At 41.5% G+C, this 288,358-nt stretch overlaps 13 protein-coding genes and 3 long non-coding RNA genes across 18 annotated transcripts; 6 read left to right on the plus strand and 10 right to left on the minus strand.

Moving 5' to 3' along the window:
- Nucleotides 1–207: 207 nt before the first annotated feature.
- LOC134210715 (uncharacterized) lies at nt 208–1,882 on the minus strand. Its single transcript, XM_062686952.1, has 2 exons — nt 987–1,882; nt 208–926 (listed from the first exon to the last, which is right to left on the minus strand). The coding sequence occupies exons 1-2, from the start codon at nt 1,173–1,175 to the stop codon at nt 489–491; spliced, it is 627 nt and encodes a 208-aa protein (XP_062542936.1). The 5' UTR covers nt 1,176–1,882; the 3' UTR covers nt 208–488.
- Nucleotides 1,883–2,208: 326 nt separating this feature from the next.
- LOC134210721 (uncharacterized) lies at nt 2,209–3,254 on the minus strand. The gene is made up of 2 exons (XM_062686963.1): nt 2,953–3,254; nt 2,209–2,886 (listed from the first exon to the last, which is right to left on the minus strand). Exons 1-2 carry the CDS (start codon nt 3,214–3,216, stop codon nt 2,476–2,478), a joined length of 675 nt encoding a protein of 224 aa, XP_062542947.1. The 5' UTR covers nt 3,217–3,254; the 3' UTR covers nt 2,209–2,475.
- An 11,972-nt stretch (nt 3,255–15,226) lies between these two features.
- Nucleotides 15,227–16,192, minus strand: LOC134210739 (uncharacterized). Its single transcript, XM_062686988.1, has 2 exons — nt 15,881–16,192; nt 15,227–15,812 (listed from the first exon to the last, which is right to left on the minus strand). Exons 1-2 carry the CDS (start codon nt 16,058–16,060, stop codon nt 15,402–15,404), a joined length of 591 nt encoding a protein of 196 aa, XP_062542972.1. The 5' UTR covers nt 16,061–16,192; the 3' UTR covers nt 15,227–15,401.
- A 225-nt stretch (nt 16,193–16,417) lies between these two features.
- Nucleotides 16,418–17,399, plus strand: LOC134210731 (uncharacterized). Its single transcript, XM_062686974.1, has 2 exons — nt 16,418–16,745; nt 16,813–17,399. The coding sequence occupies exons 1-2, from the start codon at nt 16,551–16,553 to the stop codon at nt 17,221–17,223; spliced, it is 606 nt and encodes a 201-aa protein (XP_062542958.1). The 5' UTR covers nt 16,418–16,550; the 3' UTR covers nt 17,224–17,399.
- Nucleotides 17,400–26,593: 9,194 nt separating this feature from the next.
- LOC134210747 (uncharacterized) lies at nt 26,594–27,236 on the plus strand. The gene is made up of 3 exons (XR_009978855.1): nt 26,594–26,836; nt 26,893–27,018; nt 27,090–27,236. It is a non-coding gene; the product is annotated as an uncharacterized LOC134210747 (long non-coding RNA).
- Nucleotides 27,237–31,396: 4,160 nt separating this feature from the next.
- On the minus strand, nt 31,397–32,290 carry LOC134210754 (uncharacterized). Its single transcript, XM_062687005.1, has 2 exons — nt 32,037–32,290; nt 31,397–31,981 (listed from the first exon to the last, which is right to left on the minus strand). Exons 1-2 carry the CDS (start codon nt 32,223–32,225, stop codon nt 31,544–31,546), a joined length of 627 nt encoding a protein of 208 aa, XP_062542989.1. The 5' UTR covers nt 32,226–32,290; the 3' UTR covers nt 31,397–31,543.
- A 15,745-nt stretch (nt 32,291–48,035) lies between these two features.
- LOC134210762 (uncharacterized) lies at nt 48,036–49,122 on the minus strand. 2 transcript variants are annotated; one of them, XM_062687026.1, is made up of 3 exons: nt 48,965–49,120; nt 48,706–48,901; nt 48,036–48,646 (listed from the first exon to the last, which is right to left on the minus strand). In XM_062687026.1, exons 2-3 carry the CDS (start codon nt 48,880–48,882, stop codon nt 48,209–48,211), a joined length of 615 nt encoding a protein of 204 aa, XP_062543010.1. In that variant the 5' UTR covers nt 48,883–48,901; nt 48,965–49,120; the 3' UTR covers nt 48,036–48,208. The 2 variants fall into 2 exon arrangements, with proteins under 2 accessions (XP_062543010.1, XP_062543002.1); XM_062687018.1 differs by having other exon boundaries at nt 48,706–49,122.
- A 7,395-nt stretch (nt 49,123–56,517) lies between these two features.
- On the minus strand, nt 56,518–58,513 carry LOC134205758 (uncharacterized). Its single transcript, XM_062681323.1, has 2 exons — nt 57,851–58,513; nt 56,518–57,783 (listed from the first exon to the last, which is right to left on the minus strand). The coding sequence occupies exons 1-2, from the start codon at nt 58,037–58,039 to the stop codon at nt 57,352–57,354; spliced, it is 621 nt and encodes a 206-aa protein (XP_062537307.1). The 5' UTR covers nt 58,040–58,513; the 3' UTR covers nt 56,518–57,351.
- Nucleotides 58,514–67,370: 8,857 nt separating this feature from the next.
- LOC134205753 (CKLF-like MARVEL transmembrane domain-containing protein 4) lies at nt 67,371–141,105 on the minus strand. Its single transcript, XM_062681318.1, has 4 exons — nt 140,230–141,105; nt 82,143–82,310; nt 81,601–81,717; nt 67,371–68,260 (listed from the first exon to the last, which is right to left on the minus strand). The coding sequence occupies exons 1-4, from the start codon at nt 140,386–140,388 to the stop codon at nt 68,180–68,182; spliced, it is 525 nt and encodes a 174-aa protein (XP_062537302.1). The 5' UTR covers nt 140,389–141,105; the 3' UTR covers nt 67,371–68,179.
- Nucleotides 141,106–152,202: 11,097 nt separating this feature from the next.
- On the plus strand, nt 152,203–154,044 carry LOC134210775 (uncharacterized). Of its 2 annotated transcripts, XR_009978860.1 has the most exons (4): nt 152,203–152,250; nt 153,299–153,440; nt 153,595–153,646; nt 153,720–154,044. It is a non-coding gene; the product is annotated as an uncharacterized LOC134210775 (long non-coding RNA). The 2 variants fall into 2 exon arrangements; XR_009978859.1 differs by lacking the exon at nt 152,203–152,250 and having other exon boundaries at nt 153,126–153,440; nt 153,720–154,043.
- A 2,271-nt stretch (nt 154,045–156,315) lies between these two features.
- LOC134210784 (chromatin-remodeling complex ATPase chain Iswi-like) lies at nt 156,316–158,775 on the minus strand. The gene is made up of 4 exons (XM_062687048.1): nt 158,613–158,775; nt 158,313–158,551; nt 156,704–157,939; nt 156,316–156,534 (listed from the first exon to the last, which is right to left on the minus strand). Exons 1-3 carry the CDS (start codon nt 158,661–158,663, stop codon nt 157,876–157,878), a joined length of 354 nt encoding a protein of 117 aa, XP_062543032.1. The 5' UTR covers nt 158,664–158,775; the 3' UTR covers nt 156,316–156,534; nt 156,704–157,875.
- Nucleotides 158,776–162,177: 3,402 nt separating this feature from the next.
- Nucleotides 162,178–205,185, plus strand: LOC134205754 (uncharacterized). The gene is made up of 7 exons (XM_062681319.1): nt 162,178–162,735; nt 162,942–163,036; nt 181,390–182,548; nt 203,390–204,051; nt 204,118–204,314; nt 204,439–204,543; nt 204,616–205,185. The coding sequence occupies exons 1-7, from the start codon at nt 162,696–162,698 to the stop codon at nt 204,674–204,676; spliced, it is 2,319 nt and encodes a 772-aa protein (XP_062537303.1). The 5' UTR covers nt 162,178–162,695; the 3' UTR covers nt 204,677–205,185.
- LOC134210788 (uncharacterized) lies at nt 170,170–172,396 on the plus strand. Its single transcript, XM_062687063.1, has 3 exons — nt 170,170–170,492; nt 170,766–170,945; nt 171,233–172,396. The coding sequence occupies exons 1-3, from the start codon at nt 170,244–170,246 to the stop codon at nt 172,307–172,309; spliced, it is 1,506 nt and encodes a 501-aa protein (XP_062543047.1). The 5' UTR covers nt 170,170–170,243; the 3' UTR covers nt 172,310–172,396.
- LOC134218548 (uncharacterized) lies at nt 173,836–174,853 on the minus strand. The gene is made up of 3 exons (XM_062697685.1): nt 174,632–174,853; nt 174,119–174,564; nt 173,836–173,931 (listed from the first exon to the last, which is right to left on the minus strand). The coding sequence occupies exons 1-3, from the start codon at nt 174,834–174,836 to the stop codon at nt 173,836–173,838; spliced, it is 747 nt and encodes a 248-aa protein (XP_062553669.1). The 5' UTR covers nt 174,837–174,853.
- Nucleotides 201,714–202,274, minus strand: LOC134205755 (uncharacterized). The gene is made up of 2 exons (XR_009978190.1): nt 201,967–202,274; nt 201,714–201,897 (listed from the first exon to the last, which is right to left on the minus strand). It is a non-coding gene; the product is annotated as an uncharacterized LOC134205755 (long non-coding RNA).
- A 2,538-nt stretch (nt 205,186–207,723) lies between the features above and the next one.
- On the plus strand, nt 207,724–208,527 carry LOC134206976 (uncharacterized). Its single transcript, XM_062682717.1, has one exon. The coding sequence runs from the start codon at nt 207,724–207,726 to the stop codon at nt 208,525–208,527; it is 804 nt and encodes a 267-aa protein (XP_062538701.1).
- Nucleotides 208,528–288,358: the final 79,831 nt, after the last annotated feature.

The raw sequence follows: 288,358 nt of genomic DNA on the forward strand, positions 1-288,358 counted from the left end.
TTCTAGATTTTTAGATTTTTAGATTTTTAGATTTCCAAATTTTTAGATTTTTAGATTTTTATTTTTTTAGATTTTTAGATTTTTTAGGCGCGAAAATGTTTCCAAGAATCGGCGTCAAGGTTCCATGACTAAGTCTCATGATATTCTATTTTTATAAATGCGAAGAGCTTTGTGATAATGCTTTTGGCGATCATGATTTCAGTTCGTGAAAAAAATGTTATGCATGATTATCATCGTTCAAGTCATCTTATCATGAATTGTGGTCATGGTAGCACACAGCAGCAAATTTATTGATTTCAAGACTTTTTGGTTATGCAACCGGAAATAAAATAGATTGCCGTAATATTTTACTTGTATATTTACCTTAGCAAGAAATAGTCCCATTGAAATCCAACGTGACAATTGTTTCAAATGAATGCCGCATATGAATGTTTTTGTGATATTTTAGCAATATTTTTTTTATTATCTAAGACATTCATTCTGCACCGCTAGTTGGATAATTGATCTTGCTCATATTCACTTATCTCCCCTCTACACAACATTCCACGAATAACATGGCGCCTGTTGAAGTTCATACACCAGTCCACAAAATACAGACTCGCGTTGGCAAAACCGAAAACAGCCGCCACTATGTTGATCCCGATTCCGTGGTAGTTTAAATTCATTGCCAGCACGGAGTATGCCAGCGTGTGGAAGGCCACCGCCACCAATCCAGTAAACCACAGTTCCACCTTGTTACGCAGCACCGGAGTGAATGCCTGTCGTAAAGGATGAACGGTAACAATCGAGTCACCCAGCAAGGCTGCCGTCACCATCAGTGCATTGATACTCAGGAAGATGTAGGAATTCTCCGGTAAAGAGACCACCAGCTCCGAATAACTTCGCGCTCGAGTTCGAGTGAGCGTAAGGATTAAAACAGCTGCAACCTGAAACGTTGGCACATTTTAGTGCGTTCGTAATGTGTGCGATCGAAAGACTATACTTACGATTTGTCCCATTTTGAGGACTGAATTCAAGCTTTTCAGCACTTGCCAGTTGAACCGGCTATTTGGGCCATTTTTAGAGGATTGTAGAATGGCGACGTCATTTTCCAGAGGAAACTGTAGTGGGTGAGATTTCTTCTGGTCAAAATTGTGAACCGTAGGAAGAGATCCAATTGTAGAAATTTTGCTCATTGTTGAGATAATGTCAACCAACACGAGCGGACCGACAAATAGGAATGAATTTGGTTTTGTTCGGTGTTATCAATTGAGCTTTCTATTACAAAAAAGCGATCAATCCAAGTATAAGAGCGATAGTGATTGTTGTTGACTATATGGGTTCACACCCTAAATTAGCTTGTTGCAGAAGTCCCAGAGACTCATAGTGTTATGCATATAATATCCAGTCTTAACGTTGGCTGGACACGTGTCTTGAGTCTACCTTCTATCTACGTCGCTCTTTTTTCTTATTCGTTTTTCCATCTTCCTTCTTCTTTCTTCCCTTTTCCTTCTTCCTTCTCCCTTCTTCCTTCTTTCTTCGTTCGAGTTGCTTCTTCCTAACTTCTCACTTTTCACTTCCCACTTCTCATTCGGCCTAATGGTCATTCGACATAATGACTGTTCGGCCTAATGACCATTCGGCCTAATGACCCAGCAACGTTTCATCGAGAACCATTCCAATAACTACATACTGTTAAACACGCTGCAGACAAGTTGTGATTACAAAGCCAGCACACAGATATCAAAGGGCAATAACGATTTCACTGGTTTCCGTTGATAATGGAAATCGATATTGTTGATAGTGTTATCATCGGTGCTTTCCTTGCTGTGACGGCTGTCAGGCACAGCTAACAGTTTATACCATAATTGAACCGTTGGTTTGAGAACCTGCATATGTGACATTTTTGGCCAAACTGAGATTTTTATATATTCTGAATCATCGTCCAAAAATTATCCTGGCAAAATCTACGAAAAAAAATGTTTTTTCGGAAACTTTTTACAATTTGTAAAAAATCAGTTTTTTGCTGTTTTTTCGGAATTGTAAAATATGGATATATGCAGTTTTTTATACAAATTCCTTCCTTGACCTCACTGAAACCAATATTGTAAAAGTTTTGCGCGATCTATTCAATAAACTATTAAACTAAATTATGTTTTTATACACATTTTATTCGGCTAATGAATATTTCCCCCACATGGAAATTTCTAACGAGAAAAAAGTGAACAATTTTTAACTAGAATAATTTCTTTTTAATGTCAGTAAGGTACATAAGTGATAGTACATTTTCTAAAAAAAAACACTTCCTCATCAAATGTGCGGTATCTGAATCCTAGTTTCTAAACTCTGTGAAGAGCTATTCGCTACACATTTTTTGACATGAAACAACAGGTTCTCTTATACCAATAATAACACTTAGAACACATAGCATTCTATTTTCATGCGACCTAAAATGTCGTATTTCATCTAAACAGAAATCCTCTCCACTGGATCACACTATTGAGGTACCGCTTCTTTCTCGACTTCGTTAGCTTGTTTCGTCTCTAGACTTTGAATCATTTCGTGGCGCTTGTTGAAATTTATCCACCAATCCATAAGGTACAAAACCACGTTGACGAACCCGAAAGCTGCCGCCACGTGATTGGAATCGATTCCGTACCAGTGAACCCCGTCCACCAGCACGGCCATCGCCATCGTATGAAAAGCCAGTGCCACCAATCCAGTGTACCAAAGTTCCACCTTGAACCAAAGAACCGCAGTGAAGGCTCGTCGAAGTGGATTAGCTCTAATGACCATGTCACCCAGCAAAATGACGGCCCCTATCAGTGCATTGATGGCCAAAAATAATAGCAAAGTTTCTGGCAGACCATAACATACAGTGAGCGCACAAATTACGATCGATGACGCCTGGAATGGTAGTACAAATATTGAAATAATTAAGCTCCAGATCAAATGCATTTCATGAATACTCACGATTTGACCCAGCCTGAGCACTGCTCGACGAGTTTTAAGTACCTTCCAGTCAAAGCGTCCATTCGGAGTGTCCGTTGGAGGTAGCAAAATAATAACGTCATTGCTCAGAGGAAACTCTAGGGGATGCGGTTTCCCCTGTTCAAGATTGTGAACCATCGGGAGGGATCCAATTGCAGATGTTTTGGCCATTACTTCAGACTTGTAAGCTTTCCAACACGGACGAACATGTGAACGAAACTGAAACAGTTTTTGCCGCGGTAACATCGGCGAGGCTTTCCAAGATAAAGTCAATCATTCATTCACGTACAAGGATAAGCGTTTTTCTGTGCGTTTATTTAAATTTGATGCAATCCGCATCTTCAAGAATTATAATTTTTGAAATTAATATTTTTCTGTAAATTTTACCGAAATCTCAAAATCAAAACTAAATAATAATTTGGCAGATTGTGTGTGGTATTTTTGCATTACCTAAGGGTTCTTTCTAATATTAGGCAACAATTTTATCAATAAATGTAAAATCAAATAAAGACATGTTCTAAGAAAGTGTAACGAAACGTGTGTGGCTTGATTCGAAGACGAACACTCTTCTTGGACAATTATAATTTGTGGATTGTACTCAACCAGCACTGAAGTTAGCATAATTATTATTTATTCAGACTAAGGCCGAAGTGGCCTGTGCGGTACATAAGAGTCTTCTCCATTCGGATCGATCCATGGCTACACGTCGCCAACCACGCAGTCTACGGAGGGTCCGCAAGTCATCTCCGCAAGTCATCATCCCACCATAGATGGTACGCAGCACTTTCCTTTCGAAAACTCCAAGTGCGCGTTGGTCCTCCACGAGCATCGTCCAGGTCTTACTCACTTACTTATGGATCCTGTACACCTTCGGCAAAGGGCCGACTTGAAAGATCTCCATCCTGAGAGTTGCCCAGCTAATGCTTTAAGATGTTGCCAGGTTAGATTTCGGTCGACTTCTTTTATTTCTTTATTGAGGCTTCACCCAATCGTTCATGTCTCGTGTCCGTAAAGGACTACCGGTCTAATGAGCGTTTTGTAGATTGTCAGTGTGGTGCGGCGGCGAACTCTATTCGATCGGAGCGTCTTGTGGAGTCCAAAGTACGTACGATTCCCGGATAAAAATTTACAGTACCTTGTATGGTTTAATCCATTGGAATATTATAGATTGTATGGTAAACAATACAATCGACTGTTCATTTAATGTAGAGAACTTACAGTTGAAAAACATCTATATTGTATTTACATCAAAAGAACAATAAACCCAAATGTCATCAATCATTCCATAATTTTGTTACGGTTCGCTCATGTTAATTAAACTTTTGACCAAATTTTTAAATAAGTCCATTTCGTTGATCGAAAATCCATTTTTAAAGACGAAAATCTGAAAAAAAAGTGAATGTTTGAAGTATTTGTAATAATGATGCAACAACGAAAACTATAAAATAACAATAGTTTCCACCGTCGAGAAATTTTTTTTTTTTTTGTTTTTTTATATATAAATTATATTTCAGATCTTGAAAAATTCGCATCTCTGCAACAATTAAAATAATTAAAAAAAAGTTTTTATATTTAATTTTTTTTTTACTCCGTGGAAAACTAATTCCATTTAAGCGTGTAATGTTTTGTTTGTGATTGGGGAAAAATAAAAAAAATCGAACGGTCAAAGTGCAAGACGCTTCTTTGCTTTCCGCTTTTTTTGATTCTGCTAGTGGTTGAATAGTGAATCATTGTCTACTGTGCCTTGTCATGATGGTAAGTGCCTAAGTGCTTGTAAGTGTTGTGAAGGTTTTGATTAACTGACCATGCGGGAAAATCTGTATAGGACTTCCCGGGAAGTTCTTGATTGTTATCACCAAAGTAGTTCCTTCGTTTTAGTTAACATGTTGACATGTTTTATTCAGAACTATGAAGCTCACTGGAAACCGTAGTTTGTCATCAATCGTCAACGTTTTCCATACAAAACAGCTGCTGCTATTCGTTTGTCATATCCACCGAATATAAGAGCTGATACAGGTAGCTTTTCTTCATATTTTCTATGTCCGCTTGAAGACCATTGACATTTTTTATAATGTTCATCATCCACAGGATCAGTCCCAAAGAGGATGCCGGAAGATAGCGGCCGCATCAAGCACCGCAATTATTACAATTAGACTACGAACACCAGTATTCTTTACCAGCAGCAACACTTACGGCATGCTCAGCGAGTAGCTTTGAAGAGCGCTCAGTAACAGGATAAAATAAACTCTAAAATTCAGTTAAAACTAAATTTCAAAGCAAAGAAATAAAATGAATTGTAAGACCTTTAATTGTATTGTATTTCTATTGTAGTATTGGTGTGAGGTGTATTCCAAATGGTATTGTATTTCTACTGTAAAACAATAAAAAAAGTAAGAGAAAACATTTGAAACACATTGTTTTCTATGGTTTTGTCCTTCGAAATCATCCCATTGAAGAACCGTAAAATCAATTGTTTTGCTCTGAATTTTGTATGAAAAATTTTCGATTTTTTTATTGTAAAGATACATAACAACCCCCATTTTTTAATGTAAAAGTCCCATTTACCATTCATTTAATCGTGGAAAACCATTATTTCTTATGTGATTTAATTGTTTGAATACCATTATATTCAATTGTAGTTACTATGTTTTAAATGGTGATGTAACAGTAAAATGTATGATATTTTAATGATATTTTTTATCCGGGTTTCCAGCCACTATGCGTCTCCAAATTTCTCTGCTGGTATCATTTTCGGCAGTCACCAGAGGGCCCAAGTACACGAATTCTTCTACCACCTCGATTTTGTCACCACCAATGCAAACTCGCAGTAGCACAGTGGTTAAAATCCCGAAAAACGTGATCGCCAGGTTTTCGGTATGAAATAGTATTTTAAATGGCATATTATGTGCACCAAGTACGATACTTATATCAAGGGGTATCATTTGAAAAAAAAACTATTTTTAACCGTTATTCTGGCTGATTATTTTCCTCGGATGGGGCGAATGTATTAGCCTTGCCCTGCCTAATTGGTTTAGGTTTAAGCGCCTTTGCTCGCTAGCTCGCTGAAACGAAAAAACAGCAAAAATATATTTAAAACCTTAACCCTCCACCCCCTCCCCCACCTCCTATAATTTTTCTAATTTAAATTTTCATATCATTTTGCTGTACGAAATGCTGGTGGATTTGATCGGCGGAGGAGTTTTGTAAGGTTTGGCGAGGAATGTAGGATAAGTTTGAAAAAATTGATTTGATGTCGGGATTGTCTATGGGAATTGTTGTGCGAGGATTTGCGTGGAGAATAAAGGATTTATAGTGAGGAATGGAATAGATCTCTGTTATATGTCTATTTATTGCAAGACTCTTTGCTTTCAGTGCTGGGACTTGCAAGCCTAAGCCACCGTGGTGGTCGGAACATGGTTTTCCGGCGATACTGATTAGACTGATACGTGCAACGCTGGATGACACGGTCGCATATGCTCCTGGGCTTTGCGGACGACATCGACCTTATTGGAATCGATCGCAAAGCAGTAGTGGAGGCTTTTGTCCCACTGAAGAGGGAGACTTCGAGGATAGGCTTAACCATTAACTCTACCAAGACAAAGTACATGGTGGCAGGTAGAGATAGGGGAAGACCTAGTGGTGTTGTTGCAGAGGTAGTGCTTGATGGAGATGTGTTTGAAGCTGTTGAAGAATTTGTTTTTCTTGGAACGCTTGTGACATGTGACAATGACGCTTCCCGTGAAGTGAAAAGAAGTATTGCTGCTGCGAATAGGGCCTTTTATGGGTTACGTAACCAGCTTAGGTCCCACAACATGCAGACGGAAACGAAATTTGCTCTATACCAGCGGTTCTCAACCCCCTTCAGACCACGACACAGCTTGAGGTATCCCAGTTTTTTTTTTAATTTACCGGTGAGCTCAAATGTAAATGTGGAAAATTGATTGTAATTGGGCTTTTATCAAACCTAACCATTCAATTTGATTGCATTTTCAAAAACATAATTTTGGGCTTCTGACGAATTTTCGTACAGCAACTTATCAATTTTCAACCTTGCTACTTCCACAGAAATAGTAAAAATGTTCGGTGTTTTAGAAAAATAAAACAGTTCTTGAAACTTTTAGTCTTTTGATGCAAGACCATGATGAAGGAGGCTGGGTTCGATTCCCGGTTCGGTTCAGAAAGTTTTCTCGACTGGGCAGTTTCGTCGTCCCAACAATGCAAAAATAACAACAAAGTTCCGAAGCATCACAGTTAAGAAAAGTAATAGAACTTTAAAAACTTTGCAAGGATTTTGAAATGTTTACTAGGTGTTGGATCTTTCAATAAGGAACTGTATAGGTGGTTCTCGGATGGTGTGGATTGTGGAAGCAGATCTGTGGATAGGGATTGTTGCTCGCGTCCCGCAGTGACGGAGCCGGGTGGGAGCAGAAGTGCTAGGTGACTCCTTCTCTGGATGGCCCTCAGGCTGTGAAGTCCCTGTGACTTCACCTCGATGGTGGTGGACTGGACCAGTCTCGCTCGACTGGCAGCACCTCAATTGCACTCAATTAACACTTTTCGGGATGGGTAGTGCTCATACCAGATCACCACGGAACTATGTGGGCGGACTTCAGGCTTTGAAACGAAACACCTGATAAATTCACTTTACACAGGATTTATTAGCATTTTCTCTTTCACTAATTACACTTCATTAGACCGTTTGCCGGGTCTTACAATACTATATCACTATTAGAGCTTTAGCCAGCTCGGATAATTACACTACACTTGTTATCATTTGCCTTTTGCCAGGCCAACTTCAAACTTATACTTCACTTGCCTTTCGCCAGGCTTCAATTCATAATTATACTGACTCTACTGCGCGACGAGAGCGCATATTTATATCCCTTTGACGCGCATTCCAGAAACATCACGCAGCACGTGGAGTATTCCAGGCGTACCGCGTACGTTATCGATGATGACAATGATGATTGATGATGACGATTGCCCTTGCGCGCCACTGCACGGTGACACATTTCTCGCTTTCAGTGGTACTCACCGCGGCGTCGCGTCGATGATATGCTTAGAGATGTCGTAAAATCCCGATGAATCGATTAGTTACTAATCGATTACTCTTGATTCTTGTCGATTATTGAATCGATTAATCATTGTATAGTAATCGATTCAAAATTAATCGATTATCACAACGATGAATCGATTAATCGAAATAATCAATTAATTTTCGACATCCTTATGATGTCGTAAAATTCTGATTAATCGATTAGTAACTAATCGATTACTCACGATTCCTCTCGATTATTGAATCGATTAATCGTTGGGTAATAATCGATTCAAAATTAATCGATTATCTCAACGATGAATCGATTAATCGAAGTAATCGATTAATTTGCGACATCTCTAGATATGCTGACACTCACTCTCTCGCGTCTTCGGCGACGGGTGCTGCTTCGCTAGATGGATAGACGTCGTGTCGGTGCTGCTGTTGTTGATTATACTGTGCCACCAAAGTACTCTTTAATGGGTAAAAAAGTACCCGTTATGAAGTTAACTAGTTCAACTCATTAAAAGAGTAAACACCGTTTACTCATTAATGAGTGTCTATGGATCATCGATGCACCCCTCGTTGTAAATGAGCTTGGTTGGTGCAATGCAACAAATATGTAAGAAGGACGAAGGCGATTGCAGCTATCACGACACGAAGTCAACCATATTAGTATTAAGTTGAATACGTCGCCGATAGGATCAGACGGAGTCTGAAACCAAATGTTATGGAAACTTGACCCAAAATATATGTTTAGTTAATAAGAATAAATCTAGACCAACATTTGAAAAGGGCGTAACAGCCAAAATTTATTCCTTCTGATTCTTTGGCTACATATAAAGCTATATATGTAGACGAGGAATCAGAAGGAATAAATTTTGGCTGTTACGCCCTTTTCAAATGTTGGTCTAGAAATGTAATGTCGTGCAATAAAGTGTAGTTTGAGTAGCAAATGTAATGTGTAATGGACTATAAATGAATTGTGAATGTTAAAGTTACCTTGAGGAGAATACAGGAGAAAACACACCGAAGCACCCAAAGGAATAATAAGGCCTCCCAAGTCCACCTCAACTACCGGGAATCACCACCAACCCACCTAAATACAGTCTACGTCGGAAGGAAGGTAAGGACCAGCTCCCAAACAATGAGTAAACGGCTTATCTGTCAGTTTCAGGCGTAATTTTTACTCATTATTCGAAAAACTTTTTCTCCAATAAAGGGTGAATTTTACCCTTTATTATTCTTAAAATTTGTATTGTAATTTTCAAGGTTATTGTATTGCTATTCTTAAAAGCAGAAGAACATTAATTCGAGCATTTATCTTTATTTGATCATATTTATTCAAAGCAAAATACATACTATACATTTGTTCATTTGCTATTCATTGATGCATAATTGCTGAACAAAAATTTCGACTGGGTGCTTGCTTTTTTAGTTTCTTCTATTTGCCGGCGGCAGCTGTTGATGCGGCATACCCCTGCTACGGGTTCAGCTGCCAACCGATCTGTCCCTCCTTTCGGTCCAAATAACTCGGAAGCAAGTTAAAGCCATTGTTGGAAGCGCCAGCCAGAAGCAGGTCATTCAGATCGCTGGATTCCATGCAGTTGGCGAGCTTCGCATGATGTACTCTGCCCGATCTCGTGTGCAAAGATGGGAAAATGCAGCGAAGGTATGGGGCATCGTTGCTTCCGCACAGTCCAGATTGTTCGGCGCTTGTTGCTTGTTTCGGAAGCAAACGATTAGAGTGATCAATGAATGATAGAGACGGTTCCTTACTCCGATCGGAAATCCTATCATGAAGCATTGTCCCGATTTTAGCTATTAAGCTGCTTCCAACTGTATGGACGAGCTCCTGTCTCCGAAATTCTGAAGTGCTGGCAGAAATAGCGCCGAGCCGAACCGAATATTTTGAACGGTGGTGGAACCGGCGACTTCCTGAAATGTCGTGTCCAGGATGGTGTAGCTTCTAAGGAGTTGTTGTTAGCTGGAAAAACAAGAGTTTAATTATATATTTTTTATTATATTTCAAAAGATGGGAACTTACTTTACTTCAACTGCACCAACATTCCTTTTAGGAGAATGATCTTTGATGATTATAATTAATAGACCAAGGGATTTTTCACCCATTAAAGAGTAGTCTTTCGAAACATGTAAATGGGCACAAAACACTCATTATCGAAAAAAAAATAATTACCCATTATTTTGACAGCTCCATATGCTGGTAAATAATGAGGGTTTTTTACTCTTTAATGAGTAATGCCAGGTTTACAGTGTATGTTCCCATCGTCGCTCTGAGCGTCGATCGCATCCAACGAAGATTTGATGGCGCGTGCTGTTAATGGTTAAGAATTTCATCTTTCAGTCTTGTGCCCGTCGGATCGTTGTCGAAAACCATTTTCACCGGGTTACTGTCCGACATTCTGGCGAATTTCTCTGCTGGTGTCATTTTCGGCAGTCACCAGTGAGCCCAAGTACACAAATTCTTCTACCACCTCGATTTCATCACCACCGATGCCAACTCGCGGTGGGTGGCTCACATTGTCTTCTCTCGAACCTCTTCCTATCATGTACTGCGTCTTCGACGTGTTGATGACTAGTCCGATCCGCTTAGCTTCCATCTTCAGTCTGATGTAGGCTTCCTCCATCTTCTCAATGTTACGTGCCATAATATCTATGTCGTCGGCGAAGCCAAATAGCTGGACGGACTTATTGAAAATTGTACCACTCATGTTAATCCCTGCTCTTCGTATTACCCCTTCCAAAGTGATGTTAAATTGCAGACACGAAAGATCATCACCTTGCCGTAACCCTCTGCGGGTTTCGAAGGGTCTCGAGAATGCCCCTGAAACTTGATTTACGCACATCACCCGATCCATCGCCGCTTTGATCAACCATGTCAGTTTATCCGGAAATCCGTGTTCGTGCATTAGCTGCCATAGCTGGTCCCGATCGATTGTATCATATGCGGCTTTGAAGTCGATGAATAGATGATGTGTGGGCACTAGGGTGGTTCAAAAAATCGATTTTGCTCCACAGTGCTCATCTGATTCTTTATCATGTTCTGAATGTCCTCTGAAAATTTGAGCTCATTTGGATTAAAACTGATTTGACACAAGCGATTTCAAGTTTGCATGCAAATTAGTATGGGGAAATTTATTTTTTCAGTATACTGTAAATGACGCTTCCGCATTAGGCGCAGGTTAAAAGAAAACCTACATAGCTAAAAGGAATACTCAACAGCTTTCACCCAACGAAACCGCATGTTGATTAAGGTCACCATTCGATACGGAAACAACGCAAAACTGTCATTTTTTATTTTTTCACGCATGCTCACGCAAAGCTGAAAAAATAAAAATGACTGTTGTGCGTTGCTTCCGTATCGAATGATGTGCCCTTGAAAACGCGAGTACTTTGAAAATTGGATTCCGTCAGGAGTGACCTTAATCGCCCCAATAATTAGTAATCGATTTTAATACAGGTTGCGAATCTTTAGTCATGATCGATAAACTTCTTTGAGGGCATCACTGAAATGTGCAGTGCAACATAGTAGCCTGTATTTGTGTGTGCTATCTTTCGCGCCACGAGCAGCAATGTTGCTTGCTGAGGAGTTATGCAATTAGCTCCAGAAAACCACGGTATAGATTAAATTCGATTACTAATTATTGGAACGATTAACTAAGATGCGGTTTTCACTGAGTGAAAGCTGTTGAGTATTCCTTTTAGCTATGTAGGTTTTCTTTGAACCTGCGCATAATGGGGAAGCGTCATTAACAGTAAAATAAAAAAAAAATTCCCCACACTAATTTGCATGCAAACTTGAAACGGCTTGTGCTAAATCAGTTTTATCCAAAATGAGCTCAAATTTTTAGACGACACTCAGAACATGATAAAGAATCAGATGAGCGCTGTGGAGCAAAATCAATTTTTTGAACCACCCTAGTGGGCACATTGTATTCGCGGCTTTTCTGCAGTACCTGGCGAATGGCGAACACCTGGTCTGTGGTGGAGCGTTCGCCCATAAAACCCGCCTGGTACTGCCCCACGAACTCCCTTGCAATTGGTGCTAGTCGACGGCATAAAATTTGGGAGAGTACCTTGTGGGCGGCGTTCAGCAATGTGATTGCGCGGTAGTTGCTACAATCCAGCTTATCGCCCTTTTTGTAGATGGGACACACGACACCTTCCATCCTGCGGCAAAACTTCATCCTCCCAAATCTTGGTAATGACCCAGTGCAGCGCTCTAGCCAGTGCCTCACCACCGTTTTTAAATAGTTCTTCTGGTAGTTAGTCAACCCCAGGGGCTCCGGCCAATCTCCTCCTGGATTTCTTGGAGATCCGGAGCCTGTAGAATTATGTCCTGCGCGCGTTCCCCCAGGTCCATCACCATACCGCTATCTTCGTCTGCCACATCGCCATTCAGGTGCTCTTCGTAGTGCTGCCGCTACCTTTGGATCACCTCACGCTCGTTCGTAAGAAGGTTCCCGTTTATGTACTTACACATATCAGGCTATGGCACGTGGCCCTTACGTGAACGGTTCAACTTCTCATAGAACTTTCGTGTGTTATTAGCGCGGTACAGTTGCTCCGTCTTTTCACGGTCTCGATCTTCCTGCTGACGCCTTTTCCTCCGGAAAATCGAGTTTTGTCTGTTTCGCGACCGTTTATATCGTGCCTCGTTCGCCCTCGTGCGGTGTTGCAGCAATCTCCCCCATGCTGCATTCTTCTCTTCTACTAACTGCTCACATTCGCCGTCATACCAGTCGTTTCTCTGATCCGGGAGCACCGTGCCAAGTGCAGCGGTAGCGGTGCTACCAATGGAGGATCGAATATCTCTCCAGCCATCTTCAAAAGACGCTGCGCCTAGCTGCTCTTCCGTTGGGAGTGCCACTTCCAGCTGCTGCGCGTATTCTTGGGCTAGTCTACCGCCTTGTAGCCGCCCAATGTTAAGCCGCGGCGTCCGACTTCGACGCGTGTTGTACAACGTTGAGAGTTTTGAGCGCAGGCATACTGCAACGAGGTAGTGGTCGGATTCAATATTCGCACTGCGGTAAGTGCGGACGATAGTGATGTCGGAGAAAAATTTACCGTCGATTAGAACGTGGTCGATTAGGTTTTCCGTTTCTTGGTTAGGTGATATCCATGTAACCTTGTGGATATTCTTGCGGGTGAAGAAAGTGCTTCGGACTACCATTCCGCGGGAGGCTGCAAAGTTTATGCATCGTTGGCCGTTGTCGTGCGATACGGTATGCAGACTATCCGGTCAGATGACCGGTCTATACATTTCCTCCCATCCTACCTGAGCGTTCATGTCACCGATGACGATTTTGACGTCCCGCAGTGGGCATCCATCGTATGTCTGCTCCAGCTGCGCATAGAACGCTTCTTTCTCGCTGCCACCCAATCACGCGTTGGCGCATCCCAGCACTATGAAACCGGTTCCCAGCTCGTTGGTGGTGCCACAGCTTTGGTAGAAGGTAGCCGCTCGATGCCCGCTTTTCCACACTTTCTGTCCTGTCCAGCAGATTTCCTGCAGCGCTACGACATCGATGTAATTCATCGTAGATTATCCTGTCGCAACCTGCGAAGCCTAACGACTTGCAGTTCCATGTTCCAAGCTTCCAATCGTGATCCTTTATTCGTCGCCTAGGTCGTTGCCGATTGTATCGAGTCGTATTATCTTCTATGTCGTTCGTAATAGTTGTTTTTAAAGGCGGCTTATTGGGCCTGCGCAAACCTCCTGTCTCGTCGGAGGGCCATCGTGTCAGGGCTGTTTAGCGTCCCACCTAACACCAGGACTTGGGCTTGTGTGCTTTGAGCGGCACACGGTCGCTTTGGCGGAACATACTTGCGGATTCATGCAGCATTTTATAGAGGTTTAACAGGGCCCACTGTCAAACCCCACCACATCCTAGGCAGGCGCCACAACTCGCAGATGGCCTGGGGAGGGATCGTCAAGCCCTTGGACATAGTCCCTGCTGCCCCCTTTATCCTATAGTTGTAAGATGGAATACAGAACCAACTCAGAACCTATAATAAAATTTGTAAGCGTAAGATTTATACTGGTTGGCAGTTCTCGTGGATCAACACTCGTGGACTAACTAAAATGACAACTATATAAAACCGATATAAAACAATAAGCACTTAAGCATGCCACTATAAAACCACCATAAAACTATGATAAGTCTCCCAAGCATCCAAATTGTTACTTGGGCAATGTTATGGGAATCCACTTCTATAAAATATTCTTCATGCCTGCCGTATCCTAACGAACCTATCAAATCTATACTTTCGCCTCTAATTCTACAGTCAAACCTTCATGAGTCGATTTTCTATTACTCAACATTGACTCATGGAAGCAAATTATGTCATATTAAAAAGTATTTTCTGGGTTACTGTGATGGTCCTTCAAACAACTTTCCAAATACATATTACATATTCCTCATCTCGATATTTCCATGAGTCGATGGTCCCTTCAATATCGACTCATGGAGATTTGACTGTATATCATTAACATGTACGTCTATATTTGGAAGATGATGTTATTAGCATTTCCATAACATTGCAAATTTTTAGATATTTCAATTGTCGATCCTGGGCATATGACGCTCTGCACTAATTTATCAAACAGTTTTACAAGTAGCACTAATATGTTAGAACAAACAGGCGTGATTCCAAATCCTTTCGTTACAGTCAACTAACTTCAAACGATAAACAAAATGTGAATGGTTTCCGCTGACAGCGACTCCGCAGCGGAACTCTGTTCGCTATGGCTGATATCAAGCACAAACACCAATTCCCGTACCATAATTTAATTACGATCATATACAGATACGAACTTTTGTTGGCAAACAAATGCCTCGCGCACGCGTTGAGGTTTCGGACAAGAAAATTCTTGTGACGACGCGGTTTTGGGAAAACATCGAAATCTCAAAACACAAACCATGCGTGAATTTAAACACGCCGAACGAAACATCACAGGATTTTTGTTCACTCCAACAGTGAGTTGATATTCTTCTCTAATCAGTATGGATACTCTTGCATTTGTAAACAATGAATTGCGCCTCGATTGAATTTTCAGGAAATTAGTTAGTCTGTACGAAAAACTAGAGCGTGATGCTTTTTTTTGGTAATCAAAAACAAGTTTGCACCCCATTGTAAAATGATAAGAATTTGAGTATGATTTTACCAACACTGGTGAGCCGACCTTAATGAAAAATGTTTCTTGAAGATAATTTTTTATTTATTTCATCGATTATACGATATCTTCTTCGAGTTCTAAATACTAACACATACATATAGCTGCATACAGTTATCATATGTTACAAAAAATGCTTTCACACCAAATTACATTTAGTAGATGACAACGTATTGAACATAAAAAATATATAACACTTTAGTTGATCATCGCTTCCTGCTCGACTGTATTATGTTGTTCATTATTTAAGTTTTTGACGATTTCCTGACGCTTGTTGAAATTGGTCCACCAATCAGCAAGATACATCACCTCATTGACCAAGCACAAAGCAGTCAAACTATAGACGTCGAATCTGAACCAGCGAATTCCATCGACGAACAGGACAATTGTTTGCATATGGAAAGCAGCTGCCATCAGTCCGGCGAACCAAAGTTCCACTTTGAACCATACAATCGGACTGAAGGCTCGACGAAGCGGATGAGATTTATTAATCGAGTCACCAAACAAAATCAACGTCCCTATCAGTGCATTGATCGCCAAAAACACCAATGATTGAGTTCCAGGTTGAGGATATAATGCGGTAGACGCAATGGTTACGATGGATGCGACCTAGCATGGAAGTAAAGATTTTTTAATAATTCTAATAATCAGAACGAATATATTTCATGAACACTCACGATCTGTCCCAGTCTTAGCCATGTTCGGGATGTTCTCCGGCTGGAACGGCCACTCGGGCGATTCGGTTGGGTACGCAGAACACTAATGTCATTGTTCAGAGGAAACTCCAGTGGATGCGCTTTTCCATGTTCAAGCTTGGGATCCATAGGGAGAGATACGATTGAAGTAGATTTGATCATTGCTTGGTATGCGAAAGACAACCGGCTCGAATGAACACGAAAATAGAACTGAACATGGTGTTTGCCCGCCGTCGCGTTGGAGAAGTTTCCGATAGAGGAAGTTGATCATTCATTAACTTGAAAGAAAAAGTATTTTTCTCTATCGTTTATTACTAAAATTTCTGTTTATTGATAGTTTTCGTTATTTCCTTTCCAAAGTTTTCACAAAAAGAAAAATGTGATAAAATGTATATGTTGGAGGATGTTACATTTATCTTTTTCTTGAATCTTCGAAAAGGGAAAAATCGAGAACAAACGATCGTCCGACCATTGTTAATTGGATTTCAACATAATTTAAAAACTTAAATTCAAATAACATGCATATGGCACGGAAAAGCACTTTTGTTTGTACGTGAATTAATGTGTGACTTTCTCTCAGACGACTTCTCCAGTGGTACCGCAACCGCAGGCAAAACTGTTTCAGTACTATTTTCGTGTTCGTTCATGTCGGATGATTAACGAATCTCAAGCAATGATCAAATCGTCTACAATCGAATCTCTCCTCGTGGATCACAATCTTGAGCAAGGGAAAACGCATCCACTAGATTTTCCCCTGAAAAATGATGTTCTGCAAACCAATCGGGATTGCCAGAGTAGCCGTTCCAGCTGGAAAACACCTCGAACATTGCTCAGACTGGGACAGATCGTGAGTATTCATGAAATATATTCGATCCAATGTTAGAATTATTTCGACATGTATGCTTCCATTCTAGGCCACATCAATCGTGATTATTGTGCTCACTATATCATATCCTCAACCAACAACTCGGTCATTAATTCATTTGGCGCTCAGTGCACTGATAGGGACGTTGATTTTGCTAGGTGACTCGGTAATTGAGGCTCATCCGCTTCGCCGAGGCTTCACTCCGGTTTTATGGTTTAAGGTGGAACTTTGGTACACTGCAATGGTGGCAGTTGCATTTCATGCGCTGACGATCGTCCTATTGGTTGATGGCATTCGCTGGGATAGATTCAACGTCTATCATTTGATGGTTGCCTTCGGTTTGGTCAATGAGGTGATGTATCTTGCTGATTGGTGGACAAATTTCAACAATCTTCAGGAAATCTTCAATAACTTAAATAAAGAACAACATAATGCAGTCCAGCAGGAAGCGATCAACTAGAGTGCTAGTATTTAATTTTTATATATATTTTTATCTACTACATATAATTTGTTGCATACGCTGTAACAGTTTATAATGCTAACTGTGTGCAGCGATGTATTGATATTTAGAATGTTAAGTTGATAACAAATATTTGATGAAATAAAGCCAGAATGATCTTTTGGAAGCACTCAGAATTAGGAGAAATAATTCTAGTGTCCTACTTGTCACCAATGTGTTGGTAAAATCATTCTCAAATCTTAATCATCTATCCCGATGTGCTTCAGTAAAGCAAATCGCATCTATCACACGTTTGAGTTTTGCCTTTCTCATACAAAAACGTGAAAAAATGAGTGGAATGTCATTTTTTCGCAAAAATCAATTCGCATCAGCCCGAGTAGCGAGATATGTAAACCAAACCACTGTTTTCAACAATGGGGAGCACAAAAAATCCTGCGATTATTCAAACAGTTGGTTCGATTCATGCATGGCTTATTAGGAGATGTATCGTTTGGCGCGTCCCTGATTTGAATCATAAATGAGTTTTGATACTTTGAGTTCGTCCCAACACTGCTCGTCACAAGAATTTTCTTGTTCGAAACCTCCGCGTGAGCGAGGCATTTGTTTGCCAACAAAAATACGTATCTGTATTTGACCGTAATTATGTTATGAATTGGTGTTTGTGTTTGTTTTCATCCACACCGAACAGAATTGCGAAATCGCTCTAAACGGAAAAAAATCCTATTATGTTTGTCGTTTAATGTCGGATTGACGAAAGGATTTGGAATCACGCTCTCGAAATAAATCATACACATCAACATCGGTAAAATCACAAATTCTAAACAGCAAAATTGGTTGGTAGATAATATTCCATTCCCTCACTTATTCGTGGGTCCTGAGCACCCCTATGTCAAAGAAGGTCATTTGGCATAAAGTCGTTTTACACAGAGTCTATTATATATAGAGTTACGCAAAGAGTGAAGCCAAATCTACCTATTGAACTGTCAAACCGTCTACCTATCGAGCAAAGTAAACAAATGCTTGTTGGTAATGCGGAAGTATTGTTATCGCCTAATGATTATTATGACAAATTAAAACGCATGAATTGAAATGTATTAGATTTGTTCTAGAAACAGCTTCAAAAAACTTCAATACACCCCCCAATAAAGTAGCAACAAGAAACTCACGTGTTTGCACTCTGTGGGTGACTTGGTTATCGAATTAAAAAGCTTTAGCAGTGAACACTCCCGTGAAGTCACTTTAAGGGTTGAACAAAAATGAAAGTTTCAAACAGAATAACAAGAAGATCATTCAGAATAAGTGTAAGAAGATCCTCTTTGCGCAACTCTATATAATAGACTCTGGTTTTACATAATGTCGTTCGGCACAACGGCCGTTTGGCATAATGGTCGTTTGGCATAATTGTTATTTGGCATGATAGTTGTGACATCCATCACCAATTTCGGAACTAATGCATAAAATGTTCAAATCTTTATAACTGTTGTCCCTTTTCCATGATTTCTCTTTCAATTTGAAAATTTGCTCGCTTTAAGGTGATTATACAATCAAGCCATGTTGTGAATTTCAAATTCAAAACACGGTTTTCTACTCATATTATCAAAACTTCAAATATAGCGTAACAATGTTCGTACAATGCTGAAATTAAAGTCGATTGTTTAGCATAAGTAAACAAACGATCTACGGATGTTTCATCTCCATGGGCGTTGTGGTTCTTTCAATTCGTGCTCTTGAAAAATCACTAGAAAAAGCACGTGGTTTCCAAGATGGCCGGTTTGTGGCTTTGTTGTTTAACCACCTTAAGGCAAGGAAAGCTATGATTCCTTTTTTTCAAGGAATGCATTTGACCGACAGCAAGAAAAATACGATGTGCTTCCTTCATTCAATTCAGGCATTTGCTCGCTTTAAGGCAAAATGTAAGAGGGTGACTCCTTTTTTTCAATACAGGCATTTGTCCGGATTAAGGCAAGGAGAGATATGATCATTTTTTTAAGGGATGAATTCAGGTATTTGTTTGGCTTAATGCAAGAGGACAAATGATCTATTCTTTGAGGATTGCATTTTCTCGGCAAAAGGCCAAAGAAAATATGACTTCTTCTTTCAATTCTTTCAATATGCTTGTGGACACTAGTGTCATCTATTGCATAATCTACTCGAATCAATGACGCTCCACTTCTAAAGTCAACGCCTTGGCTATCCACATCTGCCGCAACGCCATTTTTGTTTTTTTTTTCAGATTCATAATACACATCAAACGGTTGAGACGAATAAAGTTAAACCCGTTATATAATAAAGTTAAACCGACAATAGTCTCGACTGTTTATGTATATACCCAGGAACAATGATAAAAATTTGAAATCAATGAGTGAATGCTAAGCCGGGTTGATAACGATAGTGCGTCGTATGGATAATAATCTGAAATCTATTCGCTAGACAAGGGAAGTAGGATTCTCTCACCATCTTAGCTTCACCGTATGGAAACAGCCTATCATTTTTGAAGTTGTTGGACTTCCGTACCTCCGCCCTTCAACTGGCTTGGAACTTATCAACTTCGCTAATCTCTCATATTATTATAATCTGCGTTTGGTTTGGTTTCTATCTTTTGTGTTTGGTAATAATATGGCTTGTGCGAGTGGATCTTCCTTATATAAATCCATACGTATGATTTACAAACGGAAGTTAAAAGAGATATAACAGACAACAGGCATGGATGCTCGAACAAAATTTTTCTTAGAATCGTGTGTAAAGATTCAAATTGCACCTCAGCGCCAACAGCGCAGGCTGCTCGATATACAAACTCAATCTCAGTAAGCGATGGCGTTGGCTTACATTATATAAACAAGATGGTGCTATCACCTAGGGGCAATTCGGAATGAGCACTGGTGCTAAAAAGTAAAAACGGCAATTTAGAATCATATTTATCAGCACATCGCGTAACGGAAGCATAACGACATACTTCAAAATGACCAGTGCAAAGTTTTACACAACTGCACGAATGAAGATTGGGGGCAGCAGGGACTATGTCCAAGGGCTTGACGATCCCTCCAAGGGCTTGACGATCGCACGACATCGTCGCAGGCGTCCCGCAAGATAGTATCCTCGGGCCCCTGCTGTTCAACCTGTTCACCTCCGACATGCCAGAACCTCAAAAAGGCGGCACTTTGTCACTGTTCGCAGATGACACCTCTATCGTCTCGGGGCAGCAGGGACTTTGTCCAAGGGCTTGACGACCCCTCCCCATGGCCACTGCGAGTTAGACCGGGACCATCGTCCCTAATCCCTAATCCCAAGGCGTCAAGCGACCCGTGCCGAGGGGATGCATGGCCAGGGGGGTGAAATAATAAGCTAGGCCTTTAACGGAGCCTGTGGGGTACCTGGGCACCCTCCACAGTAATTGTCCCTTACCGCGTCATGCTGGGCTCTGACGTGGTGGACCTCTTTTCCCGAGCAACTCGTGGGACCAAAATGGAAAACCAAGGCAATTCTTCAACTAGTGGTAGTAGTGTAGGCGACAACCCCTTCGCAAGAGGTGGGTTGTTCAGGTCTCCGCCTAGGAGGCCAGAGGCAATAGTCGGCAGCTCAGTGCGCAGCGCCAGCGTGGGTCACTTAACCTTCCTCTCGGCCAAAAAAACGCCGGTAGAGGTTATTGACGGCCCATGGCTTGTGGAGGCGATGAACCGCAAACGCGATGGGCTTTCGGCCTTCGAGGTGGTGACGGAACAGCTGGACGCCATCATCGACTTTGCGTCATCGAAGCATAATATCAGCAAGGACCTCAAGAGGAGCTTGCTGAAACTTCGAAAGTCGATGTTGGACGCCAAGCTGGAAACGGCGGTCGGGACGGCCAAGTGCGAACCCGTGAAATCCATAGTCGAGGTCTACCCAGACTGAGGCCCAAGAATTCGCGGATTTGGGCAACGTCGAATCGACCGAGGGCGTGCCAGCGAAGACGGTGGTGCCAAAGTCTACCCAGACTGAGGCTCAAGTATTCGCGGGCATGTCGGGGGTGGCTGCTCCAACGGAGCAGACACAAAAACGGGGGAGACAGTCTCCAGGGGATGAGCTCCCTGGGGGCCGCCCCAAAACTCGGAGGGTTACTACCCCGAACAAGGGTAGTGGGGCTGGGAAGCTGAACCCCGGCCAAGTACCTCCAAAATCGGGGGAGGAAGGACCTGGAAAGGTCCGTCCACCCAGGAAAGACGGTAAGGGGTTACGACAGGCTGAGAGCTCTCAGCCGCCCCAGACCAGGGAAATAGAGGGGGATGACGCCTCCTGGACCCTGGTCAAGAACAAGAGGAAACCGAAGACGTCAAGGGCCGAAAAGAAGGCCCAGGCGAATGAGGGTAGTAAGAAGTCTAGGGTAGGCGCCAATCGCTCCAGGGGTGATGCCCTAGTCATCAAAACGGCGATGAGGAGTGACGTCAAGCTCGGTGAACTCGGCGCCGACGTACGTCGAATAAGACGTACCCGGATGGGCGAGATGATCCTCGAGCTAAAGCGGGGCGTCTCGCAAAAGGGCGCCGCCTACAAGAAGTTGGCGGAGGAAGTCCTAGGCGAGACGGTCAAGGTGAGGGCACTCACGACGGAGGTGAATCTAAGGGTTAAAGAAGCAAGTTCTGTCGACGCTGCGGATTGGAGGGACATAAGGCACAATGCTGCACGAACCCTCCCAACTGTTTGATCTGTTCCAGCAAAGCTGCGAACAGCAAGCACCCCATGGGGGGTTCGAAGTGCCCGGCGTTTAAGCGTGTTGCAAAATCACAGTGCAGCTAAACCTGAACCACTGTGATGCAGCCCAGCAATTGCTGTGTCAGACAGTTGCTGAATGGGGGACGGATATCGCCATCATAGCAGTCCTTACCGGGTACCGCCAGGAACGGTAATTGGGTCACCGATGGGTCTAAAATGGCGGCGATATGGACAACGGGGAAATACCCAAGAGCTGGTGTCTTCGACACACGAGGGCTTCGTCATTGCCAAAATCAACGGGGTCCTCTTCTGCAGCTGCTATGCGCTTCCTCGATGGTCGATCGAGCAGTTCGGTCGAATGCTAGATTGTTTGACGGCTAACTTGATGGGGCGTATGCCGGTGGTGATAGCGGGGGACTTCAACGTTTGGGCCGTGGAATGGGGAAGCAGATCCACGAATCAACGGGGGCAGATCCTGCTGGAATCACTGGTCATGTTGGATGTGGACTTGGCTAATGTCGGTACCAAAAGTACCTGCAGCTGGAACGGTGCCGAGTCGATTATCGACGTTACGTTCTGGAGCCCTGGCCAAACGAGTAGTTCGAACTGGAGGGTAGATGATGGCTACACTCACAGCGACCACCTGGCGGTTCGCTACAGTATCGACTATACGACCAGCATTCAGCGGACGGAAGAAGGGGCGAGGCCTAGTCCTCGTATGTGGAAGCCATCATACTTCGACGACGAGGTGTTTAAGGAAGCGCTCCGCCGCGAGCACAATACTCTCGGTCTGAGCGGCGAGCAGCTGGTAACAGTACTCTCGCGTGCATGTGATGCCACCATGCCTAGGAAAGTCCACCCTAGGAATGGGAGACCACCGGCTTACTGGTGGACTCAAGCAATTGCGAACCTGCGCCGCGCCTGCCTACAGGCAAGGAGGCGGATGCAGCGAGCACGCACAGAAGAGGAGCGTGTTGAACGACGGGTGGCGTTCGTGGCTGCTAGAGCCGCTCTGAAGACTGAGATTAGATCAAGCAAAAAAGCCTGCTTCGAGGGCCTGTGTCAAAGTGCCAACGCGAATCCATGGGGTGACGCCTATAGGGTCGTAATGGCCAAGACACGTGGAGCGATAGCCCCTACAGAGCGGTCTCCAGAGATGCTGGAGAGGATCATCGCGGGGCTCTTCCCACGGCACGACCCAAGTCCCAGGCCTCCCTTTGTGGAGCTGCCACGGGCCAGGGTGGCCGACGAGGGAAGAGTAACGGTGGCGGAACTTGCGGGGATTGCACAGTCCCTTAGTGTAGGTAAGGCGCCAGGACCGGATGGTATTCCGAACCTGGCCATCAAAGCGGCCATTGTCGAGGCTCCCGAGATGTTCAGATCTGTCATGCAGAGATGCCTGGACGAGGGAGTCTTCCCTGAAGCATGGAAAAGGCAGAGCTTGGACCTATTGCCAAAAGCGGGACAACCACCGGGGGATCCGTCGGCATATAGACCAATATGCCTGCTTGATACAGCGGGGAAGGTGCTCGAGAAGATCATCCTCAACAGGTTGTTGATACGCACGGAGGGTGCGGATGGTCTATCGAGTAACCAGTTTGGCTTCCGAAAGGGTAAGTCGACCGTAGACGCTATCTTGTCGGTTACCAAATCCGCGGAGATAGCTATCCAGCGTAAGAGGAGGGGAGTTCGCTATTGTGCAGTAGTGACTCTCGACGTGAGGAATGCTTTCAATAGTGCCAGTTGGGCAGCTATTGCAGATGCGCTCCTGCGTCTTGGAATTTCCGAGAACCTGTACAAGATTCTCGGAAGCTACTTCCAGAATCGAGTACTGGTATACGACACGGAGGCGGGTCGGAAGTGCGTTGACATAACCTCAGGGGTTCCGCAAGGTTCCATACTGGGTCCGGTGTTATGGAACGTCATGTACGACGGTGTCTTGAGGTTGAAGTTACCGGTGGGCGTGGCAATCGTCGGCTTCGCTGACGATATTACGCTGGAGGTCTACGGCGAATCGATCGAAGAGGTGGAGTTGACTGCAGCCCACTCGATCGCAATTGTAGAGGAGTGGATGAGTTCCAGGAAGTTAGAACTCGCTCACCACAAGACTGAGGTGGTTGTTGTTAACAACCGAAAGTCGGAGCAACAAGCGGTGATAAGGGCAGGCAACTGCACGGTCACCTCTCAACGCTCCATCAAAATCTTGGGGGTAATGGTCGACGATAAGCTCACCTTTGGTAGCCACGTCAATTACGCCTGCAAGCGTGGCTCCACAGCTATAGCGGCATTGTCCCGGATGATGTCCAATAGCTCTGCGGTTTAGGCCAGCAAGCGCAAGCTTCTGGCTAGCGTTGCTCTGTCCATACTGAGGTATGGAGGGCCAGCTTGGGGCACGGCCCTGCGTATTAACTGCTACAGAACGAAGTTAGAAAGTACGTATAGGCTCATGTGCCTAAGAGTTGCGAGCGCGTACCGTACCGTGTCGCACGATGCACTTTGCGTCATCACCGGTATGATGCCTTGACATCGTTATCGGTGAAGACATAGAGTGCTTCGAAATGCGCGGCACGAGAGGCATCCGTAGGTTGGCCTCAATGGTCAAATGGCAGCGTACGTGGAACAGTTCCACTAAGGGTAGATGGACACATAGGTTGATACCGGAGATAGGTACGTGGGTCAAGAGGCACCATGGGGAAATCACTTTCCACCTGACCCAGGTCCTTACAGGCCATGGTTGCTTCAAACAGTACCTACACCGGTTCGGACACTCGGCCTCGCCTGAGTGTCCGGTGTGCGTTGGTTTAGAGGAAACGGCGGAACATGTGTTGTTCGTGTGCCCGCGTTTTCGCACAATGCGTGACCACATGCTTGCCACATGTGGTCTGGACACTACCCCGGACAACCTAGTCCGGAGGATGTGTAAAGATGAAGTTGTCTGGAACGTCGTTTTATCGGCTATCGTTAAAATCGTCTCGGAGCTACACAGAAGGTGGCGCGTGGACTCGAGGAATGGCTAGTTCAGGCGCAAATAAGAGGTGGTCCAAGTGTTCGGAGTCGGCTTCATGGGTCATACCGGTGCCCTGTGGTCGAACTCGATCCTTTTATCGAACAAGCGGCCGCGTGAAGAACAACATGGTATCGTCGCTTTCGCGGCGTCGGTCAACCGGGCGGGTTCCGAGCCCGAGGACGGAAAGGGATCCTCGTCAAGGCTGGGGCAGGCGTAGGCACCGCGTCGGCATGTCCCTCTGTGTGCTGGCGAATAGGCCCTATCGCAGAAAGGTCAATTTGGGTCGCGCGCGGCATCATCATTCTTGATACCAGTCGTGCAGAGGGAAGCAGGCGCGAAGTCGACCCTGCCCACCTTCCGAGGACATAGAGCGTGGTAAGGCTACCTGGAAAGCCGGCAATGCGCTGGCACGATACCATGGTGTTCTTCGAAAAAAGCGAGTCACGATGTTTGATGCTGCAAGGACACGCAGCTAACCTCGAGGGTGCGTTATGCACTGGCCCCCCTTTGAAGCATTACTTTCTGGTTGTACCGAAGGGACGATGGGCTTGGCGGCAATGGAAACGGTTTAGCGGGTCGGGGATGCAGTCCTGCCTCGTTGGAGGTGGCCCCTAACCCCGCACTTCATGGTCAACCCAGGATGTCTGTTCAGCAGATTCCTCCTCCATTGTTTAGGAAGAAAAAAAAACACCTCTATCGTCTACAGGGTACGATTCATGAGCGCTCGTGGCAAAACTCCAACGAGGCCTGGATGTTCTGACAGATTATTCCACCAGCTGGAAGATCTGTATCAACGCGGCGAAGACCCAGGTCATTGTTTTCCCCCACTCCAAATCCCCTAAACTTGTTCCAGCTGAGGACTGCAAAACCATCCTCAATGGCACGACTGTGGAATGGGCCAATGAGGCCGACTACCTTGGCTTGACCCTCGATAGCAGGCTTACACGGACAGAAAACTGTTAACATTGAACCAAAAAATATGATTGTTATTTTCAAATCGTCAAATTTTATTGAAAATACTATGAAATTTATTGTTTCAACAAGATTTGTCAACATAACAACAATAACAAAGTATTATTGTTTCTACAATACTTGTTTGAAATGAACTTTTCGAAAAAGCTCGAATGGTTTCATCGTTAACATTTGAAAAAACCTCAAACCTCAATGTAATATATTTTGATCTCGATTTTATATTGAGGCTTGTTTCGTTTGGCAAATTAGGCTTAAAAGTCACAGTTCAAACATGTTCGAATAACCCTGCTTGCAGGGCAAGATTACTTTTGACAGATATCGAAGAATTTTTGATGTGGCGAGTTCGATTCTTGATCCGGTCTAGGATGTTTTCAAGTTGGAAACTTTATCGACACTCAGAACATAGTGTGTCCATTGTACTTGTCATACAAGACACATCAGGGAGCATCCACAAATTACGTAACGCTCAGAGGAGGGAGGGGGGTTGACCGAAGTGTGACAATCTATACAAAAATTTTCAATGATTCGTACAAAAAGTGTGACATAGGGAGAGGGGGGTCGAAAATGGCCAATTTTTGCGTTACGTAATTAATGGATCTTCCCTCATGCAATGGCGGGCATAGAAAAGCTTTCAATTAATAATCGAGGAAATGCTGAAAGAATACAGAAATAAGTAGAAAAGCAGGCCAAGTTCTAGTTGGAATGTTGAGCCATTGAAGAAGAAGACCAAGGCAAAATGATGTCCCCGAAGAAATTGTTACATTTATTTGCATGCGACCATTATTTTTTTTAATCAATTAGGGCATTTGTGATTGTTAAGCTTGATTTTAGTAAACAAATCGGGCTATGTACCAACAGAATCGACTGAGAAACATTTTTTGTCAAGTGAAAGTGGCCAGAAATGGACCAAGTTTTATGCACAGGAGACTGCAATTGCCAATTAGTAAGGTTTGTTTATTCATATATTTTCAATAACTATTGATAAGTGACAATTTTATTTTCAGCACATATTATTTGGTTCTGAAACGAAGCATCGCAAGGACCGCAACCCTCGCCGCCCGGTAAGAGAGGATTGGTGAAAGTCGGAAAGACGCAATTTCCCGAAAATAAATTCACGAATATGTAACCAGGTAAAAGCCATATATTTCCATTAAAAACTAAAAGTATACTCAGGTAAATAAATATTATTTTTGTATTTCAGATGAATATCGACATATAACCTGCCAGAATTCAAAGGGAAAACGGCAGTATACAGGAGGACGAATCAAATACATAAATAAAAAGTAATGAAATGTAGTTAAAATCATAGAGAAAAAAATATAAAAATATGTTAATAATAACAAAATAATGCATTTCCCTTTTTTAATTAAACCAAATAATTGATTGAAACAAACATACATCTCTTTTTGAATCAACAATAAATCTCTTTTAAAATCAATAATATTATTTTTGTTATGATATAGTACGTTGAAAACTTATGAAAGCTTTCTGAAATCATAGCTTTCAAAGCTTTTGCACAAACAATAATACTGGATTGTTGAAACAACAATAATTCTTATTACCGCCAAAACAATGCGAGATTCTTGTTGAATTTATGTTAAATATTATTGTTTTCAAAATAGTTTTTTCTGCGTGTAAGAGCTGCTTTCACTGATGATAGCCAATCGTTATTACTTAAGAATGGCCATTATAAACTCCAATGCGTATTGTATTACGATAATATCATTACGTTGTCCAACGTCTACCTTGCGGTCGTGTCTTGTACACAACTCTTCACACAGCTGTGTAAAACAAGTATAAATGCATCATCAGTACCGGTGCCCCCCGCAATTGGGGCTCATTAAAAGTAATTTATCATGGGTTGTAGCCCCCCGAATCAATTCATTATCGTAACAGCTACCGAAACACGTCTCTCATGGTATGCTACCTATCGAGAGTGTGTATCATATCTGAATGATAATTCTAGTCAAAATTTTCAAAACGACTTATCTGCTTTTGTAACCAAAGATTCAAATGTCGATTTGACGATTCTGATAGAACGCCCACGCAAACCAACACTATCAATAGGTAGGTGAAGGTTTCGGCCACCTATGGATTCCCAAGCAACCAGAAGTTCAGATTTTACTTAAATTTACTCTTAACCGAACTAATTGGTTCACTATGGTTCACATCAAGTTCCAAGCATTCTTAACGGAACTTTAAAGTTCACTTTTACGCTCCCACCATTCAAAAAATTACTTAAAATGAGAGCTGATTAAGCCAAAATAGCTCTTCTTATCCGAACTTCTGGTTGCTTGGGTTTGTCAAATCGACGTTTGAATCTTTGTTTCCAAAAGTAGATAAGTCGTTTTGAAAATGTTGTCTTGAATCTAGAGATTTTCTCATTCTGCTTTGTATTCAAACCTTGGCCCTGACTAACAGCAACAACTCGATCGCAAACTGCCATCCTGCCATTCGGCGCTACGGACGCCGTCGATTGCCAGATCTGCTGACGATGCTGATTAGTACACGGATATAAATGATGCGCTGCGGTTGCCACAACCGCCACCAGTACCGTAGAAATGTATCACCACGACTGCGACAGCCGAACTACTAGGGACACGGCAGGTATTTCCGTCCATCGTCGTAGGGGCTAAAACCAACGAAAGCAACGTACATTTGCTAGAACTCCACTATAGCCGAACGTTTCTCCTGAGCTTACGATTTGGTACGTATGAGTTTTACAAAAAAGCGTCTCTTTTATTGGTTTTCGAGACTATGACGAACAGACGAAAATACCTGCCGTGTCCCTACTCAAATTTTGAATAGTTCCACTTTTTACGAAAATTGAGTAAGATTTCCGTGAGAAAAAAAGAGACGGCAATACAATTTCACTCAGTCTCTGAGTGATTTGAAACGGGTGTGTGGTCCATTTTCTGTGGGATTCTAAATGAAAATGACGCGAGCACACGAAACACGGGTCTTTTTATACACTTTATACACACACTAATTTTTTTCACCAACATCTCAGCATTTTTCGTTTATTTTCTCGACATGATTTTTGTCGAGATTTCATTAAGGTTCCCCCAAACACACGCGACGCGACAGTCGCGACGCGGTTCTATCTCTTGGCGCCAGCGATTCTGTCGCTGTTGGTATGGAAGCGTAAAACAATCATTGTCTGCAGCGACCAAACGATAGAATCGCGGCGTCTAGTTGTCGCCGTCGCAGCGATGAAATCGCTTAGGTCTGGGGGAGCCTTTAAAAGTGACGATCGATTCCGATTCTGGCACACGTTCGGTCGTCTCGAGTGGAAGAATTTCGGAGTGTTCTCGGAAGTTTTTATATTAAAATTTTAGTTGATAAATAGTTGAAGCTAAGTGATTTATATTATTGGCACATAAAGGGCGCTCCCTCGCCTATCGTATATAGTTTGCCAAGGAATTTAGAGATAAAAAGAGAAAATCATAGTTGTTAAATAGTGTACACGTAAAAAAATTTAATGTTATTTATTATTCATATTTCCAATGCCTTTTTGCCAAAGCAGGCGCTTAATGATATGTATAAGAAAAAACTTATACATCGCATTAGTCACATACATTCCGAAACTTATACTTTTCATTAACTTATGAATGTTATTAGCTTTTTGATATGGGATCATTCATTAGGTGGCATAATGAAGGGTATAAGTATTTTCGAATGGTTTTTTGCCAAAACATATAAGGTTATTTTTTTACGTGTAAGAGGCCGCTATTTTGGCACACTGAACCAAAATACCCTCCCAACAATGAATGAGAATTGTATTGCTCACGCCCTTCAACGGAATGCACTCACTCATCGGATGATTAGCATTCGATTGTATTGAAACCGGATGACAGGCACTCATATGATCATTATCCAAATATGAATCATTTAGCATAGGAAAAACGTATGCAATTTTAAACAACTTCCGAATGAGTATCAAGCAGGTAATAGATGAAAGTAAAAAGGATTTCGAATTCGAGTTGAATTAGTAATCAATTTCTCGATCGGTTTTTTTTTGTAGTAAAAGAGTTGCATATATTCATCAAGAGAATGACATCAAGTTAAAGAGTAATAAACATATATTTTATTGGTAACGGCGATGTTTAAAAAGGTTCTACATGTTTCACTTATATTATTCGTCGAACTAACTCCTTACGTACACAGCCACTTTGACGAACACACTTCTTACCAATAACTTCACACTACTCATACCTCATTTGTCACTTCTCACTTCTTGCTTCCCACTACAAACACTTCTTGCTTCTCACTTCATACACTTAATAGGGAAACGTATTTCAACTATTCGGCCAAACGGCATTCGGCCAAATGACCCTTTCGGCCAAATGACATTCGGACAATCGACATTCGGCCAAACGGCATTCGGCCAAATGACCCCAAACCATTTTAAATGCTGCTAAATAAACAGAGTTGAGGAAAGCATATTTGCTTCCCTATGATTTACGCATCTATGATAAAATGTGGAATGGATTTCAGGTACGCGCGGTAGCGTCAGAGCCTAATCAGATTACGACAATTTACGACAGATGATAATTGACAATGAGAAATGAAATGAAAATAAGATGAGTGGACTTTGATATCAAGATACTCTTTATCATGTCAATAAATTCGTAATCTGAATAGGCTAGCAGCACATAACATATAGGCATGTCCTTCCATGATTTTAAAACGCTAGCAAACATTGCGGTGGAAGTCAAGCTTTACTGAATAACGCGCATAAGACAGAGCAGCATCACATGCTTTGCTGTCTCTTTTTTGTCTTGGATTGTCTCGATTGTTGAACCACAAAGAGCCTACATTCAAAATTTCAATTTGTTCTATGATGCCTATATGTTTTGTGCTAGCAGGCTTGATGTTAACATTCAGATCATCACCAACTAGGAGCGTGACCAGAGTAGAACGCTTGTAATGTAATGTTGGAGCGGATTACTCCGGATTTGTATGCATTTCATCGCTTTTATGCTATCAACTGCCATTCTTCGGGACCATGTTTGGTAGTTCGTCCTTTACGGAAACAGATGGGCACTTGCGGTTCCGCACTTTCTGGCAGCTGAAGTTTCTGCTACTTACGCTATAAGGCGGATTACGAGCTTCATTGTCCATCTGCTAGGAGTAGATGACAAAATATTATTTGTTTGCTTCGGCCTCACTTCGATTTGCGCTGCACTTTTATTCACCTTGGCTGCGACCTTTTCGGTGATCAAGTTTCTCATAGTGGGTCTGTAGGAACAAGGGCCACATTTAAATTCCTGGTATACTATGCACGAAACCCATCAAGAATGATACCATAGCGAAACATATGGATAATGTGCCATCAACCGGTGCTAGCTGATAACGATATCGATCGACAACAGTGTGATTCGTTTTAGCCTTATCTACAGTGGATCGTTATCTGCAGCTGACGTCAGATAAATTCGTCACTCCAACAATAATTTGTTAATGTGGGATTTACAATTCGGATGAAATAGATAACCTCAACTTTGAGCACATAATTTAGTGGTTTTTAATTTACATGAACCAAAATCTTGGGTGGAAATTCTTTCGATTGACATTATTTTCTTATGTTTATCGCAACGATTTGATTATAAATGTATTTTTTTATTTAGCGTTATTTAGAATAATTATTCCGCACCACTAATTGAATAATGGTTCTTGCTCGTCTTCACTGATCTCACCTCTATCCAGCATTCTACGGATAACACGGCGCTTTTTGAAGTTCATACACCAGTCCACAAAATACAGTCCAGCGTTGACGAAACCGAAAGCTGCCGCCACTTGGTTGATCTCGATATTATAGTAGTTGAACGCCATCATCAGTACGGAGTATGCCAGCGTGTGGAAGGACACCGCCGCCAATCCGGTGAACCACAGTTCCACCTTATTGCGCAGCACCGGACTGAATGTCCGACGTAGAGGATGGACCGTAATTATTGAATCGCCCAGCAAAACCACTGTTACCATAAGCGCATTGATGGCCAGAAAAATGAAGGAAATCTCCGGCAAGGAGTCAAGCGGTTCCGAGTTACGTCGGCGTCGAGTTTGGGTGAGCACCAGGATTACAATAGCTGCAATCTGGAACGTTGATACGTTAATACGCGCTAATAGAAAGATTATTTCCGATACTTACGATTTGGCCTATTTTGAGAGCCGAGTTCCAGCTCTTCAGCACCTTCCAGTTGAACCGACAACCTGCGCCATCTCTAGAGGTATACAGAATGGGTACGTCATTTCTCGAAGGAAACTGTAGTGGATTAGATTTCTTCTGTTCAGAATTGTGAACCGTGGGAATCGATCCAATGGTAGAAATTTTACTCATTTTTAAGCAAAAGTCAACCAACACGAGTGGAAAGAAAAATTTGAATGAATGCAGCTACATTCAGTGTTATCAGTTAAGCAATCTGCGATAAAATCAATGATTAATTCATGTATTAGAGCGGAAGTGCACGTTGAGAACTTGACAAATTAAACATTATTTTAACGCTTTCCAAGCAGTGTTAGTAAAAGTATAGCATTGATGATAATATAGGGCAATGCTATTTATTTATTTGGAGAAAAACGTCCTCAATGTCTGTTAGGGATGATCGCGGTTTTTTTTTTTAATAATATTCAAATTATGTTACGGGGTCAGCTTTGAGCATCTCGGCTGATAAACGATCGATCCATGGGGGTTTGTTCGATTTCATTCTTTGGATGGCCGTTTGAATCTCTAGCAGTGATAGCGCTTCGGTACTGACGCATATTATGCATCGAATCTTAAACAGATCATGCCAAGGTGGTGGAGGTCTGGCTGGCGCTCTAAAAAGTTGTTCGAAGCGATCGCACCAGCGTTTCAACTGGTCAGTTAGCGAATTTTAGAAATTTGAACTGTCCTACTGACCATTCGCGTCTTTCGCGGACATCGTTGCATTTATCTTTGCCCCACATAAGCGTCCTGAGATATCGTAGAGAAGGCGAATGCTCATTGGCGATTGCATGTCCCGTTGACATGAGCGTTCCACTTCCTCCTCCAGAGCCGAGTTTTGTTGAAGGGCTACGACTCTGGCTCCTCTAGATTACGTTCGCTCTATTTCGGCTTGGCTTATCTCCGCTGCTCTATTTTAGGTATCATTGTCAATTCTCTGGGTGCGCAGTTCGCCCAGACTAGTTACACCCCCGAGAATAATTATAAAGCATTCACTGATTTTCATACAAAATGGTCATGCTTGCGGATCAAAATGTCGATTTCTAGCGATTAGATTGAGGATATATTTGGCATCCCAACTTAAAATGACCTAAATTTTCAATTAAAGATTGTTTTCTTTATGCATGTTTACTGAAAAGGCATGTTTTAGTTGGAAATAATTATAAAGCCACTTTTATATGAAGCTCTATACAAGTGACTGAATATCGTCTATCGCCTATCTTGGGGCCCTCCTTAGCCTAGCGGAAAGATGCGCGACTACAAAGCAAGACCATGCTGAGGGTGGCTGGGTTCGATTCCCGGTGCCGGTCTAGATAATTTTCGGATTGGAAATTGTCTCGACCTACCTGGGCAAAAAAGTATCATCGTGTTTCCCTCACGATATACGAATGCAGAAATGGTAACATGGCTTAGAAACCTGGCAGTTATTAACTGTGGAAGTGCTTAATGAACCCTAAGCTGCGAGGCGGAAATGTCCCAGTGGGGGATGTAATGCCAATGAAGATAGTCCATCGTCTATCGTAAATTATTGGAAACCACGTTCGATCAGTGGTGTCTGGCTTCATGCTTGCTTTTTGTAATTTTTTTGAAAAAGTGGTTTTAAACAACCGTAATGTTAACAAACAAACCCAGTTTAAAACTACTCTTTCAAATTTTTTACAGAAAAAAAGCATGCATGAAAAGCACCCTATCCACCACTGATCGAACGTGGTTTCGTATAATTTACGATAAACTATAAACTACGACCCTTGAAAAAGCCACAACCCATCGGCCGAAACGTCGGGCAAGTAAATAAACCATCGTCCTGATACTTCAGACAGAGAAAGCCAACTTCCGAACAGTACATCTTATCCAGTCGAAAAACACCCTTCCAATAAGGATTATTTTCACAATTTTCTATTCTCACATCTCACTTCTCACCAGTTACATCCCACTTCTTACTTCTCGATCCTCGGTCCTTACTTCTCACTTTTCACTAGTAATTTCTCACTCTCCAATTCTTACCTCTTACCCGTCACTCCTCACTTTCCATCTATAACTTCCTACTGCTCCCTACTCACCTAGCACTTCTCACTTCTCGTTTCTCAATTCTTACTTCTTATTTTTCACTTCTTACTTCTCACATCTTACTTACTTATTTCTACCTTCTCACTCTCCTCTTCTCATTTTTCGCTTAGAATTTCTCATTTCACAGTTTTCTTTTCTCATTTTTCACTTCTCTCTTCTAACTGCTCACTACTTACTTAACACTTTTCACTTCTCAATTCTCAATTTCCACTTCTCACTTCTTACTTTTCACTTCTTCCTAAGAGAGAAGGAGGAAGAAGGAAGAAAGCGGGAGAAAGTAGAAGGAAGAGGAAAAATAGAAGAGATATGGGAAATGTAGAAGAAACGAAAAAAGAAAGAAAGTAGAAGAAAAAGGGAATAAGAAAAAGAGAAATAGGTGAAGGAAGAATAAAAAAACAAGGAAAAGAGGGCAAACACAAGAAAGAAGGAAATTGGAAGGCATATGAATTAATTTCACAATGTTCATTTCTTACATCTCACTTCTTACCAGTCACATCCTACTTCTCACTACTCTTCTCACTTATCACTTCTCGTATCTCACCTCTCATTACTCACTTTTCAGCTCTCACTTCTTACTTCTCGCTTCTCACTTTTCAACTTCTCACCTCTCACTTCACGCTACGAAATTCTCATTTCTCGTTTCTCACTGCTCACCTCTCTCTTAGCACTTCCCACTTCTTAATTCTTAATTCCCACTTATCGCTTCTTACTTTTCGCTTCTCACTTTCCTCTTCGCATTTTCACCTCTCATTACTCACTTTTCACTACTAACAATCTAATGTCGAATTTGTTTTTAAACCTGGGTCAGTGCCAATCCAAACCCTGCATAATGAAACGTTTTCAGTTGCATATGTCATTGAATATGGTGGTGTACGTGGCATTGTGTTTGTTTTGATTCGAAACATATGATCGACACCATACCAGACTTTACCAGTTTGTGGGCCACAACGAATCAGATCATGATAAAAACGCTCAAGTACGCGCTCTGATTTTCGCGAATTACGAAATTTACTTTTGGATGGATATATCTACCCCGGATTCTCTATTCCTTTCTGCTTCTTCAGGTATTACTCCACAAGTTCATTCAGGCTTTTGCTCGAAGTTCCCTTTTGGAATTCCTCCGCATGTTCTTGCAGGCATTTACTGGAAGTTTCTTTCCGGAATTTCCCCGGAAGTTTCTTTCATTCGGAATTTTTTTCAGGAATTGCTCCGGAAGTACTTTCAGGAATCCACTCAAAAGTTCCTCTTCTTCCTGAAGTTACGTTCGGAGCTCGGGAGTTCGTTAGGAACGTTCCGAAGTTCCTTCAGAAAATTCTTGGAACATTCCTTCAGGAATTCCTTTGAAAATTTCTTCAGGAATTTATCCTAAAAATCCTTCAAAAATTCTTCCGGAAGTTCCTACAGTAAATCATTTGTAAATTCATACCAGAAGTACCGTCAGAAATTCCTCCGGAAGTTGTTCCAGAATTTCCTCTGAAAGTTCCGCCAGGAACTCCAGGAATTCCAGCGGTAGTTCCTCCAAAGATTCCCCTGGAAGCTCCTCCAGAAATTCCTCCAGGAATTCCTCTAGAACTTCCTCCAGGAATTCCTCAGGAAGTTCCTCCAGGAATTCCACTGACTGTTCCTCCAGGAATTCCTGGAGGAACTTCCGGAGGAATTTCCGAAAAAAAATCTGGAGGAGTTTTTGGAGGAATTCCTAGAGGATTTTCCAGAGGAGTTCCTGGAGGAACTTCCGGAGGAATTTCCGGAGGGACTTCGGGATCCATTTTTGGAAGAAATTTTGGGGGAATTTCTAGAGGGACTTCTGAAGGAATTTCTGAAGGAACTTTCTGAGAAGTTTATGAAGAAACTTCCGGAAGAACTCTGGAGGAAACTCCGGAGAAACTTCAGGAGGAACTCCTAGAGGAACTTCCGGACGAATTTCTGGAGGAACTTCCGGAGGTATTTCTGGAGAAATTTCTGGAGGAACTTTCTGAAGGAACTTCTAGAGGAATTCCGGAGAAACTTTCGAAAGAATTTCTGAAGGAACTTTAGGAGGAATTCTTGAGAGGACTTTCGGAGGACTTTCGGAGGAATTTCTTGAGAGACTTCCGGAACTCCGGTACATCTGAAGAAATTTCTGGAAAAACTATCAGAGGAATTCTAGGACGAACTTTCGGAGAAATTCCACTTCCGAAGGAATTCTTGATGGGACTACCAGAGGAATTTCTGGATAGACTTCGGGTGGAATTTCTGTAGGGATTTCCGGAGAAATCTCTTGAGGGACTTCCGGAGGAATTTATGGAGGAACTTTCAAAGGAATTCCTGGAGGAACTCCCAGAGAATTTCTTGGAAGAAATTTCATAGGAACTCTTGGAGGAATTTCTGGATGAATTTCTGGAAAAAATATGAAGGAATGCCTGAAATATTTCTCTAATGCATTCCTGGGAGAATTCACAATGGAATACAAAAAATATGAAGGAATGCCTGAAATATTTCTCTAATGCATTCCTGGGAGAATTCACAATGGAATACATACAAGACTTCAAGGAGGAATACTTACTTGATACTTGATGGGCTACAGCTCTTCGATGAACCTACGCCGAATGGAGTATCCTTCTCCACTGGACTCGATCCTGGGCCAATCGCTTCCAGTCGCCTTGAACATTGAGCGCCCTCAGATCCTCTTCAACTGCAAAAAGCCGTCGTGTACGTGGCCTTCCACGAAGCCTGCGGCCTCTTCCGGGTTCTCTACTAAATATTATCTTCGCTTGACGTTCTTCCGGCATACGAACAAAGTGACCAGCCCACCGTAGTCTGCCGTGTTGTATAAGCGTAATTATATCCAACCCTTTATACACCTGGTACAATTCGTGATTCATGCGACGCCGCCAGATACCGTTCTCCTGTTTACCGCCGAGGATTGTCCGCAGCACCTTACGCTCAAACACTCCGAAAGCTCTCCGATCAGCCTCCTTTAACGTCCACGTTTTATGGCCGTATAAAGCCACCGGAAGAATCAGAGTAGTATACAGCGCGAGTTTAGTTTTCGTTTGCAGACTACGGGACTTAAGCTGGTTACGAAGTCCGTAATAAGCCCTATGTGCAGCTGCAATACGCCTTTTCACCTCGCGGGTAACATCATTATCGCACGTCACTAATGTTCCAAGATACACAAATTCGTCTGACACTTCAAATTTTTCACCATCCAGCACCATTTCGCTACCACCACCACTAATGAACCCACGTTGATTGCCAGCGACCATTTACTTCGTTTATTAGTCCAATCCTCGCTGTCTCCCTCTTAAAAGGCACAAAAGCCTCTTCCACGGCACGGCGATCAATTCCGATAATATCAATATCGTCCGCAAATCCCAGGAGCATATGCGATTTTGGTACCGCTTCTTTGCACACCAGCTCTCCTAATCGCTCCCTCGAGCGCTATATTGAACAGTAGATTCGAGAGTGTATCACCCTGCTTTAATCCATCTAAGGTAACAAATGACGTCGATATTTCATTCGCATCCCTTACACTTGATTTCGATTCATCCAACGTTATACGAATCAGCCGTATCAGTTTCGCCGGAAAACCATGTTCAAGCATAATTTGCCATAATTCATTCCGTTTCACTGAATCGTACGCCGCCTTGAAATCAATAAACAGATGATGTGTCTGCAAGTTGTACTCCTGGAATTTATCAAGGATTTGTCTCAGGGTAAACATTTGATCCGTCGTTGATCGGCCCTCACGAAAACCTGCTTGGTATTCGCCGACGAAGGACTATTCAAGCGGTCTCAATCTGTCGAACAGAATGCGGGACATAATTTTGTACGCCGAATTAGGGAGGGTTATTCCTTTCTTAAAGAGAGAGCAAATGAGGCCGTCCAACCAGCTACCAGGCATTTCCTCGTCTTCCCATATTTTCGACATAATATGGTGCAGAACTTCATAAAGCTGCTCACTGCCATGTTTGAGAAGTTCAGCCGGGAGCTGGTCCTTCCCTGCAGGAGGAATACCTGGACGAATTATAAGAATTCTCTGAAGAATTTCCGTATGATTTTTTTGAAGAACTGCTTTAAAAAATTATGAATGGGGGTATTTTCGAACAAATTGCAAATGAATTATCGAAGGCTCATAATTTTTCCGTTTTAAACAATTTTCCTGGGATTACTGAAAAAAGGGAATTTAAATATAAGTCGAGTCAATATATTGAAATAATTGGTGGAATAAAATGGAGTTACTTAACTTGTCTTAGACGGTTTTTATAATGCAAATGAACCGTTTGTTTGAGAAACTGCATATGTAACAATGGCCAAAATGAGATTTTTATAAATTCTGGATTCTCGTCCAAAAATACGTATTCTGGCAAAAAATACGAAAAAAAATTGTTGTTCAGGAATGTATGATTTTTTTTTCGTTTGTTTGAGAAACTACATATCTAGACCAACATTTGAAATGGGCGTAACAGCCAAAATTTATTCCTTCTGATTCTTCGTCCCCATATAAAGCTTTATATGTGGACGAAGAATCAGAGAGAATAAATTTTGGCTGTTACGCCCTTTTCAAATGTTAGTTTAGTGCGTGTTGGCTCTTGTTTCGGACGGTAGAACGATCGCGCGATTTGCCGAAATTTTGTAAAATCCAGCGAAACATTTGTAAAATCCAGGTTACTTTGTCAAGTACCAATTTGCGACAATATACAGTAGATTGCTCAATTGAGCATTGTATAGCCACCCACGATTTGTACAATCACATATGCTATGCTATGCTTACGCCCTTTTGAAATGTTGGTCTAGATATGTTCACGCACTTCAAAGAATGAATTGTGAAGTACTGCTGCCCCAGGGTGTTGAGTTCTCCCAAAAACTATTGATCTGTATCGAAGAAATCGAAATATTTGGTGCCAATTTGTTCTTAACAGTCGATGCGAATTCTTCATTAAATGCACAAACAGTTTCGTTTTTACTCTGGTTTGTTTTTCCCTTCGGCATGTTTATTCCACCCATATGGTTTTGACAGCTGAAGTGCAATTGTATTGGTGAACCTGGTGCGAAACTGTGAAACAACACAGTGCGAACCCGACAGCTTTGGGATTGGAACTAGTGCGAACCTAGTTCCAACCTGAGCAACCCCCCCACAAGATGACAGAAAGCCTTAGTTTCGCGTACCCACTTGGAAAATAGCAGATGGCGCCACACAACGTAAATAACGGGCCATCCTGCATCGCCGACACGGTTTTGTTGTAAGGGAAAATATATTTTTGTTTCGTCTTTTGTTGATGCCAAACCACGGGCAAGAGTTGCAGTACAAAAAGGCGTAGAGAGAATTGGAACCATTAATTGAACTAAATTAAAACAAAACTAATTTGATTTCAATAAATTTTTCAAGTATTGAGTTTTCGAAGCGCAGAGTATAATATATAAAATAAAAGTGGGTGGTAATCCAGTTGCGACAAAAATACTACTCGACTACGATAGAAGATAAAAACGATGCCGATGTTCTGGTTGTTGAAACAAGGGTTGTAAATATTCGGCAGCACTGGATGGAGGTGATGTTTTTTTATATCATTTTTTTTATTTTCTTCCTGCTTTGAAATCAACCTCACTTTCCCGGAGAGGCAGTAAAGTAAACAACAGAACTCACATCACTCACTGCGCCGCGAAGATGAAATTTACCACAGCAAAATGTACGCAAAATCACCACGCGTTTAAATGGGCCACTCACAGTCATATGGTAAGGCGCGAACTGAGCAGCCTGTCAGAGCGACTTGTGAGTGGCTGAATGCGAAATTGAATGGTCGGTGTTGGGAATGATTTTTCGACTGCACCCAGTCGCACTCATCACGGCGGCGATGAAGGCGACTGCATATTATACTGAGATCCATGTTTTTCACTGCATTGACTGTGAAATATTTCTACCCTGGTTGAAGCGCTTGCGTCCGCCACTGTTGTTGATGACTTTTCGCTTCAATCATTGATCCACGTTCAAAACAGTTTATTGGAAAAATAAAATGTGAGCATTGTAAACATGAGCTTGTTCAGACTTCAGAACATATTGAGGCCAACAAAGATGATCTTTTAATTTGCAAAATCTCGGAGACGGAGTTAAAAATACTTATTAACGATTAACCGAAACACGAACTTCAACGTCAGGAAATATTATGCGCAGCTTGGATATCGCATCGTTATGAACATCTACAACACCCATCAACCTGTTTTTTTTTAAACAAGTTAACACATTTTAGCACAGGATGCCATTAATAATCATCGAAGTATTTTGATGAACTTAGGCATTTATTTAAACCTGAAATATTGGCTTGAACAATATGCCTAAAATTTCGAAGGCATAAAAAATTCATCCGTGATAAAGCTCATAAAACTGATTCTTTTCCGCGCCGAATAAAGCCCCAAACACAATGTTAGCGGAACGGCAACGAAAATGGCAAATTTGACAGAAAATATATGGGCTAACTGTTGCCACACGTTGTCCTATTTCAATCAAAATAAAATGACTTAAATGAGACAAATATGATTGTACGACAATTCCCCGAAAACCAATTCCCCGAATGCAATTTTCCCGAATGCAATTTCCCCGAATGTAACAATTCCCCGAATGCAATTTCCCCGAATGTAACATTTCCCCGAATGTAACAAATCCCCGAAAATAAAGTATTTTTTTGCAAACGCATAATTGTCATCGACTATAAACGCCCGAACAGAGAAGCGTTCAAAGATTTGTTCCAGAGTGTCTCTTTGGAGATGCCGAACATGATCAAATTTTTCGATAGTATTGTATGTCCTTGATCTTCTTTATTGTTAAATTATAAAGGTATTAGATTAAAGTGTTTTCATTTTTTTTTTCTAAAATAGTCGAACAAAGGCTGAATTTCTTTGGTGGAGTAGAATCGCGAACGGAAATTCCGATTAAAAGCATCATCATGGTAAAAATTTGTGAAATAAAACTTCTGTCCTATGTAAGGTCTATCCCTTCTTAGGAAGTTACTGTAATCGTGGATATGAATCCTTAAAAAAAATAATGCGTATGCCCGGAATAAGGCAATGGTGAATGTGATCCCTTCTTTAAAATCTACTCGGAATAACGCAATGGATTGATTTGATATCTACTTTGGAAGTAGGTGTTTCCCAGGATAATGAAGAAGTGAATGTTATTCCTTCTTTAAAAATTTTTATCTACCTGTTATAAGAAAACGGTAGATATGATCTATTCATTAAAGTTAGGCGTTAGTTCGAAATAAGCCAAAGTAGATTGAAATTACCTTTTCAGAAGTAGGAGATTGCCTGCAATAAGGTAATGATAAATGTTGTCTCTTCTTTTGATGTAGACGAGTTGGCCCGGAATAGATATAATATATGAGATCGCATCGAGCAATAAATATCAATTATATATACCGAAAAAAATATCGAATTCATCGACGTGTTCATTTAAAGAAGGCAATATCTCCTACATTGTCCTTACATTGCTTAGACGCGATCATTCAAAGAAGGCATTATCTCCTTCCTTCGCTTTACTCCAGGCAAACGTGTTCAATTGAAGAAGGGTCTATCTACCCTCTTTGTCTTATATCGGGCAAAAGTGTTCATTTTAATAAGGCATTATAACTCGTATTCCCTCAATACCGGGCGAAACGATTATCAAAAAAAAAAAACATCCTACGCCTTATACCGGAAAACGTATTATTTTCCTTCCTTTATCTCTATCCTCCTTCCTTATTTTTCCATTCTCTCTTCCTACATCTCCCGTCGTATTTCACCCTTTCTCGCTCCTCACATTACACGTCTCGGATCATATTTTCCACTTCTCACTTCTTACTCCACACTTCTCACTTCTTACTATGTACTTCCTTCTCATTTCTCATTTTCCACTTCTTACCTCTCATGTCTCACTTCTCACTTCCCACTACTCACTACTCACTACTCACTGCTTACTACTCACTATTCACTGCTTACTACTCACTTCTAAATTCTCACTTCTCACTTTCCACATCTCGTTTATCACTTCTCACTTCTCATTTCTCATTTCTCATTACTCACTCCTCATTTCTCACTTCTTATTACGCTCTTCTCACTTCTCACGTCTCACTTTTCACTTCTCACTAATCATTTCTCACTTATTACTTCTCACTTGGCCTAATGACGGTTCGGCATAAGGGTCTTCGGCCCAATGACCCAGCATCTCATTTTTTTACAATTTTTAAGTGAATTGTCCCGCGACCCTCAATTTTGTTGCAGCTCAAAATATGTCAAAAGCCAATTATGTGACTAGGTATATGTTAAACGACGCAGATTTCTTTTTCAGTTTTAGTTTTATCTGCACTGTGTTAACAATTCGGGGAAATGCTGCATTCGGGGAAATGTTGCATTCGGGGAATTGTTACATTCGGGGAAATGTTACGTTCGGGGAATCGTTATTCGGGGAAATTTCATCCGGGGAAATTGCATTCGGGAAATTGGTTTTCGGGGAATTGTCGTACAATCGACAAATATAACCATTTCTACTAGTGTCAATATTTGCTATTTCAAGTGAAGAACTGAATTCATTTCGAAATTCACAAAAATAAAGAAAAAAAAATGCTATTTGCTTTTATCACACCCATCTGAAATCAAACGAACAAAAACTATCTCAACAACAACACAGTAACCATCGAACTGTCAAATTGTAACTTAAAGTTAAACGAATCGGTGGAATGGTTCAAAGCCTAAGTACTCCTATAATTGTTTTGATTATTTCAGCGCCAAACCAGGTTGTGATGATATATAATTCATATAATTCATAACCCAGCTCCGTAGAGCTTGTGTATATACGAGCCTATATCAAAATAACTAATGAGTGATGTAATTGTGTGATAAATGATTAAAAAATATATATAATTAAAATTTGGGTTTATTTTTAACTTTTTACGCCATGCTCACGAAATAATCGAGATTGACAGAACCACCTGAACCAATTTTTCGGGGTACACTGACAGTGTACTGGAGCTGTCAAGTTGCTCACGGGCTGAACCTGAGTGAATAAAAAAAACCCAGAATAATCCACCTAGCGTTGGTGATGCTTTCCTCGCATTTAGTTAAGACACCAACCTTATATGGGGTTTATATGGTCCGATGTACCATTCTCTTCATAACTTTGAAACGCAATGTACGATCGTTATAAAATTCAATAGTGATCAACAAGGCTTTGTCCCCTGTCGAATGAAACTTGTTGCGAGAAAATCGGTTAAGGATTACTATACGAAAAGTTGTCTAATGTTTTTTATAGGTTTTGTGCACACACATACACACACACATACACACATACATACACACGGACAGACAGACATGTGCTCAGCTCGTCGAGCTGAGTCGATTGGTATGTAATACTACAGTCCCTTCCCGATTTTGGCAACACGACCGGATTTTAAAGTTGCCAAAATGGGGATGTTGCCAAAAACGGGAAAAAAATTTCATACAAAATTTCAATTTTTTTTGTTTGCATGATTGAAGCTAAATACGTAGAAAATGTACTACAAAGTATGTGGAGTGTGTTTAAGTGATGCACGTGCACCATAATTGACATTTTTGCGATATTATTCAAAACTCGGAGGTTGTAGTTCGAACAAAATTGAAACAAACTCAAGAATGGTAATCAAACGATAATGTATCTAATTAGCCAATTTCATAATACAAATTGAATAATGAATAATATTTGAAATTAAAAATAGCGTCGGCCACGTCCTTACATAAATTTGTGGTGATAAAAAAACGTTTCTATTGTAGGCAAACTTTCTTGTGGTCGGTGTGATTAAGAGTAAAGTTCTGTACAATTTTTGCTGACATTATGGAAAAAATGAACGCAAGGCATAAAACATTCCATTGTTTTAAAAAATTGTAACGGAATTCTGCATTCTGCACATTGGTCAAGCCAAGTGTATCCAATATAGTGTGAGTATGGGTTAACTACACTCGACTACAGTTCACTTTCATTATTATGTGTACTTGGGCTCACTTGACCTCCGATAACGATACCAGCAGACAAATTCAGAGACGCAACGTGACAGGAAAGCGTACGTCCTTTAAACTCCAAAAAATAATCCGATCGAATAGAGTTCGCCGCCGTACCAAACAGACTCCCTCATTAAACAGGTGGCGGTAGTCCTCCTTGGACACGAGCCTGGACAATGCTTGTGGAGGACCAACGCGCACTTGGAGTAAAAATTGTTCTACACAACGATCCGACAGGCACAAGAATGCGAGGTGTGCAGCGATCAAGGTGGATCGATCAGGTTGAAGACGATTTACGGACACTCCGTAGACTGCGTGACTGGTAACGTACAGCTGTGGACGGAGACGACTGTTATGTACCGCAGAGGCCACTCCGGCCTTAGGCTGAATAAGTAATAATAAAACCACATGTGACGCATCACTCGCCTATCGAAGCAGCTAGAATTACGCCAGCGATCTCATGGGAACTTCACAGGAGGTACTCTACTTCTGATACTTCGCCATTACAAACAGAACACTCGAGAGCAAGCATTGTGAGCATTGATCTATTGCAATCGTAGCATCCATAGCCAATGAGTGAACTGCCTCGCTCAGATGGATGCCAAACCACGAGTAGGAGCGATCGTTGCTGTGATAAACAATGAGCAACACCGTCTAACAACCCAAGCCGTGGTGAGGTATCCATGTAAGCTACGATTTTTACATTCGTACCCCGCTTGCTCTAGTACAAATGAAGCCAAACAATCAAACCACATCATGCGTTCTGCTTTATTCGCTCTATTTTCAAGGTGATAAGATAGTCGAGAGGAAGTATCAACGCCTCCCATTCAGTGTGCTAGAGTTCCAGACTCTAAGAGGTCTTCATTTTTATAATGCTTGAATGGCTTCTTCTAATAACGCACCGTAACGACGCTCATTGTTGTGTTACCAAGCTTCACTCAATAGGCTTCCATTGGTGAGCGTTGAAGTTCATTAAACGGTGAATCATCGAACGTCCAATTTCAAAGCTCTTAGGAAGCTCATAACTTGCCCCGCGGCAGAATATCAAGTTGGCTTAGATTAACCCGATTTTTTCTCATGATCTGATTTTTTCAATGCCTGCTCGCGAGTCTTACATGTTACCAAGCTCTTACCATTACTGTTGAACTGTTGGCAAGCATGCTGGAATCTAAAGGCTCGTTATACAATTGACACATCAGGAAACTGGAAAAGTCAACAGTGTTCTGATATTAATCGCTAGATAAATTAGCATCAATTTTATTGTTTAATTTTATTGATTCTTTGAAATAAATTGTTGCTTATTATCTGAAAGGGAATGCAGCAGAAAGACGGATAAAATGATAAAATGACAGTTTCTCGGCTGATATCAGAAAAGAGACGCATAATGAACAAAACGACTCGATGGCTATAAAGCGCATTTAGAAAATCGAATGTACTAATCACTAACAATTAAACCTACTGGGGTTTGCTTGCTCCTGGATCACTCATACAGTATCGGTTGCATTGTGATGTAAACAGCAGGCTTCGCTTAATAGGTGTTGTACTATGTACAACGGTGTGAGTCAGCTTGTCGACGACAAAATCAGTGAGAATGCCAAAAAATACGACAATCTACGGTGGGCTGGTTATATAAGGGGAGGGTGAATAGGAACATGAAAAACGATAATAAAAAGAACAGAAAAGTTTCAATAGAAATAGTTTGCAATGAGCGGTGAAACGAGTGGTGATTCATTATTTCAGTGAAAGTGCCCACTATTCGTACAGAGCCCATAATACACATATAAACCTTTAATGGTTAAACGGTAATGGTTTTATTCATCCTATTACACATTAATAAAAAGGTTTTAGCTCTAAAAAGTAATAAAAAAATTTGTTCGAGGTTGTTGCCAAAATCGGGAAGAAAATGTTGCCAAAAACGGGTGTTGCCAAAATCGGGGGTAGACAAAAACGGGTGTTGCCAAAATCGGGATGGGACTGTATAGGGCTCAGAGGCTTCTATAAAAAGTTCGTTTTCGGAGTGAAATGATAGCCTTTCGGTACAACTTAGTTGTACGAGAAAGGCAAAAACGTTTTGACAGCAGTTAGGTTGGAACTGGTTCTAACCTAGGTTGGAACTTTTTTAAAAACGAATTCGACATAAGTTAGCTTTCAACTATTCGGCCAAATGGCATTCACTCTGAGGAAAATCTATGCTAAATGCGTTTCTCCTGGTTGACCGCACGTTCGTTTACGTGCAGTTTATACTCGATTAGTATAACCTCCGAATCCTCGCCGTGTAACGATTTAATCTTGCATAGATTACTTTTTTATTCTAGCTTAGTATAAACTTGAGCTTGAGCTTGAGCTTGATTGACTGCTCGTAGTTGCTACTCCATTATGACCAGATCAGCTGTTTTTGCACAGGGAACCAACAGATGTTTGCTTGGGACTAGCACACATTTTCAATGTACAAGTTCTGGTGATCTCATTTGTTAGGTCATACTGGCGCCTGCCACGTCAGAATGCAAGTCAATGTAGGAAAGGGGGAGGAAATGATGATGCAATCACTCGCCCACTGCAAGCCGGATATACCTCTGCACTTGCCACGAGTTCATGCGGAATTTGTTGGAATTTCTGGGTTAGGTTGGAGAGGCAGAGGTCCGTCTTGGTTAACGAGCTGCCAATGTGATAGATAGGAGAAGGTAACTGATGGAATGTCCAATTGGATGTAGGAAACTAGCTCTATAGTTTTTTATTCTATAGGTTTATGCTCTGATTAGTTCTCGAGTCATGCAGAAATTTCCGTTCCATTTGTTCCAGGGGAGAGAGGGGTTTCCAACCACTACAGAAACATATCTTACCTTCCAAAGCCTCCACATGCAAGATTTGGCTCCATTTGCTTGATTAATTCTCCAGTTATGGAGAAATTTGTGTTTAATTTGTATGGGTGCCCCCCTTTTCAAAGGGGGGAGGGGTCTCGAACCATCTTAAGAACCTTCTCCAGCCCCAAAAACCTGTGCATACAAATTTTCACGCCAATCGGTTCAGTAGTTTCCGAGTTTATAAGGGTCAGACAAACCGAAATTCATTTTTATGTGTATAGAAGAAGAAGATTGAGACTGCACTGCACCGCCATGAACCTCTGGATCTGCTTCTGCTGCGATGTCCAGCTGGGTTCCAATCTAATGCTTGTTTACATATTTCGTTTCCGCCTTTTTGTAATGTGTGGCCGATCCAGCCCCACTTCCGATCCCGAATTTCTGTAGCTATAAGCTTCTGGTGACAACGACGATTGCTTCACGGTCAATCGCACCTCCTATAATCTCGTCGATTACGATGAGGAACAGTAGCGGTGATAGAACACATCTTCACCTTACACCAGCTACGACCAGGATAGGGTCGGGCAAGACTCCATTGTGCAGCACTCTACTCGAGAAGGCCTCGTAGTGTCCTCAATGAGGCCGAAGATTTTCTCAGGGTCTCAGAGCGTCACACATATGCTCGTGATTGAGACGATCGAAAGCTTTTTCCGTAGCCAATGAATACCAAGTCGTTGACCTGCTCAAGAATGATACGCTCCGTAACAATATGGTCCACCAGTGGCGTAGCCAAAAAATTGGTCTGGGGGGGGGGGGGGTTTCTGAACATTTTTTTTTTTGAAAAAAAAAATTTCTTCTAAAAATGATGTCTCTGGGGGGGGTTTTATGCCCAAAACCACCCCCCTGGCTACGCCACTGTGGTCCACACAGGATCTTTCAGCACGAAATTTGGCCTTCTGCCGCCGGAGAGTCGAATCGATTTTCTCCTGAATCCGGGCTAAGATAACTTTGCAAAGAACTTTGAGAACAGTTCACACATGCCTTGCCATTTATCGCACACAGACAGGTCACCCTTTTTGGGCACCTTCACTAAGATACGAAAGAATCGACCGGGAAAGATGTGGTGTCCCAGATACTACGAAATAAACGATGCAGTAGTTGAGCGAATGATTTATTTATTTATTTTTTACTTTATTTAAAGTGATTTTTTAAAACATGTTTAAGTTCATAGCTTTTAAGTGCATTTAAATTTGTTGGACGATAGTGTCAACCTGGTCAAACAAAATTTTCCTTCTCAGCTGCATCATCTTTCTCGTTCTCAAGCTTCCTTATGGTAGCATGTCGCTTGCTAAAACTCATCCACCAATCCACCAGATGCAGCAAAGCAGCAAAAAAGCCAAAATAAGCCGCCAAATGATTGTTGCCGATTTCATAGTTGAGGAAACCACTCATCAGCACGCAATATCCCCATGTGTAGTAGATGACTGCCGTCAATCCGTTGAACCACAGCTCCACCCTGAACCATAGCACCGACGTAAATGCTCGACCAAGAGGTTGCGCTTCAATTATTGAATTACCCAGCAGCAGCACCGTTCCGATCAGCGAATTGATAGCGAGGAAAATGTAGGAAATTTCAAGCGGAGTGCCCAAAGGGTCCCTGTAATAAATGCGACGTTTGGATAGGACAAACACCAGAATTACAATGGCTGATATCTGAAAAATAGTTTGTGGAATAAAAATTATTTTCAACGCATATTGTTTAGAATACTTACTATTTCTCCAATTTTAAAAGTGGTTCGAAACGTTGTCAGTGCTTTCCAATTGAATAGGCTTTTTGCAGCTTCTTTTGTGGGTGCATCATTATTCGAAGGAATGTGTAGTGGGTTGGATTTTTCCTGATCGATGTTGTGGTCCGGTGAAATAGAGACAATTGCGGAGATTTCGCTCATATTTGCAGAATTTTTTCACCTATCCAACGATATCAAACAATGATCACAGAATGAAACTCACTTTGTGTGGTGACAACAGTACCAATAAGTGATAGATGCACTCAACTGGTGACTATGGTATCTTTTGCATTATTTCTTTTAAACTACGTCTTCCCCTTCCAAAGACTGCCGAAGCTTATAGAATCGTCACAACTCCTAACAATATTTGACTGGTGGCCACCACCCAAAGAAAAGTATGAGAATGTTTATACTTCCATACATCTGATGTGCAACGCAATACGCAGAGTTTAATATGCGCAAAACGTGCTTATGGCCCCGCAAACGATCCGTATTCAACAAATCAACATATCGATATAAACATTAACGTTCGCTCGGTGCAAATGTGAAATTCTTCATCTAGAGAAGAAATTCAATTATCAGTGTATTTTGTACTACTTCTTTGAACAGAAAATTATTTATAGTTTTTTCAGTGAAATGTTTTCACTTGCCATAAGACGAGACATAAGATAAGACGTTTAATCACCTTACTGGAATGTAACTTTAGAATTACGTGTGCGTGAGCATTTTTTTACATGTAAGGAATACTTTATGCACTGATCCACACGTGTTATAGTTGTTGCCAACCTATCACACGGAAGTGTGCCGGACTTTGGGAATCCTCCTGAAATACCTAGCTCTACTTACTAATCCCACCTTGAGCCCCAACCCCGACTCAAATAGTCCCCACCGGCGGAAGCTCCCCCAATACCGATGACCCGCATCCGTGAAAGGCTATTACGTTTTCAACGCAAGTCAGCAAGTCTTTGACGCTTCTTTAGAGTACCGAGGTCGGTCAAGAGATTCCGAGTGAAGCATAGTGGCGGTGCAAAAGTTCACCGGCGGTGGTATTTCTTTTGAAACCGATCTCCTGTGCGAGTGCCATTCAGCTCCCAGCATAATATCGGTCTACTCGGAGCCTTTCGACTTTATTTTCATGCCTCTCATCACCACTTTTACGTTGAACCATGAAGTCCGTCGCGGACTACTCAGATGATCCCAGGCGGTGGATCTATCCTACTTCGACAGGGAGGCCATGGAATTTCCATCGAAACCGACGACCCACTTCCGTGAAAGGCTGTTGCGTAGCCCGCACTACTCTTATGGTGTTTTCCAGATCAACGCAGGTCCTCAATCCCATTCTCACTGCAGTGAGTCATCGGTCGAGTGGCGAAGTCGGTCCAGAGATTCCGTGTAGTGCATAATGTCCTTCCATAATGTCCATGATGTCGCCTTCTACTATTCCTTGAATCCCCCAACATTTGGCACGATTCTATCCTACCACGGTGATAGCCTTCGCTACCATCGCGTAAGCATAGTCGACGTGGCTAATGGAGTTCAGCCGATCGTCTATCATCACCCTCAGGTGTTCCAGTAGGCGCTGAGACCTAATTACGTGCCTCCCGACAGTAATGTCTTATTTCCTGCGGTTCGCGCTCAAAGACTAAACTGGAGAGACCCGCTGCATCCTCCTAGTTACGAGGATCGCTGTCGTTTGATTGCCTTAGAGCCATTGCGTATCCACCGGGATGTGGGCAGAGCTCAATGTGCAGCTAATGTACTTCAAATAAGAATAGCTTGCGAACGAATTTTACAACAAGTCAACATGAACGTTCAACCAAAACGCTACGGAACAATTTGATGCTGAAGCTCCTCCTCAGCCTCCAGAGAACGTTTAATAGAGTATCTTCCATGACTTGACTTTAACTTGACGCGGAATGTTCTTCGTGGTAGATTTTCTGATTTTTTTTTCGTTGATTGTGTGTGATAAGTCAGCAATAAAAATAAACATTAAACATTAAACAATAATCAATAAACAATAAACAATAAACAATAAACAATAAACTATAAACAATAAACAATAAACAATAAACAATAAACAATAAACAATAAACAATAAACAATAAACAATAAACAATAAACAATAAACAATAAACAATAAACAATAAACAATAAACAATAAACAATAAACAATAAACAATAAACAATAAACAATAAACAATAAACAATAAACAATAAACAATAAACAATAAACAATAAACAATAAACAATAAACAATAAACAATAAACAATAAACAATAAACAATAAACAATAAACAATAAACAATAAACAATAAACAATAAACAATAAACAATAAACAATAAACAATAAACAATAAACAATAAACAATAAACAATAAACAATAAACAATAAACAATAAACAATAAACAATAAACAATAAACAATAAACAATAAACAATAAACAATAAACAATAAACAATAAACAATAAACAATAAACAATAATCAGTAAACAATAAACAATGGCGGTGGTAAAGTGGGTGAAATACAAAGTGTCGACACTGTCAGAATTGGAACAAGATTCATATGTCGTTACCAAGGAATGTAAAATAACAACATTGCCAATGACAACGACTTTATCCTCTCTTGTAAATGTTGGGACAAACTCAACTTGCAATAAGCGTTTGTCCCAAACTGCAACAGAATAGGACAATTATCGCCTGCCACACATTTTGAGAAGTAGTCGGTTTCCGATGATGTTTTTGGTTAAATTAGTATCAGTTATCATAGATTATACATAAACTTAACCATCTATTGACATGATTTGCGTTTTACTTCTGAAATGAACAATTTATCGCAGTTTGAAAAGTTCACAACAATTACCTCTCTATGTTTGTTGCAAATAAAATGGAACGCAACAATGTCTTTATCCTCTGCAGATGGGGACAAAGAGTTATCGCTATTCTCTTTTGTCGCTTGTTTTTTGCATTTTTCAGCGACAATTACATTCCTTGGTCGTTACTAATCAAAATCGTTTTCCAAACGAGCAGGAGACCTGTAAAATGCGACACATGTCGATACTCTTACGTACAGGAATTTAGGTGGAGATAAGGCCGTTACAAATATTTAATTTCTCTTATGTCCTACTGGTCTCCGAAAGGTCAAAGGGGGGGGGGAAACAATAAAACATAAATATTGAAATGGAAAAAATCAAATTTGTTAAAGAATATTTTGAAAATCCTCAAAATTTCCAGAATTTTTTTGTTGTCCTCTCAAAATATTTTTTATGGGCAAAGAAACCGAGGGAGGGGGACATAATTGTTTTTAAATATTTGTATCGGCCTAATGAAACAGTGAGTGATGAAAAAAAACGAAAAATATAAAAACTTTAAAAGAAAAATGAAGTAGGGGGAATGATGGCTTTGGCAGGTTTTGTTCTATTATTGTCAGGGGGGTTTTTTGTTACTGATTATGCTCAAATTTGGCCTAAACATTCTTTAGATATCAAAGAATATTGTGGCAAAATTTTATAAAATTTGGTCGACAAAAACCCCCCTGACAATAATAGAACAAAACATGCCAAAGCCGTCTTTTCCCCTATTTTTTTTAAATTCAAATATGACAAATATGTGTTTATTTTGTTTTATCAACAATTTTAATTTGATTAGTTCTGACTTAAAGAAAGATTGCTGTTTAATCATGATGATGGAATGAAGAAAAAGAGAAAAACAAAGGGATGGAAATGTAGCTACACTCTAACTTCCAATTACTCAGTGACTGAGTAAAAACTTATCGCCGTCTCTTTGTTTCACGCGGATTTTTTTAAGTTTCAGCCAAAGTAGTAGTCCCTATTCATAACTATGAGTAGTTCCGCTTTTGGCGGAAACTGAGTTAAATATCCGTTAGAAGAAAAGAAACGGCAATACAATTTTTCTCAATCACTTTTTGCCTTTCTCGTATACTAAGTATACGGTAAAGGCTATATGATCGCTCCAAAAATGAACTTTTTATAGGAGGTCCGGAGACCCATAGTGTTATATACCGATCGACTCAGTTCGACGAATTGAGGTGATGTCTGTATGTATGTGTGTGTGTGTTTATGTCAGTGGACAAATAAATCTCACTCATTTTTAAGGTACTTGTCCTTAACCGATTTGCTCGCAACAAGTTGCATTCGACGTAGAATCTTGTCCCATTATTTCCTATTGAAAATTGGGCAGATTGGACTATGGGCTAAGGAATTATGGTCAAAATTAATTTTTTTACATGAAAATTTCTCACTCATTTTTAGCACTATTCTCAACCGATTTGCCCTCAACAAATTGCATTCGACGCAGAATCCTGTCCCATTGTTTCCTATTGAAAATTGGGCGTATCGGACTATGGGCTCAGAAGTTATGGACAAATTTTTTTTTTTTTTCATACAAAAAGTCACTCGAAAAAAAACGAGATCTGGGTTTTATTCTTGAGCAAGAGTAAACAGAAATCTGCAAACAGACACCTGCATCATAGCAGTCTCTACTGCAGTTGCTGGTTTTGTTCAAGACGCCACCAGCGCTGTAATTATGACACAATCTGTTGAGACACTGTGCTCACCGCATTCCATATAACCTCTTCCAGACACATCCTCTCAACAAGGTTGTCCGGGGTTGTATCCATGCCGCGAAGGTCATTAGGCTGAATTAGCAAAAAGAAGGAAAAATTAAAAATGAGAAGTTCTTTATTCACCTTACCCCTTCTTCCTTCTTCCTTCTTGCATCTTCCTTTTCCTTCTTTTTCCTTTTTATTCTTTTTAGTTCTTCCTTCTTCTTTGTTACTTATTTCTTCTCCCTTCTTCTTTCTGCTTTCTTCTTTTTTCCTTCAGTCTTCCTTCATTCTTCTTCTTTCTTTGTTATTTCTTCTTCCATCTTCCTTCTTCCTTCTTCATTTTTCCTTCCTCGTTCTTTCATCTTCCTTCTTTCTTCTTCCTTCTTCCATCTTCCTTCCTTCTTCCTTCTTCCTCCTTCTTTCTCCCTTCTTCCTTCTCCCTTCTTCCTTCTCCCTACTTCCTTCTTCCCTCTTCCTTCTTCCTTCTTTCTTCTTTCTTTTTCTCCTTCCTTCCTCTTTTTTCCTTCTTCCTTCCTCCTTCTTCCTTCTTCCTTATTTTTTCTTCTTTCTTCCTTTCTTCCTTCTTTTTCCTTTTCTCTTCTTCCGTTCTACTTCTTCCTTCTTTCTTCTTCCTTTTTCCTTCCTTTTCCTTTTCTCTTCTTCCGTTCTACTTCTTCCTCTCTTCTGATTTCTAACCTCTCACTCCCCAGTTCCCATTCGACCTAATGGCCATTCGGCCTAATGACCCAGCATCGTGTCGACTGTCAAGCGATGCAGGGAATCAGCTATAGCTGCCAAGCTGGCGTTATTAAATTATTTACATCTAGTGCAATCAATGGACAGTACGTAATACCTCTTATATTTCAACCACGCGCTATCTTAGCCGTTTCCGTTTTCGACCGAATTGCTTCGATGGTAGAACGGCCTTTGCGGAACCCATACTGATTACCTGATAAGCCACCAGCACACTCCGTATAGTCCTTACCAGTTGTGTCGCGTAGGCAAATTCGTATGTATGCCGAAAGCTCTCTCGTGGATTTCCCAGGCTTAGGCAATAACACCAACTTCTGCCGTTTCCAACGATCTGGGAAGTTTCCTTCGTCCAGGCAATGCTGGAGGCAGCTCCTAAACATATTTGGCGCGATAAGAATCGCGTGCTTAAGGACCAGAATAGAAATACAATCCGGACCTGGTTTTCTTGCAACGGCGATGAGCTCATCGTTAGTCAATAGCGTTAGGACGTTCCCTGATTCGTACGGTGTGGCGGGCCAGTCCGATAGTCATGCCTCGGGAACAAACCATACAAACCAACGATCCTGGCTAACATCTTCGGGGATTTCTCAGGAGGTGTGCTGTTGGTCCTAGCCATTACTATCTTGTATGCATCCCCATGGAGTATTCTTGGCCTTCCTACACAGCTCTTCGAAGCAGGTTCTTTTACTACATTTGATTTCGTACTTCAAACTCTGCTCGCAGTTTAGAGCACCCACTGATTTGCGGTTACCGGTTAGCATAGTCCTCCTGGGCATTGTTACGTCACATGCTCGTGTTAGGACATCGGATAACTCATCACCACTAAGGCCTAGAGTCCGATTTTCCCACCGTAGTGATTCTTCCAGCAGTTTTGGGTCGAACTGCGAGGTACGCCATCCTCCTAGATCAGCTTCACTGATCCGCCTTGTGGTTTCGTTGGGGGTATAGCTGACCATAAAACGTATTTCCTGATGGTCACTAGCAATATACCCTTCGTGAACACTCCATTCAGGCTCTACCGTCCATCCCACGCTGCAGAAGGTCAAATCGATGCATGACTCGCCATGAACCTTGACGCTTGGCTCTCGTTCAACAGGACTACGTTCAGTATCGCTAGAGACTCTAGCAAAATATGACCTCTAGCGTTAGTGAATCGAGAAGCCCAATTCACTGTTCACGCGTCCTGACGGAATCCAAGTTTCAAAGTGCTCGCGTTTTCGGGGGCACACCACTCGATACGGAGGCGGCGCACAACTGTCATTTTTGTTGATTTAGGTTTGCTGCGTCGCAGCATGCGTGAAATGATAGAAATGACAGTTGTGCGTTGCTTCCATATCGAGTGGCATGCCCCCGAAAACGCGAGCACTTTGGAACTTGGATTCCGTCAGGAGTGGCCTTAAAGTCACCTGCTACAACTAATGATTTAAGACCAGTTAGTTTCGCTACAAGAATATCTATCACCATCAGGACAACAGATCAAACACTTCGGTGCGGCCTGGCAGGTGTGAGGCAAAGCCGACTCCGATCAGGGCCTTTGCAGTCATATGACTTATGTCCGTAATCGAAGCACTTAAAGCAGGCCTGAGGTTGTTGATTTGCACTCACCGAGCATACCGACCAACCAACCTTCAGCTTGGCCTTATCTGGCGTCGGCATAACCTTTCCGGAACCGAATCGCGGTATCCTGAACTTCAAAGCCACACTAATCTCTCAGTGCAGCTACCAGTTCACCGGCTTCGGTCATTTCGTCCATGCTTCTGCATTGGATTACCTTTTTTGGGCATAGGGTTCTCACCTTAACCGCATCACCTCTTCTACCAACTTTTTATACGCGGAACTCTTCCGCGCAGCATTCCGCTTCAGGATTAGGATCATCTCGTCCTTCTGCGTTCTACAGATGCAGTTGATATTATCACCTAGGCCAGTGAGCTTTTTATCGCCCCATAAAGCCTTCAGATCTTCAGCATAGCTCTTACCATCAACCTTGACAATAAATGCTTCGTCTCTGTCCCTGCCATGACCATTGGAAGGTGTGCCCTTTTCTCTACGGGCACTCCCCTTCTTGGCCATTTTTCGCTCCTTCTTTTTTTTGGGGTTTACCAGGCCTTCCTCCCTCCCTTTCCATCGTTCCTTAGGGTCGGCAACCTGCTCAACCTTCTCCCGAAGGATCTTAGCAGCCTTCCTCTTGTACAATACCGGCTTGGCGATAGCTCTCTTCTGGTTGGTTGGCATACTGACCTTACTAAGCCTTGGAGTTGCTCCAGTGACAGCCATGCATCTGCGGAGTTCTGCAGTCAAGCTTCCTGCCAGCTGCTTTTCTTCAGTCACTGATTAGATAAAAGTTAGCGTGTAAGTTTTATTTCGGTTTTATCTATGCAGATGTTCTTGTTTGTAAAAAAATTCTGCACCATTTTTTCTGCGTTATTTGTCAACTTGAGAAGATGGCTGTTGATGGCTTTCTTACGGTAACGGGCGAAGTACAGGACTGTTGATGTTGATATACATAATTTCACATTTATTTTCTAATATAAATTGACCTGTCTATCTAAATCATTTTACTTGTCATAAGACGAATTTCTACAATTCCTTTTAATTCCACTACTTTATTGTACCTTTGACAGAAACATATTTCGACCTCAACAGTAAGGTCGTCTTCAGTGGCTCGCACTTGACTCGACTCAAGTACGAGACACTGAAGACAACCTTTCTGTTGAGGTAGAAAACGTGTCTGTCAAAGGTACAATTAAGTAGTGGAAATAAATGGAATTGTACAAACTCGTCTTATGACAAGTAGATACATTACACTAAAAGCTTAAAATAATTTTCGTATCTAAATCATTTCGTTAAATATCGAATTTAGAGTTCATCCGCTTAGCGGCGCTAGTATATATGTAATTTACAATTGTGTTGAATATCTCAGAAGCAGTCAGAGTTAAGCCCGCAGTCCACTGCTTGTCGAAACCAATCAATTTGATGTTTATTCGCTTGGCGAAAAGCAGGCCAAGTTCCAGTTGAAATGTAGAGCCATTATAGAAGAAGCTAAGCGAGCAGGGCTGACATAATCGAGTTGAAAAAACGAGTGATTTCACACATTCTAATGAAATAGGATTTGCTTTTACTCTTCACTCGTTTTACAGTACTCAAAATTTGGTGCAATCTACATCTCGTAAATTGGATCTTTTGTGATCAAAGATGTTTTTAATTCATTATGCACACATTACAGAACATTATTAGGCCTAGTCTTTGGAAAATCATCAATTTGATTCATTTCATTACATTTAATTTAATTCTCCAGGCGATAGTGTCATCTTGGTTAAACCACATTTTCCTGCGCAGCTCCGCCTTTCTCGTTCTCTAGCCTCCTAATGGTATCACGCCGCTTGCTAAAGCTCATCCACCAATCCACCAGATGCAGCAATGCTGCGATAAAGCCAAAAATAGCCGCCAGTCTGTTGTTACCAATTTCATAGTAGCGAAACCCATCGACCAGCATGCAGTATCCCAATATGTAGTAGGCAGCTGCCGTCAGCCCGTTGAACCAAAGCTCCACCCTAAACCACAGCACCGAACTAAATGCTCGACGAAGAGGGTGAGTTTTAATTAGTGCATCGCCCATTAGAAGCACCGTTCCGATCAGCGAATTGATAGCGAGGAAAATGTAAGACACTTCAAGCTGAGTGCCAAGGGCGGCTCCATAATAACGACTTTTCGATAGGACAAATAACAGAATTAAAATGGCTGATATCTGGGAAAAATAACACATGAAGTAAAACCATTGTCATTGTTTGATGCATATTGTAATAACTACTTACGTTTTGTCCTAGTTTGAGGGCGGTTCGAAAGGTCGCCAGTTCTTTCCAGTTGAATCGACCATTTGCAGTAGCCGGTGAGTTTTGTAGGATGGCAGCATCATTATTCAGAGAAAACTGAAGTGGAAGGGACGTTTTCCGATCGAAATTGCGATCCGTATGAATGGGGACAGTTGTGGCAATGTTTTCCATATTGGCTGAGTTTTGCTTTCACCCATTCAACGGAATTGGCGAATAAACCAAAACGATATTCACTTTGAATACCGATAACAGTGTCCAGTGTCGATGAGCATTCGAAATCATCACAAAACTTAACAACGTTTGGAGGCAAACACATTTCGTCTGCCGACCACGACCAACACCCAAAACCATGAGAATGTTTACGCTTCCACACATCTACGTCGTACATACTACGCGACGCATTACGCATAGCTTTAGTAAACCATGTTTATGATTATGGCTCCGCACACACTTCAATTCAAATCAACACGTGTGGCTGTTAGTTTTACTGATGAACGCGTATTTAGGCACAATCCATTTTCCGGGAATAAAGAAACTCGCTACTATGGACGTTTCGCACAGAAAACCCCTGATCAGTGACAGAAGAATCCATTTCAAGGTTTCCCCAAATCTACGAGACGCGACTGTCGTTCGTCGACTGCGACTCCCTGACGTCGTAATTCCGTCGCAGTGTTTTTACTAGCAGCAACGGAGCGACTTTGAAGCTGCCAACATTGTCGCGTTTAGCATGGGCGCATCACTGGAAACATATACACACGCGACTGAGTCGCGACGGCAGACAGCAGCGACCGTCGCGTCGCGTAGTTTTGGGGGGAGGAAATCTTTACTCTCCCTTGCGACTCCCGTCTTGGTCTTTTTTGCCTTTCTCGTACAACTAAGTTGTACCGAAAGGCTATCATTTCACTCCAAAATCGAACTTTTGATAGAAGTCCCGGAGACCCATAGTGTTATATACCATTCGACTCAGCTCGATGAGCTGAACAAATGTCTGTCTGTCCGTGTGTGCGTGTGTGTGTATGTGTGTGCGTGTGTGTGTGCACAAAATGCCATAAAAAACATTAGCCAAATTTTCACATAGAAACTCTTAACCGATTTTCTTGAAACAAGTTGCATCCGACAGAGACCAAAACGCTGTTGATCACTATTGAATTTCATAATAATTGCAAATTGCAAAAAATAGATAATATTAAAATAGTGATGAGACATAGTCACATAGAAATGTCTTAGATAACTTCGATAAAATGCTTGAACTGACTTGTCGTTCAAGATTCCTTAGAGTCTATCTCAACTACATTTCTTCAGATCTTTGTCTTCCGTGTTATAATCCACCTCGAGTTCACTTCACCAACGACAGTTCCTCAATTGAATACGATCTGTCCATGAAACATGCTATTCAAGGAATACCAGATCATCTTCGACAAATATCTATTCCCTCCCTTTTTTCAGAAAAATATGAACATGTCAATTGCAACAACAGATATTTCACTGATGGTTCTCGCATTAACGGATCCACTGGCTTCGGTGTTTTCAATGTAACTTCAACCACCTTCCGAAAACTTCAGGAACCGTTTTCGGTTTATGTTGCTGAGCTGGCAGCAATTAACTTCGCTTTGGGGATAATTTCCAATCAGCCCGTAGACCATTCTCGGATAGTCTTAGTTCTATCGAGGCACTCCGGTCGATGAAACCTGTTAAGCACGCATCTTACTTTCTTACAAACATAAGAGAGCAGATGCGTGTTTTGGTCGAAAGATCATTCAAGATTACCTTTGTTTGGGTCCCTTCTCACTGCTCAATCTACGGCAATGAGAAGGCAGACTCGCTGGCAAAGGTGGGCGCACAGGAAGGTGAGGTTTATGATAGACAATTCTCGAACAACGAGTTTTTCCCATTAGTCCGTCAGAGTACTCTTCAAAGTTGGCAAAGAAATTGGACACACAACGAACTTGGACGGTGGCTATTTTCCATAGTTCCAAAAGTTTCTGAGCGAGCGTGGTTCAGAGGTGAGGACTTAAGTCGAGGCTTCATTCGCGTGATGTCGAGACTTATGTCTAATCACTATTCACTAAACGCACATCTGTACAGAATAAACCTTGTCGATAGCAACTTATGTAGGTGCGGAGCCGGTTATGATGACATCGATCACGTAGTTTGGTCCTGCTCGGAAAATGACGCCTCCAGAGAGCAATTATTGGATACCCTTGTGGCCCGAGGTAAACAACCCTTCAGGGAAGTTCGCGGTGTTTTGGGAGATCGTGATGTTGTCTATATGCAGGCCATTTATAGTTTTCTTTGTGCTTCTGACATCAAAATCTAACATTTTGTTTTTTTTCTTTCCATAAAGTTTTTTTGTTCTGTCTCTGCCTTTTTTTCCGTAGAGCTCCATAGCTCTTGCCATCCGGAAGATGCTCCCAGTCGAACCATTCCTCGAGCACGACGACACGCCACATCGTCACTGACGCCAAATGCCCGGATGAGAAGCTGAAATTTCCTGATCCCAAATCCTAAGCCCCGTCCATCCTTAAACATTGTAAACTAACCTCGAGTCACCACGAGTACGCTGGCTTCTACCCCCTCTTACTAACCGTATAATAAAATGATATTGATTGTATATATCACAAAGAACAATGGCTCCGTAAAGTGTTATACACGCCTGAGCCTACCAAATAAACGAAATTGGAAAAAAATAGTCACATAGAACAATAATGTGTTATGAAAAATGCCTTGCATCTATGAATATTTTATCCGTGGCTTCCCATTAAGAGTTTCATCGTGCTATAAAGATGCTCGTGTTGCACGCATTTAGGCGTAAGTATGCTCTTCGTTCAGTTTCATAGTACTATGAAATTGTCCGAAAGTCAAAATTCGAACATAGGAAATTCGAGAAACTTTTGGCAGCGCCATCTGTCGTCTACTAGTGTAAATTTTCTATCATAACATTAAACGGTGTAACTGTTTTGCCTTTCTTGTACATCATCGAGGTGTAAGCGTAAAGGCAACATTTATTACCTTTTTGCGCAAAAAAGGCGCCATCACCGCTAGGTGGATTAATCTGGGTTTTTATACTGTGTATAAAGTGTAATATCACAAAATAAAACCATTATTTCTTAAAAAGCAATAATGGACTACAAGAAAATAGTTTTCATATTATAAAATTACTTTTACTTATTAAACTAATTGCTCAATTAAACCTACATAATGGATCAAATATTAAATCGTTTCTGACAGTGTTTGATTTGAACGTAGTGTTACCGAAGGTAATATTGGCATAGGATAAAATGTTGGCTCATCACACACATAAATCAACCATTTAGCGATAACACATCACTAATTAATGACTTGAGTGTATTACTTCTACGTGAAGTTAAACGATTTCCAATGATATGGAAATGCTAATATCATCTTCCAAACTTAGACGTATATGTTCATGATAGAATTAGAGGCGAAAGTATAGAATTGATAGTTCCGTTAGGATACGGCAGACCTTCCTTTTGCAGGTGGAGATATATCAGCTTCCACACTGATATTCTTCCCTCCCCCTTCATATGGGAGTTTGGCAGAAGGAAGGTCGTGCGATATGTGCCATCACAAATATTACCCTCCGCTCGCATTCAAATCGACTTCTATAAAAACATTCTATCCTTTGCCTCTAATTCTATCATGAACATGTACGTCTAAGTTTGGAAGATGATATTAGCATTTCCATACAGCGCCGTAGCGTGTGGTTGGCCAGGTTGGCCCCCGCCAAGGGCGCCAGCCTTCAGGGGGCGCCAAAATCGATGATTCTGTATAAGAAATAGAAATATTTAATTACTTAGGGGTCATGTAATAATTAAACCGATTTTGGGGTGGTCAAAAGGTCTCTGGTGTCTATGGTAGAGATGTGTTGAGTAATCTAGAGCAAACACAGAATATTGCTTTGTTTCCACATCAACATGTTCTTTCCGGAACCGTAATGCTCAACAGCAGTCAAGAATGAATAGCGAAAAATGGTGTTCAATGTGGATTCCTTCAGGGACTACATCCATTGACCAGATTCCGAAAGGTCCTTTTGCTCCTATGACTAATACCAGAAAGTAGTGGTAAGAAAAACTCAATGTAGTCCGAATTTCATTGAAATACATCAGCATCTGCATGGAGGGGCTTCGGTAATCTCTGAGTATTTACTTTGTTACAATTGTCAGTAGAGCAATCATTGTATAGAGAAGAATGTCCTTCTTTTCTTCTAATATTATTCAAATCGAGACAAATGGATTATGTTCTTTACCTCCATGCTTACTTTAACGTTTTCCGACGTCTATCAAACCACTTCAGAGCCGGATTTTATTGACCCAACTATGTGCACAAGTGCCTTCAAACCACCAACAGACCCACGCAATAGTTGGATTTTTCTTGATCTAAATTGATCCGATGGTAATTTCATCCACCAACAAACCCACTTGAGCCGTCAAGCTCTAATAGCGATACCGACCATCGATAAGCTCACTCCAGGTTTGGTTTTAATAGACCGAACAAAGTCCATCAATTCGTTCAAACTCACCGACCAAGCTACGCCAGATTTGGATTTTTTAACCGACTAGGACCTATTGCGATTCCGAACACCGATTAACCTACTTCAGAATTGGATTTCATTGCCCCAACTAAGTCCAGTGGCATCTCGAAACCATCCAAAGACTTACTCCAAAGTTGAATTTTCTTGGTCCGAATAGGATCGATTACGATTCTGCCATTCAATCAACACACTTCAAAGTAGTTTTTTCATGATTAACTCGCAATTCTGGCAATCGATCATCTCATCCAGACTGAGTTTTTTTTAATTCAACTACATATGTAGGTCCAAAAGCGGTTCCGAACCATCATCAGACCTACTCCAGAGTTATATTTGCCTTGATCCGACATGGATTCCAAGCAGCGACCGACCCACTTCAGAGGTGGATTTTTTTACCAAACCAGATTTAGCAGTGCGTGGATTCTGGAAAAGCTCTGTTTTTTGGTTTTGCGCTTTTTTCCTTGTTCAAATTTCTTTGATATTTTCGAAATAATCGCTTTAATCATTTTCGAACATAGGTTACAAAGGCTTACAAAAACCATAATGGAAATAATTATTGAGTGCATCACGCAAAAATGAGTAATTTTGATCTTCCCTCCCCTCGACACCCTTGTCACGCTATTTGTTCAAACATCTATTTTTTTTTTGTATAATTTTTAAAGCTTCTCAAACCCCTTTCTTGGTAATGAAGACGACCATAACTTTTAACACTTTTTAAGAACTTCCAAATCGGCTTTGTTTCCTTACATAATTTGCGTTAAAAAATATCACAAAATTTCAAAACCAATTAAGGGTGTTTTATGTAGTCCACAATTACTTGTCTGTAGTCCATATGTAGGGTGGTAGGTCATTTGGCATAAAGTCGTTTGGCATAACGCCGTTTGGCATAAAGGTCGTTTGGCATAATGTCGTTTAGCATAACGGCCGTTTGGCATAATAGTTGTGTAATCATGAATTTCGAAATTTTTGCATAATATGTTAAATTATTTAAAATGCTTGTCACTTTAACATTATAAAAGAGATGTTCTAAATTTTTTCGAATTAAAGTTTATCTATCAAATCACTGCTTGAAGGTACTTTTTACTATCTGCCTATTTCACTTAAAATCTTTTTACCTCTGGGTCAGCAGCAAGATCCTTGTTGACTAAAACCTAAAACAAACTACAATATACGGAAAGTCGAATAGCAAAATTGTAAGTGCAATGAAAAGCAAATGAAGTTATTTCTGCATGAAATATATTCATTTTTTTAAAAGCATACTTTGTCGTTCATGAGTCTAAAAAGTACACAGTATACAGTACTCAAAAATTGGTGCAAAATGTTTCTATTCTGCATCTCTTAAATTGGATCTTTTGTGCTATGCACCAATACAGATCAAAAGATGGTTTTAATTCATTATGCACACATTACAGAACATTAGGGGCAGCAGGGACTATGTCCAAGGGCTTGACGATCCCTCCCCAGGCCATCTGCGAGTTGTGGCACCTGCCTAGGATGTGGTGGGGTTTGACAGTGGGCCCTGTTAAACCTCTATAAAAAGCTGCATGAATCCGCAAGTAGGCTCCGCCAAAGCGACCGTGTGCCGCTCAAAGCGCACAAGCCCAAGTCCTGGTGTTAGGTGGGACGCTAAACAGCCCTGACACGACGACCCTCCGACGAGACAGGAGGTTTGCGCAGGCCCAATAAGCCGCCTTTAAAACCAACTATTACGAACGACATAGAAGATAATACGACTCGATACAATCGGCAACGACCTAGGCGACGAATAAAGGATCACGATTGGAAGCTTGGAACATGGAACTGCAAGTCGCTAGGCTTGGTTGCGACAGGATAATCTACGATGAATTACATCCCCGCAACTTTGATGTCGTAGCGCTGCAGGAAATCTGCTGGACAGGACAGAAAGTGTGGAAAAGCGGGCATCGAGCGGCTACCTTCTACCAAAGCTGTGGCACTACCAACGAGCTGGGAACCGGCTTCATATTGCTGGGAAAGATGTGCCAACGTGTGATTGGGTGGCAGCCAATCAACACAAGGATGAGCAAGCTGAGGATTAAAGGCCGTTTCTTCAACTATAGCGTCATCAACGTGCACTGCCCACACGAAGGGAGATCCGACGACGAGAAAGAAGCGTTCTATGCGCAGCTGGAGCAGACATACGATGGATGCCCACTGCGGGACGTCAAAATCGTCATCGGTGACATGAACGCTCAGATAGGAAGGGAGGAAATGTATACACCGGTCATCGGACCGGATAGTCTGCATACCGTATCGAACGACAACGGCCAACGATGCATAAACTTCGCAGCCTCCCGCGGAATGGTAGTCCGAAGCACTTTCTTCCCCCGCAAGAATATCCACAAGGCCACATGGAAATCACCTAATCAAGTAAGGGAAAACCAAATCGATCACGATCTAATCGACGGTAAATTCTTCTCCGACATCACGAACGTACGCACTTACCGCAGTGCGAATATTGAATCCGACCACTACCTCGTTGCAGTATGTCTGCGCTCAAAACTCTCGACGGTGTACAACACGCGTCGAAGTCGGACGCCGCGGCTTAACATTGGGCGGCTACAAGACGGTAGACTAGCCCAAGAATACACGCAGCAGCTGGGAGTGGCACTCCCAACGGAAGAGCAGCTAGGCGCAGCGTCTCTTGAAGATGGCTGGAGAGATATTCGATCCGCCATTGGAAGCACCGCAACCGCTGCACTAGGCACGGTGCCCCCGGATCAGAGAAACGACTGGTATGACGGCGAATGTGGGCAGTTAGTTGAGGAAAAGTATGAAGCATGGGCGAGATTGCTGCAACACCGCACGACGACAAACGAGGCACGATACAAACGGGCGTGGAATAGAAAAATTTTCGGAGGAAAAACGCCAGCATGAAGATCGAGACCGTGAAGAGATGGAGCAACTGTAGAGCAGCGAAATTCGGAGACGCATAGTGGCTGGAAATCGTACGTACTTTGGACGCCGAAAAACGCTCCGATCGAATAGAGTTCGCCACCGTACCAAACTGACAATCTACAAAACGCTCATTAGACCGGTAGTCCTCTACGGACACGAGGCCTGGACGATGCTCGTGGAGGACCAACGCGCACATGGAATTTTTGAAAGGAAAGTGCTGCGTACCGTCTATGGTGGGATGCAGCTGGCGGACGGCACGTGGAGGAGGCGAAGGAACCACGAGTTGCATGAGCCGCTGGGAGAACCATCCATCGTTCACACCGCGAAAATCTGACGACTGCGATGGGCCGGGCACGTAGCCAGAATGTCGGACAGTAACCCGGTTAAAATGAATCTCGACAACTAAAATTCTAAGAGAAGTTAAACCGTTCACGTAAGAGCCACGTACCACAGCCCGATATGTATAAGGATGTAAACGGGAACCTTTTTACAAACGAGGAGGATCGACCTCCTCCTCCTACTCTACCAAATTTTATGCCGCCGACTAACACCAATTGCAAGAGAGTTCGTGGGGCAGTATCAGGCGGGATTTATGGGTGAACGCTCTACCACAGACCAGGTGTTCGCCGTACGTCAGGTATTGCAGAAATGCCGCGAATACAACGTGCCCACACATCATCTATTCATCGACTTCAAAGCCGCATATGATTCAATCGATCGGGATCAGCTATGGCAGCTAATGCACGAACACGGATTTCCGGATAAACTGACACGGTGATGTGCGTTGTTCGCGTTTCAGGGGCATTCTCGAGTCCCTTCGAAACACGCAGAGAGTTACGGCAAGGTGATGGTCTTTTGTGTCTCCTATTCAACATCGCTTTGGAAGGGGTAATAAGAAGAGCAGAGATTAACACGAGTGGTACAATTTTCAATAAGTCCAGCTATTTGGCTTCGCCGACGACATAGATATTAAGGCACGTAACTTTGAGAAGATGGAGGAAGCCTACATCAGACTGAAGAGGAATCGGACTAGTCATTAACACGTCGAAGACGCAGTACATGATAGGAAGAGGTTCAAGAGAAGACAATATGAGCCACCCATCGCGGTGGTGACGAAATCAAGGTGGCAGAAGAATTTGTGTACTTGGGCTCACTGGTGACTGCCGAAAATGATACCAGCAGAGAAATTCGGAAACGCATAGTGGCTGGAAATCGTACGTACTTTGGACTCCGCAAGACGCTCCGATCGAATAGAGTTCGCCGCCGTACCTAATTGACAATCTACAAAACGCTCATTAGACCGCTAGTTCTCTACGGACACGAGACCTAGACGATAGGAGTTTCCAAAAGGAAAGTGCTGCGTACCATCTATGGTGGGGTTCAGATGGCGGACGGTACGTGGAGGAGGCGAATGAACCACGAGTTGCATGAGCTGCTGGGGAAGCTGGGAGATCCATCGTTCACACCGCGAAAATCTGACGACTGACCGGGTACGTTGCCAGAATGTCGGACAGTAACCCGGTTAAAATGGTTCTCGACAACGATCCGACGGACACAAGACGGCGAGGTGCGCAGCGGGCAAGGTGGATTTATCAGGTGGAAGATGACTTGCGGACCCTCCGTAGACTGCGTGGTTGGCGACGTGTAGCCATGGATTGAGCCGAATGGAGAAGACTCTTATATACCGCACAGGTCACTTCGGCCTTAGTCTGATTAAATAAATAAAGCGAGCGAGGAGCGATTCACATATGACGTCCACTACTTTTTGAGATTTTTAATCAAAACCCTGTGTCATGCTTTTTTGTATACCTAGGACATGTACTGTCACACAACTATCAGACCTTAGGAGAGCCTAAAACCTGTGACGTCATTATTTAACGACCCCCAAGTCTTATGAAGGTTTTCATACATAATTATGAGAGAATCCATATGTATTGCATTACGTCATTCACTCTGACGCCAGAGTCGATCTATACATAATATTCTGAACACTTGTTTGAAGGAATTATTTCACAATCCATAGAATACCACCAACTCTAACATAAATAACCGTTCATTTATTGAAATAATAAAATATTCGTCGTGATCTATAAGTTATATTACTGATTAATTTACTTGGTTTTAAATACATTTCTAACGTATTTAGGTGTAGACACTTATACTAAGCTTTACTCCTATTACCCCTTCTCTTTGTTTTCGCATTAGGTTAGAACTGTGTTGGTCTCCTAAATTATTTTCCAATCGACATGTTAACACCTAGTTTCTCAGTTTTTATCCGTTTTCTTACCGCAAGATTAGTGAATTTCGCGTCTTGAACTAAGTGTGTAAATATAATTTTGAATCTACCGCGCGGATGGCTTTTTCGAACGCGTGCTCAATTTTTGGCTTTAGATTATTCAACTGCATGAAAATAAGGGCAACAACAAAAAATATAAAAACAATTGTGCTTAATTAACAAAATACGTAGAAAACAAAGGCAACGAAATGAAATGCTCTTTATGTTTGTATGTTCATTAGCCTATTTGTGTCTATTGTTGTGATTGCGTTTGCTGGATTTCTACATTAAAATGACTCTGTTTGTGTTTCTGCATTTTGCCATGAAGCGCCGTGCAGTGGAAGCTCGTGTTACAGCTAAAATCAACGCTCGGGACGGCGATTTGTCATCCACAGAAGAAGCTAAGTAGTTTATTGTTAGCACAATTTGCACAGTTTCCCATTTGACGCCAGATTGCCTTGGCACTTTGTGGTTCCGTTTGCTTTTAGTGTTTAATATTGTGTACTGAGTAACTCTCTATAGTCACGCGCTTGATGTGGTTCAGAGGTAGCGGCTACTAAACGAGGACTGTTTACACTCCGCTGGATTTGTGTTCCACGTACAGGAAGTACGATCCCGCCGTGTACGCTAGGAAGTTGAAAATTCCGAACACCTGAAATGGAAAAGGAAATATTGAGTGAACTGGACACTGTATATCAAGACAAAATTTTATAATAAAGGATCCCATTACAGAAATAACCAACAATTATTCATATTATGCAGTATCAGTTGGGTTTTTTTTTTACGAGGTCAAGCACAATATTATGATGACATCGAGTCTGAATGAATTGTTTTCAACGACTTAATGTGTTTTTTTAATTCTAGGATTAAGTTCAACACAGGGATGAAAGGGAACTGGAGGAGTTCCCTTTGTGGGCCAACCTTGGGTCCCGCCGATGGTGATTTAGCAGTGCTGTATATAAGAGAGGGTCGGCCAGAGGGGCCGCCCTGCGTGCCAACCAAAGGCATCGCCATTTGTCGTTGTAATTTAATTAAAACTATTTAATCCTAACACTTTAAAATTTTGCGTAAAAGTAAAGTAATAAAACGAATTTGCCAAATTAACAGAAATCCTTTTATTTTTCGACCTTTCTTTTAATGAAAGGATCAGAACGCCACTTGTTAAATGTGACGGTATTCAGAATCCGAAAAATTCGGAGGGAGCCTGAAGAAATGCTCGAAGGCTGTTTATCGATGTCCTTCAATAAAGGAGTGAAAAATAATCGAATGCGAATTGGCATGGCATGTCTGTTGGTTTGGCGAGGTATAGTTGCGGATGGGGTAGGTCGATGTCCCCCCCAGCCAAATCGGAACGGTGATCGCTGGGGGTGGGACTTATATTTAGGAAATGCCCATTCGCCTGATGTAGAAGTCCTCATTCCCGAGGCTTCATGTTATGAGCTATCGGGGTGCTAGACTTCGTGAAATAAACGGGCGTCCTTCAGGAAGCAAAATATGGCAGATATTGCAGCTTCATCATCCGCCAGTGCGTCCCGAATGCTACCCAGTATTCCGTAGAGATTTCGGGAGTAGTCATATTTGGGACACCGACAGACAAAGTGCTCTACATTATTTTCCGTGTCACACGTGTTCACAAATGGACCGGAAAGGGCCCCCACCAAAATTGTGAGAGACCCTTGTTTGGCCAGTCCGGAGCCTTGAGATGACCTGCTGCTCCTTCTGGGTGGCTAATTCATTCCAGGAGTCGGTGATTCCTTTAATTTTCCTAAGGAAGAGCCCCCTGTTGCTGCTCCATATCCTAGTCCAGTCCTGGCCGACGACGCTCTTCGTCCATTTCTTAACGTCGGCCAGCGGGACGGGACGGGTGTATAATAGGCCCTCGTGTCCGACACTAGCCAGGGCGTCGGCCTCGTTATTTCCCCTTATGCCGCAATGGCCGGGGATTCAGCAAAGGTGGTACCGGGTATCATTCCAGATAGTATTCCCTGGATCCAGGGGTGCTTGGATGTCTCGCTTTGGAGGGCAGAAACCACGCTCGCAGGGTCCGTGAGGACCACGATTGGTTTATTTGCTGGGATAGTGGCCGCAACAAAGACGGCGGCGGCTTCAGCGGAAGCGATGGTGCGGTCGATGTTTACTGAAGGCGTCAGCCAGCCCTTCGCTCCGTGCCAGTAGACCCGCGCCACTGGGGGAGGCTGGTACCGGCTACACTTCTCAGGATCCGGTCAGCCTCATCCAGGAGAGGGATCCTGACTTCACCTGAGGTAGAGGCAGCGAAAGAGGCGGCTTTGCGGCAAATGGCCATTGAAATACGGCGCCGGAAAGGGAGGATGCCAGCGTCAGCACATGCAGCTTCAGCGGGAGTGGACGGGAGTAAACCAGAGGCTGTCCGGACGTAGCTGTTAAAAACAGGCGGAAGGGTGTTGATTAGGCTTCGGTAGGCAGGGCATGTAAGCTCTAGGTCATAGAGCAGGCGGCTATCGATAATGGCTTGTAAGATGTTTAATCTTGTGCTCCTGTTGTTAGTGCGGTGTTTATTGAGAGAGTTTTGATGTTTCTCTGGAAGTCGACTGGGTACTGGGAAAGTGCTACCAGGGAAGCGAAATAGTCACCGAGAGCGTTCGCGACTTTTGCAGGGTCTGAGATTGTACGGTTGCCCTGATCAAGGTGGATTGAAGAACCCCTCGATTTCCCACTAATCGCATTTACCCGCCTCCAAAGTTCGGCGGAGGTCTGAGGCGGGTTGATGCTGTCGATGAAATCCCTCCATTGCTTGGACTTCGCTTTCCTGATGAAAATCTTGCACTGTCGGTGTTTCTCCTTGTAACAGTCCAGGGCGTCTGGCCTGAGAGGGTGGTTGGTGTTTAGCTTTCTCAATGCCCGGAGGGCTTTTCACCTGGCCTTGACTGCCGAGTTTCCTCGGACCACCATCTGAGAGCACGACGGCCGGGACGACCGCTGGACCGGGGAATGTCTTGCTGTGCTGCGGCAAGGATCATGCTGGTGAAGTCGGAGATGGACGAGGGAGGTTGGTCTGCGCAAGCGATCGACGTGATGCGCTCGTACTCCTCCCAGTCCGCTTCGTCGTATTTCCAACGGGGCCGCTTGACTTCCACAGGAGGGGAAGTGTTGGTGGAGATCTGCACCGGGTAGTGGTTACTACCATAGAGATCGGTGCCGGCTTTCCAAGAGAAACGCGGCAGAACGGACCTACTTACCGCGGAAACATCGATGGCAGTTGCGGAGTGCCCGTTGAAGAAGGTGGGAGCCCCGTCATTAAGGGTGACGAGATCGCCTTCTTGGAACGCTTCGGCTAGGACGGAGCCGCGAGGGTCGGCCCTTGACCCTCCCCACATGGGGTGGTGAGCGTTCATGTCCCCAAGGAGGAGCAGGGGGGTGTAGCAGTTTCAATCAAGTTTCTTACCTTTCTTCTGACGGCGGGGAAGGCGCCGCAGGGAATGTACACGTTGATAATCGTGATTAGCCGGACACCGACAGCCGGCAGCTCTTCCTCGATGTCGAGGGGATCAAAGGGGATGTTCTGCAATACCCCGATGGCTACGGGGTGTCTGAAGTTAGTCCCAACCTTGCTAATTCAACGATATTTGCCTCCAAGGGTCTGATCCATGAGGGTGTTGGATACACGATTGAGCTCTTGGAAAGCAATAGTCCATGGTAAGCTGTGGTGCCCTCCTTAGCCGTGCGGTAAGACGCGCGGCTACAAAGCAAGACCATGCTGAGGGTGGCTGGGTTCGATTCCCGGAGCCAGTCTAGACAATTTTCGGATTGGAAATTGTCTCGACTTTCCTGGGCATAAAAGTATCATCGTGTTAGCCTCATGATATACGAATGCAAAAATGGTAACTTGGCTTAGAAACCTCGCAGTTAATAACTGTGGAAGTGCCTAATGAACACTAAGCTGCGAGGCGGCTCTGTCCCAGTGTGGGGATGTAATGCCAATAAGAAGAAGAAGAAGAAGAAGAAGAAGAAGCTGTGGTGCACCAGCAGCTCGAGGTTTGGAAGGTTATTCCAAAACCCGTTAATGTTTCATTGGAGGCAGAACTTGACCTCCAGTGGAAGGGCCGGAGTTGGGAAAGGAGACGATATAATACAAGGGGGGTTACTTACAGTACCTGAAGCTGCTCCTGGAGATATCCTGGGCAGGCCAGAGCCAATGGAGGAAGGAGATCTACTGACTGACCCGGAGCTCGATGCGTCGGAGGATGACGAACTTAGATAATATACCCGTGTTCTTTATTTAGTGCATGTCTTAAGCAAACGTTTTATTAAGATATTTCTTGAACTGGATGTGAGGCCACTTTATATTAGGGAACCGCTATTTATGCCCTTCGAAAAATTCTCACCGATTCTCAAAAGCGCGCTCTTTAACCAATTTCGGCTTCAACAAGAAGGTGAGATAATAGTATAACACTGACCAATATAACATATTTCTGCTTCGTCCTATGGGGTCCGAATCAGTTTTTAAGTGATCCAATAACGTTTTAAATTTCGTAATATCACATTTCCACAGAGCTCAAATCAGTCAGGGTTGTCAGCAGATCTTCAGAATTTGTGTCAGCTTCATACTGAATTCTGGATCTTGCTTGAAGATCCATGTTTACAGTTTCGAAATCAGCCTAAAGTTGATTGAGTTGCGTTTATTATTTTATTCGATTGGCTTCATCTAGGTACGAAGAAATATATGTGTCATCTAGAAGCAAATTATAGTCGTTCCATAGTCTTTCGACCGTCACTCATAAGTATTAACAAGAATAGTAAAAGCTACAGTGTGTGTAACATACCCCGATAACCCAGTCAACACAAAATCGTATATGATGCAACATAAGATGTAAAAGTGGAGGCGATATACGTACATTTTGTATGGGGAATTACCTATATCGCCTCCACTTTAGCATCTTATGTGACATCATATACAATCTTGGCGTGACTGGGCTACCCAGCGTTACGGGACACGCTCTCTAGAGTCTAGATATCATTCTGTGATGCGGATCCTCTAACATAGTCACGTCTGTTGCTATAGGCAAAAACGATATGAACATAGAGCTGACGATGTATGATAATAATCTCATTCACAGAATGCTACCCGGGGTTTCTAGCGTTAGCCAAGCTGTTATCCCGGATGTTGCATCCGCCAATGCTCTGTGCCTTACTTTTGCCTATATGTCTTGCAATGAAAGTCACGATGATTATTGATCGCTTGATCAAGGCAACGAATAAAGGATTACGATTGGAAGCTTGGATCGTGCAATCGCTTCAGTCGTTGGGCTTCACAGGCTCCGACAGGATAATCTGCGATTAATTACATCTCTGCAACTTTGACCGACCGACTTCAGAATTCTGGAAGAGATTCGTCAATGCGTAATTCCTTCTTTCGCAATGATGACGCGAGTGGTACGATTTTACTTTAACTCCCTGGAGACCTCCAATACGACATATAGATAGTAGAATCTATAGATGAGCGAAAGCATGGCTGAGTCGCTTTTTGTGACCGTGCACACGCGCATATGACGTCACAGCCCTTAACATTTTCATTGAAATCGTGACGTCATGCTCGTTTGGAGACACGTTTGACAGTTCGTTTGGAGACAGAGGATTTATCTTCGCTCATCTATATATTCCACTATCTATGATACGACACGAGACCGACACGAGACCCAGTCTTCTACAAACAAAAGACCTGGACAATGATCATGGCGTAAACAATGCTACGTACCATCCACGGTAGGGTGGGGAGGAGGTGAAAGATTACACCGCGAAATACGGACGTCTACGGAGGGCCGGTCACAAGCCAAAATGTTGGACAATATCCATGTGAAAATATTTCTCGATAGCATACGATACGATACGACGGGTACAAAAAGTCAAGGCGGATAGCGAGCAAGATGAATTGACTATGTGAAGACGTTTTGCGGGCCCTATATTGCGAGTCTATTCGTCGTTGCCAATCGACGACGCTGGCAACCCGCCGTATTGAGATTCTCACGTCTGAATGTGTGAGTGGCGATAAAAGGAAAACAAACACTCCTAGATGGTGCTACTCAGCAAAGTTTGGGTAAAAATGAGTATATTTCCATATATTTGTTGACTCTTTTGCAACCATTATTGTGATGACTTGATCAATTTTGAGGTTATGAGCAGAAGGAAAACAAACATGTATTTACACATGCCGAATTGCACATCAGTGTGCGAGCGTTAAACGTCACTCATCTCTATAAAAAAGGTTTATGTTTACATTTTTTTTCTTCGTGTACACTATCTTAAACCCAATTTCTCCCACTCGGTTAAGCCGGTTCAGTTCAGAGTCCATGTCACTATCAACATGTACATCGCCAACATGAACGACCACAACTCGCAGTCGGTCGTCTACCAAGGACACAGTTCGGATCACTATTCGGTGATGGCGGAAGTAGGCTCCTCGGTTACACGGCATCCACAGTCCCGAAGAAATTACCATCAAGTGAACTGGCAACGGTTTCGACAGTGTGTTGACTCAACGGCTGGAAACGGCACCAGCACGAAAAGACAAGCTCGATGGGCCGGGTGCAATTCGTTCCAATGACTCGTCAAGGTAATCAGTTCTTCCAGACTATGGTAAGCCATTCTGGAAATGAAACAAAATTCCAAAATCAAGCCTAGGCCCATTAGACAACAATGGCTCTATGGATCGCTTAATAGCTCCTGCAGAGAAGGTTGCCGAAATAGGTCGCCAATTCATCAGCTCGCACAATCCTGGATAGCATATCGTCTGACCACACGAAGTAGCCGTTAACGAACATTTGAACAACATCCATCTGATTCACAACGACTTCTCAGATAAGTGGAGGAATCAATGGCCTATACCAAAACATCAACACATATGAGGACCCTAGGCTTTGACACTATGCTGAACCTCGAACTTAAATACACTAGTGCACCATTTTTCGTACACTGACACCTTACCATTGTAATTTGGAAATTTTGTTTTGAGAAATTCCTGAAGTAATGTAATCTCCTAAGGGAATTCCGTAGGTATTGTCGAAGAATTTCCCCTAGGAATTCCGACCAAGAAAAAACTGGAGAAATTTCCGATGTATTACTTGGAGAAATTTTATTATTCGAATAAATTCCTGGGGGATTTTTTTTACCAAAAACAAAAATGTGTGGATCACTTTCTCAATGATTTTATTTATAAATCACCTAGATGAATAATGGAGAAATTCACGAAGCAACTCCTGATGTAAATTCCTAAGAAATTCTTGAGAATATTCAAAGAAGTACGATGATGGATCAACCGCAATCCCGATAATTTTTTATTTCTTTATGGCATGAATTCCTTATTCCAGATTCAAAACATTGTTTTGTCTTACAACTTTTCTGATTTTCGAAGGAATTCCCGGTAAATTCCTAGAAGAAAGCCGAAAGGAATTCCTAGAAGGATTCCCGAAGAAATTCCTAGAAGAATCACCGAAGGTATTACTTCGGATATTCCTGAAGGAATTTTCGCAGAAGTTTCTGTAGTAATTTCCGAATGAATTCCTGTAAAAATCTAAAAATTTATATGAAACAACAGTTATTTTCTTGAAAATTCCATTTGAATTTGTTTTCGTACATTCCTTAATAATTATTCAGGAAATTTATTCAACAATTCCTTCGAAAACTAGTTCAGAAATACTTTTCGAGAAACTATTCAGGTTGTTCTTCGGAAATTCCTTAGAGAATTTATTCGGAAATTCCTCCTGAAATACATTTTAAAATTTCTCCACAAAATCCTCCAAAAAATTTCCACGTACTACTCCTTCAGGGATTCTTACGTAGAACCTCCCAAAGGGCATTTGTAAATTTCTTCAGAAATTCTTTTAGTAAAATAATGTAATATTCCTTTCAAAAATTCTGCAAGAATTATTAAAAAAAAATATTGACGAATGAAATCGGGAATCCTGAAGGAATTTCCGGAGTAGTTTCTAACGGAAATTTTAAAGGATTTCCTGAAGGAATCTAGTAAGAAATTTCTAAATATTCCTCAAAAGAATTCTCAAAAGGATTTCTAAATAAAATTATCGAAGGGTTCCTGGAAGAATTTCTGAGGGATTTTCGAAGAGTTCCCGAAAAAATGATCAAAGGGAATTCCGAAGAAATTTTAAAAGGAATCTCCGAAGGTCTAAAGCAGCGGTTCTCAACCTGGGGTACATGTACCCCTGGGGGTACCTTCGCTGGCCCTAGGGGGTACCTCAGACCAAAATTCGTTATGGCGGATGTGTAAAAATTTAAATAAAAACTTTTTGGTAAAGTTCTGATATTTTTTGATTCAAAGGCTTTGTATTGTACGTAATATGCATGGCGTTAAGTAAATCAAAGACTTTTGAATCCTGCTTTTCCCAAGGGGCACAGTGTATGAAGAGCTATGGGACAAAGGATCAAAGGCACAAAACGTCGAATAAACAAATTTAAAAAATCTTCAATGCTATCTACCTGGTCGAGATAAAATGTTGAATAATATGATAAGAATATACTTCTGAACTAAAATCAAGAATCTAAAGACGAAAGCCTCCGTTCGAGAGACGTGAAGGCTTTTTTTTCTGGAAAGCTCAGTAGCTTAGTTGCAAAAGGTTTGGAAGACTTCTTTTTAGAGACTTGGAAGCCTTTTTTTAAGAGGCTTGGGAGCCTCTTTTCAAAAGGCTCGAAAGCCTCTCTTCAAGGGTAGCCTCTCTTCAAGGGACTTGAAAGCCTCCTTGCAAGAGGCTCGGATGCCTACATTCAAGAGGCTTGGAAGCCTTCTTTCAAGAGGTTCAGAAGCCTCTTTTCAAGAAGCTCTGAAGTCTCCTTTCAACAGACTCGGAAGCTTCTTTCAAGAGGTTCGGAAGCCTCCGTTTAAGAGGCTCGTAAACCTAAGAAGATTACTTAAAGAGGCATGGAAACATCCTTTCAAGAGGCTCTATTTAGGAGTCTTGAGAAGCATCCTTCAATAGACTTGGGTGCCCTCTTTTAAAATGCCCAGAAGCCTTCTTTTAAGAGGCTTAAAATTCTTCTTTCAAGAGGCCAAACCTACTTTCAAAAAGCTCGGAAGCCTACTTTAAAGAGCTGGCAAGCCTACTTTAAAAAGGCTTGGAAGTTTCGCTTCAAAAGGCTTAGAATTCTTTCTTTAAGAGGCTTGGAAGTCTCCTTTCAAAAAGCTCGGAAGCCTCCTTTCAGAAGCTTGGGAGTACCTCCTCAAGAGAATTTGAAGCCTCTTTTAAAATGCTCAGAAGCCTACTCTTAAGAGGCTCGGTAGTCATCTTTTAAGAGGCTCGGAAGTCTCCTTTCAAAAGGCTCGAAAGTCAGCTTTCATTTCAAGAGGCTTGGAAGCCTTCTTTGAAGAGGTTCGAAATCCTTGTTTATAAAACCACGGAAGCCTCCTTTTAAGTAGTTCGCAAGCCTTCTTTCAAAAGGCTATGAATTCTTCTTTCAAGAGGCTTAGAAGTAAACCTATCTTCAAGAGGGTCGTAAGCCTCCTTTCAAAAAGCTCAGAAGCCTTCCTTCAAGAGGCTCGTAAACCTATCTTCAAGAGTACTTTCAAGAGGCTCTCTTTAAGAGGCTTGGAAGTCTCCCAACAAGAGACTTGGAAGCCTCCTTTAAAGATGCTCAGACGCCACATTTTAAGAGGCTCGAAATTCTTCTTTCAAGAGGCTTGAAAGTCTGCTCTAAAGCTGCTCGAAGAGTTCTTTTTAAAAGGCTCGGAAACCTTCTTTCAAGAGGCTTAGAAGCCTTGTTCCAAGAAGCTCGGAAACCTCATTTTAAAAGGCTCCGAAGCCTCTTTTCAGGAGGCTCGAAAGCCTTCTTTCAAGAGCTTCGGAATTATTCTTTCTAGTGGCTTAAAAACCTCCTTTCAATGGGCTGACAAGCGACAAGCGTCTGACATGCTCGGAAGCCTCCTTTTAAGAGGCTCGGAAAGCTCCGAAAGTCCTCAAAGTATTGTAGGAAGCTTGATGTATAAACGTAATTTGAATTGAAAAGTTTCACGGAATAATGATCATTTTAGACAATTTTTTGGAGAACCATATATCCCGTTAATTTTCAGGTCCGTTTTACATATATCTTGAGAGTTACGCTTATTTTTATTTACGAAAAAATATAGGGGGTACCTCAATAAATGAAAAAGTTCGAAGGGGTACCACTAAAGAAAAAGGTTGAGAACCGCTGTTTTGAAGGTATGATTGGAAGAGCTGCAAAAAAAATCCGGATGAATGAGTGAAAGAATTTCTATAGAAAATCTGAAGAAATTCCTGAGGGAAATTTCGAAGGAACTCCAAGAAATTATTCCTAGAGTTTTCGAAGGGATTTCTTGAGAAAGCATTGGCAGAATTCTTAAAAAATATTCCGAAGAAATTCCTGAAAGAATTCGTAAAAGAATGACTTCTGAAATTTTCTTAGAATTCCAATCTTTGATTTTAAGGAATATTATGATCAATATCTAATGCAATATTTTAAGAATTCCATTTTTTTACAATTTGTCTTCGGAAATACCTTACAAAATATCCTCGAGAATTCCTTCAAAAATTTCTTCGGAAAGTCTTCTAGGGATTCCTGCGAGAATTCATTTACTAATTCTTTTAGGAATTTCTTCAGCAAATCTTTTGTAAATTCCATTGAAAATTTGTTTGGAATCCCAACGGAAAACATTTCAGGAGAATTCCTTTTATGATTTTTTTTATGAATTTCTTTAAAATCTGCCTTAGGAAGTCCTGAGGAAATTGAATTAGGAACTCTTACAGCTTTCTTGGGAAGTGTCGTTTGGCTGAAACCCATTCGGCCGAATGCCACTAGGCCGAACAAACCATTTGGCAGAAACCCATGTGGCCGAAAGGGTTATTCTGCCGAAAGGGTAATTTAGCCGAAAGGGTCGTTTGGCGAAAGGGTCATTAGGGCGAAAGGTTCGTTTGGCCGAAAGGGACATTTGGCAGAAAGGGTCATTTGGTCGAAAAGGTCATTAGGCCGAAAGAGTCATTAGACCAAAATTATCATTTGGCCGAAAGGGTAATTTGATCGAAAGGGTCATTTGGCCGAAAGGGTCATTAGGCCAAAAGAGTCATTTGGCCGAAAGGATCATTTGACCGAAAGGGTCGTTTGGCCGAAAGGGTCATTTGGTCGAATAAGACATTTGGCCGAATTGGTAATTTGAAAAGTGATAAATTAGGAATAAGAAAAGAAACGTCTAACTTCTCACTCTTTATTTTTCCCTTCTCACTGAAAAAGTGTAAAGCACGAAATGAGTAGTGAGACGTCTCACTACCCGCTTCGCACTACTCACTTTTCGCAGTGAGAAGCTAGAAATGAGGAGTGAGAAGTGAGACGTCTCACTTCTCACTCCTCATTTCTCTCTTCTCGATGTAAAAAGTGAGTAGTGAGACGTCTCACTACCCGCCTCGCACTACTCACTTTTCACAATGAGAACTGTGAAATGAAGAGTGAAAAGTGAGACGTTTACATCTCACTCCTCATTTCTCACTTCTCACTTTTCACAGTGAGAAGAAGAAATTTAAGAGTGGGAAGTGAGACGTCTCAATTCTCATTAATCATTTCTCACTTCTCACTGTAAAAAATGAGGAGAGCGAAGTGAGTAGTGAGACGTCTTTCAGCCAAACGACCCTTTCGGCCAAATGACCCTTTCGGCCAAATGACCCTTTCGGCCTAATGATCCTTTCGGCCTAATGACCCTTTCGGCCTAATGACCCTTTCGGTCAAATGACCCTTTCGGCCAAACGACTCTTTCGGCCAAACGACTCTTTCGGCCAAACGAACTTTTCGGCCTAATGGTCTGTTCGGCCAAACAACTTTCGGCATAGTGGCATTCGGCCAAATAGCTTTCGACCAAATGACCCTTCCCCGATTTTTAAGGAATTGCATTAGCAATTATTTCAGGTTTTGTCGAACAAATTCTTCTAGTAATTCCTCAAGAAATCCCTTCCGAAACTGTAGGAAGAAATTCTTAGAATTCCTATGAAATTTCACTTAGAAACTTCATCCAAAAATTCTTTAAAAATTCCATTTAGGAATACCTTCAGACAGTGGCGTAGCCACGGGGGTGGGTTTTGACAATAACCCAACCCCCCTTCCTCCCAGGGACAACATTTTTAGAAGAATTTTTTTTTCGAGTCCTCTAATATAAAAAAAAATGTTCAGAAAACCTAGACTAAATTTGGGTATTTTGGAGGAATGCCTCCGAGAAGAACAAGTTGTCAGTCGTCATCAGGCAGCCGTGACGATAAGACGCGTCTCCCAATACGCTACCGTATGGGCTGCGCATCCGAGGACTGACGAAGGTTTGGTGGAGGGGCTGGGAATCGAACCCATGACGATTCGCTTGTAAGGCGAACGTGTAGCCAACTACGCTACGGGACCCCCCATAGTTTTGGTCACTGTGAATTTCTATATCTTTAGATTTTTGATTTTTTTCGGTGAAAAACGACACACACCATTCCCGTTTTTTAATAATGTTTCGGCTTACTCCATTCAGCCATCATCAGATATTGAAAAAAACGTTTACATCTAATAACTGAGTTATTAGACCACACTGGTGGGATGTAAACTTTTTTTTAATATCTGTTGATGGCTGAATGGCTGAAATAAGCCGAAACGTTATTAAAAAACGGAAATTGTGTGTGTCGTTTTTCACCGAAAAAAATCAACAATCTAAAGATATACCTTCGGATATTTATTTAGAAATCTCTATCCAGAAATTCAATAATAACTTCTATTATGAATCATTTAGAAATCACTTCAAGAGTTCCTCTGAAATACCTTTAATATTTCCGAAAATTTCTTTAGGATAGCCTATTTCATTCTTTAGTAAATTTTAGTAAAAAGTCAACCCAACAAATTTCTGGTATAATTCTTGCATGAATTTTCTATGGTTTTATAAAAAAAAAGTACCGAAGAAATTTCTGGATGAATTAACGAAGGTCTTTCCATAAGATTTTCCATGGAGAAAACTCAAAAGGAATTGCTGGAGAAATTTTCTTAATTATTCCTGGAAAGAATTCTTGGAGTGGAAAACAATTCCGAAGGAGAAATTGCAGAATGAATTCTCGATGAAATTTCCAAAGACAGATTTTTGAATAGATTTGGCAAAAGAATTGAAATACGGTGGCAAAGGTGGAATACGGATTGGAATTTGCATATAAACGCCTAGACTTGCTCCTAAAATTCTCTCGAAAATAACTGCAAAAACTCATTCGGAAGTTTCGCCAGGATATATCAAAATTCTAAGAAAATCAGTTATTTTCTCAGGACAATTTTGGCGTATATAATTAAATTTTAGAGGATTATTCGATTTGGTAGGTCACGTGCCCCAGCTTAACTCCGGACTTGAAACCTGGACAATGCTCGTGGACAAGGCACATTTGGATCTTTGCAAGGAAAATGATGCGTTACCTGCAGATGAAATCAATACATATTGGAGGCAAATGAACCATTAAACGCATCAGTTGTGCTGCGGACAATCCTACGTTCAATTGGACAAATGCGGTGGGCCGGGTACGTAGACGGAATGTCACGTCTTTTTCAGTAATGAATGTCCTACAATAACCCTGCGGATAAGCTTTCCGATTCGAATGGTCCGAAAAGGTATTATTCTATTAAATCTTATTTAATGCTTCATCATGACAATTTCATCATGACATAGTTCTACAAGAAGCATTGTATTTGCCCACACAAAATACAAATTCATACAATGTAGGCACACATGGCTTTATTTAATGTCTTCATGCATTCATGTGAGATTGTAGATACACCAACGCAAGCCTGTTAGTGGCAAAATTGTGGCTAGAAATTCAATTAAATAGAATTACAAAAATTAAAAGTTCCCGGAGCTGCATAAAAGCCGTTGAAGCCATGCGCCTTCCCTACTTATTTATTGATATATGTTGTTAGTCAAGTACATATGGCTTAATTATACTTAAAGTACTTGATCCATCCAAGAGAAAAATCCCCACTAATGCTAATTTCCGTTTTACTTACCCCTGCAGCGATGTTCGCACTCCTATAGTGGCTGTAGTAATAATTGGACCACGATGCCAGCTGCACGATGAATGCAATGAAGTATAGCAACGTCGCAATGCCCGTATTTATCAACTCCTAAAATACAAAACAGAGAAATGAATTCCAAATTGGTACATATATCGCAGATTCGTTTCGTCATAAAACCGATCCCACATCCAAAAATGAAAAAAAAAAAAAAGAACAAATTGACTTCGGTTTCCATTCACCACAAAAGGAATCACGCTTCATTGAGTAACTGGGGTCGACAAACGGCAATAGTGCCAGAAGAGTGAAAGAGTTTACATACTGCCTAATAGGGAACCTGGAAAAGTATGCATCACATAAGGGACGTTGTATTGTTGTTTGATTGTTGGAAACATTCATAACAACAAACTTGAATGTTTTCTTTCTTCAGAAGTGCGTATTACTCTATGCACCTTTTACTACCGACTGAACGATTTTTGATGAGTGGGATCAACTTATGAACATTTTTTTTAAATAAATTAACTAGAGCCACCTACCGTCAGAATCCAGTTGATGGGCATATTCAGGACCTCTCGGATGCCGAGCAGATACACAAAACTCCACAAGACGGTCGCAATGAACGATGTGACCACAACAAACAGGAACCAATGCGTGGCTCCGATCAGGGCAGGTGAGGCACAGGCCATGCAGATGATGCCGAACACCTAGAAAGAAGAATGGAAAAGGAGAAATTATTAGGCGGTTATTGGTACAGCAATAAACAGTGAACAGCTGTCCATGACTAACATCGGCTTATTGAAAGCATGAGTGGGCACATCTGTACGGTAAGCGATACCCAATGACGCCAGTGATTTATTGGCTTCCCACGGATAACATCGATCCCATTGCACAGGCCTTCGAAAGGTGACACCAATCTTCGATGGACACGGTTAGGTGCAGCATAACTAGCTGCAGCAGCTCCCACTCGACGGCATAACGGTTTCGATGGCTTCCAGCGCTCTATGATCGATGCGAAGGCCGGCCATCATCAAAGATTGGTTTGGTTGCGCATTTGTAAGAGATGATCATGTTCAACGCGGAGGAGGCAACATTGTGTATGAACTTGAGCGTTACTTGTTTTGTGTACCAACTCTGATCTGACTAATTGTTTGCATTTGCATGTACATAAGTAGGTAATCTATCCCCATTCAGCGTTACAGTGAGTAGATCGTACTTAAGTAAAGCTCACTCATGAATACCTTATTTCCATCAGAGCGAGGGTATTCACCAGACAATATTTATCAGCGTTCGAGTGCAATTTTAGGGTTGTTATTTGATTTTCGACGTCTAAGGGGAAGGCTCTGGCTTTGATACAAGGTGTAAAACGATAACTCCAAATTCGAGCCTGTTATGATATTAGGCAACATTTCAAACGCTAATATCGTTATTATCTTTCGAGTATTTTTGCGATTTTCTTAGCAATCGAGTCGGAAACTCTCTAGCAATTTTCCAAATTCATTGAAACTATTGATTATTAATGTTAAACTATTGAAAATATCTTTTTTTTCCAAAGCCATATGAAATTAACCAATCCAGATCATGCATCCTCAACACAAACATCAGCGCACATGCGGGATTTCACGGAGAGCGGACCATGGCGTCTGGATGCTGTCCCAGCGGTGACGTTGGTGGTAGTGTAACGGGTGGCCACAAAAAAACGCGAATTTCCATACTGCAATACTTTTCTATGAGAACGTTAATGCTTTTAGAGAAATATTTCCTTATGTAAATGAAACCTTAGAATATTCAGAAATTGTGGCACACACACTTCCACTCCAATATGTTGTTATGATGCCCTCAAAACAGGAAGTACTGCGGTGCGTATTGTACAATTATTTCCAGCGAGCAAAGATCGTGGAAAAGGTACACGGATGACAAATTTAAACGTGAAAATGTTTCTAAAACTGTGGAAGGGTTTTTGGTCTACTGAGCTCAATTGTATACAAAGGTGATTGGAAGGCCAAAGACACGAATTATTATTATTTAATCAGACTAAGGCCGAAGTGGCCTGTGCGGTATATAAAAGTCTTCTCCATTCGGCTCGGTCCATGGCTACACGTCGCCAACCACGCAGTCTACGGAGGGTCCGCAAGTCATCTTCCACCTGATCGATCCACCTTGCCCGCTGCGCACCTCGCCCTCTTGTGCCCGTCGGATCGTTGTCGAGAACCATTTTCACCGGGTTACTGTCCGACATTCTGGCTACGTGCCCGGCCCATCGCAGTCGTCCGATTTTCGCGGTGTGAACGATGGATGGTTCTCCCAACAGCTGATGCAATTCGTGGTTCATTCGCCTCCTCCACGTACCGTCCGTCATCTGCACCCCACCATAGATGGTACGCAACACTTTCCTTTCGAAAACTCCAAGTGCGCGTTGGTCCTCCACGAGCATCGTCCAGGTCTCGTGTCCGTAGAGGACTACCGGTCTAATTAGCGTTTTGTAGATTGTCAGTTTGGTACGGCGGCGAACTCTATTCGATCGGAGCGTCTTGCGGAGTCCAAAGTACGTACGATTTCCAGCCACTATGCGTCTCCGAATTTCTCTGCTGGTGTCATTTTCGGCAGTCACCAGTGAGCCCAAGTACACAAATCCTTCTACCACCTCGATTTCGTCACCACCGATGCAAACTCGCGGTGGGTGGCTCACATTGTCTTCTCTTGAACCTCTTCCTATCATGTACTTCGTCTTCGACGTGTTGATGACTAGTCCGATCCGCTTAGCTTCCCTCTTCAGTCTGATGTAGGCTTCCTCCATCTTCTCAAAGTTACGTGCCATAATATCTATGTCGTCGGCGAAACCAAATAGCTGGACGGACTTATTGAAAATTGTACCACTCGTGTTAATCCCTGCTCTTCGTATTACCCCTTCCAACGCGATGTTGAATAGCAAACACGAAAGACCATCACCTTGCCGTAACCCTCTGAGGGTTTCGAAGGGACTCGAGAATGCCCCTGAAACTTGAACTACGCACATCACCCGATCCATCGTCGCTTTGATCAACCGTGTCAGTTATCAGTTATCCGGAAAACCGTGTTCGTGCATTAGCTGCCATAGCTGGTCCCGATCGATTGTATCATATGCGGCTTTGAAGTCGATGAATAGATGATGTGTGGGCACGTTGTATTCGCGGCATTTCTGCAGTACTTGGCGAATGGCGAACACCTGGTCTGTGATGGAGCATAAAACCCACCTGGTACTGCCCCACGAACTCTCTTGCAGTTGGTGTTAGTCGACGGCATAAAATTTGGGAGAGTACCTTGTAGGCGGCGTTCAGCAATGTGATTGCGCGGTAGTTGCTACAATCCAGCTTATCGCCCTTTTTGTAGATGGGACACACGACACCTTCCATCCACTCCTGCGGCAAAACTTCCTCCTCCCAAATCTTGGTAATGACCCAGTGCAGCGCTCTAGCCAGTGCCTCACCACCGTGTTTAAATAGCTCTCCTGGTAGTTGGTCAACCCCAGGGGCTTTGTTGTTCTTCAACCGGCCAATCTCCTCCTGGATTTCCTGGAGATCCGGAGCCGGTAGAATTATGTCCTGCGCGCGTTCTCCCAGGTCCATCACCATACCGCCATCTTCGTCTGCCACATCGCCATTCAGGTGTTCTTCGTAGTGCTGCCGCCACCTTTGGATCACCTCACGCTCGTTCGTAAGAAGGTTCCCGTTTATGTCCTTACACATATCGGGCTGTGGCACGTGGCCCTTACGTGAACGGTTTAACTTCTCATAGAACTTTCGTGTGTTATTAGCGCGGTACAGTTGCTCCGTTTCTTCACGGTCTCGATCTTCCTGCTGGCGCTTTTTCCTCCGGAAAATCCAGTTTTGTCTGTTCCGAGCCTGTTTATATCGTGCCTCGTTCGCCCTCGTGCGGTGTTGCAGCAATCTCGCCCATGCTGCATTCTTCTCTTCCACTAACTGCTCACATTCGCCGTCATACCAGTCGTTTCTCTGATCCGGGGGCACCGTGCCAAGTGCAGCGGTTGCGGTGCTACCAATGGCGGATCGAATATCTCTCCAGCCATCTTCAAGAGACGCTGCGCCTAGCTGCTCTTCCGTTGGAAGTGCCACTTTCAGCTGCTGCGCGTATTCTTGGGCTAGTCTACCATCTTGTAGCCGCCCAATGTTAAGCCGCGGCGTCCGACTTCGACGCGTGTTGTACACCGTCGAGAGTTTTGAGCGCAGGCATACTGCAACGAGGTAGTGGTCGGATTCAATATTCGCACTGCGGTAAGTGCGGACGTTCGTGATGTCGGAGAAGAATTTACCGTCGATTAGAACGTGGTCGATTTGGTTTTCCGTTTCTTGGTTAGGTGATCTCCATGTGGCCTTGTGGATATTTTTGCGGGGAAAGAAGGTGCTTCGGACTACCATGCCAAAGACACGAAGCAACTCATCAATAGGATCACAAGCATCACCCGTTCAGCGGTCATGTGATACCCGCAAGATTAAACTACGCCGCACGGCGAGCCACGGACCATATGCTATTATTCATTAAACTAAATTTAAAGACTAAGGACAACTTTCTATATAACGTACTTCTGTACTTCTTTTTATAGTTTCCTTCCCGAGCCATTATTTCCATGCCCGCTATTTAGTGGCCACCCGTTAGCAAGAAATTTTTCGCTATCGCGTGGCGTCTGTGGCGGTCGTAGCGTCATTTACGTTCGCGATTTCATGATAAACGGACATGATGCTCCGTTGTGTTTTTTCTTCTTCCTAAGCAATGGAGGGGGAATCTGCTCAACAGACATTCTGGGTTGTCCAGGAAGTGCGGGGCTAGGGACCACCTCCAACAGCAAACGAGGGAGGCAGGACTACATCCCCGACCCGCTAAACCGTTTCCATTGCCGCCAAGCCCATAGTCCCTTCGGTACAACCAGAAAGTAATGCTTCAAAGGGGGGCCAGTGCACAACGCACCCTCGAGGTTAGCTGCGTGTCCTTGCAGCACCGAACATCGTTACTCGCTTTTTAAGAAGAACATCATGGTATCGTGTCACCTTATTGCCGGCTTTCCAGGTGGCCTTATCACGCCCTATGTCCTCGAAAGTAGGGAAGAGTCGACTTCGCGCCTGCTTCCCTCTGCACGGCTGGTATCAAGAATGATGATGCCGCGTGCACCCCAAATTGACCTCTCTGCGATAGGGTCTATTCGCCAACACACAGAGGGACTTGCCGACGCGGTGCCTACGCCTACCCCAGCCTTGACGAGGACTCCTTTCCGTCCTCGGGCTCGGAACCCACCCTGTTGACCGAAGCCGCGAAAGCGACGATACCATGTTGTTCTTCTCACGGCCACTTGTTCGATAAAAGGATCGAGCTCGACCACAGGGCACCAGTATGACCCATGAAGCCGACTTCGATCCCTTGGTCCACCTTTTATTTGCGCCTGAACTAGCCATCCTTGAGTCCACGCGCCACCTTCTGTGTAGCTCCGAGACGATTTGGATGATAGCCGATAGAACGGCGTTCAAGCCAACTTCATCTTTACATATTCTCCGAACTAGGTTGCCGGGGGTAGTGTCCAGACCACATGTGGCAAGCATGTGGTCACGCATTGCGCGAAAACGTGGGCACACGTGTTCCGCCGTTTCCTCTAAACCTGCGCACACCAAACACTCGGGCGAGGCCGAGCAAGCCAGCTGCGTTACCTGCACTGTGATTTTGCAGCACGCTTAAACGCCGGGCACATCGAATCCCCTATGGGGTGCTTGCTGTTCGCAGCTTTGCTGGAGCAAATTAAACAATTGGGAGGGCTCGTGCAGCATTGTGCCTTATGTCCCTCCAATCCGCAGAGTCGACAGAGCTTGCTTCTGTCAGGGCCTTTCCAGTCCCATTGCTTGTGCCCCGATTCCAGGTACTTGAAACAAACTTAGGGTTGCTCGTATATACTTCGGTGATCTCGCACAGGTCTTTAACCCTTAGATTCACCTCCGTCGTGAGTGCTCTCACCTTGACCGTCTCGCCTAAGACTTCCTCCTCCCCTGGAGACTGTCTCCCCCGTTTTTGTGTCTGCTCGGTTGGAGCAGTCACCCCCGACGTGCCTGCAAATACCTGAGCCTCAGTCTGGGTAGACTTTGGCACCACCGTCTTCGCTGGCACGCCCTCGGTCGATTTGACCTTGCCCGAATCCGCGAATCCTTGGGCCTCAGTCTGGGTAGACCTCGACTCTACGGATTTCACGGGTTTACACTTGGCCGTCCCGACCGCCCTCTCCAGCTTGGTGTCCAACATCGACTTTCGTAGATTCAGCAAGCTTCTCTTGTGGTCCTTCCTTACTGATATTATTCTTCGATGACAAAAAGTCGATGATGGCGCCCAGCTGTTCCGTCGCCACCTCGAAGGCCGAAAGCCCATCGCGTTTGCGGTTCATCGCCCCCACAAGCCATGTGCCATCCATGACCTCTACCGGCGTAGCCGGAGAGAAGGTTAAGTGACCCACGCTGGCGCTGCGCACCGAGCTGCCGACTATTGCCTCTGGCCTCCTAGGCGGAGACCTGAACAACCCACCCCTTGCGAAGGGGTTGTCGCCTACACTACTATCACTAATTGAAGAATTGACTTGGTTTTCCATTTTGGTCCCACGAGTTGCTCGGGAAAAGAGGTCCACCACGCCAGAGCCCAGCATGACGCGGTAAGGGACAATTACTGTGGAGGGTGCCCAGGTACCCCACAGGCTCCGTTAAAGGCCTAGCTCATTATTTCATCCCCCTGGCCATGCATCCCCTCGGCACGGGTCGCTTAACGCCTTGGGATTAGGGGTTAGGGACGATGGTCCCTTTGGTCGCACCCCCTCACTCTAGCTAATGTCAGAAGGACAACAGTGCCCCTTAGCTGGCGGTCGATTGTCATCGGAAGACCCGTGGAAGCGTGAGATTGGAACTTGTGAGGACCAGAGCTGTGTAGGTCGCTCCTACCCAGATGTCAACTCACCATTTCGCAGCCCTATGCTCCGTTGTGTACCAAAACCAATCAGCACTGGAGACGATCGAGTGGTTGCTGTAGTGAGGTACTTCATTGATAATAAATCGGTTCTTTTCAGAACCACCATCACATTTGGAAGATGGTTAAGTTGTGAGGATTTTTTCAAAGTTCAACTGCTAGTGACTGGTAAATTCTTGGCATCCAGTGAATTTATTCCTCGTGATTCTGAGCTAGGTTATGTGATGTTAGTGATTAAAAATGCGTATTGTTGAAAATAATAACAAAAGAAAGTTGATTCTAGACGAACTTTTTTCATTGTTGCAGAAAATTGGTTCACTGTGGTGGCGTCTTCATTGGCTGTTAAGGCTTGCCATAACTCCTCGCTGAGTGGAAAATGAGCAAGAGCCAGAGGAGCAGAAATTAACATCAAAACTCGCAATGGTGAGTATCATGAAACCCGAGATTGTGCGTCGCAAAACAAAAGAAAATTAATCCGAGATGAATTTTCTTCACAATACAAAACACAATTGCTTGACTATACCCTACATTTGTGACATTTTGATGAATAAATCCAATCACGAGCCCTCTCCTCGGCGGTGTTAAGCTGACCTCCAGCAACTTTTCTGGACTTATTCGATACCTTGCTTCTGTCTACAACCATTCGATGAAAGATTGGCGCGAAGGAGGCGCACGGTGCTTTTGCGCCCGTAACGACGTTTTTCGGAATCTGTAACGATAATGAACTGATTCGGGGGCTGAGCCAAAAAAAAATATGGTCCCTAACATAAAATGATTCTAATTATTGATTTGAGTGTATTACTTCTACGTGAAGTTAAACGATTTACAATGATATGGAAATGCTAATATCATCTTCCAATCTTCCAAACTTAGACGTACATGTTAATGATAGAATTAGAGGCGAAAGTATAGAATTGATAGTTCCGATAGGATACGGCAGGCATGAAAAATGTTTTTATAGAAGTCGATTTGAAAGCGGGCGGAGGGCAATATTTGTGATGGCACATATCGCACGACTTTCCTTCTACCAAACTCCCGTATGAAGGAGGAGGGAAGTAGGGGAACAGACGGCTTTGGCTGGTTTTGTTCTATTATTGGCAGAGGGGTTTTTGTCGACCGAATTTTATGAAATTTGGCCACAATATGCTCGATGAAGTGATAGCTCAACCTCGGAAGAAAATTATTTCGTTAACTCTGGTCTTGAAAAAGACCTTTGGATTTCGGCTCGTTTGGAGAAGGAAAAAACACGATTTTAAATCCGCGATGTTTATTGCACAAAGATGTGGACTGTAATGACAATTTCTTCTTAGGGCATCTATATTTATAGCTGAATTCCCTCTCTTCCGCTTCTCATCTGGACGGTGATTGGTTGCCGCTCTGGGATTGGCGCGAACCAATCAGCGCACTGCTGTCAGCGACGTCGTTACGATGCTGTGTTGCCGTTGTTGTGGAGGAAAACTTCGCCTAGACCATCGCCGGCCGGCGAACGCAGCACCACACACACACACACATTTGCACTTTGGATTTGATGTTCGCAAAGAGGTAATGTTGGTTGCGAACAATATTCTTTGATATGCAAAGAATGTTTAGGCCAAATGTGAACAAAATCAGTCAAAAAAAAAACCCCTGACAATAATAGAACAAAACCTGCCAAAGCCGTCATTCCCCCTATATCAGTGTGAAAGCTGTGTGGAAGGCAGTGAAGATATATCAGCTGCCACACTGATATTCTTCCTCCCCCTTCATACGGGAGTTTGGCAGAAGGATGGTCGTGCAATATATGCCATCACAAATATTGCCCTCCGCTTAGAGGTGAGCGCCGGTTCAACATTCGTGGGCGGCTATGCTATTTTCTTTTAATATTCCGCGAAGTGGTACATTCCGCCATAAGTCATTCGGCGAAAAGGAACAATCCGCCAAATGTCGTACCACGAAAAGTTACATACCGCCAAATGTTATGTTATTCCGAGATTTTGGCAGAATCTACAATGACCTTGGCAACTCCACCTACGTTTTGTGCAAGGGCTCATGCTATGCTATTATCCATTCAATTATTGACATTTGGCCGTATGTCAAATAACATTTTCTGCCAAATGGCTAAAGACATTTTCGCCGAATGACTTCTGCAGAAAATCGATTGTTTCGGTCAGACGACTTGTTAGGGTAAACGGTTTTTTTCGGCCAAATTTCGGTCGTCTGGTGCTTTCGGCCAATCAAATTTTCCAAGAATTTCCTATGGACAATACATAGAATTTCCTGTAGAAATCCAAAGAAAATCTTTAAAATTTTTGAGCAATTTTCCGTTACACGCCAAAGATTTTTTTGAATCTACATTTTGAACAATCTTCTGCAGAAACTTTGAAGAATTTCGTAAAAATTCCAGAGAGTCTCCCGCGGATATTCCGAAGAGTTTTCTGTTTTAACGTTGATCATACGCCAAACTAGTCGTCTTTATAAATCTAGATTGAGAAAGTCAACGTTAAAGCATTCCTTCTTTCAGTCACAAGCTCCTACAATTATTAAGCTTTTCTGTGTAAATTTTTAAGAGTACTTACTCTACAGAAACTCAACAGGAGGTTTCCGCGGATATTCCGAATATTATCCTGTAGAAATTTGAAACAACTTCCGTGAAAATATTGTCTTGAAAATATCCAAAATGACCAATTCAGTCAAACAACATTATCGGCCAAATGGTGCTTTCTGTAATGCCAATAAGATGAAGAAGAAGAAGGTGCTTTCTGTCAAACGACCTTTTCGGCCAAAGGGGATATCCGGCCTTTTGAGCTAGTTGTTCAACCGATATTTTCAAGCAAATGAACTGTTCGAAGAAATGACATTTTCCGTCAAATAACTTTACGCTAGTTAGTCTTCTACCACATAGTATATTCAGTCAAACGATGCTTATGACCAAACAACCTACAGCCTTGTGGTCTTCGGTCAAATGGCTTTCTGCGGAACGACCCTTTTTCATTCAAAAATTTAATTACAATGAGAAATTCTTTGCGTTTCAACGGAAAATCCTCCGTAATTGCCACACGAGTTTTTTCTTAGTTTTTACGGAAAGATGTTTTTCGATATTTCAATAAAAATTGTATGAAATTTTCAAAAAATTATCACATTCTATGAGTTTAAACGTGACGTTGATGCTGGGTCATTAGGCCGAATGGTCATTAGGCCGAATGGTCATTAGGCCGAATGAGAATTGAGTAGTGCGAAGTGAGGAAAAAGTAGAACGGAAGAAGAAAAAAAGAAAAAGGAGGAGAAGGAAGAAGTAAGAAGGAAAAAGGAAGGAATGAAGAAGGAAGAAGAAGGAAGAAGGAAGAGAAATGAAAAAGGAAGAAGGAAGAAGGAAGAAAGAAGAAGGAAGAAGGAAGAAGGAAGAAGGAAAAAGAAAGAAGGAAGAAGGAAGAAGGAAAAAGGAAGAAGGAAGGAGGAAGAAAGCAGAAAGAAGAAAGAAGAAGAAAGAAGGTAGAAGGAAGAGGGAAGAAGAAAGACGGAAGAAAGAAGAAGGAAAAAGGAAGAAGAAAGAAGAAAGCAAAAGGAAGAAGAAAGAAGAAAAAAGGAAGAAGAAAGAAGAAAAAAGGAAGAAGAAAGAAGAAAAAAGAAATAAGGAAGAAAAAAGTAGGAAAAAGGAATAAGGGAGTGGGAAGAAAAAAGACGGAAGAAAGATGAAGGAAGAAAAAACAAGTAAAAAGGAAGAATAAAGAAACAAAAGGAAGAAGGAAGAAGGAAGAGAAGGAAGAAGAAAGAAGGAAGAATAAAATAGGAAAAATAAAAAAGGAAGAATAAAGAAGGAAGAACAAATACGGAAGAAGGAAGTAGGAAAAGGAATGAGGAAGAAGGAAAATGGAAGAAGGAAGAAGAAAAAAGGAAGAAAGTAGAAGAAAAAATGAAGAAGAAAGAAAGAAGAGGGAAGAAGAAAGACGGAAGAAAGAATAAGGAAGAAGAAAGAAGGAAAAAGGAAGAAAGAAGGAAGAAGGAAGAAGGAAAAAGGAAGAAAGAAGAAGGAAAAAGAAAAGATGGAAGAAGGAAAAATTTAGAAGGAAGAAGATAGAAGTAAGAGGGAAGAAGAGAGAAGAAGGAAGAAAGAAGGAAAACGGGAGAAAGAAGGAAGAAGTAAGGAAGAAGAAGGAAGAAGGAAAAAGGAAGAAGGGAAAAGGAAGAAGGAAGGCGGAAGAAGATAAGAAGGAAGAAGAAAGATGGAAGAAGAGAAAAGGGAGAGGGAAGAAGAAAGAAGAAGGAAGACGGAAGACGGGAGAAAGAAGAAAAAAAGAAGAAGGAAGAAGAAAGAAGAAAAAAAGGAAAAAAGAAGAAGGAAGAAGAGAAATAAGAAGGTAGAAGAAAGAAGGAAGAAGGAAGAATAAAGAAGGAAGAAGGGTGGGGGAAGGAGAAAGAAGGAAGGAGGAAGAAAGAAGAAGGAAGAAGACAGAAAGAAGGAAGATGGAAGAAAGGAGAAAGAAGAAAGAACTTCTCATTTTAAACTTTTTGCTAATTCGGCCTAATGGCCATTCGGCCTAATGACCGTTCGGCCTAATGGCCATTCGGCCGAATGACCTTCGGCCAAATGGCCTTCGGCCTAATGGCCTGACACCGTGATGTTGTAGGGAAACATTTCTGCCGAACGACCCTTTTTCATTCAAAAATTTAATTACAATGAGAAATGCTTTGCGTTTCAACGGAAAATCCTCCGTAATTGCCACACGAATTTTTTCTTAGTTTTTACGGAGAGATGTTTTTCGATATTTCAATAAAAATTGTATGGAATTTTCAAAAAAATTATCACATTCTATGGAGTTTAAACGTGATGTTGATGCTGGGTCATTAGGCCGAAGGCCATTAGGCCGAATGGTCATTAGGCCGAATGGTCATTAGGCCGAATGAGAATTGAGTAGTGCGAAGTGAGGAAAAAGTAGAACGGAAGAAGAAAAAAAGAAAAAGGAGGAGAAGGAAGAAGTAAGAAGGAAAAAGGAAGGAATGAAGAAGGAAGAAGAAGGAAGAAGGAAGAGAAATGAAAAAGGAAGAAGGAAGAAGGAAGAAGGAAGAAAGAAGAAGGAAGAAGGAAGAAGGAAGAAGGAAAAAGAAAGAAGGAAGAAGGAAGAAGGAAAAAGGAAGAAGGAAGGAGGAAGAAAGCAGAAAGAAGAAAGAAGGAGAAAGAAGGTAGAAGGAAGAGGGAAGAAGAAAGACGGAAGAAAGAAGAAGGAAAAAGGAAGAAGAAAGAAGAAAGCAAAAGGAAGAAGAAAGAAGAAAGAAGAAAAAAGAAATAAGGAAGAAAAAAGTAGGAAAAAGGAATAAGGGAGTGGGAAGAAAAAAGACGGAAGAAAGATGAAGGAAGAAAAAACAAGTAAAAAGGAAGAAGAAAGAAACAAAAGGAAGAAGGAAGAAGGAAGAGAAGGAAGAAGGAAGAAGAAAGAAGGAAGAATAAAATAGGAAAAATAAAAAAGGAAGAATAAAGAAGGAAGAACAAATACGGAAGAAGGAAGTAGGAAAAGGAATAAGGAAGAAGGAAAATGGAAGAAGGAAGAAGAAAAAAGGAAGAAAGTAGAAGAAAAAATGAAGAAGAAAGAATGAAGAAGAAAGAAAGAAGAGGGAAGAAGAAAGACGGAAGAAAGAATAAGGAAGAAGAAAGAAGGAAAAAGGAAGAAAGAAGGAAGAAGGAAGAAGGAAAAAGGAAGAAAGAAGAAGGAAAAAGAAAAGATGGAAGAAGGAAAAATTTAGAAGGAAGAAGATAGAAGTAAGAGGGAAGAAGAGAGAAGAAGGAAGAAAGAAGGAAAACGGGAGAAAGAAGGAAGAAGTAAGGAAGAAGAAGGAAGAAGGAAAAAGGAAGAAGGGAAAAGGAAGAAGGAAGGCGGAAGAAGATAAGAAGGAAGAAGAAAGATGGAAGAAGAGAAAAGGGAGAGGGAAGAAGAAAGAAGAAGGAAGACGGAAGACGGGAGAAAGAAGAAAAAAAGAAGAAGGAAGAAGAAAGAAGAAAAAAAGGAAGAAAGAAGAAGGAAGAAGAGAAATAAGAAGGTAGAAGGAAGAAGGAAGAAGGAAGAATAAAGAAGGAAGAAGGGTGGGGGAAGGAGAAAGAAGGAAGGAGGAAGAAAGAAGAAGGAAGAAGACAGAAAGAAGGAAGATGGAAGAAAGGAGAAAGAAGAAAGAACTTCTCATTTTAAACTTTTTGCTAATTCGGCCTAATGGCCATTCGGCCTAATGACCGTTCGGCCTAATGGCCATTCGGCCGAATGACCTTCGGCCAAATGGCCTTCGGCCTAATGGCCTGACACCGTGATGTTGTAGGGAAACATTTCGGACTACCTCGAATTTGAATCGGTGTGGAAAATTACAGATCAGCAGCATGACAAATTTTAATCGGCGGCGCGCCGATGGAAAAATGTCGGCGGCGGCGGCGTGTCAAAAACTACCGGCGGCGTGGCGCTTCGACGCACACCTCTACCTCCGCTCGCTTTCAAATCGACTTCTATAAAAAACATTCTTCATGCCTGCCGTATCCTAACGGAACTATCAATTCTGTACTTTCGCCTCTAATTCTATCATCAACATGTACGTCTAAGTTTGGAAGATGATATTAGCTTTTCAATATCATGAAAAGATTGAGAACAAAGCCTTTTAACAAATCCCCTCGGTAGAATCAGTTTTTTACCAACATGTAAACAAGTGCGGTAGACTTCTTTTCATGGCTATGATTCAAAGAGGTTTTTGCTCCTCTTTTATTGTTGTTAGTTATCTCTATTGAGAGCGATTTCTGCAAACCCTGCCAATAACTAACTGGAACAAAACCAAATAGTTACTACCAGAAATAAAATCAAAGAATCTTGCCACAAAAGTTCACTTTCTGCAGACTGCAGCTTAATCGATGAAGACGCCACTTTAATGGAAAATTTCTACAGCAAGCGATTATGTTTTGTACTATGAAAAAAATCATCTTGGGTCAAATTTCTTCTGTTACTCTTCTCAACAAAACGTATTTAGTCAGAATAAACGTTAGAATCACAAACGGCTCAAAACCAAATACAGAATCTTCTAAGAGAACTTTACAGAATGCTTCAAATTTGCAATCTCTTCCATCCTTCGGAACCACTCTCTATGGAATTCCGACCAAATGGCTCGCGCGCGCCAGTAAGCAGCTTTCTTGTATTTTCTGAATAATGCCATTGGTCCCGCCTCCTTGTTTATCGTAATGAGTGCATATCATATTGACACCCATAGCAGATCACAAATGGGGCGGGGCTAATGAGCTTACTTTATCGAATACAAGAAAGCTGTTTTCCGACGCGCACGTGCCATTTGGATTGGTATTCCACAGAGATCGGTCCCGAAGTATCGAAAAGCTGTTCCAGTGTCGGCATCGGTGCAGGTCGCCATGCATTCGAATAAACTTATTGCATCCTCTCCTCTTCCTCCAACGCGCGCTTGTGATTCTGCCAACGAAGGGCAAATTTCTGTTGTCGCCACACGATTAAGTTGAGCACTTTGAAGAATATTCATCTTAGATCAACCTTCTTTTGTATAAATATATTTTCGTTTGATTTCCAATTGCTTCCGATTCTGCTTATTTTTTCTTTATTTCGGACATTTTTGAGGATAGTGTCTTCTGGGGTTCTGATGTCCACCACTAGAAAACCAGACGAGTGGCTTTAACGGTTATTCAGCCGATGAGTCGTGTAAATTCCAGACAAGTAACAGATTTATATTAGAACTTGTTATTCTGTTACAGTGTTTTTTATTTGTTGAAAGCTGCTCTGCCCTGCTGCTACCCGTTAATTCTCATCATCTACCACTGGAAATAGCTTTGCCGACACAAGTGTCGGGTAACCGAGCACCTGAACAACAATTGGAGCAACCTTTGGATTACCGTAGGATTGATTTTGTAGCATTTTTGGACCATTTGCGGACAGTTGATTGGAGCATTGTTTCCGATTTGCACGACGTCAATGACATGGCAGAACAATTTTGTTCAATTCTGAACGATTCTTTCTTATGCTCCACGGATTCGACCATCACCTTCGCCTGCCTGGAGCACACGTCGTTTACGTAGTTTGAAAAGGGCACGCAATGCGTATCAAAGGAAGCTACGTAGTCATCGCTCAACGACCAAAAAACAAAATTTCCAACATGCTAGCAAAGCGTATCGAGTTTTAAATTCTACTCTTTATAAATCGCATGTTTTACATGATCAAACGAATCTAAAGAATAATCCTCGCGGGTTTGGCGCTTTATTAATTCTAAAAGGAAGAGTACAGTAATTCCTTCCAATGTGCATTTGAATGAGTCTACACCAACGTCCGCTGTTGAATCAAGCCAGCTGTTTGCCAATCACTTTTAATCCTTATTATCGAATAATCCCACCTCAAGGAGTGAAATCGAAGATGCCGTTCGTGATGTTCCAACAAACTGCGTAGAACTTGGGATATCTGGGGTGGCATTGCGCATCTCGAATCGAATCACTCGATTCGTACGTTTTTGAATTCGTTTCGAAAAAATTGCGGCATTATGTATTTCGTTCGACTTCATTCAGTCACAGTACAAGATTTCGAATGGTGCTGTACTAGCTCAATCGAGTATGTTCTGTCAAACGAAATGTAAACAGAGAGAATAAGAGATAGCTGTCTCCGTGTTTAGTATGCCGCCCGCTGGAGAGACAACCTTCAGCGCATGGCGAATGTGAGTAAACAGAGAGAATGGGAGTAATTTCATCTGCGTGTAGCATGTTGCCTGTTGGCAGGGCATGAATTGGCAGTTAATTTATAAACAAGCAAATTGTGCTCAATGACTATAAAAAGCAATAATATTTATTGAGCAGGTGCAACCGATTAAAATATTATGCCCATACGATATGTTTTGTAAATTGAGATATTGTTAAGACACAAATCATAAGTTTTATGTTTATTCGAGTTTATGCCACAAATCCAAATTTGAGCTAAATAATTTAAAGCAAAAGAGGGATTCGATACTAAATTACTTTGATGTGTTTTAGTTAATGCACTTGGTTCATCTCTTGCACGTTTTTTTTATTTAACTCAACTATTTTTACGTAGAATCTGGAATATACACGTTTTTACGCAGATTTTCCCCATAGATTTTTCACGCGGTTTATCGAAATCGTCAAAATGTGTAAAAACTATTAAAAAAAAGTTGAAGTCGTTTTTACGCGGATTTCGGGATAATTAGAGATTGCATATTGTCTGGAAACTATAAAAGTAGATATACTAATGACATTCTTTCCTTCAAGATACAATAATCAAACATTTATTCTCTTCCCGTAGAGAAATAATAACAAATATAATGAAAAACTTTCAGCAAGAAATAACTCTCGAACAACATTCGAAAGCTATAAAGGTGACGAGTGTTTTTCATTCGACTTGAGTCGTTTTTCAGTGTGCTATCGAGCTTCCATAATGCCAAAACATCTCGTTATTCTTGTACCTCCTCGAGCATACTCGAACGATGAGTCATTTTCAAGATCGAATTGAAAGCCATAATGCCAAACATGTTCGACTCGATAGAATTACGTTCGAATCGAGATGCGCAATGCCACCCCTGCTTTTCGCTTGCTGCGAAAAAAAAAATGAAATGGTCTTTTGCCCCTAGTCCTGATGGTTTGCCAGTAGCAGTAATTGTCAGATGTATTGACGCTTTAGCAGTTCCATTATGTATAGTATTTTCAATCGCTCACTTCAGCAAGCAGAATTTCCTTGGATCTGGAAACAATCGTTCGTCACTCCGGATTTTCAAGCGTGGTTATAAAAACAATGTCGCGAACTATCGAGCAATTACTAGCCTTTTGACTGTCTCAACATTGTTTGTGGAGTTGTTCTTGATGCAACGAAAAATTACATATCGATTGATCAACACGGTTTCATGCCTGGGAGATCAGTTACAACGAACTTGCTGAGTTTTACGTCGAAGTGCATAACGAATATGGAAGAAAGACCTCAACTTGGTGTTATTTACACCGACCTAAAGGCAGCTTTCGACAAAATTGGCCATGGAATTCTATTGCATAAGCTAGCTCGTCTTGGATTTTCCACGCAACTCTTGTCTTGGCTGAAATCGTACCTAACGGATCGTGACTCGTGCGCTTCGTGTGAAGGTTGATGGTTGTGAATCTGCTGTATTTTCGAATAAGTCTGGTTTCCCACAAGGAAGCAATCTCGGGCCGTTGCTGTTCATACTATATTTCAACGATGCTGCTTTAGTTCTGGATGAAGGTTTCAAGGTAGTTTACGCAGATTTCAACATTGCTGCAGCCACGATGCCACAGAGCAGCTTTTGGAAACAACGAGCCGATTGCAGCATGTATTCGTGCATTCATAGCTGTGGAAGAACAAACTATTCGAATTTAGTGAACCAACCAGATGTTTTGCAAATCGAATCAAAAGAAGAATGTAGTGTTCAAATATATTTTATATTCATTAAGACTAATTTGTCAGATGGATTATTTTAAATACAAATACAAATAAAACATGTACCATTAGTAGTTAGAATAACACAAATTGTAACCAAATTTCTTCTTTTAACAACATCGTTTCTAAATATGTTTTCAATTGAACAAAAATATAACTCAATGTGTTGATGAGCATGAGCATAAGCATTATGACCGACTAAACTTGAGCAATTGTACAGAGAACACAGTGAATAGGGCTTGGGATTAGCTACCCATTCTCAATGTACACGTTTCGGGAGCTCAAATATTTAAAGTCAATAATGGCGCCGGCCGAATGATTGTTAGTTCGACTCTCGTTGCTACTAGAGACCGAGTATACCTCTGCATCTCCACGATTGTCTTAGGATAGGATATCGTTTTAGTTATAAAGGTTTTAGGTTAGTTATAAATAATTTATTTGGACTCACTTACTTGTTCGATGGCTACTCTTATTACCGGCCGCGCAAAGCAGAACACAATATTTCGACCGATCGCGCGATCGTTCTGCTGTCCGAAATAAGAGAAATCACGCACTGAACCACAAAAATATAACTCAATCTGTTACATAAAAAGGGATGAAAATGACTACAGTTATTACAAATTATGTGAATGCAACAAACAAAATTACTACTGATTGTGTTACAAGCATTGCTCTTCATAAATATTATATCACATTGTGTCATAATTATGTTATGGCGATCATGGAATATTCTTTTCTTAATCCGGGACAGAGAATTTATAACAAAATTATTGCAGATATTGTTATTCGTAACACACATTGATATAATTGCAGGCCTGGTAGCGTGTCACTTTTTAGTGACTTCCCTAGTAGCACAGTTCAGATCTATTCGGTTGCAGCAACTCCAATGTGACTGGATTTGGTCGCATACGAGTCACAGTGACTGATATGTGACAAGTGTGCTACTCGGGTTGGTCACTATTTTGAGTCTGGTTACTAAAAAGTCACTATTTGCCTCCAAAAGTCACTATTTTTCGGAAAATGGTCACTAAAATCACTATTTTTTTATTGCCTGCTGTAAAAAAATTCAAAATAAAAACCATTTAGTACCTATTATGATCATCCAAATCAAATGTGTAAAAGGGCTTGGTGGTCATATGACTACCACTTCTGCCTTTTACGCAGAAGGTCGTGGGTTCAATCCCAGGTCCGTTCCATTTCTTCTTATTTGTATCTTTCCATATATTTCTCATGTTCTCTGGGCTTTCATACCGTTTCCATCTTCTATCCTCTACCTACATCTTGACTAGTTCTAGCGGTCCGATATGAGCGAAAAAGATCGTATCTCTGGCGTCCAATTTAGATATGAGTAAGTTATTATATTAAATAATTTAAGAATTTTGGTATTGGTAAATAGTACATAACTTTTGATAGAAAAAACATGCACCTGAGATTTTTGGACACAATGCACAATATAAACTAAGCTTTCCTTCGATGTATTAATATTCAAAATCGGTTGTTGCCAAAAAAAAAGCCAAGATAGAGGCCTAATTCAATATGGCTTTTCCTCTTTCCAACGATATGCTGATCTCTATGATCGGTTGAGAAATGTTGGAGTTATGACAGTTTAAATGAGTTAAAAATTGACAAAAATCGAGGGCTCCATTAAAATGATTTCGTGTATAATAACGAGGGGTTCATCTTTCTGAAGAATTTAGCTCGGATCCTTAATATACTCGCCGAAAGCTTTCGAATGAATATAAATTTAGGCATTTTTAAGGACCTCGTGCAAATAGTGGCCTGGTCTCACCGAGAATCTCTCATATACCACCCTTTGATTACTACCACATTGGCAATCCGTTAACCAAGACGAACCTATGTCATAAAAACCTTACCCCCAAATTCCAATGAAATTCCGCATGAACTCGTGGCGAGTGCACATGTGTTCTCGGCCGGCAGTAGGAGAGTGATTGCATCATCAATTCCTTCCCATCTCCGATAGACCATGAGGACGTGATCAGGGCCTTTATCGACCATTTAAAATACAAAAGCTCTCGAAACTAAGTGCACATTTAGGTTGGAGAGTAAATCTCATGCTTCCATCCATTGGTTCCCTGTGCAATTGCGATTGTTCTGGTCAATCACGGAGTAGCAACTACGAAATGCACAATGCACGATCATCATGCTCATAATCAACCAAATCAAATGTGAATCTGGTAGCAATATATTAAATTTGGTAAATATGCACCCAAGAAGTGTGTTCCAAGTGTGTTATGAAAATCGTGAAGTTATTTCCGATTTATGTCAACTATGTTTATTTTTTTCACGAATGGAATTTGTTAAAATGCAAAAGGCGAACCTTTAAAATTTCATACAGAAGTCACTATTTGATCAAATCGTTGTTTGTTCCACATGTGGAAAAACTGAGTTTTTCATACTCTCGAGTCTATTATTTTAATGCTTTTTCCGCCCGTTTACTGATTCATGACACCTGTCAGTGTTCAAAGTCTGTTTGAAGACGGTTCTGTCTTCCAAATATTATTCAAACCAAAATAACATGAAATTTGCTCAGCAGAATGTGTAGTTTTCTGGAAAGCGACACTAAAAATAAAAGTAAAACATAATGACGAAGAGCTTATGAACCACATTTTTCGAGCAAACCAAGACCACATCCGTTCACGCTTTCCTCTGCTAAGCGAAAACGGATGAACAAAACAAATGGTTTGATGAAATCAACCTTGACGAAGGTACGATGATTGTTTCCAAACCGAATACCAACGATGGATGATGAAACGAAACTGCAAAGCCGGGAGATGTTTTTGCATCAACCTACCGAGAGGAAAAGTTTTGTTTTGAAAACATCGCGGAAGTGCCGAGCAGCATAATCAAAACATTGCACGCCGCGCTGGCTACCGTTGCGTTGTTGGTTACTCGTGTTAACATCGCGATTGTTAGGGAAGGAAGAAGCATAATTTCTTCTGGTTTATGCCTATTATGTTTTATTCTTGCATCGAGGCAATCTTACTTGTATTTCTCTTTGTGGGCAACTGTTTGGATTTAAGATTTTTTACGAGTTAATTTCATGCTACACGATGTTTGTATATCCGTGCAGCTATATTATGTTGCGTGAAAAATATAGTTGTAATAGTTTTATGTAAGTCGCACGTGCTTCTACCCTATTGATCTACAAAACCCAAACTTTCTCCATGTTCTCCTGATAATTGTTTAAATTCTCGCAAAGTATCAATAACATATTTCAACAATATTAATTTTGAGACTGGAATCAAGCATGAGACATGTGATTAAAAACGTTCCTAACCTGCTAACAAGTTTTAATTTTCAACCTACATGAATGACAATTCCACTCTATTTCCCAACCAGTTAATTATTCGAGTAAATCGATTTCTTCATATACCGTAGACCTGAGACTGTGGACTTCGTTTGCTGTACTTCATATAGGTACTGCTAGACGAGACGAGAGCCGCAAAGCAATTTAGCACTAATTTAGACTAAACGGTATTGGTAGGTGCAGCTAGGTTTACCTTCAAGGTTTGTAATATGTAGCACCTACGTGCCACCTGCGCTAAAAACAGAAAGTTTCCGTTCCATATGTAGATAAAGATTGACCGTCAAGCAATGAAATCTCAAATAATTAACCGTTTTTGTTCTTAGACCAAGGTTTCCAAGATGTTGGAATTGTCATTGATCTGAGCCTACTTCAAAAGTTCAACGACCACTCGCAACCGACCAGATTCATTTAAGGTAAACACAATCTCAACGATGGAGGCAAGTTTCCGATCCGCTGCTGCGACCGAACCGGTCCTCGACTACATCACCCGTACGCAGGGCCCGACGAGTGAAAGTAGTTTCGAACCTTTCCAAAAACTATGCGATAATAGTTGATCGAGCCAAGCCAATCGATGAGTGATACCTTCGCACAAGTTCCACAATTTATGCAACGCAGATAATGGCTAGCTGCGGGGTTTTTTTACCCGCTGCTGACGCGGCTTGTGATCACCTCCTCTAACCCGAATTGCAGATATCGATTACGAGATAAGATAAAACCGCGCCGCGGTTTATTTAGGTTTCCGTTGCGTCGCGTCGTCGTCGGCGGTAGAAGTGTACACCGCCAGTTCATTGCACAATTTTCCCCCGTGGGACGGTGAATGAGTCAACGGGGAGTACAAGTTCCAAAAAAGGCCAGCTCACACGCGCATTATTCAAATATTGTGAATCGATCGAACCTTGTGTCATCAATTAACGTACTTCCACGATGCGGCGCTACCGCCATCGCATCGCTCTAACGAGAAGCGATGGCATCATCGCGGTACACATATTACACGGTGTAGGAGAAAAAAGGGCACGACCCGTAACGGGGTGTTTATCTTCCAATCGAAACTATGGTTACTATTGGCGCCCAACAAGCAGCGAAGGTTTGCTTTTTTAGGAAACGCGTGAGTTGTTATTTTATGAATGTCAACAAATTACAAGAAATGATTCTTCTATACAGCAAAAGCTTGGCTGAGATTTAGGTAAATTCTTACAATAGGATATTCAAATCAGTGGATAAAGTATACTTAATAAGTATTACTAATTATAGATTTTTCAAAATACATTCTTTTTTATTTCATCAGGTGATGTTTTTAAATTTCTGGAGGTTTTTCAATGATTTTTTTTAGATTTTCCAGTGTCGTTAGTAGCTATTTTTGATGCAAATGCTCAATCTATTCAACTCGATGAACTAAATTGTGGTGTGTCTGAGGGTGTGCGGGTTTGTATGTGTGTGTGTTCAAAACAATTTGCTGTGTAAAAGATACAAAATTTAAACAATGGACGTTAGAAATAGAACCATTGGTTCTGAAACCAAAAGCGTGGTTGCGTCGAACGGTGTCCTTTTTCTTTTGTTCCATTACAGTTATTTCAATTATTACTTATTTTAAATTGACAATGAATCACTGCATATTGGGTTATTTAAATTATCCTTTGGGAAGACTCGAACCGTCAACAGTAGCACGCTAGAAAAGTTCTTTTCCAGTGAGTTACAAAGAGGCTCAGTTCAGCTGCCAACCATCAATTCAATGTTCTAACCAATGTCATGTAATAGGACATGGTTATGTTCCAATAATTCCTGGAATGACAGTTATTCAGAATTGACCTTGCTCGTCAGAAAGTTTTACCCGCTCAATCAATTCTTTAATTTGTTTAAAGTAAACTATCACAATGAACGCCTCTAACTTTTTGAAAAACTTAAAAAGCGCTTCTTTTTAGTTTGGCCGAACGTTATGATTCATGTGCGGAATAGATTTCTCTAAACCACACATCTTCTGAATTCCAGTGAAGGATTTAAAATCGGTTTGAAGACAGAATAAGAATAACAAACTGTCTTAACACAGTCATAAATTCTTCCAACACCTTGCACGTACTTTACTTTACTTTTCCGGAAGCTTAGCTTCTTCTGAGTACATGATGTGATGAACTTTACGCTACGAATAAAAAAAACACCATTATAAAGTTTGAAAAAATAAATCGGAATTTCAGAAGATGCTCCAAAATGTCTGGGATAGGAATTCTTGAAAATCTTAGTGACCCATGATGGTAGATAGGGAACTTTTCTTTTGTTTTTTTTTTTTGCCATGCGATTTGTGCAAAATGACTCACTTTAAAGGTGTTGAAGTAGGTATCCTTCATAAATGAATCATAACATTTTGTGATAACATCATAGGAGAAATTATAGTAAGTGCTTAGATAATGCTATGTAGGTCATCAGTTCATTGGCTGGCAGTCTATTGTCGCCATGGCGTGGGTTTGACGTTAACGTTGAGGGTGACGCTTTATTATTGATTTAGTCCGAACCAACGGTACACAGAACAATGTAGCCTCGTAAGAGAAACGACACTACACCAAACAAAACTACACCAAACTGAAGTATCATCCTACCATACTCCTTTTGGTTAGCTTGAATAAACAAGTTTTCCCCGTTTTTATTCTGATGATCCATCTTTCCTCCGCAAGATTCTTTCTAGACTTCTTATACATTTTCTCTAAAACGGGACAAACATTTTCTAACGAGATTTTCTAAGGAGCTCTACCCACAGTATTTTCCTAAAGTTTTTCAAGATACTTGTTTAGAAGGGAAAACAAATCACGTTTGATAGAATATTAGCCGGTTTCTAAGATTTCATTTGATATATCATCCTGGAAGGGTTGTTCCAAAGATTTAGTCAAAGGATCCTAGAACATTATACCATGGATTATTCCAAGATTATTCAATATATTCCATCAGATTCTAAAAACTTCATTAAAGCTCATCCAATAATATCTGTTTTCTGCAGCGCCAACGATTCTTACTGTAACCGTTCGTAGCTTCTGCTCGATGTGTTTTATTAACCGATGGCTTCAGCACCACTTCCGGTATTTGGAGGACCATCGGAAGAGTTTCATTTGTCCGGCTAACTCTCGACTTTCTCCTCAGGGGATTCTCAAACGGTCGCTGGATGAAATTCGATCTGACCAATACTCTTTCCTAGTGGCCCAACTTGACCACTTCCAAAATCGCTTTATTCATTACATTTGTTCAATCTTCAATTCTCATTTGTCGACAGTACGCAAAGAATTGTCCTTAGGAATGAATAGCGTAAATAGTTCGCGACGTATTTGACTACATAAATGTCAAAGATTACGAAACAAAATTCAAAACACTTGCATTGTTCGGTGGAGTAGATATCCGAAGAATCATTGATCAAGTTAATGAAGATTGCGAGCATATAATTGTAAACCGTTAACACCAAACTTTGCAAGCACTGAATAACTATTTGATTCCTCAGTACTCAATCATCACACTCCAATTACAGAAGTTTTATCAAGTCTTATCAACACGGTGAGAACATCGAGCCATTTGCCGAAATTGTGAACTAGGTTATTAAGCATGGGAATTAGCCTTAGATACAAGGCAATATGCATATACAGGTATTCTTCGATATAACGTACCCCCGATATAACATACACTCGATATAACGTCACTCGATATAGCGTACATTTTTCCCCGTTATAACGTACACTTTAAAAAATAATTTTAATTTGGGTAGTTATTACAAAATAATATACTAAATTATTATAATCATTCATGTAGGGGTGACTGACTTTGCACTATCCTCAGAATTCTCCCGAGGGATTGAATGATATTGAGCTAATGAGGTTTTAGGCATATTCTATGGACAAATGTCTAGTTGATATTAGTCAAAGTCAGAATTGATGGCGGGTTGATATCAGGCCTAAGTCAGCTTATTTATTTAATTTTTCCGCTATATTGGCATTTTTCGGTGATAATGAACAGAAACAGCATTTATCATTATCACCGAGAAAACCCAATATAGCGGAAAAAATAAATGAAATCCCGCGGTGATTAAATCAAACAGTATAAGTCAGCTTATGTTGAGTAAAGTAATGATATTGTAGATCCAGGCTTGAAGTGTGTACCAGATTATTTTGAAATTAATCCTAGAGGAAATTCCTGGAGGAGCTCCCAAAATAATTTCTGGTGAATTTTGTAGATGAATTCCGTAGGAGTTTCAAAAAGAATCTCCGAATTAATTCTTTAAAAAAATCTGATTGAATTCAAAAAGGGATTAAAAAAACTGAATAAATTTTCGAAACGAATTCGTAAAGTAATTTCTGGAAGAATATTTCAAAGAATATCCAATGGTATTTTTGAAGGAATTCCTAAAAGAATCTCCGAAGGAGTTTCCTGAATATATTTTCAAGCCTAAAGGTATCAAGGAAGGAACTCGAAATAGAATTTGCGAAGAAATTCCTGGATCCTTCCGGAATTGTTCCATCTGGAATTTCTCCTGGATTTCCTTCAAAAAGAGCCCCAGGTAGTTGTTCTTTCGCAAAATAATTTATTCTCAAATGGCTCCAAAAATTCCTTTGAAAATTACCCCAGGAATGTCTTGAATCCAGCAATTCCTTCGAAAATTCTTCCAGGAATTCCTTCGGAATTTCCCTTAGCCATTAGGTCAATACTTTCACATCGAATTCTTTCTTTAATTTCTTTCAAGAAAATCCTAAGACCTCCGGAAAATCCTGCAAGAATTCCTTCGGAAACTCCTTGAGCAACACTTTTAGAAATTATCCCAGGAATTTCTCAAAAAAATCTAGAATAAAAGAAACTCCTGGGGAATTTATAAACGAATTTGTAAGTTTTGGTTATGTTATATGATGAGTGTTTCCGAGAAATTCTTGAAAATGTAGTCTAATGCGTTAATTGTTTGTGAATGGCAGGTAAAACTCATCTCGTAGGTTTTCCCAGTACTTTAGCAACTGCAGTAGAGCAGGGCATGATTAGCCTCCACCACCCTATAAGACCGCATCCAACCACTCACCATAGTCTTCCAACCCATCAACAAAGAGCCAGAAGTACCTTCGTTAAGTAGCCATTAAAGGGTGGCGTAATTGGGTCGATACTATGAGACAAGGGCAATGACCTGAAAAGGAGTTCAACTCTACTGTCTTTTCGTTGAAAACCCCAGCAAGAACCGCCGTAATTCCCTGGCTCCGTAGTCGACCTAATCCGGCATTGTTTCCGCTGATAGTTGATCGCCCTTCTTAGAGTTGCAACGAAGCAAGAAGCGAGGAAGATCTCCAAGCCACCCCGGCGATACCACCGGTAAGCCCGCACAGCCACAGAAGGAAGGAAGGAAGAAGAGGAAGCAAAGGATGGAAAATATTTTGGTAATTCTTTCGGGTATTCCTTCAAAAATTCCTGTGGGGATTCGTTCTGGAATTACTTTACAAATTCCTTCGGAAAATTATTAAGGTTTTGAAAATTCGCTTAGGAATTTCTTCGGAAGTTGCATTATATATATATATATATATATATATATATATATATATATATATATATATATATATATATATATATATATATATATTTTAATGAATTCGTTTAAGAATTCCTTCAGGAATCCACTGGAAACCCCTATGGAGATTCTTTCGCAAATACCTTGAGAAATTTCTTCAGAAATTCCTGTTAGCATCAAACTTAATTTCTAAATTAAAAAGAGACGTTAATAAAAATAAAATAATAAATCGAGATTTTCTAAAAAGTCCTCCAGAAATTCATTTAGAACTTACTCCAGCAAATCTTTCAGATCTTTCTGCAGGAAATTAATTTGAATATTCCTTAGATTCCTCAGCAACTCTTTCAGAAATATCTTCGGTAATTCCTCTGGAGTTTTCTTCAGAATTTCCAAAAATTTTTTAAACTTTTTTGAGGAAATTCCTTTAGAATGTGTTTCGGTAATACCAGCGGAAAATCCTTCGGAGAATTCTTTTGAATTTTTAGGCATTCCCTTGGGAAATAGTTTGGAAATGCCGTTTGGAATTTCTTGGCAAATCCCTTTAGGAAATCTTTGACTTTTTCGTTGAAAATTCCTTAAAAAATTCCTTCAAACATTCTGTTAAAAATACCTTCAAGGAAGTATTTTTCCAACAAAATATCGGATAGAATTCAGGTACACAGGATTTTGTTTTTACGCGATTTTTTTATCGCTCGTATTTTTGATCGTGTGACTTCAATTTGCCACCAAACTCTTCGCAACATGTTTCAAAAAATCCAGAATAAATCAAAGAAAAACCACATGATAATTAATATACGTTAAACATTTAGGATGAGTGGAAAATTGAGAAAATGTAAATCGTGTAAAAACAAAATCCAGTGTATTTTGTATGGTTTAATTGAAAAAAGAATTCCTAAGGAAAAAAAAATATCAAAGGAATTCCCGATGAAAACATCATAAAATTCTCCAGACTTTTATTCAGGAACTTCTCTAGAAATTCCATCGGAAATTTCGAATAAAATTACCGTGATATCAGATTTTTTTTTTCAGAATATTGTTGGCGTATATAATAAAATATCTATGACAATATTCAATTTGGCTAGTCACGTGCCACATCGTGTCCTAGTTTAAATCCACTAAATATCGCGGATACTCAATAAATGAAACAAACGGTGCAACGAAAAGCAAGCGTTGTGTTCCAGTGCCTCTTAGCCTTTTATTTCATGTACTTTATATAGAAATAAAATGACGAATACAATTCTTCGGGTCATTTTTTATTGCAACGAACAAGTTTGTAGGAATTGTTCACAAGAAAAGCTGTTTCACACTGCTAGCTGAGCCTCATATAAAAAATAATATTCGCCCATAAAGTACATGATAGTACGACATTTAAGTATTGGAAGGATTATTACTCATGCTTCGATATAACGTACAATTCGATATAACGTACAAACTTGAAATCGATATGTACGTTATATCGAAGTTTACCTGTAATATGTAATACACAATATGCATATCAATGTGGATTAAGTTATAGGAAGTGTACAGACTACAGACTGATGATCGGACCGAACCATTAGCATACCTGTGCGGCTTCGCTTGGCGGTGGATGGTTCCATTGGAGTAAAGTTGGTAAAGTTGCACCCGCACCCGTTGGTTGTCCGATGCAGAAGGAGGAGTAAAGTCATGGCCTTCTGTTGGCTGATCAAATGTCATGGGGAAGGGTCGTTTGGCCGAAACCCATTCGACCGAAAGCCGTTTGACCGAATGTCACTAGGCCGAACAAACCATTAGGCCGAATCCCATTTGGCCGAGAGTTATTTGGCCGAAAGGGTCATTCGTCCGAATGGGTCATTTGGCCGAAAGGGTCATTTTTTTCGAAAAGGTCATTTAGCTGAAAGGGTCATTTGGCCGAAAGGGTCATTAGGCCGAAAGGGCCATTTGGCCGAAAAGGTCATTGAGCCAAAAAGGACATTAGGTCAAAAGAGTCATTTGGTCGAAAGGTCGTTTGACCGAAATGATCATTTGACCGAAAGGGTCATTTGGTCGAAAGGGTAATTTGGCCAAATAGGACATTTGACCGAATAGGTCATTTGAAAAGTGAGAAATTAGGAATGGGAAGAGAGAAGTCTCACTTCTCACTCTTAATTTTTCTCTTCTCACTGTAAAAAGTAAGAACCACGAAATGAGTAGTGTGACGTCTCACTACCCACTTCGCACTACTCACGTTTCGCAGTGAGAAGTTAGAAATGAGGAATGAGAAGTGAGACTCCTCATTTATCACTTCTCGCTGTAAAAAGTGAGAAGCGCAAGGTGAGTAGTGAGACGTCTCACTACTCACTTCACGCTTGTCACTTTTTACAGCGAGGAGTGATAAATGAGGAGTAAGAGTGAAGTGTTTCACTTCTCAATCTTCATTTCGGTCTAATGACCCTATCGGCCAAATGGCCCTTTCGGCCAAATGACCCTTTCGTCCAAACGACTGTTTTGGCCAAATGACCCTTTTGGCCAAATTACCCTTTCGGGCTAATGGCCCTTTCGGTCAAACGACCCTTTCGTTATAATGACCCTTTCAGCCAAATGACCATTTTGACCAAATTTTCCTTTCGGCCTAATGACCCTTTCGGTCTAATGACGCTTTCGGCCAAATGACCCTTTCGGTCTGATGACCCTTTGGGCTTCTTGACCCTTTCGGCCAAACAACCCTTTTGGCCAAATGACCCATTCGCCCAAACAACTTTCGGCTTAGTGGCATTCGGCCAAATGAGTTCCGGCCAAACGAGATTATTGCACCTGTCAACTTAACACACACACTGCGGGAAAACTGCCCATTTTACAACATACATTTACACTCACATTCCCCTTCTCCTTGAATCAAAAATAAGAGAGAAAATCCATTGAAATGGAATTTTTATTGATTTTTTAATTAGCGGTTCAACGTATCAAGATTATTCAAGCAGTTGTAACTCATGAAAAATTTGGTAATAATTTGTTGAATGGAATAGTTTGAGACATCTTCTTCTCCTTATTGGCATTACATCCCCACACTGGGGGACAGAGCCGCCTCGCAGCTTAGTGTTCATTAAGCACGTCCACAGTTATTAACCGCGAGGTTTCTAAGCCAAGTAACCATTTTTGCATTCGTATATCATAAGGCTAGCACGATGATACTTTTATGCCCAGGGAAGTCGAAACAATTTCCAATCCGAAAATTGCCTAGTCCGGCACCGGGAATCGAACCCAGCTACCCTCAGCATGGTCTTGCTTTGTAGCCGCGCGTCTTACCGCACGGCTAAGGAGGGCCCCAAGTTTGAAACATATGTATATCTGTACTTGCTTAACGACTGTATGATATTTAGCTTTATGGATTTTCTTTCAGCCTTGGCAGTCTGTAAAAGCAGCAAAAACGAGTTTGCCTTTACATCCGACGGTTTCGGTTTTATAATAAACCTTTTCCTTGAAAAAGGTTTAATATAAAACCGAAACCGTCGGATGTAAAGGCAAACTCGTTTTGCTGCTTTTACAGACTGCCAAGGCTGAAAGAAAATCCATAAAGCATATGTATATCATATAACGGGCTTAGTATTCATATGGCTCCCGCTTTTGCCTCATACACAGGAGGTCGTGGGTTCAATCGCAGGTAAGTTCCGTTCTCCTACTTTGTATCTTTCTCTAAAACTCTCATGTCCCAGCATTCGCTAGAACTTGAAATCGACTTCCATACCGTTTCCAATTCTAACTTATACCTCCAAGTAGAATATTCTAGCAGTAATTAGATACGAAGCTCGTTTCCTATATCCAATAAGAAAATTCCATCAATTGATTTCTTCAATCACAACCTCTTCCTCGAACCTAACTCAAAATTCAACATGAACTCGTGACGAGTGCAGAGGTATATTCGGCTTCTAGTGAGCGAGTGATTGAATCAACATTTCTTCCCCCTTTCCTGACTGTTAGGCTTCGGTATTAAAATGGTCTTCGAGAATATCTCAAAATAAGGTTGCACGTAAAAGGAAAAAATAAAAAATAAAACATCGTTTGAAATCATGTCTTTCATTGGCAAAGCAATTTGGCCGTGTATAGAGCTATTGCAATGCATTTGACTTCTAAACGTAACAGTATTGGCAAGCGCATAATTTATTGTCAAATCAATGCAACATTCTTATAAAGCGCATCCGCATTATAACCTTGATTATAACACAATTGTAACAAAATCAGTTATTCATAACAACCGTTGATATAACTTGAAATCGCTTATGCAACGTACACACCAGTCAAGCAGTTTGACAAACATTGACTCCGCCCCCAAGAAAACGCTCCGGTTGCTGCTTTGTTTGAACGTGTGTGAAGTTGTTCGAACAACCATTTGACAGTTGGCGACTCGGTTGGAAAAAATTAAAGCGGTTTGATTTTGGTTTGAGTTGTCGGGGGTGGAGTCAAGGTTCACCGAACATGTTTGAGCATTTGAAGTGAAGTTGTACAAACCCTCATATATTTTTTGATGGTTGGCGCTTCGGTCGTTCGTTTGTGATATTGTTGGTCGAATGAATTGATTGTTCGTGCCGCTGTTGGTGAAACTTGATGGATGTTTGAATAAACGAGAGGTGGAGGTATTGTTGGTCAAACTGCTTGACCGTGTGTAAGTTCCATTAGAGGAATGCCTCCAAGAAGAACAATTTGTCAGTCTTCAACAGGCAGCCATAACGGTAAGGGCGCTATCCAACACGCCACCGCATAGACTGCGCATCCGGCGACTGACGAGGGTTTGGTGGAGAGGCTGGGAATCGAACCCATGACCATTCGCTTGTAAGGCGAACGTGTAGCCAACTACGCTACGGGACCCCCTAAGGTTGGTAAAACTAAGTTACGATATTTTTTGTCTTTTTTTCAACAAAATTTAAAAAAAGGTTATGTTTCATAGTTTTGTTAGAAAATTTAGTTATTAACACCCTGCACTATATTCATAACAGCCTATGTTAGGAAAACTGTTGTACTCAGTTACACAAAATGACACTTTTTTTTATTGCTTTATTTTTGTGAATTTTGATACAAGGATCAGTTCTTCACTTGCCTAGTGAAGCCAAGGCCAGATAGGCACTTGGAGAAAAGGAGGGGGCTTGAAACGGAACCACCCTTAGGTCCAACCTAGAGTCAGGTTCATTGAATTATGATAACAAATTAAAATTAAATAGGACAGAATACTTAAAACTAGGACATCGAAACCTGATAAAATATTGGTCGTCGATAAAACTGTTCCAATAAACACACAGGACGCTGCATAAATATAGTCACAGTCCTCTCCTTCCGAAAAAAAAACAGCTAGTCTGCTGGATTTGTGAAACACAGGATCTATCGATAAAGGTATGTTGAGTGGCTTCCTAAGCTTTTATTGCGATTGGTGGTGTTTCTATGGCTGGAACGTTGAATGAAGTTTAAGACGAATTATGCGCTGATCTCCGGGGTAAATAAATGCCAATGAAGGGGAAAGTGGGGCAAGATGGCCATCCTTAGCGGTAATAGTGAAATCTTACGAATTCTGCTGATTTGTCCATGAAACAGCTTTATGATGACCTGCCTTTGACATAATCAATACAAATTGGTTATTGACGTTTCAGTATCTTATAAATTGGTTTAAAAAAGGTGTTTTTATGAGGCCTATATTTATCATACGGGGCGACATGGCCACCCCCTCGGGGCAAGAAGAGCGAGGACCAAACATTATATCAAAAGTGTGCTGAATTTATTAAGAACGGGTGACACATTCCTTGCACTTCTAGAAATTATGTTCACATGATGTTTCGCTTGATGTCGTATTCCATGTTGATTTGTTGGCTCCTGGCTCTACGGCAATGTCTGAAATTGCCTAAAGCTAATTTTTACGATTAAAACCATATCCGTTGTTTAAATCATCTCTGATTCAGGCAGAAACTATTTTGATGATTTTTTAAATGCATTTAAGGGTTAGGCGACTTTTAATCCTGAAGATGATCTTGTTCCTAATACAGTTGGCAATACCGCCCCAAATCGACGTATATCCAAAATTTTATATCCTATCGATCATAATGACTATGAATCTTCTCAAATTATTAATGCAGATAGGCTCTTGTTGTATAAAAGCCTTGGTAAATATCAGATTGTGCTGAAAAATTAGTTATTTTGGCTTCATACCTTAAATTATATATCCACAAAATTATAAGAAAAATCGAATTTCAACTAAACCATCTTAAAACCAATATTTCAAGAACAAGTGAGGCTGTCAATGTGTGTTTTTCAGTTGTATAGCCATTTTCATTATTGTTAACCATCCCTCGTAATAATAATGTGAATGTAATGCTCACTTAAGTCATAATCAAAGTTGGCTGTTTTGCCCAATAAGACGATCTTGCCCCACTTTCCCCTAAGTGAGACCTATCCTTTAACTGTTTTGCTCAAACCGCTGTGTTTGGTTCACCATTCACATATAATAGATAAACGCAGAACATCCTGAACTACAGTCTGGACAATACGGCAGATTGGATCGCGTCTTGAAGTTAGAGATCATTTTCAATGCTTCAGAAAAAAAAACGTTCGATTGCATATCGTGCAGTGACATTAGAAGACATATTCTTCGAAACATGGCGATTTCTAGCGCCATTGCGAAAGCAAACCAAACAATTTATGTGGAAGGGGAAAGAAAATCAAGTTGAAGGAGGTTGAAGCCCCCCTCAGCTGATCATACAGCTGTAATTGATTTCTGTTTGATCACTGAGATAAGTGAGTCTTAGAGCCCCTGGAAGATTCCGGGCGGGATTTACACCCGGGTTAGGGTGCCAGGGAGGCACAGGATGGCAACTAAATTTGCAAACGGGAGATGATCTGTCGATCCCTGTGGCTGGGCATATTGTTCCAGGGAGCTATTGACCCCTTAATATTTCGTAGCTGCGTGGAATTGGAGGCCACCCACTGGTTCTCCAAATCCTGACTGACGATTCTTTTAATCCAGGTTTTGGCGTCAGCCAGGGGAACCGAGCTGGTAAAACGCCGGCTTTGGTGACCGACACCAGCCAGATTATCAGCTATTACATTCCCTGGCACTCCATAATGTCCAAAGGTTGTCGATTGTTGTACATTGACGGGAATGTCCTGAATCCATAGGTGTCTTGGGTGATCGCTTTGAAGCGCATCGATGGCACTGGTGGAGTCAGTCAGGATTATGATAGGTTTGACGGAGGGTTTAGTGGCAGCGATAAGCAGGGCCGCGGTTTCGGCCGAAAAAATGCTGAATTGCTTGGGAAGACTATTTGTCACTGTTAGGTTACTACCTGTGACTCCTAAGTCGACCCATTGCCTCGAAATGGAGCCGTCGGTGTAGCGATGCTCATGGTTCCTGTATTCCATATTTAGCAACTCAACCACTGACCTACGAAGAGCCTCCGTATTGTCTCCTCTCTTGAAGCATCTCGCGATGGAGTGATTTATATTGGCTATGGAGGAGTGCTAGCTCTTCGCTTCATGTCAGTGGATCCTGGCCACTGGGGGGAGACGGACGCCGGCCACCGCGCGAAGAATCCGGTCCCCTTCAATAAGGAGAGGGATCCTGTGATTTCCGGCAGTCGAAGCGGCGAAGGAGGCAGCCTTGAGGCATATAGCAGCCAGAATGCGGTGGCGAAGTGGCAAGATGCCAGATGTTGACGATAGGAGGCCGGAGGCGATTCGAACATAACTGAGGGGGTTAGAAGCATAAGTGAGTGACATAAAGTGACATAAATAAAGAAGCATAAGTGAGTGACTGAGGGGGTTAGAAGCATAAGTGAGTGATATAAGTGACATTTTGGTCAACATTGAGTTGACCACAGGAAAAAATGCTTTGGTTTTGAAGCTTTGCGGCAATATGTTGATATAGTTTGCACGTTGTTTAAAAAAAAGTGTGAAAATTAACAGAAAATAAGTATTTTTTTGAACTTCCATACAATTTGTATGGATCGAAAATAATATTGATAAACTTTGCACCCGTTTTTCTCGAGACTAACTTTTTGTCACTTAAACCCCTTTGCGTTTGACCCCCTCAACTGTTAAAGGTCGGGGACAAGACGTTGAGGAGGTTATGGTATGCAATGCAGGTGAGTTCAAGACTGTACAGAAGCCGGCTGTCTACAATGTCTTCTCCAATGACCTTCGTCAATGCAAGCTGAAAAGTTACAAACACGGTGACTCTCCACTCTCATTTTCATTGGGAGAAGCCACGCGATATTTAAATTTAGCATCAACTCACTCTCTTAGAAAACATATTAACAATGCAACAAATTTCGCAATATTATCACAGTCTTTTTTTTTTTTCTATTAGAGAGCATCAAAGTACTCTAAACAAACTGTCCCGGCTTCAATAATCTTATTATTATCATTTTTGCTTGCAACTTGCAACTCAAAAATCAGGAGCAATATTATCATTTTATCAACTGATCATCGCATCGTTGTTACTTACTTACTTATGAATCCTGTACAGTGTACACCTCCGGTGGTGCAAAGGGCCGATTTGAAAGATCTCCATCCTGAGCGTTGCCCGGCTATTGCTTTAACCTGTTGCCAGGTTAGATTTCGGTCCACTTATTTTATTTCTTTATTGAGGCTTCGCCGCCAAGAGCCACTGGGTCTGCCTCTGCTGCGATGTCCCGCTGGGTTCCAGTCTAATGCTTGTTTACAGATTTCGTTTCCGCCCCTACGTAGAGTGTAACCGACCCAGCCCCACTTCCGATCCCGAATTTCTGTTGCTATCGGCCTCTGGTGACAACGACGATGGAGCTCGTTGCTTGAGATCCCGTTGTGAGGCCACCAGGCCCGGATTATATACCGCAGGCATCTGTTGATGAACATCTGCAGCCGTTGAGTGTTCTCCACTCCACTTTTCCGTTGCGCGAGGAGTGCAACGTCAGCCAATTCGAAGTCGTTTAGGAGCTCCATGGTTATAGATTGCCATAACAGCCCGCGGTTTGGTTCACGGTCAATCGCATCTACCAGCATCTCGTCGATTACGATGCGAAATAGTAACGGTGATAGAATACATCCTTGCCTCACACCAGCTACGACCAGGATAGGGTCTGACAAGACCCCATTGTGCAGCACGCTACACGAAAAGGCCTCGTACTGTGCTTCGATGAGGCCGATGATTTTCTCAGGAACCCCCTTGCGTCTCAGGGCGCCCCACATATTCTCGTGATTGAGACGGTCGAAATCTTTTTCGTAGTCAATGAATACCAAGTAAAGGGACTCTTGGGATTCGTTGATCTGCTCCAGAATGATGCGGAGCGTGACAATATGGTCCAAACATGATCTTTCGGCATGAAATCCAGCCTGCTGCCGCCGGAGAGTCGCATTGATCTTCTCCTAAATCCGGGCTAGGATTACTTTCCATAGAACTTTGAGAACGGTACACAGCAACATAATGCCTCGCCAGTTATCGCATATAGTCAGGTCACCCATCCAGTCGACTGGGAAAGTTGCGGTTTCACAGATATTACGAAATAAGCGATGCAGTAGTTGAGCGGATGTCATGGGGTCAGCTTTGAGCATTTCGGCTGATATGCGATCGACCCCGGGGGCTTTCGATTTCGATTTCACGCTTTGGATGGCTGTTTGAATCTCTAGCAGTGATGGAGCTTCGGTATTGACGCGTGTTATTCGTCGGATCCTAGGCAGATCATGCCGATGTGGTGGTGGCCTGGCTGGCACTTGAAAAAGTTGTTCGAAGTGCTCGAACCAGCGTTTCAGCTGGTCAGTTGGGTCGGTCAATAAAGGTTCATTCGCGTCTTTCACAGCGCTTAAGCGTCGTTGTTAGCTCAAATTTATTAAATTTATTTAGAAATCAAGATTTCAGAACTAAGCCAACATTCTCACAATGAGCACTTTTAATATGATATTTAACAGGGAGCGCGCTACATATTCATTTGGTATAATTTAGTCTCAATCGGTTTTCAAGTACAGCTCTCTGACATGCTCTGTATTGACTTTGCCAAAACCAATAAATCCAGCATTTTACTAGAACGCCTTCGACAACACAAGCCGAAACCGATGAAAATCGAAACAATCAATCTGGTGCTCTTCCAGAGCTCCTTTGGCACCTTAGCCCGAAACCGATGAATATCCAAACAATCAACCCGGCTCTTAAAGAATGCCTTAGACTCCATAAGCCGAAACCGATGCATAAACACAACAATCCTTCCGGCGCTCTTCCAGCGCTCCTTCGGCACCTTTCGCCAAAACCGCTGAAAAACTCAACAATCGATCCGACGCTCTTCTAGACCGCCTTCGACATTACAATTTCAATCGATGAAAAACTTGAGACTGAAGCAATCACCACTTACCGTGCGAACAATTAGTTATAGATCCTATAAGGCTACCTCTTACTTAATTTGTTCCTACCAGGAACAATTTGGCAGGATCGCATGGTGACGAACCTGGGAGCACGTGCGCAAGACATACATTTTTCAGCTCCGGATCTCCAAGCCCCTAGAATTGACCAACTATCGGGAGAGCTGTTTAAAACGGTGATGAGACACTGGCTAGAGCGCTGCACTGGGTAATAACCAAGGTTTGGGAGGATGATGTTCTGCCGCAGGAGTGGATGGAAGGTGTCGTGTGTCCCATCTACAAAACGGGCGATAAGCTGGATCATAGCATCTATCGCGCAATCACATTGCTGAACGCCGCCTACAAGGTACTTTTCCAAATTTTATGCCGCCAACTAACACGAATTACAAGAAAGTTCGTGAGGCAGTACCAGGCGGGATTCACGGGCGAACGCTCTGCCACAGATCAGGTGTTCGCCGTACGCCAGATATTGCATAAATGCTGCGAAAACAACGTGCCAATACATCACCTATTCATCGACTTCAACGCCGCATATTATACAATCGATCGAGACCAGCTATGGCAACTAATGCACAAACACGGATTTCCGGATAAACAGATACGGTTGGTCCAGGCAACGATGGATCGGGTGATGTGCGTAGTTCGAGTTTTAGAGGCATTCTTTGCGCAAAGGCTTATGGCATGATGATGATGTTTCATGCCTGCTATTCAACATAGCTTTTGAGGGAGTAATTCGATGGGCAGGGAATCCTTATTGGACCGGTAGTTCTTTACGGACACGAGACCTGGATAATGCTTTTGTAGGACCAACGCGCGTACTATCTAGCGAACTATCCATGGAACCACGAGTTGCATCAGCTGTTGGGAGAACCATCTATCGTTCACACCACAAAAAAAAATGGAAGACTGTGGTGGACCGGGAACGTCGTCAAAATGTTGGACAATAACCCGGTGAATATGGTTCTGGATAGCGAACCGACAGGCATTAGAAGACGAGGTGTGTAGCGAGTAATCGATCAGATGGGAGACGATTTGCGGACCCTCCACAGATTGCGTAGCTGGCGGCGTCCTGCCATGGAACGAAGTAAATGAAGAAGACTTTTATGTACTGCACAGAATACTCTGGCCTTTGGTTGGATCATCAAAGTAATCATTTGTAATATACGCAACAATGCAACTGAGCCTTATCAAGTGTCGATCATTCCTCTACATTTGAGAAAGCTGATATTCTTAAATAAGTAAAGAAATCGATTGAGCCAATAAAACGAGATATTTTCAAGAGAAAGGTACATTCGAATCCAAAGAAAACATTATGGTTCTCGCGTACACGATTTTTTTTATTTGGATGTGTTTTTCTAGTTTTGATTAAAATCTAGGATATGTTCCAAGAATAATTTATTTTTTTAACACTGATCTCAACAATTTTTAATCCATACCTTCCTCGAAAAACGTCTGAAGTCAACGAACTATAAAATTTACTTTTCGAAGCACCCGCATTAGTGTCTTACCTTTTGTAAACTTTATAGATTAATCATTTTTTGCAACGCAATAAACAAGAACATTTTATTTCATTCGCAAAATGCTACAATGGAGGTGGTACGCCAGTTCAAGCGACATTAAACTCGGCTGAAGCCATTCGCTTTCAACGCGTGGGAGACAGTTGGCGCCCGAAAATTTGCCGCTGGTTCCAACCACGGCATATTACTATTTAGGGTAACTGTGTTTAGCTTCTGGTGGTTAGCTTCTGGTTCACAACGTTGTCATCGGATGTAATGCAAGGAAGTAGGGTTTCGGTAGGTATTTGCGGCAGCCTTTTGCGCTTCGGCTACTCTAAAGCACCTATTACATCTTCAAGTTGAATTTCAATTAACTAAGATATCGTTAATTCTCGAGTAAAATAATGTTTCTATATTTGGTTTTTGAGCCTGCGCCGGTAATGTGATCCTGTACTAACAGTACAAAGCAGTACAGTACTAACAGTAGGTAAGCGGCCAGAGATGTTCCACGATAGAAGGGTAAAGCTTGAGTTTGAAATAGACTAGATTGACCGCCCGTAGTTTTTACTCCATTATGTCCAGAACAGCTGACAGAGAACCAACTGAGGTTTTGCATTAAGGACCACACTTCTGACTCGTACAGACAATACATAATTCTACCCCTCTTTCGTTCAAAAGGATGTATAACATGCAAAGAGAACCTACAATAAACTTTTTATTTTGTCATTTCCTTACAAAAGGTTAGTTGTTTTGCTGATCTGGTGAACCGGATCTATCAAAAAGCGAGTTTCGAATCAGTCACTCACTTCAACGATCCGGATCATTTTAATGGTTCTGGATCTGAACGCCTATCTTTAGTTAGGTCACACTGGCGCCTGCCACGTCAGAATGCAAGTCAACGTAGGGAAGGGAGAGGAAATGATGATGCTATCAAGTCGAATATTCCTCTGCACTTGTCACGAGTTCATGCAGAATTTATTGGAATTTTGGGTTAGGTTGGTAGACAGAAAGCTAAATTCGATTAACTCACAAAAGATCAAGTGATTCAAGTGATTTACTTCTTGTCCGCAGCACCTTACGCTCAAACACTCCGAAAGCTCTCCGATCAGCCTCTCCATTACTACTGTTAAAATACTTGACCACAGATTGACTCTTCAAAAACCTTCCATAAAATTGCTATTATTGGCAATTGGCAAGTCAAGAATTCGAATGTATTTATCAATTCGCTTTCCTAAAATAATTTTAACATTGGATATGGAGCACATGGGTCTTAGGTGAAATTGTCAAGAAGTTTGAAACAAACTAATCTGACTTATTGGCAAAATTCTGCAATGAAGCAAGCAAAACATGTCAAAATTTTCTCTGCTATTGCAGTGAACGTCTATTCATCAATTCAGATTAATCCTCAACCATCGGCCGATACACAAATTTCAGCTACAGCTAGCTGGAGTTTCATAGTTTCGACCAATGAATATATTACCAACATTTTGGCATTCCAAAATTGTGCACAACTCTCGTTAAAGTCCAGTCCATTAAAAATATTTTACCCCAAACCGAAATCTGAAGTTGAGTTGAATTTAAACACCGTGCCATGCGTGGGACTTACGTTCACACCAACGACAGATGACGACAGATCATTTTTGCTTATTCCTTTCATATTTTAAGATTAATCGTACCCAGGCCATTGTCGGCGGAATGGTACTTAAATGGTGATCAAAGCTGCAATGCATCATGCCTGCATGCTTCCGTGGTGAGAAACGCATGACTGAGAAGAGGCTTGCGTAATCTCGTCGTCGTCGTCATCGCCGAAGTGATCGTTAAATACCAGGTCGTACCAAGCCGGGAGTAGGTAACTATGCTATTGTTGTCCATGAAGATGGATGCAAAGCTCGTACGAGCACAGCTGCAAAAAAAGTAAACAATATAATTCGCAATCGTTGTTAAACATGCGCGTGTAATAAAAATTTGCCGGTACAAATGATTACGGTTTGCCGAAATGGTTGGCCTGCGCACCGCAACCATCATCCACCACCGCCATGAACAGATGGGGTGGAAATGGTGAGGAATGTGTACGCGATGTGCATCATCCATCAGTAGACCAGCAGTTATTGGTGGTTTAGCCGTACGGAAAGTGAATCGCGGATCGATAAATCGTACGTGATTTGCACTTTGAATGATAGAAGATAGAAGCAGATAGAAATTATGTGTAGATCGCTATTTGTTTGTATGGATAAGCTTTCGTTATCATTCTATTACGTCTGAATGAATATCGATTACCAATTGCGTTGATTGATTGAATCCTCTGGAAGCGAAAAGAATTCTTGAACCTCAGTGAGCTTTTTTCACATAAGTAGGTTTATAGATATTAGATTGCTCGAGTTAATAGTACCAGTTTAAACCGTTTTAGCTTCAGGTCCACTTAGTAAAATATTGAGCTGTGAAATCTATTTTAGATAGTTACGGAAAGAATTCCAAATAAACATATTGCAATCTGGAAGAATTAATGAAATATCATTGCAAATACAATTATTTATTAAAAAGAGCACGTAAGCGTAAATAATTGTGCAATGTTTTTTTTTATCTTTAATAAAAGATGATCAGTTTTGCGCCACTGAATGATAAAAGTCGCCATGAGTGGTTTTTAATGCGGTGGATCCTCCGGTTATGATTCTGTTTGAGCATTTAAGACGGATACCAAGAACTGCAATGGAATAACGTTGATAACGAAACTGCTATGTAATAGCGCACCATCTTGGAGATCAAATCACCCGCATATTGTTGCCGTATAAACCCCCTTTCTTGACCTGATAACCGGCTATCGTACTCAATAAAGTTACAGATTGTAGCCAGATAGGACCAGCGATGTTACTTCAGCAATTGGGTGTTGGGGTGGTGGTGCAAAGTACATCCACTCGGCTTGATATACTTAACTATTTTTTTTTAAAACTAATATCAAGACAAATAGAAAAAACTACTGGTTTGCGGACCAAAGTGTGGAAATTAGAGGAGCCGGAAACATTCGATAAATTGAGATAAGGTCTGTATGAGATAAAAATTTACGCATATCACTTGACTGGCATGCGCTTTCCTTATCTTAGCGGCGGCGGTAAGAAACGTGGCTGAAGGTGATTGACTTCGATCTGGTCTAGCAAATTTTCGGGTTGGAGATTTTCTCGACGGCATAAAAGAATATCATCGAGTTTGTCACATGACATATGTGTGTAAAAATGGAAACTGAACTTTAGCAATCCTAGAGGCTGTACTTACAAATATTACACCCAACCGGCGGATGTTAGATTTTTTAACAATTCTGTATAAGAATCTACCAAAACCTGTATTGAAATTGTTAGATTCTTATACAAAAAATGTAAGCTCTCAAACAAATATTGCACAAAAGCTAACAAAATTGTAATAAAGCTAACAAAAATAACTAACTAAACTAACTAAAAAGCTAACAAAATAAGAATCTAACAATTTCGCATATGCCCAGTTCTTATACAGGTTTTGGAAGATTCTTATACAGAATTGTTAGAAAATCTAACATCCGCCGCTTGGGTGTAGCTTATAAATACCTTATGGCACGTTTGAAATAAACGGAAATTATATCAACTTATCGATGGACATCTTATCTTTATTGGAATGCATTATTACGTAGAATCTCGCGATTCAAATTCACACTCTTGATGTGTAGGACTATGTGTACCTTCTGAGCTTCGGAAAGACCTAAGTTTGGAAATCAAGAAAATGTTGCCAAGACAATCCAAACCCGACTACAATAACGACAATGTTGGATGGGCAAGACATTGCCAGTTATCAGTAGGCCAGGCAGTAGATACCTTTATGATTTTATTTGTGATTCATATCACATTGATGGATTAAACGTCAAAATATGACATGAGCTCATGCTCCAGTCGATAACAGCATTGTGCCAGTGGATGACAACCACATTATTTTCACATATGTTCTACTCAATGCAATCCAAAATAGATAGGGAAAGTGACAGCTTCGGTCAGAAAGTTTGCTCGAGGCTTACGAGTTTCAGTGTGTCCGAACTGTAAAAGACATTAGTTATCTAACTTCCGAAGAAATTGATTGAGAAGAAGCTAGAAAAAAATTCTAAACGGAAGGTGACGCCAAACCCCAGGATATGATCGCTCTTCTTGTGGAGGACTGTCAACACCTTTTGATTCGTGACATCAAGACGGCCAAAGTTACTTGAGGTTGGAATGCAATCTAGATTTCTGGTGGCGCCAGTGTTCTTGTAATGGTGGGGCACAGCATTTTTTGCGTTCTTAATTTGGCGTCAGTAGTAAGAGCTATAATGCCATGCATTTCCAAATATAACGAAATTTTTATTGCATTTTCCCAAAAACAATATCTGTTTGATAATGGGTGGACTGTAATTGTGACAATTTTGAAGGTTTTCGGTGCTCTAGTGGCTACCGCTACTCCCTGTTTTTTCGTAAATAACTTAAATAATTCTTTAGGAAATACCACCAGGACTTTTCCAGCATGAGTTCTTCCCTCAATTCTTGGACAAAATTTTCACAGATAATCCCCGGAAATTAGGTACTTCCGTGAAAATCCAGAAATTCCTTTGAAAATTAAAAAAAAGGAAATCTGAAGAAAATATCGAAAATATCTTTAATGATTTCTTTTAGGAATTTCTTCAAAAAAAATTCTAGAAAATCCTTTAGAAATTCCATTAAAATTTATTCGAAAATACCTAAGGAAAATCCTTCGCATTCCTTCAGGAAGTGTTGAAATTATTTTAGAAATTCCTTCAACAAATACTTTAGGAGGAATTCATCCGAAATTTCATTAGAAAGTTCTTTTGAAATTCTTTTAGGATTTTTTTTTCGGAAATTGCTGTAGGAATTTCTTCGATACCTATTTAAGAAATGCTTCAGATTTTACTTAGAACTCCTTCAGAAATTAATTCCAGGTACTTACTTGATACTTGATGGGCTACAGCTCTTCGATGAACCTACGCCGAATGGAGTATCCTTCTCCACTGGACTCGATCCTGGGCCAATCGCTTCCAGTCGCCCTGAACATTGAGCGCCCTCAAATCCTCTTCAACTGCAAAAATCCATCGTGTACGCGGCCTTCCACGAAGCCAGCGGCCTCTTCCGGGTTCTCTACTAAATATTATCTTCGCTTGACGTTCTTCCGGCATACGAACAACGTGACCAGCCCACCGTAGTCTGCCGTGTTGTATAAGCTTAATAATATCCAGCCCTTTATACACCTGGTACAATTCGTGATTCATGCGACGCCGCCAGATACCGTTCTCCTGTTTACCGCCGAGTATTGTCCGCAGTTCCTTACGCTCAAATACTCCGAGAGCTCTCCGATCAGCCTCCTTTAATGTCCATGTCTCATGGCCGTATAAAGCCACCGGAAGAATCAGAGTAGTATATAGCGCGAGTTTTAAAAGGCCCAAAAGCCTCTTCCACGGCACGGCGATCAATTCCGATAATATCGATATCGTCCGCAAATCCCAGGAACATATGTGATTTTGTGATAATGGTACCGCTTTTTTGCACACCAGCTCTCCTAATCGTTCCCTCGAGCGCTATATTGAACAGTAGATTCGAGAGTGCATCACCCTGCTTTAATCCATCTAAGGTAACAAATGACGTCGATATTTCATCCGCAACCCTTACACTTGATTTCGATTCCGTCCAACGTTATACGAATCAACCGTATCAGTTTCGCCAGAAAACCATGTTCAAGCATAATTTGCCATAATTCATTCCGTTTCACTGAATCGTACGCCGCCTTGAAATCAATAAACAGATGATGTGTCTGCAAGTTGTACTCCCGGAATTTATCAAGGATTTGTCTCAGGGTAAACATTTGATCCGTCGTTGATCGGCCCTCACGAAAACCTGCTTGGTATTCGCCGACGAAGGACTCTTCAAGCGGTCTCAATCTGTTGAACAGAATACGGGACATAATTTTGTACGCCGAATTAAGGAGGGTTATTCCTCGGTAATTGGCGCACTCCAGTCTGTGCCCTTTCTTAAAGAGAGGGCAAATGAGACCGTCCAACCAGCTAGCAGGCATTTCCTCGTCTTCCCATATTTTCGACATAATATGGTGCAGAACTTCATAAAGCTGCTCACTGCCATGTTTGAGAAGTTCAGCCGGGAGCTGGTCCTTCCCGCAGCCTTATTGTTTTTCAGCTCTTTAACAGCTTTTTAACCTCATCTAGTGTAGGCGACTCCACAGCTTGTCCATCGTCGCTAATATTTATTCTGCTCACCGATGCACCGTCACTTCCTCCATTCAACAAAGTCTCGAAGTGTTGCTTCCACCTGGCAGCCACTTCAGTTTTATCTATCAGCACATGACGGGAGATGGCGCTGTCTTTCTCCGCATGCCATTGACAGACTCATACAACCTCCGCATATCGTTCTGCTCTATTTTTTCCTGCGCCTCACTAATAACTTGTTCTTCGAACTCTTTTTTTTCCTGCGGTGGGTTCGTTTTTCGGCTGCCCTTGCTTCCTTGTACCGATCTCTATTCGATCGGGTACCCGACACCAACATCCGGCTTCTGGCAACGTTCTTCTCGTCTGTCACTCTCTGACACTCCACATCGAACCAACCCGTCCTGGGTCGCCTCTGTGCAGTACCTATCGATTCCCATAGATCGTTGATGTTGTTGCTAACGTTGATTGCACTTATCCGTTCGTCGAGCTTCTGGCGGTACTCAGACGATACTCCTTCCGCCGACAATCGCTGGATCTTGTAACGCATCGTTCGCTGTGATCTTTCGTTCGATACAGTTGACAACCGTGATCGAATTTTACTGACAACGAGGTAGTGATCAGAGTCAATGATCGGACCTCTGAATGTCCGCACATCGATAACATCCGAGAAATGGCGCCCATCCACCAGAACATGGTCTATCTGGTTGCAAGTTTCACCATTTGGGTGTCTCCAGGTGTGCTTTCGGATGTTCTTTCGTGCAAAGTAGGTGCTCTGATGGCCATCCCTCTGGCTGCAGCAAAATTTACTAGCCGTAGGCCGTTGTCATTGGTAGCGGAGTGAAGGCTCTCCCTACCGATTATGGGACGGAAAAAGTCTACTCTACCGACCTGAGCGTTAGCGTCTCCGATAACAATTTTCACGTCATGCTTTGGGCACTCTCCATAGGCTTTATGAAGACATTCATAAAACGTGTCCTTCCCGTCGTCGGATTTATCGTTTGTCGGGGCGTAAACGTTGATTAGACTGTTATTGAAGAATTTGCCCCGTATCCTCAACACACAGATTCGTTCGCTAATGGGTTTCCACCGCAACACTCGCTTCATCTGCTTGCCCATCACTACGAAACCAACTTCATGCTCTGCTTTTCCACTGCCGCTGTAATAGATGTTATACTTGAATGCAGTGTTGGTCATGGATCTAGGCCATCGGACTTCTTGAATAGCAGCCACGTTCACTCCAATCTTCTGCACATTCCAGGTACCGAGTTTCCAATCATAGTCCTTATTTCGTTGCCGGTTTGGTTGCCAAAAATAACGTTCTCTTTTTCTACTATCTCCATTTTTCGTGGTATTTGAGAGGCTTCAGTAAGCTATCTTGCCGGGGTCGCGTTACCTACATCGCGATGATGGGGCTGCCACCTTAGGTATAGTTGACACGATACAGCATTTCGTTAATCAGCCGCTGGGTACCAGGCAGACGCTGGCGCTGTTTGAGCCGCACCTCCTGGTGAACAGACGCTCGAGGCGTACCTTTTCACTCAAGCTGATGTCAGAAGGACAACTCGTCATCGACCCGTGGAAGCGTGAGATAGGGACTTGTTGGGACCAGAGGAAGGCGCTCCTTTATTGACGTCAACCCACCATTTTGCAGCCCTAGGTATAAATTAGAAAATTACGCCACGAATTCCTTTTGACATTTGTCCAGAGATTCCTTCGGAAAATTCTCTGGAAAGAACTTTGTAAATTCCTCCAAAAATCCCTTAGAAACTTCATCCAAAAAATCGGAAATGCGGAAATAATTTAGTAAAACCATACGAGTTTTCTTTCGAAATTACTGAAATTCGAAAAATTTATTTAATAATGAGATAGGAAATAGTAACGGAAAGTTTCTAACAGAAATTTCAAAGATATTTCCAGATAAAATTTCGGAAAGAACTCTTAAAGTAGTTTCCGAATGACTCCCAAAAGAATTTTTGAAGTGATTCCAGAAACAAATCTTAAAGGAATATCCGACGGTCTCAGGAATATCTAACTAAATTTCCGGAGGAATGTCCGAAGCGATTCCTAAAAAAATCGAAAGTATTCCTGGATGAAGTTCTGAAGGAATTATTGGAAGAATTTCTTAGGAATTCTTCTAAAGAAATTTCGGAAGGTTTCTCTGATTCAATTTCCGTAAGGTATTTTCGAATAATTTTCCGTAGGGGGTCGTACACTAATTACGTAAGCCTGTGGAAAATGATTCGAAAATTACTCCCCATTGTAAGATTTTCTACATACACCTCTAAGTGCTTACGTAATTAGTGTACGTCCCTTAGGAATTCCGACCAAATTTCCAAAGTTCTCAAGACGTTAGTGTTCCTTAAAGATTTTTTAAGAGTTCCCTATAGGAATGTTTGAAGGAATTCCTTACGGAAGTTCTGAAGGAATTCCTAGAATACCTTCTTTGAATTTTTGAAGGATTTGATGCATTTCCAAAAAAAAATCTGTAACTATCTCCGAAGAAAATTCTTGCGAGAGTGAAAAAGGTAATTGTGGCGAGATCGGACGTGTTTCGGACGATCGATTGATCTTTAAAATAAATGTTCGTTTTGCTTTGTGCGGGTGAGTGAATTAATCAGCAAGTGGAGGTCTAGTTTACATCCGAACGTGCTTCGTCCAGCACGCAGAACGATCGTGTGATCATAGAGATAAATATTTGTTCTGCTTCGTTCGAGTGAGCAAGTGAGTGCGTGTTTTCGTGAAGTATGCAGAACCATCGCACGATCATTAGAAATAATTTGTTCTGCTTTGTGCCGTCGGTAAATAAATCAAAAGGTACGCGTTTTATCACGGTACGCGCTTTAGCACGCCGGTTCGGTAGAAAGGAACGTGAGTAGAATATTTTAAATGCACATAATTATATTCCATACCATAGATCACATCACTTACAGAAGTAAATCCCGATAAATTATCTTCTGTAACTAAAACAATGTCCTATCTCAAAACAATCATGGAGATGCAGAGGTATACTCGGTCTTAAGTGGCAACGAGAGTCGTACTTTCCTTCATATATGTCCGTAAGGACGTGGCACCGGCGCCGTTATTGATCGAAAATATTCGAGCCACCCTACATTGAGAATGGGTAGCTAATCCATTCATTTGGTTCTCTGTACTATTTTGCGAGTTCTTGTCCAATCACGGAGTGTAGCAACTACGAATTGTACAGCCATAATGCTCATGCTCATGCTCTCCGAAGTAGTTTCCTGGGAATTTGCGGAAAGAATCCCTGGAGGAAATTCCGAAGGAATTCTTGGAGGAATGTACAAACAAAATCAAGAAATTCCAGTTATTTTGGAAATTCCTTCAGGAATTTGTTGGGTAATTATTGATAGGAATTACGGCGAAGTTACGGGAGCTGAGGGAATAGAATACCAGAAAGTATTTCTGAACGTATTGTTGAAGGAATTACTGATGGAAATTCCGGAGGATTTTCTAAAATAATTTTTAGACGAATTTTGGAAGAAATTTTCGAAAGATATTTCTGAAGGTTTATTTGAGGATTTTTGAGGATGTTCCTTGAGGAATTTTGTAACGATTCACTAAAGGAATTTCCTATGGTTACTTAGAGAAATTTACGTTGGATTTCCTGGAGGAATTTTTGAAGATAGATATGCCTGAAAGGACTTCTGGATGACTAATCGAATTAATTACTGGGGATATCTTTTTACGAAAAAATATCTGGGTGATTTTCCGAACGAACTTCGGGGATACACTCATGAAATATCTCCTGGATGAATACTCTAAGAAATTTCTGGAGAAATTTCCGAGCTCCTGAAATAAATTCTCAAAGAATTCTCAAGGAGAAGAAGTATGATAATGGGTCGACTGCAATCCGGATACTTTTGGGATTTTATTTTTGGCATGAAGTCTTAATTACAAATTCAAAACAAGGTTTCGTTTTGGGGAATTCCTTCAGATGTCTCTGATGGAATTCTAGCAGGAATTCCTGAAGTAACTTCCAAATGAATTCGTGTAGTAATATAGAAGTTAATATGAAAATTCCGTAAGAAATTTCAACGTGCCGTCGTGCGGGGCTTCTTTTGACAAATCGGGGGCTACTTTGGACATTTTGAAACAAGAATTATAACGTAAATTACTATCAAATTTCCATTATCACCATTCAGGTGTCTTGTTGATAGTTGGATGGCAACTTTCTGTTTCAAATTTTGTATATATTTCGTTCATTTTTTTCAGAAAATTAAAAATCCAAAGTAGCCCCCGTAATCAAAAGAAGCCCCGCACGACGGTGGATTCTTTTAATAGTTCTTCAGGGTATTCCTTTAGAAATTCGTTAAGAAAATATTTTCGAAAATCTATTCAAGCGGTTCTCCGGAAATTCCTTTAAGAATACATTCAGAAATTCCTGCATGACTTTCTTCCAAAATTTCTCCAGAAAATCCTCCAGAAATTCTTTCGGGAACTCCTCCACTATTAATTCCCCAAGTACTTGATTTGAATATTCCTACAGCGCTTCTTTCGTAAAACCTCCCGATAGACCTTTTTCTTCAGAAATTCCTTTAGTAAAACAATGTAATGTTCCTTTCAAAATTCATGCAGGAATTATTCCGGAAATTTTGTTGAAATAAATTTTCCCGAAAATTATGGAAGAATGAAATAGGAAAGAAGTTTTCGTAGAAGTTTTCCAAAACAATTCCCAAAAGAATTTCCAAATTAAATTTCCGAAGGATTCCTAGAGGAATTTCTAATGGATTTTCTAAGAGATTCCCGAAAGAATGCTCAAAGGAAATTCCGTAAGAATTTCAAAATTAATCTCCAAAGGTCTAAAGGAATTTCTAGAAGAGTTTCTAAAACTCTAAAATCTAGAGGAATAACCGAAGGAGTTTCTATAAGAAGAAACTTCTTGGAAAGAATTCTTGGAGATCTGAAAAAATACTGAAGGAATTTCCAAATGTATTCCTAAAGAAACTTCGGAAGGATTTCTCCTAAAGGAATTTCCGAAGGTTCTTCTTCTTCTTCTTCTTATTGGCATGACATCCCCCACTGGGACATTGCCAGCTCGCAGCTTAATGTTCATTCAGTATCTCCACAGTTATTAACTACGAGGTCTCTAAGCCATGGCACCATTTTTACATTCGTATACCATGAGGCTAACACGATGATACTTTTATGCCTAGGGAAACCGAGACAATTTCCAATACGAAGTTTTGTTAAGTAATTTTTTTGTTAAGTAATGGCAATTATTTCAGGATATTCAAAAAAAAATCTTCCAGTAATTCCTTTAGAAATCCCTTCCAAAACTGTAGAAAGAAATTCTTGAAACTCCTTTGAAATTTCACTTTGGAATTTCTTCAAAAATACATTCAGAAAATCTTTTAAGAATCCTTCGGAAACTACTTCAAGCGCTCCTTGGAAAATGTCATGAAGAAATGAGGGCCAGGGTAATTTGGCCGAAACCCATTCGGCCGAAAGCCATTTGACCGAATGCCACAAGGCCGAAAGTTGTTTGGCTGACTATACCATTTGGCCGAACAGACCATTAGGTCGAAATTCATTTGACCGAAAGGGTCGTTTGGCCGAAAGGGTCATTTGACCGAAAGGGTTGTTTGTTGGGACGAGTTTCTTAAGAATTTTCAGAAGAAATTCCTGGAGAAATTTCAGAATGAATTCTTGAAGAAATTTCCAAAGGAAAGCCTGAAAGATTTTCGAATATGTTTTGCAAAGGAACTTCGAAGACCTCACCGTTCGGGCTCAAAATATCCCAGAACATCCAGAAGTTGTTGAGCATTCGGATTTGATAGTCGACTCCGGTGCGACCTCGAATATGTATTCAATCCAACATTCATCGACTTATTGAAGCAAAGCACAAGTGTAATCATCAGAGTCAAACCATTACTTCGGCTGTCGACAACTAAACAGACATCAAGAGTGTCGGTTCCGGTCACTTGTTATTTTACTGTAAAAACGATGTACTTCGTCAGTTATTATTATGCAAACTTTTATCAATATCTGCTCGACATTCTAGGACGGTGGGTCGATTCGGTATCGTAGAGTAAAATATAACGCGCCTACATTGCAGCATTTGGTTGCCTTTAAATTACGTGCACATTGCGTGCTGCCTTTAAATAACAGTGCATATTTTCGGATTCTGTATCTAATGGTCATATTGATACAAAACATATTTCAAATGCACATAATCCAAATAGGGTAGAATATAGCATTGGCAGGGTGCGACAGTTGTTGGCACCCTCAACAATATTTGCGTTTTCCAGCAAACATACACTATTTATGAACATAATTTTGGTTCAATCACACAATTTCAAGTCTAAGCTTTCATTTAAATAAGTTTTTTGTGTAGAAGTAACAAGATTTGATGTGTTAATCACCGAAACAAATTTGCACCTACGAAATCCTTGCCATTATTGCATTGCCAAAGAAAGCAGCGCACGAAAAGCAAACTGTTACTTACTTTTTTGGATCGCCTGTTTCTCCTCTTTATTGCGTATGACACGACAAATTAGGTACGTAAACTACTTTTTACACTTTATCACCACTTGATTATCACCACAAAGAGCAAATTTATGCAATATTTGCTCTATGTTTCACTAAATTAAATCGGGACTGTTCGTTTTCTTTGGCAGCAGCATACTTCGGAATAGAGCGGGAGAATGTGTTTGTGAGCATATCAAACACACGCTAAAAAGATACCACGCACAATTCTTTGTGATTTGATTTTAGGAAAAATACGAACAAAAAATTCGGCAATGGCATTTATTTAAAAAAAGTGTTAAAATACAAATGCTTCTATTCAGATTTTTACGCAGACCATGAATTATATCAAAAGTGATAGCAACACCGTAGTATTTTTACTCTTATGTGGCTGACAGGACCGTTTTCCTTTTGCAACTTCAATACTTTCCAAGCTCATAAAAAAATCATAACCATTCCCGTTCCTACATAGCGCATTTCATCCATAAATAATGGCCTACTTTTAGGGTAGGGGAAGTGGGGGTAACACGCCCATAGGGGTTAAAACGCGCCACCCCTGAATAAGGTTAAATATCCCCATTGTGATTATTTTAAATAGTCTATACGATGAATCAATGAAAAATATTGCCATTGGATACATATATTTCATGATTTTTCTCTAGTTACACATGAAAAACTCGAAAAAATGATTTTTGCGTGTTTTGATGCAATTCTAGCTCGGTGAAATTTAGTCTTTCTATCGCTGTTATTCATTGGTAAATTGAAAATTGAGCCATGAGCCATGCTGCTTACTCGTGTTCTTTATGTTCCACACGAAATCGTCGTCAAAATTGGTCTTAAAACGATTTGATGGGCCTTCAAACTTCTGAGGTCGGTGTGGGGCAGTACGCCCATGCTCATTTCGTATGACCGAAACAGCTGAAACATTCGGTTAATTGCCTTAATGTAGGCAATTAAAATGAAAATCAGTACGATAAACACATGCGCGTTTTAACCCATCCACTGGCGCATCTCACCCCGCATGGTTTCAAAATCAATATTTTTCGGGTGCTTTTTAAAAATCAAATTTCTGTGCAATAAAATGTACAATTAGATATCTGTCATCGGTAGTCAGTCGCAGATATGCTGTTCTTTAGTATGCGCTGATGAAAACTGGCTGAAATGGTGGTTTTCATTGATAAAAATGGCATTTTCCTTAACGTGGGCGTCCTACCCCCAGTTCCCCTATTATTTATTATTCAACTGTGAAACGTATAGTGTAAGAATGGGGTGGCTCCAGCGGCTGGATAGGACAGTGCTGCCCATTATTCAACATATGAAGACTCACGAGGTGGAATATATTGTTAATATACTTTACTACCAGAACCGACGAGCTTCGTTTCACCTAAAACTGATTAATTTTATATTTGTTACATTATTTAAAAGACGGTTAAATATTCAAAATTCGCAAATTTGGATTCCATCTTTTAGATTAATTTTCGATTAAAGCAGAAATTTGTACTTCATTTGTACGGGAGTCCCCCTTCCAGAAGAGTAGGGGCATAATACCATCATGAGAATCTTCATCGTTTCCAAAAACCTCTACATACAAATGTTCATGCCGTTTCCTAGTCTATAAGGGCAGACAGACAAAAATTCATTCTTATGTGTATAGATTTGGTTTTACGTAGTTATGTCGAGCGGTCGTGTCTAGTACACAACCACCATGATTTTTTTTGATGAAACAAACATATCATGTAAGGACCGCAAAGATGTTGTTGATATACTTTTGGCATTACAAAACTCTAAGACTCTAAGGCATTACAAAAGACAAAAATGTAAATCTTGGCAGCGAACAAAAAGCATATAAGTTCCCTTCTCTAAAATGGCCAACATTATTCAAATAGGTTGAAAATGGTAAAAGTTATGAAACGGTCAATATCTAGGTACACGGGTACCCTATCTGCCATTCACGTCTGTTTTTTGTTGGCCGCATAAGGGTTAAATTTGTTTTACAATGTGTTTAAATGCTTTTGCCAATCTGTCTACATGACATAAAATTGATGCCAAAGCTACAAATTCATGTTTTGCTTTAAACCAGTTTTGATAAACAATAAAGTTTGTTCCAAAATTGAGTGAAGCGAGTTGAGCGTGCGGCCGATTAATATGAATGAATTTTACTACTCGAGGATATAAACAACCAGCATTTGGCACCAATACATTACCAGTTTTCTACTTCCATGTCTAGTTGCCAAAGGGAGCAATAGAAATTGCTATGCCAACAGAAGAAACGTTAACCTGTTACTTAATAATAAATTTACTGAGTTTGTGGTAAAAGCTGTTATATTTAGTGAACACCAACCATCAAAGAAAGAGCATACAAATGTATACCAGTTAAACTGGACCTGTGTTTTAGTGTAATTATTCATTATTTTTATCATTCAATTTGGCGAATGTCTTAGACTGCCAAGAATAGGTATTTTCCCCTATATGTTTGGATTGGAATGACAAAATATCAATCGAGATTTTGAATGCTCAGAACTGAATTGCCATCTGTGCAGTGCACATGTTGCACTTGCGGACGCATCATCTTCAGCAACGCATAGCATGTCCTGGATTCGAAATAAAACCGTTGAGATCCTCGTCAACGTTGGAGCGAAAGTCACATTTGAGAAAACCCGCGGCAGCGTCATTCAGCAGTTGTATTAGCAGTTGAAAAGAAAAAGGTGGACTTTATCAAATGAAAATTTGCATCCGACAATACCTCCATCCATTTGCACCACACGCAACACTGCGCTCATTCTTGGCATCCAAGGTAGGGCACCTTGACCCGGACGCAATCCAGCTGGCTACCCGTTAAAATTAGCCAAGAACATAATCTAGCCGGAAGTGTAACATTTTCCAGACCTGCTACAATATTGCTACAATATCCGTGCAATCGGAAACTTTTCCCTCGGAAAATGGAACGGTAGTCGACGATGATCCTGGACATAGTACATAAGTACGGTCCCATAAATACCGTAACGCCGGATTGATCGATGACATGAGCCTCTACACGACGGTGTATTTCTTAAAACGAGAATAGAAAGCTGCGGAAGTGATCGAGAAGTACGTTACATGGCAACCATTTTGGATGGAATCCTGTTGTCATCCTCTCCTCACGTTGTGGGTCAATTTTGGAAGGATAATGAAATTGTTCCACAGTATACAGCAGATAAGTCTTCTATACAAATCGGTGTTGCGGAACGAAAAGATCGAACGTTTGGTGGAAGCTGGCCGTACATCTCCAACGAGGTTTCCTTCGAGGTTCATCGAAAAACGCTAGTTGGATGGTAATAGAGAAACGACCGGACAACATTAGTCATTTCAGATGCTCAGTTATTGTTCACCGATAAAATGACCTTCATTTACTGAAATAGAGTACAAGGAGGAGCCAAGTTGACGGGGAAAAAATGGATGTGGATTCAATCACACACGATATCCCAAAAAAATCTGATGATGCAGCAGTGGTGCAGCAGTGAACGAAACAACGAGGTAATCGACCAGCATCCCGAAAATGGTTCATGCTCTATTTGATCTATTCGCATAAGCGTCCCATGTCAGTTTTCTTCAACTTGAGTAATACGCCGTTGAATTTTTCAAACTTGTTTTACATGGAGAAATACAAAAAATCTAATAAATTAATAAAACCTGCAATCTTCCTGAAAATTTGGCATAATATTCTTTATCTGTATACATTGCCATGGAAGTATTAAATGGACATCCACATCTCGATATTAAAGGGACCATCCTCCAAGCAGTCCGAAGGGAACCTCCAACTTCTGACCAACCAAGTACCAACTTGGTACTAGCAAGAATAGTTTGAGTACGCGCTTCTTGACGAAACTTTTGGCATCATGCGAGAGGTATCACAAGTTTTGTATCTTAATCGGACTCTGTGGTGGAATTCAACTGTTTCTTTTTACTAACTTATGTTTTTTGCTGTATAGCGACGTTATATGTTAACGTTATTTATATCTGTGGAAATAATCGGATCGTTTATTATTTGATAAATCTGATTAAAATTGATCATTATTAATTATCTTAAAAGATAAATCGTCTTGTTCAAACCTTTGTAGAGGTATGTGGTGGGACCATCATCATCATCATTCCGACGGGAATATTTCGGGAATTCCAACGGGATTTACAATGGGAATGTTCTAGAGATTCCGTCAGAAATCCGTCATTATTTTAACGTGAATATTTCGAGGATTTCATAGGCAATGTTCCAGGGATGTAAAAACAAATTGTGGGAGGATTCCAAAGCAACCTGTCGAGGAATCCCGAAGCAAATCGTCGGGAGGGATTTCGATTCCAAAGGATTTCGAGGCGATTCGTCAAGGGATTCCGAAGTAAATAGTCGAGGGAGTCCGAACTAAATCTTATAGGAATTCCGAAGCAAACCGTCGATGTATTCCGAAGCGAATCGTCGAATGATTCCGAAGCAATTCGTCGAAGTATTCTGAAATAAATCCTCAAGAAATCCGAAGCAAATCTCCAAACGATTCCGAACCAAAACTTCGAACGATTCCGGAAGAATTCCAAAGCAAATCAACAACTCCTGACGGAATCCAAGTTTCAAAGTGCTCGCGTTTTCGGAGGCACACCACTCGATACGGAAGCAACGCACAACTGTCATTTTATTATTTCACGCATGCACGCAGCAAAGCTAAATCAACAAAAATGGCAGTTGTGCGCCACCTCCGTATCGAGTGGTGTGCCTCCGAAAACGCGAGCACTTTGAAACTTGGATTCCGTCAGGAGTGACCTTAACTATTGTTGCTTCCAACTTTAATCAAGAATTCCCTGAAATCAATTTGGTTGAAATGATCTCTAAGATTATTTTTGAATTCTAAATGGGGCAAATAGATCCTTCGTAACGCGTATTGATCTTAAGGCCTGCTCTTAAATACTTGAAAAGCCCAGATTGTAACATGCATTTAAATAATTTGGATCAAGTGGTCTCTACGAGCATGTTGCATTTCCTAATAAGCAAATAGATTTTTCATTGAATACAAACACATCTCTCAATAAGTGTAGTAAAAAGAAGGTTGGGTATAAGCATTTTGAAATGATCTTCTTGTGTTGTGCCGTAGGACCTGTCGAAGTTTTTTTTTACACATATATCTCGTTTTCAGCCGAAGGCTGGCTCGTCTCGTACCTGTTGAAATTAACATAATCGGTTGCCTACTTATTTTCACTTACATTCGTCGATAATTTGTTCATCCTGCTTCTTGGAAGTTTAATTACATATTCTGAAGAAGTTCTCATGGAAATTCGAGAGATGTTCTAAAAAAAAATTGTGCAAATTACTAAAAAATACTGCAAAATCCTTTGGTTAACGTGCGGAGATTCCGAAGAATTCCAACTAAAAAATCTGAAGAATTCCCCTTGGAAATTATAAAGAATTTCCAGTAAAAATTGCGAAATATTTTGAATGTTTGTGTTACGGAGGCGGAATCATGTTTGCAATACATGTTTGACGATACTTACACAATATTGTTGGTCTTAGGGAATCAAAAGACTTGCGGTTTGGTGAAGGTTAGGGAATACAATAATACAGTAGGAAAGGAAAAAAATATAGAGTGCTCAATTGATTACAATGATGCTCACCTGCTCACATGTATGGAAATGACAGAAACGAGAGGATGACATACGAATGGGGGTAGATAACAAGAGGAAGACATTGTTAAGGGATTACGGCAGCGAAAAAGAAGGGTGGACAATTACAGTTTAATATCAGCAACTTTCAAAAATTGATGGACAAGAGACATGTATTACAAGACTCGCTAACATTTCCCTAATAGGCTTCGGCTACCTTTCTCGGACTCGGAGACGTGAAGGTAGCTGTGTTTGATCATTTTGATAAGCTTCTTTGTTCGAACAACTTGTTTAAAGAAATCCAGACATGTAAATTAATGACAAATGTTCAGCTTCTGATTTTTAAGAATTTAATGGAAAATCGCACATTGGCAATTATATCACTCGATTGTCCAGAAAAAACTGAAGAATAATAATATAATAAACTAACAATAATTTGTAATTAATTTATGAGTTTTGTTGAACAACGACTTTTAGAGGAAACAGTTTTTATGCACTTAAAAGCTCTAAAAACACTTGATAATGGTCAAAACGTGAACGGAACGAATCGCAATGTTCACTAGACTTGTAGAGCACACCAAAAGCTTCCATTTAGAGGTTGTTGCGATGATTTTGATTCCACATTGAAAATAGCCCAAAAATACTAAAACGACTTGAGCCACCTCGAAATTTTATCCGAACTAGCTGAAAATTTGACAGAAGGCTTATTTTAGCATAAGAATTGTGATTCTGGGCTGACCGGTTGATTTTTTAAAATACTTTTTGAAAACATGAGTACAATTTCAAATTTTTCTAACGACTTATCTGCTTTTGTAAACGTCGATTTGTCGAATCAGATAGCACTACCATGCAAACCAACACCATCAATACGTAGATGAATCCTTTGGCTAACTGTTGATTGTGTTGATTTGCGTGGGATGCTATCAGGTTCGTCAAATCGACAATTGAATCTTTGTTCACAAAAGCAGATAAGTCGTTTTGAAAATTTAGTATTGAATAGGTCTAATGGATACCCTATTTGATTTACAGAATAAGATATGTCTTCTTCTTCTTCTTCTTCTTCTTCTTCTTATTGGCATTATATCCCCACACTGGGACAGAGCCGCCTCGCAGCTTAGTGTTTATTAAGCACCTCCACAGTTATTAACTGCGAGGTTTCTAAGCCAAGTTACCATTTTTGCATTCGTATATCATGAGGCTAACACGATGATACACTTATGCCCAGGGAAGACGAGACAATTTCCAACCCGAAAATTGCCTAGACCGGCACCGGGAATCGAACCCAGCCACCCTCAGCATGGTCTTGCTTTGTAGCCGCGCGTCTTACCGCACGGCTAAGGAGGGCCCCAGAATAAGATATGTACCAAACTAATTTTGAAGAAATTCACCTTATATTTTTTAGAAATGATTCAAAGTTCAATTCATGTACCTTGATGTGTTTACTGTTAATAATTCTGTTTTCATCCGATGACAGCGTTCATTTGTTCATTGAAAATATTATCCATACATTATATTTTCGCGACATATGATCAATTCTAGCAGAATTGTAGAGTTTCGTCGTAGCCCATTTCTGACTCGAAGAAACGGAGCCGAATAGTTCTGTTTACATGCTCGATCATTTCCAGCGCCCTTGATCTGCTGTATCCACAAAACAACTTCAGTTTTGTCATGCATCTATTTTGAACACAAGTGAGCAAACCACTCATTTGTTCCGGTTGGTTCCCTCGGTATTTCAAATAATCGTTAGAATTTTATGGGTGTGGGGGATTGCATTCGTCACTCTGCGTTGCACCTTCGTTGTTTGCGTGCCTGCTTCACACCTCTCGGCGTGTAGATACCTACCCGCCAAGAAAATTGTGCACCCAACAATCGATCTTATTGCCTTCGCGCATGAAGAATGACACGGCTTTAAAGATATATGTGTATGCAAATTATGAACTCATTCCGGTCTGGTCACGTCTGTTTCTATTTTTTTATCGCTATTCCAACACAAACACCTGAAATTGTATATGATCTGACGCTACTGTCACTTGATCGGTGAACGGATACCCGACCGACCGACAGATCAATCAGTCTCCAATTCCCCATGTCACCGGCTCTTGTCGTCAATCACAGCCCGATACGCACCTGCTAATCTTATCAATGGGACTCCTTATCATCACTTTGTTTGCAGAGATGATGTCTATTTTTTACTTTATTCAGCTGACAAATTCCACATTAGATAAAGAACAAAAGTGTGACAGAATGAAACTCACCAGTTGCACCAGTTTTAATATCCCCGGAATGGATTGGAAATATCTGAAGTTGAACTTGATCCAGTTCAGACTGTTGTCCGGTTTGGGCTGCCCGTGCGGAGTCGCATTAGGCGGCGCTGCCTGCGACTGGTCTACCGTTACCACAGTTTCGGTCATCATTGTGTCCGCCGCTCTTCAACACACTTGTTGGAAACTTTCTCTTCCCGCCACCACTGGGTCTGACTAGGCGTGACACTTTTCCACCGCACCACTCTCAAAACAAAACGGGAATCTGATGGCGATGTATCTCTCTCTTCTGCGCCTTTCCGCGCGCTCCTCAATGCTGCACACAATGCACACACCTAAACAGTTGTAAGCGCTTCAGCTCACTCGTCAAGCTATTCGGGGATCTTCAACTTGCTGTGGTACAGAATACAGCCCGCTTGAGATCTATTTTTGAAGCGCAGTACGCACTCTCTGTCGCCACCGATCGTGAAGAACGTTGTCACACTCCCTTTACGCACCAAAATATCTCACTTCGATATTCCGCTATCACGGACCCCTTTCACCGCTATTAAATCCAAACTCGAAGGTTTCTTAATTGCCTTGATTAAATATGCATTTTCACCTCGCGTACAGGTTTCTCCTACACTAAAGTCACCTTCCACAAAAAAAAGATAAACAGGTGTGCTACCCGTAACCGTAAGTAATATTGCAACCGAAGACCTGTTTGTCTTCTTTCTCGTTCCTTCGCTGGGTGTCCTACGCGGCGCGGTCCCTCTGGAGGCGGCTTGTTTTAAGTGTTCACAAACTTCATGTAAGACCGAACCAACCTAAATGTAGCTAAACTGCATCGATTATGACCGTACACTGGGACCGTTCATTCGATACTGACAAACTGACCGCGCATTGGAGCGGACCACGGGCCCAATTTACGCGACGGCCTCAGTTCGATACGATTCCCGGCCCCAGTCCAGCGCAGTTAGTTCATTCATGGTGGATTCTCTCGAGCTTCGCGGAGCGATTCTCAATTTATTGCTCTTTAGGAAAACATATACATGCGGGAAGGATGAACACTTTCTGTTGCTCATAGCTCATCTACCTGTAGAGGTATGGCCAATGTGGAGGTGCTCAAAATGTAAATGATAGTGTTTTAGGTTTACCTTTCAAACGTTTAGTAATTATTTAGAATTAGCATGACCATGTGAGGGTGGAGGTGTGGATTCAGTACCAGAACAAACGCGACCGAAAACTAACGGTTCGCGTCACGTGACAAAATGAAATGGAGGTACCTGGTAGTTTGTTCAAAGCGTAGGACAATGCGAGTTCGATTTCAAGTTTTTTATTCGACTTATTAATCAGTAATTATCTTACGCTCTATATATTTTTTTATTTCTTTATTAAAGTGAGCGATGCATATAAATAAAAAATGATTTGTATTGGAAAAATATTACGGGGGGAGAGGGAGGTTTGAAAAACCCAGAAAAGTTGCTACGTAATTAGTGTACGGCCCCTTGATGAACCTTACCACACTGTTTTCATGGATCTCCCGAATCTGTTTCGCCAGGATATGATATTGTTATGTAGTGCTCCGGGAAAATATGTGATACGCAGTGAAAGGCGGAATTAGTTAACGAAAAGAAAAAAAATAATGAAAGATACAGCGGAATAAGACAAAATCGATGAAAAAATCATAACACGAGAGCAAATATATTGATTTGGATTGGATTTGGATTGTATTTGGATTGAATTTGGATTGTATTTGTATTTAGATTGGGTTTGGATTGGATTTTAAATGCATTTGGATAAGACTAAGATAGGATTTGGATTAGATTTGGATGAAATCTGGATTAGAATTGATTGTATTTGTATTGGATTAAGATTTGACTTGAATGAGATTCGGACTGGATTTTGGTTAGATTTATATTTTATTTATATAAGATTAAATTTGAATTTGTATTGGATTTAGATAAAATTTAGAATTGGATTGGATTTTGATTGGATTAGATTTGAATAGGATTTGGATTGAATTATGATCAGATTTGGATTAGATTTGACTGAGATAGTATTTGGATTGGATTTTGATTCAATTTTAATTGGATTTGGTTTGAATTTAGATTAGATTCGGATTGAATTTGGATTAAATTTGTATTCAGATTGGATTGGATTTTAAATGGATTTGGATAAGATTTAGATAGAATTTGGATTAGATTTGGATTTAAAACGGACTGGATTTGGATTACAAGTTAGATTTGGATATGATTTGGATTGAATTTAAATCAGATTTGAATTGGATTTGTACTTGACTGAGATTGTATTTGGATTGGATTTTGGTTCTATTTAGATTAGATTTGGATTGGATTTGGATTGGATTTGGATTGGATTTGGATTGGATTTGGATTGGATTTGGATTGGATTTGGATTGGATTTGGATTGGATTTGGATTGGATTTGGATTGGATTTGGATTGGATTTGGATTGGATTTGGATTGGTTTGGTTGGTTTGGATTGGTTGGATTGGTTTGGATTGTGTTGGGTTGGTTTGGATTAGATGTGGTTGGTTCGGTTGGTTTGGATTGGTTTGGATTGGTTTGGATTGGTTTGGATTGGTTTGGTTGGTTTGGATTGGTTTGGATTGGTTTGGATTGGTTTGGTTGGTTTGGATTGGATTTGGTTCGGTTTGGATTGGTTTGGATTGGTTTGGTTGGTTTGGATTGGTTTGGATTGGTTTGGGATTGGTTTGGATTGGTTTGGTTGGTTTGGATTGGTTTGGATTGGTTTGGATTGGATTTGGGATTGGTTTGGGATTGGTTTGGATTGGTTTGGATTGGTTTGGATTGGTTTGGATTGGATTGGTTTGGTTGGTTTGGTTGGTTTGGATTGGTTTGGTTGGTTTGGATTGGTTTGGTTGGTTTGGTTGGATTTGGATTGGTTTGGATTGGTTGGATTGGTTTGGTTGGATTTGGTTGGATTGGTTTGGATTGGTTTGGATTGGATTGGATTGGTTTGGATTGGATTGGTTGGATTGGTTTGGATTTGGTTGGATTGGATTGATTGGTTGGTTTGGATTGGTTTGGATTGGTTTGGATTGGTTTGGATTGGTTTGGTTGGTTTGGATTGGTTTGGTTGGTTTGGTTGGTTTGGTTGGTTTGGATTGGTTTGGATTGGTTTGGATTGGATTTGGGTTGGTTGGTTTGGATTGGTTTGGATTTGGATTTGGTTGGTTGGATTGGTTTGGTTGGTTTGGATTGGTTTGGATTGGTTTGATTGGTTGGTTTGGATTGGTTTGGATTGGTTTGGATTGGTTTGGGTTGGTTTGGATTGGTTTGGATTGGTTTGGATGGTTTGGGATTGGTTTGGGATTGGTTTGGATTGGTTTGGATTGGTTTGGATTGGTTGGATTGGTTTGGTTGGTTTGGTTGGTTTGGATTGGTTTGGTTGGTTTGGTTGGTTTGGTTGGTTTGGATTGGTTTGGATGGTTTGGATTGGTTTGGATTGGTTTGGATTGGTTTGGATTGGATTGGGTTGGATTGGTTTGGTTGGTTTGGATTGGTTTGGATTGGTTTGGATTGGTTTGGATTGGTTTGGTTGGTTTGGATTGGTTTGGTTGGTTTGGATTGGTTTGGATTGGTTTGGATTGGTTGGATTGGTTTGGATTGGTTTGGATTGGTTTGGATTGGTTTGGATTGGTTTGGATTGGTTTGGATTGGTTGGATTGGTTTGGTTGGATTGGTTTGGATTGGTTTGGATTGGTTTGGGTTGGTTTGGTTGGTTTGGATTGGTTTGGATTGGTTTGGTTGGTTTGGTTGGTTTGGATTGGTTTGGATTGGTTTGGTTTGGATTGGTTGGATTGGATTTGGATTGGATTGGATTGGATTGGTTTGGATTGGTTTGGTTGGTTTGGATTGGTTTGGTTGGTTTGGATTGGTTTGGATTGGTTTGGTTGGTTTGGATTGGTTTGGGATTGGTTTGGTTGGTTGGTTTGGATTGGATTTGGATTGGTTTGGATTGGTTTGGTTGGTTTGGATTGGTTTGGATTGGTTTGATTGGTTGGATTGGTTGGATTGGTTTGGTTGGATTTGGATTGGTTTGGATGGTTGGATTGGTTTGGATTGGTTTGGATTGGTTTGGATTGGTTTGGATTGGATTTGGATTGGTTGGATTGGTTTGGATTGGTTTGGATTGGTTTGGTTTGGATTTGGTTTGGATTGGTTTGGTTGGATGGTTGGTTTGGATTGGTTTGGATTGGTTTGGATTGGTTGGATTGGTTGGTTGGTTTGGATTGGTTGGATTGGTTTGGATTGGTTTGGTTGGTTTGGATTGGTTTGGTTGGATTTGGATTGGTTTGGATTGGTTTGGATTGGTTTGGATTGGATTTGGATTGGTTTGGATTGGTTTGGATTGGATTTGGATTGGTTTGGTTGGTTTGGATTGGTTTGGTGGTTGGTTGGATTTGGATTGGTTTGGTTGGTTTGGATTGGTTTGGATTGGTTTGGATTTGGATTGGTTGGATTGGTTTGGTTGGTTTGGATGTTGGATTGGTTTGGTTTGGATTGGTTTGGATTGGTTTGGATTGGTTTGGATTGGTTTGGATTGGTTGGATTGGTTTGGATTGGTTTGGATTGGTTTGGTTGGTTGGATTGGTTTGGATTGGTTGGATTGGTTTGGGTTTGGTTGGTTTGGATTGGTTTGGATTGGTTTGGTTGGTTTGGATTGGTTTGGATTGGTTTGGATTGGTTGGATTGGTTTGGATTGGTTTGGATTGGTTTGGATTGGATTTGGATTGGTTTGGATTGGTTTGGTTGGTTTGGATTGGTTTGGATTGGTTTGGATTGGTTTGGTTGGTTTGGGTTGGTTTGGTTGGTTTGGTTGGTTTGGTTGGTTTGGATTGGTTTGGTTGGTTTGGTTCAAATCGTCAGATCAGTCAGTCAATCAAATCAGTCAGTCATCAAGGAGTCAGGTCAGTCCAGGTGATCGTCAATCAATCAATCCATCCAGTCAATCTGTTAATATTTGGATTGGATTTTGGTTCTGGTTTGGATTGGATTTGGATTGGTTTGGATTGGATTTGGATTGGTTGGATTGGTTTGGTTGGATTTGGATTGGATGTGGTTGGATTGGATTTGGATTGGTTGGATTGGATTTGGATTGGATTTGGTTGGTTGGATTGGTTGGATTGGTTGGATTGGTTTGGATTGGTTTGGATTGGTTTGGATTGGTTTGGATTGGTTTGGATTGGTTTGGATTGGATTGGATTGGACTGGATTGGTTGGTTGGATTGGTTGGATTGGTTTGGTTGGTTTGGTTGGTTTGGATTGGTTTGGATTGGTTTGGTTGGTTTGGATTTGGATTGGTTTGGTTGGTTTGGTTCGATTTGGTTTGGATTGGTTGGATTGGTTGGATTGGTTTGGTTGGTTTGGTTGGTTTGGATTGGTTTGGATTGGTTTGGATTGGTTGGTTTGGATTGGATTGGTTTGGATTGGTTTGGATTGGTTGGTTTGGATTGGTTTGGATTGGTTTGGTTGGATTGGTTTTGGATTGGTTTGGATTGGTTTGGATTGGTTTGGTTGGTTTGGATTGGTTTGGATTGGTTGGTTGGATTGGTTTGGATTGGTTTGGTTGGTTTGGTTGGTTGGATTGGTTTGGATTGGTTTGGATTGGTTGGTTTGGATTGGTTTGGATTGGTTGGTTGGTTTGGATTGGTTTGGTTGGTTTGGATTGGTTTGGTTGGTTTGGATTGGTTTGGATTGGTTTGGATTGGTTGGATTGGTTTGGTTGGTTTGGATTGGTTTGGATTGGTTTGGATTGGATTTGGTTGGTTTGGATTGGTTTGGATTGGTTTGGATTGGTTTGGATTGGTTTGGTTGGTTTGGATTGGTTTGGATTGGTTTGGATTGGTTTGGATTGGTTTGGATTGGTTTGGATTGGTTGGATTGGTTTGGTTGGTTTGGTTGGATTGGTTTGGATTGGTTTGGATTGGATTGGTTGGATTTGGTTGGATTTGGATTGGTTTGGATTGGTTTGGATTGGTTGGATTGGTTTGGATTGGTTTGGTTGGTTTGGTTGGTTGGTTTGGTTGGTTTGGATTGGTTTGGATTGGTTTGGATTGGTTGGATTGGTTTGGTTGGTTTGGATTGGTTTGGTTGGTTTGGTTGGTTTGGATTGGTTTGGATTGGTTTGGATTGGTTTGGTTGGTTTGGATTGGTTTGGATTGGTTGGTTTGGTTGGTTTGGATTGGTTTGGATTGGTTTGGATTGGATTTGGTTGGTTTGGATTGGTTTGGATTGGATGGTTTGGATTGGTTTGGATGGTTTGGATTGGTTTGGATTGGTTTGGTTGGTTTGGATTGGTTTGGTTGGTTTGGTTGGTTGGGATTGGTTTGGATTGGTTTGGTTTGGTTTGGTTGGTTTGGATTGGTTTGGTTGGTTTGGATTGGTTGGATTGGTTTGTGGATTGGTTTGGATTGGTTTGGATTGGTTTGGATTGGTTTGGATTGGTTGGTTTGGTTGGTTGGATTGGTTTGGTTGGTTTGGATTGGTTTGGATTGGTTGGATTGGTTTGGATTGGTTGGATTGGTTTGGATTGGTTTGGATTGGTTTGGTTGGTTTGGATTGGTTTGGATTGGTTTGGTTGGTTTGGATTGGTTTGGATTGGTTTGGTTGGTTTGGTTGGTTTGGATTGGTTTGGTTGGTTTGGATTGGTTTGGTTGGTTTGGATTGGTTTGGGATTGGTTTGGATTGGTTTGGTTGGTTTGGATTGGTTTGGATTGGTTTGGATTGGTTTGGTTGGTTTGGATTGGTTTGGATTGGTTTGGATTGGTTTGGATTGGTTTGGATTGGTTTGGATTTGGTTGGTTTGGTTTGGATTGGTTTGGTTGGTTTGGATTGGTTTGGATTGGTTTGGTGGATTGGTTTGGATTGGTTTGGTTGGTTTGGTTTGGTTGGTTTGGATTGGTTTGGATTGGTTTGGTTGGTTTGGATTGGTTGGATTGGTTTGGTTGGTTTGGATTGGTTTGGATTGGTTTGGATTGGTTTGGATTGGTTTGGTTGGTTTGGATTGGTTTGGTTGGTTTGGATTGGTTTGGATTGGTTTGGATTGGTTTGGTTGGTTTGGATTGGTTTGGATTGGTTTGGATTGGTTTGGATTGGTTTGGATTGGTTTGGATTGGTTTGGGTTGGTTTGGATTGGTTTGGATTGGTTTGGATTGGTTTGGATTGGTTTGGATTGGATTTGGTTGGTTTGGATTGGTTTGGTTGGTTGGATTGGTTTGGATTGGTTGGATTGGTTTGGATTGGTTTGGATTGGTTTGGTTGGTTTGGTTGGTTTGGATTGGTTTGGTTGGTTTGGATTGGTTTGGTTGGATTGGTTTGGGTTGGATTTGGATTGGTTTGGATTGGTTTGGATTGGTTTGGTTTGGTTTGGATTGGTTTGGATTGGTTGGATTGGTTTGGATTGGTTTGGATTGGTTTGGATTGGTTTGGTTGGTTTGGATTGGTTTGGATTGGTTTGGTTGGATTGGATGGTTGGTTTGGGATTGGATGTGGATTGGTTTGGTTGGTTTGGATTGGTTTGGATTGGTTTGGATTGGTTTGGATTGGTTTGGTTTGGATTGGTTTGGATTGGTTGGATTGGTTTGGATTGGTTTGGATTGGTTTGGATTGGTTTGGATTGGTTGGATTGGTTTGGATTGGTTTGGATTGGTTTGGTTGGTTTGGATTGGATTGGATTGGTTTGGATTGGTTGTTTGGTTGGTTTGGATTGGTTTGGATTGGTTTGGATTGGTTTGGATTGGTTTGGATTGGATTTGGATTGGTTTGGTTGGATTTGGATTGGTTTGGATTGGTTGGTTGGTTGGATTGGTTTGGATTGGTTGGATTGGTTTGGATTGGTTGGATTGGTTGGTTTGGATTGGTTTGGATTGGTTTGGATTGGTTTGGATTTGGATTGGGTTGATTTGGATTGTGGTTGGATTGGTTTGGATTGGTTTGGATTGGTTTGGATTGGTTTGGTTGGTTTGGATTGGATTGGTTGGTTGGTTTGGATTGGTTTGGTTGGTTTGGTTTGGTTTGGTTGGTTTGGTTTGGTTGGTTTGGATTGGTTTGGATTGGTTTGGATTGGTTTGGTTGGTTTGGATTGGTTGGATTGGTTTGGTTTGGATTGGTTGGTTGGATTGGTTGGATTGGTTTGGATTGGTTTGGTTGGTTTGGATTGGTTTGGTTTGGTTTGGTTGGTTTGGTTGGTTTGGATTGGTTTGGATTGGTTTGGATTGGTTTGGATTGGTTTGGTTGGTTTGGTTGGTTTGGTTGGATTGGTTTGGATTGGATTGGTTTGGATTGGTTTGGGATTGGTTTGGATTGGTTGGATTGGTTTGGATTGGTTTGGATTGGTTTGGATTGGTTTGGATTGGTTTGGATTGGATTTGGATTGGTTTGGATTGGTTGGATTGGTTGGATTGGTTTGTTTGGTTTGGATTTGGTTTGGATTGGATTTGGATTGGATTTGGATTGGATTTGGATTGGATTTGGATTGGATTTGGATTGGATTTGGATTGGATTTGGATTGGAATTGGATTGGATTTGGATTGAATTTTTATTGGATTTGGTTTGGGATTTAGTTTGGATTGTATTTGGATTGGATTGGATTTGAGTTGGATTTGGATTTCAGAACGTTTCGACAATTGTGTACCCAACATGTTTTGAAACGAAAACAAAGGAAACCGCAGCGACAATCCCCAACAAACATTCACTAGTTGAACTAACATCAGTGTGATGATTTAATTCAGCGCTGTGTTGAATTATGTCTGTACTATTTCTTATCACAACTTCTGTTCAAGCATTGTTCACACAATTTTGGCGAAGTTATACAACTACATCATCTCATTTTGAAAAACAACTTTATTAACTGATTCGTTAAACCTTTAATAAGCATTTTACTAAGCCTCAATTCAGCTACATGTGAATTCTTCGAAAATAATAACGCATAGAAGGTAACATCAGTAAGATCTTCAATGAACGTATTTTGAAGCAATTGCTATTTTCATATAATCATTTTAAAAATTTCCTAAATCGGGTCTCGAACTGCTGTCATTTGATCATCCGCCGGTAACGTTGTCATCCGCGCCATCCTTGATTTGTTAGATATAGCTCACTCAATGCATAACATAAATAATCCTATTGCTGAATATGAATCATAATTGGACTCTTATTCAATAAGTCGATCTGTCAAACTACAGTTTGTTAATAACTGTACAATTTTTTATTTCAACCATTGTTCAACCAGTCATAACCATCGCGCACTAGGAAAAATACGTAAAAATAATGTCGATAAACGATAAAATAAAATCCGTCCCCAATGCTATTTATGAATTTATGAAAATAAAATCAATGTATATTCGGCCTTCCTCAGAATCTCTTGATAATCAGTTGCGATATGATTGTCAAATGCTAAGATAATTTCAATTATTTCGCCGCAATAAAGATCAACATCCATGCGATAATATTGGGATTCCACACATCAAAGATTCAATAATTTTCGATGTTATTCAACGGCGTTATGTCCGGCTTTTAGTAAATTTAGTTCCGCATGAATGCATGATTTTTTTATTGCTCCAGCAGTTTTGTTCGTTATAATCTCCGACAGTTTAATAAATCACGAAAATAAAAAGCATGTCTTGAAAATAAATCATTATTTTTCTATAAATCAAATTTCCCAGATCTAGAGCCCAGATTTTCTCTCAAACTGAAAAAGCATGTTTTTTTCCCCACTGTCCGATAGATCAGATAAATTTGAAATCCAATGGTTAAGAAGGACAAAGGTTAAGAAGGATGTCTAATGCCTGCTTATTAACTTACTATTCAAACTCAATTCGACCACCCTTTCAGAGCATCACATCATAGTCGAACAGAGAACTTTAAAAATCATTAGTTCAGTACATTGTTAAACTTCCCCAATGTGCTGAAATGTGATAAAACGAAAACGTAAGTTCGACTTCAAATAAAGGTAGTAAACAAATAAATAGGCCATGTCGAATATTAGTTAGATTAAATGCTGAAATGAAATCTGTCTAGCAAATTATTCAGCATCCATTTAATTCAGCTACAAAGATCACAATTAAACAATAATTCAACCTGGATGCTTATTTGTAGCTTGTCGTTGTTTGTTGGGTCGTCCTCTATAAGCCATTTTATGAAAGCTCAAATGACAGGAGACCAAACACTAATATTTACATTTTACAAGGAACATTTGCGAAAATGAAATGAAATGATGATGATGATGACGAAATGATGATGGTTTACATGCAAATTTACCAAAACAAAGACCGAGCCGTCCACTCAAAATTTCGATCAGCTGTTCGAATCTGTCTCATAAAATGGCTTATAGTTTATTATTTATCTTTATTGAAGTGAGTGACGTTTGGCGCACGCACACTAATGTGCGATTCGACATGTGTAAATAAAAGATATTTCAGTTACTAGATAAAGATTGTCGCTGTCGTCGCTGTCCGGAACATCTTTTGCTGGCGAGGATAGGGGATCTAAATGTCAATGAAGGAAAAATACATACGATTTGACAGTTAGGTACTACACATGTTTCGGACAGCAGAACAAACGGAACCGAAGCGACAATCTTTATCTGGTAACTGAAATATCTTTTGTGTAAACATATCTCGCACTTAGTTTCATAGGGGCGTAACTGTATTGATCGATTTCTCTTCGTCGATGTTTTCTTATTATTATTGTGGCGTATTGTGCTAGATTATCGATGATTTTATGGATTGGTGTGATAAAGGATGATTGTATTGCGCATAAGCCCCAAAATTGTATTCCCACCTTTGGGTTTCCGCGCCGAGCACTCAGCGCCAGACTCGGCGACAAGGAGATATGGTACTCCTGATTTTTTGACAACTGATGTCGATTGGTTGTGTAAGTGCACCGGTGTCAAAAAATAGAGCTTTTAGCTGAAAATTTGATTGTCAAATGCACATTTTGACAGTAATATAGATGTATGAGTGAATAAAATGTGCAAATGCTCTATCGCGGAAGCAGTCGCTGAAGACAAGTGTCAATGGTTTCAGTGACGAAACGAAAAGTTTCAATGCAAAAAGCAATATCTTGCATCAGAATCAATAATCACGGTTGTAGCTTTTGAAACAATTGAGTTATTAACAAAATATAAAATCGATTAAGAGGAGTCGATCAATACAGTCACGCCCCTATGAAACTAAGCGCTAGATATGTTTGTTTTCCTTCTGCTCATAACCTCGAAATTTCTAAGTCATCACACTAGAGCTTGCTGACGTTTAGTCATCTTTCTCTTGCACGCGCACAGAAAGAATGGGTTTTGTTTTCATCGGGAAACGCTTCCGAAGCGTTTCCCGATGAAAACAAATCCTATCCTCTCCATGCGCTTGAAAGAGAAGGATGAGTAAACGTCAGCAAGCTCTATGATGGCAAAAGAGTCAAATAATATATGGAAATATATACCAATTCTAACCCAAGCTTTGCTGAGTTGCACCATCTAGGAGTGGAGTGTTTGTTTCCCTTTTATCGGCACTCACACATTCAGACGTGAGAATCTCAATTTAACGTGTCTCATAAAATATAGCTAATAATAGAGTATCTTGATATCAGATTGCACACGTCTTATTGAGTAATTTGCACCTTGTTAGACTCCTGAGCGAATATTATTTTCTCAGCCACGATCTCTCATAATCAGAAATGTAAGATTGCTTTGATTGATACTTTAGCATTTGTTTTGCCTGACTCCCTATTTTTTGCTAGTCAAATCAGAATACTGTATTCACAGAGAAACAGATGTCTCACTCAACACATGTTACATCTGTGTGGTGCATATTTGACTTAATGCTATTCACGCCCTATCCCTCATGTAATGAACAGCAACAACGCTATTTCAGAAGTTGGCAATACTGACACAATGTTGGCAACATCGTGTACCGGTGTTGGCATCATTGGCATCATCGACCAACGGTCGCTTCCTCTCAAGCGAACTCCATTCATTACATCAGTTCACGTTCATCGGGAAGGTAAGAGTTCTCTCAACGAGTGATTTAGTGATCCACGCCAAGTGGTTTCCCAGTACGCCATTAATAAATAGTGGCTTTCATCCAGAATCTACAACATCGTTCCCCGGATAAAAATTTACAGTACCTTGAATGGTTTAATCCAGAGACGATGGTATTATATAGAGACACGCGGAGAGAATAAAAGCAATTCTGGCTTCACGGCCAGCAGACAAAAAAATTCTGTGCGATCGGCAACATAAAAAATTGTAAGAACTTGAAGTGACTCTCAGTGTGAGCAATTATTTCGTTTGCTCCAACTACATATTTTCTCTTGTTTAGCACCATTTCCTTATATTCAACAGTAAATATGATTAAATATCATATATGAATTTGCTATGAGAACTCTGAAAACATCTTCATTCACTGAACTTTTCAAACTTTTTTATAATTTCTATAATGTTGATTACAATACCTATCTTGCATTTAGTACCGATTGGTAATGTTTGTTTACTTTGCTCGTTTGGTACCGCGTTTGACGGTTCGTTTGGTACTTTCGGCTTCACTGTTTGCGGGTCTCTATCTATAAACAACGTCTCTGGTTTAATCCATTGGAATATTATAGATTGAATGGTAAACAATACAATCGACTGTTCGTTTAATGTAGATTATTTACGGTTGAAAAACATCTATATTGTATTTACCTCAAAAGAACAATAAATCCAAATGTCACCAATACATTTTATAATATTATTATGGTTCGCTTATGTTAATTAAACTTTTGACCAAATTTTCAAATTAGTCCATTTTGTTCTCCAAAAATCAATTTTTAAAGATTAGAATCTGAAAAATTAAAATAATTTTTGAAGTATATTTTATAATGAAGAAACAATAAACACCATAAAAAAACAATAGTTTCCAATGTTGAGTAAAGAAATATTTATTTTGGTTTTTTATATATAAATTATATTGCAGATCTTAAAATACCGTATTTCTACAACAATCAAAACTAATAAAAAAATAATGTTTTTAATTTTTTTTTTTACTCGGTGGAAAACTAATTCCATTTAAGCGTGTAATGTTTTGTTTGCGGCTAGGGAAAAATTAAAAAAAATCGAACAGTCAAAGTGCAGGACTCTCCGTTGCTTCCTGCTCTTTTAAATTCTGCTAGTGGTTGACTAATGGATCATTGGTTGCTGTGCCTTGTAATGGTGGTAAGTACTTGTAAGTGTTGTTAGCACCTGAAGATTTCAATTAAATGACCATGCGGGGAAATCTATAAAACGCTTCCCGGGGGGGTTCTTGATTGTTATCGCCAAAGCAAATCTGACGTTTTAGTTAATATTTTGTTTGACTTGTTTCTTTCAGAACTATTTATGAAGCTCACTGGAAACAGCCGTCATACCCACCGCTGATAAAGGTAACTTTTCTTTATATTTTCTATGTGCTCTCGAAGAACATTGACATTCTTTTATAATGTTCATCATCCACAGGCGCATCTCCACGGAAGTTCTAAAGCATGGTTAATTGGAAAGGATGCCGAAAGACAGCGGCCACAATCAGCGCCGCCATATACGAACATCACCACTCTTCACCAGCAGCAACACTTATGCTACGTTTAGACAAGGCAAGTAAATTGAGCAAGTCGCTTGAATCGAACGCGAATTGAACGTGTAAACACCTTAATTCAAATCACTTGAACGAAAAGAAAGTTGAACATTTTCAACTTTTGGCAAGTCAATTGAATTCAACTGAGTTGTTGCATTATGCTACGTTTTGACAGGGCAAGTGAATTGAACAACTCAGTTGAATTCAATTGACTTGCCAAAAGTTGAACATGTTCAACTTTTTTTTTCGTTCAAGTGAATTCTCGCTTAACTTTTCAAAAGGATCTAAGTAACATTTTTTCATGAATTAATTTGAATAGCGCAATCAACAGAAAAACATAAAAGTTTTTGATAGCAGTGCTCAAATTAATTCATGAAAAAATGTTACTTAGGTCCTTTTGAAAAGTTAGGCGAGAATTGAATTAGGGTGTTTACACGTTCAGTTCGCGTTCGATTCAAGCGACTTGCTCAATTTAATTACCTTGTCTAAACGTAGCATTACGGCATGGCCAATGAGAAGCTATGAAGAGCGCTCAACAATAGAATAAAATATTTATCTAAATCTAAAATTCAAATTAAATTTCAAATCAAAGTAATAAAATAAACCGTAAAACAATTAATTGTACAGTGATCGTTCGCTAATTGGGGCACGACCTCACCCCAACTAGCGAATTCCGTTCGCTAATTGGGGCGGTTTGACAAGCGTCAATGTTGTTTACTTTTTGCATTGAACAAAAGAAAATTTTACTCGCCAGAAAATATCGATCCCGCCAAACACGGAAACAAAATGTCAACGAGTTTTTGACATCACATTCTGACGTTTAGCTGCTTTTTAATGTGGTTTCGCCCCAATTAGCGAACCCCCAACTAAAAAACGCCCCAACTAGAAAAACCCCAATTAGCGAACGTTCACTGTATTGAATTTCTATTGTTATATTAGTGTGAAATGTATTCCAAAACGTATTGTATTTTTACTGTAAAACAATAAAAAACGTTATAGACAACATTTGAAACACATTGTTTTCTATGGTTTTGTCCTTCGAATTCATCCCATTAAAGAACCGTTAAATCATTTGTTTTGCTCTGAATTTTGTATGGAAAATTTTCGATTTTTTTATTGTAAAGATACATAACAACCCCCCTTTTTTATTGTAAAAGTCCCATTTACTATTCATTTTATCGTGGAAAACCATTATTTCTGATGTGATTTAATTGTTGAAATTCCGTTACATTCAATGGTAACTACTATGTTTTGATTGGTGATGTAACAGTAAAATTTATGATATTTTAATCATATTTTTTATCCCGGTCACCTTTTCAACGGTTGATTTAATTTTTTGTAGTTGGTCAATCGACCATCGGTGGCGTTTCCATCGATTTTGCTTGTGTTTGACGTTTGCGCACTACCGCCATCTGGTTGCCGCTTGACCACACACAGTGATTTTAGCATTGGGCGACAATATTTCCGTGACGATGATTTTGATTGCATTTTGTTCTAAGTGAGGCGTCTGTTTCTCTGTGCTGTATTCATTGGCGGTGGTGATAAAAGATATTTTAGTTACTAGATAAAGATTGTCGCTTCGGTTCCCTTTGTTCTGCTGTCCGAAACATGTGTGGTACATACCTGTCAAATCGTATGGATTTTCCTTCTTTGACATTTAGCTCCCCTATCCTCGCCAGCAAAAGATGTTCCGGACAGCGACGACAGCGACAATCTTTATCTAGTAACTAAAATATCTTTTGTGGTGATCAATGAAGATTTAGGAGATTATTGGTTTATTGATAGAAAATATGGTAATTTTGCGTTGTATGTATTTATTTTATTGCGTTGTATTTATTATATTTTAGCGATCCGTATGCTCCGACGAAAGCCTAATTAAATGATCTAATTGGAAGCAGGTGCACTGCCTTCAAAATTCCAGAACTTCGTCATCAGCTGTCATAGCAGAGGAAGTGCTGGGTTGCGTCTTTCCAGTTTCTCCACCTGCTGCTTCAATGAGTCATAATATATGTCGACCGTTTAAATGTAGTGGTTATTACTTTTATATAAAAAAAAACTTCAAAGGTTTATGATCACTTTGCTGAAAAGTTAGCGTGAGCATATTTGATACAGTCATGCTAAACGATCCCACACACAAAAAAAAATCGTTGGTAAAAATCAAAGAAACGTTAATAAAATTAAGAAAATTAGTTAGTGATTTTCAGTAGAAAGTATAAGACTGTTAAATCCACAAGTGCAAGAATGTCACTTCGGTAAGAACTGTCGCAGGAGTTGACTATTCAAAATGACATTATCTTCTCAAAACTAAATGTGTATTTTACTTTCGAATCAACAGTTTAGCTTTCAAAACAACAACTAGTATGCTTTCAATTTGAGTCTAATATGTCAGAGTAAAATTTAACGTTTTCAAAATTAAGTATTCCGTTTTCATTTTATTTATTATTTTTATTCACGAATGCTATATTAATATGCAATAAAAAAAACATTTTACAAACCATTTTACATATAAAATATATATAAAAACTGCGCCTTAGGCCTTTTTCCTCTTCCATGAATTCTGATTCATATCTCTGCAGCTCTTCAAGGAAACCGCACTGCCAGAATCATTACCTTCTGTGTAGGCAGATGTTTTCTCCCGTTACTTCCGATAGACCACATCTCCGATGATGTTAAAGTTGGTGTATGTAGATAAGGTCGAGTCTATAAAATATTGAAAAAATAATTCAATTGACTGCATTGAGTTATTAGCATACAACATTACAACATAAAGCCCCATTCCCTGTACTTAAAATGGGTGGCACATATCAATTTTGTGTCAAAAAACATTGTGGCTGTCTAGCTTCACATACCACTATCTAATTTTCCTTACCTTACTGTCAAGGACCTTCGTAATCGATTCCCGGCATTGAATCTTCACCTCGCCTCGTTCGATCCTCGAAGACCGTGCTGTACTCCATAACGTTTTCCGGTGTTTTGCTCTCTACCTCCTTGGCAATGTTTTAAATTCGTTGGCTTTGATGAATTGATTGACGCCTCGTTTGTTCCAATTGGTGTCAGCTGCGATACTTTCTCGAGCAGCTCTTCATCGCTGTGCGGGTCCGCTTCGTCGATCGTACGCTGTTCCTCTCGTTGGACCTTGGTTGCTTCCATGCCCAGGTCTGGGTTCTTGGGGACCATGTAGTTGACCGCTTTACAATAATGGTAGATTTCCTGGTCGAACAGCTAGAACATCCTGATGGGTGGGAAAAACTGGAAGTTCTGGATTGGATTGGTTGCTTCGGAGGCCGGGGAGCTTTCGGTACTTTGGTTTTGGTGGTTCAATCCAGGAGCCTAGAGCGTGCAGTTTTTGTTGCTCACGATAGTCCTCTCCTTCGAACTGATGGACTGAACTGTTTTGAGGTTTCCAGTGTCCAAGGTAAAACTACGCAGTGAAGACTGGTGAAGATTCGCACATTTCATCCAGCTTGGCAGTTTGCCCTTTTTCTTTCTGCAGAATATGGTCGATGTCATCGTGGGTGATCTCTGAGTCCTTGGACTGGAAAACGTGATTGGCACCGAATTGAATGATGGTCAACATTTCATCCTTGTTGAGTCGATTGATTTTATTGTCCACTAAACGCTTTTGCTGAATGACCCATTTATCCAGTTTGAGCTTGATTTCCGCACGTACAACGATCTTCTCTTCGGCGGTATTTTCAGTAATAAGATTGAACACACGGACCTGTTTCTTCTGTCCAATTCTGTGAGCACGATCCATAGCCTGTACATTCATCTGAGGGTTCCAATCTGAGTCGTAGATAATGTCTACGTCACCTGTGGCCAAATAGATACCCGCCGGCTGTTCTCAGCACTAGTAACCGTCAATTATTTTCGTACGATCCTCGTGGGATTCGACCTTCCAGACGACAGTACTGATAGCCACGCCAGTAGCAGTAATCCTCCAAAATGTCCAACATGCGTGTCATCTGACTGAAGACCAGTTCTGAAGTTCGATCTACAAGTTTTCCAAAACGTCCATTGTTCTGCTGTTCTGGACCAGACTCAGTACCATAAAACAGGTATGGGTATGGGTGGTTGGTCCTGTTCCGTCTTTCGATGGCGATGGCTGCAAAAAAATGTTAAAGATTCAAATTATTTTTCTTACATATTCTAGAAATATAGGGATATAAAAGAATTTTCAAAGACCATTCAAATGAATTCAAAGAATAAAGACTGAGCATGCAAAGAAATTTAAAAAAATCGCGCTGTGCAAAAATTTTGATCAATTGAACATAATGTACCAAAGTTGAACAATTATAAAAACAATGTTTTCTCCTTGAAAACCTCGTTAAAAACGCAAAAAAAATTGAAATTCAGTTTTTTGGCAAGTGAAAATTTGTAAAATATAGAAAACTGTCATGGAATTACAACCCCCTTATGGACCAACCTCTGAATACGTCCTTGGCATTGCGTACAAAACCAAAATTAAAACTACTCACTACTGGTCGCTACTGGTGCTCGCGGCGGGTTGCTTCTCTCCTCGGTCGCCTCCTTTCTGCGGTTTGCCCTTCACCTTGGGTGGTGATGATTCCTTTGCCGGGGCCGATAGCATGAAGTAGGAGAAAATCTCCGCCTGTTTCAGCAAAAAATTGAACCGCTTGCCGCGGTCCGTTTCCAGCGTAGCATCGTTATCCAGTTCTTCCGAGTGCGACGATGTAGTGTCGGATTTCGGCTCTTTCTGAAACACAAGTATAACATTAAATTTCACATATAAATGTCGTTTGTGGCCTCAAACTTACGAAATGTTCAACATTGCAACGGGCGGCAACGGTCTCGTCCTCCTTGGACATGGTTAAGCGTAGTTTACGTTCGTGTTCGTTATCGCACAAAATGCCTACTCACTAAAAATACACAAATTTACAAAATTGAATATAAAAGAGCTGCCGGCAAAAGGTGGCGAATGAATTTCTCTTGTTGGCCTTTGGAGCAACTTGATAAACAAACACGTTTTTCCAAAATTTCCGACTTGACAGATCGTCATGGGCTGCCAGTTAATATTTTTTGTTGTTGTCATGGTTGCCAGAAAGATTAAAAATGGGAGTAACTTTGATTATTTTACAAATTTTGTTTTGATTGTTTTCACTGTGAAAACAACAATTTTACACTGGGAAAAAAACATTCAGATCAAACATTTTGCATTCAATCCAAATATTATAGCACTCAAAAATACCAATTTTTCCTTACTCTTGAAATGAAATGTAGAAAATGTAGAAATCCCAACTTTTTTTTGCTCTGTGTATATGCAACATTGGTCAGAATGCTCGGAGCGGTGGGGGCAGTTGACCTCCAGACACGTCAAATCAGAGACTGAACCGCAAGCAAGCTGGCGGCCATTACCGTTCGCGGAAAACTGGATTCGCTGAACTGAATTATGGGTCAATTGAAAATCGAAGTATTTAATTATATTTTCATAATACAGTAGCCGTTCGATAACTGCAAAATGTTTACTTTTCAGTTAACGAATGCCGTTCGATAACTGCAACGCATTCTAGACGTCAAACGGTTGTCAATCGACGTCAGATGCAATAAAAATGCATCTAAATGTGCAGCGCAATGCAGCTGTCATTGAGTTTGACATCAGTTTGAAGTTTAGCGGTCCGATAACTGCAACACTGTTGCAACTATCGAATTGCAGTTAAAAAGCATTGCAGTTAAATGACTTGCAGTTATCGAACGTCTACTGTAACTGCAAAACTGTTGCAACAGTTAAAAAGCATTGCAGTTAAATGACTTGCAGTTATCGAACGTCTACTGTACTGTGATTGAGGGAAAGTAAGCTGCCATCAACAATTTTCGCAATGGATTATTTTAGGTAACTCATTTTGCACTCACCGCATCAAAACAAAGTCGCTACTGTATATGTAGGTTAACATGCGAGAGGTTTTGAAGGAACTGATCTACGGTGGCGCTATCTACTCGTTTCATAGCGGCAAATTTTGCTTCTTCATTAATCCATTGGGTCCTAAAATGAAGAATCGATTTTCGATTTTCCTTCAGAGAACGATGAAGGTAATCATCCTGAACGTGTCAGTTTTTCTTCCGACTCAAAAGTCGATTGTTTAATTTGAAATTAAGAAATAGATGAAAAATGCTTCCTTGACATTTTCGGTCTTGTTTGACGTACGGAATAATATGATTCAAACGCACTAGCAAAACACCGCAGGGCACTTGACTCAACCTTTGACAGTTAAAATATGGGCTTGACGTTTTGGGCTAATGGTTCATTCGTTCTGAAATGTTGCACAGCCCAAAATTTGCCTTAAAATGTCTTAAACACAAAAATATTATTTTTTCTGATTTAGAATTTTACCAGAATTTTTATAACATCGGTTCAAGTATTCTTGACCGATGCACTACCGTTTGCAACCATAAACGAGGTAGGGCTTTAGGACCCTACGCGGTAGGGCTTTAGGGCCCTCCTTAGCCGTGCGGTAAAATGCGTGGCTACAAAGCAAGACCATGCTGAGGGTGGCTGGGTTCGATTCCCGGTGCCGATCTAGACAATTTTCAGATTTGCATTCATTTGCATACTTTTCCCAGAACTTTTTTCAGGAGTTAGCTATCAGCTCCTGAGGTATGGCGAACTTATAGCGCTTAAATGTGCCTACAACTTTGTCTAACAAGACATTGCTGTAAATATGTAATCTGAGGCGTGGAAGGCAAAATGTCATTCAAATGACATTATGTCAAATGACACGTGACATTTTGGAGAGTTTTGACTTTCCAGCCTCAGATGTTATATTTAGAGTAATATACCCTTGGACAAAAATATAGTCCTACTCAAGCGTTATGAGTACATCTAAAATTATGAAGTAGGCTTCTGAAGAAAGTTATGAACAAATTAGTCAAATGACATGCAGATGACATTTTACAAGCCTGGTCTCGACTTCCCTGGGCATAAAAGTATCATCGTGTTAGCCAAAAGATATTTTAGTTACTAGATAAATATTGTCGCTGTCGTCGCTGTCCGGAACATCTTTTGCTGGCGAGGATAGGGGAGCTAAATGTCAAAGAAGGAAAATCCATACGATTTGACAGGTATGTACCACACATGTTTCGGACAGCAGAACAAAGGGAACCGAAGCGACAATCTTTATCTAGTAACTAAAATATCTTTTTGTTAGCCTCATGATATACGAATGCAAAAATGGTAACTTGGCTTAGAAACCTCGCAGTTAATAACTGTGGAAGTGCTTAATGAACACTAAGCTGCGAGGCGGCAATGTCCCAGTGGGGGATGTAATGCCAATGAAGAAGAAGAAGAGCTTTAGGACCCAATAGTCTAAAAATTGGTGGCACAAGCAATATTTTTTTTAATAAATAAGAATAATACAAGACAAAATTTTCAAAACGACTTATCTGCTTTTGTAAACAAAGATTCAAACGACGATTTGACGAATCTGATAGCTCCTCCCACGCAAACAAACACCATGAACAGGTAGCGGAATCCTTCACCTACCAGCACCAACCTATTGATGGTATTGGTTTGCGTGGGAGAGCTATCAGATTCGTCAAATCGTCGTTTGAATCTTTGTTTACAAAAGCAGATAAGTCGTTTTGAAAATTTTGTCTTGAATAAGGGTCTGTTCAAATATTACGTAACGCAATAGGGGGTGGGGGGTTGTTTTATTTTTGTTACGATTTGTTACGCAAAATATCCAGCATTTTACGAGCGCTAATGGCCGCCACAATCCAACTCAGTTTTTAGTAGGGTGGAAACAGTTTGAAGTTTGGCTTGTGTCGTATGACACGAAAACGATAAGTTTTCATCATCATAATGATGAATTCATGATGATGATGATCGCTGCGGTGTCATACGACACAAGCCAAAGGTCAAATCGAATGCATCCTACCAAAAAGTGAGTTAAATTGTGGCGGCCATATCCGCACGTAAAATGCTGGATAGGGGGTGGGGGTCCTTCAAGAAATTGTTACGCGTAACAATGAGAAAAAATATTTATATTTTTCAAAAAATAGTTATTGTCTGCGAAATAGCATAAAATACACAAAAAATAATAATTTATTGTATCGTGGTTCAAATTCTACCAAAAACAAGATTTTTCCAAAAAAAAATGTATTTGTTACGCGTTACGCATGGGGGTGGGGGTAGTTCTAAATTTTGTTACAGATTGTTACGAGGGGGTGGGGGTTCTTAAAAACAACGTTTTTCGCGTTACGTAATATTTGACAGGCCCTAAATGCTGCGTGTTTCACATATTTACATCGGATTTTCCAAATGTTGAACTAGATTTTTGTTCCACCCCTGCACGTGAGAACTGTCAAAGTTCGTGTCATCACCGTCAGTTTTTGTTCTTTCATCCGCAGTCCGTGCGATCGCGTTTTCCAGTTTTTCCATCGTACTGATTTTCCTCGCGAGTAATTCCGCTTTTCCTCGGTTGTTTTCCGCAGATTCCTTGATTTTCCGTCGTTTCCATGCCCTTTGCCGGTTGTGCGTCGCGGTCAGCGTAAAACTGTGGTCATTAGGCATCTCACGGTAACCTGGATTATGATAATCCGCACCAGCAGCGAAAAAAGGAGCAGTGTCAAACACTCCCGACGACGGGGCGTTCCGCGTTGACGACTGTCGACGGCGAAGAATTTGTTTTGCCTTTGGTTTTTGTTTTCTGTTTGCGGTCTGTGCTCTTTTGTTATTGTGCGAGTTTTTCGAATTCTCTGCACAATCTGCTGAGGTTTGGTGGTGGTACGAGTGGGCTGGCGCTGAGCGAGGGGAATAAGAGGATTGACCTTTCGGGTTGAAATTGGAAAAAGGTTCTGTGTCGTGTGGAATTCAGCTGTGAAAAACTGCCGTGTCCGGGGTAGCAATGTGGAAGTGCCACAAATGTGGAAAACCAGTGTTTTTCGGTAAGTCATCATCATTCTGCGTTCTGTGGGTTTGCTATTTATGGAAAAATTTTGGACTCGCATGCTGCGTAGATGTGTTTTTATTCTTGCAGGCTATTCAGTCGTTTTTTGCCTAGCCAATTAATTTGTTTCTTGATGAGTTTCCATTCCTGATCAATGATCAGCCGAAAATTAATTCTGGTGTTTTTGTTTCTTCCTCATTTTAGCTGAGCGAAAGCAATCTCTTGGTTACGACTGGCACCCGGAGTGTCTAAGGTGTGAGGAATGCGGGAAGCGGTTGAATCCGGGGCAACATGCCGAGGTAGGTGATTTCCAGGAATTCTTGAATTGATCCATGCGCAGCGGCTAAACGCAGCTTAGCTTCATCCATATAGGATGGAATGTGAGAAAACTGCATAAGCACAGGGCTGGTAATGGCAACTTATGCAATAATGTTATCAGTTATCAGTAAATAGAAAAATAGATTTTTTATGCATCAATGCTGCTTGACCTCACCTGAGATGTCCTCTGATTTGAGTCAAACTTCATGTATGTAGATTCTTTTTCTTCTTATTGGCATTACATCCCCACACTGGGACAGAGCCGCCTCGCAGCTTATTGTTCATTAAGCATTTCCACAGTTATTAACTGCGAGGTTTTTAAGCTAGGTTACCATTTTTGCATTCGTATATCATGAGGCTAACACGATGATACTTTTATGCCCAGGGAGGTCGAGACAATTTCCAATCCGAAAATTGCCTAGACCGGCACCGTGATTCGAACCCAGCCACCCTCAGCATGGTCTTGCTTTGTAGATGCGCGTCTTACCGCACGGCTTTGGTTTGTTGATTTGCGTTTGAATCTTTGTTTACAAAATCACATACGTTCTTTTGAATAAGTACCCGAGTAATATTCAACACTATTTCGGTTACGTAGCTTTAATTTGTGAAACCTATTCAGGCATGACTTTGTTGATGCGTTTGAATAATCAAACGAAATGCTCCAGAGAGAGCTACAGGAGAATTAAGTGATGAACTTTGTAAACATCGTAAAAATCACTCTAATAAAATGAAAATCGACTTCTATAAAAACATTCTTCATGCCTGCCGTATCCTAACGGAACTATCAATTCTATACTTTCGCCTCTAATGCTATCATGAACATGTACGTCCAAGTTTGGAAGATGATATTAGCATTTCCATATCATTGTAAATCGTTTAACTTCACGTAGAAGTAACACACACGAAATCATTAATTTAGCACTCTAATAAAGTTAAAAAAAAAAGCTTCAGGAGAAGGAAGAACACCTGATCCGAATAAAAGAATTGCAGAAAGTGTACCGCGAGAGAATTTTGGCCGTGGGCGAACAACTGTGCAATGGAGAAGAGTCTGAGAATAAGAAGAAGGTTCGAGTTTCAAAAGCACCTAGCGTTGAAGCGGGTCCGTCGGGTGTATCCATAGCACCAGTGCTCGGAAAGCTGATAGAAGTGAACATAAACATAAATCGTCTCGTGGAACAGAAGGAGGAAAGTAGCGGAGAGGAAGACAAAGAAGAAGAAAAAGACAAGAAGAAGACGAGTACCAGCAGCAAAGATACCGTAACCAAAGAAAATGGTACGGACAATGCAAGCGTTTCCCAAAAAGGTGTGGGACATTATCATAACGGACCAAGTCGGGTTCAACTTGCCGCGAGGAGTGGGCTTACGAAGATGCTCCCTACTTTCTCCGGTAAATCAGAAGAATGGTCATTATTTTTCGGAGCATACCAAGCATCCAACGAAGCTTGTGGCTACTCCGACGTGGAAAACCTAGTGAGACTCCAAGAAAGCCTGAAACGTGCAGCACTTGAGAGGGTTCGTGTACAGATTTTTCTTCCGAGATCAGTCCATAGGGTAATCGCGAAGCTTCGCCAACTCTACGGTCGCCCTGAACGGTTGCTTCAAGGCCACTTGGAAAGAGTACGCAAGTTGCCATGTTTATTCCATTTGGAAATGCGGTGGAGCAGCTAGAAGCGGCAGAGCTCACGCTTAACTTAGTGAATCCTATCCTAATTCAGGATCTAGTCAGCAAATTGCCAGATGGAGAGAAACGTCAGTGAATACAGTTCAAGAAGAAGAAGAAGGTGGTGACGTTACGAACATTCACGGATTTCGTCTGTGGAAGCGTATCGGATGCTTGTGAGGCAAACGTCAGCTTCGACTTCAAGCCAAAAACAACATTTTCAACCGGTGTCGGTGGAAGAGGCAAGCCGAAGGAGAAAGGACGTCTGTATAGCCACAGCGAGACTGATCCAACAACTTCAATGCACGATTCCGGACGAAGGAAAAAGTCTTGTCGTGTGTATCAGCGAGATGACCACCGTTTGCGTTTCTGCCAGGACGTTAGAGATTTTCCCTTCACAGACAAGTTGAAGGTAGTAAACAAATGGAAACTGCTACACATGTCTTAACGATCACAGTGGTCAGTGCCGCTTCAAGATTCGCTGCACTGTGGGGGAATGCAGGGAACCACATAACTAGCTGATCCATCCAATCATGAATGTAGTTAGCATGAGCGTGCACATGAGGACCGGAAACTCTATGGTGTTCCGAATGATTCCGATACAGCTATACTGCGGAGAAAGGTCGTTGACGGTTCTTGCCTTTTTGGACGAAGATTGACGCTGATTGAGAATGACGTGGCGGAGCGCCTGGGACTCATAGGATTAAAGGAGAAGCTAACTATCAATTCTCGGGTACTTATTCAAAAGGACGTATGTGATTTTGTAAACAAAGATTCAAACGTCGATTTGTCCGATCTGATAACCCTCCCACGCAAACCATCACCATAGACAGATAGGGGGAGGCTTCGGCTACCTGTTGGTGGTGTTGATTTGCGTGAGTGTGTCATCAGATTGGACAAATCGACGTTTGAATCTTTGTTTACAAAATCACATACGTCCTTTTGAATAAGTACCCGAGAATTGGACGTTAGACATCTATCGAGTGGAGAAGAATTCGAAACGGGTGAGTTTGTAGTCCTCCACAGTTGGCGTGAGGAATCCTGAGAAATTTCTGCTTCAGACCGTTAACACAGTTGAGAAGCTAATGCTATCGTAATGTTGATGAACTGTCATCGCATTACCAGAGCATGCACGATCTGCCGATCGCTTCTTATGACGGGCGCCTAGGGTTGCTGATTGGTATAAATAATATTCAAACCTATGCCCCATTGGAAGCAAAAATCGGAACGACGAATAAGCCAATCGCCGTTCGTGGTAAACTCGGCTGGACTGTTTACTGTCCACGACAAGCTACCACGACTTCTACAGGTGGTTGCTCGGGGTACCACCAAAAAATATCCAATGAAAATCTTCACGATATTCTGAAGAGACACTGCGCACTGGAGGAGTCAAGGTTAATCATGACTTGATCGAGGATCAACGGGCGTGCTTATTTATGGAGCAGACTACCAGGCGTGTATGAGATCGTTACGAAACGGGACTTCTCTAGAAATCTGATGAAGTACATTTTTCTAATATCTACCCAATGGCATTGAAGCGCATGAAGCAATTGGAGAAAAAGTTGGAAAAGTCGCCTGACCTATACCAAAATGTTTAGCGTCAGATCGAAGAATATCAAACCAAAGGTCATGCCCACCTAGTAACTGACGAAGAGCCGATACTGGAAAGGCATGGTACCTCCTATTGAGCGACGTCGTGAACCCGAAAAAGTCCGGTCATAATCGACCGCCACTACGTCGATGACTATTTCGACAGCGTCGAAACAATTGAGGAAACTATATACAGCGGGCGAAACAGGTTAAATATATCCACGCACAAGCTTGTTTCGACATTCGCCAGAATTCCTCTCGGCACTAGGAGATGCGAAATCCGCGGGCCCGGTTACTTTTCAGCGAGACAAGCAACCGTCCTGAGAAAGAGTTCTCGGAGTAGTTTGAGACGTAGATTCGGACATGTTCGCCTTCTCAGTTAGCCATCGTGCGGCAATCAAAGAGTATTTGTTCGAAGACAAGCGACCCACCAAACGAATTGTATTGAGCTGCGTGTTGGGACTTTTTAATCTTTCGGGAATGTTGTCGTCTTTCACCATACACGGCAAAAAATCATTCAACATCTTTGGCGGAATGGCTGTTCTTGGCATCAAGACATCGACGAGCAAGGTTGGAGAACGTTGAAAGAGTGGACTACATTACTGCCCGAAGTGGAGAAACTACGGGTTCCTAGATGCTATCTGGAGACGCACTAAGTTCATCAGTCGAGTCAATCGAGTTGCATGTTTTTACCAATGCCAGCGAGCGCGCATACGGTTGCGTGGCGTATCTGCGATCTATTTGCAACGGAGTGGTGAGATGCAGCTTAATCATGTCTCGAGCTAAAGTTTCGCCATTATAGCGGCAATCAATTCCCCGTTTCGTGTTGATGGCAGCTGTACTTGGAGCACGGATGAAGTAAACCATCATGGAGTCCCATTCACTTCCGATCAGCCACACAGTATTGTGGACAGACTCTTGGACGGTGTTATCGTGGATACAATGTCCACAAATGCTGTATCAAGCAAGTGACCGATGGGCATCAGTCAAACCAGTCGAAGAAACATCAGAAGAATCCAAAGGAATTGTGCTTTACCACGCGATAATTGAACCGCAAACTATATCAACTTGGACGAAACTGGTGCGGGTGACTGCAACTGCGGTACGGTTCATCTCTAATTGTCGGCGCAAAAGAAGTGGTCTCCCGATCATGGCTTCTCAACGGACGCCACATCAGTGTTGACTAATCAAAGCCGATTATTTGGCAGCGAAGATGCCACTGCCACCACAACAAAAGGAGTTTCAGAAACCAGATAATATCCTGTGGAGGCAAACTCAGCTCGAATGCTTCCCCGAAGAGATGAGTATATTGGAGAAGAATTTGCATCGGAGTACCGGTCATCCATTGGGAAAAAAATGGAAAATCTAGCATGTTGTACAAGCGATTGCCGATACTAGGCAGAGGGTGCAATGAGAGTAGAGTAGAGTGGGGCAAGAGTGCGCGTGGGGTAAGAGTACGTTTTCGATTTTTTGAAGTACCGTGGACCCCCGGTAATATGACCGCTTTTTAATTTGAACCCCGTTCGTTTGAACATCGTTCAAATTAAAAATGGTTCAAACGTCATCTAACACGTGGAATCGAGAAAAGAAAAATGGAACATCGTGAAACGGAATGCAGAATCAAAACAAACCAGCAAAGAGAGCAGTCAGAAACCAGTTTTTCTGATGCAAATAGAGTAACCAGAAGTTCAAATTAAAAATGAACCCCGTTAATTTGAATGAGGTACCGTTCAAATTATCGGGGGTCCACGGTAATAAAAAAAGATAAACTAGCAGCACTGCATCAGTTTGACAGGTATTCTGGCCAGCTATTATCATGTGTAATTGTAAACGATTTGAATAAACAACAAGAGAGATATGGAGTTTTTGGTCATTTTGCTAAAAATAATTGGCTTTCCACAACTAGTATTTCAATACCATATATACGTTCAATCAGGTGAACACTATACTATTTCGATAACCTATTGTATAGAGTACTTTATGGTACAGAACACCAATCCGGTTGGTTTTCCAAGAAGTCAAAACCATTACTTGAATAAGTTTTGGGACTGTGGGGTAAAAGTACGCAGGAACCGGTGGGGCAAGAGTACGCATATGAATCTTCAAGTTATGATGTCAAACTCGTATCTCCGGCCGAAATAAGACTTCTTCATAAGCGTAAAGATTCATAACTAAGAAAAAAGGGACAGAATTCGAAATTATCACAAGTTTTTAGGATAAGTTGAAGTAATACGGTGTTAGAAAGGACTTAGCGAACAAAGCACTGAAGCGAAATAATGAAATTGTATTAGAACTTGTTGTACACCTAAACATAGTACGAAAACACAACTTCATCTAAATTATAGTTTCATTTAATCAAAAGAATCATTTATAAATTACGCAAGGTTTAGCTAGGAGGGGTTGTGAGATGTGTGATGATCCATATAATTTTTAGAGGATTCATACAAATAGTGTAAGATAGGGGGGGGAGGGGTGATGAAATAGTCAAATTTTACGTTACGTGATTGGTGGACTTTCTTTAAGGAAAATGCCTTTGTATACGCCACGCGAAACCTGATATATATTTTTACCTCTGTAGTTTTTTGTATATATAAAAAACAATGGTTTTTCGTATGAAAGTGCACATTTTTAGGACCCCCTCCCCCTTTAAGAGTTACGTAATCTTTAAACATTCCCTAATATATGCTCATTAAACATCAATTAAATGTTATTAACTCTTATTTGTGTCAATATATACTTAAAGCACATGATTGGATAAATGCGTACTCTTACCCCACCCGATGCGCACTTTTACCCCACCGGTGGGGTAAGAGTGCGTTTTTCACTTGTCTTGCAATAAGGGTTCTACTAAAACGAATCTCAATAATTTCAATATTTTTTCCACTGGGTAACATAAAGGAAGAGTATATGAATCATCGACACTGATTTGATATGCAGAAGCTTGCTTCATAAGGCCCACATGATCGATTGAAAACTAAGTGCGTACTCTTGCCCCACTCTACTCTACAGTGCAGCTCACAAACAGAGAAACCGTATTCAACGAGCATAGACAGAAGTTCTGGATTCTAAACACTCGTACCGCTATCCGGCGGGTAACAAAAGAGTGCACATGGTGCAAAATGAATCGTTGCATACCAGCAGTCCCAACAATTTCAGATTTCATTTCGGTTGCTTGTGCGGTCTTAGCTCCGGTTGTGATCCGGCAAGGGACCAGAAGAAGTGCTTTTAAAGAAAAGTTGACGCGCGGTGGCCTATTGCAGTGTAGACGGAAAGAGCCGAGTTTTGAGCTGCTGCGCGAAAATTTGACGGCCATTTTGTTTGGTCGATGTAACACGTACCATCCGTTGAAAAGTGTGTGGGATACCAGAGCATTTTTAAGGTGTCGTGTGAAAAGAGACAAACTGAGTTTTGTCGTGGTATTTGAATAGTGTTGGCATATGTGCCGGAAGCATTCTAGAGGTGCCACTCAAAAAAAGCTTATGTGAAGTGCAGGGCAGGGGCCATATATGAGAGCGTGCTATCTGTGCCCTTCGAAAATAGCGTGGGCAGTAACGCCGGAAGCTTTTGAAGTGCTGTGGAAAGTTGACGACCGTCACGAAGGTCGAGTGAACCGGTTCTTTAATCGGAAAAAGTGAAGACAGCTCACATTGAGCTGGTAGCTTTTGCTACTGTCAGTGAGCTTAGGAAAAAAAACAGAAAAATGCTAGTAGTATGCTGTAAGGTTTTGCATCAACTTGACATAACCTTACTAAATGAACCGAATGAATTCTATTTGACATTTTACGGTGGTTTGTTTACATGAGTTCATTTTCGTTCATTCCGAGTTCAAAATTTTGCTGCAGGCTTACTTTTAAAATCCGAAAATGGACGTAGCAAATAAAAATAAAGTGTTTAATAAGCTTTCGGCATACGCAAATAATTTGCCGCAAGCAAGCCGGATGAGATACGTAGCGAAGATTAGTGATATTAATTTTACGGATCCATACACGGCGTATTTGACCGAAAAAGATTTTCCTACTACAGTGACCGCTGGTCATGTTGTTCAATATTTGCTGAACCATGCAGCCTCTGGAGGAAACCACATGAAGAACACCAGGAGCGTTGAAGCTTATAAGAAGTTCGAATCTGGATTCGTTCACAGTGTTTCTGGTGGTATTATCAATGACTTACACGTAGTGAGAGGCAAGGTAAATCAATTTTAATAATATCGTATCATTATGAGGAATGACACCGGTTGTCTTGAATGTTGGAAAGGAATGTTGTTCTAACAAATACCCAATATATCTTGTTCGAACAGCGGCCTGTCCTCAACTCTATCTGGATTATTATATCCAATCGTAACAGCCTGTTTATAAGTTATTATGTAGGTTATAAGCGAGGTTATAAGAGTCCCAAACTGAAATTCATATTTGTATTTTTTTCTGTAAACATAACGGAAATTTTTATCAATTGATTTCAAGGTATCGCACTCAATGAGGTTGAACAATTCACCTTTGACGGCATGGATGATTATCAACAGAAACGGAAATGTTCGCTCCGCACATTGCAACTGCGTGGCAGGGCTGAGCGAAACATGCTCACATGTTAGTACACTTCTGTATGCGCTCGCCAATTTACATTTCATGACTTCGACATATAAGGTATTTATATATTTATACACTCGATTCAGTTGAAAACCGGAATACGGGACTAGCGAAGTTGGATTTTTCTCGAAATCCGTACGTTAAACTTAACTTCGCTAGCGGCGCGCTAGTCTAATAAGGGCCTAATTAGACTAGCACACTACTAGCGAAGTTAGGTTTAACGTACGGATTGCGAGAAAAATCCAACTTCGCTTGTCCCCCATTTCGGTTTTCAATTTGACTAGCGATATATACATTTTCAATTAAAAATTCGAAACCTAAAATTGTTTTCTTATTGTGTATAGTTAAGCGTCACCGAGCTACCATCATATTGGGCAAGACCTGCGAAGCGCTTAAAAGACGATTTGTATCATCCGGTTGAGCAGATCGACTATGGATTTAAAGTCGTTCGACACGATGATCTGAACTTAACCCGAACCAAAGCCGAGTTTCTATCCCTTGTAACATCGTTACAACATGATGAAAAAGAACCAGCTATTCTCAGGAAGTTTTGCGGCACGGGTTATTCTTGTCTACAATGTCGTCAAAATGTCGTACCGGATCATATTTTACTGAATAAACGCATCATATTGTCCAACCAGTTCAATCCGGACTTGGAATTTGAAGATTTGAGTGTTATCATGCAAGCTTCGAAAGATGTGGTGCTCAAAATCAGCGATTCAGAAATCATAGAAGTTGAAAAATTGACACGACTCCAATCCCGTTGTGATTTATGGCGATGGGTAAGAATTGGTCGAGTCACCGCCTCTCTATTGAGCCGGTGTATCCATTCCCAAGAAACAGTACCCAAAAAAATGTCCCTTCTAAAAGATATATGTCACCCATATTTGAACCAGAAAAAATCCGAAGCTATTCGTTATGGCAGAGATAACGAGCCAAAAGCCAAAAAAGCTTTACAAGCTGCTCTCAAAAACCATAGTGGCATTCGTTTGGTAGAATGTGGAGTATTTATTGACAGACATCGGCCATATTTGGCCGCCACACCAGATCTCATCATGGAGTGTGACTGCTGCGGTAAGGTGGCGATAGAAATTAAATGCCCGTTTCGCCTGTCGAATAAAAGCAGTTTCAACAACCAATTTTGCATTCAAAATTTAGAGTTCATTACGTCCGCTGGTGATAATATTACTTTGAATATGAAGCATCCTTACTACTGGCAAATACAAGCTCAAATGTTCATAACGAATTCTGTATATGGGATTTTGTGTGTGTGGAGTGAAAGTGAAGTTGTTTGCATACGTGTCGAAAAAGACCATGAAGCTTGGGCTGTAGCATGCCAAAAATCAGAAACATACTTTATGAACAAAATTCTTCCAGAGCTGTTGGCAAACTATTACAGTAACCAAAGGTCTATAGCTTAACATTTATTTTTATTTCTAATTCCTCCTTACACAATGTTTTCAAACGTGTATTATGTTACCTGCAATTCCAATCCGAATAAAGTTTAAATTGAAACCATATCACAATTGCGTATAAATCCAATTCGGATCCAATATAAATTCATTGAACATCCCATCAAATGGATCCGATTCCAATCTCATTCTCATATTAGGGGCTGTTTATAAATTATGCAATGTTGTAGGAGGGACTAAATTCAAGTGTTACGGTTCATACAAATAAATAAAATTATCCATATAAAAGTGTGACGAGAGAGAGGGATGGGGTCTAAAAATGCATAATTTTTCGTTACGTAATTTTTTACCAGCCCCTAATTTGAATAATGTCCTGTAGGGTCTGAGTTCGATTCTCGGTTCGGTCTGGGCTGCAAACAGACAAACAGACGTAACACTAATGAAATTCCCATCGTCCATCAACTCAACGGTCGGTCACACCCAGAGGTGCGTATATCGTTTTCCTTTATATTTGACATCTCACACTAGCGCCTTCTGTTGACGCTGTCGTACTAAATAACATTTCGTGCAACATGCACGCGAGATGGTGATAAAGTAATTGGGTGATGGACTTTTCAAAAAGTTGTTCTAGCTGTTACGTCTGTTTGTCTGTGGTACATCCTTTGTTGAAAATCAGGCGAAGTTCCAGTTCCAGTTTTACTTCATTATAGTTTTATTAAAATTCACAAGAATACAACACACTTTAACAATCAAATCGATAATACTATGCCCATTTTGGAAGCGAGCTAGCGTATTTACTAAAATAGTATTAGACAAAATAGTATATTTTTCTCGAATCAATCCTATTATTCGTTCAATATGAATTCTTAGTGCTGTAATTTGCTTGTCCCTACGTATCTCTTCAGTCGAAAACTGTACTTTTTGACGAAGGAACGTTGGAATGTTTAACACAGCTTTCTTCCGTTCAATCAAATCATGTATCTCGAATCCTTTATCTGCCAGAACTACATCATTCTCTTCGACTAAATCAAGGAAACCACTCTTGATACAAATTTCACGGTCAGAGCATCTTCCAGCAAATCCTAGTGACACAAATGCAATCGTACCATCTGGGTGCGCAGCTTTTAGATTGCTTGGAGTTTGACAGTGAACTTCAAAGCAATCAATAATAAACACACGTTTGAATCCGAAACAATTACTAAACTCAACTGGCATGTGTCGAATTGCAATCGTTCTGTCTGTGGGCTCAATAGCCCATTTACAGCATTCATAGATAATATAAACGGAACGATGGAAATATTTAGAAACGGTCGTTAGGCAAACATTGTAGTCATAGGCTAAACTAGAAAGTGGCGTGTTCAATCTAAGCCTTGTAAGCGCCATCACAAACAACTCGTCCTTTGATAGATCACATAATGGAAGATCTAATGAACTCTCCACATATCCAAACAATATGTTCAAGGCGAATAAGTTTTCTATTCCTGTGTAGTATTTGCCTTTTGTGTCATTGGTCAAAAACCGAAGACCTCTTCTGTTTAACAAAACTTGCTGTTGCAGCTCAAAATTACTACTTTGTAGTCGTATAATTTCGTTGTAGTATTGCTGAAATGTTTCTTTCGAATAACTTCGACCTGGAAAAGTAAGAAAAGAAAAAAAAACATGAAAATCAAAACGCCTGTTCCTAATTTTTGCCTGCATTTTATATAAAAATGTCTCAATATTATGTAACTAAAAATATTATCTAATTAACTTTGCCTCTCCAGTCAACAAAATAACAAAAAGTACTGTATTGTATTTGAATATTTTCTTACCTCCAACTTGAACGCTACAATCTTTCGAATTTGTTTTAAAAGATACATTCTGATCCGTGAAGTTATCAGTCGATGTTCCCACGTCGTTGAATGAAGAACCACGTTGCTGCCGCCATGGGTTTATCTCACCTCCACAGCTTTGTGACGCCAATCGCTGAACGTTATTCATGCCGTCAAATGCCGCATTTCCCTCCAACCCTTTAGGTTCGGTGCCATCTGATGACAATTCTGATTTAGCGTAACCAGATCCAGAACTATCCGAATCTGTCATCAGCATGGATGGTACCCATTCTTCATTACTGTTTGGCGTATCTTCCTCTACATGGTGGCTCTCGTCAGATCCTGGGCTTGCATCAGTCGATGACCCCGAGCAATCGGAAAAGCTTGAATCCGGCAACATAAGTGTTGGTGTCCAGTCCACATTGCTGACGTCCGTTGATCTGGCAGGTTTCCCTAAAAATATGATATTTAGTTTAAAACTGTGGAAATGTTTCGTAGACCATATCCACAACAAACCTACCGGAAACGAAATGTGAGCTGCAGACATATTTGCTCCTCCACCGGAAACTGCTGTTCAGCTTTAATGCCTCAATCCACTTCTTTCTGCGCACTTCATTCAAGTTGTTCGTGTGGACATTTTTGGATGATGTTGGAAATGTGAAAAAACTCATCTTCTTCGCCACATCTCCACCAGAACATTTTTTTAAAATACACTTTTTGGTCATTTTTAATGTTTTTGTGATGTTCGATAACCAAGATAACAAAACAGCTGATTGAGTTACGATGAACCTGGGTGAACTTCACTAATGTAAACAAACCACCGATACCTGTCAAACGTGAATTTCATTCATTAGGATGAATTTAAAATTTATTCATGACGTCATACTGTGAAACCAATGAAAATAAATACTAAGGTATGGAAATCCATATACTGTGTGCGTGCCTTTCGTGTATGGCGAAAAACCTTTCACTACTACATTCGAACGAGCTCCCATAAGAAGCCGTGCAAATATGTACGTCACCATTTGCTGTTTACATTTTCTGTCATCCACTAATACACTTGCATTTGGTCTTCTTCCTCACCTTCTATCTATTCTCATTGCTGTGAAACCTTGTTGCGATCGGGAAACCCGAAAAAAAGAATTTTGTTCTCGACGCCTGTTGGTACTAGACCGACGCTGTCCACCAGTGTGCAAGTGCAGAAAAAAGAACAACTGGCACGCCAAAAACATATGAAATGGCGGAGTCTGTTGCTGCGCTGGAACAGTGTCTAATTGCTTCAAGAGGTAAGGTGGAGCGGATCCGTCGTTCAATCGAAACCGTGAACCAGGATCACGGTAAGTTCTCTTATCATTGCCTTAAACTATATGTTGAAACGACGATCGCTGCCTTCAATGAGTACAACTCGCTTCAAAATCGGATTTATCTCGCTGAACCAACGCGGAGGGTCGAGTTTGAAAAGCAGTACATTGATTTTGAGGAGATGTACGAGTTCGTGCGGATTTCTCTAGTCGCCTGAGGATGCCTAAAGACAGGACACCGAAAGACAAATGAAGCTGGTCGAAATTCAGCGCATTCACCAGCAAGGCGAAGAAGAACAGAGACCTGCGCATTTTGTACCATCTCTCTTGTTGCAGCAAACCCCTTTACCGACATTTGATGGGCGTTATGACAGCTGGCATAAGTTTAGGGACAGATTCAAGGATATCGTGGATAAATTCACTGGGATTCGCCTGCTACCAAACTGCATTACCTGGATAATGCGCTAGTTGGTAAGGCTCAGGGGGCCATAGATCAACAAACACTGAATGTCAACAATTACGAGGGAGTGTGGAGGATTTTGGCGAAGAAATTCGAAAATCTCCACATGGTGGTTCAAGGCCATATTACCAAACTACTGGCAGTGAAACCAATGAAGGCTCTACTTGACGGTGTGGAGAAACGATTGGAGTCTCTTGAATTCCACAACCTGAAGATGGAAGACAAGCTGTCTGAAGCGATACTTGTGAATCTGGTCATTTCCAGATTAGATGTGGAAACACGCAGGGCATGGGAGGCCACAGTGGAACATGGGCAGCTGCCTGAAAATGAGGAAACCATAGAGTTTTTGCGGGAACGCTGCTACATGCTAGAAAGGTGTGAGCTATCTGTGAATCCACCTAAGCCCAAACACCTGACGAACCAACGAAGTGGTATTCTCCCGACGCTGAACAAGGTGCATGCGGCTACTGTCTCTCAGATGAACTGCTGTCCCGTTTGTAATGGTGAACACTCGGTTGAAATTTGTGACGTGTTCAAAAAGATGACCGTGAACAGTCGTTATGCCAAGGCTAAGCAGCTTGGTCTGTGTTTTTTGTGCTTGAAGCGAGGACATCGCACGGCAAATTGCAAGGCCGATGGTAGCAAGTTGTGCGGCTGCAAGAATAAGCATCATGCTTTGATGCATCCGATCGTGGATGTTATCGATGCCGGAGGGGATACCCAGAAGTGCCGTGCATAACTCGATTCCGGCGCAATGGCAAATTTTATTTCGAGGATGAGTGATGTGCTGAGTTTGCCCAAGAGTTATGTAAACATTCCGATCGTCGGTGTGAATGGCACAAAAACAGCCGTGAAGTTCAAGATCAACGCTACAGTGAAGTCGAGAGTAACAGGCTACGAATTTTCTTTGGATTATCTGGTGGTACCTCGCGTTACTGGGGCTCTACCTTCGTCGAAACTCGATGCTAAGGATTGGCCGATCTCCCAGTGACTTGCCTAGTCGGATTGATATGCTGATTGTTCAGTCCGCAAGACGGGCTGAAGTACGGTGATTGGTCAGATACAATCAACCAATCAGAGCGCAGTAGTCATCTCGATTCAACTATAAAACAGCGCGCTGTTCTGCAAGCGTCATTCAGTTGTTCAAACGCCACGGACGAAGCAAGCCGAAGCAGCAGACCCGAAAAAGAATACAGCAACGAGCGAGAACGAGACCGACCCGACACCCGCAGCCGTGCGGCGATCAGCAGCTGTGCGTCGAGCTACAGCCGTAGGAGTGCGAGGGGTGGTGCAGCTGATTTTTGCTGATGCATCGTCACCGACGTCGCCCGATATCGCAAGCGTTGCGTAGTGGTAGTGGTAGCAGCGAGGCTACGAAGAAAATTTGTGTATCCCGAAGAAAATGAATACAAAGAATGAAGAACTAAACTGTGCAGCTCTGTGTAATTAATAATTATCCAACTGAAAGAGTTAAATAATTTTCGACGGCCGTTTCGGCCTAAGCAGAGGGACGATCCATCGTCAACAGGCAGCCAGTCCCAGACCTGCCTCCATTGCGACGGCAACCACCGGTGTTGTCTATCCGTGGCTCGGTCCCACGAGGGGAACGGGCAATCCATCCGACCAGCAGCGCAGCATACAGTCCACCTAGCCTTCAACACTGATAGGAGCTGAGTTCTTCTACGATTTGATGCGTGCAGGCAAGATTCGAATGTCGGCTGAATTGCCGTGGTTGCAGGAAAGTCTTCTTAGGTGGCAGGTTGCTGGGCCCGTGGGCAATGTCCGAAACGTTGTAAGCATTCAAGGCTATCAAGTGATTCGCACCAGCAGTAACAATGAGCAGTTGAACGAGTTGATGAAACGCTTCTGGATGATTGACGAACAGGCAATTGAGCTAGCCGAGACAGACGAGTGTGAACGCTAGGCATTAGAAAACAGGTTGGAGAAGTGCCTCGATACCAAACGCAGATACGGAGATTTCATTAGGGACTGCATGAGGCTTGAACACGCATGTATTTTGGACGACTCCGAGAAGGACACTGCCGGAGCTTACTATTTACCCCATCACTGCGTATTGAAGCCTGACAGTTCAACCACGAAATTGCGTATGGTGTTCGATGCGTCTGCGAAAACAACGACCAACTTGTCCTTGAATGACGTATTGATGGAAGTACCAGCTGTGCAGAGCCCATTCAGAATTTGTTGGAACGGGGCGGATTCAGATTGCACAAGTGGTGTGCAAATGACCCAATGCTGTTGGAAGGTATACCGGCCGAGATGCAAGAAAAACAGCTCTGCTTCGAGGACATTGATGTGAATCCGGGATCCGGTTGAAGACGAATTTCTGTTCCGAGTCCCGGCGATGGCGATTAGTTCATGAGTACCGAGTAAGATAGCAAAATTGTTTGATCCTCTCGGCATCTTGGGCCCGATCGTAGTGCTGGCTAAGTTGGTGATGCAGCAGTTATGGTGGAAGAAGCTGGACTGGGATGACGCGATTTCCAGTGAGGAGTTTGAAATTTGGAGTAAGCTGAGAAAGGAACTGTGCGAAATCAACAACATGAAGATTGCGAGGTGTGTTGCAGTTGATGGTCCGATTGCGTTTGAGGTGCATGGCTTCTCAGATGCGTCTCAACGTGCTTACGGTTGCTGCATATACCTACGGAGTGTGAATGCTGATGGAGTAGTGAGTGTAAGGAGTTAAATCGAGTGGAGAAGGAAGGAGCCTCGCCATCGGAGGTGACGATTCCAAGGCTAGAATTGTGTGCAGCGGTTTTGTTAGCAGAGCAAATGAAAACAGTGCGCGAAGCCTTAAACATAACCCCTCAACGAGTGGTTCTAAGGTCCGATTCCGAGATAGTTTTGTGTTGGTTGAAGAAGTTGAACTCTAACTGGCCGGTATTTGAACGTAAGCGAGTTGTGAAGATTTTTTAGCTGACATAAGATGTGGAATGGAAGCATGTTCGTACAAAGGACAATACGGCGGATCTCGTGTCCCGGGGTGTTCAACCATTAGAACTGATGAAGAGTGAACTTTGGTGGAACGGTCCACTGTTTTTGACAACACTGGAAGAAGTCGAGACGCAGAATCTTGAAGAAGTGGACAATGAGTGTTTCTGAAGAGATGGTGGCTGTAGTGGTACATAATCACCGCCTTTATGGCGTGATCCAGAACTGTAGTGATTATCGGAAGATGCAAAGAGTGTTCGGTTATGTGATACGCTTCGTCCACAACTGCAGAGTGAAGCGGAGTTGACCGTCGAAGTGGTAGCTTGTCCAGCCTTAACTATCGTGCTTCGATGTTGGCGATGGTAAGGGTCGTGCAAAACGTTGTCTATGAGGAGGAGATTAAGGACATCAACCGGTTAGTTAGGCCAGCCAGTTAAGGCCAGCTCAGAAATTGCAACCCGACGACTTACGATTTACGACGAGAGTGAAAGAGTACTTAGAGTTGGAGACCGAATCCGGCATTCCGACCTACCACAAGACCAGAAGCATCCCATGATATTACTCGAGAAGAACCCCTTCACTGACGTGATGATTGGGGCGATTCACCGAGAACATTTGCACGTTGGATTGAACGGATTGCTTGCGAAGGTTCGACAACATTTCTGGCCGGTTAATGCGAGACGTACGATTAATCGTGTGTTGCGGAAATGTGTGAGGTGTTTCCGCTCGAAACCGGAAGGAAGTGGTACAGTTCATGGGGGATTTGCCGAGCGTACGAAGTTGAGAAAATTTCTAACCCGAAAATTTCCTGTGCCGAACCGGAAATCTAACCCAGCCATCTTCAACGTGGTCTTGCTATTTAGCCGCTCAACTCACCGTATGGCTAGAGAATTAAGGCTCCACTTTAGTATTGTATCACCTAAAAATTTATTAAAATCGCTTAATGCTAATCCTGATCACTATAAATATTATAGTTATACTAAAAATCAGTAAGTACTTGCTTTACTCATACATCATACTTTCTTTTTGCAACTACAGTCGCCTCTCCACATCTCGATATTGAAGGGAAAGAGGGAGATCGAGGAATGGCAGGAAAATTGAAATGGACACTAGATCCAAAAAATGTCGTTGCTATGAAAAACGACAACAAAACAAATGTCATTTCATGTTGTTGATCTGTTTGTTATGGTCTAGTAGCCCAAAAATTTGAACAAATCGACATAAGGAGAGTGAATCCAGAACAAAATATGATCAGAACACATCGAGATAGAGAGATATCAAGATAGGGAAGATATCGAGATGTAGAATGCCAAAATGTATGTAGATTGAAGGGACCAAGGAAACCATCGACATAGGGAGAGTTATCGAGATATAGAACATCGAGATGTAGAGAGTCGACGGTATATTCAGTATATGTGTTTTTCTTGACTGCCAACGTGTGTGAAATCATTTCCTCTTTTTCAAAGATGAAGCCCGCTGCTAGCCCTGTAAGTGACTCGAACTTTCCAATGCAATGCAGATACAATTTGAATATTAGAAGAACCATTAGCATGCGTTGCACGTAGCTCGCGGCGGTCTCACCGCGACACATTCTGATATGCATTGGCTATGCCAAAGAATAATGCTCCTCTATATATAAAATGAAACTGATCAGGAAGGAGGCCTACATTATTCATAGCACTGGCACTGATTGAAATTGTCTTCAGTATGATGCGTCGTTGGAAAGCTAAGCGTATCCAAACAATCCTCGCCAGCCGCCATGGTCGTAGTTTGTTAGATTTGTTTGCGCAGATAACAAACACTCGCTCGAATCATGTGTGTTTGCTGTCTTTCTACTTCTACGATACACGAATAGCCACCACTTGTCAAGGTTTGATTCACAAGCCGGATTGTTTTGGTCCATCTTGCATCTTCTTGCCATTCGTGGCTCAATATGCGTATGCGTATATGGCTGAATGTCGGTATATGAAAATATTTCTTCGTTATGATGTTGGACCAGGCCTGGCCTTATAATTAACTGTTCATTAATAGCTGATCGAAAAAAACATTTTTATTGACCTTGAGAGTTCGACTTCAATTACAAAATGTAATGCATCGATTGAATGATCATCGTTAATGATCATTCCTTAATGGGTAAATAATTACGTTGAGCAAACTTTTATAAGAATAGTTGATCTTCTTCTTCTTCTTATTGGCATTACATCCCCACACTGGGACAGAGCCGCCTCGCAGCTTAGTGTCCATTAAGCATTTCCACAGTTATTAACTGCGAGGTTTCTAAGCCAAGTTACCATTTTTGCATTTGTATATCATGAGGCTTGACGATGATACTTTTATGCCCATTTCCAATCCGAAAATTGCCTAGACCGGCACCGGGAATCGAACCCAGCCACCCTCAGCATGGTCTTGCTTTGTAGCCGAGCGTCTAACCGCACGGCTAAGGAGGGCCGTGTTGATAGTTAGTTTTTAAATCTCCGTTAATAATGAAAATAATATTTTTTAAATTCCGAACCTGATCATTTAACCCCAATTCTAATCTACTTCCACCATCTCCATTTTACTCCACAGCACAAAGGCGTCCCGTACTGTCATGTGCCTTGCTATGGGGCCCTGTTTGGACCGCAGCTGTTCGGGCACGGCACACGTGTAGAGTCGCACAAAAGCTTCGGCCAACCGGAGCTCAAAAAGCAAGCAATCACCCGTTCTCCGGCGGGACCCGCAGTGCCACGAGGACACCTCGAATCCAAACTCAAATCATTCAACCAGTTCTACAACAGTAAAAGTCAGGAAGTTCGCAGCAGGGAAGTTAATGGTCGGTTGGTAATGGAAGGTGCGCTGAGGATCTACTGGGGAGTTCAGGGAATAATCCATTTGAAGGAAGACGACGATCAGCGGACGGTGGTCACCGTTCGGAAGCGAAATTCCTATCGGCTAAGCAATCCCAGTTCGATGGTTTCCGCCATGCAGGACATGGCGACAGAAGACAAAGAGAACTACAACCCGGATCGAAGCGATCCGATGAGTTCCAGTTTAACGGAGGGCCCAGACAATAACGATACCACAACGATCTCGGAAAGCATTTCCTACGACACACTGAGCATATCGTCAGACCTGAACTCGATCAGCTCGTCGAAGCCAAACTCTGGGGAAAATTCGAAAGAAGTTTCCCCAAGCCATTCGAACGGAACGAATGGAGCTGCAAAATACGTTACACTGCCACCAAAGTTGGACGTCAAACAATTGGAATGGGACGAAATCGACGATTTGCTACAGGTTGAGCGAAAAGTCGACGAATCGGAGCGAATCTACAGAACAATGCCATCGCCACTACCGTCTCAAATGGAAGACCGAAGCGACATCTCAGAAAGCGTTACGGATACGGATTACAAAACGCTCACCCCTCAAACAGTCACCAATTCATCGTCTTCGACGGATAGCAACAAGACTACGACGGCCACTACGCTGAATGGCGAAGAGGACTTTCGCACGCCGGAAGGCACACTGAAGTCGCATGACTTCGAGGCGTTCAAAATGCAGATCAGCCAGGAGTTTATCAACGGGGCTGCAGATCTGGGCAATACGGAGGGAACGCTCAAATTAAATCAACCAATCGATCCGGCCAGGATCAACGATTCACTCAAGCTGTACAACGAATCGGTAATGAATCGAAGCCTGTCGGACGAGCAGTGTCGGAATGTGTTTTCGCTGCCGCAAGGAAATATAACAGGTACGTGGGTTAAAACAATTTTGGATCAAATTTTATTTAATTTGGAATGAATGATGACAGTTGGATGGTTGGTTGCACTTCTGATGGTCATGGATGTGTTCTCGCTGTATGATTTTTCCAATGTGACCAACCTTTGCTCTATACTCCGTCATCAACCCTTCGTATTGGTATGGTCTTTCCGGCCAGTGACTGGAGCTGATGTAGCCTTTTGGTATCTTGGACGGTTTCTGAAGACTATGATCCGGATACTGATCCTCGCAGGTACCTTTGGGAGGGCACAGTTGACAGCTACATAGTCCTCCGGCGCAGCAGCTCAGCCCATTGCAGGCCGTGCCATTGCACTCACGGATGAAATATTTGGTATCCTCGGGGTACGGTCCTAGCGGATATTCCGACAGGTGATCATAATCAATATTGTAGCTGGATTTTAGTGGAGATTGGCCCGACTGTTGCATCCATGGTCGATGCGTTTGAAGATCTTCATAGACATCCGGATGCGAGTGGCACAAATTCGGTATGAATCGGTTGGTAACACAGCTTGCTGGTGGAATAGACTCAGGAGCTGGCTCTGGAGTCGTTACTGGAGTGGTACAGCTTAATGGTGCTGAAAAACAGCTGGCCTGGACATTTGAGTCGGTCTCCTTCTGTACGCATAGTTGACGATTTGTGACCGGATTAGAATAGTCCGAGGAATAAGTCGTCTCGAAAAACATTGGATGTGTGTTCATGATTACTGGGAGATTTTGGGGGAAAAAATGAAAACTGTGATTTTTTTAATGTTTTTGATTAGACAACATAAGATTTTTCAGCAGCCTGCTTAGTTTTCTCCTAGTTTTCCAATCCACCAGGTTTTTTTTTTGATAATTTTTTTTAGATTAGTAATTCCACAGATGTTGGAAATCCATTCATTTACTGACCTTTCATGGATTTCAACTTTGTGTGGTTATCAGAATGATTTCATGGCTCAAAGAATCGAAAATATTGAGATTTTAGACCGAACCTGTGAATAGAACTTTTTCGGGAATGTAAATATACCTAAATCGAAAATGTATTGTGCCACAGATAATGTGAACTGGCTTTTCTGATTTCAGCTAGGTAGTTGGCATATGTAACTAATCTTCACCTTCAAAGCTTTCTTTAAAATTGCGTTTTTTTTATACGGTGTTTTAAGTCTCCACTTATTCAAATCCATTGCTTACTGTCCGGAAGTTTTACAATCCTGGTGCAATTTAGCAAAAAATAGACCTTATGCATCTCGATTACCTATATTCGCAAGTCTGCACACAATGGTAGTTATCGTAGTGCTCAGATTACTCTTTACCTGTACGTTTTCAACATCCATCCAAGTCTGGTTTTGACAGTATTGGCGTTTATGCCTTATAGAGTTATGTACTAGAGGCTGGTTAAGAAACTCACATCCGTTCGTCCACACGGTTTTGACTAAATACACGAGGCGTTGTCTGAGTACAATTGTTGGACACACTTTGCAACTAATTCTCGGGTACTTATTCAAAAGGACGTATGTGATTTTGTAATCAAAGATTCAAACGTCGATTTGTCCAATCTGATAGCACTCCCACGCAAACCATCACCACAGACAGATAGGGGAAGCCCTCGGCTACCTGTTGGTTGTGTTGGTTTGCGTGGGAGTGCCATCAGATTGGACAAATCGACGTTTGAATCTTTGTTTACAAAATCACATACGTCCTTTTGAATAAGTATCCGAGAATTAGTCTTTCTCAGTCACGCCAGGATGGCACAACTATGGATGCGGATAGGTTTTCCATTATCTAGGTAGGTCGTGTCGGCTGGGTTTCATCGAAAGCATTTCAAACAGCATTGCGAGACCCGAGAATGATTGAGCAACTAGCAGTCAATCTCGCTGACACAAAGCATTTTTCAGACCAGTCTGATCGATATGAAGTAACGCAATGTACATTTCGAAATTCTGAAGATAGGATCCTCACCAGGAGGCAAGATAATTGGGTGACGACTTTGGAATGGCAGTTGACAGCCAACCATAAATATTGATATGGAAATGCTAATATCATCTTCCAAACTTGGACGTACATGTTCATGATAGAATTAGAGGCGAAAGTATAGAATTGACAGTTCCGTTAGGATACGGCAGGCATGAAGAATGTTTTTATAGAAGTCGATTTGAAAGCGAGCGGAGGGCAATATTTGTGATGGCACATATCACACGACCTTCCTTCTGCCAAGCTCCCGTATGAAGGGGGAGGGAAGAATATCAGTGTGGAAGCTGATATATCTCCACTGGCAAAAGGAAGGTGGTTTGACTTGCTCATATGCCATCGCGTGCAGTTGACAGTTTTCTCATTGCGTCCGTCTCCTCGCAACCAACTTGGCTGCCTCGGAGAGAACAAAGCAGAGAAAGGGACTGCTGCTGTACCGTCGACCAATAATAGCTGAAATGATGGATGCCCCCACCAAGGGTAGTACACTAAATTAATGATTTTGTGTGTGTTACTTCTACGTGAATTGCGATCGAGTGGGCTGCAGTCAACTCCACCTCTTCGATCGATTCGCCGTAGACCTCCAGCGTAATATCGTCAGCGAAGCCGACGATTACCACGCCCACCGGGAACTTCAACCTCAAGACACCGTCGTACATGACGTTCCATAACACCGGACCCAGTATGGAACCTTGCGGAACCCCTGAGGTTATGTCAACGCACTTCCGACGGAGGTATACTAGTACTCGATTCTGGAAGTAGCTTTCGAGAATCTTGTACTGGTACTCGGGAATTCCAAGACGCAGGAGCGCATCTGCAATAGCTGCCCAACTGGCACTATTGAAAGCATTCCTCACGTCGAGAGTCACTACTGCACAATAGCGAACTCCCCTCCTCTTACGCTGGATAGCTATCTCCGCGGATTTGGTAACCGACAAGATAGCGTCTACGGTCGACTTACCCTTTCGGAAGTCAAACTGGTTACTCGATAGACCATCCGCACCCTCCGTGCGTATCAACAACCTGTTGAGGATGATCTTCTCGAGCACCTTCCCGCCGTATCAAGCAGGCATATTGGTCTATATACCGACGGATCCCCCGGTGGTTTTCCCGCCTTTGGCAATAGGACCAAGCTCTGCCTTTTCCATGCTTCAGGGAAGACTCCCTCGTCCAGGCATCTCTGCATGACAGATCTGAACATCTCGAGAGCCTCAGCAATGGCCGCTTTGATGGCCAGGTTCGGAATACCATCCGGTCCTGGCGCCTTACCTACACTAAGGGACTGTGCAATCCCCGCAAGTTCCGCCACAGTTACTCTTCCCTCGGCCACCCTAGCCCCTGGCAGCTCCTCAAAGGGAGGCCAGGGACTTGGGTCGTGACGTGGGAAGAGCCCCGCGATGATCCTCTCCAGCATCTCCGGAGACCGCTCTGTAGGGACCATCGCCCCACGTGCCTTGGCCATTACGACTCTATAGGCATCACCCCATGGATTCGCGTTGGCACTTTGACACAGGCCCTCGAAACAGGCTTTTTCGCTTGATCTAATCTCATTCTTCAGAGCGGCTCTAGCAGTTACGAACGCCACCCGTCGTTCAACACGCTCCTCTTTTGTGCGTGCTCGTTGCATCCGCCTCCGTGCCCGTAGGCAGGCGCGGCGCAGGTTCGCAATTTCTTGAGCCCACCAGTAAGCCGGTGGCCTCCCATTCCTAGGGTGGACTTTCCTAGGCATGGTGGCATCGCATGCACGCGAGAGTACTGTTACCAGCTGCTCGCTGCTCAGACCGAGAGTATTGTGCTCGCGGCGAAGTGCTTCCTTAAACACCTCGTCATCGAAGTATGATGTCTTCCACATACGAGGGCTAGACCTCGCCCCTTCTTCCGTCCGCTGAATGCTGGTTGTATAAATCGATACTGTAGCGAACCACCAGGTGGTCGCTGTAAGTGTAGCCATCATCTACCCTCCAGTTCGAACTACTCGTTTAGCCAGGGCTACAGAACGTAACGCCGATAATCGACTCGGCCCCGTTCCAGCTGTAGGTACTTTTGGTACCGACATTAGCCAGGTCCACATCCAACATGGATCGGCTTCCCCATTCCACGGCCCAACCGTTGAAGTCCCCCGCTATCACCACCGGCCACTACGATCCATCAAGTTAGCCGTCAAACAATCTAGCATTCGACCGAACTGCTCGATCGACCATCAACGCATAGCAGCTGCAGAAGAAGACCCCGTTGATTTTGGCAATGACGAAGCCCTCGTGTGTCGAAGACACCAACTCTTGGACTGGGTATTTCCCCGTTGTCCATATCGCCGCCATTTTAGACCCATCGGTGACCCAATTATCGTTCCTGGCGGGTACCCGGTAAGGATCTGCTATGATGACGATATCCGTCCCCCATTCAGCAACTTTCTGATACAGCAGTTGCTGGGCTGCATCGCAGTGGTTCAGGTTTAGCTGCGTTAGATTTTGCAGCACGTTTAATCGCCGGGCACTTCGATCGAACCCACCATGGGGTGCTTGCTGTTCGCAGCTTTGCTGGAACAGATCAAACAGGGTGTCTACTACCTGGAAAGACCTGGAAAACCTGGAATTATCAGGGAATTTCTCCTCACCTGGAAAAAACCTGGAATTATCAGGGAATTCCTGACATAATCAGGGAAATTTCAATACCCGGTGATCATGAGTGAAATTCTATCAAAAGATGAAAAAAATCCTTACAAATATTTGAATAAATATTCCAATCGAATCTATTAAAAATGTAGTGAACATTAATTGATCGTTGTTCCGCAAAAAACGTTTTACCATCTTCAAAATAATTCCTTGAGAATTTCCGAAGCTATTCTTGGTGAAATCTAGGAATTTATTCGGGGAATCAATTAGACATTGCTTTGTAAATTCTTTTTAGTATTCCCTCGGAATGATTTGATTTGTGAAGAATTTTTGCTAAAGGAATTCTCGAAATAATAGCCGAAGAAATTCCGAATGGATTTTTCAATGGAGTTTCTAAAGGTATTCTCGTCGAATTTCCAAAGAATTTGTAAAAAGCAAAATATCCGGAAAAACTCTTACAGGTATTTTACTTAGGTAGATACTTCTGCATGAGTTCCTAAAAAAATCGCAAGGAATTTCAAAAGAATACCCGAAGCATTTTCCGAAGGTTTTTTCAGTAAAGCCATAAGTAATAGAACGCTGGTGGCGCTTTGTAACCATTAAAATTATTCTGCCAAAACCTACTTAATAACCTACTCAGATTACGATTAGATTATTTATCGTAACAAATATCGTGTTAAAGTGGAGAAAGAGAATTGAATGTATGGAAAGAGCTCACCAAAGTTTCTTTGATTCGTAGGCCATAAACTACCCTGCCTAAAGCTTTTTGATTTGACCCCTCCCCTCAGCTAGCTGTTTCACAACTTTCGCTTGGATAGTCCCCTTAGGATTAGTTACTACTTGTTCTAATGTAACAATCAACTTCGTTTACTTCGGCTTCGGTTCATTGTCAACCATCGAGATCCGGTCAGGCTGGCAGTCGTTCTCACTTTCATCAGGAGGCTTCATAAATGGCGTTATCTGAATAGGCTATAAATTGACCGGGAGCGCTTGACACTTATAGTACCGGTACCTTGGCTGCTAGGTCTAATCAAACTAGATGTTGGTCACGCGAACAAGAGCCACAATAGTAATCTCGGGTATACCCCGTGTCAGGTATAAGGACGTTAGGCATAAAGGATGTTAAGCATAAATGCCCAAAAAACAGCTCACGACATAAAAAAGGTAGTATTACGCCTAACGTCCTTATGCCTAACGTCATGGACCCCACCCAATCTCATATTTTTGCATCAACACATTTACTGAAGGAGTTTTCGCAAGAAGTTCTGAAGGAATTCCTGAGAAAATTCTTAAACATATTTCCGGAACAATTCCTTAAGAGGATTTGTACCTTGGAACGGAGGTCGCGCTTCTCGCGAACTGACTCTTAAGTTTCTCTTTAAAAAAAAATAGCTGAAATAAAATTCATAGAAATTTCCGAAAGAATTTTTAATTAAATTTCCAAAGAAGGCATTGAAAAACAAATCGTAAAGGAATCGCCAAATGCATCTCTAAAGCATTTTCCGAAACCATTCCTTGAGATGTTTTCTAAAGTTTTTGCAAAGAAATATTCAAATGAAATCCTGTAGGAAGTTCTAGGGGAAATTATGAAGCAATTCTTAATGTTCCCTCTTTGAAGGAATTTCTGTAATCATTTCCGGAGAAATTTTGGAGAAATTTTTAAAGGAATCCTGGAGGAATTTCCTATGCGATTCCTGTAGGCATTTTTGATTGAATGGCTGAAGTAATTTCTGGGTGAATTTGCGAAGGAATTCCTGGAAGAATTTCTTAAATAATTTACAACATTGTTTTTGTAAGGCAACCAAATTTCGCAATATTTACTTGTTTAAATCGATTATTTCGCTGCTTAAATCTATGTATGGCAAGTTTGTTTTTACCTGGAAATTAATGTAAAACACCTGGAAAAAACCTGGAAAAATAAGGGAATTTTGTTTTTGCAGATGAGTAGACACCCTGTCAAACAGTTGGGGAGGTTCGTGCAGCATTGTGCCTTATGTCCCTCCAATTCGCAGCGTCGACAGAGCTTGCTTCTGCCAGGGCCTTTGCAGTCCCATTGCTTGTGCCCCGGTTCCAGGCACTTGAAGCAAACTTCGGGTTGCTCGTATATGCCCACAGGGCATACCGACCACCCCACCTTGACGCTCCCTAACTTGAATACCTTGGAGGCGTCCGCTGCAGATAGCCGAACCAATGCTACCTGCGTCCCTGCCGGACCTTTCCGTAGCCGAACGGCTGCGGTGGGCGTCTCCACTTCACACTGTCGCCGCAGTGCCGTGACGAGCTCTTCGAATTCGGTGATCTCGTCCAGGTCTTTAACCCTTAGATTCACCTCCGTCGTGAGTGCCCTCACCTTGACCGTCTCGCCTAGGACTTCCTCCGCCAACTTCTTTGTAGGCGGGGCCCTTTTGCGAGACGCCCCGCTTCAGCTCGAGGATCATCTCGCCCATCCGGGTACGTCTTATTCGACGTACGTCGGCGCCGAGTTCACCGAGCTTGACGTCACTACTCATCGCCTTCAAGACGTCCGAGTACTTAGCCTCGTCCGTTTTGATGACTAGGGCATCGCCCCTGGAGCGATTGGCGCCTACCCTAGACCTCTTGCTACCCTCATTCGCCTGGGCGTTCTTTTCGGCCCTTGACGTCTTCGGTTTCCTCTTGTTCTTGGCGTCATCCCCCTCGTCCAGGAGGCGTCATCCCCCTCTATTTCCCTGGTCTGGTGCGACTGAGAGCTCTCAGCCTGCCGTAACCCCTTACCACCGTCTTTCCTGGGTGGACGGACCTTTCCAGGTTTTTCCTCCCCCGGTTTTAGAGGTACCTGGCCGGGGTTCAGCTTCCCAGCCCCACTACCCTTGTTCGGGGTAGTAACCCTCCGCGTTTTGGAGCGGCCCCAGGGAGCTCATCCCCTGGAGACTGTCTCCCCGTTTTTGTGTCTGCTCCGTTGGAGCAATCACCCCCGACATGCCCGAGAATACTTGAGCCTCTGTCTGGCACCACCGTCTTCGCTGGCACGTCCTCGGTCGATTCGACCTTGCCCGAGCCCGCGAATCCTTGGGCCTCAGTCTGGGTAGACTTCGACTCCACGGATTTCACGGGTTTACACTTGGCCGTCCCGACCGCCCTCTCCAGCTTGGCGTCCAGCATCGACTTTCAAAGTTTCAGCAAGTTCCTCTTGAGGTCCTTACTGATATTATGCTTTGATGATGCAAAGTCGATGATGGCGTCCAGCTGTTCCGTCGCCACCTCGAAGGCCGAAAGCCCATCGCGTTTGCGGTTCATCGCCCCCTCAAGCCATGGGCCGTTAATAACCTCTACCGGCGTAGCCGAGGAGAAGGTTAAGTGACCCACGCTAGCGCTGTGCACCGAGCTGCTGACTATTGCCTCTGGCCTCCTAGGCGGAGACCTGAACAACCCACCTCTTGCGAAGGTGTTGTCGTCTACACTACTACCACTAATTGGACTTGGTTTCCCATTTTGGTCCCACGAGTTGCTCGGGGAAAGAGGTCCACCACGCCAGAGCCCAGCATGACGCGGTAAGGGACAATTACTGTGGAGGGTGCCCAGGTACCCCACAGGCTCCGTTAAAGGCCTAGCTCATTATTTCACCCCCCTGGCCATGCATCCCTTCGGCACGGGTCGCTTAACGCCTTGGGATTAGGGGTTAGGGACGATGGTCCCTTTGGTCGCACCCACTCACTCTAGCTGATGTCAGAAGGACAACAGTGCCCAGGCTGCACTACCAGCTAAGTACGCAACCCTTAGCTGGCGGTCAATTGTCATCGGAAGACCCGTGGAAGCGTGAGATTGGAACTTGTGAGGACCAGAGCTGTGTAGGTCGCACCTTCCCAGATGTCAACTCACCATTTCGCAGCCCTGTTTTGTATGTAGTATGTGTATATTTGTATATGTGTATATGTGCATGTGTGCCTTTCGTTTGTGCGAGTGAGAGTGTCTTTAAGTTTATTTACATTTTATCAAAATTTTACCTCTTTCCCCAATAATCCTTACGCTGAACATGTTTGCGCATTCTCAATGGATTCGTATATAATGCAATATAAACCTATTCAATAGAAGGTCCGCGGAATAAAAATTAAATTTCGTTGCGTTTCGGAAAATATCGAATCAAATGGACCAGGATTTCGTTTCATTTCGAAGTCTCGGAAGAAAATATGAATTTCGTTTCGTTTCGTTTCGAACCAACAATAGCATTTCCAATTTCGTTTCGTTTCGTCAGGGAAATTTGTGTTATCGCATACCCTTAGTTTCTGGTGCTGGAAATTTGGTTTCATCAGTACCCGCTAAGCTGTGGAGAGCGACGGAGGTCCTTTGTAGCTTTGTAAGGAAAGCACCTGTCTAGCGAACTGGTTTCGTGGGATCAAACCCCATCGAAGGGAGTGGTTACCCTCCAATACCTTTTCCGAACTAAATCTATCACATGTTGTGCATAGGCATTAGAGTGGGGCGCAGTTGTATGGAAAAACGCAAACTTCGTCCGATCAAGTGAGATCAAGGTTTTTCTGAATCGTTTTGGGACCCCAATCAACTGTGCAAAATATGGGCTCGATTGGTTGCAACCTCGCATGCCGCATCGCGTTTTAAATTTACATGGAGATTAGTATGGGAAAACGTACTTTTTTACATTTTTGCTCTTAGCGGCTTCAATTTATCATCAATCACGTGACTCAATATGTTAGCATCTAGTCTGGAAGATGCTGAAAGACTTTGCCGAAGAAGGTACGTAGCTGGAAGGTCTACAAAAAATGTTATTACGTTTCGAAAATTAATTGTGTAAACCATATGCAAGAAATCAATGTTTCTGCCAGCACTACCGGACAACCTATGGTTCTCGAAGGGCAAAACCCATCTTCCTTCTTGTCTGATTTTTTTCTTTGTGAAATGATTCCGGATAGCTCCCATTAGCTCTAAAGCCGTATAAGATCAATTATTTTTAAATAACACTCAATTAAATTATTGGTCTACGTAGTACGGCAGTGCTGGCAGAATAAACGATTTTTTGCATATGGTTTGAACACTCAATGTTCTAAGCGTTATAACTTTTTTCGTGGACGTTCCAGCAACGTGCCTTCTTCAGCAAAGTTTTTCGGCATCCTTTGGGTTATACTTTAACGCAATGTGCCACTTGGTTTACGATGAACTGAAGCCTTTAGTAGTAGAAATGCAAAAATATACGTTTTCCCATACTAATTTCCATACAAACTTCAAACGCGATGCGGAAAGCGAGGAAGCAACCAATCGGTCCCAAATTCTGCACAGTTGTTCAGGACCCAGAATGGCTTCGAAAAACCATTGATTTGAAAAAATGACCATGACGCCCCACTCTAATAGGCATAAATCGAGTTTCTGACATAGTAATTAATTTCCACTCTAGGTGGCTTAATACCCGGAACATAGGCAATTAGCTTTGAATGAACTGATTATTGCCCAATCAGAAGTCACTTTTGATACAATTAGATCAGCAGAACATGGTTCAGGAAGTTTCGGAAACTGGCTCCATCATGAAAGTGATTTTAAAAGATAAGCTCAATCCAGCTTTCCACGATAGCCATAATGGCGAATGCTATAAAAAGTGCGACATAGCAATACTGACAATCGGAACGCTCTCAGGTACAGAAGATACTGGTAACTGATTGTACTGCCGGTTATAGGATTTCGGAAGACCCCGTCTCTCAACTCAGACGCAGGACCGGGACGGCTGCTGGTCGCTGGCAACGGAAGCTAGACTGCACTAAAAGGAATAGGGGCTTCCTTACAGCTAGTATCGATTGCGCGTCCCGGTGAAAAATTTGACGAGTGGGCTGCAGCGGCTTGATGATGAGGTCCGGAAGTATTGTGTGATGCTTGTAGGCACGACATTCGGGTGGATTCGCTGGAAATCGGAAAACTTTCAGACGGAGACGATGATGGCTGATCTCAATTTCCGAAAGTTGCGTTGAGTGGAATAGAGGCTTCCTCACACACAGCTGGTGTCAAAATGATGAATGATCTAGATGAATGCATAGCAGAGACGTTGCGGTAGACAAATGGTAATTGATTCTTGAAAATGCGGCGATCCTGTTCGTTCGATAAAACTCGGACTCAATTCCGGATAGATGTTAGCAGTGATAACATAAGTGGCTTGGCGCGGTAGACCTGTGCGCCGAAGTATTTGTGAACGGCGTCGGCGTAAGGCCATTTTTACACCGGCGGCGGCGGCGTCGGCGGCGTCACGCCGTAAGCAATATTCGGCGGCGGCGTGAATCGGCGTGAAGAATTTTGAGCTGTGAAAAAAAAATCACGCTGCAAGGCATTTCATGCTTTTTATGAATTTTAGAGTTTTTTGTACAATTACTAGCCTCAGTCAGACTGATGGGGGGAACATCCTAATAGCTATAGCTTGTATCTCCACAGCAAAAGTTTACATTACATCCTCCACTAGGACATTTCCGCATTACATCACATGATCACATCACATTACATCACATTGCGGGCAGCAGGGACTATGTCCAAGGGCTTGACGATCCCTCCCCAGGCCATCTGCGAGTTGTGGGGCTTGCCTAGGATGTGGTGGGGTTTGACAGTGGGCCCTGTTAAACCTCTATAAAAAGCTGCATGTATCCGCAAGTAGGCCCCACCAAAGCGACCGTGTGCCGCTCAAAGCGCACAAGCCCAAGTCCTGGTGTTAGGTGGGACGCTAAACAGCCCTGACACGACGGCCCTCCGACGAGACAGGAGGTTTGCGCTGGCCCAATAAGCCGCCTAGAAAACCAATCATTACGAACAATATAAGAGATAATGCGACTCGATATAATCGGCAAAGACCTAGGCGACGAATACAGGATCACGATTGGAAGCTTGGAACATGGAATTGCAAGTCGCTAGGTTTCGCAGGTTGCGACAGGATGATCTACGATGAATTACATCCCCGCAACTTCGACGTCGTGGCGCTGCAGGAGATTTGCTGGACAGGACAGAAAGTGTGGAAAAGCGGGCATCGAGCGGCTACCTTCTACCAAAGCTGTGGCACCACCAACGAGCTGGGAACCGGCTTCATAGTGCTGGGTAAGATGCGCCAACGCGTGATTGGGTGGCAGCCAATCAACGCAAGGATGTGCAAGCTGAGGATTAAAGGCCGTTTTTTCAACTATAGCATCATCAACGTGCACTGCCCACACGAAGGGAGACCCGACGACGAGAAAGAAGCGTTCTACGCACAGCTGGAGCAGACATACGATGGATGCCCACTGCGGGACGTCAAAATCGTCATCGGTGACATGAATGCACAGGTAGGAAGGGTAGAAATGTATAAACCGGCCATCGGACCGGATAGTCTGCACACCGTATCGAATGACAACGGCCAACGATGCATAAACTTCGCAGCCTCCGCGGAATGGTAGTCCGAAGCACCTTCTTTCCCGCAAAAATATCCACAAGGCCACATGGAGATCACCCTAACCAAGAAACGGAAAACCAAATCGACCACGTTCTAATCGACGGTAAATTCTTCTCCGACATCACGAACGTCCGCACTTACCGCAGTGCGAATATTGAATCCGACCACTACCTCGTTGCAGTATGCCTGCGCTCAAAACTCTCGACGGTGTACAACACGCGTCGAAGTCGGACGCCGCGGCTTAACATTGGGCGGCTACAAGATGGTAGACTAGCCCAAGAATACGCGCAGCAGCTGGAAGTGGCACTTCCAATGGAAGAGCAGCTAGGCTCAGCGTCTCTTGAAGATGGCTGGAGAGATATTCGATCCGCCATTGGTAGCACCGCAACCGCTGCACTTGGCACGGTGCCCCCGGATCAGAAGAAACGACTGGTATGACGGCGAATGTGAGCAGTTAGTGGAAGAGAAGAATGCAGCATGGGCGAGATTGCTGCAACACCGCACGAGGGCGAACGAGGCACGATATAAACAGGCGCGGAACAGACAAAACTCGATTTTCCGGAGGAAAAAGCGCCAGCAGGAAGATCGAGACCGTGAAGAAACGGAGCAACTGTAACGCGCTAATAACACACGAAAGTTCTATGAGAAGTTAAACCATTCACGTAAGGGCCACGTGCCACAGCCTGATATGTGTAAGGACATAAACGGGAACCTTCTTACGAACGAGCGTGAGGTGATCCAAAGGTGACGGCAGCACTACGAAGAACACCTGAATGGCGATGTGGCAGTCGAAGATGGCGGTATGGTGATGGACCTGGGAGAACGCGTGCAGGACATAATTCTACCGGCTCCGGATCTCCAGGAAATCCAGGAGGAGATTGGCCGGCTGAAGAACAACAAAGCCCCTGGGGTTGACCAACTACCAGGAGAGCTATTTAAACACGGTGGTGAGGCACTGGCTAGAGCGCTGCACTGGGTCATTACCAAGATTTGGGAGGAGGAAGTTTTGCCGCAGGAGTGGATGGAAGGTGTCGTGTGTCCCATCTACAAAAAGGGCGATAAGCTGGATTGTAGCAACTACCGCGCAATCACATTGCTGAACGCCGCCTACAAGGTACTCTCTCAAATTTTATGCCGTCGACTAGCACCAACTGCAAGGGAGTTTGTGGGGCAGTACCAGGCGGGACTAGGCACGGACCAGGTGTTCGCCATTCGCCAAGTACTGCAGAAATGCCGCGAATACAACGTGCCCACACATCATCTATTCATCGACTTCAAAGCCGCATATGATACAATCGATCGGGACCAGCTATGGCAGCTAATGCACGAACACGGTTTTCCGGATAAACTGACACGGTTGATCAAAGCGACGATGGATCGGGTGATGTGCGTAGTTCGAGTTTCAGGGCATTCTCGAGTCCTTTCGAAACCCGCAGAGGGTTACGGCAAGGTGATGGTCTTTCGTGTTTGCTATTCAACATCGCTTTGGAAGGTGTAATACGAAGAGCAGGGATTAACACGAGTGGTACAATTTTCAATAAGTCCGTCCAGCTATTTGGTTTCGCCGACGACATAGATATTATGGCACGTAACTTTGAGAAGATGGAGGAAGCCTACATCAGACTGAAGAGGGAAGCTAAGCCGATCGGACTAGTCATCAACACGTCGAAGACGAAGTACATGATAGGAAGAGGTTCAAGAGAAGACAATGTGAGCCACCCACCGCGAGTTTGCATCGGTGGTGACGAAATCGAGGTGGTAGAAGAATTTGTGTACTTGGGCTCACTGGTGACTGCCGAAAATGACACCAGCAGAGAAATTCGGAGACGCATAGTGGCTGGAAATCGTACGTACTTTGGACTCCGCAAGACGCTCCGATCGAATAGAGTTCGCCGCCGTACCAAACTGACAATCTACAAAACGCTAATTAGACCGGTAGTCCTCTACGGACACGAGACCTGGACGATGCTCGTGGAGGACCAACGCGCACTTGGAGTTTTCGAAAGGAAAGTGCTGCGTACCATCTATGGTGGGGTGCAGATGGCGGACGGTACGTGGATGAAACGAAGGAACCACGAATTGCAGCAGCTGTTGGGAGAACCATCCATCGTTCACACCGCGAAAATCGGACGACTGCGATGGGCCGGGCACGTAGCCAGAATGTCGGACAGTAGCCCGGTGAAAATGGTTCTCGACAACGATCCGACGGGCACAAGAAGGCGAGGTGCGCAGCGGGCAAGGTGGATCGATCAGGTGGAAGATGACTTGCGGACCCTCCGTAGACTGCGTGGTTGGCGACGTGTAGCCATGGACCGAGCCGAATGGAGAAGACTTTTATATGCCGCACAGGCCACTTCGGCCTTAGTCTGATTAAATAATAATAATAATCACATGAGTTTATTGGAAAATACTTCGGATATAAATCCAGAAATTCGTGTGGAAATTCCTCAAGATATTCCTCAGAAAATTCAAAAAAGGAATTCTAAGAATTAATTTAAAATTTCCCTAATGAATTCCTTCAGAACTTCCACCAAGAATTCCCTTGAAAATTTATTAGGGTATTTCTTCGGAAATTCTTTCCGAAATTTCTTCAAAAGTTCCATCAGGAATTTCCTTCTACTTGAGGGATTTCTTCGGAAATTCCTTTACGGAGTCTTTTGGGAATTTCTTCAGTAATTCATTCGAAACTATTTTTAGGGATTCCTTTGAAAATTCCTTTAAAAATTAGATACCCATGGAAAACCCTTCAAGAAGTTCTATTAGAATACCTACGGACACTGTTTTATGAATACATTCGAAAATCCATTTGGGAGAAATCCTTCAGAAATTTCTAATAGAAAATCTTCCAGTAATTCCTTAAAAACATTTCTTCGGAAACTCTAGGATGATATTTTCAAATTTCTTATAGGAATCCCTTCGGATATTCTTTTAGTAACTCTTCCAGAAATTCCTGTAGACCTTCGAAAATTTCCTTTTAAATTACTTTAAGAATTTTGTTAAGAAAATTATTTTGAGCTTCTTAGTGGAATGTCTGCACTTGTTATAAGACGAGTTTGTACAATCCCATTGAATTCCACCACTTAATTGTATCTTGACAGATACGTATTTCGACCTCAACAGTAAGGCTTTAAGAATTATTTCGGGAATTTCTTAAAAATTTCTATTGCGAAATCTTCGGAAATTTTGTTTGTAAATTTCCATTTCCAAATTCGAATTCTTTCTGGAACTATTCCTGCAGTAATTTTTTATGGTTTACTGAAGTAATTTTCTAAAGACTTCCTGGAGGAAGTTCCAAAAGAGTTTCTGAAAATATTACAAATGCCTTTCCGGGGGTGTTTCTGAAGGAATCCCTGGATAAATGTCCAAATTAATTCTTGGTGGCTTTTCTAAAGAGATTTTCGAAGACAATATCGAGATTGCAGGGCTGGTAGCGACCAATGTCGTTCAAAATAGACTTTAGTGACCAATGCTAACGAAAAATGGGACCAAATAGTTACTTTCAGTTCCAGAAAGAGTAACCAAATAGTCACTTTCAGTTGAAGTGACAAAAAATCTACTTATTTAATTATATCTTAGACATAGAATTATTTCGATTCATCAAGTTTATAAGTCTGTGGTCGGAATCTCTGTTGTTATGGAAAATATAGCAACGTTATAAAGAATTTTAGAAACTAACTTTCTTTATGAAACTGTTCCGTTTCCATTTCACTAAACATATATTCATCTCATCACGAAACAAACAAATAAAGCACAATCTTCATTGTAACTTTTCACAAACATGTAGGGTGGGTGCACCAATTGTCACCATACATAAGAACAACTTTTTTTTTGTTAATAAGTAAAAGGCTTGTGGGTGGAGTCTATATATCAAGCGAAAGGTTTTATTTCCTGCTCCTTACAACAGCTGTGAAAACCACAATAAAATTGGTTATTATCCTCAAAATTGATTAATCCATAATAGGAACGCATGCACCAGTTATGGCACTATTCTTAATTTTGGTTCCTCATTTGGCAAATCGCATTGTTTTCTTATGGGATTGGTCAAATTGTAGTGCGACAACTGGTGCAAAGATGTCAAAAAATAAGCAAAATCATTTTTTACAATTATGCTTTGTTTTTTTGGTGTTATCGTATCATATGAATACGCTTTATCGATATGAACTTGGTTTGCGGTGATTTGATCGGCCATTTGGCATATAAAGCACTAGTGCGACAACTGGTGCTATAGTCACAACTGGTATATCTAGTCTATACCCAGCAAACACAAAGTGGAGGCCATATAGGTACATTTTGCATGCAGTCAAATGGAGGCCTGCGCCTATATCGCCTCCACCATGCATACTTATTCGCTAGCATATGCGACTTTGTATTGGCTGGGTACTCACTGTTTAAAAACTCACAAGAATAAGCAACAAATTGAATTCATTTTTCTTGCTTTGTTTTTCATGGGATGAACATAGGAGATATGGGATGAAGTCGAGAAGCAGTAAATCTACATTATGAAATCATGAATTTTACGAACATAAATGGACAACTTACTAGTAAGCATAATAAGAAAGTGTCCGAGGAAAATTAAGCAATTCCGATAAAATAAAACTACGCGCGCATGTTTCCTACAAGCTTTGCCAGACTAGTTTTTACGCGGGTTAAATTCCAAAACGACTCCATTGTACGAAACATGTTAGTTAACTGGGTAAACAATTGAGTGGGTTAGAAGCAAAAGGGTGTAAGTGACATTTTGGTCAACTTTGAGTTGACTATAGCAAAAAATGCTTTGGTTTTAGAACTTTGCGTCAATATATTGATATACTTCGTACGGTATTTGTAAAAAATTTAAAAATTCCCAGTATATTAGTTATTTTTAAAATCTTCATACGATTTGTATGAAAAAATATTGAAAAACTTAACAGTCATTTTTCTCAAAACTAAGATTTTGTCACTTACACCCCTTTGAGTTTGACCCTCAATTAAGGGTTTGCCCTCTTATGATTTCAACAAATATTAAGGAAACTTCATTACTTCAAGCAAATTCAATGAATCCATGAAATACAATGGTAATGTTTAAAAATCTTATCAAGCAGTTGTATTTTATCGCTAAAGACATTTTTTTTCTTCATGGCCAAATATACTGAAACAAAAATTGTTTATTTTATGCATTGTATATTGGATGTAACTTTTACAATTTAAAAAGAAGTTTTAAGAAAGAAAAGAAAAAAACAAGCAAGAACAAAACTTTTTTATACATTCCAAAAGCTTTGTACGGCAATCGAAATTATAATTTATTTAACAAAAAAAAAAAAACAACAATGTTCTCCCCGTCTCATAAAAACTGTAATATTTGCGTCGAAATTATGTTATTTTAGAATTAGTTACAGCACAGATTCTTGCCAGAGATCAAAGAATCATTTCAAAATCTATTTTTTTTGTTAATGACATGTCTGAACAAGCAGTTAGTTCGGAATATCATACGGTTGTCAAATTCAAAATCATCAAAATTTTTAAACATTCACGATTTTTTTATATTTGAGTATCCAAAATTTATGCATTTTAAGTTTCAGATGTATATCATCTGAATATATTTTTAAAAATTCACAAGTATTGATACGTAATCATACGTAATCCCATTACATTATTAAACACAGATGCATTTTATGATACAAAATTGATTTATTTATTTGTAACAAAGCATGAAAAGCTTGCATGTTTGCTTAAGGAATGCATTAATGGGCTTTCGACCAACCACTTGCTCACTTTCGGTTTCCTCGAAACACTGGAAAGTATATCAAAAGTTGAAAATATTAATCTGAACGTAAACAGTTCAATTGATACGAAATGAAAATTGATAGTTTTTGAAAAAACTTATAAAATGATCAAATCCCTGTGGGCATTCTGTTTTCATCACTTATAGTTTATAAACTTAATAAATGATTGTCGAAAATCCCATAAGAACACCAAGTTAAACGGTTGGCCAAGTTTCAAAGCGAATATTAAGTCACGAAGAAGTTAAGAGCAATTTCTGGGCAAAAAGGCACTTAGCGGTCATTTTTTCCGATCCGTCATTCAATTTCCGCCATGAACTCTAGGAATTGGCCAAGATTAAAATTAGCGAAAAGTTTCAAAATAGTTGAAAATAGTGACTTTAGCGATTTGAGCAAAAAAAAAAAGACTTTTTAGTGACTTGCCCAAAAAAGTGACCAAGTCAATAAAAAGTGAGCCGCTACCACGTCTGAGATTGCAAATAATCTAATATTTTCAAGAATTCCTTCCAGTAAGTTGCAGGAGCTCCTTCGAAAAATTCTACATATTTTTTTTTTTCGTAGATACCTTTAATAATTCATCAGGAAATTTATTAGGTAAGTCATCAAGTAACTCATTCTAGCATACCATCAAAAATTCCGTCAGGAATTCGATCGGGAATTTCTACAGGAATTCCTTCAAAAAACCTCCACAAATGAAACAAATTTTTCTGAAGATTCTTAAAGAACTCTCCTACGATTAATTCTGACAATGAGCAATTTTCAAAGGAACTTCTAAAGGAATTACCGACATGCTTAAATTTCGTAAAGAATTTCTTTGGACATTCCTCCAAGAATTCAGAAAATCTTCCAGACGGAGATAAATTCCGAAATTCCAAACATCGGCGTGAAATACGAAATTCGGCGGCGTCGAGCCAACCGGCGTATGGCGCGCCGCTGACACCTTGACCAGCGTCGGCGTACGGCAATAAGTGTCGGCGGCGGCGGCGTGGCGCGGCGGCGCACATCGCGAATCGGAAGCTTGGAATAATTTTAGGCGACTAACCAGCAGAGGTTGAGAGTTGATCTGTGATGCTGAAATTTGAATCGGCCTGGTGAAAAGGTCACGTGCATCGTGGGTGGTGTCGAATTTAGCTCATTGGTTCCCGAGCAGAGGTAGGTGTCGACAACGGGAAGATTCCGCCAACATGAGAAACCGATTGGAGTATTTAGCTGCGGCTTCCACATGTTTTGTTTTGGCCATGTATTCGCATTAAGTGTGACTTCACGGAACTTGGGGTCAATCCCAACTTTGAAAGACATACTTTTAATCCGAACAAGAGAAAACAAAAAAAAAACTATTTTTCCAAACATGCTGTACATCCGTACTTGTGCTTATGGGTGACAAAACTTTCGAAACAATGCAATTTGCTTAAAATGTTTGATTCATTTAGGTATTGTTAGCTGGTATATTTCCTTCAAAAATAAATTCAAAAACAATTTTTTTCTGGCAAGTTCTTATTCATTTTGAATTTATTGAACATTTTATTCGCACATTCCCAGACTTCCCCGTTTTCCCCGTTTCGGTTCCTCCTCAGTCGTAGTATCCAGCGTTGCGTAGTCTCATATCGTTAGCAAACTTGGCGTGGCGAAAAATAAATCTACACGTTACAGCCGGAATGGGCTTACTCAATGGTTCACACCTCACCTTCCTGGGTCCACCGCACGGGCTGCAGCAGGGACCACATGGGGCCACGCAGCAACTTCCACAGCAACAGGGTCCACAGCTGGGCGTAGTACAGGGTCCACATGGGCCACAGGGTGCACACGATGGATCGCAGAAGAAACTGCTCGGCAAACAGCAGGATGTGAAAGGGAAGCTGATGCAATACATATTGAGATTTTTTTGGGCTTTTAATTTTCCACTTGAATTTTGACGTCCGCTTGAGGCCGAAAGGATTTTTTTTTTGAAGATTGTCATTGCTTGGTAAGGCATAGCTCACTATGATTATTTATTGAGAGTTGATTATCTGTTATTTATTATTTACTAGTTGACCCGGCAGACGTTGTCCTGCATAGTAGGCGAGAGCGTGCATTCCGAACTGCCCATGCAAAGTTCGCATAGGAATCACAATTTAAGTTATTCACGGTTTGCTCAACTTTACTCGTAATTTTCCCATTAGGAAATATCATATAAACCCGTCGGAAACTATAACAAATGTTTCTGCTGAAGAAATGAAAAAAATCCATCCAGCCGTTTTCGAGTTATGCGGATACGAACACAGACCATTTCATTTTTATATATAAGATTTACACTGAAAAAACAAAATCATGGATAAGCAATGCACCAAGAAAACATTTAAGAATTTAACTCCCATACTGCCGTTCTACGCATAATTGTCCCATGTACATAGGAAATCCCAGCAAACATGGGACAACTATGCGTATGACGGCAGCATAGGTCTACGATAATTTTTTTTTTTTTGCATTTTTCGTACAACATTATAATATTAAATATACCAATCGACTCAGTTCGACAAACGGAGCAAATGCTTGTCTCCTGAAACCCAAATGTTTGGTGGCTTGGAGAAGTCATTTAGGTTTTGATTGTTGTATTAAAAAGCCCAGAATAATCCACCTAGCGGTGATGGAGCCTTTCTCGTGTATTATAAAACGAGAAAACACATCAGAGTACAAGGTTAAAATACTTCAAACTTCCATTTACTTCCGAATATAGCGGAAGTAAATGGAAGTTTGAAGTATTTTAACCTTGTAACATTTTCCCCAATAGCTCAATATTAATTATTTCACATCAGAGTAACAAGAAAAGCACATGAGAGAAGTCAAAACTGCACTTTAGGAAGATAGATTCAGTTATTTCCATCAATTCACATTTCTTAAATGCATTGCACCAGTTTAAAAAAATCGATTTTGTATTTTTTTTTCCAAAGAGGGGAGCCTTGGGAAAAATAGGGACATAAACAATGATTTTTTAATAGCTCCGGAACGCAATGGCTGATTGGGCCTATTTTCAATAGCGAAAAATGAGGAAGGATTCCGCGTCAAATGCAACCTGTTGCGGATAAGGCTACAATACTAACGAGGATGTTTTATAAACACATTTTTTCCAGATTCATTTCATGTGGTTAACGATGACACACTCAAGCATCCGGACAATCAGAGCCATTCTAAATTTTCCTCCCCGGCCAAAAAAGCCCTGCAGAATGGCGGCAGCAATGGGCGCACAAAAGTCACTTATCAGCGACATCAATCCGATTCGGCCTCAGTGACGTCCCCTGGAACCGACTCCGACAGCTGGACGGGCGATCGAGGTCTGCTACGCTCCAAAAGTCAAGGCAACAATTATTCCGGCAACAGTTTTATGGACAGCGATGATGAAGGAACGGAAACGCTGAAAGCCTCGGATCGACCGCAGACTTCGATTCACATCAAGATGGACTGCTACGACGAACTCGATCAGCAGGAGGACCATTTAGTTAACGGAGATGTGGTTAGCCCTACGGACGATAGCATTACGACGGTCAGTTTTACGACAACCGCTGCGACGACGACGACGACGACCACTACGGAGGATGGTGTAGTGTTACGGAAACCTCCGAAGACAGGTTCAACGGCAATCAAGAGGCGTTCCGGCAATCGACGATCCCGCACAAAGCTGAAGCGAAGATGTTCCATCAACGGGCATTTCTACAACCGTGAGACTTCATTCTTCACGCCGCCACATGGTTCGCTGATGAACGTGTGGGTGACGTCGCTGGTCAATACTCAAGAGGTAACCAATTGCTCGCTTTCTCGAAAGTTCATTTTACAAGATCGATTCGAAATGGTTTCTTTTCAGGTGATCAATCTGCTGCTTGAAAAATACAAGGTGGAAAGCCGAGCGGAAAACTTTGCACTGTTTGTGATCAAGGACAATGGAGAGCAGAAGAAACTGAAGGAAGATGATTACCCACTGGTAACGCGAGTTATTCTGGGACCTCACGAAGATATTGCCAAGCTGTTTCTGATGGATGGTCAGCAAACGCCGGAAATCAGGTAAGACTCTTAGTTTGTGTTAACTTATATTATTCTTTGTAACAAAACTCATATTCCTCAAAGCAGAGGGAATGCTATTTTTTGCTAACGATACCTTTTTTAAACTTTTTTTTTCTGAGTACAGTAGTGAAGTGGCTCAGTTTCTGAACCTTTCGATACCAGAGTGCCGGGCTATCTTGGAACGTTACCATGAAGAGGAACAACGAGAATTGTTTCGGATAAGAACGAAGTAAGTTGCAATCCGTTACCTTTGTTTCCATTAACTTGAATCCTATATTTTATTTTATGATTTTCGTCACAGATACGCCGAACTTCGTCGAAGGATAGTGCAACGGATGGAATCGCTGAAAGTCAGACTGTAGGCCGCACTGTCGTGATACTGCGTGTGCAAACGTGTCGTTGTGTCGAATATATCTAACAGGAGATCAAAAACTCAAAGCAAAGCGGGGAAAGTAGGTAGTAGTTAGCCGGGGGAGTATTATGTTAACGATAGGCCAATATGTGTTGAACAACTCGAATCGTGGTCATTTAAGTCAAAGTAATCATTACTTTATTAGTAATAGAATAGCGGCAAAGATGCGGGGAATAATTCCTCACATCCCACGTACCGTTGAAATCTAATCAAATAATTTATTAGAGGAGCTTCGAAGTAAGATGAGTACATTTAAATATGCAAATCAGTAATCAATTATTTAACCTTACGCAATCAGCTGTGTAAAACTAATCATATTATATTTTCTAGGGTATTTAAAAAACAGGTCGATAACTTCCTTATAGGACAATGTTTCTCGAATTTCATAGCGATCAGTAATTTTGCCTGTTGATATTTTCGTTTTTTGGAAGTAAAGTAATAATTGCCATTTTAACTCGACACATTTTCTTTGTTTTGCCTTCTAACATCAGACTACAAAGCTGCCTTATCGTGGCCAAAAGATTGAGAAGCAAGTTCGTTGTTTTTGTTTACCTTTAACGTTATTGATCCTCGGCACCTTGTTTAGGAGTAACTGTCTATTGTTCTTATTTATTTAGACTAAGGCCTCGACTGTACATAAAAGTCGTCTTCGTTCACCTCGGTTTACGGCAGTTTACATTTGATCGATCCACTTTGCACGCTGTGCTCCTCACCTTCTTGTTCTCGTTGGATATCTATCGAGGACCATTTTACTGCGTGTCCAATTAGTGGTTCATTTGTCTCCTACAAGTATCCCGCCATAGATGGTACGCAGCATTTTTCTTTCGAGGACTCTAAGCGTTGGTCATCCATGTGCATTTTCCAGCATTGTCCATAGAAGACTACTGGTCTAATGAGCATCATTTGATAGATAGCCTGTTGTAGAAGAAACAGACTATTTTGAAGGTTTATTTACATAAATCTGATAATCTCTCACTTATTGGTGATTGGGCATGACAAGAAGAACTAACATAAAGACGAATAATTGCATATTATTCGGCAACTCGGCCGTACGAAAATCATTTTCGCAAATATCATATTAATTTGTCATTTTCGAAACATGTGCTGTGCATATGCACAGCCAAGATATTCAACAAAAAAATAAAAACGATGAATACGGAATTTCCTCCAGTTAGTTATAAGCCCGGACGAGGCTTCTGCGTCCTATGGCCTCATATTCATATTATAATTGGACTGAAATATAGAGGATATGGACAAGGCACGAAAACAGAAAATAGACTCAAAGTATTTACGGAACTAAATGGTTTTTACTCAGGGTTTCTCACGAATATACGAAAATAAAGATTTAATCGACGCACTAATGTCTGCTCTTTTTCCTTTATTTAATAAAAACCTAAAATCGACGACACAAGTAATATGTATCTTGTTGCTATTTTTTTAAACACGTCTTACTCTTTTTCAGGACTAAAATTCAATTAACCGACGACTATTGAAGAGATATAAATATTGGACTGGGTTACTCAGAAACTACGAGTTATAAATGGAGTAGGTAATGGCTATCGTACGTCAAGCCAAAAATCTCAATGCATGGCTCCCAGTGTTGGTATTTTGTTCATACCAGCGAAGCTACAGTGCCATGGAAAGTCCTAAAAAAACAGAAATGCATGGCCCGCGAAATCGCCCCTTTTATCTATCCGTTTGGTAGTCGAGAAACGTCGAAATCCCAGCCCCAGCAAGGTGTCCCTAGGATCTCTTCAAAAAATAATATATCAGGTCTCCCGCCTGCGTCAACCAAAGCAATTATAATAATTCCATTTCAAGTAGAATTCCGTAACTGCAGGAAGCCCTTCATGACAGCGCATTTCTAATCCTTCTTTAAAAGACTAACGAGATTTGTTTATTGTTTATTTGTTTACAACATCAACAGGCTCTGTGTGGCCCCAATGATGGTCTTAAAATATAAAGTACATTTAGAAATCACAATCAATTCAAAAAAGTCACAGTAGTAAAATTGCTATCTAGGTGTGTTAAAAAAAGACAAAAACCTCCGACGTAACATATTACGCGATAAATGGAAGTCAAACAATGTTGCAACTCTGTTGAATACGCGTTGCAAGCCACCGATTGCCCCATGTAGTCCGTAATTCGTCCTTTGCACTGGTGGTCTAAGCATTCCGCTATTGCGGAGTGTCCTTGGTCGAACATTCAAATCTATCTGCTCCAGAATACCTTCGCAGTCGATTCGTCCCTGTAGTATATCGGCGATCGTCATCGCCCGGGTGGTATCTCTCCTAGCACGAAGAAGTTCCAGATCGATCAACTGGCATCGGCTCTCATAGTTCGGTAGGCAAAACGGATCCCTCCATGGCAACTTCCGAAGTGCAAATCGCAGGAACCGACGTTGGACCGATTCGATACGTTCGGCGCCATTGTACGCTGGGCTCCAAACTGCAGAGCAGTACTCTAGGGTAGAACGCACAAGAGAACAGTAGATGGCAATAAATTAGCTCTGAGTCCAGGACTACACCAAGGTCCTTGATGTGATTCGTGCGTTCGAGTGTCGTGTCAAGTAGGTTGTAGTCGAAAATTATCGGTTGTTTCTTTCGAGTGAACGTTATGACGGAGCACTTGGCTGGGCTTACGACCATACGGTTTAGAGAACACCAGCTGGCAAAATGAGTGATCTGCCGTTGTAAATTAAGAAAGTCAGTAGTTGAACTTGTGGCGGTGCATTTTCCCGGTCACCCTATCACCGGCGATGAACCTTCATCGAGCAAAAACGTCAGTGTGCTATTCTTTGTAAAACAAAAAACACGTGAATTATAAACGAAAAATAAAGTTTGATTTATTTGTTAAATCCGCGTTGGTTTCCACTTAATTCGTGTTCCGTTTCCACAATTGGTGACCCCGACGTGATCTGCGCTCTCGTTACATATCGGGAACATCGCGAAAAGTACGAATTCAAAAAGTCTCGCGACGCGTTTTCCTAACCTCAACATGAACAACCCGGCAGACGCAAATCCGCCTGCAGGAGGTGGAAATCAACAAGCCGGAGCTGAGCTGGCAGCCGCCGTGTCCGTAAAGCTGCCAGATTTCTGGAAAAATGATCCGAACATGTGGTTTGCACAGGCGGAAGCTCAATTCCACCTGGCCAGGATCACGCAGGACGAGACCAAGTTTTGGCACATCGTCGCTAGGATTGACCAGAGTGTTATCTGCCACATTTCGGATCTGGTCAACTCACCACCAATGATAAACAAGTATCAAGCAGTTAAAGACCGGCTCATTGCACGGTTCGCGTTATCGCCACAAGCCCGCATTGAGCAACTGCTGGGATCGAGCGATTTAGGTGATCTCCGGCCGTCACATCTTCTCGCTCGCATGCAGGAAATCGCTACCGGCTTGAATGTGAATGATAGCATCATGAAGACATTGTTTTTGCAACGCATACCAAGCCACGCCCGTGTAATTTTATCCATCAGTGACGGCAGTCTCACCAAGTTGGCCGAAATGGCCGATCGAATGCTAGATTCTTCTACGTCGAATGTTGCCAGCTGCGGCTCTGCGCCCGACTCCTCACCTCTCGATTACAGTACTCTAAAAGGAGAGATAGAAGCGCTGACGGCCGAAATTCGTCGGATGAAAACCAGACCTACTCGAAGCCGAAGCCGTTCGTCATCCAGACCATTCAAGGAGAGCAAACGATTTGCTGGTACCATCGCAAATATGGTGGTCGTGCTGAGCACTGCCGAGCCCCCTGCAGCTTCAATCACCAAAAAAACTAGACTCTCGCCCTCCTGAGTCGGCGCAGGTGGGCGGTGATATTGGAAGTCGACGTCTTGTTATTTTTGATAAAACCAGCAGTGCCAGATTCCTCATCGACACGGGCTCGGACGTTTCAATAATAAGGGTTGCTGACGTTTAATCATCTTTCTCTTTCAAGCGCACGGCAAAGATAGAATTTGTTTTCATCGGGAAACGTTTCCCGATGAAAACAAATCCTATCTTTCCTTTGCGCTTGAAAGAGAAGGATGATTAAACGCCAGCAACCTCTATACCTGCATCACGAAGCGATAAGCAGAGAGGAACTATTCCTTTCTCACTACATGCTGCCAATGGGACAAAAATCAACACATACGCCAGCAAATATATTTCAGTCGATCTCGGACTCCGCCGCCGCTTCACTTGGCGTTTTATTGTGGCCGATGTAAGCGGAGCTATAATCGGAGCGGATCTTCTCGCGCATTTCGGACTACTAGTGGACCTGAGACACCGGCAGCTTATCGACGGAACGACCAAACTGCGAGCCATCGGTAGTCTAACACCAGCGGTTATTCACGGTGTCAAAGCCGTCGATTCTCAGCACCCATATCATGACCTCTTGGACGATTATCGAGAAATTTTAGTTCCATCATCGATTCGGCAGGAAGTGAAGCACGAGGTCACCTATCATATCGTTACCAACGGACCGCCGGTCGCATCGAAAGTCCGTCGAATGCATCCCGAACGAGAAAAGGCGGCACACGATGAGTTTCAAGCCATGTGCGAAATGAATATTTGTCGGCCATCCTGCAGCAGTTGGGCAAGCCCTCTTCACTGCGTGCCAAAGAAGAACGGTGAATGGCGCTTTGTCGGCGATTATCGTCGGCTAAATAAGGTTACAGTTCCAGACAGATACCCGGTTCCTCACGTTCATGATTTGCTGAACAGATTTCAAGGTAAGACTATCTTCACTACTCTCGATTTGGTACGGGCCTACTACAACATCCCAGTTGAGCCTGCAGATGTTCCGAAGACAGCAGTCATAACGCCTTTCGGCTTGTATGAATTCCTCCGGATGCCATTTGGACTCTGCAATGCAAGCCAAACATTCCAGCGATTCATGAACAAGCTATTCGGAGATCTAGACTTCGTTGTTGTTTTCATTGACGACATTTGCGTTGCATCGTCGAATGAAGAAGAACACCGACGCAACTTGAAAGTCGTTTTAGAACGCCTTAGAGACAATGGTCTCGTCATAAATATTGAAAAGTGTGAATTTTTTGCACCTGAGGTCGAGTTTCTCGGGTACCTTTTGAATAAGGATGGTATTCGGCCACTACCGTCACGAGTTGAAGCTGAAAATATTTCCACTACACCGGCGACGGTCAAGGACCTGCGACGTTTTTTAGCACTAATAAACGTGTATAAGCGATTCTTCCCACATGCTGTTGACCCACAAGATGTCCTTCGAAAACTTATTCCGACAACCGGAAAACGACTCCAGAAGTATATCTTGGGACGAACATACACAGGAATCATTCGACAAGTGCAAACAATGTCTAGCAGAAGCAGTTCTTCTTTCTTATCCTGATGCTACTAAACCACTAGCGTTAATGGTTGATGCATCCAGTTTTGCAGTTGGTGCTGTTCTACAACAATTAATAAAGAAAGAATGGAAACCGCTAGGCTTCTTCTCTCAGAAATTTTCAAAGAGTCAACAGAACTATTCGACATTTGGAAGAGAACTTACTGCAATAAAGTTAGCGGTAGGTTACTTCAGACACTACCTTGAAAGTCGACAGTTCACGATCTTCACCGACCATCTGCCTCTGACATATGCCCTCACAACCGACCCAAGCAGTCGTTTGCCTCACGAGGATCGTTATCTTCGGTATGTGTCGCAGTTCACCACTGACATTCAGCACATCAGCGGCAAGGACAACATCGTTGCCGATGCGTTGTCGAGGATAAATGCAGTTGGAATTGGACCGGATTTTCATGCTGTTGCCAACGATCAAACGAATGACCGGCAGTTGAAACAGTTGCTTTCGTCAGATTCAAGTTCCCTAAAACTCCAACTTTGCCGATTTCCGAATATTCCTATTCCTTTATACTGTGATGTCTCGCATAACAACTGTATACGCCCTTATCTTCCAGAACGCCATCGTACTACAGTTATTGCACAATTACATGGAATGGCCCATCCTGGGGCACGTGCAACGAGGCGACTCATTGCTGATCGGTTCGTTTGGCCTTCTATGAACAAGGACATCAATTCTTTCGTGAAGACATGCCTGGAGTGCCAACGTTCTAAAATCAACCGACACACAGTTGCTCCTCTCGCCAGCTTCGAGATACCGAAAGCTCGGTTTCGACACATTCACATCGACCTTGTGGGTCCACTTCAGCCGTCAAAAGGATTTCGCTACCTGCTAACTATAATCGATCGCTTCACGCGTTGGCCAGAAGCAATTCCACTCAATGACATGACGGCACCAACAGTCGCAATGGCTTTGTACTCAGGATGGATAGCACGTTTCGGAACCCGGAAACGTTGACGAGTGATCAAGGCCGACAATTCGAATCAGATCTCTTTCGGGAGCTAGCAAGGTTACTCGGCGTGCATCATATTCACACAACAGCCTACCATCCGCAGGCGAACGGAATTGTGGAACGGTTCCATCGTACTCTCAAAGCCGCTTTGATGTGTACAAATACTAGGGATTGGCACGATCGTTTGCCCCTTGTTTTGCTTGGCCTCCGAACAGCATTCCGTGAAGATCTTAAATGTTCAACTGCTGATCTCGTTTACGGACAGGCACTTAGGATTCCTGGTGAGTTTTACGACAAGCCAGTTGAGAACGTAAATCGTGCGGAAATGTGTAAAATTTTGCATCAAGCCTTCTGCGATCTGAACGCTCCCAAAACATTGCACCATTCCAAACAAAATGTGTTTGTTCATCCGAGGCTGAAGGATTGCAGTCATGTTTTTATACGCATTGATTCGGTCAAGAAACCGCTTCAGCAACCTTACGAAGGACCTTATGAGGTACTTCAAAGAAACGATAAGTTTTTCGATATCTCTATATCCGGGAAAAAGCACACCATATCCATCGACCGCATTAAACCAGCTTTTCTGTGCCACAACAGTATCTCAGACTATCCCAAAGACGACAGACGAACAGTAGTCACACCATCCGGCCATCGTGTACGCTTCCTGGTGTAACTGGGGGGGCATCTGTGGCGGTGCATTTTCCCGGTCACCCTATCACCGGCGATGAACCTTCATCGAGCAAAAACGTCAGTGTGCTATTCTTTGTAAAACAAAAAACACGTGAATTATAAACGAAAAATAAAGTTTGATTTATTTGTTAAATCCGCGTTGGTTTCCACTTAATTCGTGTTCCGTTTCCACAAACTAATTTGGAGGAACATTTTCAAATCGTCAGCGTACGACAGTCGAGGGCTTTCGATGACTAGATGGACGTCGTTGAAGTAGAGCAGGAATATAAGTGGCCCAAGATGGCTTCCTTGCGGTATTCCAGATGTTGCTTGGAAACTATTCGATTCGCAGTCATCAGTTGTCGGCCAGTCAAGTATGAGCGGAACTAGCACAATAAATCACTACCGATGCCGTACCTATCGAGTTTGGCAACAGCGATAGCATGGTTCAACTTGTCAAATGCGGCGGACAGATCGGTGTAGACAACATCGGTTTGCATCCTTCTGAGCATGCTGTTGGTGATGTACGCAGTAAGGCATAGCAAATTGCTAGTAGTAGAACGACCGGCAGTAAAGCCGTGTTGGTCGGGGCTCATAGAGAGATCATAGAGAAGATCCAAAAAGGATTCAAAACCCTGCACTACTTAGATAACCGAGTCAAACCTACCCAGGCTATACCCACCTTGAAATCCACCAACTGGTCTGCTTCTCTATCGATCCCCAACCAACTAGTAAAGTAGTGAAATTCTTCTTTATTTAAACATTTTTGTTCTACAATTATTATTTTACATGTAAAGTGATCGGCCGTCTTAGCCCTCCAACTTCGATTTCCAATGTTTTTAATGTTATTTAGCAAATTTGATAACCTAAACTGGAACTAGCGCCCTAATCGCTATCTGGTCCGAAAAGGCGCAACGGATCCTAAACTTTTCTTTACACTCACCAAAACGTTCATGAATAATGTTTTCATCCCGGCCCGACGGTGGACCTCGGATGTTCTTGTCCTGGGAGGAGTTTTGAGAATCATCCTCAGGAATTTGTTTTGTACTCTTTGTAGTTTTAGATGATGAGTTCAAGCGCAGCTCTCCCAGACCGGCATGCCATATTCGATCACAGGGAGGATGATTTGCTTGTAGACAGCATAGCTTATTTTTCAGGGAGAATGACGACCGGCGGTTGATCAAAGGGTGCAGTTGTTTCAACAAAACATTACAGCTCGTCACCGTCTTGTCAACCTGTTGCCTGAAAATAAGCTTGCTGTCGAGAGTCAAGCCAATGGTAGTCGGCCTCATTGGCCCATTCCACAGTCGTGCCATTGAGGATGATTCTACAGTCGTCAGGCGGAACATGTTTAGGGGATTTAGAGTGGGGGAAAATGATGACCTGGAATTTCCTCCGCTTTGATACAGATCTGACAGCTGGTGAGGTACTCACTGTCAGGGCAACCAGGCCTCGTTTGAGTGTTGCCACTAGCGCTCTGATCACTCTACCGTGGTAGATGTCGGAGGTGAACAAATTGAAGAGCAGAAGCCCGAGGATACAACTCTGGGGGACGCCTGCGACGAAGTTGTGCGCATTGGAACTCGCTCCGATGATTGAGACCCGGAATATCCTTGCCGACTGGTAATTGTTGATGATTTTCACCAGGTAGCTGGGAAGATTGTAGCGTTGTAGTTTGTACACCAGGCCATCATGCCATACATTGTCAAATGCCTTCTCGACATCGAGGAAGGCCATGGCGGATGTTTTCGAGACAAACTTGTTCCGTCTGAGGACGTTGGTAACTCGAGTCAGTTAGTGTACAGTTGAGTTTCCGACCGCGTCGGAAATCAAACTGTTCCTCGAGCAAGATGTTGAGATTTTCGGCAGGCTCAAGTAACCGATATGAATATAGCTTTTTCGAATAGTTGGGATAATCCTGAGAGACTGATGGGTCGATAACTTTTGAGGGAAGAAGGATCCTTCCCAGGCTTCCGGATGGGGATGACTTTCGCTGACTTCCAGGAGTAGCTGAGCCGGAGACATTGATTAAAGATCAGCGAAAAGTGCTCGAAGAATGGAGCACTCATATGTTTGAGTTCAAGATTTAGGATGCTGTCGAAGCCTGGGGCCTTCATGTTTTTCGATGATTTGATATTATTGTCCATTATTGCCTACTGGGATTAAAGGCCGATGGGCCGAGCCTTGGATTTGACTATTTGGGTTATTTTCCAGAACGGCTTTGCATAGTCTACTCTCCCAGACTTATTTGAGAAATCGTTATTTTTGAGGTTCACCATTCTGGCTTTGATAATTTTTGTGATTCGATTGCAGCGTGCCTTACGCTCAGGCAGTCCAGTACGCTGAAACTGCCTACGGGTAACATTCCGCAATCGAATCAAATTTTTGGTGAGTATATCGATTGTTAGGGTGTTGCTTACCTGCCTAGCCGTCGGTAGGTACATGCCATGGGCCACCGAGATCGCCTCCTCGATGGAACGCAGCTGACGATCAATAGCTTCAGGCGTTACCGGCCGCGCCTCGTAGTCGATGTTGGCGTCCACGTATCTTTGGAACCGGCCCCAGTCGACTCGATGATAATTTCACCGGGACAGCTGATGCCGATTAATCGAGGAGCCCACTTCCGCCACCACCGGATAGTGATCCGAGCTGAGCTCCTGGTAGACGATCGGCTGCGCGATGTGGTCGTTCATGGTGGTGATGTTCAAGTCGATTGTCGAATGGACGCCGGACCGACTCAGCCAAGTGAGGGAATCCGGGCTCAGGATCGTGTAGTGGCCTTCCTCCATATCAATGCTCCACATGGTGCCGTTTCGATTGCCGCGACTGTTGCCCCAGGCTTGATGTTTGACATTCAGGTCGCCGGCAATGACGTACTGGCCTTGTCTCCGCGTTAGATTGACGCTGTCTTTCCGAAGGGCTGCCGATGAACCATGGCCGACTTTAGCTTGAGTTGGGTAGTACGCCACGATGAGCGTGATTGTGCCGACGGAAGTAGTCACTTTGACACCAAATGCCTCGATGATGCTCAGCTGGAAGCTTGGCAGCAGGCGACAGTTGATGTTATATCGAAGTGCGATGGCCACAACATCTCCCCTGGACGGCCGGTCGAGTCGCACGATGCGGAAGTCCGGGATGTGAACGCTCACCTCCGGTTTTAGGTGCGTTTCAGTGATGAACGCCACGTCGATCTCCTTCTCCTCGAGGAAATCAGCCAGTTCGATGCTATTGCTCTTGAGCGAGCAAGCGCTCCAGATGACCAGGTCCACCTTAGCAGCCATTTTTAATAACGAACATGCCAAGAGTGAAGACCTGGTCGAAACGGGTTTTGGAGCCGAGTGGCGAGCTGCGCGAAGATCGGCATCAGTTGCTCCGGAGTGTAGAGCGAAGCAGATTCTTCCGGTGGGACGGCTTCGTTCTCCGGCTGCGAACGTAACCCAGGAGGTGGGAGAGGGAGCTATTCGCAGGTGGATTGTGCCGATGGTGCTGAAGCTTGAACCGACGCAGCTGCCGCTGCCAGTCACTTGTGCGGTTTTAAAGGTGGAAGTATCGGAATCGCATGACGGGGAGCCGGGATGGCTGGAAAGTTCACCTCGTGAGAGCAGGAACACAATTCTTCTTCGGCAGGGTCCTGGTGGAGGTTTTTTTCCGGATTTCCAAAAACGCTGCCCGCTTTGGACAGTCCTTGGTTGTAGCCAATAGAGGTCATAAACTATAGAGGAAGATTGTCGTTGTCGTCACTGGCGAAACATCTTTTGCTGGCGAGGATAGGGCGCTACGGCGTCAACGCAGGAAAAATCAGAATGTTTTGATAGTTGTGTGCCCAATATGTTTGGGAACGAGGACAAAGGAAACCGCAGCGACAATCGGCATCTATAGTTTATTACCTCTATTTTGTAGCCCGATGCCGATATCGCTCGAAAAGAGCCGAAAAGTACATTTCAAAACAAAATATTCAAAACGACTTATCTGCTTTTGAAAACAAACATTCAAACGACGATTTGACGATTCTGATAGCTTTCCCACGCAAACTAACACCATCAACAGGTAGCAGAAACCTTTACCCAAGGAGCTAGCTCATTGACCTTCACCTACCTATTGATGATGCTGGTTTGCATGGGATAGCTATCGGATTCGTCAAATCGTCGTTTGAATCTTTGTTTACATAAGCAGATAAGTCGTTTTGAAATTTTTGTCTTGATTTCAGCCCCTTAGCGATCAGCTGACGAATTTTCGGGAGCAAATCCAGCGGATCGCCCTTTACAAACACGGGCGGGCACTTCTCCTTACACTCCGGTTGCACCCGCGGCAGCTACGATTGCTGCTTCTTTCTCTTTTTCGGCAAATTTCCGGCGTTATCAAGCGGCAACGGCGAGAACACGTTGCTCTGCAAAAGCTGCTTTGAGGTTACCCGCGCCTCCAAAAGCAGTGCGCTTATGCACCTTTCCCGCGACCGAATCGGCCATCGGGTCGCTTTTGACGGGTCCGGGAGAAAATAACGCCAACGCGACGAAGCAAAGGCGTAATCAGCGAACGAACGAGAAAAAAACACTTGGATAAAGTGCGCCAGCAAAAAGCACGTCCGAACGCGCTGCTTTCACGAACTGCAAATGGCTCGCGCGCGCCGTAAAGCAGTTTTTTTTTGCATTCAATAAAATAAGACCCTTAGCCCCGCCCTTTAGTGATCTGTTATGAGTGTGAATATAATTTGCACTTAAAACGATTAATGAAGGGGTGGGGCTAATGGGTTTACTTCATTAGATATTGTCGCGCTTATCTTTTTCTAGAATGCTGCGGCGGTCTTACACTCGCAGGCTCGACTGCGAAGGTAAACGTCAAGATAGCCGCCGTGTAAAAAGATAGGCAGAATTTTCCCGCTCAAACCAAAACCACGTGCTTTTCGCGAAATGACAGCAGTGTTCGATTGTATTAGTGAGAGGCAACCAGGTCACTGAGTACATAGAGAATGTTAATCATGGCAAGTGCATACGTTGGGTGAGATTTTTATTGACTCTGTTGTGTTTAGTGACCGTTGCGATTACATGAGAAGCAACCAGCAGGAAACCGCAGTATTCTGATTTATCTCGAGATGCATAATAAAAGAAAGCTGCTGCTGGGATTCCGCAGAGAGCGGACCGATTTTGAATATGGTTATGAACTTTTAGTTACCCAAAATGCTTATTGTCTATTTATTTATTTTTTATTTTCTGGAGCAGGGAAAAGCCCATTTGAGTAGAGTTATTAATAAAAACTCTTTCTCTAATGGGCGCAAAACCTCCTCTTCTTTTCATATCAACAGAATACAAATTTCCAAATGATGCATACAAAATTTGCTTAATAAATTATCTAACTAACTAACAACTAACTATCTAGCTAACACCTCACGATAACGATTCTTATTGGTGACACGGGACAAGTGGAAGTCAAAAACAGGATAACAGCGATTGAACACACGACATATACTATTTATAAGATCATTATATCCGTAGTTTGTACGAGAAGCAGGAAGGCGAAGAAATTCATGAGAACGGAGATGACGACGACGGATTTCAATATTCAACATATCTAGTACACGAGGACAATCAATGTGGGACTGAAGAACATCAGAAATGAACGAGGCTTTAAAAACATTCCGACGTGTTTCCAATAACTCCAGATCAATTAACATACATCGATCTTCATAAGGCGGAAGGTTCAGCGGATCGCTCCATGGAAGTCTTCGAAGGGCGAAGCGAATAAACTTGCGTTGGACTTTTTCTAATAGTTGAATTCCATTTTGATAGTAAGGAGCCCAAACAACAACAGCGTATTCCAAGATAGAACGTACCAAAGAGCAATAGAGAGTTTTTATGCAATGGATATTATCGAAGTGTTTTGCAGCGCGGAAAATCATGCCCAAGCACTTGGATGCTTTGACCGTAATGTAGCGTATCTGCTCCTTAAATGTTAGTTTCGAATCTAACAGAACACGAAGATCTTTAATGGTGCTTTCTCGTTTGATTGGAGTGGAGGAAATACAGTAGTTGAATGACTTTATTGAGCGTTTTCTGGCAAAAGAAATCACGGAGCATTTGCTTGCATTCATGCTCATTCTGTTCAGTGTGCACCAATTGACAAAATTATCTAGTTCCTTCTGAAGAAAAATAGCATCTTCGTGACATGACACTATATAATAAAGTTTGAAGTCATCAGCATAGGAGAGTTTGAAACATTTCAGGATTCGGTTGACATCATTCAGGTATAATAAAAACCTAAAAGGCCCCAAATGACTCCCTTGAGGAACACCTGATGTTACGACAAATGGGTCGGAAGTAGTGGATCCTAATTTGACTGACACTGTTCGATTGTGTAAATATGTACGAAACCAATTTAATATTGGATTAGAGAATCCTAGACGTTCCAATTTTGCTATCAATATTTGATGATTTATCTTATCGAACGCAGCAGAAAAGTCAGTGTAAATCGCGTCGACTTGTTTACGGTTTTCTAACGCTTTGATGATGAAGGACGTATAAACAACAAGATTAGTTGATGTTGACCTTTTCGGAAAGAATCCGTGCTGAGTTTCAGATACGTAGTCCATGCATTGGTGTTTTAGGAAATCAAGAACAATTAGCTCGAATAGCTTAGATGTAGCACATAAAGCAGAGATTCCCCTGTAGTTGAAAATGTCCTGTTTGTCACCTTTCTTATAGACCGGAAACACAAACGTCTTTTTCCACAATAAGGGAAACAACCGGAAGATAGAGAAAGGTTGAATAATAATGACTGTGGCTGTGAAAGAGTACCGCTGCATTTCTTCAGTACTAGAGCCGGTATTCCGTCGGGACCAGGATTGGAAGATCCTTTCAAGCGGGAACATGCAGATTCAACAGTAGTTCGTGAAACTAAGGGATGAGTGCTCACAGCAGAGGAACGTAAAGGTACATTTGTAGCAGCGTGGATAACATGATGTGGATCCAGAAGTTCGTCTGTGAATACAGAGGAAAATTGTTCCCTGAAGAGGTTCGTTATTGAAGAGCGAGAGCAAGCTTCCTTGCCATTCAACACCATGGTGGCCGGAAAACCAGTTTCTTTTCTCTGTTCATCGACGTATGACCAAAACTTCTTAGGGTTGCGTTTCAGATTTCATTGGGTACGACGAATATGTGAGAGGAACAGTTGATTGTTCAATCGTTTGTATCTACTACTAACATAAATATAGTTCAGTCTGGTATGTGGAGTATGATAGTTCGAATGTTTTCTAAGAGCTGACCTTTTTGCAGATTTTAAACGTTTTAGAGTGATATTCGACCAAGGTGGATGCATGTGTGTTTTGGTAGCAATTCTTGGAGTATAATGGTCAATTGCATAAACTACAATTGATGTGTATACTTCAACTGCTGTTTCTAAACTCAAGCCTTGTTGAGAAAAGTAACAGCAGAAATTTGACCCAAGGCGAAGTATTTTCATATTACAAAACACTATCTCTTTGCATCTGTCGGTCCGAGCAACGGTCGCCGACGGTTAGTTATAAGTTACTGTAGATATTTTCCACTAAGGTGGCGTCTTCATCGATTTGGCTGTCGTCGGCGGAAAGTAAACTTTTCTGGCAAGATTGTTTGGTATTGTTTCTATTAGTCATTGTAAATGAAATCGATTCTCTTCGGTCCACCATTTTATACAAAAGAAGGTTGATCCGAGATGAATTTTCTTCAAAGTGCAAAACCTTGGTGATGGCGATGACTAAAAGCTGCCTTCGACAACAGAATCGCAATTTTGCGTTGGAGAGCGATAATGCAATACGTTTGTTCGAATGGATGGCATCAGTAGCAGTAAAATAAACTTTCCCCATAAGATTCTGATTTCGTTTTTTGGCTGTTAGGGATTGAAAAGTCGTATTATTGGAAATATATCGGTTCTTTGCCACTAATGCCACAGAAACAATCAACCCTTTCTTTCTAGAAAATGCTGGTCCTGGGAAGAACCCATTTTCTTGCCCCAATACGCCTTTCCTATAACTAAATGTTTCTCGGAATCTTTGCGTTGAAATTTCACTTCGTGCTGTTACTGTCCGACGGCTACTCGATGACTTTTCGCTAAGACGCCTCAATTTGGAATAAATTTTCAGCATCGCCACTGGTGGCGCGAGATCGCAACAGTGCTATTTTATAGTTAGCCCGTTCTTCACATAAAATGCTGGTATGTTGAGGTTGAATAATCTGCAGCAACACGCCGATGACCACCACCACTTTGATGTCTGTGCTTGCGATGCATGTACGTGATCGGTTGGTTTACCAATTTCTAAACTTCTTATCAAATATCGAGGATACATAGATAAAAATCAGTATTTTTAGATAAATACAAAGAAACGTCGACTCATCCTTAATCGAATGGTCCACTAAAATTGGAAATCCATCAAGAAACGGCTGAGATATTAAAGTTCAAAGTCTATCATGTTTTCGTGACGGTCTCCGATTTTCGCAATTGCAAAGTCAAAACCTATTCACAACTTACTTCGAAGATGTAAGTTTTGTATTTCATCTTTCTAATCGTGGCCTGACAGATGCAAGCTTAGTGGCCTTCAGCTCCACACCTACGGCATAGCTTACTGCGATCAGGGCGTTTACAGTCATAAGACCTGCTGAAGAAATCTCTGGAGCAAATTCCGTAAGAATTGTTAGAGGGATGTCCAAAGAAATTCTAGGATAAATTTTATAATCTCCTAATATTTGAAACTACCATACATTTTTTTAAATTGATTTATCGCTTGACTGTTTAACCCCTCCAATTATAGTTCTAACTACTGACGCCAAATTATAAAGGAAACAACTAAACCAAAAAATCTGGTGCCTCACCATTTCCTGAACTCTGGCGCCGCCAGTACCCCTGACCGACTCAAAGGAGTGGGAGAATTCGAGCCCAGAACCGTATAGTGGCTTTTCTCCATATCGTTGCTGCGGATGGTGCCGTTTCAATTGTGATTGTGCCGACAGAAGTGATAACTTCGACACCAATGGCCTAGATGACACTGAGCTGGAAGGCCGGTCGACTCTTCATTTCTTTTATTTAGCTTACATCTAAGCAGATAACACTGAATCAAAGATCTGACGCCACAATACACGGTTCGAGGCAACATCTCTCCATCCTTGATTGCGCACCACGCTCGCCAAGTCGTTCTGTACCTGGTCCGCCAACCTTGCTTGCTTCACCCGAAATCTTCTCACAGTGTTGCACACCATCTACCGTTCCTTTGATTAGTCTGGTAAGCTTCCCAGGGAAGCTGTTCTCGTCCATAACTCTTATCGGTCGGCTGTTAGGATGCGAAGATCTGGTATTGTTGCATTCACCTAAATTTCCAGTAATGAACGCCACGTCGATCTCCTTCTCTTAGAGGAAATCCGTCAGTTCGGTGATTTTGCTCTAGAGCAAGCAAATGTTCCAGTTGACCAGGCCAACCCTAGCAACGATTTTCAATAATGAACATGCCAAGAAACGGGTTTTGGCAACAGCGCAGTCGAGTGGCAAGCTGCGAGAAGATCGACATCAGTTACTCCGGGGTGTATAGCGGAGCAGATTCTTCCGGGGGATAGTTGCATTGTCCGGGTGTCGACGGAATCCAGACCGTAGGCCATTAGCTGGTGGATGGAGCAGGTGGTGCTGGAGCTTGAATCGACGCAGCTGCCGCTGCCAGTTGCTTATGCGGTTATAACGGTGGGAGGATTGGAATCGCTCGACGTAGAGTCGAGATGGCCAGATGATTCTTCGGCAAAGTCCTGGAGTAGACCTTCTTCCGAATTTCCAACTTCGAACAGCCTTTCGTGGTGGTCAGTAGCATGCGAGTCGCCTCACTTGTTGCAGCGTGGCTTCATGCGGCAATTCCGGGTGCCGTATCCAAAGTTGAAGCAGTTAGAGTAAAATCAGCAGTGATTCAAATCGTTCGGGGCTGTCAGTTTGAATATGAATCTGAAACATAAAGTTTTCCAGCAGCTGTCAAAAAAATAAAACTGGGATAACGCTCTGTTCTATTTTCTGCAGATTTGAACCACGATTAAATCACGAGATTCAAATACAGTCAAACCTCCATGAGTCGATATTGAAGGGACCATCGACTCAAGGAAAAATCGAGATGTGGAGCAGAAACTCCTTAGAAAGCTCTTTGAAGTGACCATCACAGTAGCTCTGGAAATATTTTTTAATATGGAATAATTTGTTTCCATGAGTCGATATCGAGTCATAGAACATCGACTCATGGAGGTTTGACTGTATTTTTCAATTGTTTTGGTGTATGAACCCGTCATTTCATCTACGGATCAATCCACTTTGCAGTTACGGCGTCTTTCTTGGCAGCAACATAATAATTTTATTTAATTAAAAATTTGAAAAACATGAATGGAACACTGCTGAGGAAACCAGCGAGATTGTTCTATTTTGCTCAAGATTCAAACTAGAATAGTGGTCGAAAATTTGGAATGAGACTGAACCACTCCTGATTTCACTCTTAGTATGCTGCGTGATGTCGCGGTGCACTGGCCGGTAACGATTCCAGGTGGTACAACCATTTTTTTATGGACCAGGTGAGCGGAATAGTTTTTATGACCTTTTTATATTATTGCGCAGATTCCGCCTTATTAGACACCTGTGCGAAAATTATTTGCGTGAATATTTTCTGTATACACTGTTTGCTGTATGTTTGAGTAAACAAAAACACGTGTGTTCGATAAATAACAACAACAAAAAAACAATTACAAAGGCTGTGAACTATTCACCGATTCGTTTAACTTTAAAAGCTAAAATTTGACAGTTCGATGGTTATTTCGCCGTGATTAAAAATAACCCTCCTCCGGAGCATGGTTAGATTTGACAGTTCGATAGTTAAACTTTGTTCGCGAGAAAATTGGCGCCAAATCCATTTCGCTCCAAATAACTTTCAGTCTGTCAAAGCTAGGTCAAATAGGTCGGCTGCGGAGTAAAATTTTAACCACGATGGGAAAATAACCATCGAACTGTCAAATTTTACCTAAAAGTTTAACGAATCTATGGAATGATTCACAGCCAAAGATAGTTTGAATGTATTGGCGTGCACGCTAAAAATTCATAGCAAAACTAAGTTGCGCCAGAGTCTAAAAATTGATGCAACGGGCATTAAATCAAAATTTCTAATTTGTTGCGGTTACGGATAGGATACGCTCAAGAAGTTATGTATATTAGGAGCACATAACTTATTTGTGTTTCTCTTTTAAACAAGTATTTATGAACATAAATAGACAGTAATTCTAACAAAAATGTGCCGTAGGTCAGTTTTGATAGAATTAATTGATGATATAAAATAGATATTGTTTATACAGTTATCTGCAAATCATATCATTCGTTCATTGGAAGACTAACCAACTGATCGCAGTTAGGAAATCAATTTCTAGTACTATTTTATTTAAATAATTGTCATTGGCCTGCCTGAAAAATGCAATCCTACATATAAAAGAACACCACAAATAAAATAAAACCAATAATAATGAGAGAGAGATATATATGTGTAAGTAATAACGCACAGCTAGGAAATAACAATAAACCGCAACGCTCAGTCATTCATTAGAGATTTATCGTAAGAAAATAGGAAAGAAAAATAAATCGGAACACGTAGATACAATATTCATTTTTTTGCTACATCTTTAATATGAACGCCATTTGACCCCAACAGACTCTAATTAAATCTTAATGAATACGTTTAGCTTCCATGGCAGAAGACACATAACCGAACAATAATTGACTGAGAGTGGAAACACGTATGAATGAAAAGCGGAAAACGGAACGTTGGTAGGTTGTTCGAATTTAAATCAATGCAATAGAAGAACAAACGAACCGGTGAAAAAACTCATGTTAAATTTAATCAAGGGAAAAGAAATGATAGATTGCCTTTTTCTGTGCAGGTACTGGCCAGCAGCCAGCCTCCGACTCAGTCCTCAGCATATAACCGCCGGGAGCAGCACGCGAGACGGTGAAAAAGTATGAACCTCGAAAATTAGTGCACTGATATTTATACTATGAACAGCGATGTGTAAGGCGGTAGCCGAGTGAGTTGAACCGAAAGAAAAAAGCAACAATTAAGCAATTATATTACATTCGGTCGCGAAAATAAAATGCACTTTATCAATTGCTGTGGAGTGAATTTTCTTGTTTCCCAAAGCCCCATCGTGTCTCAATAAATGGTGAGAAATGTTCCGGTTTGTCGCTTGTGGCAGCATTCGAGTCGTATGTTGACAACGAGGGATTTGTAGTATAACGTGACATCAATGAGACATAAGCGCCGAACAGCGCCGATTGGGCTGATAAATAGAGCATTCCGTTTTCCACAGAAAGTGGTCCAATCGCAATGAGCATAACGAACTATGGTATGAATTTTTTAACATCAATCGTTCCTTTTCGAAGAAGCTGCTCCCGAGACTTCTCGCCATCCGCAACATTATTTGCGGTCTTTAAACTTGAGCTGCTAACCCCCGCGTCACCATCCAACGAGCCTTGTAGAGATGGCCACCAGTCATTCACCACGGCAGCAGCGGAGATGGTCCGTCCGCCCGAGGTGATTTTATAGAGCTGACCCCCACGCGAATCGATTCGTCCCATTCATCCGAGACTTGAATGACTGAGTAAACCCAGCCTATAAGTTTTCGATGTTTACGGCCTCCGAAAAAGCTACATGACATGACAGAATAATGACGGTGACAAGACTGCTCATCTGGCACACCGGGATCGTATTTTAGACTAACTTAATGCGGTCATCAGGATTTGCAGTTAAGAGCCGTGTTCTTATGAGTTGTGCGATGATGTCGAAAGTGGCCACCAGTTTTTGCAAACATTCAAAACCGGGAGCAAACTTCTTTTTATGCTAATTCATGACGTGCGGTTAACAAAAACGATTAGCACATAAATTATGGCAAAATTTTGCTACCGAATTATCTTTTTTCACTTGTCATAAAAATCGTGATTTATCATTGGGTCTGTCAGCTTCAGCTATGAAATTTGATATTAGTTGCAGCATGTTCTGCCGGATTTTGATGGGAAATAATATTCTAAATTAGATTAAATGAATTTGGAATTGATTTGCATTCTAGTTGGTTTGAACCAATTCAGCAAATGAAGTTCAAGGATACATTTTGGAATTCTACAGCCTTTACTTAAAATTTTATTTATTTTTCAAATTTTGTTTTGTACAGAGATTTATTTGCAGTTTAAGTGGTTAGCCGCCTAGCCCTTCAACTTAGTTATTCAAAGATTTCCGAGATTTTAGTTTGGTTATGGTTGGAATGCAATTTGAAAAGTTATACTAATTTAACATAACAGCCTTAAGATCATCCAGTTTCTTTTTATCTTTCTTTCAAAATAAAGTAGGTGAACTTTTCGGCACTTCATGTCATAGCTTCCATGTTTATCCCATCAAAAACAAAGCAATGAAAATGAATTTGAGTTGGTTCTTATTTTTGGATTTTTTTTTCAGCGGTGCAAAAAGCGGTTAGCAAAAAGAAGTGACGAGATTGGTGTTGTATTTCTTTGTTTGACAATGAGATAAATATATTTTCATTTGAATAGTAGACGAAATGTCAACTTCGTTTGTTATCTTCGATGGATTGAAGAAAAGTGATGTGTATTTCACTCTAATCTGCGATTGGGACGTCTGACATGCTGGAGGACGACACTATCACCACACGAGGTTGTATTATTCCTAGGCTTTGCGGACGACATCAACCTCACTGGAATCGATTATAGAGCAGGAGGTTGAGTTTCACTGAATAGGGAGACAGCGATCATAGACTTGGACGTTTATCACCCTACCAAGGCGAGCTACATGAGTGCTAGAAACAGAGAGATTGTGTTGTGACTGAGCTATTACTTACGTAATGGCTAATGGGAATGTATTTGAGGTTGTTGAAGAATTTGGAACCTTTTAGATAAATATATAATGAGAAATAAGACCAATTGGATTAGGAAAATCGGACATTTGATAACACAGACTTTTAGCGAGTACCTGCCCAAACCCATACCTATGATGGTCGTACATGATTTAAAACCGAACGTAATGTCATATTCCAGGTCGCTCGTTCTTGGGCTGCCAACCAACCGCCAGTCTCGCTGCACACCAGCCGAATACACAGATTCCTCGATTGCACACAGCCAGCGAGTGCAGTTCTACTCCGAAGCTGACGTCGTCTTCCAGGTTTTCTGCTAAACATGGCTTTTGCTGGCCTCTCTTCCGGTATACGCACTACATGTCCACTGTAATCTGCCGTATTTTATCAGCTTAGCGATGTCTGCATTTTTGTACACTTGATACAATTCGTGATTTCTGGGTATGCGCATTCACCATTTTCCAACACGACTAGTATTGAGCATAGTATTTTCCGCGAATTCGAATTCGATAGTCTGCATATTTTAACGACCATGTCTCATGGCCGTACCGGGCGACTGGACGAATCAACAAGAGGCGCATCCACGTTCCAAGTCGTGAGTACGACAAAAAAGAAAAATGCCGATGGTGGTGTTGAGAAATCGATGCACATTTTTCACATTAGCATTTCTAAATATCAAAAATCTGGGCTTCTAAACCTTCCGGAAATGAAATGCTTCTGATTCAAAAAAAATCTTTATAGGCTTCCAGTTGGTGTCACGGATCCCACAAAATTATCTAAATTTTCAATTGTGCCAAGCAATTATACTTATACTATTCTTGGACATTTCATTAACTTTCAAAAATTTCTGAGGCTCGCACCAAGAAGATTTGGGAGTTCAGAACCCCTCGTGGACCAGATTTTATGCGGGTTTTTCTGATTCCTTGGAGGTCTATAAATCCTTTCAGGTTTCTACAAAACTTTCACCCGTGGATTTTTAATAATCCTTTTAAAATTGATATAATTATATTCAGTGGCTGAAAATTTTGTAAATTTTGAAATAATTACAATTTCCGATTCCATCAACTACTTACTTACCTCTGGAAACCATAAGACATCTTTGAGCGCTTTTGAGATTGAAAATACTTTCTGGAGTCTTGAAGAACAATCCTATTTCTTTACTACATACGTTAAACTGTTCAATGTTTGATGATATTTCTTTAGATCTATAAACCAGACCGACCAGACAGCATAGCAGCTAAAATAATTACCTAGTTAGGAGTCGTACACTAATTACGTAAGCACTTATGGGGGAGCGGGGGTCTGTCATTGTCTTACGCTCCATATAAATAAAAAATGATTTGTATGGGAAAAATCTTACATGGGGGGAGGGGAGTTTGTAAAACTCATAAAAATTGCTTACGTAATTAGTGTACGGCCCCTAGATGATATAATCATGGGTAGGACAACGCCCTGACTTTCCCACCCAGGAACCATCATGCGTAGGGTATGTCCTCATTGTCCTACCCACTCCCAGCGCCAATGGAATCAACGATGTGTACAGAGCTATTTTCGTCTGTGTCTATAAGCTGCAAGACTTTAGCTAGCTACGCAAACCGTAGATGTATGAATTTGATGACCAATTCAAATCGCATCCTATCCACGTCCACCTCGGAATCAACACCGTTTGGACTCGTTCTCTACCAACCATCAGGTACTTAGTTTTGACAGAGTTTATGATCAGTCTCCCGTTTAGGGCACGAAAGCCTCTTCCAATGATACGGTAACGCCTCTGCTAGCTATAACTCCCCAAAGACCTCCAGGGTTACGTCTTACGTCTACTTGACAACAGGAGGGAACTTGAGTCTCAAAACCTCGTCGTACATAATGTTCCATAACACCGGACTCAGTATTGATGCTTGCGGAACTCCTGCGGTATTAGGAACGCTTCTCTGACCGCGAATCGGTCTCGTGTAATAGTACACGGGCCTGGAAATAGCTTTCCAAGGCAGCTCATTACTATGACGCACCTGAGTGACTTCATAAGGCCAAATTCCGTGGCCTCTCTATTTTTAAGTCGATACTGGACTTTAGGCCAAAAGACATCTAGCCAGGTATCATTTAACAAAACGTTTCACAAAAACTCTTATCAGATCAAAACTGGTTTGACCGAAAATGTAGTTTGGCCGAAAGCGATGTACAGATTAAAGGAAAATTTGAATGGATTTGTAAAAAGCTGTTTACCCCAACAAGTCATTTAGCATAGCATAGCATATGTGATTGTACAAATCGTGGGTGGCTATACAATGCTCAATTCAAGCTCCATCCGGAATAAGGGCGAATGTCGCAAGAGAGGACTCTCCCCGTCGACCCCCCCCCTTAAACAAAAGTGACAAGCAGCAGATCTCTCTGTGGTTTATCACTTCAGAACGAAAGAAAACAATGCGAACTTGCATTCTGAGGTGATAAACTGCAAAGAAACTCCCTGCCTGTCACTTTCATTCAAATGAGGGGAAGTCGACGAAGAGAACCCTCTCCCGCGACACCCGCCCCCCCACCAGACAGAGCCTGAATTGAGCAATCTACTGTATATTGTCGCAAATTGGTACTTGCAAATATATTATATTAATATAATATATAATATAATATAATATATTTGGTACTTGGGATTAGTACCTTTTCCTATACAGTAGCAGTTGTATACCTGGCCACGTCCTTACAATCACGGAAGGAAGGGAAGGAATGTTAGTTCAACATCTACTAGTGAAGATGCAGGGAACCCATACTACCTTCATAGATGTCTCGGGAAGGAAAATTTGTGTTAGTGGGAAAGGTGAATAATAGGGAGCTCTATTCGACAATATAGAGCGTTCGACAATAACAGTATATGCTGAAAAATAATAAAATATATTCATCAATTTACTTACGAACCGTCCTAAGGGAAAAACAAAACAAAACACTAAATTTCGGCAAATCGCGCGATCGTTCTGCCGTCCGAAACAAGAGCCAACACGCACTGAACTAATTAACTTTATTACCGGCCGCGCAATGCAAAACACAAAATTTCGGCAAATCGCGCGATCGTTCTGCCGTCCGAAACAAGAGCCAACACGCACTGAACTTTGTCTGGCCGAAATGATCGTTGGCCAAAAATGCCATTTGCAGAAATAGTTTTTTTTGACAGAATGGGCCATTTGGCCAAAAATGTCATTTGGTCCAACGGGGTCATACGGCCAAATTTCAATTGACTATTGAACAAAATTCCGTGGCCTCTCTATTTTTAAGTCGATACTGGACTTTAGGCCGAAAGACATCTAGCCAGGTATCATTTAACAAAACGTTTCACGGAAACGGCTTAAAATGCCGTTCGGGAGTAAAAGTCGTTTGACCGAATATACATCATTTGACCAAAAATGCTGTTTGGTAATAAATGTCATTTGACAGAAAAAGCCATTTGTCGAAAAATGCAACTTTCTTTGAAAAGTGTCGTTCGGCTGAATTGATCATTTTCCCAAAAAGACGTTTAGCCGAATAGGTCATTTGACAGAAAATTCCGTTCGGCCACAAGGGTTGTGTTGCAGAAAGGACATTTTCGGGCCAAATTTGGTCATTTGGTCTATTCTGGTTAACGATTGTTTTCTTCCAAATTACCAGATCAGCTGAATGTCCATTTCGGCTGTATGTCGTTTTCGGTCAAATTAAATTTTTGGTCAAACCATTTTTGACCTTATAACAGTTTCAGATAAACGTTCAATTCGGCCTAATGTGATTTGGTTTTAGATGATTTTTGGCATAAATGCCAGTATCGACTTAAAAATAGAGAGTTAACGGAATTTCGTTCAACGGTCGTTTGACAAAAGGCCTTTTCACCGTGAATCCCATTAGGCCGAACGCATGGGTATTTTGGACGAAATTACCCATTCAGTTATTGACATTTGGCCGTATGACCTGTTGGCCTAAACGATATTTTCGGACAAATGACCCATTCTGTCAAATGACCATAACGTCCAAACGGAATTTTTGGGCTGATAACAGTTAGCCCATATATTTTCTGTCAAATTTGCCGCTTCCGTTGCCGTTCCGCTGACATTGTGTTTGGGGCTTTATCCGGCCAAACGACTTGTTAGGGAAAACGACTTTTTCGGCCAAATTACCAGTTCGGACATACGACTTTCGGCCAATGGAATTTCCCAATAATTTCTTATGGACAATACACTAGTCGTTCGATAATTGCAACATGTTTTCGTTTCAGTTAGCGAATGGCGTTCGCTAGCTGCGACGCATTCTAGACGTCAAACAATTGTCACACGTCGTCAAAATAGAAGTGCATCTGATTGTTCACCGCTATGCAGCTATCATCGACTTTGACATCGTTTTGAAGCTCAGCTGTCCGATAACTGCAAAACTGATGTAACTTTCGAAATGCAGTTAAAAGCATTGCAGTTAAATGACTTTCAGTTATCGAACGTCTACTGTACAAAGAATTTCCCGTAGAAATCCAATAATTTCGAATAATTTTTCGTTGAAACATTTTGAACAATCCTCCGCGGAAATTCTAAAGAAGTTTCCGTTAAACTTACGGAGAATTTCTCCTGAACATTTCAGAGATTTTTTCTCGAAAACTCCAGAGAGTCTCTCGCGGAAATTTTTAAGAATTGACTGTTTTATCGTTGGCCAAGCCAAACTATCCGTCTTTTTTATTCTAGCTAGACTGAGCAAACCAACGTTAAAACACCCATTCTACTAGCCGCTTCTACAATTATCAATATATTCTGTGCATATTTGGAAGAATAGTCAACAGAAACTTAACAGGAACTTTTCATAAATTTCCGAAGTTTTTCCTGTAGAAATTAGGCGTGACGCCGAAAACGCCGCTGCCGACGAATATCGGACCGGCGCATACCTCTATTTACAGTGACAATTTTTCAACAATTTCCAGTGCAAATTCTTTAGAATTTTCGGAGTGAATTCGGACAAAATTCAAGAAGAAATTTCGAAGAATATCCAAAAGGAAACACAACTTTTCCAAATTCCGTATAGGCTAGATGTACCAGTCGAAGCTATAACACCAGTTGTCGCACATGCGAAATGGCTAATCAAATCACCACAAATAAGTTCAGGTAGATAAAGCATATTCATACGACCTTTGATCTCCTCCAAAACAAGCAAAGTATAATTGTAAAAATTGATTTTGCTTAATTTTTGACGTCCTTTGCACCAGTTGTTGCACTAGTGGTCCCTATTTGGCCAATCCCAAAAAAAAAACAATGGGATTTGCCAAATAAGGAACCTAAATTGAGAATAGTACCACAACTGGTGCATGCGTTCCTATTATGGATTAATCAATTTTGAGGATTATAAAAAAATTAATTGTGGTTTTCACAGCTGTTCTAAGGAGCAGGAGCAGAAATTCCTAAAAAAAGTAGTTCCTAAAAAATGTTTGTATGGCAATTTCGCATGAGCAGTTCCTTAGTATTTAATATCGATAAAGAGAGGAAGAGGGTCACATAACTATCTGAATGTAAGTTAAAAGTTGAAGCTTGTTAAAAGTTGTTAAAAGTTAAAAGTTGAAAGTTAAAAGCTTTTTACTTAGTTTTATACACTTTAAACTTATTCCTTTGGATTCTTTTTCGCATACTTATCCGTTTGACAACAAAATAAAGTGTTGTAATTAAAAAACAACAATTTAAGGCTATTGAAACGGTTGAAACATCAAAAACTTAAAAGCGGATAAAATGAGTTTTTTTTGCTTCGAAAATTATCAATCTATCTAGCTCGCTCGAAGGTAACATAATCACGGCTAGTGAGCCAACAATCTTAATATTTGCCGTTCTTTTCATATATTAACATCTATTTTTGTTATCTATCATCTGAGTTTTCTCAATTTTCTACTATGTCTAGGATTGCATAAACCTTTTCGAACTTTTGGGTTTTTAGTCAAGGTTATTAATTAAAATTGGGAAAACCCTAGAGAGTAAATTGTTTTAAATCGAATCATAAAAACAGTCTTCAGTGGAAATGTGAAGGAAATTACCTGGTCTGCGGCACTTTTATCTCAGTGTACTTTTCTAGAGTTTTTTCGAAGCATAATTTCAATATGGTTTTAATATATTTTGATTGAACATGTAACTGACAGACAGTGTCGAGACTCACACAAACAAACATAGTACCACCTCGGCTCACCGATAGCACTGCTTACAGTGCAGCCCGATTTCAGGCTGTGTTGCCTGTCTTCTTGATAATGTGGTCTTCGCTAAAATCCAATGGACTTAACCACGAGTGTGTTCTTTTTTCACGATTCTTCTTCTTTTCGCTCGAAAAAATGACATCCGCTGCGGGCCGATGAACATTTGAGTGAATTCGGAGATTTTAGTTCACCGGATGTTGACGTTGATGTTCATTTTTTGTAAACTCTGCCCTCAGATGAGGTTTTCTTCTTACTGAAAATCGACGCGTGACGTCATCGTGGTTTAGTTCATTCGAAGTATTTTATTTTGTTTGCTGCTAGTCAGGCGTCCAGCTCAATCACCACTATGCTGCCGTAATCTGAAAAAGTGACGTATAAGCCATTTTTCAAAAATGGTGTTACACCCAATATTTTTTTTACACGGGTGGTATTCTTTAATTTCCCGGTTAACCTGATTTTTCTCAGCTTCATAAATACCACCTGAATTTTCTTTGATTTTTTGTGAATTTTTTCATGGGGTTAACTCATAGTTTCATCAACGCTAAAGGTCGTAATCAACTAAAACCCACCCGTGTAAAAAAAGAACCGGGTGTAATGAGTAGAACTCATCGAATACTTTAACAGAAAAATGAAAACCATGCATGTTGTAAATTGGCGCATACATCATTTTTTTAGATTACGGCATTGTGGTTCAAGAGGCGAAACTACCCCGGGAAGGAACGCAATGTTTCCGAGAGGAACGCGAGCATCCACCGAGGTACACCAGCGCAGTACAGTCCGCTGCCATACGCAACATAAATTATCCTATAATTGTGCAAAATTACGACAAATGTCGTAGCCTCTATCAACATTTACGTTTAAAAAAAGTTCTATTGGCAACGTTTCGTCTAAACCGGTCAGGATTTGACGAACAGTATGCAGGATGAGTTGATTCTTCCATAGATACCGTGCCTTGCGACATTAATCAAGCGAAGCGGATACGACTCCTCGGTAAATACACAGCATGACCCACCCTTGCTGAAAACTATTTGCTGTGGCATTAGAACACTTCGTTGCAATCTTGGCCCTCGGATCATGCTCCAATTAAGCTGCAATTGAAATCGATCACTTTGCGTGCTGGCTGGCAACTTATCAGAATCGGCGACGACGTGACGTGTTTGCTCTGAACGCTGAAATTCTCGGCTGACGAATCACTCACATTCTGCAGATATCGTACACTGCCGCCACCAATTCGTCGAGCGCCAAGTCACAAACCAGATTTGGCCGAAAAGTATAACAGTCCCACTGATCGCGATCCGCACCACATGGGGTGTCCTTTCACGCAAGGCGAATGGTTATTCAAAGATAAGCCAAAGGAGCACCATAAACCACGAAATGGACCATTTCGCAATGTCGAATTAATTACGACTATCAGTCACGTAACAGAGCCATGGCGGCAGCGGCGACGATGACCGAAGGAACACGATTGGTTCTGTATCTGTCCACGGAGTTACAATGTTGCAGACGGCAATCACATTCTCATTCATTCGTTTGGAGTGAGACGAGCAAGACGATCTGATCGGATCGCGTCGTTGTTAGTTGACCAATTCCGTGGCGATATGGGAATTGGCCCGGGGCGGCGGCGCCATAACCCAAGCCGTTCCCAACTAAGTAATGACGACGCGGAGTAGTCGTCCGGTTGTAGGCGCGATGCGATATGCGACGGACACATGGGCTGTGGGTTTGCGCCGTTGATTTATCATTCCTGTGGCGTTCTCTCGCGAGCACAAACACGTTCCCAAAATGACTACATATGTAAAAAGTCATTAATATAATCTTAATCGCTTTTCTCGCGATTCTTCTGAATGGGCTGAATGGGGATCGGCCGGTAGCCGATCATGATCTACATGTGGATGGCAAAAATCGTCGATGGCGCCTTGATTTTGTCACTTTTTTATCTTGTCTTCCATGGCGGAAATTTGATTCGACCTTGGATGGCAGACAATGACCACATTTAGTTGTGTCCCCTTTGGAAATGATTAATGACTTATTATGAAGACCTGAGTAAACATTGCTGCAGAGGTATTTGTTTTAAATCCTTATATTTATAGCAATAATAAAAAATATTCGATTTGTTTATTTAAAAGTGTAGATAAATGACTAATACTTTACTATCGTCGACATAAGAAGCATATGTAAACAAGAATTTATCGTACCTCGTTTGTTGTGTGCTTTTGTAAGAGCACAGGAAGTAATCAAGATTGAATACAGTTGGCAAACATCAGGCCAAGTATCTATAGCTTCAGTAAAAGTGTCTTCTCCAGAGCCGAGTATCTTTGAATAAAATTCTAGCTCTGGATTTTGATCGCTCTATTGCATCTTTGATTTCTCTTAGCTTCTTTATCTTCGCCCAAATTATTCTCGCTAGTTTCGACGAAGGCGTCCTTGATGGTAGCCCATTGGTATTCTAAGTTTTCACTATCCGGAATATCTGCAGCATATGTAAGTCTCCAATTCTTCAACGAAACACATTTTCACCGTGGCATTTTTCAGTTTGCATGGTCTGAACCGTCGTCCAACCATCTCCAACTGCTAATGAATCCTGCTCTCTGCTCCTGACTCCTGAGGTTGATCAAGGCTATGAACCTGTAGCCAAAGGTTTCATCCGTTCACGTCCATTTTTCAACAGCTTTCAACTATCAAATTCTATTCTATCGCTATGAAAGCTAAGGCGAGAAGTATTAATTGTACCTGAATTATAATCTTCGCAAGAAATAATAAGTGAACACTAAGCTTCGAGACGACAATGCCAAGGGCTGTGGGATGCCAGTAAAAGAAAAACACAGAGAAGATAGTTACGGTAGCCAATTGCCGCGCGTTCAACATTCAATTTACTTGGCTGACATTCTTAATCGACACCAAAACAAATCTAAAGTGAGCGAATTTCCGTTTTAAATCTGCCCGCAATGACGCTTGCCGAAAAGTTGAAAATCAACTTTTCACCCACTTAACAGAGGTGAAATATACGATTACGGGTGAAGAATTTCGATTGTTGAACCAATTTGCGCGCACTTAAAATAATATTCAATATAGGGCAATGGTGCAACATGTCTCAGCGAAGCAAAACCAACTTGAATTTAAAATTTTCGTTGATATTTTTACAACTGTGAAAAATAACAAATGTTTAATTTTCATTTTCTTCTTTTCTATTTTTTTTTCCAATTTATCTTTTTAAAATTAGATGTGTTTTTATACACCTACACCTCAAACACGATAGAAATAGTGGAAAATCCGAAACGAGGCATTTTCCCCTCGAGGACTGACGTAGTCCATTTTCCCTGTAACAATTCGCGAAGTCGAAGCAAATTCTGCTCTTCCCTCCTATGGGAAATCCCATTGCTATCTGTCAGAGTTTGAGTGAAACATGGCCGCCATCTCCTCCTCTCTGTTGCTCTACTGTAAAAACCCATAAGGAACTGTCATTGTTTGTGTGAAGAATTTTGCTTCGACTTCGCGAATATCTACGAGATATCCAAACCCGAGGTTCCAACACCGAATGTCACTCGTTTCCAAAGTTGATTTCTGTTCTCGCACTTTGTTTTGATCGCGAATCAATTACAACGGGTGTGCTGCGGTAACGTATAGCTCGTGAGTGAGAAATGTATGTACTCGGTAAGCATATGCGGTATTTCGAAAAATTTCGTTTCAGGTGGTTCGAAACGAAATTCCGCGGAATTTCGCGGAATTTGAGCATGGCGAAATCTGATTTCTTGATTTCGTTTCGTTTCGTAAAATTACAAAAATTTCGCTATAAAAAATTAGCTTCAAACGAAATTTAACGGAATTCCGCGGAATTTCGAAACAAATTTAAACTTAAACCATACTTTACATTATCAAAAATTTTGGCTGCGCCGCTGAACTATATCGTAAAATTGTTTTCAAAACTTTACTGCCGTTATATGCATAACTGTCCCATGTATATAGGGAATCCCAGCAAACATGGGACAAATATGCGTATAACGGCAGTTTAGGTTATACAAATTTTTCTATTAACGCTTACTACATAACCCCATTCTTAGAAGACAAATACGTATGTAGTTTTCTTCTATAAAACGTCTTCAGTCTTTCCAAGATTCAAATTCAAATTATGTGATATTTTTTTTACTATTTGCACAATATTTGCACACAATCGATCGTGGGACGACAGTAAGTGAAAAAAATCTACCTCGCGTAGCAGAAATTTGTTTAATCAGTGTGCAATCTATCGTGTTGATGCTGATCACGCCGGCATCGATCGTGTTGTAGAAGCTTATTAAACGAAGTACATTGATCTTGCGTTAGATATGGGTCTGTGAAATTAATTCTGAAATACATAACTTTCTGCATTTTAGAAAGGTACACAGGATTCTTCTAGTTAGCAAATGTATGCTATATGGAAAGGAAAGGTATTCGACCAGGATTTGCGTAACAAATGTTCCATGTGCCGAGCGGAAGGTCACCGAAAGGATGCGTGTCCATAAAGAACTAAAATGAACGATCAAAAGGAACGATCAATCGGAAAGAAAGAGGCGAATATGGCAACGCAAGGTGGGCAACAGAAATCGTATTCCGGTGTCGTTATCGGATTTGATGCAGCAACCCATCAAACATCATCGGATGCAGCGCAGAACGACGTAATTGAAGTGGCTGAGGAAGAAGTTATTGGATAGGATACCGATTCAACTGAATGGATGGAACCATTTGAAATTCCCGATTTTATGGTGGAACGCGAAAAACTAGCAGAAACTATGACATTCAAGAATAATACAAATCGGATCTGGTTCGTGAAGAAAGGAATCATGGGCTACATGGACTCCTACAGAAAAATGAGAGAGGAAGAGGAAAAAAGCAACTAGCGCAGTCTACGAGTCAGCGACGGGATCGTTTGGTTACTGAAGGATCAATGGACCGATACCCACAAAAGAATACATCACGCAGAAATGTTTCTGAAACTTCTTCGGAATAATAAGTTCTAGGGGAACTGTTCCGATCTCCATCTCACTGTACATATATCCATCTCATCGCTAAACAAAGAAATACGGGACCAAATTCATCGCTTCTTTTTGTCAACATGCATGCTCACTGCTGAAAAAAATCACAAAAATAATAAACAAACCAAATTCCTTTCCATTGCTTTGTTTTTTATGGGATGGAAATAGGAGCTATGAGATGAAGTGGCAAACCGTTCCCTATTATTTCCTATTTTTTCTACTCCGTAGAGTTTATTATTAAACATCCGAGCCTCATAAATAAACAGATTGGTAAAAATGTGTGCAAATGTGTGTGTATATTTATGTAGACGAAGAATAAGAAGGAATAAGTTTTGGCTGTTACGCTCTTTTCAAATGTTGGTCTAGTAATATCAATTCTCTATCTGGGTATACGCTGGGCAGTTGTGGATACATAATTGAGAATCCCACTAAATAAAAAAAATAAATCTAAGCATTCATTTCCTAATTTTGATTTAGCACGATACTATAAAACCAGGCTGACAAGACAATATGAATAGAGGTGTGCGCCGGTCCAAAAATCGTCGGCGGCGGCGTTTGTCATAATTTTGGTTGGCAGCGGTGGCGTTTTCGGCGTCACGCCGAAAGCCATTTTAACGGCGGCGTGAATCGGCGTGGAGATTTTTAACGTTTAAGTTTTATTTCCTGCATTTTACAGGATGTTTTCAAGACTTCAACGGGAGAATCTTTCGTCGGAAAAATCTGATGAATTTCTCTCGAAAATTCTCTGAGCTTCTCCAAAATATTAATTTGAAAATTATTTTCTGACTTTCCATGGCAACTACTTTGAATTTTTGATAATTCTTCGGAATTTCCAAGGAAGCACTTTGGAATTTCCAAGGAAAATTGTTTGAGTTGCTACAGGAAAATGTTCGGAAAATCAACGGAAAGTTTCTGTTGAGTATTCTTCGAAATATACACAGAAAATTCTTCAGGTTTTCCGCGGGAGATTATTAAAAATGTGGACATCAACAAAACCAAATCAGATTTCAACAGCGAATTGATCATAATTTTGATGAGAATATCATTGGAATTTGCACAGGATTATTTTCAAATTTTCTGTGGAAAATTCTTCGAAATCTCCGAGGTGAATTTTATGGAATCTAAACCCAAATTGTTCAGAGCTCATACGTGATTTTTTTTTCTACGGGAAACCGTTTGGTATTTTAACGAAAAAAATCGGATTTTTGAAGGAATTTCTTTGGATTTCTTCAGGAAATTTTTTGTATTGTCCATAAGAAATTCGTCGGAAACATTCAAAACGGTTATACAACGAAAACCAGTTTGGCCAGAAATTTCATTTGGTCAAAGCACTCTTCCCCAATACGTCATTTGGCTGATATGGTCGTTTGGCTGAATAGGTTATAAGGCCGAAAATGTCGTTATGCCGAAATGGATGTTTGACAGAAAAGGTCATTTGGTCAAAAATGTTGCTTACTGTACGATAATATGGTCAAAAATATCCAACAGTTTTTTTTAGCTGAAAATGGTAGTTTGTCCGAAAAAGACATTTGACCGACTAGATCATTTGGCCGAAAACGTCATTTTGTGGAAATGGTCATTTGGCAGAAAAAAATCCTTTGGTCCGAAAATTTCCTTCCTGCAAAACAAACATTTCAGCCAAACAGCATTTTCTGCCAAATGACCAATTCAGTCGAGCGATACTTTCGGCCGAATGCTTATTTCGGCCAAATGACCCTTTCGGCTAATTGAGCTATTTGGTCATTTTTTTTTTCAGCCAAAGGAACTGTTCGACCAAATGACATTTTCGGCAAAGTAATTTTAGACTAGATGTTCAGCCAAATGTAGTATATTAGGCCAACCAACTTTCGGACTTACCAACAAACCACTCAAGCTCTAGCTGGAATAAAGGCGAATGTCGCAAGAGAGGATTCTCTTCACCGACTTCCACTCTTTTGAATAAAAGTGACAAGCAGGGGATTTCTTTGAAGTTTATCACCTCAGAAAACTAGAAAACAGTGAGAACTTGCATTCTGAGGTTATAAACCGCAAATAAATCTTCTGCTTGTTACTTTTATTTAAAAGAGGGTAGTCGACGAAAAGAATTCTCTCTTACGACATTCGCCCTTTTGCCAGATAGAACTTGAATTTTAGCTATACAGTCGACTCTCTACATCTCGATGTTCTATATATAGATATCTCTCCCTATGTCGATAGTTTTCTCGGTCCCTCCAATCAATCAATGATACTTTTATGCCCAGGGAAATCAAGACAATTTCCACCGGGAATCGAACCCAGCCACCCTCAGCATGGTCTTACTTTGTAGCCGTGCGTCTTACCGCTAGGCTAAGGAGCGCCCCCTATCGCGATGTGTTCTGGTCATTTTTTGTTCAAGTTTCTCTCTCTCTATGTCGAATTTCTCGGGCGAATTTCTAGGCTACTAGACCATCTTTGAACAATAACAGTCACATAAGCGCTTTATTGTTCCCCCAAACACACCCGCGACAGTCGTGACGCGATTCTATCGCTTGGCGACAGCGATTCTGTCGCCGTTGGTATGGAAACGTAAACAGAATATTGGATGCAGCGACCCAACGATAGAATCGCGGTGACTAGTTGTGACCGTCGCAGCGATGAAATCGCTTAGGCTTGGGGGAGCCTTTATTCTCCTCCAATGTTTGTTGGGCATTCTTGTATTCGATAAAATGGCTTTCTGCAAACGACTCTTCTCCGTTCAAAAAATCTATTTCAACGATATTTTTTTTTGGATTTCAACAGGAAATCCTTTGAAATTTACACTCGAAGTTTATCTTACTTTTCATGGTGGAATTTTCGAAATTTCAACGAAAAATTGTATGGAATTTTTAAGGATATCGTTGGTATTTCATTGAGTCTTCGGATTTTCCACGGAAAACTCTGCGGATTTCTTCAATTTTGAATCGGTGTGGAAAAATATAGACCACCGGCGTGACAAATTTCAAACGGTGACGCGCCGATGCAAAAATGTCGGCGGAGGCAGCGTGCCAAAAACAGTCGGCCGCGGCGGCACACACCTCTAAATATGAAGTATGCTTCAGCATAATAATGTACATAACCTTAAGTGAACTAGGGTTTTAAACGAAATTTGAATCCGTATATGAAAAATCCCATAATTTCTATATTTTTATGTACTTGCTGATATAAAATTGATCAGATTCAGGAGCACACGCTCCACGATGAATTCCTTTGAAAGCGGCACAAATGCTGGGGTATTGCCTCATCGCCAATGTTAAATGCGACGAGAATGCGGCGATTTATCACAGACTGCCTTTTCTGTTATTATAACTATAAAAATAGTTATTTGACTTCGAAAAAGTGAAATCAGAATTGCGTAAAACCATTTTAATAAAAATTCCGCGGAAAAAAATTTCGTTTCGTTTCGAAAAATTTCGAAATAAATGAACCTTGATTTCGTATCGTTTCGAAGTCTCGAAAGTAAATCTATATTTCGTTTAGTTTCGATCCGAATCAACATAGACATTTTAAATTTCGTTTCGTTTCGTTTCGTTAGGAAAAAATGTGTTATCGCATACCCTTAGTACTCGGCGGTGGCAGCCTCAGCATGTTTCTGCTAATTAGTCGACAATTTCTTGAGTCTTCTTCGATTCATTAGTCACGACACTTACGGAAAGCTATGGGACCCGTTTGCTTCGTGTGCGGTTTGATTTGTTTTGTTGGGATGGGTGTGAAGCTTGAGACTTGTACAGATTTAAACTTTCAAATTAATAAAAAAACACAGAAATTCAGAAAAAAAACTGGTGTGGTTCAGTATTCTGAGGACACTATTTGAACATTCAAAGCGGATTGGTTAGAAATCAAGTTTTAAAACAATTCTAAAACTTTAAAGTATTTTACATCTGGAAAGGAAGTATGCTACTGGAAACATTTGTTCAATGAATTAAAGAAAAGAAAGACAACTTTTTGGAAATTTCAGGTTAAGATTGTAATCGACACTTTCTGTATGTTTTCCACACCTTTTAATACTTAAAACATAGAATCAAATATTGGGAGTGACAATGGCTTAGCGAAAAATAAGTTTTTGATTGTCAATCATGTAGTTTACTTGATTGTGGAGAGTGACATATTTTCCTAAATTTACTGTCATTTGGGTTCTGTTGCAGCGCAATGTACTCTGTTTTCACTCATTTGTATAAGGAGTAAAAAAAGGATGTTCTACGTGACATTAGATTTGAAATGAATCACATACAGTGGTTGGTTTCCAACCTACCACTGCCGTATCCAGGCGCTAACGTATATGTAAATATAGCCAGCATGAGTTAACATCCACAAATTTGTATGGCGAAAGACATCTGACGCGGGTTTGCTAAAAATTAGAAACTTTCCATGAAAAACTATTTGGTACCGGTTATGTAGGAAGGTGACCGCTACTACGCCTACCAAATAGTTTTTCGATAAAGGTGCTTAATTTTGAGAAATCGCACCTAAGATGACTTTCACCATACCGGTTTCAGAAAGTTTACTCCTAATGTGCCGCTGTAATCACGCTCAAAGTGGGCGATTCATTGAAAGACACAAGGACAAGCCTTCCGGAACCAAAACTAAATGCACTCGCGTTTTCAAGGGCACCCCATTCAAAACGGATACCAAGCACAACTGTCATTTTTATTATTCTACGCATGCTGCGACGCATGGCTCTCGTTTTGAATGGGGTGCTATTGAAAACCTGGGAGTAGACCTGTGCGGCAATTGAAATTTTACTGCCGACGGCGGCGTGATAGATCATTTTCAGCCAGCGGCGGTCGTGTGGCGGTGTCACGCCGTTGATTATCGGCGGCGGCAGTGCGGTGGCGTGGGTCGGCGTGAACTAATTTTAAATGTTGTCCCGAAGCTCCTCCAGGGTGTTGTCCGGAAGTTCCTTCAGGATTTGTTCCGAAAGTTCCCCCAGGATGTCGCCCCTAAGTTCCTCCAGGATGTCGTCTGGAAGATCCTCCAGGATTTTGTCCGGAAGTTCCTCCAGGTTGTCGTCCGGAAGTTCCTTCAGGACGTCATCCGGATGTTCCTTCAGAATTTCGTTCGAAGGTTCCTCAAGAATGTAGCCAGAAGTTATTCCAGAATTTGTTTGGAAGCTCTCCCAGGATTTCGTTCGGAAGTTCCTCCAGAATTTCATCCGGAAATTCCTACAGGATTTCATCTGGAAGTTCCTCCAGGGCTACGTCTGGAATTTCCTCCAAGATTTCGTCCGGAAGTTCTTCTAGGATTTCATCCGGAAGTTCTTCTAGGCAGTACTGGAAAAGGTCGTGATCGTCATAAGAAAGAGAGAAAAACGCCTTTTTCTATATCAGGCGACCAAATGAAAGAAACGTGGGTTCTTTGATCAATTTCGCATGAAAGACAGTCATGAAAGGGTGTTGTGCTTTATTTTGAAAATTAAATTTCTAAGTCATTTTAATAAATACATGCGAAGAATAGTGTTTAGTCGATAAATTAATCATACCTCTTTAATTCACCGAGTTGAAAATGGTAATAAACACAAAAGTAAAGCAGCTATCGCACACTTCCATGCCCTTTCACGGAACAAATATTGTTCGAGATTTTTGTAGCATGCCATTCATCCTTCGCGTTTCTATAGATATTGAAAGGGGCAGATATGTAAACATCGTGTGACAACTCTCATTGAAAATGAGAAATTCCAATACTGCTTCTAGGATTTCGTTCGAAAGTTCTTTTAGGATGTCGCCCGAAAGTTCCTCCAACATTCGTCCGAATGTTCCTCCCCGAGAAGTACGCATGTTTCACATGGGGTACTACAACTCATATGTGACCAGATTAAGCTACTATAAAGTTCACTTGTCATAAGACGAGTTTATACCATCCCATTGAATTCCACCACTTAATTGTATCTTGACAGATACGTATTTCGACCTCAACAGTAAGGCCGTCTTCAGTGTCTCGTACTTGACTCGACTTGAAGAAAATGATCGCAACTTACACTATTTATACTATGCGTAGGTATAATAATTTATCTAGGTACTTATCTAGTTACATTTCGTACGGTGCTTACTTCTACTCGCTTGTTGCGCTTAATGGTTAGGTATAAACTTGAAGAGCCAGGAGCTACCATTTCCTTGATCTTTATTCAACAACCGCGTTTGTACCTGTCGGTAGATTTCCAAGCTCTCAGCAACATCAAGTTTCCACGGAGAAGAGACATTTCTTAAAATTTTAATGTTTGATGTCGTAATTGAATGATTTTCTTGATATACATGTTCAGCTACCTTAGACCTAAACTCATTATTCAATCCCTTATCAGTTTCCCTCTTAGCCTTACTTACTTCTGCAATATGTTCTTTGAACCTTACATCTAACGATCTTTTTGTTTGACCTACATATACTTTATCACACTGTGAACAATTAATTTGATAAACCCCGGCCTTATTTAACATTTCTACTCTATCCTTTGTAGAGCCCAAAAGTGTCTTCAGTTGATTGCTTCTGCTGGAGAATACTAAATCGATGCCGAATTTCCTCAGTCGATGGCGTAGCTGGTGGGTGATGTGTCGGTCATAGGGGACCGATACCCTCTTCAGCGGTTCATCGATCGGTGTCAGTGTTGTCAGTTCGTTTTTCCGTAGGTTCCTCTGCTTTTTGTTACTTTGTTACTTTTTGGCTACTAGGATTTTGTTGTTACTTTTTGGCGGATTCGGATTTGTTGAAGTTGTCAATCAAGGGACACTATGCCAAGCTAGAGAGGTTGAACTTGGAGTGCTACAACCTGCACCTCAAGCTGGCAAAGGAGAACCAAGACTCTTTCGACATATTCCTAAAGAAGGTACAGTGGGCCGAAGAGTGTGAAGCGGACAGGAAGAGGAGACTGCACAAGAAGAAATTGACCATTCTACGAGGGAAATCAACGATGGAATGTAGAACGACTAACCCCACAGTACAAATGATCGAGGGATTCGTTGTTAACCGTTCGACACAGCAGTTTACTGAGGAACAATTAGCATATCTCAACAAGGGGTTAGGGTATGCGACAACCCAGAAAGCGGACCTAGAGCAGATAGTCGTGGATACTGAGACAGCGATTTCACGAAATGTTGATCAACGGGATCAGAATAGTGTGAGAAACATCGTAGCAGACGCCATCAAAGCAGGACAGCATGGGACATCGAACAAAGACGAGAAGAGGATTTTAAAGGAGTTGAAGGAGAAACCAGTTTACTACATGAAGGCGGACAAAGGAAACGCAGTGGTGATAATGGACAAAGAGGACTACGATGAACAGATGACGACAAAAATCAACGGAGGACCATACAGGCATTTGAGAGTGGACCCACTACCCGGACTAATCCGACTTACGGATAAAACGATAAAGGAATGCAAGACGATCATCGGAGAAGCCCGGGGTAAAATGACGAACCCTGTGTTACCAAGGATCAAAGGACTACCAAAGATACATAAGCCAGGTACAGAGATGCGAGAAATAGTTTCATCAGTGGGATCCCCTACACAAAACTTGGCCAAGTGGTTAGTCAAGGAGTTCCAGAGTATGCCGAAGCCGTTCCCCAGCAGATCAGTTGTAAACACCCAGGAGTTCACCAAGAGGATATTGGAATCAGGAAACATCGGAGAAGAGGACATCATGGTATCATTCGACGTAGCGGCATTGTTCCCAAGCGTACCAGTGAAGGATGCTCTGAACCTTTTGGAGGATTGGCTACTAGGACAACAGACGGATACAGCATGGCGAGGAAAGGTAAAAATGTATCTCAAGCTTGCAAGATTATGCATGAATGAGAACTACTTTACATTCCGTGGAAGCTTCTACAAACAAACGAAGGGTGCACCTATGGGAAATCCGTTATCACCGGTCTTGTGCGAATTATTCATGGCGAATTTGGAGAACAACCTACAGGAACAAAGAGTACTACCCTGAGAAATGGTGGAGATACGTGGACGACAATTTCAGCATCATCAACCGGAAAGATCTACCCAGGATTTTGGAAGCGATAAACAACGTGCATAAAGACATCAAATTCACCCACGAGGAGGAAAAGGAAGGTAAATTACCTTTCTTGGATCTACTGGTTATCAAGGGAACAAATGCAACATTAGACTTCAAAATCTACAGGAAGCCCACCAACACCATGAGAGTCATCCCATACACATCAAATCATTCGTATCAGCATAAAATGGCAGCTTTTCATCACATGATCCACAGGATGCAGACGATTCCCCTGAGCGAAGAAGGAAAAACGAAGGAGCTACAACACATCTTGGAAACAGCGAGGATCAACGGATACAAGGAAAGAACAATACAAGCAATCATCAACAAACAGTAGAGGAACCTACGGAAAAACGAACTGACAACACTGACACCGATCGATGAACCGCTGAAGAGGGTATCGGTCCCCTATGACCGACACATCACCCACCAGCTACGCCATCGACTGAGGAAATTCGGCATCGATTTAGTATTCTCCAGCAGAAGCAATCAACTGAAGACACTTTTGGGCTCTACAAAGGATAGAGTAGAAATGTTAAATAAGGCCGGGGTTTATCAAATTAATTGTTCACAGTGTGATAAAGTATATGTAGGTCAAACAAAAAGATCGTTAGATGTAAGGTTCAAAGAACATATTGCAGAAGTAAGTAAGGCTAAGAGGGAAACTGATAAGGGATTGAATTATGAGTTTAGGTCTAAGGTAGCTGAACATGTATATCAAGAAAATCATTCAATTACGACATCAAACATTAAAATTTTAAGAAATGTCTCATCTCCGTGGAAACTTGATGTTGCTGAGAGCTTGGAAATCTACCGACAGGTACAAGCGCGGTTGTTGAATAAAGATCAAGGAAATGGTAGCTCCTGGCTCTTCAAGTTTATACCTAAGCATTAAGCGCTACAAGCGAGTAGAAGTAAGCACCGTACGAAATGTAACTAGATAAGTACCTAGATAAATTATTATACCTACGCATAGTATAAATAGTGTAAGTTGCGATCATTTTCTTCAAGTCGAGTCAAGTACGAGACACTGAAGACGGCCTTACTGTTGAGGTCGAAATACGTATCTGTCAAGATACAATTAAGTGGTGGAATTCAATGGGATGGTATAAACTCGTCTTATGACAAGTGAAGACATTCCACTAAAAAGCTCAAAATAATTTTCTTACTATAAACTTGTTGCACGGCCCTCGTTAGCCGTGCGGTGAGATGCACGGCTAAAAAGAAAGACCATGCTGAGCGTGGCTGGGTTCGATGCTCGGTGCCGATCTAGACAATTTTCGGTTTAGAAAATGTCTCGACTTCCCTGGGCATAAAAGTATCATCGTGTTAGCCTCATGACCATATACGATTGCAGAAATGGTAACTTGGCTTGGAAACCTCCCAGTTAATAACTGTGGAAGTGCTTTATGAACACTAATGCGCGAGGCGGCTCTGTCCCAGTAGGAGATGTAATGACAATGAAGAAGAAGAAAGTTGCTGCAACCATTTTTCCTGACAAGTGCTGCCCGGGTCCAGGATTTCATCCGAAGGTTCTTTCGGATTTCGTCCGAAAGTTCATCCACACGGGTAAAAATCCGTTCCCGGAAATGAGAAAATAATTCATGATTTCATGAATCCAACGTGTTTTCATGTTATGAAAATACACCATGAATATAAATCATGATTTCATGATTTATTTTCGCGTAACGCAACCAATGCGTTACGATTTGGTTGTTGAGATCGAAAAATAAAAAAAAAGTTCAACAGGGGTTTTGAACTCGAGTACACCGAGTGAGAGTCCGGCGTGCTACCTTTCAGCCGTTCTCACTTCTTGGGAAGGGAGTGTTCGAAGTATAACCGGTTATGCATTTTGTCGACTGTTGAAGATTGCGCAGTACCATGAATAATGTTCCTGAAATCATGAATTATAATCATGATTTCATGAACTTGCATGATTCATGATTTCATGATTTTTTATTCATGATTGTGGGTATGCATTTGTTTCCGTGCAGAATGTCTTACGGAAGTTCTTCCAGGGTGTCGTCCCGGATTTCCTCCAAGATGTCGTCCGAAAGTTCCTCCAGGATATCTTCCCAAAGTTCCTTCAGGATGTCGTCCGGAAGTTTCAGCAGGTTGTCGTGCGAAAGTTCCACCAGGAATTTTTCCGGAAGTTCCTCAAGGACTGTTTGTGTGACGTTTCTTTTGTATTTTAGTAAAACCGGCTACACAATCCCCGTGTCGAAACGTTGGGTAAATAAAATACTCGCTTATAGCCGTTTTTAACTATTGCTTTTTGCATAGAAACTTTTCGTTTTGTCGTTGAAAACATTGACACTTGTCTTCAGCGACTGCTTCTCCGATAGACTACACTCAGCGAACTGGACTATCGAAATTCATAACTGGCGCCTTATGAATCTTCGACTGATTATTCCACCAACAGTGATTCTTATACGCAGTTACCTTCCTGAGTAATCAAGCGTCGATGGGCGTGTGGTCTACATACAGGCCTCCCGACCCCGACGTCCATGGTTCGAACCCAGTCTGCTGCACTTCACTTTTTTTCAAATGAGAATCATCATTCATAAGGCAATTTATTGAAATTCATACCGATTCCTTGTGGTAAATTTTCATAAGGCGTTTGATTGAAAATCATACGTCCATTTTCCTCAGTGTATTTCTACATGTTATTCACTCATACATAAATAACACACTTAAAATAAATCGCCAAATTCGGTAAAATTTTACCGAAATCTCAACAGCAGAACTGTTCGGTAAATAATTTAACTGATTTTCGGTGATTTTGACAGTTCTAGGAACTTTTTTCAAATAGGCGTAACTGTGTTTGACCTTGAAATTTGAAATGGCTAATACTCTCTCAATTCAGCATATTTCGTTCAGCTAACGGTACTACCAGATAGATCGGAATCCATTCTTCCTGTTAGGCACATAAGTTCACAAAAACAGATAAATTAATGAGCACAGTTGTCGTTCCAAAAATCAAGCTCAGAATCATGTACGCCCATTTGAAAAAAGTTCCTAGAGTTGAGCAATGGAAAAAATTACAAAAAATCTGTAAAATAAATTACCGAACAGTTCTGCTGTTGAGATTTCGGTAAAATTTACCGAATACGGTGAAATGAGGTAAGTGTGAATACTGTCAAAACTTGCATTTGACAATAAAAAATCATTCGTGATGAACTTACCTTAGGCAGGGGGAGAAGGCGGAGCAATGAATCCCTACCCCAACACGTGCGACATCTGGATTTGGTTTCAAACTGTAAATAACATATCCAGCTTTTTACGCTAGCTATAAATAAACAAGGGGTGAATCAATTTTGACGTATGCTGTGTACAAACTTATGGCGACGCTCTTGGCGACGTCTCAGTAACCATAGATTTTATTGTTCACCAACAACTGTCAGACTTTTCAGTTTTGTTTTGAAAATATGACTGGATCTCCAGGACTGGTTAGCTTTTATGTGTAAAATGAATTACTAATTTTCTTTTTATTTTAGGGATCAACAAGATCAAGAACCTAGAAAAGTTTGTGAGGATATAAAGTGCCAAGCTTGTTGCGCCAATCATCAGGATTTAGATAAGGCAGGTTATATTCAGCTCCAAGCGTTATCGCTTTGAAGAAAACGATACGTTCTAGGACAATACCTTAATAGTCGTATTGAGAAAAAAATCGATAGTGGTGTTCAAAGTCCAGCGCTTGAAGACGAACTCTGTAGTTAGACAAATGCAAGTGTTGCACATGTTTCGTGCCACTCAATCTGAAAACGGTCTCTCCATAAGACTCCTGTATTGAATCTTTCCCATTATTTTTTTTTCTCATTTATATAGTTAACATCTAAACAGATAACACTGAATCAACAATTTGACGCCACAATGCACGGTTCGAGGCATTTCCCATTATACCCCATCCCATTATAGATTGATCCATCATCTTTTCTATATAAATTGACTCAAATCAGCACCTTTTTTTTAAAATTGAGGAGTAAGGAACCATTCCCCCACCACCCCGCGTGGATGTTCTGAATAAGGTTCTCGATCGGGAAAAGGCTGTCGTGCCGCCGAGCACTATATTGTGCACGGAAACAATTGCATACCCACAGGCATGAATAAAAATTCATGAAATCATGAATCAGGTCAGTTCATGAAACCATGATTATAATTCATGATTTCAGGAACATTATTCATGGTACCAGGCAATCCTCATCAGTCGACAGTATGCATAACCGGTTATACTTCGAACACTCCGTTCCCAAGAAGTAAGAACGGCGAAGAGGTAGCACGCCGGACTCTCGCTCAGTGTACTCGAGTTCAAATCCCCTGTTGAACTTTTTTTTTATTTTGTCGATCTTAACCAAATTGTAACGCATTGGTTGCGTTCCGCGAAAATAAATCATGAAGTCATGATTTATATTCATGGTGTATTTTCATAGCATGAAAACACGACGGATTCATGGAATCATGAATTATTTTCTCATTTCTGGGAACGGATTTTTACCCGTGTGTAAGAGATCATGAGCTTAGATAAGTTATATAGGGTAAATCACTATTTGGGCCTATGGACCCGGTTCCCGGCTCATTGCACAGAAAACTAATGATTTATACTGTTTGAAAGCCTTAGGTTCATGATTGATAATTTTTAAAAAGTCTCCTATTTATTTTTCACAATACTCAATATTTTCAACCACTTGTTTTACTCCTAATTGATCCAATTGTAGAAAACAAAAATGTATATTTCAAAATTTCACTCTCCGATGCCACACCACTGAGCCGGAGTGATTCTTTCCACTTTTACAAAACGGTATCATCAAATAAACACCTACCTGAAAATCGTCACAGTGCTCGATACAACCATTGCTTGAAGCTGTCAATCACCACACCATAATTCTAAACACACGCGCTTCAATTCTTCCTAATTTTTCGTTTCACTAGAACTTATTTGAACACATTAGAATACATTTTAAAATGTATCCTCAAACCGAACAAAAAATCACCTCGGCCCAACAACTTCTTGCCGCACAGTGCTGCCAAAACGCCAGGAGTATGAAAATGATCCTTCATTGTTAATAGAAAAACTGTCTAATACGTTGACGCTATCATGTTATTTATAATTCTTTCGATTTCCAAAGGTGAAAAAAATATTGTTTTTAAGTATTTGGAAGAAATTTGGATGAGTAAATATATCTTCAACCAAATAAAAATGATTATGAATAATACCATCTGGCATCTTGTTGTTGTGGAACGTGCATAGGGTATCTGTTCCTATATCAATAACAATAAGGCAATGGGCATTTGAAATGCATTGATTTCTCACCCAATAATCAAGAAACATGAGAATAATTATGCTCGGCTCACGTAATTTTTAATTGAAAACAATTTGGTAACTTCAAAAATGCAATTATTATCACATTATAGAAGTATTTAGCTAAAAAGCATCATTACCGCCATGTACCTATTTCAATAACATTCAAAAACAGTTAATCCTATGCTTGTACCTATTTCAATAATACTGTTTCCAACACAAAATACGCACACTATTACTTGTGTGTATACGTAACGATATGATTGCAGTGATGCCGAATTCTCCAATGTTTTGTATTTGAGTTGAAATATAATTACAAAATTGCAGTTTTTGTTGTAGTTTTTCAACTTATCAGCTTAATTTTATGTTTGTCACAGATTATCTTTTTGAATTACCTTATTTTACAAACATAAGAGTTGAATTTCACAATGAAAGTTCATTCAAGCATTTTGAAATAAAAATCTAGGTCGGCAACCCTTGAGAGTACTGCAAGCCATGTAAACAGTTTGGAATACGGACAAGGATAATTTGGATGTTGTTCGAAATAAACCTATATCAAACTATAGGAAATCGGGTTGGTTTTTCAAATATAATTATATTTATAGTGAAAATGTGATGTGCTTTATATGTTGTGAAGTGAATTTTGAAAGGATTCATTAGGATAGCTTGAAAATGAGTGGAAAACAACGGCGTGAAAACAGATGAATCTGCTAGTAGCAGTGCATCAAACCAACAGTTCCGAGGTAGGAAAATGAAAATTAAAGTGCTTTATAGTTTTATCTTTTAATAATTTGATTCTTGTGCATTAAAACATTACTCAAACAAAATCTTGAATAATATTCCAAACATTCGAGAATGTGTTCCATCCATTATTGTGTACATACGATGTGTGAAAGTGTAATTAAATTGATTTTTTATTTGGTTTATCGACGGTTGGGATTAATATACGGGCTGTTATTAATATGGGAACAGATACCCTATTTTTGTTTACGTCGCATTTTCTACCGTCCCGAGAGAGAAAGAGAGTAATAAGTTGAGAGATTGAGCGAAATTTTGCTTAGGCCGGGAACTGGTTTGGAAGTGGGCCGGAAATTAAATCGCTATGACTGAAATGAGTGCTGCACCTCGTTAATTAAAATCAAATAAAAGCTTTTTTGAACGATATTTAGCACGGATAGCTATTTTTTAATCAGAAGTGAACATCAATGCAGTATTATACAGCCCACAAAATTTAGGAAAAGTTGCTTCCTGTCATAAATATCAATTAAATAATTCAGTCGTATGCAAGTTAGGCCGGGAATGGGGTAAGAAACCCTACGGGGAAAAAGAATTAGAGTAGGGTGACGGCATTCAAAATCCCCTCTACAACCAATAAAAGTCACACTCATCCGTATCCCAACGAAGGCTCAGAAGAAGCGTGAAGCCCAAACGTGACGTTTTGTAAGTTTCAGAACCCATGACGGAAATTAAACCACCGACGTAGATACGTTCCGAGTCCCAAATTCAGCTTTTCCTCATTCCAAGTGAATTGAAAAGCATGTTCGGTTGCGGTATTTCACTCTTATTGACTGCCCTGGTACTGGTCTTGTTCTCTCAATGGTAATTCTTGTCCACAAGATAAAGTCTAACGCTCTTACCCCTTTTTAAAGGCGTATTTAATAATACGGTCAGCAGTCCGCAGCTCTTGGATTTCCTAAAATGTACCAATTATGTAGTAAAAATCAGGAACACAAAAATAGGAAATGAAAACATTTGGTTCTGTGGCGTTTCCATGGACTTATCAACATTTTTTCAACGTGCCTAAGCATACTTTGATTGAATTATAAAGATTATGGTGGACACGCGAAATGTCAATAAGGGGCGATTCAAAATTTATAGCATGGCTTGCGTAAAAAGCTGGATAAGCCTAGGTTCAAGCGCCATTACTCGCCCTCTGAAACAAGAAAAAAAGGAAACTAAAGCGATGAATACAAGCAAAAATTCCATAAGATAATAATATTATACTCCATTTACTTACAGCAGCTTCGTATTTTTCGTGGCTGGAATTATCTCGTTTATCTCCGTTAAAACACAACTTACTTAAAACAGGAAACCCTTGTTAAAAAACACGAAATTGAAATAACTTTATAAATTGATTCCTGTGAGCAAAAAATAAAAAAAAAATCCTGGTCTAGTAGCACTACGTACACTGTATTAAACAAATTATTTTGATCAAAACAGAACACATGTTGGCATTTTAAAATCTATCTACACGAAAGCACATATTGCGCAGTCACAATCCATATCTGTACCAAATACGTTATGGTAAACATTTAGAATGGATAGGCGAATAATAATAAATAATTCCAGATAAAGCTCAAAACAATCACATCCAATCGTTCCTTGATTCAAAGCAAACTATTGCATAATTTCAAAGTAATTGTGAAGGACTCATAAATTGATGTCCAAATTAAATATTGATAATTCTGGCTACATTTTTTGGAAAACTTCGTTCCTTTATGTTGAATAATTGTCTTACAAGTGTTACACAAATCACGTGATGAGCCCTCGATTATGGCGGTCACGATTATGACCGATCAGCTCAACTTTTTTTCAGTTCAGCAGTTCAAACTAGTGAGACAAAGTTCAAAAACAATTTCAATAAATACTGGTATACAGAGCGATCATAGTTTTTCAATATGAAAATTACATAGTTTGGATTGGAAGTTTTTTTTTGTGATTACTACAAAACCAATTCCGGTTTCTAGAGCCTAAACAGGAAATAGAGGCATTCCACGGAGGCATGCCAGTCGATCCTGAGCGACCATTTCGAAAATATCTGAAACTTTGCACAGTTTTTCAATTTCATCTAAATCGTCATTTTTCGATATCAAATCTTTATATTGAGTCACGGCTAACTTTTCAAAAGGGTGTATGTGAAAATGGTTCAAAAATATTTTAAAAGCTGCACAGCAAAAACGGAATGTTCGATTGTTATGATTTCTCGCTTAACTTTTCAAAAGGTCCTAAGTAACATTTTTTTCATGATTTAATTTGAATATTGCAATCAACAGACCAATATGAAAGCCTTTGATTGCAGTGCTTAAACTAAATCATGAAAAAAATGTTACTTAGGACCTTTTGAAAAGTTAAGCGAGATTTTTTCAGCAAAGTTTAACAACTAAATGATAGTTATTAAGAAAATGTGCACAGTAAAAAAAAAATTTTTTACCTTTAAAAATATAATTTTTGTCACAAAAACTCAATTATCTCAAAACCCTATCTTTTTACGAACGTAATTTTTTTAGGGAAAATTTGGTGATGGTAAACTAATAAACAAAAAAGTTATGACATTTCAAACATTTCACAATTTTCACATTTAGTAAAAAAAAACTACCACTAAGGTTTTTAAAGATCTAATGGTATTTTTTTGTTCAGTCAAGCAAATGACACCAAACTAGTCAGTAAAGCTTGAGCTTGATTGACTGCTCGTAGTTGCTACTCCATTATGACCAGATCAGCTGGTCTAGCATAGGGAACCAACAGATGTTTGCTTGGGACTAGCACACATCTTCAATGTACAACTACTGGTGATCTCATTTGTTAGGTCATACTGGCGCCTGCCACGTCAGAATGCAAGTCAATGTAGGGAAGGGGAAGAAATGATGATGCAATCACTCGCCCACCTCTGCACTTGCCACGAGTTCATGCGGAATTCGTTGGAATTTTTGGGTTAGGTTCGAGAGGCAGAGGTCCGTCTTGGTTAATGAGCTGCCAAAGTGATAGATAGGAGAAAAGCAACTGATGGAATTTCTAATTGGATGTAGGAAACGAGCTCTATAGTTCGTTTCCAATTCTAGCAGATTACTGTTAGAATACTCAAGTTGAAGGTATAGGAATAATAATGGAAACGGTTTGGAAGTCCATTTTCGGTTCTAGCGATTGCTAGAACATGAGAAATATAGAGAAAGATACAAAGTAGGAGAATGGAACGGACCTGGGATTGAACCCACGACCTCCTGCGTATGAGGCAGAAGCAGTAGCCATATGACTACCAAGCCCGTTTTTGCAAATGTATCAAACTTGTATACAAGTGCGAAAAAACAAAATCGGATAGGCAGCCCCCACAGAAAAATGGTGATTCTCGCTTTGGTTTCGCTCCTTTCGTGTTGGTTACTGCACAGCTATGTAAAACAAGTTGAAATGCAATATCAGAGCCAGTGCTCCCCGCATTTGGAGCTTTCAAAAAGAAATTTGGCATGGGGTATAGTCTCCCGAATCAGTTCTCTATCATGACAGCTTGCGAAATAAGTCTCTCGCGGTATGCTACATATCGTATATGTATACAGAGATGATAAGTGAGAGACTTGTTCTTTCTCTTTAGGATTCAATCCGCTTTACTACAGGTGTGGCCCAAACCCTCAAGTAGTATTTGTTCAACGAAAATTCGCTCTTTTGAGAGAGAAACTCTCAGCTGGGTTGCCGAAGATGGCCGAAGGCAACCGAATGTGACGTCACGTCTGGCATACTCAGTACAATTTTTATAACAGACGTGACGTTTCACTCCACCCGCCCACTGTGGGTGGCATTGTTTACATTATTTTTCCGACTACTACAGACTTACAGGACTTTGGCCCACACCTTTACTGAAGCACATCGGATTCAATCCCTGCATGTAACACAATGGATATTATATTTGACGGAATGGCACGGTAACGGCAGGATTCGTCCGTCGTGTCTCTGTCCCGTTCCATTGCGTTCAGGGATAAACATGAGAATCTGATGTATCTGAAAATCTGAATCTTCTCCAGAAAATTATCCAAGTTTTTTCTAAAATACTCATTTGGTAATTATTTTCGGATTTTCCACGAGAACTACTTTGAAGTTTCGAGAGATATTTGGAATTTCCAGGAGAAGCTTTCCGGAATTTACATAAGAAATTGTTAAGAAATTATACGGCAAATTGTTTCAAATTTCTACAAGAAAATGTTTAGAATATCCACGGAAATTTCTTGTAGAGTTTCTGATGAGTATTCTTTATAGTTTACACAGAAAATTCTTCGGAAAATCCGCAAGAAGATTCTAAAGAGTCTCGTGGATTATTCACTCTCTGGATTATTCACCAACAATTCTTCGGAATTATTTTGTTTCCGCCGGCGATTGTTCGAAAAGTGAATTTCAGTAAAAAATCTTTGAATTTCACCAAAAAATTATTCTGAATTTCCAAATGAAATTTAGACGGATTTTTTTTAAAGCTAGCTCATACTGTATTGTCACCTTCAGGTGGATTATAACAGTTATAGCATACAGTTGCATATAGCTATATCTAAAGCTGGAAGGGTACGATGGGCAGGTCATGTTCTAAGAATTCCGGACAGCAACCCTGCAGAGATGGTGTTCGCTTACGATCCGGCAGTCACATGAAGGCATGGAGCGCCGCGAACGAGGTGTGAACAAGTACAGAACGACTTGATGAGCGTAGGGCGCAACCCTATGTGGCCTCGAACCGTGTACTGTGGAGTCAAATTTCAACAATGTATAGTATTTTGTGTGTTTACACATTCCTTTCCTTTTTAAATGTTTGACCGTATTGGTCCTCCATCTTTATGTTTCTGTTTTACTTTCAATTTATTATTCTATTTACAGTCATTATAAAAACGTTCCTACTTCGACATAAGAACACTATTGTAGAATTGAACGTAGCATCCAAAAGAGGATAAACTTCATACATACAATCAATCATACGCAGGAAATACTCATTGATCAATTGATCTCTAGTGGTATCTTCTTCCAACATCAAAGCTTAATTTGCACTTCGGTAATTTATCCGCATTTCAATGCCATAAAGGTCTTAACGCCTATCTTAATTCCCTGTACAATATCATCATTACCCCTAATGATGATGATTTGCTGGGAATCCTTTTCTAAGCCCCACGCAAAACGCCACACAATGCTCATTCCACTCATGCCTTGTGCCCAGCATAACACACTAGTCCCCGCTTCCTTGCCGAATAGTTTCACCTCGCTTCGAGAAAAAAAATACGAAGTTACGGTTGGGCGAATCTCGCTCCCTGCAGAATTATACACTCGGAGTTGCAAGGCGCGAGAACAAATGGGCGTACTTTGTCCGGAATGTGTGTGCCCTTCGGGGCCATAGGAAATAAAGATATCAAACTTGGGTCGCGTCAAAGAACACTGAGCCGTGTTTTTCTTCGGTTCCCTCGGTCGACAAGCAGGCAATTGTCTGTAAGCAAGAAGCGATTGAATGCGGACCCGCCTGTCATAAACGTTGGCGATTTGCTCAGGCGCGAAACCGACTCATGTCCGGTGTGGATGTGAGTAATCACACGATGCCCACGATGCTCGCACGTTATGGGCTTTTCTCTTTTATGGGGCTGGCACGTATAGGAAAAGGGTCCAATTTGATGGTCCCTGAAGCCCACACGGCCCCACAATTAGCCCTCCGTTCGGTTTGGAATACATCTGTCTTGTAACGAGGGGGAGTGCATGTATTTACTTGCTGGTGTGTTTCATTCACTCTGAGAAGTGATTGTCTTGATGTTGAAGCCAACCTCGAAAAATTGAGAGCCAAAGTAGTAAGACAATGATAAGGCTAAATACATAAGTGCGTGTGTAAATAAGTATGCAAATAAGAAAGTAAACAACTAAAAATCAATAAGTATGTAATAAATTAATCTATCTGTTGGCTTCCCGAGTGCGTTTTTATTCTATATGGAACGGACATATTTCATGTTTTTATTAATAACGATATCTCCATGTCATTCCACAAGTCATTTTTGTTCGCCATGACGATAAAATGTTCCACCATTCCACCAGAACGTGTGACACCGGTGATGAATTATTGAACGAAAAACGACACTTCGTTCCTCGACCGTAAGTCATCAACCGTGTTCAACAGAACGTTAGGTTTTTTCTACACTCGAATTGTTAATCAGAACGCCACACTATTTGAACAATTTCAAAGTCATCTTCAAACAGTCGGAAGGGTGCAGGCAGGCAGCTGCTACTGCATCAACGTCTGACCATTTCCTCCGAATGCAACTCCACTCGATGACCATTTGCTGCACTCCGGTTTGGCTTAGGCGACGACCGACCGACCACGCTTATCCGCACAGCAGTTACTACAAACCAAAGTAGATGAAAATGCGATCAACGAGGGACGTTGGTCAGCATCATCAAGGCGGCCTTGACAGGTGAGGGGTACCTAATGGAGGGGGTTACTTAGGGGGAACACGAAACGACATACTTCAATCGGAGACTTCAGCGTCAGCATTCAACGATTCTGGTGCTGGCTAAAAAATATATAGCCCATGATAAAAATAAATTTTCATAAACACACTTCAATGTCAGAAAGCAGTGAAAGTGTTTCAAAATTCCAAATTCTAATTGTTGAAACAATTCATATTCATTTATTTCCATGTTTCCACTTTATAATCAGACGCCTTTCAAGCTGCTATTCTGGTGCAAAATACAAACATCGGATGCCATGTAGTTTTGTTCTCGTTTTGATATTTGTCACGGTTCAATAAGGCGACTCGTTTTTTCCCCCAAACAAGTAGTGGAAGTGAAGGCGCGAAGAAGGTGTTATGGTGCGATCTTGTGTTCTGGTGGTGCCTGGTGACAATTGCAATCCAGGCGAGGCCTCCACCAAAGATCTGTGCGATTGCGACGGCTAATGATGGCAATCAAATTAGTTATGGTGCAGATTTTTCTGCTTCTTTTATTTGTTGCTGATCTGCGTCCTGCTTTCGGGTGGATGCATTGACGAAGCCTGGCACCGAGGACATTTTTTTCCGATGTTAATCATATGTAGCGATGGACAAACATCGTTCCGGCCTAGTGCCGGAGATGTGGAGAAGCATTCGATGATTCGTTGAACCAGTTTTTGGCCAACTTGTCGAATGGTACACGGAGGAATGAGCATTATGCGGTTATATGGTTGGTTGATTGCACTTGAGGTGCTTTTTGATGACTGCATGAAATTTTTTGGTTTATTTTTATTCGACTGAAATCAGTGAAACCGGGGTTCTCAAACTGTCGTTTGATTGAACAGAAAAGCAACTCTGCACGTCACACGGTTCTAGCGTTCTCTTAGTTCTGAGGGAATTGATCTTTCCCTCTAGCGACCCGATATTTTATTCGCAGTGACTTTTGAAGATACCCTGATCACGAGTTATGGTCAACTATAGATTAGACTAGTGATTATCTAGTGAAAACTCCACAAATCCCCTATAAAGCTCACATTTGGTGGGCTTTGTCACCATGTGGTTGGCGACGTTAGTCGTCTAGGATTGTTTTTTTTCTAAATTTATTTATTTATTTATACATTTTATTCAACTCTTATTGAACTCCTAATACTAATTGTGGACAACATGGCTTTAAATTTCATCAAAATTAAAAAAACATATGATTCTTTGTTTTTTTAATTCGTGCTGTTAGGACAGTTGACTTATTTGGCAAATCAGTTTAGTGCAATAATTAAAGCCCTACTGTTAATGCTTTTCCAGTTTTTTGTCCAGTATAACCAAATTTTATTTTGAAATCAATTTTTGAATATGATTGACAAAACCTCCAGGTATATTTCGTTGTCAATTCCTCTAGATATTCCTCCGGAAAGTTTACCCCTTAAAAACCTTAGAAAAATACTTTAGGAAAAGTTTCAGGAATTCCTACGAATTTTTTTCTAGGAATTCCTTCGTAGACTTCTGAAGGAATTCCATTGGAAGTTTCTTTAGCAATTCCTACAGAAATGTCATCAGGAATTCATTAAGAAATTCTATTAGTAGTTTCTTGGAAAATTGTTTAGCAACTCTTTAATTTTTTTAAACAATGCCTTCGGATTTTTTTTTTTACAATTCGTTCGGAAATTCCTCCGTATGAAATTTCTTCGGCAATCATTTCATGAGTTCCTTAAAAAAAATTCTTCCAGATATTGCATAAGGGATTTCTTCCAAATTTCCCTATAGAATTTCTTCAGAACTTTTTTCCAGCAATTACTTTAAAACATTCTCCGGTCTCGTAAAGCTGGTAGATCACTTTTACGTAGTGTTTTACGGTGTAAGATCTACCAAACCGAGCCCTAGCTTAATCCATTTTCCGAGCTAGGGCAATAAGTTGTGGTATTTCAAGGATTTATCGTATTTAATCCTCTCTACCAATTGCAGTTTTTGAATTATAACAAAATTAACTTTACCCTGCACATGGTTGAAAGACTCAAATTTCTCTCGCTTGAGGCTAAATTGTATGCATCGGAAACAGATTTTCTAGCAATTAGTTCTAAAATCAGAGCCCATCGACCTAGGCTGAACTAACTGCTGGAAAAAAAATCGTGTTTGGGTTCTATGGATGTACTAACTCTTCATGAACTGGTAAACAATGGTAGTTCGAGGAACACACGGAAATTCTTATTACTGAACAACTTATTCAGTCTTGTAGATAGAGCTAAATCCCGGGTTTGTAGCTTCACTGGTTATACTCTAGAGGCAAGGCAAGGATGTGGCTAGGGCCCCGATGCATGACCAATTAACAGTACTACTGTTCTGTTTTCTCAAGGAAAGATTTGATAAGGAGGGCGCCTTCAATGAGATTGCTCTCTGTAAAGGGTCTAAATAGTTTAAAAATCGAAACCGATATTTCGTTGCTTCTCAATAGTAATGGAGTAATTCGATATGCACTTAAACACTAAGGATACGGGTAATGCTACAATAGATCTAATAACTGATCGCAGTGGCACACCCGAACAGGAAAAAAACATTCTTCGGGAATTCTTCCAGAACTTCCTTCAAAAATGCCTTCATGGGTTCTTTTCAAAATTCTTATAGCAATACCTTCTGATTTTTTTAGTGTTATTCAATTAGTACATCAATTGGAAAATTTCATTCTCTTAGTTTATAAAGGATTTCCTGGGAGATATTCCATTTACCGCAGTGCGAATATTTAATCCGACCACTACCTAGTTTCAGTATGCCTTCGCTCAAAACTCTCGACGGTGTACAACACGCGTCGAAGTCGGACGCCGCGGCTTAACATTGGGCGGCTACAAAACGGTAGACTAGCCCAAGAATACGGGCAGCAGCTGGAAGTGGCACTCCCAACGGAAGAGCAGCTAGGCGCAGCGTCTCTTGAAGATGGCTGGAGAGATATTCGATCCGCCATTGGTAGCACCGCAACACGTGCAACCGCACTTGACACGGTGCCTCCGGATCAGAGAAACGACTGGTATGACGGCGAATGTGAGCAGTTAGTAGAAGAGAAGAATGCAGCATGGGCGAGATTGCTGCAACACCGCACGAGGGCGAACGAGGCACGATATAAACAGGCGCGGAACAGACAAAACTCGATTTTCCGGAGGAAAAAGCGTCAGCAGGAAGATCGAGACCGTGAACAACTGTACCGCGCTAATAACACACGAAAGTTCTATGAGAAGTTAAACCGGTCACGTAAGGGCCACGTGCCACAGCCTGATATGTGTAAAGACATAAACGGGAACCTTCTTACGAACGAGCGTGAGGTGATCCAAAGGTGGCGGCAGCACTACGAAGAGCACCTGAATGGCGATGTGGCAGACGAAGATGGCGGTATGGTGATGGACCTGGAGGAACGCGCGCAGGACTTAATTCTACCGGCTCCGGATCTCCAGGAAATCCAGGAGGAGATTGGCCGACTGAAGAACAACAAAGCCCCTGGGGTTGACCAGTTACCAGAAGAGCTATTTAAACACGGTGGTGAGGCACTGGCTAGAGCGCTGCACTGGGCCATTACCAAGATTTGGGAGGAGGAAGTTTTTCCGCAGGAGTAGATGGAAGGTGTCGTGTGTCTCATCTACAAAAAGGGCGATAAGCTGGATTGTAGCAACTACCGCGCAATCACATTGCTGAACGCTGCCTACAAGGTACTCTCCCAAATTTTATGCCGCCGACTAACACCAATTGCAAGAGAGTTCGTGGGGCAGTACCAGGCGTGATTTATGGGTAAACACTCTACCAAAGACCAGGTGTTCGCCATACGTCAGGTATTGCAGAAATGCCGTGAATACAACGTGCCCACACATCATCTATTTATCGACTTCAAAGCCGCATATGATACAATCGATCGGGACCAGCTGTGGCAGCTAATGCACGAAAACGGATTTCCGGATAAACTGATACGGTTGATCAAGGCGACGATGGATCGAGTGATGTGCGTAGTTCGAGTTTCAGGGGTATTCTCGAGTCTCTTCGAAACGCGTAGAGGGTTACGGCAAGGTGATGGTCTTTCGTGTCTGCTATTCAACATCGCTTTGGAGGGAGTAATATGAAGGGCAGGGATTGACACGAGTGGTACGATTTTCACGAAGTCCGTCCAGTTATTTGGTTTCGCCGACGACATTGATATCATGGCACGTAACTTTGAGAGGATGGAGGAAGCCTACATCAGACTGAAAAGCGAAGCTAAACGGATTGGACTAGTCATCAACACGTCGAAGACAAGAGAGGACAACGTAAGCCACCCACCACGAGTCTGTATTGGTGGTGACGAAATCAAGGTGGTTGAAGAATTCATGTACTTGGGCTCACTGGTGACACCCGATAATGATACCAGCAGAGAAATTCGGAGACGAATCATGGCAATAATTCATACGTACTTTGGACTCCGCAAGACGCTCCGATCGTATAGAGTTTGCCGCCGAACCAAACTGACTATCTACAAAACGCTTATTAGACCGGTAGTTCTATACGGACACGAGACCTGGACGATGCTCGTGGAGGACCAACAATGCTCGTGGGAGCTTTCGAAAGGAAAGTGCTGCGTACCATCTATGGTGGGGTGTAGATGGCGGACGGTACGTGGAGGAGGCGAATGAACCACGAGTTGCATCAACTGTTGGGAGAACCATCGGAAGACTGCGGTGGGCACAGCGGGCAAGGTGGATCGATCAGGTGGAGGACGATTTGCAGACCCTCCGCAGACTGCGTGATTGGCGACGTATACCTAACCATGGACCGAGCTGAATGGAGAAGACTTTTGTGTACTGCACAGGCCACTCCGGCCTTAATTTTATTCCATTCCTCCATTCCGGAGGAACCTCCGGATGAGATCCCGGGAGAACTTTCGGAGGAGTTCCCGGAGCAACTTCTGGAACACTCGGAGGAATGCCTTTAGGAATTTCTCGAGGAATTACTTGATGAACTTCTGGAGGAATTCACGGAGCAGCATCCGGAGGAACTTCCGACGTCACAGACGTCACATAAAATTCCCACTATTGATTGCACAATTACTTCCCCGCTATGGATGGTTTCGAAATAAAATGTGGAGCTCTGGGAGAAACTTCTGGAATTATTCATTTTAATGGATGTCCCAAATTTACCGGAGACTCGTTTTGTAATCATTGGCGATGGAAAAGAAATTTCACTGTGGATTGCAGACGTAACATGCCGTTAAAAGTGTTTTCTAAAAAATCGATGATTAACTTTTTGTACAGTCACAGAGGACTTTTACCACTATTGACCCCACTCTATAAGTCATGAATGCTAACAAAAATGCGCCGCTCTAGAATGAACTTTTTTAAATAACTATTTTACGGATGTTTCAAATTTCAGATTACGTATTGTGGTCAGGGTTTGCAGAAATCGCTCTCGATAGATAACAGACAACGATAAAAGAGAAGCAAAAACCTCTTCGAATCATTACAAGCTATGAAAACAAAACTATCGCACTTGTATATGAGTTGGAAAAAAACTGATTCGGATAGGCGGCCCCCACCGAGGGGGTTTGATAAAACACTTTTTTCTCGCTCTTTTTATGTTGGGGACCATATTTTTTTCGCACAGCTGTGTAAAACAAGTTGAAATGCATCATCAGAACCGGTGCCCCCGCAATTGGGGCTTATTGAAAGAAATTTATCATGGGTTGTAGCCCCCCGAATCAGTTCATTATCGTAACAGCTACCGAAAAACGTCTCTCACGGTATGCTACCTAACGAAAGTGTATACAGACATGATAAATGAGAGATTTTCTCATTCTCCTTTGGATTCAAAGCCACCATGGTGTTGGTGAAATCATGACCAAATCTCACACACCGAAGCTTCATGCGCGAGCTGACTCGCTTGCGAGTCTGCATTCAGACTATCGCGCACGAGTTTTTCACGCAGAATCGCATCGTTTCGCTCATTCGCCGAAAAATTATTTCGCTCCAAAAAGTGTCAATACCCAATCGAAGCGTATTTTATGTTTATATACGGGTTTGTTATCTATTGTTTTGAGCAATTCCGATGAGTTTTACGAAGTAGAACATGCAAAAATCACGCAAAAATGCAAATCGCGAGTCGAATCATGGACGTCCATTCTCTGGGCCATGGTACCATTCTCTGGGTCATCTATTCTCTCGGTAGAATGGTACCATTCTCTGGACCATGAGTTGGGTAAGGTTTGCCTCGTGCTTGATTTGAATCGTGGATGACATGACGGTCATTTAAGAATTTGAGTTTTTACCAACACTGGCGATGATTCATCTTGTGACTAAACATGTTATGCTAATTTTATCACATCCGTTTCAATGAATTAATGAACAAGTTTGCAAGCATTTGTGTAGAATTTGTATTTAAGGGTAATCTGAGCCTAACCTTATAACCTAACCTTATTATAACATGTTCTTGGTTAACATGTCGATTACTACGATCAAGAAATCATTAGAATCATGATTTCAAATAGCAGGTTCCCGGGCGCTTTCTAAACGATTTCCACATTTCATTCACGGTTGTCTTATCTACCTCATCTAGTTTCCTTTAGTGTGTTAATTTGTTTTGTTTTGTAATATTATAAGGGATCCCTATTTTTTTTACAAGATCAGCTGTCATTTAGAATGTAAAAAAAAATCGATTTAATAGATCCAATAAAATTTACCGATTCAGAAAAACAGAAATCAACTCAGCTTGCCCATGCAAGCCTTAGGGGCTCTTGCTATTGCGTATTATATTGGTTTTATGCAGATGTTCCAAGTTCTTCAAATTGTTCTGGAATTAAGATCAATTGATCCATAAGGTTAATTACGTCTGATATCCAATCGAAATCAACCCAGCATGTCCATACAAGTCCATTCATACAAGCCTGTAACGGTTCACGTCGGCTTTAGTATCTGCGCACAGCTTAAGCGCCACTTCCGTGAAGAAAGCCTGTGGCCGCAAGGAAGATTGCCAGCTCAAGACTCTTTTCTACGGGCGGGTTTTAATTTGCTCAAACGCTCACGCTCATTCAGCGGTGTCCACAAACAGGAGTCTGGAAGAAATCCCAGATTATCGGTACGACAAAATTAAAAGTTCAGGATTCAAAATATTCAACTAAGTTAAATATAGAAATATAGATAGAAACCGTATTTCAATCAAAAAAGATCGTAGTTACAAGAAAATAATGCGGGCCACTTCATTTTGTACAGACTATATTGCAATTTTCTGGCCTAAGTCCCGGGACGATCTTCTGTCATTAAAGCTACTTATTTTAACATTAGGTTTACTTATTCTAGGTTTAGATAATAACGGGTGGATCTGACCTTAACGTACACAGCAAATAATTTTGAAAATTCAACGACGTGTAAAACTGCAAGACCCCATCAATCGAATTAACATTCGATATTCAATTAAATTTGATTGAATTTTACAAGCAAGCACCGTTTAAATTTATTTCGATTTAAACTAATAGTGAGATCGATTGAATGTGACGTTTATTTGCATGCTCCAAATATGTGCATGAAAATACATTTAAAATCACAACATATGTTTATCTGAGTAGCTCGATCCCGTGGTGTAGCACGATCGGCGATATAGCAAGGGATCTAGTGTTGTGGCGCTCGGACACTCAAGACAACGTGGCGACAAACTTTCTACTAGCGGCTTGACAGTGACATGACGACGAAAGCTTGTATTGCGACCTTTGTCGCGTTAAATGGTGTCCTAGGGCTACTACCTTCGTGAACGACGACGCCGATAGTTAGCTGGCGATGGTAATGAATACAGCGGTACGACTGGTCTAACGACAGTGCACTCACATACGATGCCACACGCAAAAAAAAGCGTTCCCGAATTCGTGAACCAACAAAAATACACCGTGATTTAGTTCATGGATTCGGGAACACCACCACCACCACCGAATCCGTGACTGTTGTTCACGAAAAAATACACCGTGAACTCGTTAGTTCACGAATTCAAGAACGCTTTTTTTTGCGTGCACTCTTGTGACGTCTTTCACTTTTAAGGCGCAAACAGTCTTGTCATATTTTCGGGCGTCGCGACGACTAGTTGATTGTGACGGTACACGGTTCGGGTGAACCGCGGCCTCTTACCGACGCTGATAACGGAGCGTAGCCGGGTGGAAGTTCTCGCTATTTTACCGGGTTAAAGATGTCCCCGCTCATGGAGATCTACAGAAATAGCGTTATGATTTTCCGAGGGTGGTAACGATGGGCACTGTTCAATTTTACGAGCTATGAGTAGCACCCGTATTGTTATCCAACCCGAACCAAAGACCCACGATGACGCGGGTCTGATTCCACCACTTTCAGCTCGTGATTTATAGTGTGGACAGAAGCATAACAATGTTCTTAAGCCCTTCTGAATTAAGCTGGATCTTGCTCCCTGGCTTTCCTGTTTCAGTTTCAGTTTTTATCACAGCGACTTTAACAATGGGTTTTGAAACCTTTTAGCTAATCTTGATTATAATTTACTTGGCGTCTTCTAATTTGCACTTGAAACGCACTACCTCATGCAACAACGATCTCGACTGATATAAAATGGACCTCTTTTGTGGCCTATCGCGCGATATTTCTAATAATTAAACTCTTGATTCCTTTCTACCGTTTACCCATACCAAGCAACCCGTGTAATGGGAGGTTTGGGATGAATTTTCCCAACACTCAAATTTGTAACTATTCGCCGAATGAGCAGGTCACGAAGCTTTACGGAGAAACGTCGCAATCTCCTTCACATTTAGATGGCACTATCAGTCCGTTTGCTGGTGATGTCGCCAGTTAAGGTTACAAGCCCTTGCGTATTATGCGCAGTCCAAATTAGTTTGATGCAGATGTTCTAGGTTCTCCAAATTATTCTGGAAATCAGATCAGTTAACCATGCCAACTCCGCCTGGTATCAAACACAAAAACAACTCAGCGTGTCTATACCCGTCACAAAAACCAATGCGTACTATGTGCAGTTCAAATTAGTTTAATGCAAATGTTTTAGGCTTTCACAATTATTCTGGAGCTTATACGTGTCATAAGAAAAGCTCATACAATACCATTTAATTCCACCACCTAATTGTACCTTTAACAGATACGTATTTCGACCTCAACAGTCGTCTTCAGTGTATCGTTTTGACTCGACTTTAGTCGTACGAGTCAAGTAACCTTTTCCTACTTTGTTACCAAATAATCTCGGAATTTCCCTTATCAAACAAAATCAGCCAGTAATCAGTCGATTTTGGAGATCGAGAATTACAAATGTAGTACATGAGCATCGCAAATACATAAACTTTTTTTTTGATTGTTGTCCTCTAAAAATATGAAAAAAAAAAAATAATTTTGATTCTGATTTTTTTATTTAAAGGGGAAAAAAAACTTGTTATATTGAAGCTGACTAGTTGATTCAAATATAAAATATATATATACATTCAATTTTGAAAGGAAATGTTATTTTAAAAAGTCTGTTCTTGTTGAAGTTATTACCGAAGTGACAGTTTTTGCATTGGTAGATTTAACAATATTATACTTTCTACTGCATATCACTAATTGGTTTTCTCAATTTTACCAACTATTTTTTTCAGGTTATCTTTTCGTTTTTGTTAGTGATTGAAACGTGCATCATTACGTGAAGATCGGTGCTTTTTTGAATCACAGTTCATTTTGATAATTTTGATAGCTTTTCATTAGACTTTTAATAATTTGAGAGTTTTTTTTCCAAAATGTGCAAAAGACAATCGCATGGAGTGCAGAATATTCGATAGCGTCGGCATACCGTCGTCGACTCTTGGAATGTTCTCGCAAGTTTTGGACTGATAAGTGTGTGTTGATTTGAGAGGAATTTTCTCCAATGAGCGATTTTTTTCCATAATACTTTACTTACTTACTTATGGATCCTGTACACCTCCGGTGGTGCAAAGGCCCGACTTGAAAGATCTCCATCCTGAGCGTTTCCCGGCTATCGCTTTAACGTGTTGCCAGGTTAGATTTCGGTCGACTTCATTTATTTCTTTATTGAGGCTTCGCCGCCATGAGCCTCTGGGTCTGCCTCTGCTGCGATGTCCCGCTGGGTTCCAGTTGTGAGGCCACCAGGCCCGAATTATATACCGCAGGCATCTGTTAATGAACACCTGCAGCCGTTGAGTGTTCTCCACTGATACACACCATGTTTCGCTAGCGTATAACAGCACAGATTTCACGTTAGAGTTGAAAATTCGTATTTTGGTGCGTTCACTTATCTGCCTGTTTTTCGAGATATTTCTTAAACTCGCAAAGGGAGTTCAGTGCGAGATTTCTCTTGTTTCGGACTGCAGAATGATCGCGTGATCGGCCGAAATATTTGTTCTGCATTGCGCGGCCGGTAATAAGAGTAGCTATCGAACAAGTAAGTGCAGTGCGTGTTTTAGTCGTCGGGAAAGAAATAAAGTATCTATCTAGTGTTCGGTGGCTCATGCGCATGTCGCGCGCGGTTGAAAAAAGCGAGTTCTTCAATAGTTTGCTGTAGCCATCGAACAAGTGAGTACAGAGTGCTGCGCTTCCGTGCGGTCGTCCAAAACGCAAATCTCCTTAGCTTTCATATGCCACCGGGCGTGCATATTTTTTAACTTTTAACTCGTATTAGTGTCATTTCCCATCCCATAGATCGCATCGCTTACCAAAGTGAAACCAGATAAATCATCCTTTGTAACTAAGACGATATCCTATCCCAAGACAATCGTGGAGATGCAGAGGTATACTCGGTCTCTAGTAGCAACGAGAGTCGGACTAACAATCCTTCCATTCCTATATGACCGTAAGGACGTGGCCGGCGCCGTTATTGACTTTAAATATTTGAGCTCCCGAAACGTGTACATTGAGAATGGGTAGCTAATCCCAAGCCCCATTCATTGTGTTCTCTGTACAATTTCGCAAGTTCAGTCAATCACGGAGTAGCAACTACGAATTGTGCGGTCATAATGCTCATGCTCATGCTCATGCTCATATTTCTTAAACTCGCAAAGGCAGCCCTTGCTTTCTTGATCCGTGCGCGTATGTCGATCTTGGTACCGCCGTCTGACGCCATTTGGCTACCAAGATATTGGAAGCTTTCATCATTCTCCACTGGTTGCCCGGCTACTGTGAAACTGGAAGGAGTCACCGTGTTTACATCCAACGATTTGTTGACGTTGATGACTAAACCTGCCGAGCGCCAAGGTCGTTGAGCGCTTACTCTGCATATCAGAGCGCCGTTGCGCGAGGAGTGCAACGTCATCAGCCAATTCGAAGTCGTTTAGGTGCTCCATGATTATAGGCTGCCATACCAGACCGCGGTTTGGTTCACGGTCAATCGCATCTACCAGAATCTCGTCGATTACGATGAGGAACAGTAACGGCGATAGAATACATCCTTGCCTCACACCAGCTACGACCCGGATAGGGTCGGACAAGACCCCATTGTGCAGCACTCTACACGAGAAGGCCTCGTACTGGGCCTCGATGAGGCCGATGATTTTCTCAGGAACTCCCTTGCGTCTCAGGGCGCCCCACATATTCTCGTGATTGAGACGGTCGAAAGCTTTTTCGTAGTCAATGAATACCAAGTAAAGGGACTCTTGGAATTCGTTGACCTGCTCCAGAATGATGCGGAGCGTGACAATATGGCCTTTGTGGACTTCCGGCACGGAATCCGGCTTGCTGCTGCCGGAGAGTCGCATCGATCGAGGTGATGATAATTTTGCACAGAACTTTGAGAACGGTGCACAGCAACATAATGCCTCGCCAGTTATCGCATACAGTCAGGTCACCCTTTTTGGGCACCTCCACTAAGATACCTTGCATTCAGTCGACCGGGAAAGTTGCGGTGTCCCAGATACTTATTACCAAATTAACGATGCAGTAGTTGAGCGGATGTCATGGGGTCAGCTTTGAGCATCTCGGCTGATATGCGATCGACCCCTGGGGCTTTATTCGATTTCATGCTTTGGATGGCTGTTTGAATCTCTAGCAGTGATGGAGCTTCGGTATTGACGCGTCCCAAGTAGCACACGCAACATCTTCCTAAAAGCACCTTGTTTCTATTCAGTTTCATTAAAGGCATTGGAAAAACATCAAAGTACGAAAAAGTTGCATCAAGATGTCAAAAACGTTCGAATTGTGAATCGTAGAGGAGGCGAATGTACCCGGTTGCTGCGGCTCTCTCTTCTTCGTCGACCAGAGAGTCTGCCCACGCTCGCCAGTCCCGTCGACATGAGCGTTTGACTTCCTTCTCAAGAGCCGAGTATCGTTGACGGGCTAAGACTTTGGCTCCTCTGGTTTTTGATCGCTTTGTCGCGGCTTTGGCTTCTCTTCGCTTCTCTATCTTCCTCCAGGTCTCATCGGTGATCCATTGTTTTCTCTGGGTGCGCAGTTCGCCCAGATTTCTCTCGCTGGTGGCGATGAAGGCATTCTTGATGGGGGTCCATTGGTCTTCCACGCTGCCACCTTACGGAATATCTGCAGCACGCGTCTCCAGTTCTTCAACGGAGGACCGTTTCACCGTGGCATCTTCCAGTCGGCGTGTGTTGAATCGTCGTCCAACTCTTTCCTCCTGCCGACGAATCCGCGCAATGCGCAGCCGTATTTCGCTGATGAGGAGGTGATGATCAGACGCGATATCGGCACTACGTTTATTCCGTACATCAAGAAGGCTCCGTTTCCATTTTCGGCTGATGCAGATGTGGTCGATTTGATTTTCTGTGAAGCCGTCACGTGAGACCCACGTGACCTTGTGAACCGGTCGATGAGGGAAGAGCGATCCCCCGATCACCATGTCGTTATTACCACAAAATTCTGCGAACAGCTCTCCGTTTTCGCTCATTTCTCCGAAACCAGTGCGTCCCATTATGCGCTCATGGTTCGAGTTGTCGGATCCGATCTTCGCATTAAAGTCGCCCATGATATCCCTAGCAGCACACATGTTCAACATGGGTTTTATTTTTCCCCTGTTGGGTATTTTAATCACTGCGACCATTTGTTAGATCTATTGTGATATATGCCCCATTTCATATAGCTTTGTCAAGTTGACGCATCATTGCTATGTAGAGCAATTGCATCACCTTGACTACCAGCGTCTTCCCAATACGGTATTATGGTTCTGATGAATCGCACTACCAAATTGGGACTTGTTCTCCAAACTTCAGAGGGTTCTATCAGCCCCCTGTTGAAGAACTGTAATCTTTTTCTAAAATTGCCGGACAATGGCATAACAGATGTTCCGAGTCTTCCACATGTATACCGCAGAAGCGACATACATCATCTTGAAGTTTTCCTAGCAGCTTCAAGTGATAACGGCTCGGGCAATGGCCTGTTACAAGACCTGTATATGTGTTAAGATCTTTTTTGAAAGATCTAAGATTTTGCGAGTGATAAATACGTTTGGTGTGATGAAACGTTTAGACTGCCTCGCAATCAAGGTGTTCTTCAAATGTCCTCTATTTTTGAATGTTCCCAAGATTTCAGTTCCATTCTAAGAGAACACGCAGATACACCACAAAAGGTTCTGGACCTATGAATTGTCGAGATGAACCAAGTCTTGCCAGCATATCAGCTTGTTCATTGCCTTCAATGCCACAATGACCAGGAACCCAATATAGGTTCACTTTGTTACGACTACCCAAGGTTTGGAGTGACTGAACACATTCCCAAACGAGTTTAGATGTGCATCTTGATGATTTCAGAGCATTCAATGCTGCTTGACTATCAGACATTATGCAAATATTTGAATGCCTGTAATTTCGACGTATGCATAAATTAGAGCATTCAAGAATAGCCTGAACTTCAGCTTGGAAAACAGATGGCCACTTTCCCATGGGAATCGAAATATTCGTCCCTGGGCCAGTCACGCCTGCTCCAACTTGATTGTTCAGTTTTGAACCATCGGTGTAAAACACAATCGATCCTGAACGAAGATTTGGTCCACCATTTGTCCATGTGCTTCGCTCAAGATTAATTACATCAAAACATCGATAAAAGTTGTATCTTCTTCTCATCCAATCATCGTTGTTTGTGATCAGTGAGTTGATACTTATTTTGTTTAGAATACTAAGATGTCCTGTTAGGTCACCTTCGAAGAGGTTTGAATCTCTTTTGATCTTCAAAGCACTCTTCTCTGCTTCTAATTGAATAAATTGATCCAATGGTAGCACGTGGAGCAAAGCGTCTAGTGCTGTGTTCGGCGTGCTTCTTATCGCACCAGTTATTGAAAGAGTAGCTAATCTTTGAAGTTTTCCCAACTTCTTCTGTACCACCCTTTCTTTTTTGTTTTGGCCACCATACTAATGCGGCATATGATATTCTGGGTTTCACAATCGCCGTATAAATCCATTGAATCATTTTTGGCTTAAGTCCCCACTTTTTACCGAACGTCGCCTTACTTATCCATAAAGCATTTGTAGCTTTGCTTAATGCTTCTTCAAGATGTAAGTTCCAATTCAGCTTACTGTCAAGTCGAACGCCAAGATGCTTGACTGAGTTTGAAAGTTTCAAATCTGCTCCTTTCAGTTTTAATGTAGGTAAAGAATAATTTCTTCTCCTTGTAAACGCCACTAGTGTGGCCTTTGAAGGATTTATGTTTAATCCTTCGTTTTCACACCATAATGTGATGAAATTTAGGGCAATTTGCATTCTATTAGAAATAACACAGTCATATTTTCCTCTCACCAATATTACTATATCATCTGCGAAGCCAATTATCTCGAAGCCTCGAGCCTCCAGTTGTTTGAGAAGATCGTCAACGATTAAAGACCACAATAGAGGTGATAGTACGCCTCCTTGAGGGCACCCTTTTACTGCTCTCACACTAATTGATGAGCTTCCAAGGTTTGCCGATATTTCTCGTTTTGATAACATCTCGCCAATCCAGTCAACAATGCATACATCGAAACCTCGTTTCAACATAGCATTCTTCATTGAACTGTGAGATGTGTTATCGAATGCTCCTTCAATGTCGAGGAACGCTGCAAGTGAAATTTCTTTTGCTGCAAAAGATCTTTCCAACTTTGTAACTAACTTGTGAAGCGCTGTTACTGAAGATGCAAACCTCCTGATATGCAAACTGATTTTTGCTCAGAGGAGTATTCGTTAAATAAGATGATTTTATGTGCTCATCTATTAGTTTTTCCATTATTTTTAGTATAATGGACGATAAGCTAATTGGTCTGAAGGATTTTGGGGATGATTTATCCTTCTTATTAGCTTTTGGGATAAATGTGACACGCACTCCCGCCATGCAGTCGGAATATAGCCTAATATTAAGCTCGATTGGAACATCTTAGTCAGAACGGGTGTTAAGATTGCTTTTCCCTTCTGTAGTAGTACAGGAAAAATTCCATCCCTACCTGGAGATTTGAAGGGTTCAAGTGAATCAATCGCCCACTCAACTTTCTGTTCAGTGAATATTTCATTGGCCAGAATGCCAGCATTGCTCCTGGTGCAATTCATCCCAGTGACTTTATTCGTTTGTTGAATATCTCACCTGACTTCATTTACACTAGTTTGCGTAACAGATATATTCTGGCCCTCATGTGAATTAACGATAGAACACGGGAAGTGTGTTTGCATCATTACTTCTAATGTTTCACCCGTCATCTTTTTTAATAGTCCCAAGACCATTTGTGTGATCTTTAGCAAGGACTTTCTGCAATCTAGCAGCTACTGGAGTACTTTCAATGTTTTCACAAGTGTGCATCCAATTTATCCTTTTAGATCTTCGAATTTCTCTATTGTAAGCAGTTAGGGATTCTTTGTATTGTTCCCACTGTTGTGTACGTTTAGCCCGGTTAAAGAGTTTCCGGGTTTTTTTCCGCATCTTTTGTAAATTGGTATTCCACCAAGATACGTCTCTATTTGAAGAACGTTTCTTAGCAGCGCAGCTGATTTGAAAAGCTTTCAGTATCAAGCAAGAAAGTTGCTTAGAACTTTTTTCAAGTCCATGACTAGTATTTAATAAGGTGCTTAAGTTTTCCGCCTCACTAGCCAAGTTTGAGATATAATATTCCCAGTTAGTTTTCCTGGGATCTCTTTTGGTTTCTATGAGTTGATTTCCAGCCTCATATTCAAATAATATGTGCATGTGATCAGATAGAGATATATCTTCTGATACATGCCAATTTTTGATTTTTTCCGAAAGTGTATGACTACACAAGGTTAAATCAAGAACTTCTTGCCTGATGGCATTTGAAAAAGTGGGTTTGTTCCCCCTGTTACATATATCTACATCATTTTTTGCAATATAGTCGAACAGGTTTTCACCTCTTTTGTTGATATCCGAACTAGCCCAAATAGTGTGATGAGCGTTTGCGTCACAACCGATAATGAAAGCTTTATTTTGCTTCCTGCAATATGAAATAAAAGCAGCTACTTCTGGTGGAGGCACATCGTCAGCATCTCCCGGAAAGTATGCTGAGGCGACAAATATTTCCGTTTTTCCACGAATTGTCGGTACCTCCATCATAACCGCAACAATATCTCGTTCAATAAACTCTGTAATTGGAAGCACTTTTGTTCTTCCATTCACCAAAATTGCAGCCCTGGGAGGTTGCTGTCCTGTTTTGTAAAATACTTTAGAAGTATTTGTAGGAATTCCCAATATTCTACTATTGTTCGTCCATGGCTCCTGAATTAACGCGATATCCAGTTTGCTCTCAGCAAATCTCTTACAAAGTACAGCTGTTGCGTCCTTTGCATGATGTAGATTCACTTGAGTGAAACTTGATTTTGCTATTTTGCATTTTTTTGTTATTTGGATATAAAACTAGCATAATTTGTAGTATGGCCAGAGATATTGGGGTTTTCCCCGTAATTGCGTACTCTTCAAAGTCCTGGGATATTTTTGTTCTGATTTACGAATCATTACATCATCACCAGTATCTTTAAATGTTTTGCTTAATCACGGTTAGCCCTATACTCTGGTCTTCCACTATCAATTTTATAGCTGATTCATTCCCAAAAATTTTATTATTATATAACATTGAATAAACCACAATATAATAAAATATATAAAATAAATAAATAAATAAGTATATAAATAAAAATAAATTATATGACAAAATTACAATAAGTAAATAATAAACTATAAAAATAAAACCAAAAAAAACAGGCTTAAATAAATAAGCAAGTGTCAAAGCAAACTAAAGGAAAAGTCAGATGGATGGTAAAATATAATAGTGATGTATTAAAAGTTATATTAATACCGGCATGAAGCTTTTATGACCAGCATCCCCTATTTGAGATTTTTGTATTGCCTTCTGTGCGGTATTGTTATGCCGCCAGCAGCGTTGAGAGATCGTTCGTCTCACTGTCTCGCTGTGTTTCAACACTCGCTCGCTAAGGCAGAACAATAAAACAGTTGTTGCTGTACCTACCGTCATCACTCCATACGTTTGGATGGATAGGTCGATGCAGCAATAAATTATGTTTTTTTCACTTTGAACACTTTGGCTCAATGATGGGAAGCGGACTTGGTAGTCATATGGCTACTGCTTCTGCCTCATACGCAGGAGGTCGTGGGTTCAATCCCAGGTCCGTTCCATTCTCCTACTTTGTATCTTTCTCTTTATTTCTCATGTTCTAGCAATCGCTAGAGCTGGAAATGGACTTCCATACCGTTTCCATTACTATTCCTATACCTTCAACTTGAGTATTCTATCAGTAATCTGCTAGAATTGGAAATGAACTATAGAGCTCGTTTCCTACATCCAACTAGAAATTCCATCAGTAACCTTCTCCTATCTATCACATTGGCAGCTCGTTAACCAAGACGGACCTCTGCCTCTCCAACCTAACCCAGAAACTCCAACAAATTCCGCATGAACTCGTGGCAAGTGCAGAGGTATATTCGGCTTGCAGTGGGCGAGTGATTGCATCATCATTTCCTCCCCCTTCCCAACATTGACTTGCATTCTGACGTGGCAGGCGCCAGTATGACCTAACAAATGAGATCACCAGTACTTGTACATTGAAGATGTGTGCTAGTCCCAAGCAAACATCTGTTGGTTCCCTGTGCAAGAACAGCTGATCTGGTCATAATGGAGTAGCAACTACGAGCAGTCAATCAAGCTCAAGCTCAAGCTCAAGCTGAACACTTTGGCTCAATGATGGGTTATGAAAAGCACTTCAGCACTATTCCAATTAATGTCCATAGATGAATAAACTAATTATCCATCACAGACCATAACTTGCATGCAAGATGTTCTTTTTCTTTCTTTTGCACACTATCACTTGTTTCCTCCCTAAAAAGTGCACTTCACTGGGAGTTCTAACTATTATTTCATAATGAAAAGTTGCAGTTTTTCGCCTGCTTGCACGATTTACGCGATTATTAGCACTTGATCCACCGATTTACAAACCACTCCCGAATTTATTCACTCGATTTCGGTAGTAATTTCGGTTGATTTTTATGCCGAACAAATCACGTCACTAATTATCGGCAGTGTTGCCATGAATCAACATGGGTTACTTAAACTTATGTGTGACCAGATTTAGTCACAATAAAGTTGCTGTAACCTTTTTAGTCAGACTTGTGCTGCTCGGGATAGGATATCACCTTTCGGAATTCTATCTACGACGGCATTGAGTTGACTGTAGAAGTTCTCTTTGTCTTGGAGATCGGCAGCTTCGGTTGGCGCATAACATTGGATTATAGTAAGGTTTCGGACCCGTGTTCTAAATCTGGCAACGATTATCCTTTCACTTATAGGTTCCCACTTCATCGCCGTAAAATCAGTCCGTATTCTTTCATTATCGGATCCTCGAACGAATTGATAATTCGGGAACAGTAGGTTGTTGGCCCAAGGTTCCCTATCCACCGGGTTGGGGCTGCCATCTCAGCTTCCGCGGAATAGCATTTCATACTCAGCCGCTGGATGCCAGAACAGACGCTGTTGGAGCCGCACCTCCTTGGTGCTCGATCAGTCGGGTCAAATTTATTTAAAGTCCCACCCAACACCAGGACTAGGTTAGTGCGCTTTGAGCGGCACACGGTCGCTTTGATAGGGCCTGCTTGGGGCCACATGCAGCTTTTTATAGAAGTTGAACAGAGTCCACTGTCGAACCCCACCACATCCTAGAAAGACCCCACAGGACGCACCCTCTCATTCTAGCTGATGTCAGAAGGACAACAGTGCCTATGCTACACTACCAGCTAAGTACGCAACCCTTAGCTGGCGGTCAATTGTCATCGGAAGACCCGTGGAAGCGTGGGTATTGGAACTTGTGAGGACCAGAGCTATGTTAGGCGCTCCTCCCCGAATGTCAACTCACTTTACTGAGAACGAGCACTTTGAAGTAGGGTAATGTCGTCCCGGCCTTTTAAGGGTTAAGCTTTTAATGGAATGTAAATATTTACTTGTCATAAGACGAGTTTGTACCTACTATTCCATTCAATTTCACTATTTTATTGTTCCTTTGACAGATAGGTATTTTGACCTCAATAGTAAGGCCGGCTTCAGTGTCTCATAGTCGTGAGTCGAGTCAATCACAAGGCACTGAAGACAGCCTTACTGTTGTAGTGTAGTCGAATTATATGAAATAGTATACACTCATCTAATGACTGTTACGAGGTACCTTGCAGCTATTCCAACTATAAAACGAGTGAGGACATCGAAAATCTTCATGTTGATCGATTTGAATATTAAGTGTGGGGTGTCGAACGAATTCTGTAGTTGTCTGTAATGGTGTAATAAAGTCCCGTGGAGCCATTGAAGATCTTCATGTTGATCGATTTGAACATTAAAATCTGTACTCAAGGATAGTTTGGAGTATCGTAGATATTCAAAAAGATCTGTTATACCGCTGGACAGACGCAGAATTTTATCATAAGGCATTTCAATTTCGATTATTTAACAAGAATATGGTAAAGTATAGTGTTGATTCCTAAGAACATCAAAATTACAACTCAAGGATAGTTAGATAGTTTTTAATTTTAAACATTTTTACTGTAGAAAGCAAAGCTCTATCTCTTAAAACTGATTATTGGCAGCTGATTTTCGTCTTGGGTCATATATAACCCATCCGTATTGAATCGGTTAAGGGACAAAAACAAAATTGAAAATCCATCGAGAAACGGCTGAGATATTAACGCTCAAAGTCTATCATATTTTCGCGACGTCAGCTCCGTTGGTATTTTCTTAGACGACAAATATCCCTCCACGCCATCCTTCGGATGGAAAATAAAACTGTAGGTCCCGGCCCATGTGTTGATGGGTAGCATCAATATTGTGCCAACATATTCATTACCATTGGGAGCCACTGCAGTTGAATCGATTTGCATCGATACCGTTAACCATGTTTGGCTTCAGCTGATGACCGATCGTAAAAAAATACACGACAAGGCCTTTCAAGGTTATATTCTCTGTTCTCTCCTGTGATTGCTCCGAGCAAAGTGGCTTTTAATATGCTATGCCGCATTTTTCGAATTGATGACGAAACTTGATAATTTTGGATTTTGGGGCGGCCACGATAGCAATAAAAGTATTGACACGTCGTTGACAAATCTATCAACGTTCAGCTGACTGAAGGATTTCTATATTTGGAACATAACTATGCATATCTAGACATGTTGTCATCACTTTATTAAATAAAAGACGAGGAAACGATGTTTGTTAAGTGCTTACCAAGATCTGAACAAGATATTCATAATCGCTTCATTCGCAGAAAATGTTCAATAACTGCGGATATCTACTAATGTAATGACATGGTGGGCAAATCCCGTTCCATAATAAAAAAAAACTCTTCAGTGCTTTTCCAATTACCTACTCGGAACAACCATAGAAGATTGCAGCAGTTATTTTATCGCACTTTTATTCTCGCGCGCATTCTCCATCTTCTGCCGACAATAATAAATCATCTTCAGTCTCGGTCAACCGTTCTTCTCAATGGCACACAGTGAGGAAATCTGGGTACGAAATGTATCCGCTAGTTATCCTAAGTAACTAAACTTTATCTAACTGATAAATTGTTATTTTGTCCTTCGTTTCTTTAATCGAATTTGTTTCAAATAAAACATGTTATTGTAAGAAACTACGCGTCTACTTGCGGGTCAAATCTTTCCAACATGGCTCTTATATTTCACCAATAAACGATGCTCTGTTTCGGTTAGATTTTACCCACTGTGATCGTTTGACGTCCCATTCGGTCGGCTCTCGCCATCATCCTGACAAACCAAAGCAAAAGCACATCATCCAAGGTCTAGGTTACCGGGCATGAAACACGGGCTTAGCGCAACTGATAAGCCCACAAGCTCCATTAGACGCGTCATTAGACACCGGGTACAAAGCCGTAAGCTCCGTCACGTCGTTTCGCCTAGTGCCGTGCAGTTCTCGCCCAGGCACATAAGCACACAAGGCGAAATGATAGGTTCAGAAGGAGAACATTATGGGGATTGCTGGCTAAGAAGGTTTGCGCTTTTTGCGCGTGATTCTCGATATCATTTTCGTCTTCGCTGTCAACCCAATCGTCGTCGCCGTCGTAATTCCATAAACTCTCCAAGTGGGAGGATGGATGGAAACATCTCTGAGAAATGATCGAGAAGTGGGATGCTTTGCGAAAGCGGATTGCCTAGTCAAAGACTTCGCTGTCACTGAATTAGAAAATTCCAGATGTGTTGCTAGCGGTTTTATTTAGATTCAGTATATAAATTTGTTCAGAACTAATTATATGAACAAATCGAACTTATTTTAATTTTTAAATATATTTTAATCAAATTTTAAAAATTACGAGAAGAACCTGCCTGATCTCACTCGGGTTTTTTTTCGATCAAACTGTCAATCGTTTAGTTGATTGCAGCATCACACTCTAGATCGATTTCAGTTCGGGCTTTATGGCTTTACGCAGAACTCATGGAAACGATAAATTTTGACAATTTCCAAACTTTTCTTGTCAAATTGTAGTTGGTCAATTGGTTAATATAAATAAACACAGCTGATCCCAAGACGAATCGATTAGTGGGGAAATCTTGCAAAATCGTCCTTCCGTACGTGAGTTATATTGGCTAAAAGGGAATGCAAACCCATTTTTATATAGAGAGAGTTAAATAAAATTTTGAATGTCCTGAACTACCAACACTGCCATTTCGCAGTCCTGAAAGCAGCAATCGAGATCCAGGTATATCGCCAGCAATCACAGTCGCTTTATTTTTCTTTTCGCAAAGAATCTTTTCTCAAATGATCTTTTGCTCGCAAAAACATCAAGCTCGTACCATCGCAAAAATAAAACTACCTTTCCGTCGCAAATCAACTGTAACTAATATTTAAATTATTCTATTAGAAAGATGATCTTTTCCCTTCCGACGTCTAACGATCGCTTGGTTGGCTCCAGGGCAACTCGAGAACGTGGCCTATGAGTGAATATTTTTGCGCCGCTGCAACATCATCGGCGGCGGCAGCACAGAAACCAGAAAGCAGCTCAGATTTTGATCCCCGGCCGTAAAACATGGACCTTTTGTGAACTGGTTGTCTGCCTTTTTACTGCCATTAGCGGAAGGTTTGTACCCTACACCGAATGTACTTGACTTTGACGGTCGCACGAAAGCTCCTGCCAGAGGGAGGAAGACATCCATCCGTCCATAGAGCTCTGCAGGTCTCAATAGTTGATCGCTGCTGATGACGAAGATGATGAGAGCCTGGCGTGCATAAAGTACAGAAAAAAAAACACAAACGGAAAGCAAGGCTTTAAATCGAGGGCCTTATCGCGGAATTCTAACGAATGACGGCTTGAACCTGCAGCACCTCGGAAGAGCCAGATCAAATTACCTGGCGCAAACCTGCGCCGATGAATCAACGAAAAAGACTGGAACAGCCTCGAAAAGATTGAAAAGTTAAGACGTGAGGTCGTCAATGTCAACCGTGGTTGACCTCTGTCGCTCCTGCCCATACCGACCATGTCTACGGCCACATTTTTCTTCCGTAGGGTGACGAATTCAGGTTGGATCTGTTTTGCCTGCTTTAAAGCTTATTAAGCAATCGTGTCGCACTCGCAAAGTTAGACCCAACAATGATCGTTCACCCTACTCATCATCCAGAGCGAAGTATCGATAAAATAACTGTCAAAGTTTATCGTCGACTGACAGTGCAGCTCATTAGTCCACCACAACGCCAACTCGAACCGATAGGGTCTCGCTCTCGGGATGGGAAGAAAAATTGGAAATTAAGAATCGTTAATTCGGTTGATTGAAATCCGTTTCCTCGGGTCGAACAACAACGGGAGGAAGAACGACCGACTGCGAGTCGCAAACTCGAGGGTGACGCACGGCGACGGGACAGATCAAAACAAGAATCAGCCAAACTAATTTATTCTCATGGGAGCGAAAGTTCTGTCGGAACGGGAAGTTTGTCGGGGAAAAGGGCATTGGACTCGGTAGCAAAAAAAAAACGAGATCCAGATATAGAAGACCTCAATCTGATGCTGTCGTCGTCGTTGGCGGTGATCACCTGCTATCGATCGGATGAGAGGGCAGTTCCTCTATATTTTCCACATGTTTACGATCGATCACACGGAAATGTGCTGTGCGTAGAGGACGTTGAAGTTGTGTAGAAATGGAGAAGGGACATTATTTGGTATTTGCGGGGAAAGATCAAACAGGAAGTTATTTTAATACTCCAGAGTTCACCAGATTTTGGATATGTGATATGAACATAAGAGAAGCACTTTTAAAGACTTGTACTTTGACTGTAAGCTGCGAGCTATTAAAACAGACGCACGTAGACCATTTCGTTTGCTGTTATATTTCAAGTCCTGTTTGTCTTTTAATTCTTCTATGGCTCTACATTCCAACTAAAACTTGCACTGCTTTTAAACTTAAGGAGACTGGGTAGACTTGACCCCCTTTTCTGATTTCTGATGTATCACAGCCAAAAATAAATAAACAAACGCGATTTCTACACAGACTCTCTAAGAAATATTGTATTTAACTTTACTGATGTATGACAGTCCTTAAATTATTGTTGTTTTTGATACACAATCGATTTTTTTGAGTGCTGTCAAAAATTGACGTTTTTAATTTTCGGGGGAAATTGATCCCTCTCCAAGAACTTGCTTTAGTAAAATTAGAAAGGTGCCCTCAGATTTTAAAAATATTTTTTCTTTAAAATACGCAGAATTTTCGAATTGCTGTGCGTATACATGAAAGAAATTTGGGGAGACTTGATCCCCATGTTATGATATCTACGCAATAAATATTTTTTCCTGCCAAAACTTCATCAAATCTGTCAAATGTACAAAAAATTAGAAGCCTGAATGCAGAATTATATTTTTTTAAATTTTTTCGCCAAATTTTTGTATTTTTGTAATGGGGGATCAAGTGTCACTATATTGAGGCAATAACTTCAAATCCAAATATACTAAAACTTTGATGAAATGTTGACATTTTCATCAGTACAGATCATTGGGCATATTTATAATTTTTGTGCTGTGAAAAAATGAAAGCATTTGGTCATTGTTATGAAAAGTTGTTCAAATTTTGCGTGGCCAATAAAAAATCTTTGGGAAGGTCAAAACATACAAACCGCCCTGCAGAATGAATAAGGTTGTCAATCCAAAAAAACTCACCACATAAAGGTCATTTGTTTAGAGGATCTATACTAAAAAATACGTCAGAACAAAACTACTTTAGTTCTCGATAAAACAGGGGGTTATCAAGTCTCCCCGGGGATCAAGTCTACCCACCTTTCCCTAGTGTTCTATTGGGACTACGCCTGCCTTTGCTGTATTGGGGACTTACACACAACAAAAAAAATAGTGAAATTTCAACGAAACGTAATTAATCGTGAATGAGATTCTACATTTGGTTGAGTTAGGTGTTAAAATGAGTTTTAAATCAAAACAAATGCACATAAACAGAATATGAAAAAACACACAATATTGAGTTTTAAATAATATATTTTTCTCTCTCAATGTATCTTTAAATTAATGCTTTAAAAGTTATAGCAAATCAATTGAATAATAAGACAAAATAAATGGCTGCTGCATCAAATTTTCAGATTCTAACTGGCTACTAACTGTTGAAGTCGCGTTTTACTGTTCGCATGAGCTAATGGCGCTGTATACTACTCTGATTCTTCCGGTGGCTTTATACGGCCATGAGACATGGACGTTAAAGGAGGCTGATCGGAGAGCTCTCGGAGTGTTTGAGCATAAGGTGCTGCGGACAATACTCGGCGGTAAACAGGAGAACGGTATCTGGCGGCGTCGCATGAATCACGAATTGTACCAGGTGTATAAAGGGCTGGATATTATTAAGCTTATACAACACGGCAGATTACGGTGGGCTGGTCACGTTGTTCGTATGCCGGAAGAACGTCAAGCGAAGATAATATTTAGTAGAGAACCCGGAAGAGGCCGCAGGCTTCGTGGAAGGCCGCGTACACGACGGCTTTTTGCAGTTGAAGAGGACCTGAGGGCGCTCAATGTTCAGGGCGACTGGAAGCGATTGGCCCAGGATCGAGTCCAGTGGAGAAGGATACTCCATTCGGCGTAGGTTCATCGAAGAGCTGTAGCCCATCAAGTATCAAGTAAGTATGAGCTAATGGCTGAAGAAATCGTGTGTAAGTTTTGTTGTGCTGTTCAATGATTTGGAACGATATGTGGGCTCCGTGGCCGTGCGGTTAGCGACGTTAATCGTCTAGGGAGTGTGGGTTCGATTCCCACCCCGGTAAGGAGGAAAACGTGATCGAAAAATTCTCCACTGGTCCACTGGGTGTTATATCTCCTGTCCGTTGTCTCATGCTAGGTGTTAAGTGTTCAGTCTGTATGACCTAAAAAAAGACAGAATCACCGTCTTCGACCAGAGGTCGCACAGACTAGACTGAACACTTAACATCTAGCATGCGACTGGCCAGGACATTCACACAACTCCCAGTGGACCAGTGGAGATTTTTTTTGTTTTTCGAAGCGTTTTCTCATTACCGGGGCGGGAATCGAACCCACACTCCACAGCACATGCGTCTAGACGATTGATGTCGCTAACTGCTCGGCCACGGCTCGGCTCTCTGGTCGAAGACGGTGTTCCTGTCTTTTTTATATTCATACGCGAGTGTATAAGTTCCTGAACCCATTTGAATGCGTCTTTGAGTGCGTATTACGTAGCAAATCCTTCGAAATTAAAAAAATATGACAGCGAAACGCGTTTTCGCTGCTCTGTAATTTCATGCAATTGTTTAAAAGAAAGTGTGAATTCTATGGCCAAGCATCGGGCGATGCATTTGAATTCTGGACAACCAGCGTGTTGTTCATTCGGGTGTCAGACGAAAAAGCCTTTCGTTACTGTGAAGTGAATAGTACGCATCCATAATACGCATTTCCACCGTAATGGGAATGTGCAAACAGCCAATATGAACAGTGATCTCAAAAATATCTCCGATCCGCTTCCGGAGCCTGAAGAATGCGGTGTCCTACTGGCAAATTCCAATTCAAGTGAACAAGAAGTGATTCTGTAGTTACCAGATTTCGAGGGGTCCAGTGGGACTATAATACACATACCCAGGGTAGAAATATTTCACAGTCAATGCAGTGAAAAACATGGATCTCAGTATAATCTGCAGTCGCCTTCTTCGCCGCCGTGGTGAGTGCGACTGGGTGCAGCCGAAAAATCATTTCCAACACCGACCTTTCTATTTCGCATTCTGCCACTCACAAGTCACTCTGACATGCTGCTCAGTTCGCTCCTTACCATATGACTGTGAGTGGCCCATTTAAACGCGTGGTGATTTTTTTCAATTTGCTGGGTGAATGTGTACATTTTGCTGTGGTAGATTTCGCGGCGCAGTGGGTGATGTGAGTTCTGTTGTTTACTTTCCTGCTTCTCCGGGAATGTGAGGTTGATTTCAAAGCAGGAAGAAAATAAAAATATGATATAAAAAAACATCACCTTCATCCAGTGCTGCCGAAAATTTACAACCCTGCACATACCTAATTTTTTAAACTTTTGGCGAAAAAAACATGTCACACAAACAGCTATTCAGAAAGTTGTCACAGCGCTAGCGGAGGCTGTGCAAAACACTTTCCTGGCTAGTTGTTGTGCCACAATGGAAAACGAGATGGATGAGAAAGTGAGAAAAGAATTGAACAGGTATTTTGTGACAGATTTGATTAAGAAATTATGCAACACCGATATTGCCTTTCTCGTATACTAAGTATACGTAAAGGCTATATGATTGGTCCAAAATTTATACAAGGCCCGGAGACCCATAGTGTTATACACCAATCGACTCAGTTCGACGAACTGAGGTGATGTCTGTGTGTGTGTGTTTTTTTTCTAGGGGGATGAAGGCAAATCTGCAAACAGAAACCTGAAACTATCACTCAGGGAGTGGGGTTGACGGAGCACCGGACCCACTAAACCCACCTAAGCAACGGAAGGTTAGCCTTGAGTTACCCTCTCTACTAATACCCTGGTTCCCCCAGGAACTGCCTCCCAGCATTATTTCTGGGGGATAGGCAGTACTTAATGTACTCGCTCATTCACGCTCACATAGGCACTCACCCCGTATGAGGCTTACTTGGGTGCTCTCTCTAACATACTCTCTGACACTCCTCCTGACACACGCTCTGACACACTATGTGGGACTTACTTAAGTTCTCACTTCTGACATGCCATGCAATGCTGACTTGGGTGCTCGCCCTTAACATACACTCTTACCTCGACATGTCCAAACATCTCGTCACTTCCCCGCGCTTAGCCTGTTTTCGCTCTAACTAACCAATCACAAATTAGTCATGCTTATCGACTGCTGCTCGGAGCGCCAGATTCTCTGAAAGTTGCATGCAATATGACTAGTTGCAGTCGAAACTGCGTTCCACTTCTTCACCGCTTGGCACATCCTCTGGATAAAGGTATCCGGGGTTGTGTCCCGACCGCAAATGTCTAGCATAGCTCTTCTTTCGACGTCGAAACGAGGACGTACTAGAAATATTAGAATAAGAGATCGGCGAAGACGCCATCTTGTTTCCAATCGAACCCTCAAAAGAGGTTCCAATTCGACTTGCGGCTTCCTCATTTTGCATCCATAAGAAGCAAGCAAAAAGTTCAAGTGCTGCAAGTATTATTTTCGCGTTTTCATGCCTTTTCATACGTTGCCATTTCGACAGTTGCTCACTCCGCCGGTCTCTGGTTAAAGGGTTGCTAGGACATACGAACAGAGACACATCAAGTGGTACGTGCTCTCCAGCTTCCGCAGGTAACTTGTTACACCCAGAGCTCTCGCCCAGGACGGGCCGCCGTACCTAAGAATTGATACGGCAACGCCTGCCAGTAGCCTACGTCTACTGGCACACATCTTGGAACTGTTAAATATCATCCTCGATAATGCCGCAACAGCAGTCGAAGCCCTCTTTAGTCTGCCTTGTCCCAACGCGTAACCTCAGGGTCGTATTAATCTACGGATTGGTCTCTGGGAGGAATTGACTTCCCTAACTTACCTTAAACACTCAGTAGAACTCCAAACAAGAACAAAACGGGACTAGATAGTTCGGCTCAAACAAACAATTTAACTTTATACAATGCAATTTTTCACACAAAACACTTTTATTTAACTTAAACAATTAAACTGTGGCCATTAACGTTGGTCGACATGCGGCTTCCTCGGTGCTTCACTGTGGCGGACAGCGAATGGGCGGTGGCGTTCTAGCTGGTTCGCTGGTTCACTTGCTTCGGACCCAATTATTGAACTCGGGACCGATCTAACGGGGTGATACTTGGCCTGGTGTAGCAAATGGCCAATAATTATTCCGCGGATCCGGGGAGTGGTATGGAGCACGCCCTTTATAGTTTGGTCAGGAATCCAAGCGAGTACCGACACTTTCACTTGGCAGGTTACAGTCTTTTCAAATCGTCACTAGGACCTCCGGACACCGGAAGGAACCTAACCTGCCACTTCTGACCACCACACACACTGCAGTCTTTTACACCACACTCGCTTGGTTATTAGTACGTTAATGTACTAAGTCGACCTAACGCGACCAGCACTAACTTTGGGCGTGTCGTACACTGGCCGTTGTGGTGCGGTCGAACAAAGTTCCTTACGGAATAAACTGAAGTCCAAATATCCACCGTGACGATGTAGCTGTACACTTTGGACGACTAATGGTTACCACACTGGCCAACCACGCGGAACTACGGATTCGCAAATGAACGGACGTAAACGGAACGTCACTCCTCCGGATCGGATAAAAAACTTCCCTCCTCTAGACTCCTTTTAGCGTATTCATACCCGGCCCCGCCATTGCATTATCCCTTTAGTTTTTTCGCTCAACCGCCATACCAAATCATTATCGCCGGTTGGTGGTTCTTTTGGGACTGCAACCCGCATAGCACAAACAATTTAGTACAATATTTACATATGGCTGACGAGACGCAAATTTAAATTTAAATCTTAACGAAAGAAAACAAGAACATAATATATACATTTTATTTGAACATTAATCTACAAAACTCGACTTCTACGTCAGCCATGGGATATTAAATATATTATAAACGTTCACTCAAACATAAAAACACGGAGCCTGAACATTTATTATACATTTAGACATAAAAAAATACAATCTTCTTAATGAGCCGAATTGACCAAGTGTTTAAAGCAGTAAATTGTAACCTAGGAAAGTGACTGGTTACACACGCATAGTCGACATGGCTGGCGAAGGTCAGCTTGTCGTCTATTACGACCCCAAGATGCTTCAAACTCCGCTTTGATGCGATCGCGGCTTCACACACGTGAATCACTGCATGAACCGACTTGCGGTTGTTGACGATAACCACCTTCGTCTTATGTTAAGCTACCTCCAGGCCTCTAGCGCTCATCTAATCCTCCACCATGCTGATCACGTGTGCTGCGGTCAGTTCTACCTCGGGAATTGACTCCTCGCAGATCTCCAAGGTCTCCAAAATATTGCCATTGGATACATATATTTCATGATTTTTCTCTAGTTACACATGAAAAACTCGAAAAAACGATTTTTGCGTGTTTTGATGCAATTCTAGCTCGGTGAAATTTAGTCTTTCTATCGCTGTTATACATTGATAAATTAAAAATTGAGCCATGAGCCATGCTGCTTACTCGTGTTCTTTATGTTCCACACGAAATCGTCGTCAAAATTGGTTTTAAAACGATTTGATGGGCCTTCAAACTTCTGAGGTCGGTGTGGGGCAGTACGCTCATGCTCATTTCGTATGACCGAAACAGCTGAAACATTCGGTTAATTGCCTTAATGTAGGCAATTAAAATGAAAATCAGTACGATAAGCACATGCGCGTTTTAACCCATCCACTGGCGCATCTCACCCCGCATGGTTTCAAAATCATTTTTTTTCGGGTGCTTTTTAAAAATCAAATTTCTGTGCAACAAAATGGACAATTAGATATCTGTTATCGGTAGTCAGTCGCAGATATGCTGTTCTTCAGTATGCGCTGATGAAAACTGGCTGAAATGGTGGTTTTCATTGATAAAAATGGCATTTTCCTTAACGTGGGCGTCCTACCCCCAGTTCCCCTACCCTTGCGAAAACCGAACTGATTGCTTGACAGGCTGTTCGTACCCTCTGAGTACGGGCTCAGCCTGTTGAGAATGACCCTCTCTAGCAACTTGCCCGTCATGTGTATAATACAGATTGGTCTATACGCCGATGGGTCGCCCGGCGGCTTCCCGGCCTTCGGCAACAACACCAGTTTCTGTCTTTTCCATCTTTCGGGGAATCTACTCTCATCTGGGCATCTCTGCATGGTTTAGGGTCATTTGGCCGAATGCCATTTATAGTTGAAATACGTTTATTGGTAAGAAGTAGGGACGTTCCGATACTTCCGACATATCGGAATATCGATATTTTTCTTTCGATATCCGATATTTTTGTATCGATATTTTGCTTTCAATATATCGGTCATATCGATATTTTTACTTTCGATATCCATATATTGAATCAGAACAAAACAACACAAAAATAACAATTGCATTTTATTTTGTGAAAGAAAATCCTTCAAAATAGATCCGAAATGCCATATTCTTATGGTTTAGAGGATTTTTCTAGGTAGCGCGAATTTTATGAGGTGTCCACTGCCATCACAAAAAAAGTTTTGGCATCTCAACACTTTACATTGACGCGCCGATGTG

This window comes from Armigeres subalbatus, chromosome 1 (genome assembly GCF_024139115.2).
Source record: "Armigeres subalbatus isolate Guangzhou_Male chromosome 1, GZ_Asu_2, whole genome shotgun sequence".
Lineage (NCBI taxonomy): Eukaryota > Metazoa > Arthropoda > Insecta > Diptera > Culicidae > Armigeres > Armigeres subalbatus.

Bases quoted from the DNA above. Each gene is read 5' to 3' on its own strand.
- LOC134210715 (XM_062686952.1), bottom strand. From the start codon at position 1,175: ATGAGCAAAATTTCTACAATTGGATCTCTTCCTACGGTTCACAATTTT. The intron at 927-986 runs GTAAGTATAGTC...CCAACGTTTCAG, and splicing joins TCCTCAAAATGGGACAAATC to GTTGCAGCTGTTTTAATCCT.
- LOC134210721 (XM_062686963.1), bottom strand. From the start codon at position 3,216: ATGTTACCGCGGCAAAAACTGTTTCAGTTTCGTTCACATGTTCGTCCG. The intron at 2,887-2,952 runs GTGAGTATTCAT...CTACCATTCCAG, and splicing joins TGCTCAGGCTGGGTCAAATC to GCGTCATCGATCGTAATTTG.
- LOC134210739 (XM_062686988.1), bottom strand. From the start codon at position 16,060: ATGATCAAATCTACTTCAATCGTATCTCTCCCTATGGATCCCAAGCTT. The intron at 15,813-15,880 runs GTGAGTGTTCAT...CTTCCATGCTAG, and splicing joins GGCTAAGACTGGGACAGATC to GTCGCATCCATCGTAACCAT.
- LOC134210731 (XM_062686974.1), top strand. From the start codon at position 16,551: ATGATTAACGAATCTCAAGCAATGATCAAATCGTCTACAATCGAATCT. The intron at 16,746-16,812 runs GTGAGTATTCAT...CTTCCATTCTAG, and splicing joins TGCTCAGACTGGGACAGATC to GCCACATCAATCGTGATTAT.
- LOC134210754 (XM_062687005.1), bottom strand. From the start codon at position 32,225: ATGAGTAAAATTTCTACCATTGGATCGATTCCCACGGTTCACAATTCT. The intron at 31,982-32,036 runs GTAAGTATCGGA...TCAACGTTCCAG, and splicing joins CTCTCAAAATAGGCCAAATC to ATTGCAGCTATTGTAATCCT.
- LOC134210762 (XM_062687018.1), bottom strand. From the start codon at position 48,882: ATGAGCGAAATCTCCGCAATTGTCTCTATTTCACCGGACCACAACATC. The intron at 48,647-48,705 runs GTAAGTATTCTA...ACTATTTTTCAG, and splicing joins CTTTTAAAATTGGAGAAATA to ATATCAGCCATTGTAATTCT.
- LOC134205758 (XM_062681323.1), bottom strand. From the start codon at position 58,039: ATGGAAAACATTGCCACAACTGTCCCCATTCATACGGATCGCAATTTC. The intron at 57,784-57,850 runs GTAAGTAGTTAT...TATTTTTCCCAG, and splicing joins CCCTCAAACTAGGACAAAAC to ATATCAGCCATTTTAATTCT.
- LOC134205753 (XM_062681318.1), bottom strand. From the start codon at position 140,388: ATGATGACCGAAACTGTGGTAACGGTAGACCAGTCGCAGGCAGCGCCG. The intron at 82,311-140,229 runs GTGAGTTTCATT...TCTTCTTTCTAG, and splicing joins TATTAAAACTGGTGCAACTG to GTGTTCGGCATCATCTGCAT. The intron at 68,261-81,600 runs GTAAGTAAAACG...TTTCCATTTCAG, and splicing joins GTGCGAACATCGCTGCAGGG to GTGTTCGGAATTTTCAACTT.
- LOC134210784 (XM_062687048.1), bottom strand. From the start codon at position 158,663: ATGTCCAAGGAGGACGAGACCGTTGCCGCCCGTTGCAATGTTGAACAT. The intron at 158,552-158,612 runs GTAAGTTTGAGG...CTTGTGTTTCAG, and splicing joins GTTGCAATGTTGAACATTTC to AAAGAGCCGAAATCCGACAC. The intron at 157,940-158,312 runs GTGAGTAGTTTT...ATTTTTTTGCAG, and splicing joins AGCACCAGTAGCGACCAGTA to CCATCGCCATCGAAAGACGG.
- LOC134205754 (XM_062681319.1), top strand. From the start codon at position 162,696: ATGTGGAAGTGCCACAAATGTGGAAAACCAGTGTTTTTCG. The intron at 204,315-204,438 runs GTAAGACTCTTA...TTCTGAGTACAG, and splicing joins CAGCAAACGCCGGAAATCAG to TAGTGAAGTGGCTCAGTTTC. The intron at 204,544-204,615 runs GTAAGTTGCAAT...TTTTCGTCACAG, and splicing joins TTGTTTCGGATAAGAACGAA to ATACGCCGAACTTCGTCGAA.
- LOC134210788 (XM_062687063.1), top strand. From the start codon at position 170,244: ATGAGATACGTAGCGAAGATTAGTGATATTAATTTTACGGATCCATAC. The intron at 170,493-170,765 runs GTAAATCAATTT...ATTGATTTCAAG, and splicing joins TACACGTAGTGAGAGGCAAG to GTATCGCACTCAATGAGGTT. The intron at 170,946-171,232 runs GTATTTATATAT...TATTGTGTATAG, and splicing joins TCATGACTTCGACATATAAG to TTAAGCGTCACCGAGCTACC.
- LOC134218548 (XM_062697685.1), bottom strand. From the start codon at position 174,836: ATGACCAAAAAGTGTATTTTAAAAAAATGTTCTGGTGGAGATGTGGCG. The intron at 174,565-174,631 runs GTAGGTTTGTTG...TCATATTTTTAG, and splicing joins CAGCTCACATTTCGTTTCCG to GGAAACCTGCCAGATCAACG. The intron at 173,932-174,118 runs GTTGGAGGTAAG...TTACTTTTCCAG, and splicing joins CGAAAGATTGTAGCGTTCAA to GTCGAAGTTATTCGAAAGAA.
- LOC134206976 (XM_062682717.1), top strand. From the start codon at position 207,724: ATGAACAACCCGGCAGACGCAAATCCGCCTGCAGGAGGTGGAAATCAA.